The sequence below is a fragment of the Macrosteles quadrilineatus genome, unplaced genomic scaffold, assembly GCF_028750875.1.
Source record: "Macrosteles quadrilineatus isolate MER2022 unplaced genomic scaffold, UCM_ALF_1.0 Scaffold_5__1_contigs__length_97177068, whole genome shotgun sequence".
Lineage (NCBI taxonomy): Eukaryota > Metazoa > Arthropoda > Insecta > Hemiptera > Cicadellidae > Macrosteles > Macrosteles quadrilineatus.
The window spans coordinates 22,563,288-22,830,018 of NW_026542598.1; the positions used below are offsets into that span (position 1 = coordinate 22,563,288).

Below are 266,731 nucleotides of genomic sequence, written 5' to 3' on the forward strand. Positions count from 1 at the left end.
ATATCTAGTCTCTAAGCTAGCCTTGGACCACAGTAATTTTGACTATATTACTTTAAAATGCTGGTAATTGTTTGTTTTTTACATAGGATAAAAACAGATACTGAGTTCTCTATTAAAATTTTCATCGCCATTTAAAAAAAATGTTTGAGCATGCTGTGGTTTTCTAAAATCAATTGTTAAGTTTTAACGCTGTTGAACCCTTATTGCACAAGAAGTAGTTGATTATTAATCCCTGTAATTAAAGTTACAGATATCTTCTATCTTCTGTTTTCTTTATTTTGTTATCTTTTTCAACTGTAATAGTAATATGTTTAGGGTAAATTTGTACAGGTTATTGTTTTGTACAGAATATATTGTTTTGGTTTTATTTTTTTAAATAATTTTTTCTGGATGTAATATTGTGTATCAGCATATAATTTTATCGACCTCTGTAAATATTAACGAAATGCTGATCTTGTAAGATATAATGTGTTTTAATGTGCACATAGTCTCGTAATACAAATTTTTTTAGTATACATATGTTTATTATTTTTCCTTAAATTGATTGGTACATCATAACCGCCTATGAAGCTATAGCAAGGTTCAATACAAAGCAATAGAGTTTAAAAGGTACATAACCTTTTAATCATTTAAATAGTTTTCTTAGAAAAGTGCTAAAGCAAAGGTTTTACTTTGACTTTGTCTACTTAAACAAATCTATATGGGTTAGCTCAATAATTTTATAGTGTCATATATTATGGTACTAACAAATTTGACTAGTGATCTTAAAGAACTTGGGCTTTTTGGAAGCTCAGTGTTAAAGTATGGCTTTGACAGATGAATCGAGGGAAATAGTTACAGTACTTCGTAAACATTAAGGTTCCAAAAGAGCCAAAAATGACTAATTCAGATGCACAGATGACTTTTAGTACAGGTAAAATTATACTAAAAGACTAGTAGAAAACATAATACTGTAAACGGTATCAGCATTCTGACACATACTTTCTCCCATAAGTTTGTCAAAAACCTTTATCATGTGCAAGCGGTGAGAGTAAATATACGGAAATGGGATTTGTACAATTTTGTTCAGATCTTAAAGGACTATAACATACAAAATTTTTATCAAAATGGTTCGGGCCATTTTTGGGAAAATCAGATTTTTCCGTTATTTTATGGGATTTTTATAAGAAAATAACATAATTTACAATAACTTTTGAACCGTAATTTTTACAGAAATGGGATTTGAACCATTTTGTTCAGAATATAAAGGAATATAACATACTAAATCTTTCGTTTCTACGTCCATCCGTTCTCTCAAATTAGTGGGGACAAAGTTTCCAATTAAATATCCCCAATGTTAATCTTATGGGAGAAACTCCAACTTTGATGGCCTCTGGGGCAAAGCCCGAGGATTTTTATTACAAAAAAAAAAATTGAAAAAAATAAATTGGTGAAAGGGGGCGTCTACACAAAAAATACTTTATTTTGACACGTCGTTTGCAAAAATCCGTCCATTATTAACGGAGGAGTAGTGTTTCGTAGAAATCACCTTCACTATTATATATAAGGATTTGTCTTTAGTTTTTTCCCCAAGGCATTTACCAAATGACTATAATTTGAAGCATTCAAGATTTATGATAACAGTGTAAGCTTGGTGCTATGACTGAATGAAAAGCCACCAATTACTTCAGCAAGTTGATTTTTTTGGTTTAATTGGTTGAAGGGACAGAAAACTAGAATGTAGTATTCAACAGCAGGTCCTACAGTCCTAATGCATATCAACTCCTAATGCATATGCCCTTGCCTATCAACTCCGTAGAGCTTAGAAGGTTTATTTTAAAATTGCTCTTAAAATCTTAAAGGCATAAGGTTCATATGGCAATGCCTAGAATGGATAGCCCCCTTAGTTTTATGTTTGTTCCAAAGTTTTGTTATAAATGGTAGTACAAAATATGGATGCAGTATCTAACTCTTCCAAAGGATGCATTGACATCACTTAACACAATTAATTAAAGCTTTGTTTTATATACAATAGACAAAGCTTTATTGTACATAGCCTGAAACAGTAATTACAAAGTAATTTCCAAGCTGGTACATGTAAATTTAATATCCTAAAAAAATATCCTATTTTCTTAATCTAAGTTATACGACTACACTAACGGTGCAAAGCCAATAAACTTTATTTTCAGAATAGAAGCCTATGAATTTTTATTTTTCCTCCTTGGGCAAAGGGGGGGATTCCTCTTTTCTTAGGAAAATTCTGACAGGAACAATGCGAGGCCCTCTCACATCAAACAACCCATGCAAGTTCAGATTAACTCCAAGATCTAAAACCTAAAACATCTCGTAACCATCGGAGAAGTTATTTGCCAGTGTCGTCCATTTTTTAGGAAAATAATAATCGGAAAAGAAATAAGAAAAAAAGGAAATAGGAAAATTAAATTAAAAGACAGTGATCAATTTAACCTTTATTAGATTTCACCGTCTTCAGTTTTGTGAAGGGTAAGTTTCAACTTTCAACCCCCTAACCTTGATACACCACTGGTGACAATCGTGGTTAAGATCTTACAGATTTCTGTAAGACATCTAGATAAGGGAGCCAGGCATTGCTGAGGTTGTTCACTCACAAAAATACAGTCTACTTCATCCTACTCAACCTCTGTTTAACACCTACTACAAAAGTGGCAACGTCGCAGTCCCGGCCTATGGGAAAAGTTGTGACACTAAAGTCATGTGGAGCGTCTGAGTAAAGCTAATGTGTACACGTTTGTTTTATGATGGCAATAGGCATAGCCATCTCTAGTATATAGTATTACTAGTATTATATACTATACTATATATATAGTATATATACCGGGTGTCCGAAAAATAACTCCCTAGTTTTAATAAACGATTGTTTATTGTAGAGAATACATATTCTTATATCTAATACATGAAATTAAAGAGGGTTTACTCAAGTTTATTTTGACATTAGTACACCTCGATATGTGACCCATTTGTAGCTCTACAGATATCTAACCGGTATTCGATCTCTCTCCAAGTGTTAGTTAACATATCAGGTGTCACTGATTCTACTGCAGCTACGATTCTTTGACGAAGATGGTCAATGTCACGTTTTTTTCTGAATAAACCAAGTTCTTAACGTAACCCCACAGGAAAAAATCCAGTGGTGTTATGTCTGGGCTTCTTGGAGGCCACGCGATCGGGCCAGCTCTCCCCATCCATCTTGCCGGGAAACCGAAAGGTCCTCCAAGAAGCCCAGACATAACACCACTGGATTTTTTCCTGTGGGGTTACGTTAAGAACTTGGTTTATTCAGAAAAGATACGTGACATTGACCATCTTCGTCAAAGAATCGTAGCTGCAGTAGAATCAGTGACACCTGATATGTTAACTAACACTTGGAGAGAGATCGAATACCGGTTAGATATCTGTAGAGCTACAAATGGGTCACATATCGAGGTGTACTAATGTCAAAATAAACTTGAGTAAACCCTCTTTAATTTCATGTATTAGATATAAGAATATGTATTCTCTACAATAAACAATCGTTTATCAAAACTAGGGAGTTATTTTTCGGACACCCGGTATATATAGTATTACTAGAGACGGCTATGCAATAGGCCGTCAAAACGAATACGGCGTTGCCACTGTGTTAAGCGTGCCCTTTTATTTAGAGCAGGATATGGTAATAAAACGCCACATTTGGCAAGGAAGGAGACACGGCGGCTTAATCGTCTGATGTGGTTATCTTCCGAGAGAATCAATTCAATAGGAAGGGCAATGCATAGTGAAAACACAGTGTAATCTCAGTGCCTTTTTTGAGATTAGAAAGAATCACAATAATGACGTTCCTTAAAAAAAATTGCACTTTTATCTTTCAGTTCATCCTTTTAAACCCACCAGGAGTAAGATCCCAAACCCCACGGACATAACGAGTTGCACATTTTCTCTAGTACCATGGCCGTCTCTTCAGGAAATGTATATATAGTTAAGTTAACTTACTTTACTCTCTATAGAAGTTACTTAATTCAAAATTTCCAACTCATTCAAATCCAAATGACAAATGACAGTAACTATATTAAATATTTAATTCAAAAGGTGATTTGGGATTACGTTAAGAATGTTGTCATTGCTCAGTAGTTTTTTCCATTGACTTTATAAAGTAAATAGTTTACTTAATTTTTGGGGATCCTGTATTATGTGTTGTTCTCAGCTTTTCACAAGCGGGGTGTATAATCAATGCTACAGCTTTATAACGTGTTTATAACAGTATCTTGTTGTCCCTTAATCGAGTACGGTACATAAAAAAACAAAGGAACTTTAAGGTTAACATTGTAATGATGTATGGAAATGCACCACTAGCATAAAAATGCCCCGACATAATTTTACGTAATATATTTATTTACTATTGTACAAATCCATAATCTCTCTATTCATTGCGCTCTAGATGTCATAGAGTAATAACAGTGGAGTGGATATCGAACCCAATGGTCCCTTGATATGAAGGCGTGCGTCGTGCGGGGGTGAGAGAAGAGGGTGGAACAGCCTCAATCAATATGTTCGGTCGTGTTTGAGGGAGTGCAATATTCCGGTTGATGTGGGACCATGCAGCCGCCTCCGAGAAAAGTAAGTTTCTTTTCTATCCAGTTTGATTTCGCTGAAATTACCAACTGAAAAACTGAGAAATCTAGTTTTTACAGCTGTTTTTCTTTATCGTTCTATCTTTTTGACAATGGCAAGGAAACTAATGAAACTGTCAATGAAGGTTTGAAATCATAGATAAACCCTGTATTACTATTTGCTGTAGTTTCTTGTGTCATAAATAACTTTTTATTATTGATAATTTCGAATTAGTAATTTTTTCCCCCAATTAAATAAACTTTTGATGGTCGTACACAATTTCCAAATAATTTCTATTGCCTACTTAAACTTCTGCGCACGCTCTGTCCTTTTCTGCTGAAGCAAATTGGAAAATTGCTACTCTTCAGAGTAGTTAAATACATGTGAATATACACAAACTGTATTGAAATTAATTCAACCAATCCGATTACAAACGGTTTCGTTCCTAATTTTTCATTAATACGCGTTAGTTAGTGGGTGGACCTGATGAGAGCTGAGTGTTCGTTGACGGACTCGATCGGTTTTGAAAATCGTAAATTGATCGTATACCTACTGTAGGCAGAAAGAATGTTAGGTACTAATGATGGGTCGATATTAGAGCACCAGCTGATATGTATGTCAACAAGATTTAACCTGATTTGTCGTGCCCCACCTTACTGGGTCAAAGGGCAATTAAGAGCTCTTCTAATAATTCTACCGCTTTGTAAAATAATAATAAGAAAAGTTTTATTTGACCTTGTTAAATTATTATTTTGCTGTAGAAGCTGGTCCAGCTGTATTTATTATAAATAACCCACGTCGCACACAATTTATACTATAAAATTAAGTAGCCCGGTGAACCTTGATTGAAAAATTAAGTTTTTTCCAAAGTATATCTTGAAAATTTGGTTGATACTAATTAAGTATCAAAGCTGTACTAATAAGTATATCCCTTTTAAATTTAATATTATTACAAACGTCTAAAATAAAACACTACTTCAAATTTTAAAAATCGTGTTAATTGTCAGCATAATTAATGTTCAAATTACTATAAAATAGAGTTAATAGTGAACTACTTAGTTTTGACACAATAAATAGATTCTCCGTGATTAATTTCTAACCATAACACAATAACGATAATTTTAATTAGTAGGTGTAATTCATCGGTACATTTCGATTACAGGTGCATTTTTCATGTTTGCACAAGAACGTGGTGGTACAAACCCTGGAAAATTACTTTTTATGATCGCATTGTTCAAGAGTATCATTAAGTGAAAATACCTGGCCTGGGCCCATGTAATTATAAAACTTTACTGGTAGAATAATCATAGATGTTTTCTAGTGTATTTGTTTTCCATTTGGTGTCCAACATTTTTCTCCGTAACGCCTTTTACATGACACTCGATTATTATTTCCTTTACAACTACACATCTTTGTGAAAAGTGAAAATATGTTTCTTACATATTTCCAAAAGTGGGGGTTTTGACTTATTTTATTTGTAGTTTATAACATAAATACAAGCATTAATTAAAATATAAATATTACTTACAATCAACCAACTGCAGTTATTGAAGTATAAGTGTTTAGATAAAATAAAACTATATAATCATAAACAATAACTCGTCCTCTAGTTATATAACCAAACAGCTAAGCACAAATCATAAAATTAAATCTAAAATAATGCAAACAAAATTTCGTCAACACTAGCGCCCAGTGTGGCGTACATGAACTAGACATGAAAAACGAGCTTCAAAATTTACAATGGGATGGGAAGTGTACTTGTGTTGGTTTGTCGTCTATGGTAATATCATAGATAAAACCATAACTAGTTCATTAGTAGATTTCTCATCCTTATGGGACAGCTGAAGCCAATTTTATTGATAGTTCTGTCTGGTTTTCTGTAGATGTCTTGTTTTGTTTACAATTTGTTCCTATTATTTTAGTGTTAATTTCTCATTATTTGTGTCTCACTGTTTGGTTATATAGCTAGTGGACGAGTTATTGTTTATGATTAGATAGATTTATTTGGTTAAACGAGTTTTTTAAATTACTGAAATAACAAGAAACAAAATGTGAACAAATCACGACATCTACAGAAAACCGGACAGAACTAACAGTAAAATTGGCTTCAGCTGTTCCATAAGGTTGTGAAATCTACTAAGGGACTATTTTTTATCTATTGGTGTTCCCAGTTTTATACAGTAAAATACTATAGTTTTTGACGAAATAATAAACGGCATATTGAGAAATTTTGTATGCCAGTTAGCCAATTAAATTTTTAGATTTCAAAATAATCCTTAATTTTCTATAGTGAACTTAGATCGCTTGTAAAAAAATGTATAACCAGTGCCACTACCTAGCACAGATATAAAGTCAATGCTAGCACTAAGCTCTATAATCAATGCTATCGGTCTAATTTAATGAAAAGCTGAATGCTGGATATTTACAGTAAATAAACAGCTGTTTAAGTTTTCTACTTCCACTCCACTCCACTCATTGCATATTTTGCAACATTTCTCATTGTTTTGTTTTCGTTTTTTTTCGTTATTGTTTAAATGTTTATGTTTTGAAAATGTAAAGTGCAAAGTGCTCTAAGGAGAAAGAGTTAAAAGTTAATGCTACCACAGTTTTTATTACAGTAATTCTTTGTTTTTAATTCGTAAAACTATTGTTTTGTTTTATTGACTTATGTTTTTGCAACTCTGCCGATTTACAACTTACATCGGTAACTGTCCATCGTTTCTGGGTAAATGTGGTAAATATGACCTCTACCTCTACAGCAAGCTATCTTGTGGCTATCTTGTTTAGGTGTAGAAAAGTAGTGTAATAAGGTATAATGAGGATTATTCAGTTTGCTAGGAAACAAACAAACTTGCTTGTTTTATTTTTTTTGTTATAATCTACATCTTTCTAAACTTTTTATGACTTATGCATTTAATCCATAAGTAGGCCTAATACAAGTCACTCTAGAACTTGTTACAGTACCATTTAAAACCACAACACTTCACTTTAAGAAAATTAAGATAAGTAAGCCAGCTAACTTAACCATTTTATTCACCTAACTTATTCTAGCCTAATTGGTATTTCTTTATAAAATCATCACTAAGTTAAGTTATTCAAGTTTTCGAGTACACTTCCATATCTGTTGGCACAAACAACCGAATGAGTAATATTGGTTTTTCGATTGTTTAATTCGATATATCGTTTGGTTAGTTAAGTTAGGTTAACCTTACCTAACTAACCAGACGATATATTGAATAATCGGTATATCGATCGATATTTTTATTCGGTTGTTTGTGCCAACGGATATGGAAGTGTACCCAAGTTTTCATGTTTGAGTTAAGTTTAAGTTATATCGGCCTAAATTGAAAGAGCTGTAAAGGCTGTTAAATGTATTTTGTATCTATGAAAGATGCCTTTTAAAATATAATTTTAACCAATGGAGAAATTAAGCTAGTTTAGCTTATGCCAAGGCCTATCTAACTTGTAGCCTATATTTAATTATGTAGGGCGATTCTTTTCGTAGGTAAACATTGTGGGTGACTGAGAAGTCATAGAACGATGGGAGAGGGCTTAAATTAAAGGCCTCTATCCCGTGATAGTGGGAAAACTAGTGAAAATCCTAAAATATTATAACAAAATAAGATATAACGTAAAATGTGCCCCACAAGAATAGTATTAGAGCCATTTAGGCCTACAGGTAGTTTTTGTTTAAGGTACTTCAATAGGCCTACAGCTGATCATGATTTAATACCAAGCCAGCATGCAATATTAATATTTGCATCATCACTTATTTGCCAGTCTACAGTGTACTCTATCTAACTACAATATAAAACTAGTGCACCTGTTTCTCAAATTCGAGCAATTGCAAAATATTAAAGGCTTTTAAAACGAATAACAGTCACAATTTCCGTTGACTTAAAAGAGTCAACTCAAAGATAATGTAATCAATCACTCCACTCCAGTTATCAAAACTGAAAACGAACTCACTCTGAAAACGAACATTCTTGTATGTATCATGTGTTTACTATGAACAGCTGTAATTAATACAAACTAGTGTACTTGTTGCTCGAATTCGAGCAATTGCAAAGTATTACAGGAGTTATTTTGAAACGAATAACAGTCATATTTACCATTAATTTAAAAGAGTCAACTCAAGATTACCGGTGTGTAGCTCAGACCATTTTTATCTTCGTTAATGATAAACCTAAAGCATTCCTGCCGGTTTTCTCTTTCTCAAAATGCCTCGCTGTACAGGCAACACAGGTCATTGATAGAGGGCCAATTGAGAACGAAAAGTCGTTTTGGGGTAGTGTTAGGGCGCATTTGTAACCTAATAGTTGAGATTGTCCAGGGTCAGGTGCTGACTGTGATGAGTTAAGCCTGTTACGCGCCACTGTTCTGTAGCTGCGTTCGTTATCACTCCTGTCTATGTTTCGTTGTCGTCACGGCGGAGGCATTTAAAAGAAAAAAACAACAAATAAACAAATTATAGCTACACAAAACAACGATAAATGCACAAATTTAAGTTACAATCATACTAACACGATCCTTCATAGCGACACAAAACAACGATAAATACACAACTTTAAGATACAACCATACTAACACGATCCGTCTTAGGGGTTATGTTTAAACAAACTCAAATCTTACTAATATTATAAATGTGAAAGTTTGTGTGTTTGTTTGTTTGTTTATTTGTTTGTTTGTTTGAAGTTCAATCACGCTTTAACTACTGGTCGGATTGGGCTGAAATTTTGTATAAATATAGCTCACATTCCCGATTAACATATAGACGTATTCATATCTCAAAAATCTTTTCGGGCTCCACCCCAGTGGCTCTGGAGTTTCCCATGTTAACCTTATGAGTATTCATATTTAAAAGGGATTTTTGTCAGCTGTTTCAATTACACAAGTTGTTCTATGATATTCAATATTATTAAAAGTTATAAGGTTCACCAACAGGATACATTTTTTCATAATTTGAAGCTGTGATGCACAATGAGAACTGTTATAGTAGGATTGTTTACAGTTAAGCTTATGTTTTTATTTATAAATTATGTTTTTATATTGTGCGAACATTCGATAATTTACTTTTTCATTGTTTAGGTGTAGTGGTAGAACATTATGGCTATGGTATATGTGCTACACTATAGCTTCCGTAAATTAAAAGAACCAAATTTTATCAAACCGTGTCCTCTTTTCTTGCAATCACAAAGCATTAGTATAACTGCAATAAGCATTTTATACTTATACGCTAACCCCGTACGAAGGACGGGTATTCAGCTAGTAGTAAATAAATGTACTCAATTTGTTTCATTGAATTGAAAAATAACAGCAATTAAATTATACAGCTGATCAAAATGTAAACAATTATGTTCTCCATAAGGATTACATGGGAACTTTCAAAGCCACTGGGGCAGAGCCCAAGGGACTTTTTCAAAAATGTAAGGCCAGTTTGCAAATCTACGCGACACGCTCTTTCCAATGAGACGTCAATGGATAAAATCTGTTAAGAAATGGCTGAGGAGTTCAACCGACAAAGTTTCATGTAGCGTATTAATTATATAGATTATTCGTCTGTTTAAGTAGCCTAAACAAAATCTTTTCTTCATAAGAAATACATTGGGATTTTGATGGTCTGTGGGGCAAAGCCCGAAGACTTTTATTACAGGAATTTGTGAAAGGGGGCGTCTACACAAAAAATACTTAGGCCTAATTTTGACACCTCGTTTGTAAAAATCCGTCAATTATTAACGGAGGAGTAGTGTTTTGTAGAAATCGCCTTCACGTATTATATATAAGGACTAGGGATAACGTTACCTATAATTCAGTCTTCTCATTATGTCTTAAAATGTTGAAATCAATTATTTTACCATGCAATTTTCAAATGTTTGTTTTAAAGTAAATTAGTTAAGCATATATGATAAGTAGTAGAATCATGGCAGTTTGCTCAAGTCGAAGGAGTTGAACTTAGAATGGTTGAAAAATAATGAAGTTACCGGTACAAATATTTTAACTGAAAATTTGGGGGTAGCGGAATTGTATCCCCCTGGAATTTTACCCCCTGAACAAAACTAGTGTCACAAACCAGGGGGTAAAATTCCGGCCGCAAACTTTTGAGTTGCACAACGTATATTTTCATGGTTGAGAATTTAATCCGAACACATCAAATTATCAAACCTATAGTGTACGGTCATATACCTCAAAATTGCATATGTACAATAAGATTTCAAGTCTTCCTTTTTAACTCAGTTAATGTTGTAAAAGATAAAGCAAGGCTGAGCAACAAATCAGATTCTTAGTTTCTGTCAAGTTTGTATTAAATCTATCTTTTAAACAAAAATACTAAAAGATTGTTTTATTTTCATGGTTTTTGATAATGACTAATAAATCATTGATTGAATAAGAAATTGATGATAAAGAATTTTAGTTGAAACTATGTTGCAGTGGATTTAATTTTTTAATACCTATATATGTTTAAAAAGTAGAACATCTATTTGTTTTTACCTACTAAAAATGAAAAGTAATTTAAAGATAAATTGTCCCTGGTAAGAAATCTAACAAAACAAGGGTAGTGTTGTTGATGACTTGGATCAGAGGGGTGACTTGTGACTTGGATTTTTAAAATAAATCTTCTCAGGTTGTAATAATGCATCAATCAAAATAGGTAAGGAGCCGGGACTTCTTAGTTTTCCTGCCAGTCAGTCTCAGTCAGTGCCGTTGGTCGGGTTATGTGTTGTAGGCCTACATGTTTAAATGTTTTTATTCGTTTATTTATTTTGGTGTCATAATGTAAATATTTTCGTATTTGAAGTAACATCTTGTCGAGTCCAAATTGGATATAATGTTTCTGTAACCACCTGAGAATGCCATATATGGCGAAACATATGTAGTGGACTTCAAACACTAGCTACATTTGAACTGCAAGACGACGTATGTCAAGTTTAGTCTAAAATCTAAAGAGTTAAATAATTACTAGTCAGGACCAGAGGAGAACACATCCCAAGGTTATCACGGAGGTGTAAAGTTTTATACATAGGTAGTCAGTTTGGCGATTGTGGGCTGAAGGGTCTAATGTTTCAAAGGAAACCTTAGGAAGTGCAATTGTATACCGAGCTCCATGTCTTTAGCGCTAAGAGTCAGTCTTTGTAGAGTAACCCCCTTTAATTAGTTTAGGAGTGTAACTTAGGTTGTTTCGAGGTAATTTTTTGTTGTAATGTTTGTGTCTATTGGCAGACTTGAAAATTGTGGTTGGAAATGGGATGCCTCCAATCCATGTTTAAAATGTAGGTCTAACTAGAATGTTTACTGTTCCTTCTCGGAGGTCTTAAAATGACCTTAAATGGCTGTTAATATACAAATAAAATGTGTGATATTATCTACTGAAGGGGCCATATTATTCTATTGAAGAATATCTGGGGGGAAAATAGGCCATACAACTTTGATGACCACGGTGCAGCTGGGCTTCCAATGGGAGATAAAAAAATACCTTCCACAAAGTAGTAGGCCTATTAACTTTGAGCAGCGAAAAAATTATACATCCAGTAGTAAGCCTAGGAAGATAAAATATTGAAAGTATTTTTATCAAACCAACTTTAAAATGATTAATCAAAATTTAAGTTCAGCTATCCATAGAAACTTTATGAAAAAACTAATTGAAAATTTACCCTAATCTATTTTTATTTTTACCCACTGTCTATAAAAGCCTTTGTTTAAGGAGCATAAAGTATTAACTGTCTTTGTATATATTGGATTGTTGAATGTATATCTCTGAAGTAATTTGGATGATTTCCCTACAAACGAATCTGTACATTACCACAACACCACCTGGGCAGCACTCTTTTCTCAGAATAAATCTGTGTAATTTTAAGACTACTATTATGAGTTTGGGAAAAAAGCTTTTAACTTGCTGCCAAGAAATATAAAATGTCTGAATTCTAAGTCTTTCAAGAACACCATAGTAGCAATGTTATGACGTAGTTTAGCTGTATTTAATGTTGATGCATTTTTAGATAGTTTAATTTAATTAAAATAGTTTTAAAACTTTTACCATGGATAATATTTAAGATATTCTTTGTACGTTTGATGGTGGTATACAATGTATTTTGTTTTGGCAATACTCAATTTGATTTGAACATTCTAAGCCTGTAATGGATAATGAGAGTTGAGTGATGTTTTTGCTTTAATGGATATTTGAGTATCTTATAATGTACATTGATGTCAATAACCAAGATAATGTTAGCCTACTGTAAAATTCGACTCCATGTTAAAAAATAATGTAACGGACTACCTACTATTATAAATAAGTTAATTGTTTATTAGTGTTTTCAGGGACCAATTAAAAGTACATATAATAACAAAACCTGAAATATCTCTTTCCAAAACAAACAGCCTGTTTCAGTACTGGTTGCCAAAGGGTAGGACAATACTTCTTGGCAATAAATATGATTAAAAAACAGTAAACATCAGTTCCTTTATTAAATGCCAACACAGCACTTTATTCAAAATCAGCACTACCAGTACTTTTTCTCTATAACACAATAAGATTATCACCCAATTATCTGTGTTCTCACCCCTCCACACTTTTAATCTCTATTGCATTAGGGTTAAGCTCAGTGCTGGATTTAGGATACTTGCGCCCTTAGGGCCCTATTACACTAGGTCACCAGGCGACGTCACCGGTGACCTAGTGTAATACGGCCCTTAGGCCATAACTCGAGGGCCCCCCCCCTATGGCGGAAATTCCCCGCAACAGCGGCGAAATCGTGAAAATCTCCTACGATGTGGGAGATGATGATATCACCCACGATCAAGAAGAAATCATGAACATCTCCATTGAATCAAGGGGACATCATCATCATCGTCACCCGCGTTTGTGGATGAATTCGTGGACATCTCCTCTAAATCAAAGGAAAGCCATCATCGACAACCGTGATCCTGACAAAATTGTGAACATCTCCCACAGGCCGCCGTGATGAAGACATCATCATCGACACCCTCGACCTCTGGGAAATCCCATGAATACATCCCTAAATGAAGGGAATGTCATCCATCACCAACTCCCACGACTGCGGCAAAATCGTGAACATATCTCACGAGCCGCAATCACGGAGACATCATTATCTAATTGATCAATCATAGCTAATTGATAATTTCAAAAAATAAAAATTTATTTTTGTTCTGAAGGATTTTTGTTAATCCTAAGCGTCCTCCTTTTGCCTGCGGTCATTGCCATGGCCTAGTGGTAAATCCGGCACTGGTTGAGCTTCTATTTCTCAAAGTAGATATATATAACTGCAAGGTCTGCTGTGTCTAAAGAAACTCCCAGATTCTTCAAAAGTACAAAGCTCCCAATAATAAACCAGTTTAACCAAACAAGTCAATAACCTTGAAATTCCAATATAAAACTGAATTAAAGTTAAAAACTGGATGATAGTCAAAATTTTATGAATTTTTAATCAGAAACATTATACTTATTTAAAGATTTATGCAATTTATTCCAGTTAAAATATTGTTTTTTGTTTCAGGGCAACTATGCAAAGTTCCTTAAGAATCTGCATACAGAGCAGCTTGCTAAGCTTCAACTTAAAAACCAAAATGAATGTGAACTTCTTGAAGATATTAGGTGAGTATTATAATTTTAAAATAATTGCAAGACTAGATTGATTACTAGGTGAATAAATACCGGTAATTAAGTATAGGAAATCTAGACTTACAAAATTTCAGCAGGTCAGGGGCCAAAGAATATGAATTGAAATCAAACAATTTTACAGATAGATTCCTCTTTTAAGTAGGTTACATCTCCACTTAAATATGCTTCCAGCTGTCGTAACGAAATTGGTAAGTCCAAACATTACAAATAATCTCCAAAATTACCTATAGGCCTATCATAAAAATCCATTAAACATGCAGTAGTACATTTTGAACTAAAGATATATTATGTCATTTACACATGTAGAATTGGGTCAATTAACTTGTTTGAGGATATACTTGAAATATCAAGAATTTGTCCAATTTATTTTTTCAGACAGTAAAATATTTGCTTCATAATAAGAGATTGTCTCTATCCATTGTTTCTGGTCTTTGATGTGTTTTTTTGTTACCAAACTCCATCTAGGGGTATGTATCTTCCATACAAATGATAATACCTCTGATGTAGCTAAACAGAGGAGGTGCTGGTTTTTATTAAATGAGTTTAGTACATGCTCGAAACTTGTGAATAAGTTACAAGGTACATATTCTCTAGTTTAATACCTTGTTCACAGTATTTATTGTTGCATTACATTCTCATCTTATAGGACTACTCCGTTCACAAAATATAGGCGATTTGAGGAGGAGCCATTCCACCCCCTCCTCCTCGCCCTAACTTTGAAACAACAGCCGACAGCTGATCAGCTGATATTAAGCCTACATTAAGCTTCAAAAAGTGGTGGGGGAACCCAAGAAACCTTCCAATTAAACCGCCTAAATTTTGTAAACGGACTATATTGAAAGTTACCCTTACCAATCTACAGTTATTGAAATCAATCACATCACAGGACACTTAAGTATACCTAATCAACACAAGTTTTTTGTGTGGTTTATAGTGTTAGAGCATTATATAGCTGTGTGATATTACCGCGGTATGAAACAAACGTATATCAATCCCTTGAAAAGCTAAAATGGTAGGGTGAAGAGGGTTGTATTCAGCATATTAACTGGTTGAGCTCACTACAATAGAATGTAGGCTACAATACACTAGAAATGAAAATGTACTGGGATCTGGAACTTTTATGGATTTTCTAACTACTAAAAAGGCCCTAATACTTGAAAGAGTCATACATTTGGACCTTAAATGCCAGTAGTGTTTCTATTAAATGTAAATTTACCCTTAATTCATTGTTCAGACATGTTCTTAATTTTTGTTTTAAAGCTTTAGCACAAGAACCTATAATTTTTATATTTTATTTGTGTAAAAAATACAACTTTTCTGTCATAGCCTATACATTTCCATTTTGCAAATTGTTCAAGTTTAAAAAAGAATAGTGATTGTATTTCAAACAAACAGAAATCATCATTTACTAAATAGAGTCAACGCACATTTATTATTAAGAGTAATTTATTACGCCTCTCAACAATACCATATTAAACAGAGGATTCCAAACAAAGTTTATCATGGAGCTATTAATAATAACTTTATTTAATAAACCTACCCTCTGTCATTTTGATATTTACTAATTAATTGGCCAAGAGAAAGAGTGTTGCATTGTTGTGTTTTAATGATGTGTATATTAGTATTTTTACTTACAAGATTCATTTTCAATAAAGTGGACAACTTGTTACGTTATTGTATATAACTGATAAGCTACGTTTTCTTTCAGGAATTTTATAATCAAACGCTCACAAATAGAAAAATCTTACTCCGAGGTAAGTACTGTAAAAAATTATTTATATTTTTATGTAAATAAAACTAAGAACTTAATTACCGGTAGCTAAAATTTTGCTAAAAAAATCTATTTTCTCAAACGTAGCTACAAGCCAATTTTTCCTATATTGACCTTGTTATAAATGAATGGGTCCACTCCATATGCTTTAAACGTTTTTAGGTGAAGCAACTAATTTATTTTATCATCTATCTATCTATATATACAGGGTGACCCATGTTAAACGTGCAGTACTGAAGATTTGTGGATGCAGATACACTATTCTCATGATACTGTGCGTTTGAAATGAGTTTTATATGGGCAATTGGAGTTTTTGGTTAATTACTAGAAAACGACCAAAGATAGACGGTAGGTTTAAATTTAAAAGTTGTTTGTTTTTACAAGACCTTAAAAATGATACACAATTTTACATATGTTGCCATTTAAAATTTTTCATTTACAGGGCTACCAACTTAAAAAAAAATTAAAATCATAGAAAAAATATTTAGTTTTTAAAATGTTGACTTGTTGCATATCAAATTAAAGCTGAACCTACGAGGATTAAAAATTTTCAAACAGAACGAAAATAAGTTTAGTGGTTTTCAAGATACAGGGTATTCTGTATCAATATTTTCTATAAAAATGGCCGCCATTTTGAAACGGACAAAGATAAATGAGTTCTGTTTTCACTAAATTGTTTTTCTAGTCTAGAGCTTTAAAATGATGCATAACGTGACATATGTTTACATTTGAAAACTCTGAGATTCGAACCCATGACCCCCAGTTTCTTGAACACCCTGTATTTTAAAAATGGTAAAAATATTTTTACGTTGTTCCTTGGGTACGAATTAGGGGGAAAAGATTTGTTTCATCTCTGTATGTCAAGCCGTTCGTCTGTAATCTGTTTAGGACAGCTTAGAAGATTCACCCTGTATATCCAATCCAATGTATGTTTGTTTGTTTGTTTGTTTGTTCTTTATGGACTCCGAAACCACTTGATAGATTGTAATGAAACTTTCAGGCATTATTAAGCATTATTCAAGGATGTTTTGTGTGAAGTTTGGTGCAAATCCGTCAAAAGGGCTCCGCCTCAGTGGCTCTGGAGTTTCCCATGTTAACCTTATGAGTACTCATATTTAAATGGAACTAAATAATCTTAACAGCTGGTTCAACTAAACAATTTGATTCTGTGATGTTCAATAGCATTAAAAAGTTAAAAGGTTTACCAACAGGGTGCAGCACTATTATTTGTTTAAAAGTATGACAACAGCTAATTTGCAACCAAAAGGTGAGTGAGCGTAGCAAACAAACTTCAACCTGGAGGCGAGTTAGCGTAGCGAACAAGCTAACCTGAAGGCAAGTGAGCGCAGCGAACGAGCTTCAACCTAAAGGTGAGTGAGCGTAGCGAACAAACTTTAACCAGGATCACATCCTGGTTAAAGTTCGTTGAGCCATACGAACGAGCTCATCTTGAAAATGAACGTGCAAATTACATAAAACCACATTGGGACAGGACGACGTCTGTCGGGCCAGCTAGTATTTTTATAAAAGCCAACCGATTTTACTGGGCTATAATTAATGCATACTAATACCGTGCTTTTTGAAAACGTTTATACACATGATGATGAATCTTTAATGTTTTAAGATACATAATAATATGTTGTACAAACAGAGCTTTGTTCTTTCAGGCACTTCTGAAGATTTCTTCAGCGTTCTTAAACAAGAAAATACCCAATATTCCTGATATAAAGACAGAAGGGTCAGAAGAAAAATGGTAATGTTGGAATTCCTAATAATTTTACATAATTTTTAGAGGTGTGCACCCTAGAAACATTAATGTAAAGAAAGAATATACTTTATGGATGTTTATAGCTGAATTCTGTTTTGCTAGATACAAATAGGCCTATTATCTAAAAGTGCTAGATTTAAAGTCCCACATGTTGACACTAAATAGCATTACTTACTTCTTCATTGGATTGCTGATGTATGCATAACATAGTTGTGTTTAGAACACATACTAATCATTAAACAACAGTTACAAGGTACTTAATATGTCACAATTTCTTTTGCGTAGTATTCACTTTATCATGGACAAATTTTGTAAATCTATTATGTTATGTTTAGGTTTTGAACCCTAAAACATTGTTCCAGGAACATGTGGAATGTTTGGCGAACTGTGCTGGAAGAAAACGAGAAGCTCGCACGAGCTCGTCTAGCCGCTGTCGAGGTCTTCTCTCAGCACGTGGCAGACGATGCAAAGATCCTGAGAAATCACAAAATCATCAGTGCTAAAAAGGTAGGTAAAAGTTTTACAACCTAAATACACAATACAAATCCTTAGCTTAAGAGTTAACCTGAGTCCCGAACCCACATCTAGATAATATATCAACACTTACAAATAGCATAGAGATCAGGGTTAAAGGGTCAAGTCTTTAGTATTATTCAGGAAATATTGAGAATTGATTTTGATTTTAAGATCATTTTAGCATCATCTCAGAGGAACATTTGAAGAAAAAAGAGTGCATAGAGTTGGTGTTAAGCAAGGTCATGGGTTTGTATGTGACAGGGATTGACTGGTCTAGGGGTAAAGTGCCAGACCCGGGTCTAGTAGCAAAGTGTCAGACCTGGGTCTAGTGGTAAAGTGTCAGACCCGGGTCAGCAGTAAAGTGCCAGACCTGGGTCTAGTAGTAAAGTGCCAGACCCGACTCTAGTAGTAAAGTGCCAGACCCAAATGTTCGAAACGTACCGGAAGCTGTAGGTCACCTAAAAATGAGAACTAGATATGTATCTTTCATATTAGGGAATCTTTGTATGACAGTTTTGTATTTGTTTGATCTAGACCGTAGATCAGTTGGCAACCGTACAGAAAGAGCTGCAAGCATGTGTCCTAGATATTGATAAAACAAAAAAGCTCTACTTTGATGAAGAACACAGTGCTCATGATGTACGGGATAAAGCAAAGGATATTGAAGAAAAGTGAGTAAATAAATGTGCCACCTTTACTTTCTTCCTTAATGTTTTAGTACCTTTAGAGGAAATATTATTTTTTAACTATTTTTTTAAATTTAGATTTTTGGTACACCTGAGTCTAAAAGTGGTCCTAACATTGTCTGTATTTTCATGAAATTTAGTAGACGAGGGGACCCGGCACATTTTAATAAGGCTCAAAACATGTTTAGGAGGCAAAACAAATCCAACGAAATACCCTTTCACCTATAAAAAATTATGTTTGTTTAAGACAGTTAGGTGAATAAAACTACTATTTTAGAATAAATTAAATTTGAGTGATTTACCATCGTCAATTAGGTTCCTACTATTATCAAAAGTAGTCTATTTAAAATTCATGTTCTTATAACTGTTTCATCTCTTGTTTTTCTAATCTGTCTGTGGTTAAACATTCAACTGAATGATTAGCTGTTAAAATTACAATTCACATTTCAAAATGTTGTAAAGAAAGTTGGTTAGCATCACTGGACTGGATCCATCAAAGCTATATCTAGAAATAAATCAAACACTATGGCGACAAAGCCCTAAAGGGAATCACCCTTTTAGTTACCATTCATCACTCGTCTAGACAATAAGCTTTAAAATGACACATCAGTTGTAAAAACTGAAAAATGGATGACACAGAGGAAACTCTTGCTGTGTTATAGATAATTACAAAACTACTATATATCTGAGTTCAATTTTGTCTTTGATGGGTCAATTACCCTATAAAAACAGATTTTAAAAACAGCTCTAACAAGTTTGATTAGGTGATTTTTTTAAGTTTACAGAAATTTTCCCTACAAACAATATTTATATTTGTAACACGATGGTACAAAAGTTATTACAGTTAATGATTATATGAAATTTCTTGAAGTAGTTTTATAATACATAGATTAGATGATATATCCATTGTTCGATATGTTGAAACTGTTGTTATTTTTTAATTGACATTTTAATTTATTTTCTTTGTAAAAGTGTTTTGGAAATCCCGTTTTATTCCACAACTGCGGTAAAATATATTTAAAATGTGTTTTTCGCTGAGGGGGAAAAGGTAAGTGACAGTTTTTGAAACCGTTTATTTAATGACAGCACGTATATTTTGTAAATGCACGTATGTTTACAGAAGAACAAAATCATCTTATTGCTCATTCACACTTGACTGCTTATCTACACAATTTATTAATGAGTGAAGTAAATTTTTTGTATTAAAAAAATTAAAATCATGATTGACAGGTGTATTGATTTTGATTGGACGAAAAGTTGTGTGGATTAAACCCCTTTTACTGCTATTGAAGCTTCCCAACAACTATTCTTAGTGAATAATTTTGCTGCTGAGTGGAAACGATACTTGTACATTGGTTTGACTATCGACAAAACTCTTGTTCTTTAAAGGTTGATTTAAATATACTCAGTCGGGACCCTTGGTTTATAGACCACTTGTGTAGAGTAATTTATCTTTAACTAAGTCCCATTCAACGTTCTGCTTTGTTCTATGGTTCTGCATTAGTTTCTACCATGATTGTTACATCTTCTAAAGAAGGCCATCCTTATCTATTTTGCTGAGGATGCGGAAATTTCGAAGGTATTCTTTTTGTGGCCTTACAATTTTAATTCCGATTCATTTCTACCTCATAGAAGTAATTGTCTATTTCCACTATTGACCAATTTGTGACCATAAACATGATCTCAGCAAACATAATCCACACTATTAGACAAACCAAAGACATCTTTGACTTTTTAGATATTAAAACATCCCTGCCATCTTCAGACTTTAATGAAGCTTTGTGCATCATTGACTGGAAAATCACTTTTTAAAGCTTCCAATCTTCCATAAATAACTATTTAATCAAGGAAGTATTTTTTACAATACAGGGGAGGTCTTACAAAGACTGTTAAAAGGCAATGCTATATTGAGTGGTATCAGTTTTCAAAATTGTAAATCACTGTAATGTAAAGGTAGTTTTTGTTTTAAAATATACTCTACATTGAAAATTCCTTTGTAGACTGGATTTGCAATAGAGATTTGAAATAAAATTTCTTAGATTTGAAATAGTTTTGAGACCCTAAACATGTTGTTTGGAGCCTTAAATGAGTTGGATCAAGTGAGGAGGAATTTGTAGATAACCCACAGTCTTTCTAATCCTACTGCTTTTATAGTACTGGCTACGCAAACACTGAATTTCCCTCTGTTTTGATGTAGACACAGTATTATTCTGGAAGGTCTAATCACAAAGTTGAACGTATTGGCAAAGTATATGAAATCAAGGATGTTGTATATGGCGAGTAAGATTTGTAACGAAAGATAAATCCAAAACTCAAAATTGAAGATCATTATAGTTTCATTGAAAGCAGCTTTACACGCTTTTTTCTCATGAAACTTACCATTGTCTAAGTCAATTGTTAAATGACGAGCAACTGGAGTAAGTGATTTACTTTTAACATTGTAAATATTGGTTGGATAAATCGAATGCACAAAATTTGTTTAATTTTCCTATTTCTTTGACTTTTTTATGAATTGACTTAACTGGTTACGCTTTTTTATGCTTCAAATGCCTTTCAGCCATTCTGACAATGTACTTATGTAGTACGTGCTTTGACAATGCCACGTCTTGTATCATAGCTTTGCTTTTATTGAAATCTATGTTACAATAAAGATTTATTGATTTAGATCTATGGACGATGCTGCTGGGATAGTATGGATCAAATTATGGAAAACAAATTCATGTGATGAAGATCATTCTATATGTATTTTCAAAGTAATTTATTTAAATCAATCATCAAATAAAATCTTAAATGTACTGGAATTTTGTTCTTTTTTACAGGTTGAAGAAGAAGAAAGGTTCATTTTTCCAATCGATAACTTCACTTCAAAAAAACAGTGCAAAGGTATCTTTACTATCAAAATATAGCTACTTTAAAAAAAAACAAAAAAAAACAAGCCAATTGAATTGTAATGAGTTTAAACCTTTTAGCTGACATTGAGGGTTCATACACAGTTGCTTTAAACTTAAACCAGGTTTAAACTGAAATCTCTCTTGCAAATACAGTAGACTCCCTCTTATACGGACGGACACATTTTAACCACACATCGGTTTAGCCGGACTACACTCGGCGGAAATGACATCTCTTTAACCGGACAATTTTTATCAGCACATCGGTTTAACTGGACTAGATCAGCAGAAAGTGGGCGGTACTGAAACGACTGTTCTCGTGGGAAAGATTTGAGACCAGTGATCACGTGTCTAAATAAAACGCTCTCCTAAATTTAAGTCAAATACTGTATACAGTATGCATTTAAATGGTACGTTTTAACGAGTTTTTGGGGACGTAGGTTTAAGCGGAAAAACTGTTATCTGAACTGGCTTCGGTCCTGAAAAGTCCGGATAAGAGGGAGTCTACTGTAATACTTTATCATCAACCCCCTAGTGTATACTAAAAACAAAATAAAAGTAATAATGCAAACCAAAAATTATATCTGGGAAATGCTAAAGTTTACTGAAATTAAATCCTAAATTTCAGGAAAAAAGTTGAAACACAAAGTCCAACAGCTCTCCCTTCACTCTCATGTACCACAGCACTAATGGTGGAGGCTCATCCCTGTGCACTGTGCTCTAGGAATATCCAAAAGTACTTACCGTTTCGATTTAACCTTGCTTGTCACAAGTATATTTCCGGCACAACGTACCTAAGCTGAAAGCACACGGTTGTCCCATAAGCATGTTTCATCACTGTTTCCTTATCTAGACTCGAGGCTAAATGCCTTGGGCTCTGACCTCTCCAATAGAGCGCTATGTCATACATACGACTCACACTGCCACATCTTAACTGACCCCAGATCAAATACATTGATCAACCTAATACTAGCCTTTTTGTGTACCTAAGCTTAGTCTTTTTGTCTGATGTTCAGCAAAATAAGTCATCTTACAACACCCCTTCACAATCCCTAAAAATTCCCAAACTTGTTCTACTGTACTTACAATATGAATGTCCCATCTTTTGTTCACAATTACTGGTCAGTCAAAACCATTGAAATTTTAGTTTTACAAAATCAAGTGGATTATGAACATATGTTGACGGGTCTAAGAAATTGTTGTTACTGGTTTTATATGCTGGTAGAGTTTTTCTTATCTTACACATATTTCTAGGTAACATCTAAAAGAGATCAACTGGAAGAAAAGTCTTCAGGAGCTAGGAATGACTATTTGCTAAGTCTAGCAGCAGCAAACGCTCACTCCATCCGATACTTTGCTGTGGACTTGCAGAATGCCATTCAGGTAGGCTACGTAACTTGAAATGAAAGTAATATGTTTTGTTTCTAGAGGTTAATTAGTTTAACAATAGTTTGGATTGGTTATTAAAGTATGTCAAAAAGATTATTCTGCATACTCCTTTATTATGATTACTTTTTGTATTGTAAAACATTTCAAAAATTGTAACTATCACTGTCACGGTTTTAAAATTTAATAAGCTGTTTCTCATTGAGCTACCAACATAGGTAACTTGAGATGTATTGAAACAAATAGTTAATAAGCAGCTAAAATACATCTGAATGCTAACGTTGATATTACAGAATCTAAAAAAAATATTTTCTTTACAGACAAACATAATCTATTTTTTATAGTTTTGCTATCTGATGTTGATCTTGTGTTAGTTAGGAGGAACTAAAAATTATTCTCAAAACAACATTGCAAGGGATATGCATGTGACTAATGATAGAGTTTTCTTTAAAAGGAAAGCTATATTACATAGAAGCTACCGTAAATCTATCCTTTACCAAAAATTCCTCAAACAATTAAAATTTTGGTTCAAAATAATGTCTTCACTAAATATTTTTCAAATTTGCCTATCAAATAGCCAGCCATTGGTTCAAACTATACTTATGTACAGCAAATGTTCTATAAAATGAATTTTAAAAATGTGTAATGTATTTCTTTCTAGTTTATGGAAGCGAATGTTTATGAAAGAGTTCAAGATTACTTGATGCTCATCGCAAGAACAGAATTGCTCACATGTACAGCGACACAGACTTCATTCGGGAGAATAAAGGAACAAGCTCATCAGGTAAAAGAAATAGGAAATAGCTAACTATTAAGATCCTAAATAGAAATTTGCATTTCTATGTTTCATACCGAGTTTAATTCTTCCTGCTAACAGTTTAGAAATAGATTGAGAGCATTGGGACATTCAATTTCTAACAATAAAGACTAAATACCCCCACCGCAGCAAACCTGCTGTCTAAGCAAATTTCTATTTGCCTGAATTGATTTTCGATTAATCTTTTTAAATAACATTAGGTTTAACGAGTACTTAGGTTTTCTGCTAGAAGGAAGCTAATAAAGTGTGTTTTAAGTAAATTTAACTATAGCTTAGTATAAAATCAATAAATTTTCCAAGTTTGATAAAAATATATCCATAAACTACAACATTTTACAATTTTCTCCACAAAAATAACATGGGAATTTTAAATTTACAATTTTTTGAGTTTTCTCCAATTTTTACCCCATAAAACCCCTTTCCTATGGCCCGATCATTATGGTTTTTGAACTCATTTAAGTTTATCCCGCCTTACACCTTTAAATCAAATTTCATCAAAATCAGACAACAATTACTCAAGTTATCGTGTTCACAGACACACACACATATATAAAAATTTGAACGAATGGTGTTTTTGTGTTATTGGCCTCTAGGTACATCAAAATGAAAAAGCAAATTGGTCCCGGGCCTAGGTCTTACCGTGCCACCTACGGTAATAGCTACTTCCCTATAGGGAAATTCGCTAAAAGAGCCTATGTCATAGGGCAGGCTCAGAGGAACATCAACCTACCACACCCAACTCAAGGCATTATGAATACTAATTCATAACATGTATCAAATTATATAAATGCTTAAGTGAAAGATGAATAAAAAAAAATGTTTTGCATATTTAAGCTTTAATCCTTTGAAATATTTGTTCATCTTCATACAATTTTTTAAACTCTCCTTTAACCTCAAAATTAATCCATTAAACATTTTGCTTGTAAAATAAAATAATCGTTTATACAGTATTATGGCAAGGAGATCAGTCAATTAATTGGAGGTCTGTCAAATTTTACAGCTCTTGTTTCGACTTACAAAATCATAATAAAAAAAATTCCAATTCAAACTGACCTTTGAGTTATTTTGAAGATTTGGGTCTATTTTTTTTTAGTGATTCATAAGATTCATCTGAATTCATAAGATCGACTAGAAAAAACTTTAATTTAAAGTAGTGATGGGCGGATCCAAGAAAATGTCGATCCAGATACACACTGTCATAAGGGCGGGTTAAAAAAACAAAATTAACAGAATGCCAATTTAAATCATGCTTTTTTAAAATTAAATTAGTAATGTTTAAAGGATAATATATCTTATATATAGAGTAATCTCCAGTTCAGACCATAATCCCTCATTTTTTGGAAACACAAAAACTTTATAAAATCTTAAAATGAAACTATGTGCTAAGTTTGCACGACCACCAAAAGGGTATCCGTGTATATTTTACTATAGTTAGATCTTGAGTATGCTATATCGTGATTTGTGCATGCAGCATCCAATTTATTTATGCATGGATCACCTCTTGTTAATCTTAAGAAAAGATTTGGATTTGAGGATATTTTTTTTTAGAATAGAATTATGAGGCATATACTGTGCCATTGCCTAACCATAGAGATTATTGATTTCGTAATATACAGTACTGTGACATTGCCTAACCATAGAGGTTGTTGATGTCGTAATATACAGTACTGTGACATTGACTAACCATAGAGATCATTGACGTTGTAATATACAGTACTGTGACATTGACTAACCATAGAGATCATTGACGTCGGCAATATACAGTACTGTAACATTGACTAACCATAGAGATTGTTGATTTCGTAATATACAGTACTGTGACATTGCCTAACCATAGAGATCATTGACGTCGGCAATATACAGTACTGTAACATTGACTAACCATAGAGATTATTGATTTCGTAATATACAGTACTGTGACATTGCCTAACCATAGAGGTTGTTGATGTCGTAATATACAGTACTGTGACATTGACTAACCATAGAGATCATTGACGTTGTAATATACAGTACTGTGACATTGACTAACCATAGAGATCATTGACGTCGGCAATATACAGTACTGTGCCATTGCCTAACCATAGAGATTATTGATTTCGTAATATACAGTACTGTGACATTGCCTAACCATAGAGGTTGTTGATGTCGTAATATACAGTACTGTGGACATTGACTAACCATAGAGATCATTGACGTTGTAATATACAGTACTGTGACATTGACTAACCATAGAGATCATTGACGTCGGCAATATACAGTACTGTAACATTGACTAACCATAGAGATTGTTGACGTCGGCAATATACAGTACTGTGACATTGACTAACCATAGAGATTGTTGACGTCGGCAATATACAGTACTGTGACATTGACTAACCATAGAGATTGTTGACGTCGGCAATATACAGTACTGTGACATTGACTAACCATAGAGATTGTTGACGTCGGCAATATACAGTACTGTGATATTGACATTAGTCTTCTTGTACACAGACACAGATAGTCTTCTTCTACACAGTCACAGATAGTCTTGAGCATGGATAAAGACAGCTTTGTGTTAGTAAAAAATCGGTCTTGTACATGGATACAGACAGCTTTTTGTTAGTAAAAAAATCGGGGAAAATCGGATAAAATCGGATCTATCAAAACCGGATCCAGCCCAAGATCCGGAATTTTTTGGATCCGATCGGGTGCCGGTTCTAGCTCGGATCCGGCGGATCCGGTAGTCCGATATCCGGATCCGACCATCACTAATTGAAAGATATTAATTAATGTTGATATTCTTTTACCTTGTGACTTTTTGTGCAGTTATTGAGCATCTTTTAACCATTTCTATCCATTTGCAGAGTTTATAAATGGACCTCAAATAGTGTATGTTTTTAACCTTAACCGATGATTTTCAGTTAAGTCGAGACTACAATATACAATGTGTGTACCTATACTATCCAGTATTAAAGCAACATATAACGTATGACTTTGAACCTTGTGACAACGATACAATAGAGAAAATAACAGCGGAGCACACATCTGCTGTTGAAACATTGAGAAGAGAGGCGAAACGATGGGCCACAAGAATAGCAAGGGAGAACAATAATATCAGAGAATCGACTCGTAAACTTCAAGTCTTCCAAGCTTTGCGAGATTCTGGGCAAAAGGTAACAATACCGTTAAATAATCCTTTGAGCTAATATAGTCCGTTCACGAAATGTAGGTGGTTTAAGGGCAAGGTTTTGAGGGCTCCACACCACGTAATGGGTACATAAAGCTTAATGGGTACATCAGCTGATCATTTGATCAGCTATTGTTTCAAATTTAGGATGAGGTTGGATGAGATGGAATCGCCCTTAAACTGCCTAAATTTTGTAAATGGAGAATGAGAATAGGATTATTCATTGATTTAATTATGCCTATTGATTGTGGTTTTCCCTCATGAACAGAATGATATTTTAGGGAGACTTCTGCCACCTTGGGGGGAGGGCTTTTATCACAGGTAAACTACTCACAAGCTTCACACCAGACCTGACAAAACTGGAATTTAGTCCTCTTGTTTGACCTAAACTCCATGACATCTCATGCATACTGAGCATGAATGCGTGTATATAAGCTGCCTTCTGACTGAATTCTTTATTGCGTCAAATTGGATGTTGTGTTCTGAAGGTCTAAATAAAGAAATGAAAAAATCCTATATTTCAACAGGCAAAGTTATTTCTTACACTTGACCCGCATACATATAAATATTTTAGGCCTATAGAAAACATTATTTACACAAACACCATTTACAAAAAAAACTTTGTAAAAATAACAAAAATTGTCTAACAAAATCACACACACTCAATCATTCAGCAATTACCCAAGCGTCAAAACAGTCCTAGGACACACCAGCTGAGGCCGTACGCTCAAAGCAAATTTTTTTTAGTGCTACCACTAACCGGGGACGACTATCTAGCAATTTAATGGATAAATGTAGATTGTTCCAAAAAAGACAGGCAGCTACAACAAAGGCCCTGTACTCCTATGTGAGGTATGCGCAACATGAAAGATGCAGTGCGTGAACGCCTCAAACTACCTTCGGCTACTTACCTGAAGTCACTATCAAAATATTTTGGCAGTCTATAAAAAAAAGTTGAAAATTCTAACAGGGTGAATTTAAGTAACCACCTTAAATACTGATATACATGCTTCATAACCAATTAGCTAAACTTGCCACTTGTTTTAAAAGTTGATTTTATGAATTATACTACGATATAGAAGGTATTGAATGTGTAGTATTATCATAGTGTCAATTTTTTTATTTGGTTTGTTGTTTTGATACATGGTTTCTTAAACACACTCACTACCAAGTTTTAGGAGACAAGGAGTTTGACAGCTGGTAGAGATCCAGTCAATGTAAAAAAATAAATAAATAGAAATCTATATAATTAATACGCTACATGAAACTTTGTCAATTGAACTCCTACGCCATTTCTTAACCGATTTCATCCATTGACGTCTCATTGGAAAGAGCGTGTCGCGTAGATTTGCAAACTGGCCTTGCATTTTTGAAAAAGTCCCCTGGGCTCTGCCCCAGTGGCTTTGAAATTTCCCATGTTATCCTTATGAAGAACATAATTTTTACATTTTGATCAGCTGTATAATTTAATTGCTGTTATTTATTTTTCAATTCAACGAAACGCATTGAGTACATTTATTTACTATTTGAGTTTGTGTAAACATAACCCCCAAGAGGGATCGTGTTAGTATGGTTGTATCTTAAATTTGTGTATTTATCGTTGTTTTGTGTCGCTATGACGGACCGTGTTAGCATGATTATAACTTAAATTTGTGAATTTATCGTTGGTTTGTGTAGCTATAATTTGTTTATTTGTTATTTTTTTCTTTTAAATTACGACAACGAAACATAGACAGGAGGCGTAATCATGATAACGACCGCAGATACAGAACCGTGGCACGGAATAGGCTTAACTCATCACAGTCTGCACCTGACCCTGGACAATCTCAACTATTAGGTTACAAATGCGCCCTAACACTACCCAAAACGACTTTTCGTTCTCAATTGGTCCTCTATCAATGACCTGTGTTGCCTGTACAGCGAGACATTTTGAGAAGGAGAAAACCGGCCGGAATGCTTTAGGTTTGTTAATAACGAAGATAAACATGGGCTGAGTTACACACCGGTAATCTTTGAGTTGACTCATTTAAACTCATTGTAAATATGACTGTTATTCGTTTTGAAATAACTCCTGTAGTAAAAATAAATCCGGAGACTATTTTGTTTGTAGTAATTACATATGCATGTTGTTATGGTTTAGGTTTACACACCAATACTTTTGACAAATATGAACTACATTGTTTCAGAATGACCCTAATGATCCGAATGGACCAGATCTGGAAACGAAAATAGACGAGCTTCGACAATCAATAAGGAGATCTGAGGTAGGAAACTAACTGATTTCCTACTTAAATTAGGGCAGAAGTATGATTTTCAAGCCATTTAATCAGTTTTGGTAAGGCATCAATTTCTTTTCAAGATACATTTCCAGCCCCGAAGATGATGTATTGGTAGTCACCTAAAATTGTCATTCCTTGTTAACTATTAGCTATAGTGTTATCAACTTATATGTTTGGTGTTTGCCCACTTCTACATTTAACAAATATTTAATACTTTGCAAGGTATATTTTCATAGTTGAATTTGGACAATGAAGTAGACAGTAAGTCACCATAATGACCCAGCTGTGGCTAACTTGGCACTCGTGCCAAGAGAATGTAGTTGAATCTCACAGTGTAGGCCTACTAATATTGTAGAGAAGAAAGAAAATGGTGTTTTTAACCCACTGTCAGTAGCTCGATTGAACTATGTTAATTTTTATGTCTAAGCTTTAGAATGAGAATGAGAATGTAATCTCAATCTCTACTTAACAGTAGTGCATGTACGAGTACAATCAATGTTTTTATTTAAATAGAAAGAACAAATTGTTTCTATTAAAAAAAACCGTTTTTTTACTGTTAATTCTATGAAGTCTTCGGATATTAACTATTAAGTGGATGTTAAATGTTTATGATTAACTTTTAAATTTTGAAACCATTAGTCAGATTATTAAGTCGCAGTTGTAGCTGTTAAGCTACACCCGACATTCCAAACACATTACAATTTAGGTATATTTTGTGGATTACAGACTGCCAAAGTGAAAGCAGAAGCAAGAATTGAATGTTTGCGAGCAGGCGGAGGTAAGTTGTCTTACTTTTACTATTTATTTGTTGAAATACAAAAATACAATTTTCAAAGTCCGACAATTGCTGCAGTCAATAGTACTTAACCTCATTTTTTAAAATTACAATGACACAATAATAGACCCAAGTTATTTGTCTTTCTTCTTACTAGACTGTAAATCACCGTAACATTTAAAAGATGAGTTGTATTTAAGTAGTTTTATATGTCAATTTTAATGTAGCATATTAATGTAGTATATTATTCAACCAAATTATTTTTCATGAAAGCAAAAAAGTATTGTATACATCATAACAACACAGTGATTAACATTGTCTTATACAGTAAATAGAAGAAACCTCATGCCAATAAAATAAAAAATGATGAGTTTTGGTATTATCTAAAAACATCTCATGTGATCACAGCAACATCCACGGTCATCTCCTGCAATCATATTAGCGCCTCTTGCGATCACAATGGCATTGAGATCATTTTCCTCCATTGCAATTACATTGTGAATTTCTAACTTGTAAAACAAACCTTATTTATTCAAATAAAAAAAAAAATTATTTATTTATAGTAGACTCCCTCTACTTTGGCTTCGGTTGGATCGATGGTCTGGGCTGGTCTCAGGGGGACAAGTCATATCGTCACGGGCGAATGACCTTCGACATGATTCAACTTGAATGTTTAGTTTCCGGCCATAGAAGTACCGTAAACAATTCATGTCAGTTTAGTTGATGGGTGCTTCTATGGGTGAATTGTTACATACTACCTATGTAAAACTATCTTACATAACCTCAAAAATACCAAGAACGTTTTATATAATAGTTTTTCTTCAGTCTAATATGTTAAAATACATTGTATAATTAAATATTTCTAACAATTTTTAATGCAGTAGGTTCCCCCATTATTGTTTTTGAAACATTACAGTTTATTTGACAAAAATAAATTAAAGCAAAACAAAGAAATAGCCATTGTTAGCTTCAAGGTCAAGCTATCCGCTTGCACTGACAAAATTACAATCATCTGCTCTTTATACAACTGATGTCTGCTGTGCGCTCGCTATCTCACAACAGTTTGTGATTGGGTGATAAGTAACCATGGCAACTTGTTGAATGTGTGGATGAAGAGAAACCAAAGAAAGAATAGAAGATCAAAGAAGAAAGAATAAGCGGTGTTTTACGTCATCCATTGTTATCTTTATCTTATATTATGACTGTCGTTATTATCTTTAAGACTAAGTACTATGATTTTATGCTGTTTTATGAGTTATCTGATGTTTTTATTGACATTCTTATGTTCTGAAACAACATGTAGTAACTATGCTGACTACGGTTGCAGTAGCTTGCAGCACTAGACTTTCTATTGTTCTGTTCTTTACGTGATTTATTGCTGTACGTACAGTGTACTGTAATTTTTGTTTTGCTTGAGTAAGGGTGATTACTGATTTTAAACTTTACAGTTTTTATTACTGAACCAAGGTTAATGACTTCACATATCACTATTGCGCAATACTATTATTTGTATTTTGATTGTGTAAAATGCACTACATCCGGTTAGTCCGGCCGTTTTGTAGTCCGGCCAGTGGTCCGGTCCCCGAGGTGGCCGTACTAGAGGGAGTCTACTGTAGGCCTAGTGAATTTTTACAACTTTTGTACACCTCTATTAAGAATAAACTACTCTGACTGTCTTCAGCAAACGCAGGGTATGGTGTGACAGTAAGTGTGAACGTGAAATTTATTCACAAATCCATCCGACCAAATTACTAACTGAAATTTTCTAACAGATTTGATGGATTCCAGGTTCGGTTTACACATCACTCTAATAGTTTTGTTGTTTTGTCATGTTGCAGTTAACGTAGAGGAATGGATGCAAGAAGTGGACAACCTGAGTGTTCAAGACCTGCCTCGGTCTGCCAGTTCCATGTCTGTACACACCGATGCTTCAGGAGCTGGGGTGAGAAAACACAGATGTACTCCTTACGCTGGTTACACACTTGGCGGTTTTTGCCGCGGTGGCGGAACTGCCGTCGCCGCCTCGAAAAAAAGTCGAGCTTACACATTCAGCGGCAAAAATACCGCCAAACATTGAGCGGCAAAATTACCACCACGTATGACCAGTAGCCAAAATAATTCTTGTAGTTCTTCATCGCTTAATGTGTTGTGACTTCTCTGTTTCATGAGTGTTCAGAAAATTGTATTTTGCACATTTTTTCTAATTTCCCCTAATCTCCATACACACTTCCTTCCACGCATTCCTTGTTACATCTCGATCCTTAAATATGTCGAGGGTTTTGTCCCACAAAACTGGCCTCTGTTCTACAAATGATATTAACAACTCATTGTCTATAAACTTACTCATTTTCTCACACTCGTCAACCACAAACACTTAAAACGATAAATACATGTTATAAACAACTCACAAACTTAACAACAAGACACAAAAGGCAGATTTTCAAAGACCTCTAACTTGGAGCAACTGGGAAAGACGACTGATCAGCGGCGACGGTAGACAACCGCCGAACGTGTTAACACCCATTTGGTCACGTACGCCACTGCGTAGACAAGAGCGGCAAAAACACCGCCAGCCGCAGTGGCAGTGGACAGCTGCACAGCTGCCGCTAACGGCAATATGGCCGCGCGGCGTTTCTGCCGCCCAGTGTGTAAGCTTCCATTTAAGTCTATAGACTACTGCTCGAACGGCGGCGACGGCGAAATTACTGCCGCGGCAGTAACCGCCCAATGTGTAACCGGCGTTAGATATCATTCTGACTTATTATTTTACAAAATGGAGGTTTTCGTTAGTAAGAAGGTGTACCCCATGGAAAATTTGGTCGATTATCCAAGGTGAACTGCTTTCATTAAGGGGAGTCGCTACTGAAATTAGTGATCAAAAAATCCTTTTCAAATTATCATACATACTTTTGTAGGATCATTTAGTCTTAGAAAAATGTTTACCGCTGTTAAAGTGAAAAAACAAATTTTATATACTTTTTTGAGTTTTTTTTTTTTTTTAGATAAAATGGGTTTAAAAAATCTATTATAACTTTTTAACTACTGAACCAATTTTATTGTTTGATGTATCATTTTAAAGAGCAAAGAAAGTACTAACTTCTTGTGCATACTCATGTATTTTTCTCAATTTGTTTATGTATGTTGATTTCATAAACAACTAAAAGAAAATTCCCATGTAATTAATTTTTAATTTTTTTTCATGTACTTGTATTAAACCTATTGCAATATCCATGCAAAACAAGTTGCTTTATAGTATAAACAATGTGTGGTAAAAATTTCATTCAAATGGTTTTAATAGGTAAAAAGCTATAAGTTATATGTAAAAATTAAAAATTTTAGAGTTGCGGAAAACAGGGATTGAAGTTTATACTAACCTTCAATACTATGTTCAATGTACACACAATTGTAAAAATGCCAATGTTTGTAAATGTATGTTTGACAGTGGTCATAGTTGCCTTGTCTGTCTCTGTCTGATGTCCCGAAACAGGTGTACACACTCCACTTCAAATATTTTTTTCACAGTGGTAAAAATATACATTATACCATATGTTGTGTTTTTCCGAAACCTTATACATCGTAGAACAAGAAAAAGATAAAAAAAATAATATTTTTTACAAATTGGTAATTTTTAGTAGCGACTCCCCTTAAATCTTGGTTTCTACTTTTCTTTTAGAGCACAGATACCAATCCTGGTGATACTCTTTTTTCTTTTTTTTTAAGAGGTTGGCGGCCTCTTTTAACCTTGTATTTGCCCATCCACATAGACTAAGCGCCCGTGCGTGGATCGTTTACAGCAAAGCAAGGAGTGAGCCGGTACAGTACAAAGGTGAACTGTACTGATAAATTTTAGTGGCAGTGACCAGGATCCGAACCCACGACATCGCTGCCTTGGGCCCGAAGTCCGCGACGCTACCGACTGAGCCACCGACTCACAACTCACTCTTCACTCTTTGAAGTATTGATGGACCATGCTTGAATGCAAGTGGGTGTAATTGTGAGCATTGTGGAAAAAGGAATTATATATGTTTGGGAGAATATTTTGCTATGTTTGTTGGTTGGTGTCTTGAATTCTACAACATAACCAAAAAAACTTATTTCTTGAAAGTGTGATAAGGTTCTTGGTGGGAGGGAATAAGGGGATATTTATTTAAACAGTGACAATGTCACCTGATTCATCTGAAAAAACCAGATTAATGTAAATGTTTTTGTGGCAATAAACGACTTATGACTTCAAAATTGTTGTTGTACTATTTGTAAAAGCATTACTTCAAACTTCAAAGCCTTGGATTTTACGTAATGAATGAATGTGATAAGTTCTTTTAACTTTATTAAACACTTTATTTTAACACACATTAAAACATTGTATTGTAGGTGTATTTCCAACATGAGTTATGGACTAGCAGCTAGCCGAAGAAGCTGTAGACCTACAATATAAATATATATGCAGTGCTTGGGTTGTAAAAAATTAGGTGTCAGAACTGTAACCCATTTAATGTGATTAGTACCTATTTGCCAATATTTTTATCGTTCTAAAAGAGAAGTGCCAGAACGCCGTTCCGCCGCGAATCAAGCAATGCATATATGTATATAAAAATGCTACATACTATGATGAATTCCTCTTTACACAAAAATTAAAATTCAATAGGACGATTTGTCAAGAGGTTAAGTCAGTAATTAAATTAAACTGTTTTTCTGACATCTGTGGTGTTCCTATGAAATGTTCTTGGTCGTAGGAGCCTCCAGGGTCCGACTCTATGTACGACAGTGACTACAACGACGCAAGTTCAGACCTAGTCGGAGCCGAGAGGGAGAAATCTCAGGAGGAAGAGGTTGTTGAGCAGCCGGAGACGTCTGAAGTAGACGGAGAATGGGGTGAGATGATTATAAAACCTTTACTGTACCGTTTACCACTAGAGAGTATTTCTTAAACGGGGAATGTTGCTGAAAGTCAACAGTCCCGGAAGATCAAATAATTTATACCTGTGCCGCTAGGTCAAAAACTACAATTTTTGCAGTGTCTGTAGATCAAAAATCCCAGAAAGTCAAATAGTACAGTCCGGGCTAAAAGTTTAGTCTATGTTAAAGCAATTGACTTATTGGGAATTTGACCTAATGCAACAGCAGGTTTAATATAACGAAATACGGTAAAATACAAGTTCAGTTTCGCTGAGTCAAAAGTGCCGGAAGATCAAAAGCAATAAAAGTGAACGTCGATTCAGTGTAAAGTAGACCTCCTGCAACGCTTACTACACCAACAAAACTCGCTTTTAGTTACTTCGTGTTTTGTCATAATTAGAATAGAGCTAAAATTATCATATTTAGTACATAGCTTATTTATTAATGCTTCTTGCCAACTGTTTGGTCAACACTGTAAATAGGTATAGTTTATGTAATGAAAAGCCTTTCGTCAAAATTTGTGGCATAAAATACACGCAAGGACGATCTGAACATTTCTGGTTATTATATACGTTTGTAAAAGGAGATCCGTTTAATTGTAGAACTATTTTATGAGTTATAATGTAGTCTACATATAAACTGTGTAATGTATTACGCCACGGAAGGGTTGAAACCTGTCCAAACTATCATATATATTATTATAACGTAAATGGGGGTTTTTCACGATTCTGAATCAACCAGTCGATGGATTTTCATTAGTTTTGTGTTGAAAGAAAGACAATTTTGAGAACTAGATAATTTCAAAGCCATAATTTAAAATTAATGTCCCAGTTTTTTATAAATTAAGTTTTAGTTTTTAAAAAGTCTAGCAGCCGATGCTAACCTTCTCCAATAAGTCAATGCTTCTAGCTAGCTTTTAGTACAATATAATTTGCTTAACATAACAGCTGTAACATTCAGTATTTGTGACACAAATTCAGCATTTGGAAGAAAATTCAAATACATACTTATGGTTGACTTATTTATACTATGTATGTGTAATGCTGACCATTGATACATTTAATTCTTCGGTACGAGGATGGCAGTTTAATTAAATGTGCATAGTAAAATAGGTACAGTAGTAGGATGTTCAAATTATTTTTTAAAGTATTCTTTGTAATCATCGATTTGTTTTAGTCCAATATAATTTGTTTTAACTAACAGCTGGTTGAATGTGCTATGTATACTTATAAAAGGCAAAGCCCTCACTGACACACTCACTCTCACTCACGAATCATCACTAATTCTCCCACTTCCCATTTACCTAGGAGGTTGAAATTCGATTCACCGATTCTTTGGGCATTAAATAGGAAAACTAAGTAGTTTTTATTATGATCGGGCATTCGGGCTCCGCCCCAGTGGCTCTGGAGTTTCCCATCTGAACCTTATGATTTTTCATATTTAAAAGGAATTAATGAATCATAACAGCTGTGTCAATTCAACAATTTATGACAACAGCTAATTTGCAACCAAAAGCTGAGTGAGCGTTTCGAACGAACTTCAACCTGGAGGTGAGTTAACCCCAAGGCAAGTGAGCTCAGCGAACGAGCTCCAACCTAAAGGTGAGAGAGCGTAGCGAACGAAATTCAACCAGGACTTGATTGAGCCATGCGAACGAGCTAATCTTGAAAATTAATTAGTTTAACGGGGCAAAGCCAGCGGGTACAGCTTGTTATTCTATAGAATTATTAGGTTTTTAGCGAATTTCGCATATAGGGAATAAGCTATTACCGTATAACTCATGGGAACACCTGGACCCGGGACCGATGTAATTTTTCGTTTTGAGTCCCTAGAGGCCAAAAACACCATCCGTTCAAATTCATATATATATAAGTGTATAAAACATTTTGGGGACTTGACTTTTTCGGGACTCGAGAATTTAGTACTTTTCGAGGACCTGTGCAATTTATTCCATTCCAAATGCAGCGCGTTATCGATCTTCACCCTTGTGTGGGCCTCCCATTCACTGACGGAATGTCTCGTGGCGTATGACGACCGGATATAAATAGTCACTTTAACACTCACTTATCTCGTTATTTTTTTCAGCATATTCGTTGACCCGTCTGCAGGTCTTATGTTAATGGGCTGTCAGAGCGTCTGTTGTAATAACTGGAATTCCTTATGTATGTTTGCTGCTGATTACGGTGAAGTATTGTTAGAAATTCCACCTAATCTTTTAAAGTTACCCATTAAATTCATAGAAATAATAATATTTAACTGTTTGACGAGTACCCCTATTGTATTCAAAATACTCAACGGCCCAATCCAATGTCACGTTTCGTATTTTGTATACTACCGTTAATTACTAGACTTAATTACTAGCTTCATTCCCACTGTTCTTGTGAACTTAACTCTAGATCAGACTGTTGCTTCATCCGCTTCTTCATCAGTTAATTTTTCATCTTAAAATCTAAAAAATATCTTTTTGGTACCTATGTTATCACCCACGGGATCTTTGAATAATTTTAGGCTTAACTGAATCTGAAGTATGTGTTTTGGTGGTTGATCATTGTAATGAATTATATAAGATTAACCTGCATTACACTATCGACAAATTAACTATCAAATATTTATTAAAACACTGAAGCATACTGCAAACGCTGAGTCATACTGCAGCAAAAACAGCCGTATTTAGTGAGCTTAAAGTAGGTATTTTCACTATTTTCTCCCTAGGAAGTGAAAGTCAGCTGATTTAAACTCAGTTGTGAGCTTCGATTGTATGCAATCGCATGTATCGAAAGTATGTATAATTTTTTTCACCACACTATGATGTTTTAGTTAATTTACAGTCTGTTTCAAAAGTAGAAAAATAAGCAAATACATTAACAATAATACAACGTTAAAAGTATAGTGATTTACCACTCTCAACACTAGCTAACAAAGATAATTTTGATAACACAGCCGAATCTGAATGGGAGGTTTAATGTCGTAAATGGTGTTGTGATTGTCCAATAAATTTAGTGCAAGATGAGAGCTCGCCTTGTGGTCGGAAACTTGACCAAAAGTATGTATTTTTCCAACTTATCTATATTTACCCTATGCTATAAATAAGACATGTAAATGGAATTTCTTCTATTTGGTTTTATTTTCTGTTTACATTTAGTTGTTATTTCGTTACCTACATGGCAACCCATACGGCCCAAGTTATTTTTTTAATTTTAAATTCGTTTCTTGTGTTTATTTTTGAGCCTATTTTAATTTATAAAGGGATTCATCACATCTACAGGAAAATATCTTTCATTTGGTACCAACCGCGTGTAATTCGTTCCAGTAGTATGGTCAGGCTAGCTGTCATAAGTTTTGCAAAAGTTGTTTTGTATAAGACGATTTTGAATGATTTTCCAATTTGATTATCTTTTTTCACTAGATTTTGTAATTTCTTCTTTGACTTTTCAAATTCTAAGATTATTATGAAGTGTTCTGTTAGTAACAAACCAAGGTGCGTTGACAATTTTACGTAGCAATTTTGATTGGTATCGTTGAAAAATTTCAATGTTTGATGTACTTGATGATCCCCAAAGTTGGATCCCATAAGTCCAAATTGGTTTTATAACTTTTCTGCAAAGTAACATTATTTTGTGTACTAAGTTTTGATTTAGATCCAAGAAGACAATTAAGCTTAGTTATTTTAAAATTTAGATATTGTCTTTTAGTCCAGATATGTGCCTTCCAATTAAGCTTTGCATCTAAGTGCATGCCCAAGTATTTTATTTCTGTTACTTTAGGGTGGTGAATATTGTTCATGGATACTGGAGGACATGTAGCCAGATTTAGGGTAAAAGTAATGTTTTCTGATTTATTTTCACTAATTTTGAACCTCCATGTTTTAAACCAATGTGAAATTTCATCCAAGTTTAACTGTAAATTTGCTGTAGTTTGAACCGGTTTGTCGTGGACAGATAAAATGGTCATATCATCCGCAAATGTGGCAACCATAGTGTTTACAATTTCTGGTAGGTCCGATGTATAGGGAATATACAAGTATGGTTCAAGTACGCTTCCTTTGGGGATTCCTGATTCTATAGGGTAAAGGTCAGTTAAATAATTTTGATGTTTAATTTGGAAAGTTCTGTTTGTAAGATATGATTTTTAAATTTGAAAAACTGAATGGGGTAGCTAAATGTGGCATTCTTGTCAATAGTTCGATATATCGATAGTAATATACACTAACACAATCGTAATAAACGAAATAATTTTATTATATTTACTAAACAGATGCTTGTTTGCATTAGCAAAATAAATAACAATTTAGAAGTCATTTTGAGAAGTTATCTTAGTATTTCTGTTAAAGAAATGACATTTCTTCATAATCTTAACATCTCAAATTACTTTAATACTTTCTTCTGAAATGGCTACCATACTAAATTCAAACTCACATAACAAGAAATTAAATAACATCTAAACATAAATTAAAAAGTTTTACACCACAATTAAAAAAACAAATGTACGATTGCTCTTGCTCATTCTTCGTCAGATTAGGCATAGGCACGAGACCCTCCTTCATTGCGCAGTCTGTAGTCTTGGAGATAAGAGAGATATGCGGTAAAGATAAGGAAGAACTGGAAAGGTCCGTTGTGGGTTTGCAATATTTATCTCAAAATCCAGCGCAAGGTTAACTAAATTTTGGAATTAAGGTCTGAATACGTGATTGGTGAAATCCAGGAGGCAATACTGAACTTGCACTACTTATGTTTTATCGAATTTTTTACCTTATCTACCAAAATTATGCTATTTTCCTTTGGCACTTTAGGGGGAAACGACTATTTCACCCTGAAAATCACGTTTGGAAATCGAGAAAAGCTTTAGAAATCGGCGATTATAAGCGCTCGAAAAATCTTTTTTCCTTTTAATGGAAGCCTATTTTTTATTATTCGAGTCATTTCAAACTTCTTTTCCTCTTGCACTTTTTCAGCAAACACATATTTCACCACGAAAAACACGTTTGAAACTCGTTAAAAGCGTTATAAATCATTAATATCGCCACATTTGACTGGTAAGTGTCAATAAAAGAGTGTAAAAGAGTCCTTGGAGCCTAGACGTTCTAACTCATAAAACAATGAAAGAACTACAAAGACAATTTATAGTTTAACAATATACTAGATATTTAAATTACAATCACTCTGATGTTTGAAAAAATATTTTTGGACTGTAAATAAATCTCCAGCTGCTGTCTGAAATTAACGTAATTAACATCGCTCTTATGGGGGACAAATCCAAGATGGCTGTTAGCTTTCATTGACTCCACTGGAGAACAATAAAAAAACTACAAAGAACATTTCTAATCTCACACTATACTCGATGTTAAATTATAATCACTTTGGTGTTTGAAAAATATTTTTGGACGATAAATCGCTCTTCAGCAGCTGTTTGAAATTATCCAAAATGGCCACTAGCCTCCAAGGACTCCCTAAAATAACCTTTAGCTGAGCTCCTCAGCCCTAACCTAAGCTGGGTTTACCCAAAATCGGTAATTTTCGGCACTTTGCTATTTTTTAATAAGTACGGTAAATTAATAAGTACGCAATTAATAAGTACGGTAAACCATATTACTGCAGAGGCCGGTCTTTATAAGTTATATTGTCTATGAGAGATTTATTTTGGACCTATTTGCATAAGTATGGTGATGTAAATGCAGTTGTCATCGTATTTATAATCATCGATCAGTCTAAGTTTTATTTTGTCAATAAATGTAAATATCCTTTTTGGTTAACAAAGGATGCAACCGAATCTGTAAATTAAGACAAGTATGCGAAAAACTTAAGTTTTCCAACCACCATTATTGCCTTGTTTACAACTATAAAATCGGAAGTAAAAATAACAATTAGGACAGCGTATACTAACTATTTGATTTTTGTTGTGAGTTGTATACAATATCACTTCTTTTTGAAATTATGTCAAGTCCAAGAGACATACATCTAGTTTTGTATTAAAGTCTTCTGTCAAGAACTACACGAATGTAAATGTTACTGTGGACAAGGTAGCTGAAACATTTGCAAATAGGTGTAATAAATTTAAGAATATTGTATTAGTAAAAGTATCATATACATTTGTCATTGATATCACTGTATTAAATAATGTATTACCTAATTATTTGTAGGGAGTAAATTAGTTAGTAGACTATCTATTAATCGATTTGCAAGGTACATTATGAATATTTCATAATGTAGCTTGTAAATCGATTAATGTATTTAAACCAGACGCTCGTCAAATAATGCAGTTCAAGGCGGAAATGTAGTGAGGGATACATCATGATTAGAATGTGTGTTACAGAACGAGAAACTGATGACAATAGTTGGAATAACTAGTCAATGTCAACGCACTCGATAAAAGCGCGGGATTAAAAAAGGCGCGAATATGTGCAAGTACTACTGTATAACCAGCGACAACACCTATGTAAAACCAGACATAAGCTATATTACAACCAGGCCTACGAAAAAGTCAAACTATGTAAAGAATGAATCACTGAATATGATTAGACGAAATCACAGAGGTACAAACTATGTTAGATATTTACGTGGTAAAGGAGTGTAGTTTCCTGATAGGTCTAAACAACGTCATCAGTTACCAAATAAATTATTTTTACTAGTTTTAGTCATACAATTGTTCTCATTTAAACTTGCGCTATTATGCTAATTCAACCTAGTTCAGATGTAGTTCCCACAATATATCTATACTTACACGAGGAGAGCGTGGTTTCGGTGATTTTGTAAAGTAAGAAATAATAGATGTAGAAAGAAATGTGTAGATTTTGAACTTTTTTCTGTTTTCATTGATTTACTGTGTTGATTATGCACCACAGTGCTTTGTACTGTAATTATTTTCTGCCATTATGAAAAATTCATTGCCAATATTTCTTTCAAGGTCCCTTGCATTATTTTGCGTGTACTAATGTGTACTAGGTGTAAAATGCAGTTGTCTGCTTGCAATATTGAACGGAGCTATCATAGTACTGTAATCCAATACTTTTTCAAAGTCAATGCTAAATATAGTTCACGTAATTGAGATGTCTCCTACAAGTTCACTAAGTCAATTGTATAATTGTTTCTCATAAATGGGATGACTACTTGTAGTATCCAAAGTCAATGCTTTATCTGTTTCTCTTAAATGAAATCTCTACATCCAGTATCTAAAGTTAATGATAAATCTATGCTAAAACTATTGCCTTGGATGTAGTAGCCTACGCCAGTGTCACGGTGATAACGGCGGGAGTGGTCGTGGTAGGCACGGATGAGTCGTTGTTCTTGCAAGGCTGTTTTTTGCCTGTCTTCTGGCTCAGTCAGCACTTACACCATCGGGAAGAGATTGTACATCCAAACTAACAAAAATAGTTTCCAAGGACCCATATTAGATTTAATACAATTGGCGGCAAACGTTATTGTTGATTAGTATGTTAAATAACAATAAAACTGTTGTAGGAGTTTGTTCCTAACCGTAGGTGCTCTGTATAATATTTAAATCGCTAAAATTATACCCCAACAATCAACGTTTACAATCGTGATACGTAAACAAATGATCCAATAATATGTAAGCCGAAGGATCGTCGTAAATTAATGTCTTTCGTGTAATACAACAATATGATAATAAACAATGTTACTATATCACTAATAACGTGTACGTAGACCGTCGTAATTAGGCTCAAATTAAAATATAATAATGCAATGTCAGTATTAAACAATCTGTATTAACAGCTGAAAATAAGTGAAATAGAAAAGGTTTTGGTTAAATCCATCAAATTGTAATTGGACACTAGTAAATACTAGTGCACTTGTTGCTACCTCCCCCCTTCGGTTTCATGTATTCCTCTCAATCAGTTCAAACCTAGGAGGATTAAACATTAATGTTAATTAATGTTAAATCCTCCTAGATTCAAACCTGAAACACCCAGATCGAAACTCGCCTGTCGTTATTTTACCATCGCCTGTTTTTTAAATATATTTTTCAAAAAAGAAATATTATATTGATTTACTTTGGTTTTTAAAAATGTTAACGTTTTATTTTGTTAAAGATTTATGGTGATACGTAAATATTGTGGTGTAGTAGAGTATATTATATTGTAGTTAAGTGTTAAATTTTGAAATTTTAGGGTGAATCGAGATGAATCTTTGTTTATAACATGGGTCTCTCCTACCTTAACATACATACCAAGTTTGATAAACATCGGTTGGAAAAGTGCAAAGATAAAATATTTGTATGTAAAAAATACAAAATGGTGGATATCTGGTTAACGAAATTATTTTGGAAAAAATGTTATCCTTGATTTTCTGTTTATTTTGACCCAAGGAATTACTAGGTAAAGTATCTCCCCGCTTATTTTAACACCCTGTTTATGATGTATTCTTATAAGTGAAAAATGTTAGCTGGTAATAAAGAAAGATTTTTTATAAATAATATGAATGTACTGGTGATCTGTATATTCACCTTTTTCTTGTCCTTAGATAAATTAAATTAGATAAATTAAAAGTCCACTCAGCAGTCGCATCGTACGATGTAGTTCTTTCCATGCGTTGCGAAATGCTACATTTGCCGTCCTCTTCAACCCAAGTTATCTACTGAACCACTGATTGTAAAAAATTCCAAAAAAATATATTTTACGCATTACACTTTTGGCTTCAACTTTGCCACAGACAAAACCTCTCTAACCCAAAAACAAAAAAAAATCTCGCATGCTAACTTTTTCATGTTAGAAATCACGATTTAAAACTATTTCACCATACAAATCATTTTTTATTAATTAGATCGGTAAATAGTTTAAAGTTCCAACAAAATAGTCATCGAGTAGGACTAACCAAGAAGCTCTGTGCCAAATTTCAAAATTTTAGCACAACTTTAAGAACACCAAAACACGAAATTATTGAAGACATGCGTCGAGAGGACTATCGTTGTTTTTAACAGATTATACTTTTGACCTTCCGGCACTGTTGACTCAGCGAAACTGAACTTATATTTTATCTTATTTCGTTATATTAAAACTGCTGTTGCATTAAGTCAAATTCCCAATAAGTCAATTGCTTTAAAATAAACTAAACTTTTAGCCCGGACTGTACTATTTGACTTTCTGGGATTTTTGATCTACAGACACTGCAAAAATTGTAGTTTTTGACCTAGCGGCACAGGTATAAATTATTTGACCTTCCGGGACTGTTGACTTTCTGCAACGCGTCCCTTAAACGTCACAGTGGAAAATTCAGTAGCATAGTCATACTAACGAACACAAGTAGACTTCTCATACCATTGCAAAAATTTGCAGCTTGTTTTTCGTGTCTAGTTCATGTTGGGGCACTTGTTTGACAAAATTTGCTTTCTATTATTTTAGAATTGGTTTTATGATTTGTGCTTTACTGTTTGGTTATATAACTAGGGGACTAGTTGTTGATTGGATCGCTTTATTTGGCTAATCGAGATCGAGATTAGCAGCACCAGACGGAACTAACAATAAAACTATTTTAAGCCCATCCATAAGAATGACAAACCTACTCAGGTTTAGTGAATTTCAGTCTGATTATAAACTAAGGTGAGCTGGTACCTAAAACGTAACAAGTTTAGTAAAAAGTGTCAAGTTAGTTGGTAAAAAATTCTAGACAAAGTTGGAAAATCGCTAGAGAAGACTATTGTGGTTAACATATCTTTAGATCACGCACAGAGAAGTAGGCTGATGGAAATAAACTGTTGATATTATTTAAAAAAAGAAGATAAATTAGTACTCTTTAGTGAACTTGTGAAAAATACCACCATTAAAGGTATTATTTTTAAATGCTGAACTTTGTTTGGCAGCCATGCTAGAGCAGGAGCGACAAAGGATAGAGCAGCTTACAGCTGGCTGGGACGACCCGACGCAAGTAGACTGGGGTGCGGAGGAGTCTAGTGAAGTTACGACAGACACTGCGGAGACAGTTGTAGCCAACCCTGATGCTACGGTCACTTACAAGTGCACTGCTCTATACAACTACACTGTGAGTGGTGATCTAACGTATTTTCCTACATCACAACTTGTAAGAAGCTTAAGAGTAAAAAAATGTTAAAAAAACAGTCACTTTTAACAGCTGTACCAAAGAGAATTAATTATGTAACTCTTTGGATTATTTATACTACCTACAGGTACTCTACAGCTTAAAACATGTATTACTTCTTAAGTGAATGTCCTAAGGAAAACACTTTCTATTGGTATTGGTTGATTGTTGTTACATTGTTAGTATAAGGAGGGGAAAATATGTACAATGATTAACGCTGTTAAATGTGTGGATTTACTTTAGTACTAAGTTAATTCTTACACTGATTGTTTTAGGCCCAAAACCCAGATGAGTTATCGATAGTGGAGAACGAACAGTTGGAAGTGATTGGAGAGGGAGACGGAGATGGTTGGTTGAGAGCCAGGAACTACCGTGGCGAGGAGGGCTACGTACCCCACAACTACTTAGACGTGGAGCGTGAGGTGAGAAAAATAGTTACTAATGTCATTCAGTGGATGAGTAGACAAAACTTTATCGTTGTGAGATGATTGGTTCACATCATATATGGATGTTAAATTTAATTTAATTTCTAATTTTTTTCCTTGAAAGAGGTTAGTGGCCTCTTTCACCTTACATTTCCACATGGGCAATAGAGGCTTGTGCGTGGAACGTATCTAGCAAAGCAAGGGGTGAGTCGGTACGGTACAAGAGCGAACTGTATTGATAAAAAGTGGTGGCAGGTACCAGGATCTGACATCACAGTCTTAGACCCCCCCAGACCCGGGACCGATTTACTTTTTCATTTTGATGTCCCCAGAGGCCAAAAACACCATTCGTTCAAATTTTTATATATGTACTAGCTGTACCCACAGGCTTTGCCCCGTTTAACTTCATAAGTATTCGCATGGCTCAATTACGTCCTGGTTGAAGTTCGTTCGCTACACTCACTCACCTTTAGGTTGGAGCTCGTTCGCTGCGCTCACTTGCCTTCAGGTTTGCTTGTTCGCTACGCTAACTCGCCCTCCAGGTTAAAGTTCGTTCGCTACGCTCACTCACCTTTTGGTTGCAAATTAGCTGTTGTCATAAATAAAAAAAATTATAGTGCTGCACCCTGTTGGTAATCCTTGTAATTTTAAAGCTATTAAACATCACAGAACAGAACCAACTTGTTTAATTGAAACAGCTGTTAAGATTATTTAATTCCTTTTAAATATGAAAAATCATAAGGTTAACATGGGAAACTCCAGAGCCACTGGGGCGGAGCCCGAGAGTCCGATCAGCATAAAAACTACTTAGTTCTCCTATTTAATGCCTAAAGAATCAGTGTACCAAATTTCAGCCTCCTAGGTAAATGGGAAGTGGGAGAATTAGTGATGAGTGAGTGAGTCAGTCAGTCAGTCAGTCAGTGAGGGCTTTGCCTTTTATATATACTAGTGTACCTGTTGCTCGAATTCGAGCAATTGCGAAGCATTACAGGCGACTCAAAGATTATGGAAATACTCACGATCTACACAACAGTTAGATATAATCAAAATCTTTTGTAAATATCTTATCTTTTTTCAAAAAGCTTATCTTGTTTTTTTAGTGTTTTCTACAAATTTTTCTCTCTTATAGCCGCATTAGGTTGTCTATGACGATTATAAATTAAAAAAAAAAAATTATTTCTATTCTTCTACTTGGTTGTGTTCTATGACTTTTTCTATGTTTCCATTGTTTGCAAATCGGTTATTTCAATGATTGCTCAAGAAATGTAGAACAGTGTTAATTCAGTTTTATTTTTAGCCTATATCAAATTGTCCAGGATTTCCCGCTCTTTTCCATTGTAATAATTATACCAACCCAATTTTCATCTACAGATGCAATATGCCAACAAATATCACCTACGTACAATCTCCAAGAAGTGGTAAAAAAGGCAGAACATTGTATTGCAAAACGTGACATGATGCAGAAGAAAATCCAATTTAAAATCAGAAAAACCTATTGCAAATACTGTACTTCATTTTGACAAATTCAATAAATCACAATTTAAATATTAATAGCTGTTTCATTAAAAAGTAGTGTTTATAATTATGCATATGGTCGTAATGTAAACAAATCTGAAGAGGCAACTTTAAAAGCTTCTGGGGCAGAGCCCCAAGGGAATTTACCTCGTTCCTCTTTTGATGGCTCATCTACAGACCAAGACCTTTCTTTAGAGACCCCTACCAAGTTTCTACGCCCAGCCATTCTCTCAAATTAGCTATGACAAAAACCCCATTTTCCTCCATAAGAATAACATGGGATGGGAATTTAAAGGCCACTGGGTCAGAGCCCCAAGCGAAATCACCATGTTTCTTTTTTGATGGCTCATCAACAGACCAAGACCTTTCTTTAGACACCTCTACCGAGTTTCTACACCCAGCCGTTCTCTCAAAATAGCTATGACAAAGAAAAACAGTTTCAAATTAATATATAGATAGATATATATATATACGTCCGTGAACGCGATAACATGAGTAATTTTTGTCCGATTTTGATAAAATTTGGTTTAAAGGTGTAAAGCGGGATAAACTTGAATGAGTTAGCGAACCAGCACAATCGGACCATGGGAACGGGGCTTTACGGGGGGTTTTATGGGGTAAAAATTGGTTTTTCTCACTTTTGACCCTCAAAACTCAAAATTTCCCGATTTCTCTTTAGACCTTTTTAAAGAGCTTAAAAAAACAAATAATTTAGTAGGCTATATAAAAGTATTTTTGTTCGATTATTAGTAACGGAGAAAATTAAAAAAATTGTAAATTTAAAATTCCCATGTTATTTTTATGGAGAATACTAGCTGTAACCCGCGGGCTTTGCCCCGTTTAACTTCTTAATTTTCAAGATTATCTCGTTCGCATGGCTCAATCACGTCCTGGTTGAAGTTTGTTCGCTACGCTCACTCACCTTTAGGTTGGAGCTCGTTCGCTACGCTCACTCACCTTTAGGTTGGAGCTCGTTCGCTACGCTCACTCACCTTTAGGTTGGAGCTCGTTCGCTGCGCTCACTTGCCTTCAGGTTAGCTCGTTCGCTACGCTAACTCGCCTCCAGGTTGAAGTTCGTTCGCTACGCTCACTCACCTTTTGGTTGCAAATTAGCTGTTTTCATAAATGTAAAAGAAATAATAGTGCTGCACCCCGTTGGTAATCCTTGTAACTTTAATGCTATTGAACATCATAGAACAGAACCAACTTGTTTAATTGAAACAGCTGTTAAGATTCAATAATTCCATTTCTCATAAGGTTAACATGGGAAACTCCAGAGCCACTGGGGCGGAGCCCGTAAGGATTTTTGAAATAAGAATATGCCTATATGTTAATCGGGAATGTGAGCTATCATCATGCCAAATTTCAGCCCAATCCGACCAGTATTTTTCGAGTTTACTTTTCCCATACACACATACACACATACAGCAACCACCTCTTTTTTATAATAGTATAGATAGATAGATAGATAGATAGATAGATAGATAGATAGATAGATAGATAGATAGATGGATAGATAGATTGTCAAATGTTGTAGTTTGCTTGTTTATGGATATATTTTGATCAAACTTGGCAAATTTATTTATTTTGTACTAAGCTATCAATATTTTACTCAAAAACACACTTTATTAGTTTCCTTGTAGCAGCAAACCTAGGTACTCGTTAAACCTAATGTTATTAAAATATATTTAACTGAAAATCAATTCAGACAAATGGAAATTTGCTTAGTCGGCAGGTTTGCTGCGGCGGGGTTATTTATAGACTGGTAATATTTTGGCAACTTTTAATTTATGAGGAAAGATACCGCAAATTAAAGAGGAATTTATGATATCTATGACAAAAAGTTAACGGCTTCCGGCGGGATTCGAACCCGCTACCATCAGTTTATCAGTCTTGTACGCTATCCACTACCCCACCGAGGCTCGTGACTCAGCACCGTATCGATGCGGTAATGGTTGACGTCAAATTAAATCCTGTGGATGTTTTTGAAACCATTTTTTTGCAGTCTAACAGTAAATATTTGTTACATTTTATATTTCATAAAATGTGAACAAAATAAAAATAGGCAGAGACAGAAAGATGAAGACAGTTGGTCCATGCTTGGGAAGAAGAAAAACATGAGTGACAGGTCAGACCCTGCTCAGCTGAAAATTAGGGAGTCAGGGAGGCTGATAGCGATGGCTAGCCACTGGGCGATGGGATCGCCAACCCCTACGCCGAAAACCTAAACCTAAACAGTTATGTTTGCCCTTTTGACTTGATTAATGATCACTTACCGATTCCAAATTTCTGGTGATCATAAGCCTCATCAACAGTCGCTCTGCCTGTCTTCAGAGGTTTCGAATGAGGTTGCTACCTTTCAAATTTGGTATCCATCCACAAAAAAGACAAAAACTTCTTTATTCCTGATATTTTATCAATGAACCCGATGGGATGAAAACAATTCACTACTGTAGTGATATCTTTTAATCGAAATATAAATTCATATTTGTCAAGTAATGTCATCCATTTTCGTCAAAATAATGTTTTGTAAAATACGTATTAAAGTGTGGAAACTAAAATTGTTTCTCCACCGGTGCCTTTGTGTTAATGTACTAATGCAAATATTTATTAATTTCCTCTTAACTGTACCGATGGAAATTAGTTTAATTGAAATAACAAAACAAAATTAAAATTATTTAATCATTGGCTAGAGTAAGATTAAGAAATAGTGTCCAGCAGTTTAAAAGATTTAGTTTTGTAGGGTTGGTAGTGGTCTTAGATAACAAATTCAAGTTTTGTCAGTTAAGTTCACTGGAAATAATGGTCTACTAAAATGTAGTTGCTGTAGAAATTACAGATATCAACCACTTCTTCTTATGCTTGGTACTACCACTTCTTGGTATAGTAGTTTCTTTGTACCACTTCTAGTTTGCATGGTATCTGCTAGTGCCAGTTCGGACCATTAAACCCAGTGTCTCTGATTAAAGTAAGATCTTTCCTGTATTTTATTATATATTACAATATTTATTTGGAAGTAATAAGAGCATAATTGATTTTTTTGGAAAAGTGTATTTTGTGAAATTTGAGAAACATAAAATATATATATGTCTTTGGTCTACTTAGTCTTTTAATTCATCTCACTTCTACTACCAGCTTAAATTAGATTCTTCCTAAATTAAAGTATACTACCTAATTGGCTATATGGTAGGGGTATATAACGTAACTTGTAACTTGAATATAAACATGAGAAAAGTGTAGGGTACTATATTTTTGCATTTATAATAAACCACTGAAAGTGATATTTAAATATTTGTTTTGCCCTTTATTATTAAATTCTACATACAAAAAACGATGCCTTATCCTCCATAAAAACCTGATAAGTGTTTTAAATCACTATCTTTCCCTTACTAGTGCACACATGAATCATTGAACCAACACAGTTTAGCCAAATAATCCAGCCAACTTCCTGAAAAATACTTACCTTAATAGTGCTGATCATGCTTAATGGATATACAATAAATGGTTAAATTACCTGTGTCCGCCTGTCGATCCTTATTTGCTGTGTCCTATTACAGGATATGCATTTCGGCAGAATAAACTGCCATCATCAGTCCTTCTATAAGTCCTTGTTCTTCCCTATTGGGTGCGTCTTGAAGTTTTTAAACACGTACACGAACGATATTACACTTAGATACATCACAATTAAAACATAAAAACACACGGTAGGCCTACTTTATTTGAGCTACTACAGACATGTAGACGCGCGTCAGTCGTGTGTCGAGTCTCGACTGGATGGCAGTTTATTCTACCGAAATGCATATCCTGTAATAGGACACAGCAAATAAGGATCGACAGGCGGACACAGGTAATTTAACCTTTTATTGTATGTCATACCGATCCGGAACAACAACAAACAACACAAAATGAACTTAATGGATAATTCAAATATAAAAAGTTATAAGGGTAGTACAAACCTCTTGGAGTGCTCCAGGTATCCTTTTCTCAGTTTCTTGACTTCAGACTTGTCACACCACTGTCATGACGATCATCTTCTAATGTCGTCCTCTTCTAACATCTCTTCTACCAGTGTCTTGACTCTTCAAATGTAGATCCGGATTACCTAGAACCACCCTCCCCCTGCTATTCCCACTATTCCCAGAGAAATAAACAGGATTATTTCTCCAAACAGAATCAAGTCATTAGATCATCCATCCCCACGATGCCCCCCTCTAGCCTACTTCCCCATAACCCCAGACCCTGACTAGCCTACCAATATACTTCCCACTCCCTAACTCAAAAATGTTTACCCTCCCCCCTTAAACCCCCCAATAACCTACTTTTTTTATATTTCCCTCGTCCCTGTCTAGCCTACTTTATCCCCCTCCCTGTCTGAAATGGATGATCCAAGGACCTGTTTTATACTTCTCTATACAATAAGCCCAAGATTATCAAACCTGAATTGTTACTTAATTCCCTGTAATTAACATGTAAATGCCCTTCGTTTAAACTATTTTAGTAACAATTTTCTTTTCACTATATCTTAAACCCATAAAATCTTTTTCATGATAAAATCATGTTTCTTTAAAATTTGTTGTCTTTGTACATACACAGGTCATTATAACTTCCGACTTTTGATGCCCCCCTCTAGCCTACTTCACCCCATAACCCCAGGCCCTGACTAGCCTACCATGATATACCCCACGTCCCTCAGTAAAATGTTGACCCTCCCCCCTTACACCCCCCTCTAACCTACTTTTTTTATTCCCTCTCCCTGGCTAGCCTAGCAAGTTCCCCTCCCTGTCGTAGTCGGAAGTACAAATGACCTGTTCAATAACTATGAAACAATAACATAAAAATCTTTCTGGTCCGTTTTTGTTTTCAACGAATTCCCTAGCTATCAAACCCACCCCCTTACTCTCACACACACAAACAACCATACATCTTCTTTTTTGATCCAAGCAAACTTCATCTTCTTTTTTGATCCAAGCAAACTTCATCTTCTTTTTTGATCCAAGCAAACTTCATCTTCTTTTCATGGAATCCGGAACATCTGAACATCAATATTATGTTCAGTAAGTTTCAAGATGTGTATAAAATTAACTAAAATTGCCACTAATATGAGGTTGTAATAAGACAGAGATAGAAAATTAATTCATTAAATTAATTTTTGATTTGTGCATTTTTTTTATTTACAAATTTGCAATATTATTTTAACCAACAACACAACAGTGCAACAGTGTTTTAACCAAAGTTTCAACTTGATCCCTTTATGTTAACAACAGGTTGAGATAATGTTTTTAGTTGAGTATTGTTGCAATGGAGAGTAAATTTTTACTATGTACTTAGATATGATTTGTTCTTTGAGTCTGGAATACTTTTGTTATGGGGAGAACACTATCATCGCAAGGGACCTGAAGTCTCCATCAGTCAATCACTCAATATAGTTATTTATAATGGTTTCTACACAAACATTTGTATGCCTCCTGTACAGTACTCGTGTTATCTTAAAGGAATACACTAGTTAATGGCAATAATATTAAATTAAAATACAAAATGATAATAACTACTTACGTGCAACATCCATTGAGCTTAGAGACTTTGAAACTCTTGAAGTTGACAGGATTTTGGCGGAATTCTCATGCTTAGAATTTAAACTGTGTTGGTTCAAGGCTTAAATGTAGAATTACTTTTTATCATACAACCTTAATCATGGGAAATGAAATAAGACTTTTTTATACTCCCAATACTTGTGCTATATTAATGTTTTCAGATATGTTTTTAGATTAATGTAGTGACAATTTTAATATGTACTTTAAACTGTCGGGCTAATATGATTATATCAAAACTACATGATGAAAATTAGATGACACACTGTTGACGTTACTCACCATCTGACAATTTTCACAGCACTGTCTTAGGTAATATCCATTGAAGAGACTACTTACAGCTGGCAGTCAGGCATCTTTCATTTTTTATTTCTGAATCCTTTCAACCTTTGTTTCCCTGGAAACAAATTATACCAAATTAGTTAATAGTAACAAATCTTATGCTGTAGATGATTTCTTACTCAAATACTTTTGCAGGTGATACAATTCACGAACCTGTACATAAATAGTTACTTTTTGTTTTTATTGAGATAGCATTTTTAACAATTACCTTATAATCTGTTATTTTTCACCCTCATAACAGTTTAAGCGTTTAAGGGCAACCTTCTTTCTAGAATAAAATCATCAGCTTCATGCCACTACACCCACCATGAGGCTCAGAATGTTTGAAAAGGCGTCTCTACCAAACCAACACCGGAACAATGTTCGGCAAACATGTTTGGTAGGGACGCGGCTTTAAAAAATTATGTCTTTATTTACACCTTTGATTATCAAGAGTAGTTTCTCTGAAACAATAGTTAACCCTCCGAGGGTCACGCGTCGAGTTTAAGACGCACAACACACTTTGTGTAGGGTCACGCGTCGAGTTTAAGACGCACAAACATCGTTTACGGCGAAGGCTCTATGACTGACTGAATCGGATTGAACTGGATCGAGTTAGGTATCGTTCTTTCCGTAATATTCTAAGCTTTCTCCAGAGGTCTGTCTCTAAGCGCTATTCATTTTATTTCCGAAAATATTGTAGCAGACAGCTGACGTGCGTGTATTTGTAAACAGCTAGGTTCCCCCGGACCGATGACTGATGTGTTTTATTACGTTTATCATTGTTTTAGTGTTAAAAATCAAAAGTAGTGATATACGTGGTGCATTATAAGAAGATTTAAGTGGTTTTGAAGTGCTGGTTGATGATCCTGAAGAAGTAGGTAGTGATATTGATGTATATTATCAGCCAGATTCCTAGCTATGGTTAGGCTATGCATTCTTAGCTAAACGCTATGTACTGAAATCCGTTTTTCGCTCATAACTTATTTATTTGATAACTTACCTCGCTATATGATTATATATTTGTAATCCTCATTAAATTTAGAACAAAGTGGCTATTTTCAAATATTTATAGGCCTATAATTTATACAATTTCATTGAGCGCGAACTTATTTTTTTTTTGAAAATTTTCGAAATTATATTTTTTTTTACCTAAAAATTTTTTTTTGAAAAAATGTTCCTTATGTTTTATATATAATATTGAAGCCCATGATTTTCCAAACAAAATGGTATATAGAACATTAGAATTAACATTGTTTTAAGCTTCTCAGATCCGTTTTAATAAAACCTTGCAAAGGGGCCAAAAATAGGTGGACATTAAGGCCTAAACTATGGACACTCGGAGGGTTAAAATAATAATTCTCTTGTATAGTGATCTTAATTTTATATTTGGGATATATTATAAACCCAAACGTTAAGACTCAAAATGAAATGTGGGTTTTCCGCCTACAGCAATGAATATAAGTTTTTTTTTTTCAATTGTCTTAACACTAATACCGAAACCCTACCAAGGCTGACGTTAACCGAAACCCCCGGTCTGTGAGACCCCATTTGAAAAATAATGTACCCCGCTTAGACACACACAAACCGAAACCCTCGGCCTGTGAGACCCCGCTTTAAAATACACTAACAATGGGCTTCTGAGACAGGCATGTTATGAACAGACAACCTGTCAAGGTCATGACATCCATGCAAAATGAACAAACAATATATCAATAGGTAGGGGAGGAAAAGGGGAAGGTATTGGGGGAATGGAATCTCCCAAGTAAACAGTGTTGCCAACATGCATTTTTGAAAATTCCCGTGGACAGGTCAGACCGGGGTTTCGGTATTAGTGTTAACTAGTTAAATAACCAGCCAAATGTAATTAGAATATTTGCTCACCTATGTTGGTTATTCGATATTCCATGTTATTTTATACAAGATGAATATTTTCTGGTGTAGTTAATTTGCTCATTAAAGATGTTTTTGTTAGTATAATCCATGGAAACAATAATAGTAGTAACTGACAATCAAATATATATTTATAAAAGAGGAAATTTGTGTGTTTGAACGTTATGAGCTCGGACACCTTTGGACCGATTGCCACAAAACTTGGTACATATGTGTAGAATTTCATGGAATAGCTTTATACACCATAAATTTCGTGATCCGTCCAATTGGCTCCGCCCTAGTGGCTCTGGAGTTTCCCCATGTTAACCTTATGAATACTAATGTTTAAATGGAATTAAAGAATCTTAACCAAACAACTGAACATGTGGTTCAACTAAACAATTTGATTCTGTGATGTTCAATAAAATTAAAAAGCTAATAGGTTTACCAATAAGGTGCAGCACTATTATTTTTTTTTATTTATTTATGACAACAGCTAATTTGCAACCAAAAGGTTAGTGAACAAACTTAAACCTGGAGGCGAGTTAGCGTAGCGAACGAGCTAAACCTGAAGGCAAGTGAGCGCAGCAAACGAGCTCCAACCTAAAGGTGAGTGAGTGTAGCAAATGAACTTCAACCAGGACGTGGTTGAGCGATGCGAACGAGCTCATCTTGAAAATGAACGAGCATTTGACGTAAAACCACATTAGGACAGGACGACGTCTGTCGGGCCAGCTAGTCTATATATAAATCAAGAATGTTGTTATTCTGATGAATGGAAAGGGCCTCTGAACTAACTGCTATGAACAGTTTCATCTATTGAACACAATCACTCTTTTCATATGCGCTTACTAATAATAAACGGCATATAAATATCCAAAACAGCAGTTTATATTTGTAGGTTTTTCAAACATATCATTAGAAAATGTATCTCATTTACTAAAAAGATTTAAAATTTGTATTACAACTCAGTCAGTATTGACGTATTAACCTGTCGTGGGTCAATGTGAGTGCAGCGGCGCTGTACCAAATGGTATCGTACTCTAATAATACTTAATGTGTAATAAAAAAAAATAGCTTTACAGTTACAGATAGTACTATGGTAATATTTCCCCTAGCACGCAGAGTAACGCGGTTGATATCGTAGCGAGGCTCTCAACGGAAGGGAAGTAAGAAACATAGGATAAACTTCATGGTACCCCCTTGGCTAGCTCTAGTGCTGGGGTCTAGGGCAAAGTCCCACACCGCCTCCTCGCCCTTATGTACTAAAATGCTCAGGGTTGAGGAAAATCCTGTACCCAGTGTGATATGAATTTCTACAGTCGCCAGTCAGCCTATGATTTTATCAAAAATTCATGATGAAGATGAGATGACACACTGTTGACGTTACTCACCATCTGACGATTTTCACAGCGCTGTCTTAGATATTATCCATTGAAGAGACTACTTACGGCTGGCAGTCAGGCATCTTTCGTTAAATTTTTAAATCCTTTCAACCAGTATTTCCCTGGAAACAAATATGTACCAAATTAGTTAATAGTAAGCTTATGTAATAAATTATATCTACCTATCTCATCAGCTTTTGCAGGCGATACAAATCTCTATCTCTATCTTGGCTAGCTCTAGTGTTGCCTACCTGTCAGTGGTGAAGTTCAGAGGAAGAAGCTCGCTTATCTAGTCGTCCACTCAGACTCTTACAGGATCAGTGGATTCTTTGTCTTTTGCAATGCATATCCGTAATTCCGCTATTCTCATTCTTGTTAGTGTGCTAGTCGTATTTCTATTAATATTAATTTTACTTTTGGTTGCAAGAAAGGAAAATGTGATCAATAGTGATTCCTCACAGCAAATTTTTAAATTTTTTTAATAATTGAAATGAAAGCCATGGCAACTAATTTAAACCAAACTATCAATGTAGGTATTACAACTGAGCAGGTTTAGCATGACCGGTGGACTGGAGATGCGCAGTAGCTACGGAGTGGATTTCAATAGTAGGGGGTGCAAGCAACTCAGTCTGTTGCTACTCCCGCTACTGTGCATATCGCTCCAGACTACTGTGAGCGCGCCGGACTAAAAACATTTTGAAGATTGTAATTTTAATTACTATTTGAGATAAAAGACAATGGATGGTGGTGTTAGGAAAAAAATAGGAGACAGAAAAGTTATTCACAGCCAAACACGTGAAGTAATTGCAAATGTTTAACGTTTTATGAATCGCGAATTTCCTTAGGTGTAGAATTATTCATTACTATGCTTAAATGTAGAACTACCTTTTACAACCTATGAACATTTAATAATACAACCTTAATTGTAGAAAATGAAATACACTTTTTTTATACTCACTTTAAACTGTTGGGCTAATATGATTCTATCAAAACTACATGATGAAGATGAGATGACACACTGTTGACGTTACTCACCATCTGACGATTTTCACAGCGCTGTCTTAGTTATTATCCATTGAAGAGGCTACTTAGGTCTGAACTGAACCTTTCATTTTTAATTTCAGAATCCTTTCAACTTGGGTTTCTCTGGAAACACATATGCACCAAATTAGTAAATAGTAAGAAGTCTTATGTTGTAAATGATTTCTTTCCAATCTGCTTTTGCAGGCGATACAATTCAGAAACCCTATATACATACTGATACTGATACTGATGATACCTGGGGGGAAGATTACACTGCGACCTGAAAGATCTATTGTGTCCCCCAAACTAGTCTCCGGTCTTTGCCTAGAAAACCTCCTCCAGTCCTAACTCCTTAATGAAGTTTAGCGTCAGGTGGGGTTCTGAGGAAAATCTCCAACTGCTACTTGTTGCATTCGCAAGCTATTCTCTTTCTCTCAACTGCATCGCATTCAGCCAATAGATGTCTGGGTGTTTCTTGCCGTGATTGGCAAGGTCTACAGTCACAGTCCTGAACGATGTTATTTTTTTTAGATAACCTCTGTACCTACAATGTTCAGTTACAAAACCTGTTAAAGTTCTTACTCAGGGGTGGGGTAATCTCTTGAATCTCCCTTTTTTCCTTTTCTAGGCACCCGTTTGTCCTGCGCTGATGATGCCTTCCTTTGATCCACTTTCTTCCCGGCTTCATCAGGTTCCAAGCCCTGTAATAAGAAGTGTAGATACCAGCAGGTTCCTGCCCTGCTCAGCCCCACCTTACGAAGTACCGTTCAGACACCATACAAAAGAGGCCTGGTACCATCCACCCCTCAGCACGGTCCACTTAACACCTTGGGTTGGCCTGTAACAGAAGAAGGAAAAGGAAGGGGTGGAAGTTGGGAGAAGAAGAGAGCAGAGACATGAAAGATAAGACAGTTGGTCCATGTTTGTGAAGAAGAAGAAAAACCATGGAGTAAAAGGACAGACCCTGCTCAGTTGATGAATAGGGAGTCAGGGAGGCTGATTGCAATGGCTAGCCATTGGGCGATGGGATCGCCAACCCCTACGCCGAAAACCCTATACATAAACAGTTGCGTTTAGGTTTTATCCAAAATGGAGGGAGTGGAGGGCCAAAAAGAGCCATTACTAAAAGTGTCAGCAATAATTGCCTTTGGTATAAGTCTGTAGATCAAGTTGACTCAGATGTCGAGTGACTCAGTACCCTAATGTTTTCAACGGTTTGGGAGTTGTAATAGGTAACCAATACACCATTTAATTATCTCATTATGTCAAACAGTTTGCAGTGTCTAGCCCTCGTCGGGTAGCTCTACTCTTAAAGGCTAAACTGGACAATATGATTAAGACCAGTATTATTGTTCCTGTCACAGAAGCAATTGACTGGTTTACCACTATAGTAGTAGCAACAAAAAAGGATGGTGCTATTTGACTTTGCGTTGATTACACGGAATTAAATGAGTTTGTTCAGAGAAATGCTTAATTTGCCTGCAGATTAACAGCAAATATAGGCAAATACAGGATCAGCCTCTGTTATGTCTAAGCCTGATGCTCAAAACGGTTTCTAGCAGGTCGTGATCGATGAAAAATCCCAGAAACTCACGAATTTCATCACACCAGTCAGTCACTTTTACTTTAGAAGACTACCATTTGGACTTACCCCAGCTCCGTAGCATTTCCAAAGAAAGATGATTAAGGCCATCGAGGGGCTGAAAGGTGTTGTCAATTACCTTATGAAAGACTTGATATGCTACTAAGAATATGCAAGACAAAGGCATTACTTAGAACAAGAACAAATAATTATGTGTTTAAAGTGAAGTCATTGAATTTATTAGGTCATAGGTTTGAGAATGGTCAAATAAAACCTAATCCACATAAGGTTTCTGCGATTAAAGCTGTGCAACCTCCAAGGAATGTGAAGAAGTTGCAGTCTTTTCTTGGTATGGTGAACTACCTCATGAAATTCATTCCTCATTTGTTGAATCATGTAGTTCCACTTATAATTATATACTTAATACAAATTATGAATAGATTTGGACTGATCAAAATCAGATGCAATTTGAGAACATCAAGAATCTAGCTACTGATGATGTGTCGCATGTAACATTTGACCCAGAGCTGCCTATAAGAATTTGTGCAGATTCATTAGGCCTTGGGATTGGTGGAGTATTGGATCAGTGGCTCAACAGAATTTGGCAGCCAGTTAGATTCATCTCTCAAAGTCTCAGTGAAGTTGAATGGAGATATGATCAAATAGACAAGGAGGCTTTGTCACAAACATGGGCTTGCAAATATCTTTCTCAATTTGTGTTACGGTTTTTTGACTTGATTACTGATCACTTACCGCTTCAAAATTCTTGGTGATTATAAGCCCATCACAGTCGTTCTGCCCATCTTGATAGGTTTCGAATGAGGTTGCTACCTTCCAGCTTTGGTATCCATTACAAAAAAGGCAAAGACTTCTTTATTCCTGATATTTTATCAATGAACCCGATGGCTCTGAGGGATGAAAACAATTCACTACTGTAGTTATATCCTAAACGAAATAGAAATTCATGTTCATCAAGTAATGTCATCCATTCCCGTTAAAATAATGTTTTGTAAAATACTGGGGAAATTTAAATTATTTCTCCGCCGGTACCTATGTGTTAATTTACTAATGCAAACAATTATTAATTTCCTCTTAACGTAAATTGTCACTTGTAGTATTTAAATATTTGTTTTGCCCTTTATCATTAAATTCTACGTAAAAAACACGATTCCTTATCCTCCATAAAAACCTAATACGAGTAAGTGTTTTAAATCGCAATCTTTCCCTTACTAGTGCACACATTTATCATTGAACCAACACAGTTTAGCCAAATAATCCAGCCAACTTCCTGAAAAATACTTACCTTAATAGTGCTGATTATGCATGTTTGACATTTTAAATATATATATAATTTAAATATTTACACACCTCATGGAATGCTCCAGATATCCTTTTCTCAGTGTCTTGACTTCAGACTTGTCACACCACTGTCATGACGATCATCTTCTAATGTCGTCCTCTTCTAACATCTCTTCTTCCAGTGTCTTGACTCTTCAAATGTAGATCCAGATGACCTAGAACCACCCTCCCCCTGCTATTCCCACTATTCCCAGAGAAATAAACAGGATTATTTCTTCAAACAGAATCAAGTCATTAGATCATCCATCCCTACGATGCCCCCCTCTAGCCTACTTCCCCATAACCCCAGACCCTGACTAGCCTACCAATATACTTCCCACTCCCTAACTCAAAAATGAACCCTCCCCCCTTAAACCCCCCAATAACCTACTTTTTTTAAGTTCCCTCGTCCCTGTCTAGCCTACTTTATCCCCCTCCCTGTCTGAAATGGATGATCCAAGGACCTGTTATTAAAATATTTTAGTAACAATTTTCTTTTCCATATGTCTTAAACCCATAAAATCTTTTTCATGATAAAATCATATTTCTTTAAAATCTTTTGCCTTTGTATATACACAGGTCATTAGAACTTCCGACTTTCGATGCCCCCCTCTAGCCTACTTCACCCCATAACCCCAGGCCCTGACTAGCCTACCATGATACATCCCACGTCCCTAAGCAAAATGTTCAAACCCTCCCCCCTTTACAACCCCCCTCTAACCTACTTTTTTTATTGCCTCTCCCTGGCTAGCCTAGCAAGTTCCCCTCCCTGTCGTAGTCGGGAGTACAAATGACCTGTTCAATAACTATGAAACAATAACATAAAAATCTTTCTGGTCCGTTTTTGTTTTCAACAAATTCCCTAGCTATCAAACCCACCCCCTTACTCTCACACACACAAACAACCATACATCTTCTTTTTTGATCCAAGCAAACTTCATCTTCTTTTCATGGAATCCGGAACATCTGAACATCAATATTATGGTCAGTAAGTTTCAAGATGTGTATAAAATTAACTAAAATTGCCACTAATATGAGGTTGTAATAAGACAGAGATAGAAAATTAATTCATTAAATTAGTTTTTAATTTGTGCATTTTTTTTATTTACAAATTTGCAATATTATTTTAACCAACAACACAACAGTGCAACAGTGTTTTAAGTTTCAACTTGATCCCTTTATGTTAACAACAGGTTGAGATAATGTTTTGAGGCAAGTAGTTGAGTAGGCCTATTGTTGCAATGGAGAGTAAATTTTTACTATGTACTTAGATATGATTTGTTCTTTGAGTCTGGAATACTTTTGTTATGGGGAGAACACTATCATCGCAAGGGACCTGAAGTCTCCATCAGTCAATCACTCAATATAGTTATTCATAATGGTTCCTAGACAAACATTTGTATGCTTCCTGTACAGTACTCGTGTTATCTTAAAGGAATACACTAGTTAATGTCAATAATATTAAATTAAAATTCATAATGATAATAACTACTTACGTGCAACATCCATTGAGCGTAGAGACTTTGAAACTCTTGAAGTTGACTGGATTTTGGCGGAATTCTCATGCTTAAAATTTAAACTGTGTTGGTTCAAGGCTTAAATGTAGAATTACTTTTTATCATACAACCTTAATCATGGGAAATGAAAAAAGACTTTTTTATACTCCCAACACTTGTGCTATATTAATGTTTTCAGATATGTATTTAGATTAATGTAGCGACAATTTTGATATGTTCTTTAAACTGTTGTGCTACTACTATGATTTTATCAAAACTGCATGATGAAAATGAGATTACACACTGTTGACGTTACTCACCATCTGACGATTTTCACAGCGCTGTCTTAGTTATTATCCATTGAAGAGACTACTTACAGCTGTCAGGCATCTTTAATTTAATTTCAGAATCCTTTAAACCTGTTTCCCTGAAAACAAATATGTACCAAATTTGTTAATATCAGTCTTATGTTATAAATTATTTCTATCTCATTAGCTTTTGCAGGCGATACAAATCACAAACACTATACTTAAATACATAAATTGCGTTTTGGCTTTATTGAGACAGAATTTTCAACAATTATCATATAATCTGTTATTTTTCACCTGTTTTTTTCCCTGCGTAAAAACGTAAACCTAGCATTGAGAGTAACACGGTTGATATTGTAGCGAGGCTCTCCACAGATAAGTAAGAAACAGACGATACACTTCATGATACACTTAAGTGGTGGCTAGCTCTAGAGCTGGTGTATAGAGCAATGTCCCGACTTCCTCAATTGCCCTCATTTACTGCAATACTCACGGTGGAGGAAGACCCTATGCCCTGTAGGATTGGAATTTTCACACAGTGCTTGCCGTTCGGGCTCTTCCTTGCTATATTACAAGTATATTTCCGCCCCAACATACCAGAGCCCAAAGTGCACAGTTGTCCCATAAGCATGTTTCCTCTGTACCTTACTTCTCTGTGGGCTCTCCAACCAGCCTCACATTCCTGACATTACGATCTTTGACACCCTTTCTATCCACTTCCATACACAAATATTTGTGGAACGGATGTAACTTGTAACATACACTTATTCAAAATAGCCGGGGAGCGAGCTGATCTAGAGTGTGGGACTTTAGCCCGTCCCGGGTTCAAATCCCACCAAATCACCAATGGATTTTATTTAAGAGACAAACCAACCACTAGGTCTAGCCTGAAGTAATGTTAAAAATAATACCGGGGTCATGCCTAGCGTCCTAGAACAAACAAAAATTGCCAGAGTTTCATGACCATAGGTATAGGTATGAAAACGGTTTCTTTATAAGTTGTAAGTATACCTTATTAGATATGATCTCACAGTGTTATTAATGAGGTTTAACATTTAACTAAATGTTACCCGGTCTGCTGAAACTCATGAAGAGATACCTGTCAGTGGTAAAGCTCGGAGGAAGATGGTCGTCCAGTCGTCTACTCGGACTTTTACGTGATCAGTCGATTCTTAGTGATTTGCAACGCAGATCAGTTATTCCACTAATTGTTCCTCATCCTTTTTAGTGTGCTAACCGTACGGTATTTCTATTGATATTAATTTTCACTTTTGGTTACAAGAAATGAAAACGTTATTAAGATTCCATCCAGACCGCAATTTTTTCAGGTTTTAAAATCATTGAAATGAAAACCATGGCAACTTGTTTAAACCAAAATACTAAGGGATTTGCTTTAGCAATTTCCAAAATGAAAGAATTTGTTTAATGTGTTTTATACCAGCATTTTGCATAATCATTCTTCAGGCTCAGCGCCTAGATTATCAATCTCTAATGATAATTTGCACCTTTAGCTTAATCTGATCCAACGGGATGCTGGAAGGGACAAGCTAGAAGAAACAATGAAGCTAAATCAATTTTCATTTAGTTTCAGGAAAAACCACGCTTGAGTTATTCAATCATTAATTGAATTAGGAATTCCCTAAATGTAAACCCTTTTTATCTTCATAATTCATAACAAACCGTTAATGTCCACACAATTTGTTATGGATCTAAAATAATAAAAAAGGAAGATAAAATCGCATATACCTGAAAAGGATCGGCCGATCGCAAACTTTAGTTGTCAATTTCTTGACTTCATTCAATAAGTAAAGCAATATCCAATACCTTAACAAAAGTCATTGAGCTATTCACTTATAGTTAATTTTGAACAAGCTAAAGTGTTATATTTCTTGCCACCATAACTTGAGGCAGCCCAAACTGACCTGCAGGGCCAATACCAGCTGGACCGGCACGACCCTTTTACAATCCTATTAGCGACGCCTTCGTGAACGCCCTAGTTCAATACTAACTTTAAAATTATAATCTGATATATTCTCTATTTGCTAAAGCTTTGATTTCCTAGGCGCGGAGAGCGGACTCCTCTTGTCTTAGGTAATTTAATGTTACACTACTTTCCCAGAAGCGGAGCGGAACACCATGTTAATTGCTTTTCCGCTCTCCGCACTCCTCTTCTGCGTCTTGGAAAATCCGGCTTAAAGGCAGTTTTCAAATATAGGAATCTTCATGAAAATATCCCTATATCACAACTTTTATTAGTTACCTACTTTACACTATTTTACTATTTTAAGTTAGGAATATTGATCCTCGTATACCTAATATTCAGTTTGGTAAAAAAAATACCTAACTCCGCAAAAGTATTACCTTTACAGTAAATCTTAACAGTTTACAAATATCGAAGGGTTTACAAAAATTATTTACCATTTACCAAATGAGTTACATTTAAGACTTTGGGAAAAATAACAAGTTCAAGAGTACTTACGGTCTGATGACTTCCTGGACATAGTGTTGTCTTAGTTTATGGCTCAGGGAAGGCTGCTTATGCCTTTACAAATATTTTTCTTAAATTTCAGTTCCTTTGTTTCCTTGGAAACAAATACGTTGAAAGATAGTAAATGTGTAAAGGCCTACACAGGTTTCTCAGACCTCTCTTGTGGATTTTGATATTTGTACCTACACATATAAAAATTAAGAAGGGGTTTAAATACTTGAAAACATGTAAACCTACGTTTATACAAACGAGTTTGTGGGGTGTTTTATGTGGTAAAAATTGATTTTCCCCATTTTTGACCCTAAAAAAAACAAAATTTCATAATTCCTCTCCAAACCATTTTGTAGAGCTTAAAAAAAGAAATAATTTTGTATATTAAAGCGTTGTTGTATGCCCAACGGTTACGGATATAATTACGAAAATTGTAAACTTAAAAATTCCCATGTTATTCTTAAGGAGAATTTAAATAAACTGTTGTAGTTTGCTTGTTATTTTTATTGATATATTAACCAAATTTGGAAATTCAGTTTATTTCATACTAAGCTATCGACATTGCAATAAAACAAACACACCTCAATATCTTCCCTGTAGCAGCAAACCTAAATACTAACTAAATTAATGGTTTTTTTAATAGGAAATAAATCTGACCATTTCTAGGGAATATTTTTAGTAGAAATCCAGCCAGGTAAATGGAAATTCGCTTAGTCTGCAGGTTTGCTGCGGCGGGGGTATTTTACCATTGTGATGGAAAATGTCTGCAATAAACTTTTGGACCACTTAAGTGTACCATTGAAGATAATCCTCTGTTTCATACTTCTCTGTGATTTAGTTCAAACTCTTTATATCAAGGTCCTTGACATAAGTTAAGGATTCAACTTAATATCCAATTTTTTATAGCATGAAATATTTTTGTATGTGAGTTTCACCGTTCCATGTACTTTTTGTGACAAGTAGCCTATTTAATTTTATTGAAAAGATACAATTTGATTTTAGATTCTTTAACCATTTTTCAGCATATTGAAGTAATGTTTGATTTTTCTGTCCCGACCAGACGGCAACCAACGGTAGTGCTCTGCAGAGCGGTGGCTCCACATATCAGCTGACCAGTCAGATTTCATTCTCCTCTGTGGACTACACGGTTGATGAAGTGGAAGAGCCAAGCGAACAAAGCATTCAGCAAGACACTGTGCGAGAAGTTCACAAACCTACACACATCGGTATGTATGTTGTTGGTTATTAGCTTAGTGGTGTTCCTAGAAAAAGCTAAGTTCTCTCTTTCAAGAAATAAGAGTAGTAGGTAGTAGTAATCTAAACTAAAGTTCAAATTATGAGTAGCACCAGGTTTTGCTTAGCTGACACACCCTTGTTAGACAATCAAAATGCTGAATAGAATCGTGTTTTTTACTTTTTACTCCCCCATTGGCTGTAAAAGAATCTTTTTTCCCCGAGTAGATAGCTTCTATTTATATGATAAAATAGCACAACCAAATCCAGGATTAAGTTTGTTTTTGTAATGTTGTTTGGAAAAGGAGTTGAAGACTACTGTAGCTATACACTTTGTAAAAGAATATTTTTCGAAAAATACTAGTGCAGTGTGTGGTTTTGGTTTTACTATTTTCGCTGTAGATCAAACCAATTGTTGATTTTACCTATTGGATAGTAGAGTAGACATCCCATCTATATGGACCAGTCATCAATTTCTTCTTAAAAATGAACGTAGTTTTGTGATTCAGTCACAAAATGCGCTAGTGTTTAAAATCCTATTTTCTACCTTACATTTTGTAGGTGACATAGTTGATGGGTCATAACAGTTATTATATCTCCCAGTAAGTCGTTCCATCAGTTTGGCTTGGTAAAAAGTTCATGAATACTACAGGATCAGTAATTTACATAAGCACAATCTGTTGGTGGCTCACATTAACTACGACGATTTGAATTAAAAAAACTGGAGACAACTTCAACATGGGGATGGAATGTCCAGTTGTATCAATAGTCAAAGCTAAAACTTAATTAGCTAAAAAACTTAATTTTGGAATAACATTATGGGGCGCAACAAATTTAATAAAAAATGTATTGAAAGTACAAAAGAAATGCCTAAGAGCCATGACCCTCAAACAGCCTAGAAGCTCATGTAAAGAAGTATTTAAAAGTTTAAAAATACTTACAGTACCATGTATCTACATTTTTGAGGTTCTGTGTCATGTAAAAAATAATTTAAATTGGTACTCTATAGAAAAAAATAGCCACAATTACAATACTAGAAACCAGAATTTGCTTATATACCCTCATCATTCTACAACATCTTTAGAAAGAAGTATTCATTACATGGGAATTAAATTGTTCAATAAACTTCCAAATCACTTAAAAAACACAGCAATGAGTCCAGCACAATTTGCAGATAACATTAAGAGTATTTTGATCAGAAAGGCCTATTATAAAGTTGACGATTTTCTAAATGACTCTCAAATGTTATAAGCAGGTCCTGTTACTTCCATAATATTTTATAGGGTAAAAAGTTCCTTCTCCATGTTAATCTTGTTGATTTTTAAATGTTACATATTTTATATATATCGTTTTTGTTGTGAAATTTTAATGAAGACCTCGTTATTGACTAAAATATGTTTTGTACATTTTTTATGTTTTATTTATAATTAAATTCTATAAATCTTGTTATTTAGTTTTAAGCTTGACGTTATCTTTTTTATTAAACCTTTTGACTAGTCTATTTAAAGAGTTCCTCAAATGTTAAAAACTATTTTATTTATTATTAATAAATACATTGTAAAAAAAGGACATTATATAATATTAGAATATTAGACTATAAGAAGAATGACGAAGCACCTGTGCATTTATCTAAAACCTCTATACGTTTATGTGCTAATAAACATGATTTGATTTGATTTTGATTTGAATTATTGTCTCTCAATTGGAGTATAGAGAGACATTTGATCAACTGCTATTGGGTTTCAATTCCGGTGAGTACCATAAGTTCTATAAATCAAATCTTAAGTAGTCATTCTGCTAAAAAACAATAATTGTAACCTTTTTACATAATTAAGGCTTTAACTAATTAGAAGACAAATAGTTTAGTTTTGTTGGTCCCACCAAATTATTCTTTTTTTTAGATATCACTGGAGGCAAAGACCAGAGGACATGGGCAATAGCTCTGTACGATTACGAAGCTACATGTGAAGATGAGATCACATTCAACGAAGGAGAGGTTCTGGAAATTTTACGCAAGATTGTGCATGACAATGTTGACGACGGATGGTGGGAGGGGAAGATCGGAGACCAAGTTGGACTTTTCCCTTCTCTCGTCGTAGAGGAGTGTAGAGAGAACGGGGAACCACTTACGCCTGAGGTAAGGCTGTTGGAGGCATCTTGATGGTTAGTGATGGAAAGAAAATCTATTGTTTACAATCTTAATGCTATTAGTCAAACTTGAAAAAAGAGTAGTTACGGTACCATCAATGACAAGTTAAATTTGACTAGCCGAGTATTGACGTAATTGATTTAAGATCTTCAATATTGGTGTGTTGCTTGACTAGTGGTTAGTCTCGGACTTTGTAGCAAGAGTGTCCATTCCTGACACATCCACACAAGTTAACGTTTGTGATTCTTTTATACTTAAATCCAAGAACTAAGACAGTAAAAAAGTGTCCAAAAGTGAAGTACTAAGATACTTTTAGGAAAACACTTAGGTTTTGACGGATCCATATTCCACAATAACTAGCCTTTATTAAAGAAAAATATTAGCCTAGTAGAGGTGTTTATCTCGACCCAGTAGAACATCGCGGTTATTTGAAAATTCATTTCATTTGATTATAAGTGGGGTTTCTCAGGCTAGTGAAAATTTGAATAGCCATAATCTTTTGACTAGGTTGAGTTGAGATAAAGCCTTCTGGTTTTTGCTGACATTCTTCTTCAACAAAGTTCTTTAAAACAAGTTGTCACTTGAAGGGGCTTTACACTTAACATTTTTGTTGAACCAAAATACCCCATTTTGAAACATAAAAGTGAGAAAGTTGCACTTTTTTACCAAATAAAGGTGTTCAGAGTTTATTTTTGTGTGTGTAATCCATTAAAAGGTTAAGGGAGGGTGCCCACACATTTGTCTAACCCTAGGTTTCTATGTAGTCAAAAATCAATTATGACATCGACATGTATGTTATTGTTGTTGCAGGGGGATGACACACCTCCAGGCTCTGCGCCACCTGTGTTCACACCACCTGATATTCCACCCTTCATGCTGGCGCCTCAGTCTGTCATAGTCACACAGCCCACACCATGTGGAGACCAGCCTTCACTGGGTTAGTGTTAGTTAACATAGAATGTATTAAGTTAGGTATTTTTTTAGAACATGAACTGAACTGAAAGCCTGATAATACTTAAGGGCCTATAAAGATAATTTCTATCACAAAAGGTTTTATAATACTCAAGGAATGTCATAAACAACATAGGGGACTAAGGTTTAATGATTTTAGGATAGCAGGCTCACCAGAATGAGATTGAGTCCACTCTGGCACAAACAAGACCTGATCCCAAACCTTTGCCTTAGGCTAAGATAATACCTATCTTCCAGCCAAGCCTAATCCATCATCCAACTTGGTCAACCGATAGGCTTAAACACAACTCCATTCCCAAATCAAACTTTTCCTTAAATGAGAATGCTGTCAGTGACAATGAAATATTCTAATTGTTGTATTTGTTTTCCGGTTTTTGGGCTTTTTGTACAGTACCAAAGTGGAATCTTTCCCACTTAAGTAAGCCTTCTAGCCTGATAAAAATAGTTTTCTTCAAATTTGATAGCTGTAGCCATAATACTGTGACAAAGATTTTTTTTAAACAACAATAACTGTTGAGCCATAAATTAAAACATTTTCTAACCTCTTAATATGATGTTCCATGGGGTAGTTGCTGCGAGAAAAGTAATTTTCTACTATTTTACAATCCAACACCTATCATATAACACAGCAAACATTTTTTAAACTCATTGATTACTCAAATAACCTCCTTTCATATTAATTTGTGTTATCAGTCAGTATACATTCTGTTATAATTTACAGGGGAATCATCAGACAAAAAATCGCCTCAATCATTCTCAATGGCGATGACCAGGAATCAGCAGGACCAGTATGAGTCACAGTTTGATGGCGATATCCAGATTGAAGTTACAGGTAATTACTTCACTTTCACCTTAAAAAAACTGTTTAACAACACAAAAACTATCACACAATATTGTTGTAAAACGAACATTTCTGAAACTCCTAGGATTATTCAGTGGTTTTCTTATGCTTATTAATACAGGGTCTCCATAACAGAATGAATTATTTTGAACGGCCAATGCTTGGGGATTATTTAAGATAATTAAACAATTTGAGCGTCAAATTGAATGTAAAAGAACAATGTTTTTCTCATACGTTGATAAAATTCAAAAACATTTAATGAAACTCAGATTGTCATCAATCTCATATGAGCGTAACACTGGCAGAGTATGTACGTACACTTAGGGCAATCAGTGGGTGAGATCTGATGTCTTAACTGAATTTTGTAGGCACAAAGTTTCAATATTTTATGAATGACTTTGTGGAGTGTCGATTTAGGTATGTTTAAATGAAGACTTTGTCAGGCAATTGGTTTTTTGGGTTCTGATGCAAGATTATCAGATTTTTTTGACATTGTCATCACTTGTTTTTGGCTGAACAGGTGAATGTCCTTTCAAAACACTTCCTGTGCAACAAGACTGATTAAACCAGGGTGGAATAGTTTTAATTTAAATCAACAATCAATTAACACCCTGAAAACCACCAATCACACTGTGTTTGTTGTGCCATAAACATTGTAGTGGAAACTGTCGTTAGGTGTGTGAGTTACGACCGCCTGACACCACGCACTTGTTTTGCGCATGCCAAGGTCAACGCTTCCTCCCTTGCTACATTAAAACTTAAGTTATTTCAACTCAAAATTTACGTTTAAATCGTTTAGTTCTCTTGAACACTACCCAAGCAATAGCCGTTTAAAATCCTGGCATTCTTTTTCAGATACCTTGTATAACCCATTTCCCTAATCTTATGAACAAAGAGACTGAAGTGGTTTTTTAAAGAAAGTTTTAAGTGGAAACACTCAGTAGCAATAGCAGAACGTAGCAAAATTCCTGATTTAGGAGCAACCCACTATGAATCTATACCTTAACTTCTACCAGAGCTGTCTACCGTTTATTTTAGGGGATCCTCTCCCTCGAAGCTCTACCTTATATATAGGTGAACTCCTCTTGAGTTGTATACTAGACTTAAAACCGCCCATCCAATCAGTGTTTCACTAAATTCACCCATGAAACAAAATAAACCTGTCACCAACAATTTTGCAGATATGTTTTTCTTTTTTATCACTTTGTGAAAGACCTTGAGTGGTGGTGTTGAAGGTTAGTTACTGTTTTTTGAGTGAAAACTGTCAAACTACCACTTTCATTGATTCATATCATCTATTTCAATAATAACAAAAATTAAATAAAGATGTAGGAAAAAGAAAATCAAAACTACAAGTTTTTTTTACTTGTTTGCATTTCATAGTGGACGAGGAGGAATCAGAAAGCACAGCCAAGGTAATCAGTTGAAAATCACACAGTTATTTTATTTATTTTTTGTTAAAAAATTAATTAAAATTGTTAAGTTTTGCCATTTTTACTAGCTAGTAAAACCCTCCATAGACATTTATCTATTTTTCTTTTCATATTTAAGGTATTTTAAAAGAAATTGCATCAATAATCAAACATGAAATAAGATAAAGCTTCAATGATGATATTTAAGAAAGGAACTGTAATGATGTTTATGCTATCATACAGCTTTCTATGATTTTTTAGGGAATTAAAATAAAATTATTCAGTTATTTAGTATTTACAACTAGACGTTCTTTTCATTTAAGCTATTAAATATTTTCTTTTGAATTTCAATGCAATTAATTAACGATCTCAGATTCTTATTCTTGTTGACTGTACAAGTACTTCTTATTACTACCCTTTGTAAGAGTGAAATGTCAAATTAATTGTGGTATGAACTTTTTGTATCTTATCAACTGCCTGGAACTATGTTCTTGTGTGTGTTAGCTTTGTATCAATTCCTTCTCATTGAATGTATTTATAAACAAAGCACACCTTCCTAAAAAATTTACTATACTTAAGATGTTTTGTTGAAGTGAATAGAGTTTGTTGACCTTCCTGCTGCCTGTCAGGTGATAGTGGTTGAGCCGGGTGGGGGAGGTCGCCCACCCCCGCCTGCAGCAGCACCTGCGTCTGCGGGGCTCGGGGTGGCTCAGATAGTCATCACTGCCGCTACTCCTATGATGGAAGAGCCTGAGAAACCATTTCCACCCCTGCCAGAAGAGGTATTTATGTTCACAAGACCAAAACAAAAATTTCGGTCGAGTCGAGAGAATCTCATTTTATCCTACTTTGATCCTACACTGAAAAATCCCGTTTTTTGTTCCCACGCTAGTGCCATTTTAATTTAAGTTAAAGTTAGTTAAAGTGCTTTTAAAGGAGAGCGATCCAAACTAATTGCCGGGTAATTGAACCTGTCCCTCCCACATTGGTTTTATTCCGCATGTATTTCCTCATTCTACGTTAAATGATCATTTTGGTGTATCAAGGTTAAATAGCTCTTGTAACCTTGCTGTAATACTGTGCTGGAATAATTTTATCAATTGTGGTTGGTTTTTATTTAGAAAGTAGTTAAATAAACTAAAAAAGTAATCATGCATTAAGGTTAGGACCGAAAATCCTGTTTAATCCCGCATTCCCTTTTAATCTCGCTCATAGTGTGAAATACCGCATATAAAAACTCTGTAGCGTTTTCTAAGCTTTTTACAAATATTATTTTGTTATTTATTTAATTTATCAAAACTTTAACCGTCTTTAGTTTTAGACTACTGGTGTCTGTGGTGGTCTAAAGACAGTGAAGCTCCACCAGTGGTGACCGCAGTGATTTGATAGTAGATAACAAGTTGGTCAGGAACCAATCAATCGATTGATCAATCTTCACATATACATTGCTGAGTAATGTTTTGGTTGAATTAAGCAATTCAAGTATCTCAGTGACAAGACAAACACTTCAACATAGTAAGTTGATCCTCAATAACTATGAGTTTATTTCTTGGCTTAGGTTCAAGAACCAGAGGAACCTGAGAAGACCGCAGAAGAGGTTCCACCGGAATATTCAACGGCTTGTGAAGTAAAAGAAGTGAAAGAGAAGCTGCCACCAGTAGTGCCTGAAGATCCAGACGACGACCAACCTACAGACTCAGCCCCCTTCCCCATCAGCAGCAGTACAGGTTCCTTTTTAATCTCTATTTTAAGGAAAAAAAAAACAATTTCCTCTTGAAATTGCTATTTAAATTATTTTACAACGGATGCTAAATTGAAAAAACAAAAAAAATTGAAAAAAGCAAAAATAGTGTTGTGGTAGTGTTTGTACGTCTTTTGGCCATTCAAAACACTTAGAGTAACCTTAATTTAACTACTTTATCCAACTTTCTTTACTTAAGTTTAATAAACTTAGAAAATTTCAACACCCTTTGCTGCTTGCATTCCATCATTGATAGTAAAGTTCCAAAATATTCGTTTGAGAATTTTATTTTAAAACCATGTGTGATAGTTGCATTACTAGTAAAGGTATCTTTCTTCTATTTACACCCCCACTGCACAATAGTTTTTAAATACGCAGTTCTTTCCTAATATATCTGGAATTACATAGAACGTAAAGTTCTCTTCCAAATCATTTAGATATGAATGAGTATCTAGTGAAAGATTGTTGACAGCTTGTGTGCATGGTTTTTATTAGGATTAGCCTCAGTTATTTAATTTTAACATTAGATTAAATATTTCCTCATGCATGTTACTGATGTAACTGAGTTACTTGGTAGTGAGTTAATTCGGTACTTGATTTTGCCAACAAAGCCTCTCCAGTAAGTTCGGTCTGCACCATCCTCAATACAATAAGCCCCAACTTCATTGGTGTAGTCGTAATTATTACAGTGTGGAAACGCTTACCGGTACCATCGTCTCAGAAAATCACAGCTCGCCTTTCTCTGTCTTCCATCCATTCCTTCTCTGCTCTTAATTTTCCTATGTCTCTTGGCACCTGGTCCTGCCACCTTAGCCGACGTCGTCCTAATGGTTGTCTTCCCCGAGGAAGATTTCACCATTTTTAGCATTGAATCTTATTCTCTTCTCTTCCAGCCCATATCAGTCTCCTACTTTCTATCGGGGATATTATGTCTCGGTTTCTGTATAGATTTGCTTTAGTTATTTGTTTGTCCTTATTCTCCAGTCACCATTTTATTTTCTTGGTCTTCAACAGACAATTATTTTTTTTCTCGGTTCTTTGTCAGATTTTCTTCTTCCCTTGAAATCAAAGTGCATCCTATGAAATCTATCGCTTTTAATCCCTCCCATAGCCTATACTAATCCCACTGTAACGGTTTGACAGGCAGTGAAGAAGACACTTACACGGGGCCTAGTACGGCTGACAACTCCCAGAGTCACTCGCACCCCGCCGCAGCCCCACCAGTGATACCAGACGAGCTGGAACCACATCAGCTGGCCCGGCTACAGGATCTCAAGGAGTCTGACGCATAATTCCTACGTCAATAATCCTGCACATACTTTCCACATGTCAGTTCAGTTTTTGTTGTCATTGATCATAAAGAGTCAGGTAAATGGGAGTTTACAAGCTAAAAGTCAGCATCCACTTGTTTGGTAGCTGCATTGAAAAAAGCTTTGAAAAAAGTTGACTCTATTAATGACGTTACAAGCTTCTCACTCGCATTTGAGCAAACCCGATTGTAATCTAAGTGTACTCACAGTTACTTGTGAATAAGAGACAAGTTGGTCCTGATGATGTTAGAGGAATTGGTTATTGGCAGGGGTTGTAATTTGTCTTCTAAAGCAAGTTATTAAAAAACATAAAATAGAAAACGGAAAGAGTGGGTGTAACTGTGGGTAGGGCGTTGCGGTGTATGGTGCATCAAATACATTATCAAAAGAGCTGATTGTTTCTACTTGGCTACTAAGCGAGTGGAAAGTTTCATGTATACTCAACAACTAGCACACTCGCGGACTCACTGGTTTCTTACTCACTGACCTGTAGCTTGTAAACATTCTCCGAACTTGAACCTTAATATTTACATCTGGGTAGATAGTGGTTACAGAGCTTGCCTTTTAATAAAATATTGTAAGTTTGAGAGAAAAGATTAAGTACCTATTTTGTTGGTTCAAAGTTGGATCTGGATTACGCGTCAATTCATTAAAGAATCAGCTGGTTTTAGCCTGCAACAAAGATACAACAATAAACTTTTTACAATCGTAGTTTATTCTAATTTGTGTTAAAATACACCTTACCAGCTTTTCCATCTTAAAAAAAAAACAAGCAATAAATTTGATTTTGAGTAACAGTCTACTCATAAAAAGTTCCAGTATACTATATAGTTTAAAAAAATCATCCTTTGTCAAATAATTTTACAAATTTATGTTTTGAAAGATGCTTTTGCAATGTGAGATCCAAGTACCCAAGTAAGGCATATTTTGCCAAATATGAATAAGAATATTAATAACTAACTATGATTGTGAGTTAAGAGATGATGTAATAGTACTTGTAAAGGTAAGAAATATATTGAATTGAAAAAATTACACTTTAAAAGCTAAACTTTAACCATACAATTACTTTGTTACTACTGTGATTTTTACAAGTTCATCCCCAATTAATTAAATATGTGCTAATTTCCACTGTCATCTGCAATGTCATATTAACATTGTTAAAAGCAAAGGGAATATTCTTGTTTAGTTTGTCGATAAAGCTAGTAGGTTTATCAGTGTGGTTTTAACGCGTTGTATGTAATTGACCAGCAGATTTAGGTTGTTTGAATGTACTATGTTAGTGATGTTTAAATATTGTAACTGTTATGTGAATATTTCTCATCAGTTGTATACTAAATCAGACAATTTGTTGAAATAGTTTATAACTTTATAAAATATGAGACTTTAAGTTCCGAATCAATCTCTGTTATTTGTTTTGATCGTTTATAGTAATTATACGTTTGGGTAAATATTCCTGTTTTAACATCATAACTTTACATCTACAGTAAAATTTTACTAGTAACTTTGTTGCATTTTTTACATTGAGGTTTGTTTTCTCCCGGGAAGTAAAACACTTCAACCTATTCCGTGCATTCAGTATATTTAAAGGACTTTAATTTCCATACTATAATGAATATAACCTTTATGACATTTGACTTAACCCCCTAAACGCTGTTTTTGCAACGGATTTGTCATATTTTGGTTTGTGAACTTCAAACTCTGGTTGGATTGAGTATTAAAAGTTCCAAAACTATTTTACATCCAAATTCAAAAATATTTTTGAAACTATACTTCAGAGTTGACAATGTCTAATCAATCCTAACAATATTTCTCATATCTGTGAAGTTGTTAGTTGATGTTTATGTATTATTATGTAACAATCTGTTGACTTTTATCTTGTTATACCTGTCTTTCAGCACAAATACATTGTTAATTTTCTTGTTGTGAGATACTTTACTAGTTGTTATTCTAAAAACACTGAGTTTGTTTTTATACCAACCCGATCTGCACAGCATCTGTACATAAATAAATGGTAGAACGTTGGTAACTGAATTGTATTGTAATTTGACAACAATTTATTATTAAATGGAATTTTTAATCTTATAAACATTTTTTGCTAAACACACTCAAGTAAAACATTTTTCGTATGTAAATGCAATTTGAAAAGAATATAATTCCTTCAGTAACAGATTTTTTTATAAGGTAGAGTAAGTAAGTAAATACATTGTAAAGTTCAGTATTTGTTTGAATTTTACAATGACTAAATAAATTGTTTTGTTACTCTCTGTAAAAATACAGCAATTAATCGAAACTAGACAATATAACGTAAGTCATTTTATAACAAAATGTTTTAGCTTATGTTGAACAAATACTGGTCTGGTCCGATTGTAAGCTTGACCGATGTTTTGGTGGTTTTCTATTGTACGCTTGAGGCCTAATGCTATAGTCAAATCGATCCTGGTGTAATTCTTCGTTTTATCATATTGTACTAGAAGTTGAATCTATTCCGAATAAACATTACCTAGCGAAACTTTATTGAATTATTTGTAAGTGTTTATGTTTATATTTGTAAATTGTAAATAATGTAATTTGTAGGTATCAATCTGTCAAAAAATAACTGTTACGTACTGCGGTTTTAATGTAGTTTCATTTTAAACAATGAATTTCTTATAAATCAACGATATTTAGGTTTTTTATGTACAAAATCGTCTACAATAGACTAGTTATGTTTCCATTCACAGTACTAAGTAGCAATATGTTTTACTACTATTTTCGATATGAGTTGTTACAGAATTGTTTGGATTTAACATAATCGAACACGTTGTTAGACGATATACTAGCCTGTAACTGTAATGTAAGATATGTACATATCCAGTAATGTAGGTTATGTGTTTTGTGTTAAGTGTCTCCTGAGCAAGAGGTGCCTTCTCTCACTTCTCCTAGTTCTATGTTACTGCTACGGTTGTAATTGAAACTTGATACTGTTGTTCCGGTTGAAACTGTGGTTGCAGTGTCCAATACGGTTGAAACTGTGGCTGTAGTTGTTAATACATTTAAAACTGTGGTTGCAGTTGCCAATGCAGTTGAAACTGTGGTTGCAGTTCCATTTGCTGCTGCGGTTGCAGTTAAAGCTTTGATTGCAGTTGAAACTGTGGTTGCAGTTCCATTTGCTGCTGCGGTTGTAGTTAAAACTTTGATTGCAGCTGCTGATGCAGTTGAAACTGTTGTTACAATAGCTAACTCGGTTGAAACTCTGTGGTTGCAGTTCTAATCGCTGCTGCGGCTGCAATTAAAACTGTGATTGCAGTTGTATAACGGTTGAAATCGTACTTGCAGTTGCTGTTACAGTTGAAACTGTGGCTGTATTTGTGAATGCAGTTGAAACTGTTTGAAGTTGCAGCTACTGTTGATGAGGTTGCTACCGTAGCAATTATAGTTGATTATGAGGATAAAACTGTCGTTGAAGATTTGCACCTGCAGTTTAAGTCACGTTTGTAACTACTGTTACAGCAGCTGCAAATATTCTTGTGGTTGCTTTGTTTTGCCAAGATGCATGGAATGTAGGAGGAAGACCTGACTAAATGATGATCACTCGGTCTGTTCCACCTCCCTTATTCCAACTACTACTCCCTTATTTTGCAACTACAGTTAAACCTCTGGTTGCTGAAGCAGCTACTATTGTTGCAACTACAGTTTGTGACACGGTTGCAACTAATGTTACAACTGCAATTGCTGTTGCAGCACAGTGACAATTAATTGCAACACTTGACAAGTTAGCAAACATTCTTAAACACTATTGGTTACTAGCAGTATTGGATAGACTCGCTCTATCTTTTCCTGGATGGTTCTGAACATCACATTTCTACTTATTTCTTATCTCGATTTCAAAAATGTGAGTGTTAAGTGTTTAGCCCGGACACTGTGTATACATCTACACTAATTGGTCTTTTGCCTCTCAAATACTATGACGAAAGATTGTTATGCTCTTTTGAGAATTTTGTACATTAAAAGTATCCCACACTTTCTAATTTTGTGATTTCATAATATTTTTCAGTTCATAACATGAGATTAGTATTTTTATTCACTTTTTATAACTTTATTGCGTTATTACCTGATCCTTATGTTTCCTTTAAGTTACATAACATTTAACTAATATTTCAAAGGTAATTTTATTTGTTTTTCAAAATTTTGTTGCAAGAAATAACTCATTATAAAAACCGTATGAACTCTAAAATATGCTGTACAATTTTTCAATCTGAGCTTAATTTTTGACCTGACCACGATATGAATGACAACACAAATTTTACAATGAACAGACAGATTTAAGTTTGTTGAAATATTCTTAAAGTGTGACAAAATCCAATTTGTTTACAAGTACTGAGTTCAAGAGACAAGCTCATCAAGTACAAGATTCAGCAGTGCTTTAGAATTCAACTCCATCAAGTAATAAATTGGTACACAATTGTGGGGATGACACAATTAATTGTATAAAATTAAATCTTAATATCGTGATCACTAGCCAAGTCCTATCTTTATGATTTTAGTAACATATTTTGACATCTAGGTATAAGGATTTACTTGTGGTATAAACTGTTACGATTGGTTTGACTTGTGTACATGGAGTGCAGCCAACAGGTTTGAACTGCCTTGTTAATGATGGAACCTTTATTTCTGTACGAGATATTTATGTTCAAAATTAAACTGGAGTCAATAATCAAACTGCTTTATGGAGTATGTCTGAAGCACTCTTTTATCCAATCCAAAATTTAAATGTGATGTAAACGATCAGGTGGTCGTTGAGATGGTAGAGGAGGCCTCGTGCTAGCGCATAGAGTGACTAACCTAGCTAAGCTTGGCAATACCTTTAGTTCACCTTAGCATACGGTACTCAGGTTCTAAAATATTTTCATATTGTTTCACAAACTGTTTTGTTGATGTAAAAATCCTATACACATGAGTTTTATTTATACCAAAGATATGTACGTACGGTACAGAAACAATTTTGTAATTCTGTTTTGGCGTATGCCTTTATTAAAGAAGTATACTACAGTGTTGTTTATTTGTTACCTCCAAATTAGTGTTGTTCAGTTTTGGGTTTTTATCCTATCCTCCCTACTAATATTATAAATGAGAAAGTTTGGATGTATGTTTGTGACAAGTAAACGTGAAAACTACTGGTCGGATTGGGCTGAAATTTGGGGTGATGATAGCTCACATTCCCGATTAACATATAGGCATATTGTTATCTCAAAACTCCTTTCAGGCTCCGCCCTAGTGGCTCTGGAGTTTCCCATGTAAACCTTATGGGTATTCAAATTTTAAAAGGAATTAATTGATTCTGTCAGCTGATTTAGAGTATAACTGCAATAAGCATTTTCGCAAACACCGTACGAAGAACGGGTATTCTGCTAGTTTATGCCAATTTAAAAAAAAAATGTTGTGTGAGCCAGTCAAAGATTGCGCTAGTGTCTTTTGTACCTTATTTTTCGTTACTGACATAGTTGCTGGGTCACAACAGTTGCTATAGCTCATAATAAGTCATTCCATCAGTTTGACTTGGTAAAAACCATCATGTAATCGGCAGAAATCAGTAGGCCTAATTTAGGTCAGCGCAATCTGTAGGTGGCTCACATCAACTAAGACAAATTTAATTAAAAACCTGGCTACAACTTTAACATGGGGATGGAAGTTGTATTAATAGTCAAAGATTATATATAGAGATATTATTTAGCTATGGCACTGTACCTTGGTAAGCAAGTGCTGTGTCTCGGAGTAACGGGGGTGCAGTATCGCATTGTCGTGGTATTATGATTGGGAAATTACTGGGATTTGGTTAGAAAAGAAACTGAGAGGGGCAAAGGTAAATGCAAAACAGATTGTGAATCTGGCTATTGCTATTAGATAACGAATAACTTACCCAAGAGCTTCAACAACAATATAATAGATAAAAATACTTTTTAAAAATGCCACGTTTTTAAACGCACTAAAAAGTAGAAAATAATTTATAAATAGATTGAGAGAATAAATACTTGTAAGATTTAAAATGAAAAACGAGGGGTGCGTTGCGTGCTAATTTACAATTAACTTCACAAATTGAAATATTATGATCTATTGCATGCGCCCCACGTTTTTCGTTAATTATTTTCTACTTTTTAGTGCGTTTATTTTTAACAGTATTTTTATTTATAAATTATTTTCTACTTTTTAGTCTTAAATATGTTAAATCTATTTTACATGGCCTGTTACACAACCGAAACCTTATTATCTGTAATCAGATGTTTTATCTTACTTTGAAATGGTTGTTTTATATTTTTACAAATCTCAGGAGCAGAAGCTGTAAACTGCCAAATTTAAGTAAAGGGTGTCCCAGTAAGAACGCCGGATTTGAGGAGCGTCTTATCCTTATCTGTATTTCAATATAAATTCCCAAATTATCAGCAATGTTATCAGTATTAGGTCCCATTTGTAGTCATGAATCGCTACACGACGGAACAACGCGTGGTCATAGTTAAAGTGCACTACAAGCACGGAAGCTGCGCACTATTTACGGCCGGGACAATGCACCAAATGATCCATCTGTCCGAAGATTGATTTCTAAGTTCGAATAAATTGGCTCAGTTCTATTCCAAGGGTATTTAAAGTCGTTTGTTTTCGCCAATAATCCTCAACCAATCCAAGACTTGAAGGAGGAAATGATTCGTGCCATTAATGGAATTCAACAGGAAGTGTAAGAAAAAATGACGGAAAACTTTGTCAAGAGATGTCGGGCCTGTCAGTATTTGGCAGGTTGACACTTACAAGACATAATACTCAATTACTAATCGGAGATACTATGCTTTAAGATTCATGTTTCATATTGTAAATTTAGCATGAATATATGGTTTGTTAACATTTCAAATCCGGCGTTCTTATTGGGACACCCTTTATTTACAGCTGACTAAATTAATTGATATTACATTCTTTCAAAATGTAAAAATGGAAAATTTGGAAGCCCATTGGGTTTAGCCCAAGGGAAATATGAAAATAAAATGATACACAGATACAGCATTGCATTGTCATCCATTTGTGAGCTATGTTTCAAGTCTCTAGCTCATCAGGATGAATCTAGTTTAACATCGATATCTCCTATTGGCTGAAAATGAATGCTAGGGCTAGGTGAGTGAAGAATGGAGTGAAGTTGATTTGTGCAGCTTTGTAACTAAAGATCCTTCCTGTTTCTTCAGCCAGGACCATTTGGAAAAAAATGTCCTTGCACACAATTATTGAGAAAAACAGTCTCCATAGTATAGTTTCAAATAATCAAAAAGCTATACTGACTTGTTTAGGAATGAGCTGGAAACCTTAAAAAAACTTTTAAAAAGATTACCAAATATAGAGTGTCTGTTATTTGTCATTTACATAGCCTCTACTACACAATTTCTCATTGGAGGAATAAGGAGGAGTGCAGACCATTGTTCTTGGCCTAAAAGTGATCCCGCCCTGATGATTATAGGCTTTGCTGAATTTGAAATGTTTGTGTGGTGCTATAAAAAAGGTAAAGCATTTCCTATTTTTTCAAATTACATCATTGTTTTTTAGTGCTATTATAGATTTCTCACCCTATTGTAAAATCTGAGATTTTTATTGAATAATTATTAATTTCTTGTGGATGTCATGTTGGTGATGATTGAGGATCCTGATGTTGATTGAATGTGTTTCTCTTATTTTAATGTAGGTTTTGTGATTGTTGTGCTCTACTTTTTGACTTACAACCAGAGAGGAGCTAGCTCCTAATGAAAAGATTTGCTATATACATGTCACTGATTCTATTTCAAGCAAGATCTATTTCAAATTTAGACGACATTTGTCTTTGGGCTATCAATTAATAAAGTTAATGCTGTTTAACTATAAAGGGTTGATGATATGCTAGCTCTGAAGAGAATCAAAGAGACTGTGCTTGTGGTGTATCACACACTTGAAAGCTCTACGATATGGAATATAGCAGTTTGAGGGTCTGCGGCTCATACTAACTTGGAACGTGTTGTAATTGTCTCTTTGATACTCTGCAGAAAATTACGCATGATGCTGACTGGTTGGAAAATTGTAGTATAGCTTCTTTAAAGATGATGAGCTTGAGCTACTTACTGTAATCATCAGTCTTACCTAATGGAAACCATTGTTTTGGCCTAAACCAATGAATCTCAAGGGGCATGAAGAAGTGTGTATAGCTATGCAACGAGAATAATATAATTAACTAGCTGTAACCCGCGGGCTTTGCCCCGTTTAACTTCTTAATTTTCAAGATGATCTCGTTCGCATGGCTCAATCACGTCCTTGAAGTTCGTTCGCTACGCTCACTCACCTTTAGGTTGGAGCTCGTTCGCTACGCTCACTTGCCTTCAGGTACTTGTAACTTGTAATTTCCATTAGATTTGCATTGGGCGATCAGCTGATTTACTAATAATATTAGTTTAGTACTTTATTATGAAATAGGCCCCAGGTTGAAGTTCGTTCGCTATGCTCACTCACCTTTTGGTTGCAAATTAGCTGTTGTCATAAATGTAAAAGAAATAATAGTGCTGCACCCTGTAGGTAATCCTCCTTGTAACTTTAATGCTATTGAACATCATAGAACAGAACCAACTTGTTTAATTGAAACAGCTGTTAAGATTCATTAATTCCATTTCTCATAAGGTTAACATGGGAAACTCCAGTTCCAGAGCCACTGGGGCGGAGCCGATTGGACGGATCACGAAATTCATGGTGTATAAACCTATTCCATGAAATTCTACACGTATGTATCAAGTTTCGTGGCAATCGGTTCAGCGGTGTCTGAGTTTATCACTGTCAAATATAAATAAATATCCTCTTTTATACTTATAGACTACAATAACCTCCCTGCTCATCGCCTTGGACTCTTCGAACATATAAGCCTACCTATGCCGGGCCAAGATTCGTTCAAAATTCTGCCAGGAGAGCTGAAAGATGACAACCCTTGAACTCTTGTTGCACAAGGCGGGGATTGAAAGCTTGCCTCACCCGATGGTTCTACAAGATGCCATTCACAGAGTAGAAGAATTTATTGCCTGGCAGAGTCATTGTATTTGTCATTTATTTCACCTTATATTGTATAATATTTTATTGACACCATTAACATTTAAAAATTTCGAATAAATAGAAACTCTGTCTCTGATACTTAAGGCTGATTGGCTGATAAATCTAAAAGGAATTATGTTCAATAATCCATGATTTTGATTACCGGTATACCGTATTCGTTTCTAGGCTAATCTAAAAAATGATGCCAAAGAGATTGTAGATCCATAATAGAGCCATTTATGTAGACTACATTTTAGGATAACTTTACTGAAAACTGTATCCTCTTCTCTTTCATTATTGGATGCCAGTTCAAAACAGTATAATTGCCAAATAGGATATTTTAGTACTTCACTTATTTTAAACTATTTCGTATCGTACATCAAACGTGACATATTGGTTATACTATAAAACCAATGGTCATGACACTACTGTCTATTTTGTACTTTATGTATCTCTTCACTCAACTACATCACGTGGACAGAGCAAGTGGACCAGCTGATTAGCAGTAGAACAAGTTTATTTTGGTTTTGGTAAAGCGCTTTCAAGCTTTGAGGGGTTCGTTCGTTGACGTTGGGATTGGGTACGGTTGTCTTGTCTGTCGAGTGTTCTGAGATTTGTTGACATGACATTGTAAATCCAAGTAAAGTAATGTTTATGGTATTTTTGACAGTGAGCCAAGCACCATGATGGTGTTGTAGTTTAGTCGAGGTCGAAGTTGTGGGTCGTTTCAATTAGGGGATGCAAACTATTTCAGTGAACTTGTCAAGTGTTTGATATATGACCGCCCCATATTATGATCATGCCTTGTCTTTGAAAATATTTGCTCGTTGTCAAAAACGTCTTAAATTTGTATACACTTACAATTATTATTTTTGTACGCCAGAAGTAATTAAAGGGGTGAATATCATGGAATGATGTAGGGTGTATTGCACGGAGAACACATGATTCTAAGCCGGCAGATTTCAATCAACAGTTTTATCGACACATGGTAAGTTATTTATTTTAGTTTAGTCATAATTGGACTGAGGGCTTACCTAAAAATAACAAATTCAAGAATTGCACGAAATGGTAACCTATAAGTAAGTTACCTCTTGTAGCCTAAGTTGTATTTAAGAGCAAAACTAAAGTACTACACATAAAATGGCTCTAACATGTTTTAGGTGATAGGTACTCAAAGAATAAGTTACCGTAATTCTATCATAATACATTAGCCTACTTCTGTTCTTGTGAGTAAACATAAGTTGGAGCTTACCTTATCAAAAGAGGTCTCCAAGGCCTCAGATGTAACTTAACACCTCAACTTAAGTCGTTTGAGCTATAGAACCTGCTTGCTTAGTGTCAGACTAAATGTGCTTAAAAAATGTCCTTTTAGGAAAAACAAATCTTTTTCTGATGATGTCACTTTCACTTCAGTAGGCTAAACACTGGCGTTAAATAATCATAGCCTACTAATTCCACATAAGTTACAATTGTTGTTTGGTGTTATAATGATGGTGATCAACGCAAAATCTTGTTTTCTTCTTCTTATTCACTGACAACCTACCTCTACGCACGTTCACTGAAATTGTGTTGTCCTCACAGGTGAATAGGCTACTTGCCAAGTTACCAAGTAGGCCCCTAGTACAGTAGTTGCATCCAGTCTGGGCGCACCGCCGCGGGGTGAAAGGGGGTTGTTTAATGCTCATTTCCAAAACCATCTGGCCCACACGGCTCTGGAGTTGTTCAGCTGTCTTCGTGGCTAGGCTTGGTGGATATGTGGGTGAAATGTATACAGGACGGCTAGTAGAGACGGAACCGCATGCGCAGACTGCTTGCGCCTACTGTACTTGTCTGTTTCATATTTTAAGCACTACTTACTTACTGCTGTTCTTCTCCTCTGCGGCCATCAAGGTTGGGGAGGCTTCAACTTAATTTTTTCTTTTTATTCATTTTCTTGTTTATCTTGTTTATGCGTTTCTGGTTAAAATATTGTCTTATTATATGTGTGTTCATCCAGGAGCTCTTTTAAATTGTAATAAGGGTGTGCAGTTTTTCAGTTGAGTAGAGAATTTTCTTGTGTTTTGAAAATTTTTAAGCCAGTTTCGTCGTAGGTTCTATAATTTTATCTCTCTATATGTTGGGGTTCTTGAAGTTTGTTCTAGTTTATGCCGTGATAGATTTAGTATGACCGGTATTCAACATACCTACAACTACAGTATATGCAACATGTCGGCTGATGTCAGGTACTTGCTTTTTTCACTCCTTGTTTATTGATCAGGGATTGCAAGTCAACTATGCTATATCCGTATTGATAAATACTAAAATGTGTCGTAAATAAATACCACCGCCACAGCAAACATGCAGACTAAGCAAACTTCGATTTGTCTGATTAGATTTTGACTAAAATAACTCCTTGAACATGTCAGATTTATTCCCCATCCAAATTAGGTTTAATGAATACTTAGATTTGCTTGTTACAAGGAAGGAAAAAAATATTTTTCATCACACTTTGATGTTTTTAGCCGTTTTACAAACTTTTATTGGGGGCCAAAAGCTACGTATTGCTGTCCATGCCAGCTGCCATCATCAATTGGGGACTGAGCAGATTTTTACATCCCTAGAGCCGAAAACTAACTGTTTGTTTATTTACTTAAATTTAAAACATTAACTTGTTATATGAAATATACAAGCAGTATCCATATGCATTGCAATAAACTTATTTGATCGTTACCGCAGCATAAGCAACTATTTATTGTTATTTTTGCTGATTCCTCAAAATATTTCACATAACCTTAAAGTTGTAGTTAGTGTGAATTAATATTGTGGGGAATAGTGGCAATAGGGTACAGTATAGTGTGGTGAAAAATAGCGTTCGTAGGCCTACCACGTGCCGAAATAGTTTTGCAGCTCTTGATCGTTTCAAGTTCTCGACTTCATCTTGAAGTTAAAAAACAATCTCAAGCCGGCAAAACCTCATTTTCAGCCCTAGGCACGAAATATTCTATTTCCTACAGTTACCTGACAAAGTGGGTCCTTGCACTGATTATATTGCACGCAAAGTACCTAATTGCTGCATTTACGTTCTTTTTCCGCACTTGCTTTTTTGCCACACTCCAGTATTCCAACCAAACAACACAGAAGAGTGTACTTTTACTCGGCTCGTAATACATGTACACTCGGAAATAAGTTGGCAACACAAAGATACTACGAGTACGATCAGGTGGGGTAGGTAGCGTTTCCCATTATGCTCAACGCTTGGATTTAACCTAACCTAAAAACATGTTTTATAGTGTTTGTAAGACTAAATTTTTATATGTTTTATATTAATAGTAAACAAAATATAATGTGTAAAAAGTGCCTTTGCTGCACTTGAGAAAATCCACACACGCCTGCGGCTTGTGCGTTTCAAATATTTATCTCATGTGCATCAAAGTGCCACTTTCCACACTAGTTACACAAATAACTATTTCTTTATCATATGTTAAGGCCGGCCACACACAGAACCAGGCGGGTCGGGGCGCGACAGGGCACGACAAGACGCCCTTGGGCAAAATGCCCTGTCGCGCCCCGCCTTGCCTGGTTCTTTTTGTGGCCGGCCTAATAGTACAGCATGAAATAAATAAATTTGCCAAATTTGATAAAAACGTATCCATAAATAAGCAAACCAACAATTTTCATTTTCTCCATAAGAATAGCCTAACATGGGAATAAAGCAGATTTTTGGAATTTTCTCCATAGCCTAAATTCAATTGTACACCAATGCTTCGGTGTACAAAATTGTTTTTTTTTTAGCTCTGGTTGCAATACAAGTTGGGCATTTTTATGTTAAGGGTAAAAATATGAAATTTTTTTGAATATTTCAAAACCCCATAAAACACTGTTCTCATGACCCGATATTGTTGGTTCGCGAACTCATTTGAGTTTATGCCACCCTATACATTCATGCCAAATGACTTTATGGAATAGTGTTTTTGACCTCTGGAGACATCAAGATGAAAAAGTAAATCGGTCCAGGGTCTAGATCCTGCTATAGAACCTACGGTACCTAACAGATACTTCTCTATAGGATTTTTTTTTAAATACCTGTGGAAAAGAATCCAACTCAGCACAACAATAAATAAACTGATTACAGTGACAGAAACCTTGACCACATTGCTGGGCTGCACTGTGAACAAGTTTACTGATTAAAGAGGAAGGTTGTGTTGTTGTTATTGGTATAAGGCAATTACAAAAATATTCAACAATAAAAAAATGGAAACCCAACCAAAGTTGCATGTTTAACAATTTGTTTAGAATTAAATGATGAGGACGTATCAAAAGATGAAAGGTAATACAGTTTTAATAGAAGGAATTAATTGATACCGCCAAAAAGGCCAACTCCAAAAATAAAATATAAGGTACCTATCTTATTAAAATTCACGTTTCTAGCCCTCGAGATGTTGGACATAAGTAACTCCCGTCAGAGCTTAAAACCATGTAATGAATTGACATAATTTGTTGAGCTGTGATGGGAATTAAGTGATTTAGTCTTATATTAAAATATCTAGTCTAAGTCTCTTATATAATACGCTGAAAGAAAGTGACAAAAAATTTCCCATGAAAAAATTATGAAAAAATACAGCTGATAAAAAAAGAACAAAAATCAACTTTGCAATGGTATTTGAAGCAATATTGAGGGGATGTGCAAGTCTTTGATAAATATTCTGTATTCAGTGGGCTAGGAAATAATTCTAATCTGTTAACGAACTTGTTTGGAATCGAACAAGCAACCTTCAGAATCGATGGCGAGCACTACAACCATGGCTACCCCTAATTTCAATCATTTACCTCTAGAAGAAGAATGTGCTGATAATGTATTATTATTATTCCTTATATGTACCACTGTACTGTAGAAATTAGGCTGCATATTCTTGTATGGTATATTTGTCATATCTATTCGGCCCACCGGTACTTGTTGAATTTTTTGAAACAGTATTACAGGGAAAACCAATAAAATTTTGTTATTTAGTTTGGTTGCCAACTTACTTTTTTATGTGATGAGTGGATAAAAGCTAATGAATGTTTAGCTCTCTTACAATTCTGCAATGCATTGATTAGGCCTACATTATCATTCTATAAAATATAATTTTAGTATATTTCCAATGAAACCCTTTTCAGGAAAAAGGGTACTTTCCTGTTAAAGGGAACAATCATTATTATCGATGATTTTTTTTTATATATCGATTTTTTTTCCTTTACGATAACAAATTGACAGCTAATATTTAGGCTAAAATATAGTCTATTATATGGAAAGAAATGAATCTGTTCTAAGCTAACCTAACATAACTAACCAAACTTGCTGTACCATTTAAAAATTATGTTTGATAACAGAAAAGACGAGTGGGGAATATTAAATTGAGTTTTTAAATGTTACAGCAAGTTTGGTTAGTTTTAGCGAATTTCCCTAAAGGGAAGTAGCTATTACCGTAGGTCTCATGGTAAGACCTAGGCCCAGGACTGATTTACTTTTTTCATTTTGATGTCCCCAGAGGCCAAAAACACCATTAGTTCAAATTTATATATATAATATATATATATATATATGTCCATCCGCACGATAACTTGAGTAATTTTTGTCCGATTTTGATAAAATTTGGTTTGAAGGTGTAAGGTGGGATAAACTTGAATATTTTGTATATTGTATATTGTATATTGAATATTTTGTTGTAAAAATAGGTTTGTTCCATTTTTGACCCTAAAAACACAAAATTTCACAATTTCTTTCTAAACCATTTTGTAGAGCTTAAAAAACAAATAAATTAGTATATTGAAGCGTTATTATGCGCCTAATTGTTATAGATAAAATTTAAAAAAATTGTAATTTTAAAATTCCTATGTTAATTCTTATGGAGTATAAGTCAACTGTTGTAGTTTGCTTGTTTATGAACATATTTTGGTAAAATTTGGAAAATAAATTATATTTCTTACTAAACTACAGTACCTTTTAACATTTTACATTAAAAAAAACTTTTTTACCCTCCCTGTTGCAGCAAACCTAAGTACCTACTCGTTAAACTAATTCTGTTTAAATAGGGAACAAATGTGATATTTTTAAGGAGACATTTTAGTGTAAATCCAATCAGGCAAATGGAAATTTGCTAAGTCTGCAGGTTTGGTGCGGCGGGGGTATTGTTAGGTTAGTTTAGAACAGTTTTATTTCAATATTTTTAAAAAAATTTTGATTGTCGATTCTGAACAATATTTATTTATCGTAGTTGTCAGCTGATAGGCTAAGTTTCAATTTGTTAATATCGATATATCGAGAAAAAAATCATCGATAATAATGAATGTTCCCTTTAACAGGAAAGTACCGGAAAAAGCCTACTTGTACATCAAACACTAAACTCACTAAACAGGACAAACAGGTGATATTTATAGAAACTCCATTAGTGGCAGATATGCCTAGCTACGAGTATGTGTCCCTGCGGGGGAGTGAAGGTATATTTCTATTTACAAATCTTTTTGTGACATAGTTAGATGATAGCTGCCAAGCAGTTGTTGTGGAGGGGGGAGGGTTAACAGCTGGTTAACAAAGATGCAACAGACCCCTTCTCTCAAGAACACTTATTTCAGCCCTTACTCTTACAAACAGAATGTTTTAGCTTGTTAGCTACAGTAGTTTAAAATCTGTAATTTTGTTTGCAATGTAAAACTACGGTAAATCTGTTTCTATGTTAAGTGATTTTACTAAAATACTTTTTAACCTTTTGTACCCTACTTCATGTAGGCCTACTATTTTATAAAATATTTAAAAAATGTTAAATTTGAGGAGGAGCAGCTTTGAGTATTTAACACTGGTAGTTTCTTCGGATGTTCCAGGTTTAGCTTGACTAACACATTTATTATTAGATGTGAAGATTCCAAAGTTTTAAGACTACCGGTAAGTAAGTAGGGACTCCCGTTATTTTCTGGAACCTCTTGTATTTTTGCCATACTAATTGAAATTCCACTTTATTCATCTATTCCGTTTTGTTTTGCCCTCTGAGCTTTTGTCTCTTTTCAAATTTCTGTTCTAAAATTAGGCTACTTAATTTGTTATTTTGGTAAGTTATAGGTCCTTTTTTAGCACTTCATATCAAATATTTTTAATTTAAATGTTACAAATTGTACTGTTATGTATTGAAAATCTGTATTTGGGAAGCAACCTTATCTGCCCATTAAATTTAAGGCATATTTTCTATCCAGACATTATATTGACCCTAAATACTGTAGTAAGGTCAGCTTTAGGAGGTCATTCAAGCTGTACTATGAAGTAAAAATATTCTAACTATTATTGGTGAACTGTCTGTATTAAAAATATCTTTCCACTTAAAAGATCACTATAAATTATAAACATTAATAATAGTCTTCAAATAATTATTTTTAAACCCTTTTTGTGGGATAAATTTACGTGGAAAATACCATGATGAACGATGTAAAATACCTCAAGTGACATAATTTCCCTTGTCACTGCCCACCATCAAAGGGACCCTCAAGCATTTAGATTGTTTCTGTTAAAAGCTTTTCTAAAACATCTTTCAGCACTTTGTATGTACTATACACTGTCTCTGTTGTGCTAATTTTGTCACGTTAATTGTGTTTTGCTTGCTTAGCTCAACAATTATTATTTTTAAGTGTAAAAATGTTAAAGATGTATGATAATTATTTAAATATGTCCATTTTATCTATTGGAATTTATAACAACGTTGGAAACTTTCTATGGTTTATTATAAAAGCCATAAAATTCAAAATATAAGTAGCCTAGGTAATTTTTTAAAGTAAAATATTTTCTCATATTTTTGGAAAATATATGGTCTTAGAAGTTAAAAATAAAACCTGGAGAAATTGTTTTTGGAGTGCCTTAAGTATGATTATAATTATAGGCCTATCAATGAAGCAATCAGATGTAAATAACATCCATACACACAGACACATACACTTGCCTTACAAAAAAAATCTTTAAAAATTCATTGTTTATTCAAAAATACCATTTCTGAAAAAAAAATATATATTTGTCAAAATCACTACATTTGCTATATAATAAGGAAGAACAAGTAAACAAGAAGGAGTCTCTGGATTTTCTTGTCTAGAGCAAAATAACTGCCAGTTATTTGGTGTGTATTCAACTTTGTTATTTTACTGTCTAGTCATTATAATAAGTGAAGGAAACTCTATTTAATTTTATTTTTAATCAGTTTAATTTAACAGTGTGGCTAGAGACAGGAAGATTTAATGTGTGAGAGCAAGTAGCAGGTGCTAAGCAGTAAAACAATAGTAGTGATATTACATGAGTCACAAAGGACAGCTCTAATTGCCTCCATTCATTGTTTCCATCTAGATCCTTAGCTAATTAGGTGTCTGATGTAGTACATAGTTGTGTAATGAGATTAAAATACAGTAATACTTTTGCAAAAATACCTTTAAGACTGCATATACAATTTCTTAAAATTATTCATTGGTTAATGATATATGAGACATTCAACTTAGTTTTAAATATACAATCAGTATAAATAATATTGATTCAATAAGAATTTAGGTTTATGCTAAAATTAATGAAAATTGCAGTTTGGGTCACACTTTTCAAAAGCCTACAATGAAATCAAAATTTGTGTACGGTATATTTGATGACGATATATCTAATAAACTAGTTATCTAGATCTGAATGAATTTTTTTTTATTGTGTTATCAATTCAAAAAGGAAAAAAAAAGTTATCTTCGTATTTGTCAACTATAACTTAACAGTTGTCTTATGAGTAGAAAAGTAATTAAATTTTCTGCCTTAAATAATAATTTTGATTTTATACTTACATTTTTACATAAAAATATATTTTTTTAAATGTTAATGACATTTAGGGGAAACCAGTCAAAAAATTGGATTTTGTGTTTTAAAACCCCCTCTCTGTGGTGATAATTCCTGTGGTCTCAGACCAAGATCTTACCACAATGACCATAAAATAGTTTCTTCTTCTTCACCCCAAGTTAACTGGCTAAAAACACAAAGTTTAAAATATTCACAGTTAGGGATAATGTAGGTTTCTCTAAAATTGTAGTGCAACTTTATTTGTCAATGTGAATACAAACGTCTATTTATCAGGAATACAAAATTAAACTATTACAATGAAAGAGTAAATAACCTCTTTCAAAGCTTGATTTATTATATATATTGAAAAAAATGCAATATTTTATGTATGGGAACTAGGAAATCCGACTATTTAAACACTTTTCGTCATACTGCAGCAAAAACAGCCGTTTTTAATGCATTCGTTGCGGGTCTAAACACAGAAAACATACACTTGTGGTCTAAAGTAGCATTTTTAAAACTCTCTTGGGAGTAAAAATTAGATGTTGTAATAAAGTAAACGGTTGTAAATTTCGATTGTGACAATCATATCGATCGAAATTATTTATCTGATTTATTAGGTAAGGACCTATAAGGTAAGGTTGGTAAGGTTAGGCCTATTGTTGTCGATTGCTCGACATATCGATGGCATGACAACACAAACGTAATAGACGAAATAATTGAATCACATACTGAAGAGCTGCTTATTTGCATTAGCAGAATTGAAAACAAGCTGGAAGTCGTTTTGAGAGGATATCTTTACTTACAAATTATTTCGTTTTCTAGATTAGTTTTTGTTTATTAAAGATGCAATATGACGAAAAATATAGTTCACCACACGGGCAAAAAGTGACTTAACCCTCGCTCATTCTCCGGTAAAACTTGACCTCGGATCAAAAAGAGTCACTTTAGGACCTTAGTGATGAAATATACTATTTCTTTATTCTATGGTTCATATCAACTCTGTTCAAAATAAAATGTCGGTGAATAAAATATTTGTTCCACAATAAAATAGTTAAAACGGTACAGAACGTGAGTTATATACAATATGTGTTAGAGGAGAGCGAGTATATTTTAAGATAGAGCATGCGGAATATTACAAATATTTTACCTTCCCAAGAGCGCGACTGCTTGTTTCTCAACATATTCTGTTGGCATCTACAACAATATTTTTTACAACTGTTTTGCTAACTTTACAATATTGTGCAAATTAATTTAAGGATATAGGCTATTTAACTTGGTAATTTTAATGGCAACTCATTATTAGTTCTGAACAAATGTTACCAAAGATGGTATGAAATGAAATCTTGTTTCTCTCACAATATTCTTTCAAAAAAAATATCTTGTCGGGAAAAGTTTTTTGCAGCATTTTTAAGACACTGTAGCAAAAGTGTGTTCATTCTTAAATTCACTTATGTTTTTTTTATTCCTTTAAATATTTGTGTACATATTCTGTAAATACTTTGTTGGAATCAAGAGATAATTCATTCATTCATTCATTCTGATAAACATTTAGCATCCAGTCGGGGAATTTCAGACAGTCAACTCTCCAGCTTAGTTACATATGAATAAAGTGAATACAGTATGGGGTAACACCCTGTATGTTACATATTCAAGTGACCCACCAATGCGGGGATTATAGAGTAAATTTAATCCACCGTGGTTTATTAAAGGTTAATAATACAGTTGTGTGATACTTGTGAACTTGTTGGTGAAATTTATTTGGATTAATGTTAAAAACTTAAAACATTCCCTCAAAACTGTCACATTATTTCCTGTTTAAATACTGTAACATAAATTTTAATGAGCACCTAAGTTTGCTGCTACAGGGAAAGAAAAAGGTGTGTTTTAATTGAAATTTGATTGTATGAAATAAACAAATTTGTCAAATTCAATTAAAATCTATCCACAAACAAGCAAACTACAACAGTTTTCTTTTTCTTCATAAGAATAACATAGTAATTTTAATTTACACTTTTTTGGAATTTTCTACTTAACTGTTCTAGGCATACAACAATGCTTCAGTTTACTAAGTTATTTCTTTTTTAAGCTATTCAAAATGGTGGGAAGGGAAATTGGGAAAATTTATGTTTTGAGGGTCTAAAACGAGAAAACCCAATTTTTACCCCATAAATCCCCCCAAAAAACCCCGTTCCCATGGTCCGAGCATGCTGGTTGGCAAACTTGTTCAAATAAATGTAGGTTTACACGTTTGTCGAATTTAAATTAAATTTGTTTTCCCCGAATTATCGTGCTAAAGGACACATATATAAATTTGAATTTGAACGAATGGTGTTATTGATCTCTGGGGACCTCAAAACGAAAAAGGAATTCGGTCCCGGGTCCAGGTCTAACCATGAGACCTACGGTAGGCCTATAGCTTATTCCCTATATGGGTAATGCTCTAAAATGTAGCAATCTATTGTTTTCTGAGTATATTGAAGTAGGCATTAAAAGAAAAGCACTGCCGTGAGCAGATACTGTATTTCACTTGCTAACTTCTTAATAATCATAATTATTATTAATTTTACGGAGAGTAAATAAAAATACGTCTAATAACACTTGAAATGTGTCCTATTATTCTTTTCTTATCTAAATCTTAGTTACATTTATTTTTCTCCTCAAGTCCATGTAATTTGTTGTTTATTCGGATGTTCTTTCGGTCCATGGTATCTTCGACTTCTTCACCATGATAAAACTGTAGCTAAGTTTTTTTTATATAAACATGAATTTGACCCGAAAAAGTTAAACATGTTGTATAGTATTAGACCTATTAATCTATCGTTAATTCTTTTGTATGAAAATACGTTGAATAATAATAATTATTATAATCAAAAAGGCCTAGTTCTTGGTTTTTTATCGCGCAGCTAAAGATAATCCACGAGTTTCAGATAATACGTTCAAGTAGGCAAATTAGTGCTACTACTTCCAGATACAATATTTTGTTCAATGATTATTTCATACAAAATATAATTTGAACCTAAAACTGTAAACATATTGAATGGTAGCAGCCCTATTAATCTACCGTTTATAATCTTGCATTAAAATATACACGTCGAATAATATATTTAAAAGCAATAGTTCTAGTTTTTTATCGTTCTTTAGCCTAATAAACTGTAAGATACACAAGTTGTCCAATAAGCCGCCAGCTTATGTCTGGACACAGCTGTTTTCTACAATTATTACGTTTGTTCAGCACTTCTGTGTCCACAACTGGGCCCATCGTCAAGTGGTGTTATAGTGCCAGATGTTAGCAGTTTATAAAAAAATCCAAGCGTTGGTACAAAGTTATATTTATTCTGCTGAACAGCAGACTTGAAGAAATGTTGAATAGAATTTAATAAGTACTAAAAAGTATTGAAGGAAGAATGTTTTAAATTACATAATACATTTTACTTTTACCAGACATGTAAACTAACGAGACAGTAAACACAATAAAAGACTCTCAAAATAATCGACATTATTGTAGATATACATAAAAAGAATTGATAGAATGAAAATGCATAACAAGTTTTAAAATTTGAAAAATGTATATCATTCTCCGATTGGGCTTGTAAATCTTTATTTAGTAGTCTATATGTAAATATAAATAGAAAATGGATATAAATCGCAACACTTTGATAATTGATAATTGATTGATTGACTTATTTTACCTTATTCGTATTTAATTTGTTTAGGTCCGTTGCTTTTTAAAACCCAAGTCTTATAAAGAACCAGGTTGAACTATGCTATGAAGATGGAGTGCAGGGTTGGTTGTGATACCTTAGGTAAATAAATAGGTAAAAAATCTAACTTTGTAATACCTCACATTTTGTAAAAAAATTATAAAAAAAATTACTTTTGTTTGTATGGATTATAGTGAAGTTTTTCTATATTAACTAGAAATATTGATGTAATCAAATAAATGCTGTCATTTTTATTACTATCACTTGTTATACAAACGCATAATTAAAGCTGCAAAAACTATAATGTTATACTGCTACTTGATAAATAATGCTACACGTTTCATTCATGTACAATATTTTATACAATTTGTTATGTAAAATTGTTGTAAAATTACATAAAATGTCGTATCAGTAGCAGCAGCTCGTACATTGTATATTGGACATCATGTCGTGACGTTTAATAACAATATGTAAGCTCCATAGGCTGTACTGTTATAGAAGTTGTGTTTTCTTCGGTATAGGATTTATGGCGAAATTTTTTTTTAGCAAAAAAAACTAAAAACAATTGAACAAAAACCCTTCATAATCTACAAATAATTGAAATTTGTCAATGAACTTAATTTTTAATTTTTTTACTAAAACAACATTTAGGTATTCTAAATAAACAACATCAGGAAGATATAAGGTATTATATCCTTAGTTACAAGTTATGGTAATTTGGGTTTTGTTTTAATACTGAACAGCCATTTCGTCACCAAAGCGTAATTTAACGTTAGGTCATATTGTATATTTAGACAATCTACTAAGTTAAGTTAATGAAAAAAAAAAACTTTTAAAAGTATAATGTAAATTTTTAACTTTGCAGGAATAGAAATTTGCTCAACATTTTGGAAAATTCTTTTTTTGACTATTCCGTTTTTTGACTAAATTGTATGAAAAAAAATTACTTTGTTTTTAGCCAATATTTCTCCTTCTCTAGCGTTTGATTGTATAAGAACGCCATCTAACGTTATGTTATTGTACCTTATCAAAAATAAAGCTGTGTATGCAACTGGGCAAGTAAAGTTATTTTATTTACGAACTAATCGCTCAAAATGTTAGTATTTTCCCTCACCTTTGTCCAAACTATATTTTAAGTTTGTTCATCGTAAATAAAATACTCGTTATTACCTTTTAAAGTTTAGATGATGTTTATGTTCGATCTTGCAGTTGAGCGCACTTGTATCAAATAATTTAATCTTTCAAAACACATTTTAAATTATAAATATGTTTAAAATTAATTAGATTAGTGAAAATTAATTTTATTTGGGATGAAGATATAAACACTTTGACATGCAGTGAAAATACATTAACATTGAATAGTACAAGCACTTCATCCATGGTAATACGCTTGTCATATTGTAAAACCAGAACGACGGTTTTGACGTGTGTGTAGTGTTGGTGACGTTTGAGTGCGCTGAAAAAATTGTTCTCTCTTATTTTTGGATGGATTTTACGATCTACATTCCTATTTTTGCTACCAGAGAAAAGCTGTGTTTACAAATTGCTATTTAATTTACATTTGTTATACAACAAGAAACAAATAATACGCAACCTTTTACAACTGGGCGAACTGTCTATAAAATCATGTTCAGCACAAAAGAAGAGAAATTTATAAGTATGTATAGGGTGGACCAAAAAAATAGGGACAATTTTAAAATGTTATTACTCAGCTGTTATAAAGGCTGGAGAGTTCATTGATGCGACAAAAGAAAGTTTATTTGATGCCATTTAGTGTATCGTTACTATGGATCATCAATGGTTACCGCAACATCGTGCCTTTGTCATAGAGACTTTTTGAAGAATAATTTGACTTTCATTTCTACTCAACCTCAATTTCGTTTTCACTTCAACATTGGCCGTAATGGTGCAACCCCAAAGCGAAAAACTATTTAAAGTTGGGTAAGTAATTTCAAGAACACGTCTTCTGCACTCAAAGTCAAACCTAGTAAGATACCTTGGACTGTTCGAACGCCGGAAAACATTGAAATGGTTCGCGCGAGTGTCCTGCGTCGAGCGTCCAAAGCCAACCGTTTGCAAAACATTGCATTGAAATTTAAATTTGCATAGGTTTAATTTTGAGTACAAAAGCCGTGTTTAGGACATTGTTTACCCATCTTTGAGTAGTTTATTCGGTTTGGGGCTGCACCATTACGGTCAAAGTTGAAGTGAACACGAAATTGACGTTGAGTAGAAATGAAAGTCAAATTATTCTTCAAAAAAGGTCTCTATGACAAAGAAACGATGTTGTGGTAACCATTGATGATCCATAGTAACTATACACTAAATGGCATCAAATAAACTTTCTTTTGCCGCATCAATGAACTCTCCAGCCTTTATAACAGCTGAGTAATAACATTTTAAAATTGTCCCTGTTTTTTTGGTCCACCCTGTAGACACACGGTTGAAAATAAATTATAACAGTTGCGTACTCGTTGCACATAGAGTGTTCTACATATAAATCCAACAGATAAAATTGCTGTTCTTCGGATAATTCGAAAATATCAACAACTTGTTTTTCGTCCGTTCATGTTGAACAAATTTATCAGCAAATGTTACTAATATGTAATTTTCATAGTTGCTAAGAAGGAATCGCCTAACAGATTATGTAGCCTATGTAGCCTATGTTTATGGATATAACACACAGCTTTTCCTAATGTCCCTAATACATATTCTTAGTGTAGAATGTTGATAAAGATTAGTTTTTCTGGTTGCTAAAATACAATTAAGTTCTGATCCCAGGTTCACTCTGACGCGTTTCCTGTTTAAGGATCAGACAAACCAATCAATAGTCTCCCAATTAAGTTGCTACTCTAATCAAGAGCGTGAACATCAACATAATAAGTTATGTTCTGTAGACCACACATCATGATTGAATCTAGTAGTTTTATTGGAATAAAATCTTTGTTAGTTTTCAATTCGCGATATTTTATGCGTATTTGAAACACCTATCGATGCTTGAGACCATTCAGCGAATTTCTCTTTCGGGAAGCTGTTGTTGTATTCTTCCTCAGAAATAGGAATAAAAAATAATTTTTGTATATTAGGCCACCAGAATTTTCCAGAAGCTGAAGACATAAATTTAAATGATACTCCTTTTTAATGCTATGTACATGAAAATTATGCAAAACAAATTACATGTATGCATTTCCAGACCACTCAGATAACTCATTTTAAAAGCCATGATAGTTTACAGCATATGACAATTACACGTTCAAACTACTGTAGAATTTATCCTAACGGTATAGATAAACTTTGATCGCCATCAACGCACTCTATCGTACTGAACATGAAAAACCACCACAAGCTTCAGGTGAACACATGGTCAAGGGTTCGGAAGATTAGTTTTAAAATGGGAATTATTTTTGCAGAATCTAAAGTCAATCAATCTCGTACTTGAGATAAACAAAAATCAAAGCTTTGCCTTATAACATTATAATACAAATTGACATTCAAGATTTTTGGAAACCAAAAAATTATACCGAACTCAGTTAGTTGCGGGACTAAAAAAAAATTAATACAAACATACACAAATTAAATTGCTAAAAGATTACATTTTTATGACGTACATAGTGATTTTGTTTCACTAAATTTGCTTGTCGATTCGTTAAGACTGATTTTCAATAACACTGTGTTATAGGTTTGTAGAAGATACGTACATCGAAGTATTTATGACTATTGAATGTTTTGTTGAGTCTCCTAGAAGACTGTTTTAAGATCCTCCATGTAGGCCTACAGTTATACAGATTTTTTCACTAAATTTGCTTGTCGATTCGATAAGACTGATTTTCAATAACACTGTGTTTTAGGTTTGTAGAAGATACGTACATCAAATTATTTATGACTATTGAATGTTTTGTTGAGTCTCCTAGAAGACTTTTAAGATCCTCCATTACGGTAGAAGTGGAGAGCTTTTAGCAGAGCCCATCTCTAGTTATAGACTCTCAAGTGTGGCTTACTGTGACGTGTTGGAAATTCTTCGCTTTAAAACTATCATATTGTTACAGAACCATATAATGTGTTTAACATGCGATTGTAATAATAAGTTTAGTCAGTTGATTTTTTTCTAAAAAATATCTACCAAATTTTTGAAATTGTTGTTAAAGAAATAAGTTGCATACTTTTTAAGGATATTCAGACAAGAGGGGCTTAGCAGTATTAACTTGTTTTAAGAAATGGCAAGTTTAAACGAAACGGAGATTCGGAGATGAACGAAGATTAGTAGATTTAACGGAAATTAAAGAAATTCGCAACCATTTACTTTGGATACCGTAGTAGACAACATCGATGTAAGTTTTTACTCAATAAAACGTAGGCTAGTTGAGTTGTGCTTTTGGTAATACTGGAGTATTTCTTTTTCTTGTTGAGTTTTAGCAAATTTGCTTACAGGGTAGATTTGCACGACAAGAGTTATGCCCGAAACCGATTTCCTAACTTCCCAGGGGCTAAAAACGTTATTAGCTAAAATTTTTATGTGTCTAACACGATAATTTGTGTAAATTTGTTCACTATGATCAAATTTGGCATGAACCTGTAGGGCTGGATTCTTTTAAATGAGTTTGCGAACCAGCAAAAACGGGTCTTGCAAACGGAGCGTTGTGGGGTATAAATTTTTTCCAAAAACTGGGGATCTAAAGTTTTTTACCATTACACTATAAAAATGTCCAATTATCTTTAAACATCGCATAGAGCTAAAAAAGAAATATATGTTTAAGCGTTTTAGTAGGATTAAAAATTCACCAACACTGTACATTTACAATTTCTACGTTATTTTTATGGGGAAAATAAGTAAACTGTTGTTAAAATTTGGAAAGTGAATCTATTTATTGCCCTATTATTAATATATAAAAACCTTTCTCTTCCCTGCAGCATCTAACCTAGTTAGTTATTCAATTTAATGCTATTGCAATGGGGAATAAATACCTGACATGATAAATGACATATTACTGTATCGTTAAAAATACCATCAGACAAAAGACTAGTTTGCAGGTTAGCAGTGATGGGGGTATTTACACTATGTTACTTGTTGGGGGGCATAAATGATCCTAGAATTTACAACAGTACGTCATTTTGGTTTATAAAATTACTAAAAATTTTAATACTGGAATATAAATGCGACGTCTAAAGTAGTGTGAAAGATAAAATGAAGCCGTATTACTGACCTGGATAAGCCGATTCTTCATCCACAATCATTGATTTGTTGACCGAAGCAATGTTGTGAAAATTCTAACAGATCTTTCTATTCATAATAAATATTTAAGCTCCCATGCAAATATTGCCAGACAAAATATACATATAAATTTAAGTACAATGGTTTGACAAGTCATTTTACAATTAACGAACGAAAAAGTAGACCTAAATTCAACTTGACATTTCGACGTAATAATGTATTTTAATATATAGGCATACTGCGTGTTTATTCCTGCAATAATGTTAGGTGCGTACACGTTTTCTGTATCATCGAATATAGTAGCCTATAGTTCTTTAAAAAAAATGTCAATTTGTAGAAAAAATCATACAGTAAAGTCAGGCACAATCTTTAAGGTTAAGAAATATCTATTAAATTAACTAGGTTGAAGTGAAATCCTTTGGAAGACTAAATTCCAATTTCAAACAATTAATTATGACTTATGAAACAAACATGTAAACAATAATCTTTTAGTATTCTCTTACCAAATAGATATACAACATTACCATATGTGCCAGTACCTAAAATAGTATATTTCACTACTAGTCACGTAAGTGACCAGAATTTCCATGTGTTTTTCAAGCGAGTCGAAGAAGAGCATGGGAACACTATCTCGCCCCGAAATAGGACTTGACTTTCATGACGAGTATTGAACGATTCTTTTTATCACGATGAAAAAAAAACTATTTCATCAAACTTAAAAAAAATTATCTTATATTTCGTAATCTATTCATTTTTCTAATCTAAATACAATACAGCTGAACAATTAATTTTAGTGTAAAATTCAGCTGATTTGTTGATGTCAGGCAAAGTATTGTGTGTGTGTGTGTAGCGAAAGTACTGTTTATGTCAGGATAAGTCAGCTGATCACTACAGTATTTGTTTTTGGTGTATGAAAATTGAAGATTCTCGAAGATCTCAGATGTATGGAAATCGGCTATTTTTGAATACAGAGTGATGAAAAATGTAATACACATTTCCACGTGGTAGAGACTATTTTTAAAACGTTTTTATTAGCTCGATTTCTGGTCCAGTACACATTTTGCAATCAATTTAAAACTATCTTCCCGATGAGCTAGAAACTTGAAACATAGCTCACAAATAGATGATAATGGAATACTATATCATTTAATTTTCATATTTCCCTTGGGCTACGCCCCATGAGCTTCCAAATTTTCCATCTTTACATTTTGGTAGAATGTAAATATATCAATTGATGTCAGCTGTACGTCAAATACGTAAATTTGACAGTTCAAGGAGCAGAGGTGAGAGGTACAGGTTCTGCTCCCGAGACATTCTAAATATAAAACAAGCATTTCAAAGTCAAGATAAAACATCTGATTACAGATTATAAGATTTTGGTCATGTATTAACAGGCCATATAAAAATATTTAACATATTTACACATTAAAGACTAAAAAGTAGAAAATAATTATAAATAAAAATACTTTTTTTAAATGCCACGTTTTTAAACGCACTAAAAAGTAGAAAATAATTTCAAAATATGCGGAGATAATAAATACTTGTAAGATTTAAAACGAAAAACGTGGGGTGCATGCAATAGATATATTTTTATTTATAAATTATTTAAACAAGTTATTCAAGAAGCGCAAGGAAATCGCTAAAAGTTAAATTTATATTTATATTTCTAACTACACAAAACGAATTGCCAAGTCTCGAACTGACTCGATGAATATTGAATATGAATGAATGCAACTCTTGATTGCAAAAGTGAAAGAACATTTCCTTCTGGAAATCGCGAATGATTGAAATTCTCGACGGCTATGACGGGCAATGAAGTCCATTCTTGGGGTTTTAAACTGTATTTAAATATTATTTGGTAAAATGATGACTAAATTTAGAATATTATGGTTTTAACTCATGAAGATTCAGAACGATATACTTTGTTAAGCAGAAATTCGTATAGAAATTCTACTCATTAATCTTTTACGAATTAGATATTCCTTTCCTAAGTCAAAGCCACTTCCAGTTTTAGATAAGAAATAACTCAGTTAAATTCATTTATAAGTGCTTCTGTAATATTAAGAATTATTTATAAACAATATTTATAATCTGATAGAGGTCATAATATTCTAAACCATAGCATCTTTTAACTCTCCATCTTACCCATTATCTTTTTTTTTACTTGAGTAAGTTAAAATAATTTATGCATGAAACTCGCTTGTGAATAAAGGCTTTTTAGCGAATTTTCATATACAGGGAATAAGCTATTACTGTAAGTCTCCTGGTAAGACCTAGACTTGGGACCGATTTACTTTTTCGTTTTGATGTTCCCAGAGGCCAAAACACTATCCGTTTAAATTCGTATATATACACGAGGCACGCAAACTCTAGCAAAAATTATCAGATTTCTATGGAATTTGGTACATACGTATAAACCTACGTTAAATCGATCAAGTTCGCGAACCAGCGTGATCGGACCATGGGAACGGGGTTTTATTGTGGGATTTATGGGTCAAATATGGGGATTTCTGATTTTTGACCCTCAAAAAACAAAAATTCCAATTTCTCTCTAAACCATTTTGTAGAGTTTAAAATTGAATAATTTAGTATATATGAAAGCGTTGGTGTATGCCTAACGGTAACGGATATACTGTAACTGTACTAGATACTCGTTAAACCTGTTATTGAAAAAGATTTAACTGAAAATCAAATCAAACAATGGAAATTTGCTTAGTCTGCAGGTTTCTGCGGCGGGGGTATTATTTATTTAACGACCAAAACATTATAAACTAAAGGAAATGCAAACGACTAAATGGGAACAATCCATAAATGACATAATCTTTTATCGATGGAAAAAATAGGCACTACTAGTAGATACAACCTCAACATGTCTCTATAGGGTAAATACTTCAGTGTCTAAAATCAATAGTCATCATTTTATAATAAAACTTGTTAGCAAATGGCGAAACAAGGATGGTTTATTGATATCAATCGATACGCGACGACCTGCTTTCCGTATGATTTTTTAACGATCATGAATTCAATTGGAGTTTGTAGAATTGATAAGTTTATTAGTAAATTGTTCAAAAGACATTCTATAATTGTTTTTTAATTATCATCTTTGTCAATTTTAACAGTAATAAAATATAAGGAATATTATATGTTTTCTGTATATGTATGATAATTTTAAAACATATCTTTGTATTTAATTTTGTAAGATATTATAAATACTAGTACAATATATTGATCTCAATAGGGAGCGAATGATATGCAATATTCAAAATTGTTTTTCTTCCCTTAAAATTTCGTAGTTAAAACGCACACTATCCTATACACACATGTCGAAGCATGAACTTTTCAATAAGTCATAATTCGTTTATTCAACAAAATTAACATAAAATGCATTACCATAAAATGCTTTAGGTTCCAGCAAACAAACTAGTTATTGATTTGGAATACTTGGTACTTTGAAGACTAAGCTTTATTTGTCGCTTCAGAAGTTTCAAGTTTACTATATTTCTCAATTTACTTTGGTTCCTGTAAAACCTAACTTTTTTGACGTTAAATACTACAGTTCTTAATAATTTAGTATTTGAAGTTTTTTATGTGTGTGGGTTAGAGTACATATGAATATGTTCATTGGTTCATACCATCGATGTATAAAACTAAAGTCGATGGTTCATACAGACTAAATGTTCTTGGGTATTAGGGGGAATTCAGCATTGTAATTTTGAATTTCGGGCTATATCAGTGCAATACAGTTGTTTACGAGCTTATTCTACTTTGTCGTTATGATTTTAATTTGTAACAATAACTAAAGAAATAGAAGAAAGTAAAGAAAGTAGAATATTAATTGTGACTTAACAATCACATCACTTAACCATTGACTATGTACTATAATAAGTTCATACCTATATTACCGAATAGTAATCTAGCAAATAAGTACAAATTCAATTTATTCAAATTGCTTAAGCATACTGTATCACAACGTCCAAAGAGATACCAACGGCACTGCACACAATCATAGATTAAACATACTCCTTAAGTATGCTTAATCTATGATACAATAAAAATGCGTTTTGTATGGGGAAACCAAGTTTTTATCAAGTTGATACTGTAACTCGAAAATCAAACGAGATACGGATAAAGTTGAAATTTGAAAGTTATTTGTAATTGTTATACCTTTTGATACTTCATGCTATTTTACATTTGCTACTATTGAGTTTTGATTACTTACGTAGGTAACTACAGTATTTTCAAAAAATAATTTATTTTAAATAAGTTTGTTAATAAATTAATTTGTTTTGTGATTATTTTATTAATATATTCCCTATCAAATTTATGCTTAGCTTATAAAAAATCCAAAATTTTAATCATAGGTACCAGGGATACCTGCATTATAAATAAAGGGTATAAAAAAAGTATTAACCTACTCACATCACGAGCTTCAATTTTGAAATCAATAAAAATAGTCAAATTCTGATCCCTATAATAACACGAGCTTTAAAAATGATGTTTAATTTTTATGTCGTATGTTTGTATTTGCAAATTGTGAGATTTGAACTAGTGAACCACTGTTTTTTGTACATCCTGTATTCGAAAAAAACATTTTAAATATTTTTAATTTATTTATTGTAGTTTCTTTGGCGGAAAGAGTTTCCATTTCACCATTCAGTGACCAACGATTTGTCTGAAATCGATACGTGATTCGACCTGTGTAATATTTCGGAGATTATTTTCAAACTGTGTGTTCTTCATGTCAATACGATGTTGTAAATACATTGTAATGCGACATGGATGTTTAAACATTTATCACACGATATACAAGAGCGTGTTGAAGCTTCAAACACGTATGAAAAGCGATACTGTCTCGACCCGTGTTATCGGTAACGCCCGGTTGTCGATTGTTATCAGCAACATGACATGGAGATAACAACTCCCATCAGCTGTTCATTCTCCCCATCACCTCCCATATATCATGTGGTTATGGAGAAACACTTGGTTTTGACGGTTGATGGTGATTTAGTTATTTGGGGCATTAATCTGTCATTGTCGTTAAAGATTGTGAACTGGAAAATTTAATTTTACACTGATTCGTCAAAAATATGTATCGATGGACCAGTTGTGTCACAAAAACAGTAAACAATGGTATATTAAAGGCGGTTGGGTGTATGCTTGTTTAGGGCAACGACAAACTTCGAATCAAGAAAATATTCAAATTAAAAAAAGAGACGTCAGTATAATCTTTAACCTAAAATATAGAGTCTTGTAGATCTGTTTTTCGTACAAATGATATGCTTACCTTCCCATGAATTTTCATTTTTGAATCATGGTCGTTCTTAGAAAAATTAAAAAATGCTATATATTTGCCTGTCATTTCACCACAGCTTTTCAGTTTTAGTAGGAACATTTCACTATCTCGTACCACTTTTCACAAAAACGACTCATTCTCCATATGTGTTAGATCCGTTCTCCGTAGTGATTGGTGTATTGCTATGAAATATATTATTTCAGGATTTGTTTCCTTAAAAAGAATAATGGAAATCGGTATTATTAAAATTAAGTAAGCCATAGTGACTGAAATACAAAACATTCGCAAAAACTACGTTGCACTGTAATTAATTATTGTTTATGTGTACTTCACACAACATGGTTAGTAGACTTATGTTGTAAAAACTCTTACCTTCGTTTAAGAGTAAAACCGTGTAGGATTAACGTCCTTCCCTTATAATTCAACTCGGTGCTTGCGATGAAAATGTTGTTGGCAATGATTGGAGGCACCTGCCTTAAAATAATTTATTTGTTCTTAATCTATATATCAATAGGAAAAAATTTTTCTTCAAAACCTTTTTTTCTCAGCTCGTGTGCATCGCAGAGTAAATCTACGCATACTGTTAGAAAGTTATTTGCATGTAGATGTGCATAATCCCTTTATAAATTAAAGTAGACTCAAACATAAACACAAAAAATGACTTTAAAATAAAAAAAAAATAAACATGGGACTTATGGGTTGCCATGCTGCTGACGAAATAACAACGAAATATAAACGGAAAATCAAAACAAATGGAAGAAATTACAATCTCAGCGTGGGGTGAAACTAGAGAAGTCTGGGCATAATTTTGGTTGAGTTTTCGACCTCTGGACGACCTCTAGTATATTTAAAAATAAACGATTTATTTTTGTAAGTTGATTTCTGATGGATGAATTTTTGCCCAGTTCTAACCAAATATCATCAAAACAGAACAGAATATTTGATTTTATACTAATACAAAATTTCTGAACGTCTTAAACATTACGAAACGTTAGTATTAAATTGTCAATTTTCAAAGTCAAATAATAGTCAGTTTCTTTTTAGTACACTATTTCATAACGGTTTATTTACTATTCTTTTAACTATATTTAAAATATGTGATGTTTAATCTTCACAAATAAGTTATAGCAGAAAAGATTAATCAATGAACATAACATATATAGTAAATTAGTCATTAACAGTTAGATTTTACCGATATACAAGTTAACACCCAATAGCGCATGTACGAGTCTTTAGAGATTGAACCAGTTAATCAGATTTCAAAGCTAATAGTTGAACCACTCTATTTACAAGTATTGTTTGCAAAAAGAAACCACTTATGTTAATTTTTAAACTAAAAGAAATTTCAGGAATTCCATATTCCGTAAACATAACCTATTTACGCATTTGAAAAAGGCTACACAAAGCAGTTTCAATTCACACATTTTCCTAGCAAGGTTGCCATTTTGCGACTGAAAATTAAACTAATTTTACCCCTGTTGAGTTCTGTCCACTCATTGTCGTGACATCCCATTAACATTGTGTAATGGTTACTCAACCTTATCAGTTGGAGATAGTCGTAGTGATAAGAGTGATGTTGCTATTGTCTCTGAGTGCAACGTGTAAATAGTGTTAATAGAAAGTGTGAAAGTGTTATGTGCCTCGGAATACTTTGATGAGCTACGCAGAGTCAAAGGATGTATTTTGCCAATAAAATCCGGAATATAGGCCTATCCATTTTACAATGTAAGTAGGCTGCGTATTGGAATAATTTAAAGCTTAATTCGATTTCATTTTAATTCATTGTAGTTTTTGGTTAATTGATTCGGTTTGAATTCAACGCAACGATGAGAAAAAAATTAATCGTTTTGGATTGAGTCAAAGTGTCGGTGTTTAGTTACTGTTTTGCAGTTTGCTAAACAGAAAGTGAACGCATCTTTTTCAAATTGAAAGAACTTACAATGTTTATTTCCAATAAAACTACTATATTATATGGTATATTTATAGTCTTCTTCTTTGTCTTCGTGCCCATTGAAAGGACAAACACCATAAAAACCACCATAAATGATGTAATTGACATTTTTCATTTAATACATTGACAATGGTTAATTTATTATTGATTTTAAACGTCTTTTCTTACTTCATTGTTATTATTTTTACAGAGTGGTTTATTATCAGTTACAGAGTTGTACGATTCTTACTATTTTTGTAAGAATCGTATTTAAGTAAGAATTTTGTAAGAATCGGTAACATAAGCATGACCATTCATTTTGGTTCAGACGCAGGAAACACAACAGAAAAACATTATTTTAATGGCAAACTATTTACCTGTATTGAGATAACTGAAACATTTTAGTTATGATGTGATTTTTGACATTTAATGTGCCTATACTGGTTTATTTGAATTACTCTCGGTATTATTGTTTTCAATACCGCCACCCCCTCGGTCACGTTATGGACAAGTTTAGTAACACATTTTCAAACAATGCTGCACAAGATACACCGTATTTAGTCACCAAATGACGTTGGTAAACAGTGCGTATAGCTTATCTTATCTGTCAAGGATGTACTATCAACAGTTTTGATGCATATGTCTATTCTGACCCTCATTTTAACTAACACTACATACTAGGGTTATGTCAGATATCATTTGCCCTTGTCAACCAATTAAGTTTTAAATACTGTAGTTTAAAAATTTTATTTTGAAACAAGGATAAAAATTGGAGGGAAATCGTAAATGAGATTTAACTCAATATTACTCCCGCGATGCCTATAAACAAATACGCATCTGCTCTTCCGTTTGGAGTAAATGAAATCGTCGTATTTGTGTAGGTTATAATAAAAAAAAATAGTTATTGTTTATACTGAATAATATATAGTCGTGACATCGATGCGTATTGTCCAGTGATTAAAGCACGGGACATTTTGTTCTGGTGGCCAGGGGTTCAATGACTGCGATCACCAATTCAATTATCCTCAATATTGATAGTTAATAAATGGATTGAGGTTCTTAAGTTATTTTTTTAAATTAAATTAAGAATGAATTACATTTCGATTTTGGTCGGATTATCAACTGGCCATGACCTAGCTAGAGCATGTAGTACATGCTAGAAGAGCGTCAATTTCCGAGTGTTAAATTGAGAGACGGGTTCAAATCCCGCCTATCACCGGAATGGATTTCATCTGAGTCGCGTCACGTCATGCTACGTTTCTTTTGGTCAAAAGGACCGAATTTAAATAATGTGTAAAATGGTAACAGAGGAGGACCTAAAATGGTAATCTTGTGTTGTATGTGAGAAAGATAGATGTTAGATATTTGTCAAACAGGTCGATTTGTATATTGTCGCCTTTCTATAGGCACAATATGTCATAAACATATCGTTGACTGTACAATGTTTCCAGCTTGTGTATTGTGTTGGTCAGGATATATTGGTGTTTTGTGTTATCAAAACATATTTCGTATATGAGACGGTTGATAGTGTTGAACTCGTAGCTTATCCTTGTTTATGTAAAATGTATTATTCTACACTAATAATTCTGTTGTGTTGTATACTAACTACCTCGCTATTAAACAGGTTTCTTCAGGGTCTTTATTTACTCTTCTGTATCTTGCAACTAAACAAATTATTTTATCTAATATCCAAAAGTGTGATGTTGATTGATACAAACTATTTGTCGACATGAATATTTATATATTATATTATTGCTCAAATAAAATTATAGGGGTTGTTAGCAACATCAAACAACAATTACGAATCTCAGGGAAAAGTCGGAGAGAGCATGACGGGATGTTTAAAGTAAGGATTGGCTGTTATACGACTAAAGTTGAAGAAGTTTTTAAGTTTCTAAATCATTATTACGCGAACTTAAACTTGCTGCTCAGTATCTTGTGCTAATGTTAAACTTAAAGGGGAAATTTAAATGTTTTCGTAGTTCAAGAACCCTTCTAGGTACGGGTAAAACTTTGAAGAATAAATAATTTGTTCAATCATGTTAAACGATTGTTTTGTTAAACAACTTTAATTTAACCGTATATTCAAACCTAATAGTAATATTCCCAAACATAGCCTACACATACATAATATGTATGTGTATTAATTTTGAAATTTAAAAGTTACGTATACTTCACCCACTTAAAGTGTGTTTTAGTTAGTTTTCTAGCAATTTATCGTCAAGTATGAATTTTAACTACTTATGAAATCTTTAATTTTCTTTACTTTACATTTTAATTTTTGAACAGTCAGCAAATTGTTCGCATCAATGCGGGATGAACTAAAGAATTCTCAAACTAGTCTTGTGCGTGTAATACGCATTAAATTCTTTTATTTTTTCCAAAACAAGAAAACATTGTTGAATTCCCAAGGAAATAAACTATGTCTACTTCCTGACAACACATTTTAAACGAGTAGACAACGTTTCCTTTGTCGCAGAGGTGAACAACTCACTTAGTGATAAACCATATTACCGCTCTACCGTTACTATTATCTACCGGATGGTTGGTCGACTAACCATGTGACTCTATGTGACCAAGGCACCTGACCACGTGACCCGACCTGACCTCTACATGCCATCGCTGTCCTGTTAGCTTTCATGAGTCACGCGCTTGCCCACCTCGGCTGCATAGTGTCTACCTGTTATATGAATGCGGTAGTCCAGGGCAAATAATTGGGTAATACCAATCAGTACATTGTTAAGTGTATGCGGGTGGTCTATTGGTTACTGCAGGCCTTTTGCCCTGAAGGCATGGGGTTCAAATCATGCTAATCGCCAATGGATTTTAGCGACGTGATAATTTAGCTATATAGGGGTTTGGAGTGCTAGTTTGTTGATTGTATCTAGAAAATAGGATACGTTTCTAAGAGTAATAAAACTTTTCTCATATAAGAGATTTCTCTTACATTAAGCGTTGAATAAAAGCGAAAGGGTATTGTTATAAGAATTCTAAGAATTCTTCAAATAAAACGAATAGATTGAGATGCAATATGAATCACAGCTTCTTTAGGGTGCGCAGTAAAACAATATTTTAGTAACATTGAGTCAATGACTTTCCTCGGACTCTATTAAGTGTCTAATTTATACTAATTGACCACGAATTTTTGTATTATAAATGTTGTGAATTGAAAATATTTCTTATACTGTAGTTCAAAATTAAATCACAAGAAAAACAGACCTAAAGGAGAAAGACCAATTTTCTTACTTTTAAACTTGCAACAGTATTAGGTTCATTAATATTACATTAGAAAAAATTGTGAAAGCTGTGATTTTTGATTTGTGATTGTGGAAGCTAAAGTTGTGTTTACAATTTTCTATTCATTGAGGGTAAAATTTGTAAAATGTTTATTCATTGGAGGTAAAGACTATTAACTGTACGAAGGACAGTAAATATTAATTATTTTGACAGATATTTTACTTAACTGCCCCGGAAAAATCCTGCTCCATGATCGGTTTCAGCTGTTCGTGAAGTCAATAAGGTAGATAGTAGCATCTAGCACATAATGAGGATACTATTTAATCCTCCTAGGTATACACGCATTCAATGATAGTAGACTCAAGTTTAGCCCTTGTTGCAATGTTTAAGGGCATAAAATCTACTTCAATTTTCAGGGATTAAACTGCAACTGATATAATAATCAAGTGTTGCTATCCGACTGGTTAAACAGAAATAATTTTTTCTATGTCGCATCACAGCTTAAAGTTACAGTATTAATGTAAAATATGATATGATTAAAATATCAATTTGAAACGATTTTTTTATGAAATTGCGAATTTCTAACAAAGCCCAGTAATTTCAAATATATGATCCAAACGTAATCATATGATTGGATTTCCACCAACGTTCCCGCCATTTGCAACGTCTCGTCTGCACTCCAGTTGGGTTGAGCCGTTGATGTCCTTAAACCGCCCTGGGGAATACCTCGTTTCCTCTGTTTCAAATATCCGATCATTTAGTGGGAAGCAGGGGGAGTTTGTGGTAGCGCGGGAAATGAACAGGATTGCCACATAATCACCTCGCCTTCAGTGATGAGTTTTTTAAAGGGATTCTTACAAAAACGGCTCGGAATGTGATTCTCATGAAACCGTTTACATTTAAACTGAAGTGTTTCATTGTATAACCTTCAAATCGGTGAAAACTGGATAATAGTACGTTCACCGAAACACTACGTAAGTATGCAGGAATAACCAATAGTCTGTTAGCCAGCGACAGAAAATGTGAAACTGTAATTTATATTTTTACAGTGGTATCAAAACCCTACACGAGTATTTTGGTCAGATACAACCACCCAATATTAACTTTTCACGATAGCTGAAACAAAGTTATTTTGTAAATATTTAGTAATACATTAATTTTCCGTAATCAATGGTGAAGAAGCAACACGTTTCTTACGGAGTGAGCTGACAGTGTGCGCTTTATTATTTTCTTATGCAATTAAAGAACCAGTTATAGTTTACAAGATAAAGGTTTTGTGTGGTTAAAAAGCGATAAAGTTCACGAAATCATTAAAAAATATATACATTAAACATAGTTCCTACATGATAATGAAAATAAACATAAACTAAGCTCATGAAAAATAAATTTAAACATTAAAACATATAACTCTACATAATAAAGGAAATAAACATAAACTAAGCTGATGAAAAATCTATTTAAACATTTAAACATATAACTCTACATGATAAAAGAAATAAACATAAACTAAGCTGATGAAAAATCAATTTTAACATTAAAACATATAACTCTACATGATAAAGGAAATAATCATGAACTAAACTGATGGAAAATAAATTTAAACATTTAAACATATAACTCTACGTAATAAAACATAAACTAAGTTGATAAAAAAATCAATTAAAACATATAACTCTACATGATAAAGGAAATAAACATAAACTAAGCTGATGAAAAGTAAATTTTAACATTGAAACATAACTCTACACTACATGACATAGGAAAGGAACATAGATTGTTTGTATTTCGAGCTCAACCAATAAAACGATAAATATGGAGGAATATGCTTAATCAATGCGTCTATATGCCTTTGATTAAACAACATTGTTTGTGATCCTACTTTATTAGGTTCCACAAGTTCTATACTTTATTAATGCAAGTGCCCAACGTTCGCATAGGCCAGAGTTTAATAAAGTTTTACGGTAAAAATACGACCGATTAAGAAGTTTCCGCGTTCTGCTTCGATCCGGAAAAGTGTAACTCCAAGCCTATTGGGAGCAATGTAAACTCTGCAGCAATATTTATCACTTGAGTTTTTACAACACAATGAACTAGAGTAAGTAGTTTGTTATCAATTCTTAAGGTAACTTATTGGGTCTAATTGAAATTAATTGTTAATCGAATCCAGTTTATACGTTTTGGATGCCAGTATACATTTACAATTAATAAGAATTATACAAAATAGAATGTTAAACGCTTTTACATTTTCCTAGTGTTTAACGTAATTTTCACATTTTGATTGTTAAATATAAACATTTTAAAATATTGTGATAAATTATATTGTAAATATTGATTTTATTCTTGGGCGAAACTATTTCAAAGTAGATTAAATACAAACATCAGTAATTTATATACGCGTATTTTAACGCCTACTATATTTTTATTTTTTTTTTTAAATGTAAATTGTTCGTAAATTAGCAATTCAACCAGCAATAATTACTGGTAGGTATCCGCTAACATAGTGTTGAATCTTCGCATGTACATTAAAAAAAAATCTTCCAATGTACGGTTTGTGAAATTCTAAAATTGTAAAACAGTATTTTTCCTCTTAAGAATGTTCCTCTGTTATCAATTGTGTTCTTTCTAATTTAACAACAACGCTAAATTAATCTGTGTAGATTTCTGTCGTTACTTATTAACTCAAAATTAAATATGCACTGTTTAATTTGGTATTTTGTTTACCTGATTTCACATGAACTTTGATTTTAGTCATCAGATGTTTTTCCTTGTTTTGTATTAGTTAACCTTTGTATGTTTGGTATTTATAAATTGTGAAAAATATCAGTGAAACTTCTTAAGGCGAAAGAGTCGATCTCAAGTTGTCACTCTTCAAGTTCTTGACTATCTTAAACTTAAAGCCCTCTCAAGCCTCGACACTTCGGTCCTTGGTGCGAAATATTCTTTTAGAAAGATTGAATTTTTAAATAAGCCGTCACCGACCCTAAATATTCATGTACATGTTCCTTTGTATGGTGTTAATGCATTACATCACTTACATCAATCGTCAATCAATCATTAACAATAGCTGTTGATCACATTTCCGTAACTACACAATGATGTATTGTATATTGTCGTGTGCATTATAGAACAAGCCCTCCGTATAAAAATATGCTGAATAGTAAACAACAATTTCGTGGTGATTGATTTTGGATCCTGCTCGTAGAAAATTATTACCTGTTGTAAAATCAATATCATATTTGGTCCGTTTTTTATGTGGGTTGACTCTCGAGTGAGTTGTGTTTTTCTATAGACCATTTTCGTGTTTTAGGGGTATTTTTGCATTTTGCTTTTAGTTAAAATACTCAAAAGGTAGTTTCACAAATTCTTAGTCGTAATAACTCTAAAGGAGAGAAAAACTCATGGAAACGATTTAACGTTGCAGGAAATAAATACATTATAGAATGGTTTTGAACTGATTCACCGGTATAATAAATCCTTAGGGGGAGTGTGAATAACTTTGGGTATTGTAAGTGGACTTCTCATCCAAAAGTATTCATTAGTTTTTATGATTGTTTTTATGTCTGGCAACACTTCTATGCAGTACATTCAGGCCAGACAAATGAGATATCTTATTTTGAAACGAATTTACAACGTATCGTGTACTTTTATGCTCTAAAACATAAAACAAGTATTACATTAAAATATATAGTTTGCAGATGTTTTTAATGTAGCCAATTAACAATTAATAAATAGGGAACTTACGACTCGAACACTCATGAAGTTGTCTTAAGCTGACCCAAGATCTATAAGGGAGTAAGGTTTAGATTTTACATGTTGTGTTTATAGTGGAAATACGTATTTTTTTAAAGCATAAAAAATAAATAACTGCTAAGCTCAAACTGTTTAACAAATAATCCACGATCTTATGGAATAATGTTAAACTTAAACTTTGCTGATTGTTTCATTACTAGTCAAAAACTCACTTCAATATCTACTTCTGGAGTTCCTGATCTATAAGAAAGTCATTTTTAACAATGGTACAAATTATTTATGCATTAATCTAAGAAATTGTTAAAATGTGTCTACTAAAGTAATTATTTTACGAGTTATTAATGAAGATCTTACAAAACTATGTGAAAGTTTAATTGTTTTTTTTTTATTTTACATTACAATCTACCTTTTCAAATATTGGTGTGAATCGATAAACTTCAATTAGTATATAGAACCAATAAACATTTTAACTCTTTTGTAAAGACCGATATGATATATAACCACAAATCGCGAAGAAATAAGAACACATACCGACATTCATAGTATGCGAGGTTTAGTTTAATGTTGCCCTCGGCCATATTCAGTAGTTATTTCCACGATATCAAGCCACGTTCTGGCCATACCAACTACGTTTTGCTGATTCAAGTTGTACGATATTGCCAGTGTTCAACAGCGAGACCTTTTGTTGCAGCGGCTGCGTTTTGTAATTGAATATTGGTGATGATTTCAATTTTGTCAGGCTGATCTGTTAAAACTAAGCAAAGGATTGTAAAAAATCCTAGATGTTGGATTTGCTATGGAAATAATTGGGTAGCTGAGTGGTTATAGGTCTCGCCTTTTATCGGAATGTTGACGGTTCGATACTGGGAATTCAGAAAAGTTTTGATGGTTCGAATCTGCCCTCACTTTCCTTGATCATTTGGATTTTGATAATTCAGTCCTTGTTAAAGAATAACCTAATTAAAAAAAAAACCTAGAAATATAACTGTGAATTAAAATTGTATCCTAATAAAGTTACAGCTTCGTTTGTTTCACAATAATTTAGTTAGATTATTATTTTTCCAAGTTTTATGTAATTTTTTGAAGTTTATAAATGAATAAATGATTTTTTAAAGTAAATTTTATAGTATTTATTTGTAAAACTAGATTTTTGTCATAATTGTTTTCGATATAAATCTGGTTTGCTCATTGCATCAACGACTGATTGAACTGCTGAAAATTCCGTTTTCTTTCCTTTACAAAAACTATATAACTATCCTACCCTGAAAGGAAATATATTTTACCTACGACCGTTTTTTAAAGTAGCCATTTCAGTCCAGTTCTTAGAATTGAAAAGTTTCACTTTACAGCTGTTTACTTTCATATCCGCATAGTTTCATTTCATATCCGCATAGTTTTCTCATATCCACACAGGTAACGGACCAATGAGGTTCAAGTATTGAGAGAAAAGAATTAAAATTGTAATGCTTCGAACGTCAACTAATCAGCTGATCAGCTGATCAGTTGACCAATTTAATTGTTGATCCGACTTGTTCATGTTGATACTCGCGTATTCTTAACTAAGTTGGTGGAAGTCCAAAAATAAATGAAATATTTGCCGAATTGTACCTGATACAATATTATTTATGGTAAGAATGCTGCTAGCAATGTAATATTTAACGAAGTTTAACAAACACGTAATTACAGGAAATCAGCTGATTATACAACAAGTTGTTGCATCACTTTCAGTGGCAATGACAATACACGAAAACATAACCTCTTTAAAAAGTTATCAGTAGTGATTGTTAGTAATTAAATCCAGATTGATAGTAATTAAAAAACGGTCGTAGGTAAAGTAGTGTACGCAACTCGCGTTAATAGTCTTTACGGCACTCGTAGAAGTTTTTAAGGCACTCGCCAAGGCTCGTGCCTTAAATTTTCTACTCGTGTCGTAAAGACTCACTTAACGCAATCGTTGCGTAAACTACTATTTCTACATTTTTATCAATCCCTGTGGTATATTTGATAAGGAAAGATTTAAGGAACTTAAATTAATACTTAAATCATATTGTGAAAAGGATAATTTAACCATGTTTTTTTAGTAAAATCTGACCAAAAACTGGTCCACATAAAAGGGATGGATATATACTTTAGTTGTAGAATTGATTTTCTTGTAGACATTTTAAAATTATTACTTTAGATGTTTTACGTTGCTTTTGAAATATTTAATATATAAATCGATGAAAAATATTTTCTAGGGGGAACAAAAAAATACTAAACTACTTACTAAAAGGAATAATCAGGCAATTCTATAGAAAATGGTTATCTTGCACTAGAACGATAGAGTAAAGGAAAAATCCTCGGAAAAAGAATCAGATGCCTATTTATTTTCATATCATGTCGTGAAACGTTACTACAGGAACAAACAGTAGAAATTAATTTCCTTTGCTTTGGCTTCAGTGGCTCAAAAAATACTGTAAAATCTCATTTACGAAAGAATATTTGTTATTTGAATGTGTTTTTTGAAAGAGCCGTTATTTATTTTTACGTCAATTTTTTTTACTTTTAAACGTTTTCCGTATTTTGCCAACTTAACACAAAATTATAACTCTATACACCCTCGGTCAGTTAAAAATTAACTTTTCAGTACCTAATGGAACATATTGTAAAATCAAACAGAATATTCCAAGGAAAAAGTAAAGTAGAGCTCAACAAAGAGGTAAAATATTTGCAATGTTCCGCATGCTTTATCTTTATATATACTCGCTCTCCTCAAACACATATTGTATATAGTTCACGCTCTACACAGTTTAAACAGTTTTATTATGGAACACAGACATTTTACCCTCAACCAAACTTATTACGTGGCATATTTATATGAAATGCTTAGTAAAGGACCCATCTCAATGATTGATAATTGATAAGATCCTACTTTGCCAAAACTGGTGCACAAATATAAGATTAGTAGCCTATAATTGAGCGAGATGCCTTGTGCAGCCTTACTTTGACTAGGAACAGCTGTTTACTTGACCGGAACAAAAAAAAAAAAAAACTATAACCAAGGTAAGCTAGTCTTATTGTTGAAAAATCAACAATCTACTTTGGTTATTTAAGAGATCACTGTGGACATTTTCCAACATGTTTTGTAATAGAGATGGGTTTCACGAGTCTGATCCCATTCTCAGGCGTAAAACTAAAAAGTATCTACAACAAGTTAACACGATTAGTAAAACAACATGTAGTAGAACTTGTTGAAGTGATAGAGTTTGAAAATAACAACTTAAAGCAAACATGTGTCGAACTGTACTCACTCTCCCAAAAATTAACTCTAAATAAACTTACTAATCCTAGAACCAAACCGTCTCTCTCATTGCTGGCCACTATGCATGGGCATGGTTTAATAAAAAAATATATATAAAGAATCCATATAGATATTCTGTTTTCGATCCTAAAACGGCTACGGTTATGTAGATCAGATGTTGACAGTCTGAGCCACATGTTTGTGGTAACATCGTTATCAGCATTGTTGTCGTTGCTAAGCAACCATAACCTCAAAATTCAATTCATTGTGTTATCGATTTGTGTGAACTATGACATAGCTGTAGAGACACTTTATTGTAGGTTAAGCTAAGTGTCTAATCAAATGATGGCTATTTAACAAGTAATTGCATGTATTGAACGTTTTAAAAACGTGTCTTGTTTTCTTATCTAGGTTAAATATAGTTTTACACAAGTTCTAATCAACCTTGAGGTAACACAGGCGGTCTACTAACTAACTAACCTTTCAATTACTTTTAGCTGGGTTTCAATTTAGTGTGCTTCGAGTATCTCATGGCAACGGCCTCGCTTTGCGTAGTAACATTTTAACTGTCGATAAAAACTGTTATTGCCCAGTTTTATTGAGCACTTGTGAACTTAATAGCACTTTTGAGTAGTATAGATTCTAGGAATAACCTAGGTTATGGCTCGCCAAAATCATCGGTGGTATAGTATTGTAGTTTAACGAATAAAATGTATCTTAATTCTTATTGGTGTTAAAAAATTATAAAAAAATGGGATTTTCAAAAAGGAAAAATGTTTAATTTACATCTAGAATTATTATTCAAACCTAAAAAAATAAGTGAATATCCAGGAGAACTAATTAATTAGATTCCAAGCCTATTCTTAATTAAATTAAATTTACACTCAGGCACATGCTTAGCTGGGTATCCTCAAACGAAACAAACTGTGGTCCCGGGCTCAGGTCTTATCTTAGAGCGTGCTGTAGTTGAGCCTAATACGTTCATATGAGAAATTCAGCTTTCTTAATTTTCGCAACAATTTCAAGGCCATTATCCTGTTGTCCTCAACGAAAAGAAGTCATATGCCAAGTTTTAATAAGATATGTTCAGAAACGTGCGAGCTATCGTATTTTATTTTTCCCCATAAGGTAAACATAGAAAAGTAAGTATGCTGGTTTTCTACAATTAAAAATGAAAAATATGCGAATTTTAGGCCATTATACAATACTTCTCAAGTAGAAGAACCAATATAACACCTTTTATTAAGATGTGTTTAAAAATAAGCTAAATTTTTGTTTATTTCGCTTACTATAATAATTAGTTTTTCTACTCAACAATATTTTAGTTTTTGACAAAAATTATCCCCATAAATAGAACACATAAATTTGTATATTTAATTGTTCCCCATCAAATTAAGTTGCAAGCCTAAAGCTTGAGTGGTTACAATATGAAGAGCTGTCAAAAACGAAAATTGATTTTTGGATCGTGATTTTTTTTAGGCAATATTTGATTTTCAACCAAATTTTCTCTGTCATACCCTACATGTTTGCGCAAAATAGTAATGAAATCTCTCTTAAATTTAATATTATATCTAGCAATGCAAGTTTTATCAAAATATTTTATTTATAAATTTTTCCTAGTTGTCAAAATGGTCAACAGGTACACTGAAAATCTAAATTTTCATGATTTTTGTGTTGAAAAAACTATTTTGACGTATGAATAGAAAACGATTGAGTTTAGAGTTTAGAGTGCTAAGTGCCTATAGGACATTTTTTCTAGTTTTCATGTAAGGAACCATTTCCCAAAGTTGGTCAGGGTTCCCGTGAAACACCCTGTTTAAGTAATATTATCGAGACTGACACAGATTTAAATTAACAACTATCACCACATTTGATGAAAACAAATACTGAGGTAAATTTATTATAATGAAAGATCATATCATTTAGTATTAAGTGCAGGTTAAAATAACTACTTATCAATAAATTTTTGCTAAAAAGCAACATTAAACATCTAATTTTACTGATTCCCTATTTTACCAGTCTAAAATGGGTGTACTTCCATGTTTCCGTTTTTCCAGTTATGTCAGGAATTTCTTTCATAAGAGAGTTGTGATGTTCACTTTGTGTTGAAGGATCGTACATAACATAAAATGTTATCTTCCTCTCGCAAATAAGAAAGAAGAGCCTTTGTGAAATAAAACCTAGGTTTATTCCCTGCTGCATTGTTGTAAAATGAGACAAAAATACGTAAAGGGAGGTAGCCTTTGAATAATCAGGTTTTATTTGCTACTAGTAGATACATCCTTGATTCGCACTTTTAACGCGATGTTTCATAAAACTATCTATATTTCAATTCATGTGAGGGGTTTGCATTCCCAAGGCTACCTAGTGTGGCGTACAAGTGATGCCTGTAGTTATACTAAACCGTTTCTCTACGGTTATACATTGCATAAGTGTAATTGTTTATAGCTGATTTCTTATTTGTAACAATTTATTGGTTATCTATATATTAATAGGCAAGTACATCACAAATAATTCATTTAGTCGAAAAGGATAGTTGTTTTTGCATAAATCTTAAGTAAATAAGTGGAAATTAATGTTTCACCTTAAAAATACAAATTTTTCTTAATACAGTGTCAGTAAAATGGCGTCCTTGGTTTTTGCACACATTGTTAAATTCTGAGACGAAATCCACCAATGACGTTTTTTAGAGTTTGCAAAGCCTCTGCAATCGTTTTGTAGTGCTTTGGCGTGCTAGTAGTGGCTTCAAATTTATATACCCAAAGGAGGATAGCTTTCCTTGATGGCTCGGGAACCCGTGGCGATAGACTGAGCTCACAACGGAAAGTGCTCTGAGTACAAACCACACTATCCACGTTTTTATAATATGCCTTTACAGCAAACACACGTTGTGCACTCGTCCAACGCTCCATGCCTAATGAAATTTTCACTTGTCTAGACGCCTAAGGTCATTTCCCCCGAACTCTTAATAGCCCCCAATTCCTCGTCAGCCAGTGTCGGAATCGTGCCGTTTCACTGCCTCACCCTGTATGTTTCTGTAAAACCTTTTATCTCAGCTCGTGTGCATCGCAGGGAAAATCTACGCATACTGTTGGAAAGCTATTTTCCTGTAGATGTTCAGAATTCCTTCATCCTTCATAAATTAAAATAGGCTAAAAAATGAACACAAAAATGAATTTAAATTTAAAAAAATAACATGGACCATATGGGTTCCCATGCTGGTTACGAAATAACATGTTTTATTTACAGCGCAAGGTGAAAATAGAGAAGGCTGTATATTACATATTTTCGGTCGAGTTTTCGACCACTGTACGACCTCTAGTATCTATTGTTACTGAGGTATACTAAAGACAGTGTATATCTGTTGCTTGCATATAGTCTACTCATGTTTTCCTTTATTTACATTTTGAATCAATCTATTATTCACTTACATTTTAAATTATACATCATTTGCAACTGTCTGTATGTGTTTCAGGTAAATACTACTGAGTTTTTGTGCTAAGAGTTTGTAAGTACCTTTATTTTATGTTAAAAAAGTCTATTCTGACTCTATTGAGTTAGCATTGGCTTAAAAATACCTAGTAAGAAACTGTTTATTTCTAATTATATTCCGGTATGCTATGAATTTGTTTTGTACGATTATGTGACTCACATTATGTGACATTAAATTTATTATGAAGGATCTAATACAATGTAAAACGTATATTTTCTTCTTACAAATAAGAAATAACACCCTTGATCAAATAAAATCTTTACTTCTTTCCTCCTTGGCATTTTCGACAAATAGCTTAAAACTATGCGAAGGAAGTTTATAAGTTGTAGATTTTAGAAGACTTGTAGGTTTTATTTGTTTTGTTTGGTTCTCGTTCTATTCTGTGTTTTGTGTTAGTTTCACAGAAAAACACATTATTATATTGTATCTTATACACCTTCAAGATTGTTTAGGGATGAAAATTGTTTTTATACAATATAACATGGTAAGCAATCACAAAAATTTAGTCATCGTTATGGATTTTTCACAGGGAAACAATTTTAAACGGTATTTATTAACTGATAAACATTTAGGGAATAATGTCAAAATACTTAAAGGTATTTCCTGTAGATAACACCTCTTTGAGTGTCAGTGACAGTGCTTTGTATTTCCCCACTCTAAAGTGTTCTTAGTACCCCTCAACTTTTAACCTCTTAGTGCCTCTTAATTGAACTTGAATTAACACTACAATAAGCTTTCAGTGAATTTTCCTGTAGAGGAGTAGGTATTACCATATAAGTACGTATAAGATCTTAATTCGGGATTAAAGTAAATTTTCTTATGGAGGTAACATAATTGTCATAAACATTATTGTTAGTTAGATTGTCTGGGCAGCCAAATTATTTGTACTTGCCTACAAATTTGAAGTTTGCTGGTCCAATTTCGGGCGGAAATGATTCTAGACCCAGAAACCGTAATAAATTGGGCGATCAGATTGTAATACTAAGCGATAGGTGCTGTTAGACAATAACAAGCTTTAAATTTGGACCGTTCCCTTTCAAGCATTACTTTTAGCGTAGAAACGTTGAGGAAAATCACACTTAAATATGCCTTTGACTCATCGTTTTCAAAGCCAATTTTGAGGACATTAGAATGATTATGCAAAAATAAGTTTTATGAAATAAATTGTCTAATGGTAAATAAAAGTCAATTTTTAATTATATCTACATTTTTGATTTACTTAACTACATGGTCTAGATAAATATACCTACTATTAATCGTATCATCTCTTTTGTAAACTCATAAACTTGTATGTATCAAATTGGTATCTAGATGTTTTGCAACGGAATTTAATTTGCTCATTTTAGACTTCAGACTATTCAAACCTACTTGTATTTATAACTAACTATTAACGCACAAATTTATTACCGAACGTTAAAGTTAGATGCTATAAAAGTCAATGTCGTTTTTACAAACAGTCAATTATAACAATGTTGTTTAGGTCGCTAAACAATATGTTGAGCAACTAATAATGCATTCCTGGGAAAGCATTTTTGGCTCGAACCAGATTTTAAAATCCGCTACAGAATTTTGTAGCGAGAACCAAACCTCTATCAGTATTCTTGTCGCTTCGGACCTTTGACAATTTGTTGTAATTAAATTCACCGCTTCGCTGTCAAAATATTAAAAGGCAAGATTAAGCTTGTCAGTGACAAAGGAAACAGCTGATCGTGGACATGTTCATGCATAATGTTGAACGTGATCGCTCTGTCTCGTACATACGTGATGCTTTGGTGATGGCGATTAATTTTTAACGTCAGTCAGAATTTATTCAAATGTTTTGTATATTTAAAATATCATATTTTTATAATATACGTAATTTTAGCGAATTTCCCTATAGGGAAGTAGCTATTACCGTAGGTGGCACGATAAGACATAGACCCGGGACCGATTTACTTTTTCATTTTGATGTCCCTAGAGGCCAAAAACACCATTCGTTCAAATTTGTATATATGTATATATACAGGGTGTCCCGTAACTCTCAGGACACTTGTATATAGCGTTATTATTTAGGTCAAGACAAACACATTTCACCATAGGAACATGGGTCTGTGGTGTCTAGTTTACCAACTGTCGGTATTTATGTGATTTTTACAAAAAAACGAATAACTCCTAAACGGTTTGAGATACAGCTTTGATATTTTGCAAAAATGTTAATCTTAATGACCTATTATCGTTAGAAATTATACTAAAAAATCATTAACCGTTTCAAAATGGCGGCAATTTAAAATATTTGATGCCAAATTTCACGAAAACCGTTAACTTAACAAAAAAATTGCAAGTAGAGACAAAAAAGTTTGTAAATTTTATTCGATTATTGTGTGGAAAATGTCAAAACAGTGTTGAAAATGATTATTGTGTGGAAAATGTGAGTAATGATTAATACACTAAGTTTTAATTCAAGTTACACATATATATGCTAAACAACGTAAAAGGAGTATTAGCATTGTTTAAATGGAGAAAAGTGTAAAGTGTAAAAGAAAGGTGTAAAGCGGGATAAACTTGAATGAGTTCGCGAAGCAGCAATATCGGACCATGGAAACGGGGTTTTACGGGGGGTTTTATGGGGTAAAAAATAGGTTTTCTCACTTTTGACCCTCAAAACACAAAATTTCCCAATTTCTCTTTAGACCTTTTTAAAGAGCTTAAAAAAACAAATAATTTAGTATATAAAAGTATTTTAGTTCTGTTATTGGTAACGGAGAAAAAAAAAAAATGTAAATTTAAAATTCCCATGTTATTCTTATGGAGAATATTGCAAATTGTTGTAGTTTGCCTGTTTATGGATATATTTTGATCAAACTTGGCAAATTTATTTCTTTTATACTAAGCTATCAATATTTTACTAAAAACACATTTTATTAGTTTCCTTGTAGCAGAAAACCTAGGTACTCGTTAAACCTAATGTTATTTAAATATATTTAATTGAAAATCAATTCAGACAAATGGAAATTCGCTTAGTCAGCAGGTTTGCTGCGGGGGGGCTATTTTAAGTTAGTTTGTAACCCCCCCCTTGTTTTACACCGATTTAGAGGTTTGAAAGTTTCATGTTTTTTTCCATTATTGTGTTGATATTACTTATATTGTTTTTTAAAATTATCAATTATAAAGTACATTTTTCTAATTCAAATAATACTTTATGAATTTATTTTTAATTTAAAAATACCTTTTTAAATTATACGCGAATGCGGGTAATGTTTTAAACCATTAGTACGATTTTTAGACATTTCAGTAATGTCCAATAACATCCATAGGAAGTACGAAAAAAGTTATACATAAGCTATTGAACTATTCTAAAGTGATCTTAAACAAGCACGTAGATGAAGTTGGTGAAATAGGAAGGTTAGTACAACCGAGCGATATATCAAACTGTATAACAGGTTAACTTAAATTGGCACGTCTAGTTGTCTGATCCATCGATGTTCAACGGTCTAAAACCCATTAGTTATCTACAACATTAATTATAGGACTAACTATTACAGTACAAGTAGTACAGTACAGTAGCAAATCCAGGGAAAGTAAAAATTTCTTTTAGTTAATATATTTTGTACTTGTGAATGAAAAGAGACGTGATGAATTAGTGATTAGATCAAATCTTCTATCATGGAGGCTATCGTAGTATCACCAATTTCTAAAATAGCTACTGTGATGATGCAATGACTCAATAGTTCGAAGTCACTCACATTCCCCAATATCGGTAAAAGAAAAAGGCAAGTCTTCCAAACAAGGATATGCATCTTTATATTGCATAGTTCTCATACTTAAAACCATACGATAATACGAATAAGCTAAATCTTATTTAATCAAAATTACAAAGTATCTATTTTTGAAATCCACTTCACCACGTTATGAAATCGTTGAAATCACTTGACAATAGATTAAGAAAACCATTTACTAGCTCAATTATACAGACGAGTTGATACTGATAAGTCTTATCTCCGTCACTTTGGTAATAGCTTTGGTAGTAAGTACGGTTAGTTGTGGTTGTGTGTCGAGTGAGAAGAGGTTTGGTCTTGGTTGGACGTAATACCACTAAAGGTAAACAATGCTAATACTTTTTTAGGATATAGGCTACCTATTTTACTGACAACATCCATATAAAAGCAAAACAAACTAATAAAATCATTAAGACACGATTGTAATTTCCCTCAAAGTAGTTACAAACTTTAAAATATATTTTCCTCAGGTATGCTAAAAACTGTTAAAAAGTTTTACTTTGTGGGTTAAATTCAATTCAGTTGGTCTTGTGTGATCGTTGAATTGGGGTACTTTCCCGTTAAAGGTAAAATTCATTATTATTGATGATTTTTTCTCGATATATCGACATTTTTGTTTTCCTTTACGATACATAGCAAATTAACAGCTGATCTTTAGGCTTAAATATAGTCTATTATATGGATTAAGAAATGAAACTGTTCTAAGCTAACCTATCCGTTTGATAACAGAAAAGGCGATTGGAGAATATTAAGCGGAGGTTTTAAATGTTACAGCAAGTTTGGTTAGTTTTGTTAGGTTAGTTTAGAACAGTTTCATTTCAATATTTTTTAAATTATTGTTTGTTGATTCTGAACAATATTTATTTATCGTAGTTTGTCAGCTGTTAAGTTTCAATTTGTTAATATCGATATATCGAGAAAAAATCATCGATAATAATGAATGTCCCCTTTAACAGGAAAGTACCTGAGTTTAAAATAAGTTTGGGTTGGATTAAGTTGGTTATGGTTAAATTACGTCATAAGCTTTAGTTGGGAAAATCAGATTGTCAGAATCAGGTTGTGAAGAACTGATTTAAACTTTTTGGAAAATGATTGCTATAGTTTCCCCGCCTTGAAGGGTTGGTTTAGGCTGTGTGGGATTAGATAAGTTTGTAGTTTAGGTTAGGTGAGGTTGGTTCGTGATAGAGATAGATAATTTTGGACTGTGAACAAGTTTGATAGGTATGGAACGGGGTGAAATACGGTGATTTTAACTTAAGTCAGGGAATAGTGTAACTTTTGGTTTTGTCGAATTCATCTCCTAAAATTATTAACGCTATTTTAGTTGTTTAGTATTTAATATCAGCATTGTCACTATGGGCTACCCGTTGTTAATAAGATATAAATTATGGTCTACCCAGTAATTGTTTAAATTACCAGCTAGAACACTGAATGCTTCCCGTTGTTGCGGACCTTGATTTTGACAAGTTGATTTGAGAATAACCGTTTACCATTGTCCTTCCATGTTGCTGCTGTTGTGGCTAGAAACTGATGCAACGAAAGGAGTTTCAGTTCGTACAGGAAAGAGATGGGTCAGTTTAAAAGGTGTAAAAGTTGAATTTTGGTGGACCGGAAGTTAGTGACGATTAGATGTAAACTTAGTGTTTGATTGGTTTTTATTTACATTTACTACAGAGAATATGGATATACAAATTAAAATAGAGGTGAAAACATGTTGAATATAACATAAAACCTTGCATAAAAGAAGTTGAGAAAAGATATTTTTCCGGAAAAATCTGTGATAATTGAATGAAAAACGCGTATACTAACGAAAAACGTGATTACGCGATTTAAATACACAAGAAAGTGACTTCTTACTACCGTCAAGGGGTTTTAAACGTGTAAGTTATTTTATTTAATACTAGCTGTAACCCGCGGGCTTTGCCCCGTTTAACTTCTTAATTTTCAAGATGATCTCGTTTGCATGGCTCAATCACGTCCTGGTTGAAGTTCGTTCGCTACGCTCACTCACCTTTAGGTTGGAGCTCGTTCGCTGCGCTCACTTTCCTTCAGGTTAGCTCGTTCGCTACGCTCACTTGCCTACAGGTTAGCTCGTTCGCTACGCTCACTCGCCTCCAGGTTGAAGTTCGTTCGCTACGCTCACTCACCTTTTGGTTGCAAATTAGCTGTTGTCATAAATGTAAAAGAAATAATAGTGCTAGTGCTGCACCCTGTTGGTAATCCTTGTAACTTTAATGCTATTGAACATCACAGAACAGAACCAACTTGTTTAATTGAAACAGCTGATAAGATTCAATAATTTCTTTTCTCATAAGGTTAACATGGGAAACTCCAGAGCCACTGGGGCGGAGCCCGAAAGGATTTTTGGGATAAAAATATGCCTATATGTTAATCGGGAATGTGAGCTATCATCATGCCAAATTTCAGCCCGATCCGACCAGTATTTTTCGAGTTTACTTTTCCCATACACACACACATACAGCAACCACCTATAAGTCTAACCCTTACTTTTAGTGGTGTGTGTTTATTTAATTAAAGGAATCTTTTAAGATATGGATTTTTGTAAAATTTAAAAATCATGTATGTTTGAAACATAATTTATTTAGCCTACTCGTTTTTCGAAAATTACAGAATCAAATGTTTCTCATTAATATTGTTTTACGGTTTCCAAAACAGTATCTAGTCATTATAATTTGGCGATTTAGCATATTGTTTCACTATGGTGATCAATATTTTACATATTTCCCTGTTATGAATATTTAAAACCCATTCGGTCAACAATGTTTTGTCTTATATGGTTTTACTAAAGCTTTTACCAATTATCTTTAAAAGGTTGAGGCTTAAACTTCCTCGTACAAGGATTATTTTAAGTTTTAGCTGACTTTTCGTTTGTAAGTAGCAAAAGACTCTAGTATACAATTTTTCACCAAAATAATAGAAATTGGTTTAAAATTTAAGGCATACACTTTAATTTAATGAGTAAGGTGTAAGTTTATTTTCACACGTTATCTTTTAAGTCTTCGTTAGGTTGGTACACATGAAGCGATCTGAGAAAAACATATAACTGGCTTGGGCAGCTTGGGGACATCTAGTTTTAGTTTTTCCCTGTTGTCCTTACTCACTCCAGTCAAGTAACTTTTCACTCCGCAATATTGGACAACTTGTATTGGGGAACAATCTTGACCCCGTGGGAAATACAATTCTCTGAAAACCACAATAATGTTTATCTGCACAATATATGCTAACTCAATCTTTTACGCGAAAATACTAGAACAAAATTGTTAGATATACTTGTTGAAAAAGTTTTATTCAAAGGTTCTGAACCGTGTCAAAAATATTTCCGAAAATAAAGATGACACCAGTGACTTTCTTAGAGATTTAAAATTGATGTAAGTTCTTTGTGGTGTTGTAGTTTAGTTAAAATATGTTTGCACAAATATCAAATATTCTTTGTAAAAGAAACTGTGCGAAATGATTCCATTATGCAATCCACCTAATTTAACTTTTGACGCATCTCATGTGTTTTCTCGAACAGAATTAATCTATTTTCTACAGTCACCTGACAAAGCGGGATTTATTGTACTGGTTATATCACGGAAAGCAGCTAATTGCTGCATTTACTTACTTTTGCCGCGCTAATGTTTTGCCGCACTCCAGTATTCCAATCAAACAACACAAAACAGGATGCTTTTATTATATGCAAGTAATACATTTACGCTTGAAAATAAGTTGGCAACACTTTAAGATACTACGACTACGATCAGCTGGTACAGTGTGTCCCATTCCGTTCAACGCGTGGATTTAACATAACCTAAAACGTGTTCTTTAGTGTTTGAAAGACTAATTATTTCTATGTTTTATAGTAACTGCAGGAAAATTTTAATGTGTAACACGAGCGCAAAATGCCTCTAGACACACAAATAACTATTCCCACCTGTACTAGTCGCAACAATAAAATACCCGGTCGTATTAAACATATTCATATCAAAATCATCATGCTTTATGAATATAAATTCAGGTACTTATTTACATAAGTGAATTAATTGGCAGTGACAATATATCTGGGATCAAACACCATAAGCGGTGGTAATCAGATAATAAAATAAATTATATATTTATTTTAAGTTTTTAAATATCAGCTCCCAAAAAAATTAATAAAAATATATAAAAATACAAATGAACATAAATATAAGTTTTTATATACTTTCTTATCCCAATCACGACGTATAAGAGGCTGTGTTGATAATTTAATTATTATTCATTCAGTAAAAAAAAAAAATCGTGTCTACAAATTTATGCTTGCCACACAGTGATATTAATTTATATTTTAACTCTCTATCAGTATGTAACAATCGATTGTGTACTTAATTTGGATCTAGCACTTGGTATAAGCATAGATTAAAGGAATAATCTCGTCACAATATTGCGGCCTTCAACGTTAAAAGCTTTTCTAAAAGCTTCTTTTACGTTGTTAGTGTTTTATCTAATAAAATAAACATTCTACTTTATGTCCTCAAAAATAATAATGTCAAGGTCATGTGTAAAAATTACTCGAATAATTGTTAGGAGTTTCAGCAAAATTATAATTAATCATTAACCGTTTATTTAGGTATGATAAACGTTTTTAGATTAGTTTTCTCAAGCAAAATAATAAAGGTTAGCTTTGTAGAATATTTGTTATCATTACTTTATATTGTTACCAGACTGATAAAAGAGTTCCCCTTAATTCTCCGATCTACGTAGTGATTCAAAGGATAGCTTCAAGAACTTAATCCTGAATCCAAACCCTATGTCATTAATTATTGAACATTTAAAAGCGACCATAGATAAAATCGAGAGAGGATTAAGTCACTAATAAAGCTGTGCCATTCTTTCTTCTTTCATCTCCACTCAGAAATACTTTCCCCAGGTTGGTCGGAGTTAGTTCGTCTACCAATAAAACTCGGAATGAAAAATTGCTTGTCGGAGTCATAGTAAGCTATCTGGCGACGAAAAAATTTTACTCTCATATGTTGTTTAGGATGTACGTTATCACACAAATGAAAAAAAAACTAACGTAGTTCATCTACGATGGATATAATTTCAATTCTAGTTTAAGTACAATTTTTACTAGTTTTAGTCACTTTAAATAAGTAATAACCCTGGCAAATGACCATAAACATCTTTAAATCTATTGTGACACTAGCTGGTTAATCATTATTAAGTAAAAATAACAGCCTTATTGTTTTTATTATAGCAGTATGTAAAATCTTAATCAATAATAATATTGGTAAATGGTTACATTTTTAATGTATCGATTGATTGAAAGGGTTTTCTTAAATTTGAAAAAAAATTGAATACGTAATTATTTAATTTTTTTTTTACATTTAAAAATCATATCTACACAGAAAAATACATTCTTGCAGATTCATAAAGCTGCAATGTTTAGATACTGTGAAAGTTCTATACCTTTCTAATACAATATTAACATTTTGTGTCAATAAAGAGTAGGGTAAAAAACATGATTTTAAATTATGAAAATATGCAATTAGTCAACCATAACCAATAACAGATATAAACTTAAAGTTACTGGTACAGTTTAAACTATGAACATTATGTTAAAAGCTATATTCAACTCAGCTAATAAAAAATCGTTTTGCTCATTTACAATTCAAATCCTATTGTAATTCTGTTTGTATTTATATCCGTTTTCCATTGAATATTTTTTTTACAGAGAGCATTATATATATACTAGTGCACCTGTTGCACGAATTCGAGCAATAGCAAGATATAACAGGTGTTATTTCAAAACGAATAACAGTCATAATTTCCGATGACTTAAAAAGAGATAACTCAAAGATAATGCAATCAATCACTCCACTCCAGTTATCAAAACTGAAAACGAACGCCTTCACGTATTATATATAAGGATATGTATCGAAATTATTAATTTTTAACTTTAGTATCAAGTTTCTCCCATCTTATCCCTCTTCCCCATTTGGTCTATAAACTAATGAACTATAACACTCGGCATTGCTATAAACACATAATTCACTTAATTGATTTTCTTTGATCGCAAGTAAACTATTGTTTTTGAACAACAATGAATTTATTGAGCTACTATATATTATTAGTGGAAGACGGTTCTTCCCAACGTAGTTTATCTTAAACCCATGATGAATGACGTCACCTGGAGCTAAGCCAGACTTGGCTGCGGACTTGCAATTATTGCTGCTGTGGAATCTACAATTAAGATGATCAACATTGTCGTCCCTCCGTCTTATACTGGCCAGCGTTCTCAGCATACTCAGAATAACGGCTGGCATGTAATATCCAACTTATAATTTTTAGTAAATTTGTATATTTCAGCTAATTTTACGCAACAGTTTAAAAATTAAGGTTTTAGTGAGACATGACATAATTTATATAAATAATATATGAGATAAAGCGAGATTTATACATCTAAGTTTTAAACTAGCAACCATCCACCATCATTTATTGAAAAAAAAAAAAAATATTATTTTATTATCCATTGGTTTTGATTAACTGCAAACATCTTTAAACAAATTATTATCTAGCACAATCTACAGACGTTAGAGATTAATAAAATAATAAAATTTTGATAAAAATACAGTAAAATTGCTTTCTTATATTCTACCAAGTTTCAAACATTTTGGTAAAATAACATAAAAAATGCTTTTAAAATTGTTTTTCTGTTACAACCTTGTTTTCAGGACGTTTCTAATCCGACTTGTAAAAAATTATAATAAGTAATCTACACAGTGTCTTACCTAAACTGAACCAATAGCAAACTTTTTTTATAGAGTTTACTTCTTATGGGACACTCCTCTTTATTTTTAGGATGTTTTTTTTGGGATGGTTCCCAATTTTCAAAACATAACGGCCATATTGGAAAATGGCGGACATATTTAGAAAATTTGAAACCACAAAAAGAAAATCCTAAAAATAAAGGGGAGTGCCCCATAAGAGGTTAGCTCTATTTCTCATAGCAACAAAGTTAGCTACTGGTTCACATTAGGTGAGACACCCTGTATATTGTATTATGTTAACGGTTGGGATCTCCCAGGTTTGAATAGTAAAAAAAAAAAAAAAAAAAAAAAAAAAAAAACTGCTGAAAATATTTCAATTAAATTAGTCTCTGACAAGATATATGGTAAAGACTTTCAAACATCTTAAAAAAAATTACTTTGCAAACTTTTGAACTGTGTATAATAGTTTTATAACTATCTAGTATTATGAACAAAACATATTGAGTTTCGTGAGGGCAACTAAGTTCAATTTCTAACAACGTTTAGACAATATAAGTTTTTAATTTTTTAAATAGCCGAAAACATGGTTTGGGAGCATAATGTTAGGTTAGGATATGCCAAATCAGTTAAAACTTAGTTTATATAACTTCCCAAAACAAGAGCAACACTAGTGAGAATTAGCAAAAGACATTCATGTGTTGTGTGACAGTAAACATAGAATTATCTGTTATTCCATTGTTGTTTCTAGCCTCCAGATAGACAGGATTAACTAATTAAACTTATTGCTGTGTGTACCTTTGGGTTTCTAATCAAAACTAAATTTGTTATTGCAATCAGAATTTACCAACGCAGAAAATACATTAACGGTTATGTTGTTATTACCATCTACATTGTTTCTCTTCACTGTAAGACAATTTGGGTTCTACAAAACCATATTTAATACATCAGAATTGTTTTGGTTTAAGTAATGAAAGACATTCTTCAAAGCCAAGTGTCTAGGGGTAGGATGTTCAATCTAGAGGGTGTTTAATGAAAATGGTCAGCGAGCATTAAAGACACCAATTTGGAATTGTTGAAAATTTCCTAGTTTGGTTTTTGTGTGGACGATTTTTCAAACTATTGGCCGAAGCTGTAATTAATATAGCTATGAATATAAAAATAACCATGATCATGGTCAGATCGGCCAAAAAACCTTAGTATATAGTAGCCATATATAGATAGCCAAAAATGTGCAATCCTTTCTTTAATAATGACAGTGTTTAAATAAATAAATATGCTGTAATAAATATTTTTTCCTTCAGTTAACTGACAAAGTGGGTTTCCTTGCACTGATTATAGCACGCAAAGTAGCTCATTGCTGTATTTACTTACTTTTGCCACATTTATTTTTTTGCCGCACTCCACTATTTTAACCAAACAATACAAAACAGTGTACTTTTATTAGGCACGTAATACGTGTACGCTTGAAAATAAGTTGGCAACACTAACTTAAAGATACTACAACTACGATCAGCTAGTACAGCGTTTCCCATTTCGTTCAGCGCTTGGATTTAACCTAACCTAAAAACGCGTTGTATAGTGTTTGAAAGACTAAATGCTTTATAGTAACTGTAGGAAAAATATGATGTGTAACGCAAGCGCAAAGTGTCACTTCACGCACTAGTTACACTGTGAAATATATATACTGTAAGCATTTGGAATAAAATACCAATTGTCTTGATTTTAAAGCTACTTTTTCAAAGGAAGTTTAGTACAAAATACAATTTAAAGAACTCTTGATTTTAAAAATGCCGACCGAAGGCTAATTTTTTGGGCTGGATATTAGTTTAGCAACTTGTATAATTGAATTGCAAATGTGTGCGGGATTATGCATGTACATCAACACTTAGATGAGACCGCGTCCTGTGTTGTCGCTAGTTTTAATCCAACATCCGGCTACAACAAGCGACCAGCTGATTTAATTTGCCTCAACTCATCGGCAAAGGGACTGACAAGGTTTACTAATAAAGTTGGAGGTTGCTTTTTAATAAATACATCCCCTGAAGGCGTTAGATGAATAAACTAGTAAATAAAATAACCTAATCATTGAGCCGGTAAAGGTTGGAAAGTACTGTACTTGTTGTCGTAGTTTTATGTTGATACCTATGGCTGGGGTATGAGTTTTCGAATTAAAATTTTAAAGTTTTTAACACATTTGAGTTATGGTGTGATTCTAAACTATTGTTACTTTGAAAACTCTAAAATTGAAAAAAAAAAACAACTATACAACCTATTATCACTAAGTGAGAATCAATTGAAAGAGGAGATTCTAAAGTTTTGTTTGACGCCACTTTGATGAACATAGTTGCAAAACTAGCCTCTACTTTAGAATCTCCTCTTTAAATTTATTCCCACCCCTTGAAGATTTGTTTTTCATTTATAGAGTTTCAGAAGTGTAACAATAATTTAGAATCACCCTGTATTTGTAAAACGACATATACATAAATAAGTTCCCGTGCTAGCCCAACCTGACTATAGAACTGAAGTTTTATACTCTACAAATTGGGATTTTCTTCAAAAATATTTAAAATGTTCACAACTGTTTTACCGCTCCTATTGTTTGATTCTGGGAAACGCTATTTGTTCACCAATGTATTAGAGTCCCAAAACAGGAATGTCACTCCAATTTGGTTATTCAATAAACTAAGTTTTTTAGTTTTGTATCTATAATAAATATGACGTATTTATTTCATGGCAGTCTTTTACATTTTAAAACAAGATTCTGCGTAATGGTAGTAAATTAATAAACTGTGCAGTTCCATTTTATAGCTTTTAACGCACATTTTTAAGTAAAGTGAATCCTTTCCAGGGCGACTCGTAATCTTTGTGGATTACGTTTTTTCGGGATTAATTTTTCACAATCGGATCCAAAACGAAATAAACCTTTATTATTCACAGAATGTTTTCAGATTGAATACAAACGCTTACCACCACGTAACTAAACATTTATTATCAGTGATAACAATTTTCAAATTTGAATTTGAGTAACACACTATTACCGATTTTCCGAAATGTGTTGTTGGGTGTATTAACTAGGATAATTTTTCTTTTATAATAGAGTATGCAACGACTTTTTCTGGAGGCTATCCATCAGCAAAGGTCATAACATGTTTTTTAATACACTCAACAGAGATTTTCAAATGAAAACTTGTATGTTATTAACTGACAAATAGGCTAGACATGGTGTGAACGACTGACATCGGCTGCAGAAGTTGATTTATGAGGTAGGAACGTGTTTGGACGATTGGATCTACTCTACCCGTGTATCATTGTCAGCTTTTCTATTGTACATTCGTTTTCCTGAAACATGTGCATCGTTTGTAACATTTCTCAAACTTCTATGATTTATGATCTAGTTCCTGCTCTATTTCAAACTAAATAGATTTGTCTACATAATTGCGATAAGTAAGCAGATTCTATGACACCCGCTTTAGCAAGTTTTATGTTTTGTATCTACTTATTTTGTGAACTATTTTAAATGAATGTGCTTGGCTTAATGTAAAATATGAAGCCTATTTTGATGCGTAAGTGGCAGTTTTAGTGGGTTATTGTTGTCAAAATATTTTTATCATATTTTAGAGTATAGCAGTGTGTTACTTGTTAATCTGAAATTATAAATAGGATACTCAATTGAATACAAATAGGCAATTTTATATAGCTTTATTATTTTGCTAAACACTGTTAAAGTTAGTGAAACTAACTAACCTTTGTTCCTCTCGTCTTAACGAAATTCACATGTTACTTTTGGGGTTAGAGTATTTTTGGATAAAGTCAAACATATGTCGTGTTATATATTGACTTAAATTCAACTTAAACAAATAGACGTACCTAGCGAAGGTAGACACAAGTTAACCATATGATCTCTGCATTTTACTGTTTGAATGTATTTTTTTTTTTAAATTACACTATTTATAGCAATCGGTAAGATTTTGAACGGCCAATAAAACACAAAAATAATAATACTTTGTCACATCCTATCAACAATGGTGATTACTTTCAAAACGATTTGCCTTACTCTTTTAACTATTACAGTTTTTAGTACTGTTCGACTTTAATTGGCGCATAGAAGTTCGACTATTACGTAGAAAGATAAGGTTAATCCCGAAACTCGGTTTCCAATATTGAAACCTTTGATAAGAAATATCAAATGAGCGATTGATATAGACTTTCATCAGTTGTTGAAATGAGTTTTGTGACAACAGCTTTAGTCATATGTAGGTTGGATTTCATTTTGGTAACATAGTTCCTCTCTTTAGATAAGTTTTAATCAAGACTGTAAGTTAACGTTTCGAACAAGACATACTGTTAAAAATATGAAGACAGTACTAATAGATTACTGAAACTTAGTTCGCATTAACAAATTCATTACTTATTTCTACTCATAAAAACTTTAATGTACTAATTTTCATTTCTTCACTGGTAGTGGTACAACAGTTTTGTAAATTATTTCAAGAAGGCAAACATATAATCTGTTGGTTAAAAACAGACAGCAGAAAAAAACATTATTATATACAAAAATAATAACTTATTGCAAATAATAACTGTTTGTTACATAAAATAGTATAGGCCTATGCACTTAAAAAGCTTAACCGTAAATTATTTGCAAGTTTAAAAGCTTACACACTACCAAATATAATGTATTAAGTGCATGCTTTGAAAAATAGTTGACTCAATTAATTATGTTCAAACCAGCGATAGGAGATGTCAATTATTATTATGCATGTACATCAACACTTGATGGGGCCGTATTGATTTACATGTTTGTGTTTAACATGTGACTCGGTTAGATATCCTAGTTCGTGTCAATCATAGTAGTGACATTGTGTCAAAAAGTACACAAATCTAGAATGTTAATCAGCTTAGTATTAATGAACATTGATTTAACGGAATTTCATTCTAACAATCAACGAATGGGTTTTGATTCAATAACAATTCACTTAATGTCAATTTCAAAATTTCTCACAAATAAAGATTCAAACTCAGTCAAAAGTCGTAACAACTTGAAATTGATTCGTGTTTGTGCGTGAAAAGTAGGCAAAGTTTGATTGCTCAACGTGATGCGCCTTTGAAATTTTCAACTGGAAAACCCTTCAGTTAGAGAAGAGATTGTCGAAATCGGCTCGTTTAAAATATCAGTTGAAAAAACGAGAAAGCTGATTCGACACTGTATTCAAGCACTACTTAGTTGAAACAAGGAAAGAACACGAATCTTCAAAACTATAACTTAACTTTTATTTGGTTGTTTGTTGTTTTGAAAGTCACGTTTGAGAAATTAAAATTTACTTTTGGTTCCTAGTTCGACGAGTTTCTAAGGTTATGTGCCACTTTTAAATATATTTTCGACCAAAAACCTGTAGGCAAAAAATCTCTCTTGATAAATGCTTCCTAATCTTAGACAACTTTTAAATAAACCGTTGTCACGTTAAAATTGTAAACGGGTTTTTTATAGCAAATGAACTTTGTTTAATTAATCCAGTGCTACTGTACACTTTCTCATAATACACAAACCTTCCCATCATGTATATCACAGTGCAGCTTATTTTATTTTATGTATTTGAAATAAAATCCTAGGAAAAACACAAGTAATTATGACATGGCACGTAATAGTTTTTAGTTAATATTTTTTTAAATATCTGACTAGTATACACAACATTAGTTCTGTCGGGTGGAATTCAGTTTGTGTACTTGTTGCATAGGTTTTACAATAGTGTACTGCCTACGTATTTATAAAAACCAAAGACCTATATACAACAATATAGAAGACTACTTAAACCCAACATAGAGTTGTTCTACATATTTGACTGATGTTTATAAACTAAATATTCTATTATACTTTTTATCATGACTAAGCTTATTGCTGTGTACAAATATTCTTCTCTTAAAAGTAATTCGTCAAATTTGACCGAAGTCAAAACAGTTCACTGTAATTACAAGGCAGTTAAATTTCCTTGTTATATTATACCTGCAAACCAACGTAAATAACATTTTTAACGTACTTTTAGGTCTATGGACGTTTTTGCGTTTGAATTGCGTAAATAAATTAGATTTCCGGGTAGGAAGTTGGGGATAAAGTTGTAGATGTTGATTAAAGGGAATTATTAATGAGAACATGAGGTTCAAAGCAGAGAGTGCAAACTTAGGGTGTCTGTGATAGCTACTCTGCCACTTTAGTGGAACAGAATTGTCGTAAACAGCTGGGTAACAGACATAAAAATTTAATTTGACCAAGAATTTTTAAATTTTTTGTTTATGACAGTCCAAAATTAGATATTTATTAATGCTTGGGCAGACTTTACAACACATTTTAAAACCTTTCCTAGTATAGATTGGTGTTGCATAGTAATTTCAATCCCCTGTAGACTACATGTTATGCATGATTTTGTACTTATTATATAATTACAATGTTAAAGTATGCATATATGTATAAGGAAACTCGTATACGATTAAACAGAGATAAATTTCGTAAAAATTGGGTCTTTTTATCTTTCCCTTTTGAGGTATCTATACAGTGTGCTAGCTATTTTAATTGAAAGCTATAAGAGATTTAACAAAATGTAAAATTTTAATATTTTATTAAAATAATTTTGGTCAAGTTGAAAAAATAATTTTAGCCGCCATTTTTCCAATATGGTCGCCAACTTTGATTTTTCTTATGGAAGACCCTATATTTTATTATTGTTTTAGAAAGTTAATGCAATTTAAAAACTTGTTCGTTCTTTACGTTTATACCGAAAATGCAAAGAGTAAATAGGTGTTAAAATTGTATCTAGATTCTAAAAAGACCTTAACATACACAGTTTTCATATTTTCGAATTTTCCTGCCATTTTTGAAACAACGGAATCAATTTTGTTATGTATATTCGCAATCGCAATTATCAACAATATTCATTGGATTTATATATTTTTTTTTTTTACAAAACACCATTAAAAATGTGTGGAGTACTAAAAAATATTGTACTTAACATGTTACAAAAAAAATATATTTTAAGTAAGACCATTTTCTAAACTTAACAGTGATAAACTTAAATATTGTTGCACAAAGTAATTTTCAAAACGTATTTCAATTAAGCAACAATAATTAAAGTTTTGTTTGCAAGTGACACGTTTATTTCAAGTTTAGTAGAGTAAATGAAATACATTAAAACTCAATTAATTGGTTTTCTTTACATTGTACCTTTTGTTGCAGCCCAAATAAAGAGGATGGTACTAAAGTTATGCCTTCTTGTTGTAGCCTTCGATGTATATAACTCAACGTTGAGTTATATACATCGATGGTTGTAGCACAATATTTATATGGGTACAGTAGTATGATTTTTATGCATTTGTTTTCATGATATTAAATTTGTAATCAATTTAAAAAGGTGATTTTTAAAAGAGATTAAAATATAAAAAAATAAAATCCCGGTCATTGATGCTGGAAAATTGTGCAACAATGCATAATTGTCACCATCTTCATATCTGATAATCTACGCGTAATATGTTCTCTAAATTTAAAATAGCACTTTCTAGTAGCGTTACTTAATTTCATAAGTATTCTTCAAAACAATACAACATGTTTAATGATGAGAACATTTACTTTCATATACTTTTAATGTAAAACTTCAAATACCTCTGTTTCTAAATTAAATTTTCCAAACTGCGAGGAATTGTAGTCAATTTCGTTTACTAGTACCTTTGATAAGTGATTATTTTTATAAAGCATAAAAACACTAAATGAATTATGGCTAAACGATTACAAAGTGTACTTGTTCATGACGTATTCAGTTGGTGAATATTGTGATATTCTGCGAGAATGGGTCGTATCACGTATTCAGTCAGCTGCATAGTCGGCCCTACTGAATAATTGTGCAGCAGGCCTACATGCCGTAGCGTCTGCATAATAAAAATGCTTACAACTTTCAGACAGCACAGCTTTTCAAATTGTGCCTTTGTTTTAAGGTGACATTTCAGGACAAAGACATGCGTTTATAAAGGTTTTATCTAGTGAAGTATGTATGGAACTCTTTATGGTTGTATCATGAATAAACGAATTTAATTGTTTAATGTTTCAAAACTGTACACAAAGTTATTTTATCTACGGTAGTCTCATAGTTTGTAGTAAAATATATGTCTACAGTAGTAATAAAATGAAAACTCCTTAGTGCAAATAAATAGCCTGTGCGTTAGTTTTAAACTTTAGGATACCGACCATTTGAACCTTTTTCATGTTTAAATTGAAGTGTTAACATTTTGGTTATCATTTTCGTTACCGTAGGACTGGTAAGTAGTTACTTTTCAAGTTCCACAGCAGACTTGTGAAAGCACATTGGGCAGAGTCCTTGGTTAATTTCCGATTTGGAATTTTGGAAAATAATAGGCTCTCACCAATCGTCGGTACAGTAGCCACAAAACTTCACGTTAACTGTTCTAGTGATTGTAACTTGATAGTCTTGTCAGATAACCTTGGATTTTATGATTGTGAAGATATTTATCCCTTGATAAATGGCTGAAAGTATTAAGGATTTTAAGACAGGCTTTAGCCAATTAAATATTTCCTAGCAACATTTTAAATAAATGGTGAGGGAACAATTAGTACGTTGTGTACAGGGCCATATATGGGAAAAGCTGCACTTTTTGATTGGGATATGGCACTTTCATTGGTTGCTGTTCAACTTTAAAACACGTACTGTTGTGCTTAGCTTTTGTGTAATAAGTGATTTTACAAAAGCAAAATACACAACAACAATCTAATTAAAATAAATTACGCAACGTGTTACACAAGTTCTTTGACGAGGTGTTTAATGTAATAGTTTGCTTGATGAAAGGTGTAAATTATGAGCTTTACTCGAATGAATCCCAATCAATTTAGATTTAGTTAATTGTTTACTTAAGCACGAAACAAGCAAGTGAAATAATTAATTTTACAATGCAACCTGATTGCTGGTAAAGAAAAAGGACCTTATACTATCTAAACAGCCAAGGGTAAGCTAGGTTTCTCGATTTGAAATTTCTTTTGTGCTCAGAAGTTTTCCAAACTTTTATTTATACCTACTTTACTTTTATATTTTTACGATCGTCACATTTTTTTATTGCCTTAGTAATTATTTGTATAAAATAACTAGTTCATCAGCAAACGTTTAGAAATATATTCAGTAAAAAAATATAGGCTATATTTTGCCATTCGGAATTCCCAAAGTTACTTCGGGAAGAAAAGTCAATTCACTGTTGTTCGTATGTGAACCAAAAAGTAGTATGAATGACGTAATCGCTTTTTAAAATGACCAGAACCAGATGTTTCTTTTGCAAGAATCACTTTATAAGTGGCCAATGGCACAGAAAACATACTACTATATGTGTTTCTGTGCCAATGGTCAAGTGAGCTTCGAAAGTAATGTGCCTACTGAATATTGTGCAGCAGTAGGCCTTCATAGCGTAGTTTCTGCATAATAAAATGCTTAACACTTCTGACAGCGCAGCTTTTCAAATTCCCCCTCCATTGTTTTCAGCAGGTGACATTTTGGGACAAAGACATGGAATATGTTTTGTCTGCTGAAGTTTGTTTGAAACTCTTTATGGTTGTTTTTACGAATGAATGAGTTTAGTAAATGAGTCACGTTACAATAGTACCCAATATTTAGTACTTAGTTTAAGTAATTAAAAATATTTTTAGTTAGAAAATGAAAATCCCTTTGTGAAAATTATACGCGTAAGTTATAGAAAAGTGACCATTAGCTCTTAAGACTGTTACCATTGCAAAATTTATGTCGTAGTTAGGGGTTCGTCTTTTTGGTGTCTAATAAACATTTGCGTTTGAAAACTATTCTAGAACTTTTAGAGCCCTTGGGACGATGTCGAAACGGACTAGATGCTATAGGAATTTTCAGTACTGTAGTCTTTTTGTATATTTTTTGCTGAATTTATCTAGTTGTTTTTTCTTGATGGACAAGCAAATTTGCAAACAATCAGACAAATCGTTTTCATTATCGATCGAGTTGCAATATGAGTAGTTAAAAACCTACTAGTCGTACTATGATTCGTGATCTTGTAAATACAATATCTAATTACTGTAAATTAAATTTAATGAAGCAACACGATATCGACAGTTGGAGGCGATCAGTTGTGTGAAGTGATTGATGTTGAAGTCTGCTCGATGAAAGCTGTAAATTAAGAACATCACTCGATTCAATCTCAATCAATGTTGATTTGGTTTGTTGTTAACACAAAACTGACAAGTGAAGCATAATATTTAATAATATAAGGGAGATGTTCTTGACATTGCTGCTGATAGGAAATTGGTCGAACTTGAAAGTAAAGTGATTTTTATGTTCTTTCCTTTCTTAGGAAATATGTTTAGAATTTTTATTTCTGCGTCTTTAAGATTTTTCTCGCAGCAAACGCTATAGGGCCACTCATCAAGAATTTTAATCGATTGGGACGAATAAGAATGAGTTAAAATTAACTAAAGATTAACCACTGACCAAATCTGCTTATTTGTTAAGCCAAAATATGATTTCGATTGGCTAGTAAACCATTCAAGTAAGTTCAGTAAGTTTTGTGTCAATTTCAATCTGGGAAAATTGCTAAAACATTATTCAGATTTGAACCGACCAATACAATGTTAAAATGTACAATTTCTTGCCTGCATCCATCAAAAACCTGTGTGTTTTAAAATTCAAACATATTTTAAAAACTACTCTAACCCAGGCTTGCCTGTATAAACATAAAGAGTACCGGTACTTTGGTTTAGAGTTTTAGATATTTTAGTTGCCAGAGCCATCTTGATTGTTTTTTTTTGACGATTGTCATGAACTTTGTACATAGTTTTAACGACAATAAAACATTTCATTTCATTTCATTTCATTTCATTTCATTTCATTTCATTTCATTTCATTTCATTTCATTTCATTTCATTTCATTTCATTTCATTTCATTTCATTTCATTTCATTTCATTTCATTTCATTTCATTTCATTTCATTTCATTTCATTTCATTTCATTTCATTTCATTTCATTTCATTTCATTTCATTTCATTTCATTTCATTTCATTTCATTTCATTTCATTTCATTTCATTTCATTTAATTTCATTTCATTTCATTTCATTTCATTTCATTTCATTTCATTTCATTTCATTTCATTTCATTTCATTTCATTTCATTTCATTTCATTTCATTTCATTTCATTTCATTTCATTTCATTATTTCATTTCATTACTAGAGTTGTACCCTCAAACTTTTAGAGGTTTTAGAGGAGTCTGGAGTAGTAGGCCTAATTTTAATTCGATATTGTAACAGTAAAACAACAGAAAGAGCTATGCTAGTACCTATCAACAGAAAAATTCAACAATTACTAAATCAAAAGAAAACAAGATTCGACACAGGATTATCGTAAAGAAAGTATAGAAAAGCAATAAGTGTTAGAGAGAGGAGCGGTGTGTTGACGCCAGCAGTCGAGTTTGATTTACGACTGGTCAGCGTGATCATGCGCTACCCTTGTGGTCGTTTCGACCTATATACACATTTGGAAGGTCGTGCAGAAATTGCGCCAAAGAGTTCCTAAATTGCGCCAAGCCCAAGCTAGGTAGGGGTGAGGGCAGAAGGAATGCCCTTGTTTACGTGTCGTCCTAACCCAACCTACCCTAATCTAACAATATCCTAACCTAACTTAACCTAACCTACTCAATTATACAGTGAAAGAGGGCCGCCACTTGGTGTAGTAAAATGTATCGAGTGGCTCCCTGGAATAGTTGGCGCAATTCAGGAATACCCGACTACCTGACTCAGGTCAGTTGGCGCAATTAATGCCCGCCTATTCACACACTTCATTTACATACACTCATGTACGTATCATTCCTTGTAGAAACTCAATAACTCATTTATTTAACCAAGCAGAGACATATGTTCATGAATTGGTTACGTCAAAATATCATTAAGATTGCAATAATAAAATAGGTAGATAAAAACATAAACTTAAACAATTTGATTCCAGTGATGATTTATATTCTTGCTTTTCATTTAGGAAATTAAATGTTTGGATGGTGTATTAATATTTATATAAAATAAAACGATTTTGGATTCATTTTGAATGTCATGTGGTTTAACTCTGCATGTTATTTGCATTTCGATAGTTATTTACTGTATTGTAACGGAAGTTTTTTTTAATAAAAAGTTGTATGATGGACAGGGACTGAAAGATTAGGAGTTCTAAAACTTTAATCGTGGTTACGGACAATTTGAAAATCGTCGATGTTCTTTGTAAGGAAAAACAATGTTTTGAATGTGTAAAGGGATGGACAAGTTAAAATGTTTGAAGTTCGACAAACCGGATTGCAAGTATGTCGTATTTTAAAAGAAAATATTACTCTAATTTTCATTAGTGAGAATCTATTTAGTAACAAGCCTGATGCTATCTGTTGACTGATATTTCAATCGTTCTTCAAATTAGACATGTGTCTACCTCAACTGCACTTTCATAGACTGGTATATGTTGGTCTAAAAGTTAGAACAATAATTTCATAACTTAAATTTAATTAAAATAAATAATTGTAATATCCGATCAGAGTATTACAAGTAAGCTCTGATACTTGTAAGATACTCAGAGCAATAGAGGATAACTTCATCCTTGCCCAATCAAGTGTTCCCTTTCAGAGATATCCTTTGAAACACATCCACTCAATAGTCTGGCGTCTTCAACTAACTGCTATTGATGACGTGCGAGTCATCGAACTGAAAGTGGATGGTGGATTCTAAGGATTGTTAAAATGTGGTAATATTAAAATGGATTGGCGAAACAGTTTTTGTTTTAAGTGGTTGTCAAGTATATCAATCCTCGACTACTATAGTCACATTTTGGTTTTACTATAGGGGTTTAAAGTTACACAACCTTTTAGCCATTTAACTCTGGCTTATATGAAAAATTTAATAGTGGTTATATAAAATATTGTATTTCGTGCATATGATATCGATAAATATCTTACTCATACCATAGGCCTAAGATGTGTTATAGTCGTAACAAACATTGGTTTATTCTCTTAAAACATTTTTATAAAATGTAAAAAGTTTTTTTGGTTTTAACAGCCTGGTTTTTAAATCTCATTTAAACATATTTGACAAGCGGGTGACAGTTTTAGGAGAAAATACAGTTTTTTTTCTTCTGAAAATTGTACTTTAAAAAACACGTGGTCTCTAGTATCTTCCTGTCCATCATCCCAAAAAGGCTGCAGCAATTCAGTTAAATTTTTACCCTAACGTTGCCACTGTTCAAGAGTGCAATAAGCATATTATAGTTTTTTTATAGTTTTACGCAGGATTCCATATTTCCATACTAGAGTTCCATACCTTCAAAAGTACGAGGTAGAGCTATGAAAATGAAACGTTGATTTGTTCTAAGTCATTATAACCAAAATTCACAAGGTGATTATTAACATGTTTTTAGTTCCAAATGAGTATACATCGACCAACAAAGCTCACTGCATTGAATAAATAAAATTTCGCAACTCTACCTGTGTTGTAAGATTATTTCGTGACAATGCGGTTGAAAAATAGATAAAATAGAAGACTTTTCCATCGTGCTTCACATCTATTTCTACATATCTATCTTTCTACATACATCTATTTCTCGATGACGTCAGTCAGTATTATGTAAGTATCAAAATCGCTGGAAACTGTTGTCGGAAAATCTAGATGCAAGATACAAATTCCCTTACAAAAGATTTTTAGAATCCTTGCGAAACCTCTTTTGTTATGTAACTTGGTTACAATAGTGAGAATTTTAAAGGTTTCTTTGCCTTTGCTCGGCAAAGAAAAGAGACGTTGTATTATGTATACAGATCTATGAATACGTTTGGGACAGCCATTGTGCAAGAAATACTCTTTTCTGAGCTACAATAAATAATGTGTTACGCTATTTCTCGGGTAATTGCCCTTGGCGCTTTTCGTTTTGAGATTTTATTTGAAAAATTAACCACTTTTAGTTGAGTTTTGTGCTGAAGGAAGTTTTTAAATGGACTTAGTTATTCTATTTTATAGAGAAAATAGCTTTTCAAATATAGGTTTAATAAAAAATAGGTTTCAAAAATAGGTTTAACTTGGATTCTTACGAAAATGTTTTGATAGTTTAAGAGTTTTTTAAACTGCCCCTATGCTTATAGTGATCGTGCAAAACTCGACAATAATATCAACTCATTTTTTATCCATTATGACCAGAATTTAGTAAAACGACTTAACAATTACTATAACTTACTTTGAAAAGTATGTCTTAAAAATATACTTTTTTAAATTGATTTCAAATCTTTTACAACTAAAGTCCAAACAGTAGGCTACACAGGACGCGATCTAAAAATTGATTTTTCCAAAATAGTTTTGTAAAACTCTCAGTCTTCGTTGGTAATTTGCGAAACAAGTTAAACCATACCCAACCGATTTTAGCGAAACTATTACACTCTGTTCTACTTTTTTTAAAGATGACAGATAAAAATAGGGGAAACTGTATTGTCGAAATATTATAGTGAAACTCAAAGCATAGCTTTTATGTAAATCCCCAAAATAGTTAAAAAATTGTTTTACGATTTTAACACAACTCTTGTTACCTATTTTTCTCGTAGCTTGCCAAAAGAGTCAAACACTAATTGCAAAAGATTTTAGCAAACACTTAGCAGCCTTATTTTGTCGGTAGGTTACAAATAGAGTTTTTCTACAACTAACCTACAGTACTACACCTATTAATTCACTAACACATCTTAACCTTTCATAAAAGTCATATTCTAAAAAAATATATTTCATTCGTGAACACTTTTACTTTAGATAAAATAAATAATCCCGAATATTTTTTGAGTTCACAAAGGTTTTGTGTGGCTTGGTAAAACTAGGCTTCCATAAAGAGTAATACATGAGCCATGACATGTGCCATTATTTAGAGGCTTACCACAGCGTAGTTTCAGTTTTGTGAACAATTCAGAGGATTAAACAAAATCATGTTATTTATGTTATCATATCCAAAGAACTTCATGACTCTTCTGTTATCAATTTATATAAATATATGTTTCAATGGTGTTCTCATTAGAAATTGTGGATTTATATGTATATTTGGTGTTAAATTTAAGGTCTTGTTGCCATTTATACTTTGAAAATGTGCCATGATGTCTACAGTTGAAAAAAAAAACATCTTCTGGGCTATGTCCCAATTTATTACATGCAATCAAGTGTTTTGGACACCAAATGAGACGATTAAAACTGTATTAAGATGTCAAATAAAATAATTTAATCATAGTAGACAAATTATAATCAGAGTATTTAAGCGACAGTGTTATGAGGGTTGTACCCGGTCAATTCAAGATGGCGGCTAAACATGCTAATGTCCAGAACATGCCTCTACGGTACAAGCTCTCAGCATTCTAAAACTAATTGGTTTCCAATGATTGAAAGATGTTCTCTTGTTTTGAAAAAATATGTTTATAGTACATAAGTACTGTGAAGACATTGAATAATTAGTAATCACACCAATTAGGACGTACAATAATAGTTTAAGTTAATAGTTTACAAATCACACAATCAAAGATTGAAACTTACTCAATTTCGGTTGAATAAAAACTCACGAAATGGAAATAAATCCCAATTAATTGAACTTATCGTCTAGAATCAAAAAGGAGACGATAGTCAAATAAGCATCGAGGAAAATTAAGATTGAATAGCCTTGGGGCTTATATTGATCCTAACGCTGTGGTTGAAAGAGTCTGAATCCCTCATTTCACCTTATTTGAATTCAAATAAATGCAAATCAAATGCAGGCGGTAATATGCGACTGCATTGCAAATTTGCTGCGTTGCACTAAACTTGATTTTGATTAAACGCTATTTCAGTTCGCTGTCATTGTGGTGCGTTAATTGGAAAGTTTGTAATGTTTGTGTAGTGTTGAGAAATACTTGTTTGGCTAATAATTTGGGATTTGTTGCTATTGAGGATATATAACTAACTATTTTATTCGTAAATACAGTACCTACAATAATATCAGCGTTACGCGTACTAAGAGGAGACTTTAGGTAAGTTTAACTAGTGCAGTTAGATTTCAAGTTGAAACACTTTTTAATTGCAGTATTATACTTAATAATTTGTTATGTTTTTTGTTAAATTATATCCTAATATGTAGTTTTGTGTGATTTTATGCCAGCAGAATTTCTTACGCTTTTTGTAAGGAATAGACGAAATTGAAACCATGGTATTATAATCATTACTACTATTACAATATTATAAAATACTTTTTCCGAAATTTCCACAATTTTACCGTAATAATTTACGAGACGACAAACATGTACGAAATATTATGTTACGATGGCGAGTAATTTTAACCAGTCATGCCCATCATAAGACCCGATTGGTGTTTACAATACAAGTGCACATACATCTTAAGCTATTGGAAGGATTTTATGTGAGCGAATTAAAAAGAAATATACGGGAGAAATAAAATAAATGGTAAACACTTATATGGGCTCTTTAATTGACGAGAATTAGAGGAAATTATGCATGTTTATTAAGGTTCGGGTTGTTTCACTAATTAATTCCTCCTTATCTGATACGAATTGAATGGAAAATTTTACACAGACAAAAAATATTATTCAAATGAAATTGAACAAATATTGATAACATTTCTGATAAAATTTACAAAAGCTTAATGGTAAAAAACCTTTTTCAAGCATGACGTAAAAACTGCTTACAATCACAATCCATTTAAAAAACTAAGTACCACCAGGTGATTCTCAGTTCTGAATATAAACATAAATGTTGGTTAAATATAACTTTAACACATTAAACATCTGAACCAAAATCAATCAAAGAAAATGCTCGATTATGTCAAAAGATAACGTGTTGAAAGTTTCTACTAAATGAAGGGCTGGTGTAGCAATTCTCGGAGCTCAGTGCTATCCTCTGTCAAGGGATGGCCGGGAGACATACAAGATGTGATTATATGACAATGCTCCGGCCACTTAGTGTACCCCTTGAGGCTACTGTCTGTATGCAAGGTACGAGAAATGTAATTTAGTACATCAATTATATACACAGGACACTAAAATATTTGGTTAGGTAATTATAAGGCAGATTCGAAATTGAGAAGTCAGCAGATTTTTGATGGTTCGAAACTGGACCCAGCTGTGGTCATTGGGCTTTTGACTGACGAAACAGCTGATCTTAGTCAGTAACAAAGCTACAGAGATCATCTCACACCAATACTCATCCTTCTAGGTGGCGTCCCGATCTCAGTTGATGATGATGATAATATTAATAATAATGATAAAAATAACAGGTGTCCAAAACCACCCTTTTAGGAGCACTGCCTATGCACAACATAATGGTGAATGAAACTTAGTGAATCAATCATATAGATAGACACCATTTAAATTATAGGTTAAGTAATATTATTCTATATCCATACAATTCTGTTGGCTGAAACTTAGGGTAGTGTCTATATACAATGTATGATGAACGCAATATAGTGCATCAAACTTAGACACCATTAAAATAATAGGTTAAGTATAAACTTTCCAATAGTCAATGGTATAAGATTATAAGACAAGAGGTACAAGTAAATTCAAAGGTTGTAAGAGGAAAATATGATTTGGAAGTTTGTGACAAGAATGATCGTAAACTAGTTCAATAGTTTTGAAATCAAACGAAACCCCAGTTACGAAGTTAAATTTTAACATCCAATTCGCTACATTAACTTTATTGTGTGAATATAACATTCAAATTTGACTTGAGCTTATTATAAGTACAAGTTTACCAAACGTATTGAACATAAATTACTGAAAACACAACTCCTTTCTAAAGAGCCAAAAACGAAACATTAGCTACTTTACTTCAAAGCGCTTTGCGTTAACCTCACACCATGTTCTTCTTACCCTCTCACGATCTCAATTTTGAGCTTTTGTAAGCAAATTTTATAATCTAAAAAATTAGCAATTTGTTTGCTAAATTGCAATGGGTTTGTGTATTTAGTTATTTTTAATGTTTAAGTTGGTAAATGTCTACACCTAAATACACTTTTAACATAAATTTACCACACAGCAAAATTGTATTAATTTCTGTTTCTAAACAACTTTAAACTTCAATTACAAGAAACATTAAAAATCCTTGGTTTAATTTATTTCCGTCGTGGTGTTTTGGAAAATCATAAATGAATGCACACTGGAACCAAACACTTGTTTAAGAAGAATCCTTAAACATTTTACCCTCCAACTGATAGTAAGTAAAACAGCTTTAGGTTTTTTGCCAATCTACTAGTAAGAGACTGATTTCGAGGTGAGGGAATCGGGTTAGATTCCAGACTTATATATTAAACAGTTGAATTGAGAAGTGTGCACCTCTTTTCCTTAAAAAATCCTATCATGCTAAAGATTTTAATCATAAATGTTATTTCGTGAAGTTATGTGGATGTTATTTACTACCTTAACTAGGGACGAGCTTAAAACAATCAAGAACGATGTTAAATATTTCTCTCTGATATTATTTTTATATAATACAATATTTTCTTCAATCATTTACCCCTATATTTTAAATGTCGACCAAACAGTTGTATCTATACAAATAGAGCTTCTTATGTACATAAAATGTTTGTACCTAAAAATTTGTCGAATTAACTCAAAATCTATCGACTTTGTTTAGTCTAGTACAGTATCTGTTTGTTTCAAGGTAAACATTAGATAATATAAGTAGAATACTACGAATACAGCACGCGCCTTCGTTACTACGTACTTTTGAACTGAATCATTTATGACAAGATTCTGTCTTGTAGTATTCTCTTTTTAATGTCGTTGTACAATCCATACAACATTACAATAATAGAGAAATCCATACTTATCTACTTTACTCAGCTAATACACCGATATGTTGTAACGTTTTTGAATAATTTTAACATTTAACACAGAAAGTTGTTACGGACATATTACGTTGTGAACCCTGTGTATTATTAGACAGTATCAAGCTTTGTGGGGTAGATTCACCCTTCTGCCCTTGTCAGCAGCTAGGAAGGGCTGATGTTATCTTTGTATCTTCTGTGTAGCCAGACTGAATAAATGTTTTTCATTGCACGCAATCGAAACTTGCGAAACATTGTAATAATGAATGTTTAATGTATACTCGTCTTTGTTTTCATCTCTATCTTTGAATCAGATATGATCAAACGAGGTCGAATATGGATCGAGAAATATTAAGAAAAACATTAAGCTTAAAAAATCCTCAGTACTTTCAATTTAATTAACAGTTAGTTGTGGTAGATTGATGGGTTTCTTAATAGGTTTTGAATAGTTTTTTACTCTCAGTTATCAGATTATGTTTATGCATGTTTCATCATGCCTGAATAGAAGTTGTTTGGTTAGTCTTATAACAAAGTTTTATGTAATTTTTCATAAATATATAACTTTATAATAAAATTCCTCATGTGTATTGATTTTAACTCCTTATTCATCACTTTTTCCTTTAACTTGAAGGCATTTCTTGTAACAGCACGGATTTTACTATATCTTTATGACAAATTTGCCTTAAGCCTAGTAAGGCAACCAACGACATAAAAATTCAATAATTTTGTCCTCAGATTCTGCAAAGTTCTGAACCTAAATATGTATAATCCATCACAATGTTTTCCATCATACCTGCCTGTAGTCATAAATTTTACTGGTGGATTTTTGCACTACAGATAATTTTTTTTATTATATCGTATCGCCACCAAACTGATCTTCTATACATATTTCCATAGATCGTGTTTTACAGTGGCTATTTAACCACACTATTTCAAAATTTATACGAAAGGATTTTCAAATTGAAGTGAAATGTGATTTTTTGCATCTAAGACTATGCGCATGTGCAGATGACTTCAACGGTTAGCAACTGTCGGCTTCCCATTCTTTGCGTCGCCTCTACAACCTAATATAACTTAACCCAACCTAACCTAACTTAACCTACTGTACTACTGCCACTATTTATCCTCTTTGATAAATACTGTTTTGTAAATGATTTCCAATTAATATCTTGATATTGTTTGTCGCAGGTGCGGGTAACCAGGCCATGGCGCTGAGCCTTGCTGCGCTGCGCCGACGACACATCCTCTTCGTTCTCATCCTAGTCTTCATTCCGTGCAGCATCTTCGTGCTGTTTTCTCAGCCAGGTAAGTTAGTAATTATAAATTATTGACAATAATTCTATATATAAGAGGGTTGGACCAAAGTGGACAGGTAAATTTCACCATAATGACAAATGTACACGTGACAATAAAAAGTAAAATAATTAAAGATGTAATCGTGTAAGGTAAGTTGTCAATATGCGTTTGTGGCTACAAGAAATAAAAAGAACGGCAACAAATGTGAAATGATATGTCTCAGAGTATGATGATGATGACATCCATCATACTCAGTGTTCACCAAACAGGCATAGATATGTGTGCAGTCATAGTTATATTTCTGCACCACCCTGTATCGAAGTTTATCGCAGAATTTTGTATGGTACTATCATAAAAAATAGCGAGTCATGAAGTGTATACAAACACTTGTTTTAAAGGATGAAAGTGGTTTACACTTTTAAATCATAATTTATTTTTATTATCTTCCCTCCACGCTTGGCACATTTGACCGGGATGTTCTAGTATTTTGCTTAAAATCTGAGTGCGTCATCATTCAGGAATGCGTCCTATATGTCGGGCATAGTATATTTCATAACACGACTAGAAAATTTGAGACCATATTTGAAGTGCGTAATTTATCTAGACCCACATTCACTCATGTTTTTGAACGTCACTTTTCGCTACACTACAAAGACTAATTATTTTCTTAATTAAAACATACATTGGTTATTTCTCTATTACAGTTAGGAACATTACAAAACTCATAGCATTTTAAGGTTATGCCTTCAATTTTAAGTTAATATTTACTTTGGTTGTACCAGTTGTTGAAAATTGAAACAGTAGACAAAAAAATAACAAATAATTGTTTTAGTCGGCAAAATCCCAGAAAGATAGTAAACATTACTTTTGTAATGTAAACATTCTTTTTCAGTAGTAAACAATGTAAAGATGAATTTTCGCAGGTGATAAACATGTAACGAAAACAGGTTATTTCACAGTAGTTTAGCGAGAATTTAATTTTGGTAATTGTAGGTACCTACAGTACAAAGTTTCACATGAGAAATATCAATAATTAACTCCAGATGTTTTTCATTGGTCACGGTTTGTTATGCAGATAGATTCTCTTTGAAGGATTTTTTTAGACCATCGATGTGCATTTGTCATTTTGAAATTTGTCTTTTATTTGATTTTTTTTTACAAATGGTTTGTAAATGCATGAAATTGTATAAGTAGAAGGGTGAATGATTTTTTACAATGTTCTCCTCTGTAAAGCCCAGATATCCCCAAAGTCTGAAGATGAAGGATCGACTAGTTTGACGAGAGATGAATAGCTTGACAGATTGTCCTATTAATTACATTACAAAGTCCAATGATCAATCACTGGTATACAAGATGTCAAGATCCCTAACTACGGTAATCCGTCATCGAATTTAATCTATTTTCTATTAAATTTTTTCCTAAATTTAAAACTTGACTGAATTTGTTTTCAAAGTTAAAATTAATCTTCGAGTTAACGGCATTTTCCTCCTTTAATTTCAAACTGTTCTTTTAAAGGGCTCCATTTTTAACTTGAAAATATTTTTCTAAACAAAAGATTGTAGTGGAGAAAACACTGTCAACATTGGTTTGAAAATGTTTGTTGTAGAAATTGTTTACAAAAATAAAAAAAGAGTATATATTTTCGATACTTAAAATAACTTCAAAATACCTCAAACATGTAAAACTGTTAGAGTATAAATCATTTTAAAACGTACAGTAACACTTTGTCTAAAGGCACGGTATTAGGCAATGTGCTGCCTTTAGAGGAGGGCATAATCAAAGAAAATTATTTATTGTCAACTAGACGACATATAACACCTTTATTCTTAATAATATGATAAATAGGTTTACATAGCTTATAAATTCGACATATAGCTCAATTTTGTAGAAGGTTGTTTAGTTTTAAAATTGAGCTGTATGTCGTATTTTTTAGGTATGTAAACCTATGTATCAAATTGAATATAACAGCTCAGGAGCTAGAATGGAAATGAATTTTAATTTATTCTTAAGCCTTAATCATAAAAATCACATGTTAACAAAAATTTTCATAGAATAATGTTACACGATTGTCATAGAATCTTCAATTTTTGGTTTGTAAGTCTGAAAACAGCGTTCACATAAAGTGATTCATTTCAACTGCACTGTATATTAGAAACTATCTAAAAGCTTGATCATAACGCTCAAACAAGTTTATAAGATGTTTTTGTTAGCTTTGTTGAATACTTCCTTGATTGGATGTAACTTAAGTGACTGAATAGTCAAATCTGAGAAAATTGATGATTTAATCGGAGTCAACCCTAAAATGACCCCACTAGGCGTAGGGGTGAACAATAAAAAACGTTTTCTCAGAAGCTGACTTTCCGTCTTTTGGAGAAATCTTTTCACGTAAAGTCAAACAAATAGAAAAAAAAATATATATATAAACCCAAGCTTACGAGAAAATAGAAATAACAGTGGCGCCAAAACTGCAGAACTACTTCAATTTTCATTGTCTTCTGAAAATACCCATAAAAGTGTCATCACCCATTCACATATCATCAAATATGATTCGAAACAGACAAAACTCATCTGAAAATCCCCTGAAGCACCTCTTACTTCTGTAGCACTCACAAACATTTTACGATCCACAGCTCTAGACAAAAGATGTTGAATAGGTAACCAGTGTTAAATATTTGTCGAGGAGGTGATGTAAAACGGACACGCCAGTTTGTGCTTGTGAGCTAACAATACAGAAGCAACAAAGCCAGAAGCGAGGGGTGCTCAATTATGCACAAGCCCTCTGTTTGCATGTTCCCCCGGCAAACAAAAATCTATAGCTTCCCTCTTGCATTTTAAAACGCCAGTAATCATTCAACAGTTCAATATCTAGTCTCTTAAGAGTTTTCATGCAGGAAAGTATTAATACCTTCCTAACTACTAACCATACTCCGTTCACAATATTCACGGTTCATATTAGACGGTTTGGGGGAAGTTCTCCCACCACTTTTTTGTATTTAATTTATGTTGCTTAATCATCTGTTCAGCTATTTCTATACATGTAGCCTATACTATGTATATTAATAGGCAAACATAATCCTTAAAAACATTTTTTCTCAGCTCGTCTGCATCGCAGGGAAATTCTACGCATACTCTTTGGAAAGATATTTTCCTGCAGATGTGCAGAGTACCTTAATAAATTAAAATAGGCGCATAAATAAGCCCAAAAAGTGAATTTGAAATTTAAAACAAATTAACATGGTCCTTTTGTATTGCCATGCTGGTGACAAAATAACAAGGCAATATCAACAGAAAATCAAAACAAATAGAAGCAATCACATTTACAGCATAAGGTGAAAATAGAGAAGTCTGTACATTAGTACATTACATATATTTGGTCGAGTTTTCGACCACTGGACGACCTCTAGTTATTATTATTTTAAAGGAGGTTCAAGTTAAGGGGATAGATTTCTTCCCTGAAAACCGCTTAAGTATTGTGAATGAAGTGTAGTAATAGAAAGTAACACAGTCGTGATTTCTTTACGTTCCTATTTTTATATACTAGGGGAAAACTATGGGGCTTGTGTAGAACTCATAAAAACAAATTAATTATTTAAAAATTACAATTTCTGGAAAAGTCATTTTAGACTACTGTAACAATTAATAAGGTATAGGTAAAAGGGTACAACGTAACAATTTTTTTTTATCTTTATACATTGTATCCTATATTTGTATCTTTTATCACAATTTTATATATATCCCAATCTTATCTTTTCCCACTAAGTCAATCTATTTCCTGTCTCATAATGCTTTACCTTATCATTATATTGCTATCTAATCTTTTTATATTTTCTACAAATGAATTTTTCATTAATTTTTCATTTATTTATCATTTTATATTCATCAAAACTTAATAAAATAGTTATACAAATCGACTCAAATACAATGTTCTTATGGTATTGTGACAATTACAAAATATTAATGTAAAATACAATTATTTTGAAAAAAAAATCCCTCACTCATAGTAAAACATTACATTTGCATATAACGTTGGGGGAATATAAAACAGGTAAAGAAAGAGAATATCGCGAGACCTTGAATGCTTTTCTTTCACAATATTTTATGATCCACCTTCATTAACGTCAGCTGAAATTTCTTTAACCTTCATCTAAATTGTGTGCTGTCTTCAAAGAGTCAACTTGTCATATTTAATGGGCGGCGTTAATCTTTATTGCATTTTAGAAATAGTAGAATTCCACTGGAAATGTTTCTTAGACACTATGTTTGTTTATAGCAATACTAAGTACTTAGCACAATCCAAGTGTTTAAGTTCGGTGAGATCGATAAGGTTCATAAAGAAATAAAATTAACTCCTAGAACAAGCTTAGTGTAAATAACGTTCTTGCTAAATAAAAATTTGTTTCCAGTTGACATAATCTGGTTGGTAACAATAGTTAGTGTAATGAAACAATGTCATCTACGATTTTTTATGTATAAATGACTATTCCAGTGTTATTTTGTTTTGCGACGCTAGGCGTCTGGGATTGTTTTTCACATTACTTTATGCTAGACCTATCGTTGCGGCATCACTTAGATAAAATCCATCGGTGATTTGGTGGGTTTGAACCCAAGACCTCAGGGACCAAAGTCTTGCACTCTACCACTAGACCAGCTAGCTCATAGACTCATTTAGGATTTCAAACCTTAAAGGGCAATCTTTCAAAATCTTTTTTAACACAAATATCACAATAACAAAATCTTTTACTTTACTTAAATAGTTACATTTTGTCAACTTAGAGGATGGGTTCCGGTACAAACTAAATAAAAAGTGTTTAAATGTATAAGCATTGACTTTGATACTGAAGCAGACATGCCAATTATATAGATCAGTTATAGATACTTTATAACCAAAGAGCAATTAATTTGTGTAATTAATTTATTATAGAGTATGCTGCTCTTAAGTCTGTTTTCTCTTTTAGTTTATTCATCCTGTGATAGTTTTAATAAGTCGACCTTTTCAATTGGCACTATTAAAAAGTTGTATTTGTAAGAAAAGGGTATGTTACAACAAAAAACTGCCAGTGGCTCAGTAGAATCAACTTATTTTTTGTACTAAACTTGGTACAATTTGAACATGGGAGTGGGATGTCAACTTGAAAGTGTATTGATGATAAAATAACAAGTATAAATTCAAAAACAAAAAGGAAAACTATATGACTACTTCAAAACATTACTATTTATAATATATTTTTTTTTTTCTTTAAGTAAGTGCATTTTATTGTTGCACTAGTTATTATAACTTATGAAAGTGGCGCTGTGTAGCATAACAACATGTTTACACTTGTGAACATTCACCATATCAACCAAACAACCACTAACATTGTGTTCCTGTGCATAACAGATACACCTCTGCTTCAACAATCGACCCTTACTTCTGGTAAAACCTGCTTCAAATCAATTTCAAAAAGTTTGCAGCTTTAATGATACACATACTCTTACAATATAAAACTTAAATCATCAACATGTACAAGTCTAAATTATCAGTATTGATTAACTATGACATCGACTGTTCAATACAATTTTTAAGTTAACATGGTATGATGACAAAAGTAACTGTCCATGTTATAAAATGTTACCCTTTTACGTTCATAAAATCTTATGGTGTTTTATGTACGCTATACCCAACAGTGTTTTTATACATCATTTTTAATTTCTCTTGGTTTTATCCCGGAATGATTTTCCACTAGGCTAGCTCTAAAGGGGGTTGCGGCTTGTCTGTTGGATAAAAATCATAAGTGATTGGCGGGATTTGAACCCAGTACCTTGGAGACCGAAGTGCCACGCTCTACAACTAGACCAGCTTGACTCGTTACCCAATTTGGTTGGAACCAATGTGTTCATTTAATTATTTTGGGTTCTTTATACTAATCATTTGTGCATTCTTGTGAACTTTAAAACACAACATAGTTCAATGCGTTCATAACATTTTCCACTTTAACTCATATTTTGCAAACCACGCTTCAAAAGTGTTATTCTTCACAGGTTAGGAACACATTTTCAAAAATAAAAATTGATAGTTACCATAATCTGAAATACAATAAAGTATTTATGAAAATTTGAAGTGTGATTTTTCAAAATCAACAATGAATGATTTTCATCTAAACTAACTTTGTGCAGAATCGATCAATAACTCGATAATGTAACTGTGAAGCTTAAACGATTTTTTATTTATCCTAGATTGAACTCATTTTAACCAGATATGAACCTAGATGAATTTTTACCCGTGATACTTTTGAATTAACAGCAAAAGTTAAATGCCCAATTAACATTATTGTTCTGTAAGTTGAACCGAGCGAAACCAAAGAGAAATGTTTGCAATCAACTCAAACCTCGCTCTTTTAAACCAACAATACCTGTTTAATTGCCTCATTTTGCATTGTAATATCTCTTATTTCTCCTTGACTGTGCTCAAGGAAAAGTTTTATACTTTCTTATTTCAACTGTAAGTTTTGTAACAAATTTTATTTGGAATATTATTTACTTATTGTTTAATTTTAGAGGCAGTGAAATATTAAAAACTTTCTAAATTTAATTAATAAAAGTTTTAATTTTGTTTGGATCCTGCTAACAAGGTTAAACTCAGCAGTTTCAGCTTAAAAAATTACAGTATAAACAAATTGCTTACAAAAAAATTATTGAATTCAAACTGAATTGCTACACCCCCTGTAGGTCCAGGATAGCGGACCTGCACAGCGTCGCCTCAGTCACCCCTCCCCCGCCCACTCCACTCCCTACTGATAACGCTCAGATCCTTATCGACAACCTCACTCCCTTCTCCAAACAATTTAAAGCCGCTCACATCAACGCCCAATCACTCTCAAAACACATAGACGAAGTCAGGGTAATTTTTCGGCCTCAAAATTTCGAAATTATTGCAGTTTCTGAAACTTGGTTGAAGCCAAGTATTTCATCTGGATTGATTGCACTGCCTGGCTATTCAATTTTCAGAAATGATCGCCTGGGAAAAATAGGTGGTGGCGTCGCTGTCTATGTAAAAGATGGTTTGCAAGCCAGGCAGTTGTGCGAGTCCCCGGGTGAGTACTTGGCGAAACCCGAATTTATTTTTTTAGAAATTGGTTTGTGTGGTTCAGATGCTCTTCTCCTGGGGGCATGTTACCGCCCTCCGGGAGTGGGTCATCTGGCCGACTTTGAAAATTCTCTCTTGCGCCTCATGCCAGGCTACAGTCGTGTCTTGATCATGGGTGACTTTAACTGTGACTTACTCAAACCTGGAAGTTACTACTGAAGACAATTGACAAACATGTTTGACTCTTGCAACATGACGATACTCCCACTGGACCCGACGCATCACACTGCTGAAGCTGATACAATACTAGACCTTATTATTTTAAGTGATCCCGAATTTTCAGTCCACCATGGCCAGCTTCCAGTTCCTGCCATTTCACGACATGACCTAATTTATTGCGCCCTTGCCATGAGAGCTCCTAAGCCCAAACAAAAATTCATCTCTTACAGAAATTTTAAAAATTTTAATGAAGCAGAGTTTTTGTCAGAAGTTATATCAATACCTTGGCACTCCATACATACCCTGGAGTCAGTTGATGATATGGTTGATTCACTTAATGAAACCATAATAAAATTATACGACAAACACGCTCCAATTGTGAACCGTAGGGTTAGTAAAAGTCGCCCCGTTCCGTGGATCACTGAGGAGATTATTAGGTTAATGACTCGGCGGGATTCAGTCCATCGCAGAGCTAAAAGAACTAGAGACCAGGGGCTTATGGCCCAGTATCGCCAGCTTAGAAATCAAGTTAAACAACATTTGCGCAACTCTCGACTTCAGTACTTTCATAGATTGTTTTCCGAAGGAAAACAATCTTCTGCTGTTCGCTGGCGTAATCTGAAACGTTTTGGACTTGGAAAAGAAGTTAAACCTGTTCCAATAACAATACCATTGAATGATTTAAACGATTTTTTCTTATCAGTTTCGTCAAATGCAAACGTCACAGTAGTACAGAACCATTTAACTCAGTTAAAATCACGTCACTTGCCCAATACTATTCCTCAATTTAACTTCAAGCCAATATTGCAGATTGATGTTTTGAAGGCTATAAGGCGGATAACGTCTGATGCCACTGGTTCTGACAGAATCTCGATTTCGTTGATTAAACGTATCTTGTTTGCTCTCCTCCCAACATTAACCTTCATATTCAACACCTCACTCAGATCAGGTATTTTCCCAGAAAAATGGAAGACTGCGCTTGTCCGCCCATTGAATAAGATCTCATCCCCATCACTTCCGCAAGACTACCGACCAATTAGTATTCTTCCAGCTCTTTCTAAAGCTCTTGAAAGAATTGTCCATTCTCAAGTTTCCGAATTCTTGTCAGTAAACAATATCCTCAACAGTTTCCAATCTGGATTTCGTAAATATTACAGCACTGAAACAGCGATGCTCCATATAACTGATGAAATACGATTTGCTATGGATCACAGCCAATGCACTATTTTAACCTTATTTGACTTCAGCAAAGCTTTCGATACTGTAAATCATAGCATTCTTCTAGCCAAACTCCAACTTTTAGGTTTTTCTGATAATTCACTAAAATGGATGAGATCATATCTTCAGAGCCGAAAGCAGTGTGTATGTCATGACAACTTGACGTCCGACTGGAGAAATGTTCCCTGTGGAGTTCCTCAGGGTTCAATTCTTGGCCCACTACTTTTCACTGTTTACATTAATGACATTAGTACAGTACTACACCACGTAAAGTTTCATTTTTATGCTGATGACCTGCAAATTTATTCTCATTTTAAAGTCAGCGATATAAATGAAGCTATAGACATAATGAATCACGACATTGACAACATTGTTCAATGGGCAGCACAGAATGGACTTAGACTCAATCCTGACAAAACAAAACCAATCATTATAGGTCACTCACGTTTACTAAACAAACTTGAAGAAGACAATTTACCAAAACTCACTGTAAATGGAATTACTTTGCAATATCAAAACAAAATCAAAAGTCTTGGATTGCTGATGAACCGCACATTAGACTGGACTGACGCGGTGGTAGATACTTGTAAAAGAGTATTTGCCGCCATTCACACAATGAAGAAGATGCAACGACTCCTTCCTTTTCACATTAAACTCTTACTGGTCAAATCACTTGTGTTTCCACACTTCAATTACTGCAACACTGTGGTTAATGATATGACTGTGGCTTTGGCAACAAAACTACAACGTGCACAAAATTATTGTATTAGATTTCTGCTTGACCTTAGGCAGGACGACCACGTCACACCTTATTACATAAATGAATCAATTTTGAAATTAGATGACCTCAGAAAACTCCGAATACTTTCAATCACTCATTCGGCTATCAATCTTGGAATTCCAAATTACATTGCAAAGAATTTTGAATTTTTGAATGAAAGAGGTGCAAGGGATACTCGCTCTGGCTCGTCTACGTTGCGCATTCCTCGTCACAGAACAACTATTTATAATAAATCATTTGTAGTCACAGCATGCCGCCTATGGAACTCTATACCCGATGCCATTAAATCCATAGAAAACCGATCCCGACTGAAGGCGACACTGAAAGAATATTATCTCAACCGGATGGTAGTGGCGTGGCGGGATGGCGTGCGTTAGGCTTAGCTGCTGCAAAGAGTGTATGTGTGTGTGACTGTATGCTAGGAAAATAAATGTATGTTATGTTGTTTATTATTAATTATGTTACGAAATGTGTATTTTACTTTTGTTCATATCATGTATTATTGTTATTACTATTATTATTTAGAGGTTAACTGTAAGAAAGGACCATGAGGTCCTAAGTTCGCCTCAATAAAGAAGGATTTTCATTTCATTTCATTTCACCCTTAAAAATAACGGTTGTTTTTATAAAATTACTGAACGTTTGAGCAAAATCTGAAAAACTACCTTGATGCGATAATGGATTTAGGTCAGAACTTCCAACTTTGTGATAAATGGTTGGGTTCACAAACCACCTCACAGTGGAGCTGAATAATGTTAAGTCTAATATCAGGCTTAAGAGTTCTTGAATTATAAGTGCTTCTCTAGAATAAGAAGGCTTTACAAGAGGAACCTTGTCACCTTCATTATTTCTAGATTGTTATTCTTACGCAAAAGCTACGTTAAAGCTTTTTAGGATAATTATAACGATGGATGATTACAGTTATGTTGCGAGAATAGTTATACAACATTTTTATGTGTGTGTTAATGCTTTACAGCAGCATGGAACATCTACATTAACGGGCAATATTGTAACAATAATTAACCTGCAAGCAACTTGATTTTGTTAATGTATTAAACAGTTTAGTAATTGATACTATTATTAAATTTTAATGATTATGACACCCTCATGTTATTGTTATATCTCTTTTTAAATGTTGATTGGACCTACAATTCACATTATGAAATGTGAATGAATGAAACTAAGCACCAGCATTATTTTAAGCACCGTTGTGAATTAATGAAACAACTGCATAGTCTCAAATCAGAAATTTCATCAAAATTTCTTGTTTTTCTAACGTTATAAACATATTGTAAATGAAATATTTTAAAATTGATTTTTAAAGTTTGAAATTCCCTTAATTTATCACAATAACTGTACCTTATCAAATATTTAAAAAAATACTGTGACTTAAAACTTTTTACTCATTAAGATCTGAACAAGATGTGGTTTCGGAATTTCCTTAGATATTTATTTTATCTACTGTTCACTGTTTCTCCTATATATAATTTACAAGGAAAACAGGACTAACATTAACTTTTCAGAGTCACCAGAAACTTTTACTCAAACTTTTGCAATCTTTTGAACTTTTCCGAGTTTTTAATGTTTCTTAATAAACATAATCAACTTAATTTAAATGTTCTTTGCATGTTAGTCTGTGGTTTGAGTGTAACTGTAGTGTCAAAAAATACATTTCTCACATTATCTAATCTGTTGGTGTGCGAACCAGCTAAATCATGTAAATGTCCTAGGATTTTTTCCTGTGAACAAACAGAAAAAAGAATCCGTACAGGTTTGCAGGTGTATCCTCATGCTAAACAACAATATTATAATTTGAAAATATCCTGTATATCCAATGGCGTTCTTGTCATCTGTATACAGTTCTTTCAGTACCCAATACATTAGTTGCTACAAGGGAATAGTATGAAGGTTCTTAAATGTACAAGGTTTAATATATTATATGATCTTATAATGCTTTTTTCTGTCCCCAGATATGACTCAGGAACAAGCTGTGGTGCAGAGGATAGCAGAGTTACAGTTGAAGTTGCAGCATCTGGAAGCCATGTACAGGTGCGGATATACTTAGTTAATCATTTGAAACAAACATAAAAGAGCAACAGGGAGTTAATTTGAAAGTCAGATATGTTTGTAGGTCCGACTTTAAAAACTGATGTCTTTGGATCTGTTTTCTGGTTGTCTTTTAAACATTAGGACATTTATGAAACATTCACTAGGTAAACCTGGCAATATGTGACATTTGGGGGACCCCCGAACCAATTTTTGTCTGCACTGGTGCACATTTCTTTCTTATAAAATACAAAGGCTACTTATTCACCAATGGCTTCCTATGGGTCTATGTGTGGTTCTAAAGTGTAATAACTCTGTTGAGTATGACATGTGTTCTACATTTTGTGTTCTACAGACCCGATTTCCTTAAATTTTTGGTAAGTCTATAAATATTTGATTTATCAGATACTGGAATCACTCAACTTTCTATGTATTTTTCTACAATTCATACTCTTTGAGCTTGCAAAAACACCATGTTGCATCCTATCCACAATAAATTCCCAATAACACTGGACTGCCTAGTCAAAAATGTATATCAGCTGATCGGCAATGAGTTAAAGAAAACCAACCTACTGATAAGTGTTTATCGCTACTTGTAAATTGGGATACGTAAAAAAAAAAAACTGTTATAGTTTGCTTTTGGTAGTAATTCAAATCATTCATTATATTTACATGTTTAATCAATCCATTTACTTGCAACCCAAGTAAATCCTTTACTTGCCGAGTCATTGTCCTGTTCCACCCCAACTTGAGACAGGGTTTAGTTTAAATTATTTTAAAAGTTAGATTATAATAGTCAATCATCTAAAAACATGCATTTCAGAGAGAGGGAAGAAGATGTGCACGTGCTGACACAGCAACTAGGTCAGCTGCTGATGGAGACGGTACCTCCTGGTGGTAACCTCAGCACTTCACTGCCTCTGCAGCTTAGTCCTGAGGCTCGTACATTGCTGAGGAACATGACAGGACTGAAGCCAGGTGGAGGAGATGCTGCTCAAGTGCTGAGACTACCCTCTGCGTACCACTTCCTGCCACATCTACTGCTGAGTCCATCCAGTCTACGGCCTGCTATCAGCATATCCAGGGGACGGTCTGGAGGTGAGTTAAATATACATCCATTGCTGAGGAACATGTCAGGATAGAGAAGATGCTGCCCAAGTGCTGAGACTACCCTCTGCGTACTATTTGCTGCCTTATCTACAACTGAGTCCAATTTCCATATCCAAAATTGTTTGTTACTTATTTAATGAATTGGATATCGCTGACAAGTTTTGTGTATTTCGCGAAGCCAAGCCAATGCAATACTATAAATAAATATGTTTTAATTTGAATTTTGACCATATTTTATATTATAAGTAATTCTGTTTGCCCTAAAATGTTTCAAAACAGTGTTGTAATTACCACCAGCACCCAGTGTGAAATCACAAATAACCTATTGTCAAACACTTACATAAACATCCTTCTCAACTGACAGATGTTTTACACCATTCTGTCATGACAAGCCAATGACCATTTGACAGCTGATTTCTTGTGATTTGCCACAGTGTCTGTCGTGCTGGGTAAGTGTTAAACAGCTGATTTACTTGTAATTGCCACAGTGTCTGTCGTGCTGGGGATCCCCACAGTCAAGAGAGAAGTCCAAAGCTACTTGTTGGCAACCTTGCAGAACATCCTGGATAGTATGACACAGGAAGAGGAAGAGGATGTCGTCATTGTGGTCTTCATAGCTGAGGTATGACGACTGTAAACTAGATGTTCATAGAAGATATTATCATTGACTTTTGGTTACTAGACATTCCATCTATAAATCAATAGACCACAATGACTGTTGCTAATTTTTAATTAGTGAAGGACACAGTTGAATAAGACTTTTGCAGAGTGTGCTGCTGTTGAAAATTCAATTTTCTTCTTTAATTTTAGGTACTATATTTTATGTGGACACATTAAACATTCTTATTTTTGGAACATTCAGTTTAGTTTAGTTGAAAAGTTTATGTACACAACGGAAGAGAATGATATCGATTGACGTGTTCTGTCGTTCATTTGAATTCTAATACTGGTGACAGATTGACTTGGGAACAGGATATCTACTTGTATCTATCATAGACATTCTTTAGCTCGAAAATTTGACTTGATTTAACCTTCTCAAAGTGGGGTTTTAAAGTTTATTTTTCGCATTTGAAGAACTTACTATTTTTTTAAATACCTCAGGTTGTAGTATGAAATGAAATGTAAATAGAATTCTCTTTTACTTATTGAATTGTGACACTTTAAAAAACGGTTGGGTAATAAAGTGGCCATTGCAAAAAGTTACAGTAAATTAAGTACGGGTTTTGATTTTTAGCGAATTTCCCTATAGGAAAGTAGCTATTACCGTAGGTCTCATGGTAAGACTTAGGCCCGGGACCGATTTACTTTTTCATTTTGATGTCCCCAGAGGCCAAAAACACCATTCGTTCAAATTTTTATATATGTATATATATATATATATATTGTACCGATTCAAAATGAATGACCAAATGAAAATTCAAATCAAACTGAAAACGCGCGAAGGCAAGGACCAACAACGGCCAATCACGTGAGCGCGGAGGAACACCAATTGCTGACTTGTGCGGACGTCTTTTTCTAACGGTCACTTGGGACCAAGCTCTGAGCCGCGATGTACGGAAATCTTTAAATTCTCCTTTTCAATTTGCAAAAATCACTTTTGGTAGTCGTAACGTGTATTTCGTCAACGAATCAATTGTTCGATCTCCGGAGTGCATTGATATCTAAAACCGTGAAACAGCATTTACTAAATTACGAATTGAAACAAAACGAGTCTTTAAGTTCGACGTCGACCGGCAAAATTCGTCAGATTTGACCATTTTCGTAGAGCCTATCCCAAGTACAGTGTCGTAATTATATGTTTATGTGTCGTCAAAATTGTCTTCTGTGTATGTAAGTAAATGTTTTGTGTAAATTGTATTTATATCATTAGGAGAAGCCAATCTGTCCACATTCATATTTGTTTAATCATGTTTCTTGCAGGTCTCATGTCTTAGTGTGTAAATTCAGTCACATTGCTTTAGAATTATTGCCATTTACTTATTTTAAAATACATACTGTGATACATTTGTAGATATTGTTATATTAATAATTTGGGTAAATTTTTATACCAGTTAAATTTCATATTAGTTTTGTGCTTAAATTCAAATTATATTGTTAGGGTAATCAGCTGTCTGTCACGTAAAACTGTTACAATTTGTTCTTGCTTTAATATTTGGGTTTGAAATCACTTCAAAAATACATAAAGAGATCACTGAGAGTATTTGATTGGGTGCAAATTCAGGTTTCAATCAGAGCATTGTCCCGGTTGAAGGTTAGGTGTCAATACAGGCTACAAGGTAGGCTTCCATTAACGCCATAAAAATCATATTTTTAACTTAAATTAAACAAACGACTCAGTAGTCGTTTTGGTCCAGTTTGCTACTGAGCAACAAAGTGTGCTGTACACAGATCTACGAATAGTCCCTTTGCACATAAGATCAACTGGCCAGTTGTAAGTAAATACCATACTTTGGGAAGCCTAATAGCCTAAAACAGATTGAATAAATTAAACCTAGGTTCCCGAGGCTCTGCTGTCAATATTTCAGGAAAGAAAGTCAAAAAGACCACAATCAATACTCTCTCACATTAAATTGAAGTGTAATTAGTAGAAACTAGAATATTATTAATTATAGCTGAAACTTGAATATTATTAATTTTAGCAGAAACTTGAATATTAATATTGATTATTTGTAATATTTGTATTATTTATAGTGATAATACACAAAGCTTATTCTTTCATCAATTTTATTAATTCTCCTGTGTTAATCTTTTCAAGGTAATCGGCTTAACCGAACAATTGCAATAAAGTACAATATCATTAAGTAGTCAATTGACACATAATTTATTATATATTGGTTCATCAATATTTCGCATAATCGTTTCAATATTTCAGAGTCAAAACCAATGTTTTAACAAAGTTTCAACAAAGAGTGTAATTTTGCATTCAGAGTATTTGATATACTTTTTATTGCATCTTAAGAAGTGTTACGTTTAAGATTATTGAAAGCACTTTCAGGAGGACATATCAGACCTCTCAACGGTCCATAAATCGGACTTCTGGGATACACAATTATCAGGGCTCAATACAACATCTTACTTCCACTGCCGGCTCTGTGATTGGTCCTCAGTTGTCTGATCAACTAAATTAAATTCATTGAAACCCCCCCACCAGGGGGCAACTTTTTGTTGTACTCACACCTATATGGAATAGCCAAATTGCATTACATAAAGGTGTGAGGCGATTTTAGTGATGGAATGATCAATTAATGTAAAGAGTATATTTTGAAGTAATAAGTAAGTAAAGAACGTTTATTTTTTTTCTTTACAATATAGGTATATATATATAGATTTATATATATATGTGTCCGTGAACACGATAACTTGAGTAATTTTTATCCGATTTTGATGAAATTTGGTTTGAAGGTGTAATGCGGGATAAACTTGAATGAGTTCGCGATCCAGCATGATCGGACCATGGGAACAGGGTTTTATGGGGGGTTTTATGGGGTAAAAATTGGTTTTTCTCACTTTTGACCCTCAAAACACAAAATTTCCCAATTTTTCTCTAATCCTTCTTAAAGAGCTTAAAAAACAAACAATTCAGTATGTCAAAGTGTTTTTGTACGGTTATTGGTTACGGAGAAAACTAAAAAAATTGTAAATTTAAAATTCCCATGTTATTCTTATGGAGAATATTGTAACATGTTGTAGTTTGCTTGATTATGGATATCTTTTGATCAAACTTGGCAAATATATTCATTTTCTACTAAGCAATAATTATTTTACTTAAAACACACACTTTATTAGTTTCCTTGTAGCAGCAAACCTAGGTACTCGTTAAACCTAATGTTATTTAAATAGATCGATTGAAAATCAATTCAGCCAAATGGAAATTCGCTTAGACGGCAGGTTTGCTGCGGCGGGGGTATTTTTTAATACCTTTTCCTTACAAACACAATAATTTAAAACAACTTTTGTTGTAAAGTTGTTAGAAAACAGGTTTTGTGAAAGTTTGTGGATTAATTACACCACTTTAAAGCAACATTTATCTCAATGTTACTGTACCTCTGACATAATTAGTTTTTTCTTAATAACACTCCCAACAAGAAACAAAAAGAAGAAGAACAAAAATTTACACGTCAACTAAGTTACAACTACTGTAATTGAAACTAAACATTGTAAGAATTAATTTCCTGCTTCTACATCACATATGCAAAGTGAAGTTCACCTCTTGCGTCTGTTGCTGTTAGAATACAAAAACAAATTTCAAAGCATCAGTTGAAACATAAATACAGTATTTTATTTTAATGAGTACTCTTGAATGCTGCTGCTGAAGCTATTCATGTGAAATCCAACGTGTAAATGAGTCCAGCTTGCATTCCCTCGGTTATTGTTTCAGGCTACAAATCGTATGAGAATGTGTAATACTCTAATGACACCTGCAAAGCTATGGAACATTTGCTGTCTTGGATTTTAATTGTTTCAGTTGTATGGATTTATATCTGAAGTATTTTATCTTGTAATATTTTGGTTTTGAATAGATTTTATCTTATCTTAAGATTTTTGTAAGAAATCTATTATGTATACTATTTAAATTTTGATAAAACTGCTCTTTGAGTGAATGAAACTGCCAATATTAATTTTTACTAACAAAAAAGAAATGAAGTTAATTAATTTCAATTGAATATACCATATGTAAATTGTTGCCGTTTTAGACGAGATAAATTGTTTTTTTTATGTAATCAGAAAGAAAATATAAAAAAAGTTTTAAAATTTGTTATATAAATTTTAAATTGAGATGGAATAAATGTTTCTATATCAACAAACCACCAAAATTAACCATCTAAGTTACTAAACAATTATTTGACTTGGAGGATGCAAGAAATCAAAGTTTGGAATAATAACCATGTTTGTTTCCTTTTGTTCCAGACTGATGAAGAATATGTAAATCAAGTTGCAAATGAAGTTAGAGACCAGTAAGTATAATTTACATTGGTTGAATAGCATTGTTTGGTGGAAATAATTCACCATGCGATTTTGTATTCAATGATGAGTATTGTATCTCAAATACATTAGGTTTTATGTTAAAATTAGCTGATGGTATTCTTAAGTCTGTAAAAGAAGGAAAGAATATTTGAACTTTTTTAAAGATCAGATTATTTCATGGGAATATGATATAAAATACACTTTATCACTAATAAGTCTAGATTAAGAGGTGATCAAAGAGGCTGGGCTGTTGCCAGTAAAATGTTCTTCTAGTACATACTTTAGCCTCTTAATAAAAAAAAATTACCATCAGTTGTCCTCAGTTGCCAGGAACTAAGTTCCTCAGTGTGTCAGCAGAAACTAAGTTGCTACATGTTTATCATAAAGAAAGTCACCTTAGAATTTGGTATCGATTTAAGTCCTATGCTACCTTTATTATAGCCTAAACTAAAGAAATATTATTTTTGATAGAATTTTTTTAGGAGCTTAAAAGCAAGTGCATGGATTTACTCATAAAAGTGGGAACATGTATTTGCAATAGGCCAACGTTTTGAAAAATAACTGTTTGACCATTCTGAAGTTTAAAAAAATCGCAAATTTTGGGATTAGACGATTGATAACTCTCATGAGTTGACAGAATCAACACTAAAAAAACATTCACACAAACTATTCCTTCAGAAGATGGTCCTGAAGTGTGATTTATTTATGGCCATTTTTTCAAAATACTATAACAATTGTTCATCAGCTTTGTAGAGGAGGTGGAGACTGGGCTGATAGAGATCATTGCTCCTACAGCATCCTACTACCCAGACTGGAACAGCCTGAGGGTTACTCTTGGGGACTCCAAGGTAAGAAGCCTCAACTAGAAATGCTCACTAAAACTGTTAAAATTTGTTCAACAACTAAGTAAAGTTGAATTCTTCATCACCTCAAAATATCGTGAGGTTATTTTCCTCATCTATAAAACAGCTGATACTTTGTTGTACATACTTATGATCTTGATACCAAAACTGATCGATTCTTGATACCTAACAAATCTGTTTTAGATACCGATACCATTTTTTTTTATTTGACGTAATCCTTTATATATATATTCTTGTAATTGGTTATACTACACCAACCTTTGTCTTTCTTTCCTTCCATAAGTTTTGGGGTATTTGGGTTTTTCCCAGGTAAAGACATAATGCAGGAATGAAAAGTTCAAGGTAGTCTATTAAAGTCCAACCCCTTTTTTAACACGTTAAAAAAATACCCTATCGAAGGTAAAAATAATGCTAAATCCGAGACTTCATTATCATATCTCACAAACACTGCTATCACGGCAAAATTCTGATCACCTCCCACAGTCGTGTATACATCATTATCATCTTCCGAGGTCGCCTAGACATCATCGTCTCCTGCGATTTGGGAAAATTCTGTTCTTTTTCTGAGGTGGTGTGGATAGTTTCATTTTTTCTTTTTTAGTCGGAAAATTCTGATCATCTTCTGCAGCCGTTTAGACATCATCACTGTACATCCCGCGATCACGGTAATGTCTAAGTTGTTATGCGCGATCGCAGAAAAAGCAGAATCTCGGGATCTTTGACGATTCGGGTATTGACTTAATATGATCACTTAAAATGAGGTTACTAACCTGTCGTCAATTAGTCCTATGTATTGTCAATGACTAGTTTCGGGGCTAAAACCCCATTTTCAAATCTTCTCTTTCAGTCGTCATATGTCAAACATATCTTCCTGCACAAGCCGTCGTCAAAGTTATTTCACACATAAACATAACACATACGAAAACGTTTATAATACAATACAAAGACATGTACATTCGCGTGTGGCCGGCCAAGGACAAAACCAGACTGCGGGGTTTGATAAGAGTGTAGGTTAGCCGATGCCTACTTGATGGTGTTGACCTTGGGGGAGGGGAATCAGCTATTTATCTCGTCTATTGTTCTGTAGGTTTGTCACTCTGTCAAATAAAATGTTTGATCCAAAATTTAACTTCTCGTTCAAAACATCATTTGGGGAATTTTTGATTGCCTTGTAAATTTCAAAGGTTTCAAGAACGTTCATTTTGTTACCTTTATTACATTTGTGTAATATCTCTAAATTATCTATGCAACTGTTGACATTGTGATTTTCGTTCATTAGGTGTTCTGCAAACTTAGATTTTTGTGTTTGCAATTTAGGCTTGGGGAGATGTTCTACATACCTTTTACGAAATGAACGACCTGATTGACCTATATATACCTTATATAGTATATATAGTCATATGTATTAATATGATCGACTCTCCATACCAATACCTAGTCTAAGTATCGGTGGTATCGAGAATAGACACATCTCTTCAGTGGCGGCGGAACCAGGGGGTCAGGGGGGTCAGTTGACCCCCCTGAAATTTTAGGAAGGGTCAGGGGGGTCAAGGGTCATGGGTTCATATAAAAAAAATTAAAGATATAAAGCATTCTGTACTGTATACGTTTATTTTTTCGGCCCAAGAAGAAAAGTATAAGTAGGCCTAATAACAGTTACTGAAGTTAAGTACAAAGATAAACAATTTAGTTATTAATAATAATCTATTACATTTATTATGAAGGGGCTTAATACTCACAAAACCTTATTAAAGTAATAATTAATTTAATTGATGTTCATGATCGTATTGGAATTTTGGGTTAATTCCTGGAGAGTTAATTACTGACTTGGACAAGAAAAAGCTTACAAGCCAATTAAACCGTCTACAAGATTTACCAAAAAAGAAGGAAGTTAAAAGTGTACGAGATTTAGTTGTGACTTTAAATAGTGAGCCTCAAGAAAACAAACGATTTTTGTCTGAAGTAGTAAAGGTTGTCAAGTTACTGCTTTGTCTTACCAGCGTCTGCAGCAACTGCAGAAAGAACCTTTTCCTGTCTTCGTCGCTTGAAAACGTGGCTGCGTTCCACGATGACGCAGAAGAGATTGAACCATCTTGCCATCTTATCCGTCCATAGGGACATTGCTAAATCTATTGATGATAAGCACATTGCAAGAATGTTTGTCAATAGAGTTGAAAGTCGCTGTGCAGTTTTCGGGAATTTCAAAGACTGAAGTTCAAGTTAGGGCCTACTGAAGTTTCATCAGCAGAAGTTTACAAATCTAGTAAACTTGTAGTAGGCTAATATCTTGAGATTCTCGTGTGGGATTTTACTTATTTTAGCAATAGTTCATCAAAAAGGTTTTGTATTTCTTAGTAATTTTATGTTGTGCCAATACAATGTTTGTAATGTTTTTTGTGTAAACCATTATTTAGCCCCAGTGGACACACTTACTTGGTTATACCCTACCGTCTTACTTTTGTGATTAACTATAATCAAGCAGCCAATTTTAATTTAACTTATTATTAATTCAGTTTTGAGGGGGAGGGGCGGGGCAGAGCCTGCCGAAATTACGCGAACACATAAATCCCTAGGGCTTAGAGCTTGTTTACTCTTCTCTGTCATCTGCAGCAACTCATTGCTGACAGCTTTAAGCCCCCCATACACTATCGAACATGCCACCCGACCTGACAACCTGACCTGACGACGGACCCATCATCCAACCTGACTTATGTCGGGTGTTTCCCACACACTGTCGAGCATGTCACCCAACAAGTCAGGTGAAATATTAGATCTGAGATGGATTTTGAGACGACTGTTAGCTGTTTCAGGGGGATTTTTAGCGATGGTTTTAGGGATTTTTAGAGCATATGGAACTAGGCTCTTAAATTTTCAATTTTATTTTTAACGAACTTTAATTTACTTTTCCATCAGGATATCGTGCCCCTATGTGCATGTTTGTTGCAATAGAGTTTACTTTTGACAGCCCACAACGCCTTCTAGTCTCTGTAGAGTTAAATAAATTCTGACCAGAACTGTTTATTATTTAATGACATTATGGAAAAATGGGACGGTTATCACATCACGCACAACTCGCTAAATACAAGTTTACTGGAAACTGTGGCTCCAATTTCAGGCGGACGGCTCGAGTCGGGTGGTGCTATCGGACCGAGCATCCGACCTGACATATCCGTCAAGCATGTCGGGTCGGAACCCACACACTGTCCAATATGTTCGACAAGACGTCGGATCCCGACATGTCCGTCCAACATGTTGGATAGTGTATGGGGGGCTTTAGTAAAATCTGGGCACCAGTACTTCATTTTTTGTTTGTTTGAGATGTGTGTGTATTATTTATTATAATGTTTTTTTAATGAACAGAGTAGCGTCTTTGTTAAAGTGTAAATTTTCTTTGTTACTGCTTGAAGAAAAATGTTCTTCAGGTAGCCTAAAAACACGTTTTAAGGCTTCTATTTTTCAAAATTTTCCCGGGGGAGTTAAGGAGGGGGAGGCTTCTATTTTTCCCGGACCCCCCTTGTCCCCTGGGGGGTATTCCATACCCCCCAGACCCCCCGGATGTGGACCTCCGCCATAGGTTTCTGACCCCCTAACAAAATTTTGCTTCCGCCGCCCCTGCATCTCTTAAACAAACCAATTGGTAAACAATATTTCCTGATGGATTAGTTGATGAATTTGTTCTATACACTATCACTGAATACTATTTTAGCGCACCATATAACCCATCATATAAGTTTATGACTCTGATGATCATTACAGGAAAGGGTGAAGTGGAGATCCAAGCAGAACCTAGACTTTGCCTTCCTGATGATGTATGCCCAACCCAAGGGTATGTTCTACATACAACTGGAGGATGATATTTTGGTCAAGCCACAGTTTGTTACTACAATGAAGACTATTGCTCTGGAGCGAATAGCCAACAAGCAACAGTGGTTCGTCTTAGACTTTTGCCAGCTGGGTTTCATAGGTAACACGTTTTAAAACTACCTAATGGAGGCAACTTTTAATATGACCGTCCCAAAAGTGCGCCGCTCAGGCCATTCCAATAGACCGACGTCCCACATGTGTACCAGTGTCCCCTCATTTAAATACATTTCAGATCCTATCAATCAATTTTTAAGCCATGATATTTTATATCGGTCTTTGGGGATATATGACACATATATGGGACACTTGGTCTCTGGATTTGACAGTTGGTATATTCAGTATAACACCATATAGTTGGTACACCTGTTTTCATTTTATTGTATCTGCTCCCACGTGCTTATTTGAATCATTGCTGTACCACTTGTTTCCCAGTGAAGTTGAGGTTATACTGTGTCCATGTTTGTTCTCAGCAGTTGTGTTTTAGTTGGTTTTTGCAGCGTTGTGTAGCTTGAAGGGGGGAATTGGGGCGGAAACTAATGAATTCTGTGGAGATGTGATGTATTGATTGCAATTGAGTGAATGTGTGTAGGTAACTGCCTGACTGTGGTGCTAGGGCCTGGAGAACCCTAGCATGTTGCAATTAAGAACGTGCTATCCTCTGCTACCATCATATAATGACAGATTAATAGGAAACGTTGTTGGGGAACCAGAGGGCGGAAATCTTTACCCAGACCAGAAGCAGGCCAAGCCAGCTTTGATTACTTATAATTTAACTAGAAAACAGAACTATAACTAACCCTCCAAACTAAACTGCTAAATAGTGTGAAAATTGAGAAGATGATAAAATAGGTCTATTGCGCTCCTTATTGAACGAATTTTGACTCCTAAGGCGATTCCTGAATGATTTAATACTTAGATTTTCAACGTGGTGACTATTGCATGTCTAGGAATGATTACCTCTTTTAACGAGGCATAATTTTTGGAATTTAATTTTCTGCGAATAGGGCGAAAGCCTGCTGGCTTCCCCTTAAATTGTTAATCTAGCCTGTCATCTTAATCTTAGTTCTACTTAATATTTTTTAAGGACTTATCCTGATTTAACAGGGCCTTGAAGTTCGGTTAGATTAGAAAAGGGAAGATTGGCAGCTAATCCTACCAGAGATAAGACGTAGGAAATCTCGATCCCGTTACTCCTTGACCGTTTCTCAGGAAAAGCAAGCAGCAGACTGAAAGAGGCACGCTGATCGGAAAGGCAGACGATTTTGTTGTGTGGCACTATATAAAATAGTGGCGCTATGCGTCATAGTTGGGTTTAATATAGGCTGAGCAAATAAGACACAATTGGTCCATAGTAGAATTGTATTATATATTTTTGCTATAAACCATTGTCTCACATATGCCTCGTTTTAAAAATTCGTCAAAACTATGGAAACAAAAGCAACAAGCAAGTAGAGGTAACAGTGTTGGAAACTAGAATATTGCATATCACTTGGTTATAACAGGTTTCTATTCCCGGTCTGAGCTACTGAGCAATTTAATACCTCCAGTCTATCAATGAAGTTCAATATTAGGGTCCGTCTATTTTGATCACCCTACTATCTATCATGTCTATCATGTTAGCGAACCTGCTAAGTAATACGCTTCAACATGGCAATAAGGGATTCAAAATTATTCTGTTAATTTCTATACATGAACATTTTTACTTAGTACATTTTGAAATTAATGCTCAAACTTTATTTTTAGTTTAATTATTCTAAGGAGTCTTGTTATCATCTTCTTATGAAAAAACTTGATCCAAATATAATGAGGTATTGTTATGTCATTTGTTGAATGGACCAGCTGTAAACTATCCATGACTACTGTAAAAAGATAAGCCTCTGGTCTATAAACTATCAACGTATGGAATTTTTACCCAACACAACCCTTATCCTTAATTTGTTAAACTATATGATGGGTTGGGCGATTGTTTTTATGAATTTGTTCAACTTCTAATAATCTTTCAGGTAAAATGTTTCGCTGTGTTGAACTACCTTGGCTAATCCAGTTCTTCTTCATGTTCTACAATGACAAACCTGTGGATTGGCTGCTAGACCATGTCATCCACACAAAGGCTTGCAACTTAGAAAAAGACAATGTGAGGATTGATTTTATGTGATTGTGGGGTTTATCTTAGAATGTTAAAACAAATTGTCCATTCTAGCTAAGCTTAAGATGCTATCCCTAGTTGTTCTTAGAACATAAGTCGATGAACGAGAACATTGTTTTAGGTAAAAAAATAATTACTTTTTACAAGTCTGTGATTGCTAGCAACCATAACCTAAAAATGTTTTATAAAATTGTCAACATTTTGTTTATTGGTTTAGTGGTTTTAGCTGGCCAACAGTTTTTGTTAACGAAACAAAAATATTGTTAAAAGTTGCAGCCCAATAAGAGTATGAATTTTGGACAGTTACTCTACCATATCTTACATAGTTTAGAAGATATTCAAACACCCTAATTTAAATTTAACACTATATATCTTCAAACTTACTAATAACAAATCTGTTTGGTTGTTTTTTGTTTGTAGAAACAATGCAAGAAAGACAAAGAAGAACTTTGGATTCACTATAAACCCTCGTTGTTTCAACATATTGGTACTTACTCCTCTCTGAAGGGGAAGGTACAAAAGCTCAAGGTAAGATATGATTTCACTGTTTTGTTTCTTTATGTTCGACAGTGACAGTAGTAAATTTGACTACGGATACTCTGCCTGAGTTGACATTCCATTCTAAATATTCAAATCTGAAATTTTCCATTTGTCACAATGTTTTTTAATGTGGTTGCTTGAAGAAATATGTTACTTAAATGCTACAAATACCCACAATATTTTTCAATCAACACCATTTGGAACTGTGTTATTATTACAACTAACCTGTTTTTAAATTAATATTTTACAATATGTTTTGTAAAGTTACTTATGGTTACATACTTTGATGAGCCTCCAGCTATTGAAAAAGTTAGCATGGTTATTGTTAAAAATTAGTACTACACTACTAGGTTGTTCGATTTATTGTAAATCAAACTTATGTATATGACAATTTTTGCAGCATTCAACTTAAGTAATAAAGATAGTCCTGAATGAATTTAAAAAAGAATAGAGGTTAAACCAATGGCCTATGGACCTTCATAGTTCATATAGTCATAAATTTAGACCTTTATTTTTGTTATTTAAATAGTAAGTATGAAACTAAAGATGCTATAGGTTACAACAAGTCGGCCTATCTGTTTGAACTGCAGTAATTATCATCATTATTCCATTCCATATTACTGCATCCAACCCAAAACCCCTGAACTGAATTTAGAACAATCCCTTCCACCGATAAGATAGTCGAATCTGAAAAGACATTATACTGGATTGAAGTATAAAACTGGTACAACAAGAGGCAATCAGAAACAACGTTCCCCGTGCGAGGCTGAGCTCACACTGAAGCAAGATTGTTGTTATGCAAGGAGGACAATATTTCCCGCCCCGCACCTGCAGTGCCGGTACAGCGGGACGAGAGTTCCCGCCCCTAGCACTGAACGTGTTTATGAGCATGGAATTTCTAGTTATATCAATAGTATAAGGTCAGAATAAGTTTAGTATTTTTTTTTTAGTCTTGCGACTATTTCGGTAGCCCGACACCCTCTTTTCATAAGTATTTTAAGTAAGGAAGGTGCCAGTGAGGTGTAGGTTGCATTGAGTTTTTGTTGTTGACAGGATAAGCAGTTTGGTAAGGTGAATCTGTTCACTCCACACAGCAACCCCGATGCCGAGGTGGCTACAGAGATCAAGGCATACAAGCAGTACACTCTCAAGCGAGCATATGAGGGTGAGACGTTCTTCTGGGGCCTTTTACCACAGCCAGGCGACCACCTAGTCTTCTCCTTCAAGGCGCCACTTTATATTAAAAAGTAAGTGGATTAAAATGTAACATTTGTCAAAGAAAGTCATGTTTGCCACAACAACAAAATAGTTTCAGATGATTTCAATAATTACGTGTTGATTGATAGCCCTGGTTGTGTTGTATATTTGTTAGAATGACATGACAAGCCCACGAAGAAAGGATTTCCTAATATTTTTGACATCAGGCCTTGCTCTGGCTGAAATTCAACCCTGCAATGTGACTATTTTCCTCATGTGGGGAGAGAACAATGCAAGAATATCTATGCTAAAAAAATAACATAATTATTTGGGGTTTTTTTTTATCATCAAACAAAATACTATGTGTTTAAATGTCTGCTGATGATGATTGTTCTGTGATGCTTTGAAAGGAATTTGATTCATGGCGGTCTTATAGATTTATTTACATTCTCCAACCTATAGCCTACATAGGACATGGTGAATGTATTTTTTTGTCAACATTTTCAAGTTAGACTATTGGTAAAAAATCCATTTTGGACATAAAAAAAGGACAATCACAAAAATGGCTCAATCAGTTTTAATCAAAGTTTTAAATGTTAGGGTCCAGTCAACAGTAAACAAAATGGTGCAAACCCCAATGCTGTAAAACAACAAAATAACAGGTTATTGTAGTTTTTGTGATTTTATCCTTAACAACATATCATAGGTACTACCATAAATTATCTAAATTGTTCTTGACAAGCTAATAGGGGAAAGTATCAATCTGTATTGTTTATTTATCTTTCTATTTACAATATAGTGTATATCACTAATCAACTTCTTTACGGCTGTACTGCACTTAACGAGTTAGAATGTCAAACACATGTTTTGTGACAAACTGTGTTTGCAGATATGTGTTCCGCAGCGGAAACGCTGAACATCCGTCTGACAAACTTTACAACACCACAGTGGAAGTGTCACCAGTGAGGATGCCGGCAAACTACGACACTTACAACACTACTTCAGATGGTTACGTCATTATAGGTGAGCTAAGTTTATACATTTCTTACAGTTGAAAACCGAATATCATCCGGAGAATCAGATGCTAAAAGAGACTACCAGCTTTGACTATTAATGCAACTTCTGTATCCAATAGTCAATGCTACCAGTATAACCTTTATGAGTAAACTTTCCTTTTCTCTATATACCATAATTTAATGTGAGGATTATCAGATAGCTGTAAGAAGACCACAGAATAATGAGCTAACCAAGAAGTCTCACTGACCCAGTAAACGTTGTGTTCAAATCAAATCTGCTAGTGTCTACACCAGAATCCAAGAGTGCCACTCTCAGGGTGATTTTTTTTAGAGTACAAATCTCACCTGTATTTATCAGCTGATGGCAACAGTTTAATGACGTTAGTTCTCACTTTCCCACATTTACCATAGTCCACTAGCCATATCCAGCAAAACCAGCGCTCCTAGATTCTGTTGTAGCAGATATACAATTTTTGTCTCCTGCGATCACAGTGAAATGATGAACGTTTGTTGCAGTCGTGACGATATTGTGAACATCTCCCTTGATCGCAGAGGAATCGTGAACGGCTCTTATGGTTATGGATCAATAGTGGTTTTCGATTGCGTGATTTTTGGATACGCTTTTGTCAATTCCGAGAACAGAAGCTGAACTTGAAAATTAAACTCAAAACAGATTTTCTCTGTGAAATTGCTTCTTTTTTTTCTTTGAGGCCCCAAGCTTGGATGTTAAATAAATACAACCTTGCACAGTTTATGTTTTTAACATTGTATATTTGATTATCATTAAAATACTTCAGTGGTTCTTTTAAATAACAATATGTTTGATCTATAAATAAACAAGCTTGCATTTTAGGTATTGGTCCATTAAAATGCCATGGGACTGTTGTGAATATACTTGAAAGATGGAATATAATGTGTTTAAAAGTTTATTAAAATACTCTAGAACTAGTTTTAAACGCTAGCATCTAAATATTAAGTCATGTAATGTGATGTAAATTTTCAACAGGCAAGTTTGACAATTTGGGGGTTGCAGAGGGTATAGTTCCTAGGATTCTTGGGCCCATCAAACACCTGAGATTAACTGTTCATAGCGAAACAGAAAACTGGGCCATTCTCAGTGAGGTAAGTGTAATTAAAATTAGCGTAAAAAAACTGTTAAGAAACACCTCTCAAAAAAGCACAAGTTGAAATGTAATTTAACAGTCTGAATTTGTTTGTCTTGAAAATTCCTAACACATTAAAACCCAAGCCCAAGTATAGCTCAGGGTATTAGTTCACCGAATATTACTTGCGAGCGCTAGTGTGCTTAAAGTCTTACTTGTTGTGTTCAGTTAACGGTGGTATGGTCGCTCAGTTGGCTAAGGCGTTGCACTGAAGAGTGCAACATTGAGGTCTTTCTACATGCACGGTTTCGAATCCTATACATTTGCAATCCAATGCTTAATAATTTGTGACTTAGCTGGAGTGGAGGGCTCACCTTATATACACAGTGTCCGTCTTGGGTGGAATTTGACGGTATTATTGAGTTTATAGCCCAATGAAGATATAAATAAGGCAGATGTCAGAAGTAATTCTGGGAAAGCTGGGTTTTTCTATGCGTTAGACCATGTTGAGATGTGTATTTTCCCAAAAGTCCCCACTTCTCCCCCTTGTGCTTTCCTCACCCATTTTTAGAGTAATATACAGTCTCTTAGAAAATTAGCTGCAACTTAAAAACAGGTAAGAATAACACTACAATCTTTTGTTAATCTTTTTCGCGATAAGATTTTCTACAAACAATTTCCTTACCACGTCAGATTGTGTAGGCACTAAGACAGATTTAATTGTGGTGAGTATGATTGATAGTGTTTCAAAACTCTTTTGGTGGACGTTTTACAACTTATCGCTGTTGTTTGTAGATATCCATCACCCCAGATCTAGGCAGATGACACCACATGACTGGCTACAGACGCCCTCATTCTTGATGTGCCATCTTGACAACAACCATCTCAACGGCTTTTCAACTTAATAACTAAGGGTCTGCGGGTCTTTGATATTTTTGGGTAGGGCCAAAAGTTAGCTCAAGCAGTTGGTTGGGGCGGGTCAAGCTTTGGTCGAGTCGAGTACTTCTTTTCGTGAAAGCATCTTCGAAGATGCGCGATAGAAAATTTACAATTTCTCTGTGATCTTGGAAGATGTTCACAATTTCTCATTGATTGTAGAAGATGATGTTCATGATGTGGTTTGACCCCATAAGATTGTCAAAATTTTGTCAGGTACAGAGAAAATATTGACGATTGATGATATAGGGAATAACAAGTTCAATATTTTATAAGCCAAATGAAGCACTACAAATAATTAACTAATGTTTAAAAAAAATTAAAAAAGAGCTATACTAAAACCAAAGTTTTTCTTTGGCTAAAAATGAAAGCTAGTAAAATAGTTAAATTCAACTCACTCTCATTATTTTTTTTATATTTTATTGTGAATTTTCCAGACTGGGAATAAGCTATTTGTTCTTCACAATTGATCCCCTTAACCCGAGAGCCAAAATTGTCAAACCGACCCGACCCAAAGTAAAAAGTCCTGGCCCGCAGACCCCTATTGAAAATGTGATTAATATAATAATTTAAGAATCGTAACTGAAATTTTATATTTTTACTACGCTGCTAAGCAGCAAGGTCAGACGGAGCCGAACGTGCCACGCTTCTTGTATAAAATGTCGTTATAAGCTGCTAGTCTGATATAGCCATAGTTTAGTGTTGAACTCCGGTAGTATTTTAGTTTGTGCACATGAAAAAAAGGCTGTGATGTACATATATTATTTAATTATGTTAAGCATTTAGGTTAGGTTTTATTTTATTGATTAAGCCTTTTAATGATATTAATATTAATATATTTCAAACGTTTTATGTATTGTGATATAATTATTCAGAATGTTTAGCCTAAGTTTACTGTGAGTTCTGTGAGATATTAGGTTACCATTTGAAACATCACTTGTTATTTAATAACGGTGTATCATAGATACTTAGTCTAATATTTTACAATAATAATATTTATATACACTAATTCAATATAGTCTCTATTCAAGGTTTATTATTTAAATTAATATCATTTATCTATTAATTTAACAAAAAAAAATTATAATTCTGCAAAAAATATATTTTTGAAATATCTTAAAGTAGTGCAGAACTTAGGAATTTTCTTTGAGTTCAAAATAAACTTTTATATACTAAAAGTAGATCATCATGTTGACCATTATGACTATTCTATAAGATAATAAGATTTACAAAAAGTGTATGTATAAAAAACTGATGTCCACAATAATTGAAGTGGACTTATCAGTCTAAATTTTATATATTATATCTTACGATCAGTCCCTTTGTTCTACATCTTTGGCTATTATCAATATAACAGCACTTAAATATATTATACAGGGTGACAAAAAAGTCTGGAAACGGCTTAATATCTTTTTAACTAAATCCGATAGAAAATTCAAAACTTTAACATTAACTTAAATATATGAAAACTACTGTTTGCAAGCATTACCATTTTTTTACCTTCACCAGGGGACGGCCCATGAGGAGTAGGTACATAATATTTAATGTAAGCATAGGTTGATATGCACATCATTTTAAAGGTCTGGTTATGTGGAGTTCATTGCCGGAAACCCCGTCAAAAAAGGTTCATCCGTTACAAAATGGCGGCCGTCTAAAGTTCTTGCGGAAAATACCTTCACAGGCCTTAGTATTGGTAAATACTCGTATTAAACATTACCTTGAGAGCTGAAATTGTATTTTTAAGTCAACTAGCTCACAGACTAAGCTTATTCAATCTTCAAAACAAATTTGACCGGTTTTCAGATTTCCCGGCTAATGTTGACTATGAGTATTTTACCTGTGCAGGTATATTCCACAAGAACTTTGGACTACCGCCATTTTGTAACGGATGAACCTTTTTTGACGCGGTTTCCGGCAATGAACTCCACTTAACCAGACCTTTAAAATGATGTGCATATCAACCTATGCTTACATTAAAGATTATGTACCTACTCCTCATGGGCCGTCCCCTGGTGAAGGTAAAAAAATGGTAATGCTTGCAAACAGTAGTTTTCATATATTTAAGTTAATGTTAAAGTTTTGAATTTTCTATCGGATTTAGTTAAAAAGATATTAAGCCGTTTCCAGACTTTTTTGTCACCCTGTATTTTGATTCCTATACAAAAAATCATTATTGTTGAATCTTTTAAGTTTTATCATAAATCTTAAAAAAGGGACTTTTTGTGAACGTCATGTTATATAATTATAAGCATATTTATACATAATCAGTATTCATCGATCAAGTATTATTTTATAGCTACATAGTAATAAGAGCCTCAATTTTACATCATGATTAGCTTAGCATTGCATATTGTTGTTTTTTTGTTTACAAATATTAAAGAACTAATTAATTCTTCTTATTTAATTGTTATGTTATTAGTATGAAAACAGCTATCAATAGTTTGTGAATATAGAATAAAGAAATAAATACACGCCTCTCATAAGATATAGATTTATTGTATGACATTGCAAAATAGGGATATTCCAACTTACTCATTATTATATGGTCAGATTTCTAATAATATGATAACAAAAATAGCAAATTAAGTTAACGAACAAAACATGTAATGGATAGGCTTAATAACGCTTGTTTTATGTTTTGTTTTAACTCTCAAATATATTTAAACGGTTAGTAATCTATTTGTTCCTCACAATGTATGGTTTATTGTTTTTAATATATTTTAACTCATGTCCTTAATTATGTACTTATCTATACCTAAACAACTAGTATTGTACTTAAAAATTAAGAGCTTTCAGATAGTTTATACTAAGTTTTAACATGTATCTGCAACCTTTAATATTTTTTTTCTCTAACTATTTACCTTTTAAATTTGATTCTATAACACTACCACAAAAATTCTACCTGTATGTTTTGATATTAGTCGTTATAGATAACTATGGCTAAACCTCTATTAGTGCTTTGATTCATGTAAATGTTGAATAACCCAAAATAGTTTAAAATGTAACTTTACAGAAATAATTACAATGTCTAAGGTTGGTTTTATGCATAACGTTCTGCGATAAACGCCATCCACTCTTCGTTCTATTCAGTTAAAAATGAGCTTTCATGCACCTTTGTGACAATTCCTTACTTAATATGTAAAAACATAAATTTTATTCAATTTTACATGACAAGTTTTAATTGTGATTGTGACAGTTTTTTAAAGAATCAATTGACACCCACAATGTATTAATACATTGATGATGTGGTTGCATAAAAATGACCTGATGTAGTTCTAAGGAATGGAACTAGTTGTCATACCAAGAACTGTGGTCACAATGAATAATATAAAAAATTTAATTGAAAAGCAGCATCCAAGTCTGTAACTTGTTCCCTAAAATAGAGTTAAATTTTCGTGTTTATCTTTTATGTCTAACCTCCCATGTTCGAGCACAACCATAAAATTTGTACTTTAAAAAAAAGTATCTATTTTCCAAACCCTGGTCTTGTTACAACTCTCACTCACCACCAAATAAAAAAGTGGTTGCAAAAGACATTTTACATTTTACATGTGCAAATTCCTTCTAGTTTTGCTCCTCAGGACCTGCTACGTGGGACGCCTTTCATAAAACAAGCGTATGAATGTTCTGAAGTATACATCTTACTAAAATAAATAGAAGCTTTTCAAAGTAGTATGTTTTAGAGGGCGAGTCCTGCATAGACAAACGAGACTATAGCTCCAAACTTAAAGGTACAAATCCCACCAAAAGTAAATATTTCTACAACTTGCTGATTCAAAACCTATATTGGGTTCCACCTTCGTAAAGAAAAACATGGTAAATCTTGTCAGGGGAAAAAAATATGAATTAAGTAAAAAATCCCTTCCACACACAACATTAGAAAATTGTTATTTAATATCATCCAATTTTCTACTTGTTCTGATTGCTAAAAGTTGTCAACTATTGTTATTATTGTTAATTTACCTTTATCAACAAAGGGGTAATGCCAGAGTAATTTAATAACACTTTTCAACAGGAGAAAACACTAGTCTTGTTTTTTAAACGCTAATCTGTTGATTGATTTAAAACATAAATTATTGACCCTCAAACGACATATAGAAACTTGAATTTTGCAATTGTAAAATCAAGCTTCCTTAGAATGAAGTTGTAACCAACTCACAGCTATCTAGTAATGTTATACAAAATCTACGATTAAGTTGCTCAATAAAACTACTAGAGCACCCATGTGGACATAATATGATAACAAGAGTGGAGTTCACATAATATGACAATAGTATTACAAAATTAACAGAAACACCAGATCTCTAATATCCATAAGAATTATGTTTGTAGTTAACTTTACTAGCTTTAGCATTTAAACTACAGAAGCATTAAGATGAACAACTAACTGTACAAATAAGGTTTTCTTTATTTTTTCTGAACAAAATTAAATTATAGTAACTTATAAAACAACCTACTGTGGAGTCAGGAGAACATCCATTGGCTAGCATCTATGTGAAGGGTAGCATCTCCTGACTAACGGTACTGACTACTTTTTCATTGTTTATTTATTTTATAATGATGTATGATTAATATTTAAAGTGTAGTAATACATTAAGATTAAACATATTAAAAATAATATCATATACATACATATTGTAAGCAAGTATTGTATCGGTGGCCATGAAAAATCAAATAAATTAATGTTGTGTAGTGTTACCTAATAACAAAATATGTGTTGACCTTGTGTCCCGAATGTTTCATACTTTGTACGATAATTGTAAAATATTTATACAGATTTGACGGTTTATTTTGTGTAAATTTCTTGTTTGGATTTTGTGTTAATAAAAGTTTAAGTTATATTTCATGGTTTTCTTCGTCCATATTTTAGCGTTAAGCTTTACCTTGCAGGGACTTAAAGATTTATACCCTGATAAGTTCTTTTTATTTATGAGATTTAATTATTAAAATAACCAATTTAATTTAGCATCCCAGGTCCAATCCAGGGATTAGCAATATTCTAAGAAGACTCAAACCATATATAACAACTGTTGAATTATTTGTAAAAAAAGGATTTCAACTAACTAAAGAAAAATTGAGAAAAACCTAAAAGGAATTAATATCTATGTTTCTAGTTTCTATCCCCTGAGCTGTTGGACATAATGCAAGACTAAATTACTTTTGTAATTCCTGTCACATCTCATCAATGGGATTTGAGCCGTTGTTGAACTGTGACGGGAATTAAGTAAGTAATTTAGTCTTACACTAAAAAAATATCTAGAACTGAAGTTTTAGTTGAGACAAGCAAGGTACACTCAACCTTAAAATAGGAAAATTTTGTATAATGTGTAGGCTATAATTTCTCACATTCAATGCTTACAAACATAAATAATATATAATATTTTTTTAAAAGGTTTTATTCTTAACAATATATCCTTCTTACTAATTATTTAAACAGATTCACATAATTATATTTACTGAGATTGAATTGTTAATAATAATGTCATGGCCCAATGTATGAAGAAGAAACAGTTCACAATTTTGAGAATTGCAAATGCTTCGGGATATAATTTAGTTAAGAAGTTTCTTTGTGAAGTACTATACCAGATCAGCACAATTTTCCACGTTCGTTTTTTCCCAGTGCGGCCAATACTGGATATGTTTCATTACATTCTTTCCAGGACTGTAAGGAAACCCTGAGTGACGTTGACAATGACCGTACAACTGATAATCTTTTTTCAACTTGGACCTAGCGACTGCAAACTCAAGTAATGTTTTTGCCGAGTTCAGCATCATTTCGCTGGGTTCATCTCTTCGGAAGTCCCCAATGAATGCAACTCCTAAACTCCCTGTATTACTCCCATAAGTATGTGCTCCTATTTTGTCCCAACCACGACCTACGAAGATATGTCCATCACTTCCGATCACAAAGTTGTACATGATGTCTTCGTAAGTTTTAGGACCACAGTCTTTTTTACCAATGTCTTGAAGTTCCAACATAATATTCCTGCAGGATGCAAAGTTATTGCAGGTTCCCCCACCAGCCGTGTGGATGAAAATAACTCGTTCTACAGGGACCGTGTTGTTCGACAATTCTTTACATGGAGGGGCGGCTCCCCATTTCTCTCTTGTGACGAATCTTTTATCCAACGGGTAGTCCTCTGAAATCATTTGAACATATTTATAAATTCAATTTGTCCAATAGTTTTTATGTGATTTACCATATGTGACATACTCACAAATACCCTTACTTTCACATTTGTAGTTAAATTGAGATGGTGATACAACTGGTATTTTAACATGCATATGAATGAAGGTTTTGTATCATGGAGTGAGGTGCATGGTTATCTTTCTCACTGAACTAACAAATGTATACATTCATAGATGCAGAATATAATTTACTAAAATTGGTCACATTGCAAGTGTCTACTTACAAAAATGACCCAGGTACACTGAAATTTAAAGCGAAATGAGACTTGAGAGGATTTGGACACAGGCAGAAAGTTCTAAGAAAGTTCAGAAAGTGATAGACATAAAGAAAAAACATTTTCTTGGCACATTGATTGAAGGCAAAATTGTACCGATGGAAGCAATATGAAACAATTGGATACTGGCTCAGCTCTTAGTACAATAATCATTTTAAAAGACTGAATGTACTGAAAGGTATTTAAAACCAACATGGAACGTTTCACACATTCAGATGAACCTATCAAACCAAAGGGTTGACATTTGTACATTGCTCATACAAGATGCAAACATTTTGCAAACTTCTAAAATTTTACCTTCAACCAAAATGTGGATGCAATATTTGTAATCAAGGTCAGCCCGGACGCCACAGAACGTCGAGAGAGTGAGTGAATCTGTGAAAGCTAGTTCTTAGCGGCCTGCTCGTGAATAAGCTGCAGCTCTGCACAGTGCATATGTCTGGCCACTCGGTAGAAGAGTATTACGATACGACCTGCACTTTCATTCATACAAAATGACAGTCGGGTACAGTTGAAGCCCAGTCGTTATGCAAAGCACATCTCATTTCAGAACAATTAATTGATTTGATTTCACGTCACCAAATTGTCATTATGAGCGAGTCCTGTAATCCAGCTACTGGGAGGTCACGAATTGTGGATATTTATAGGGATGCACTGTGGATGCGATGCTCCCTGGTGTGGATTAACGTCCGCACTAGTGAGTACTACGACTATCCGCAGTATTATCCTGATAATTAGACCAATTCGTAAATTACAAGGAAAAATGTGGTTCGGATTCCACTATAAACTGTAGGTCCCTTAGTTGCCATTAGCTGTATGGGCTATTAATTAACAGCTGTGTCTAAGGAACATGTCGGCCTTAGTCACTAACAAGACTACAAGATCGCGCCACTCATCCTACACTCATCCTTCACTCATATTTGGGTTAAAATACGCACATAGTGGCGTCCCCATCTTAAATAATTGAATTGAATTGAATTGAATTGAATTGAATCCCATTTTCAACCACACCACACAGTCTTCCTCACTCTCTTGACTCTGGCATCCGGGCTGACCTTGGATGGCCTGTTGATTTTAGTTTCAATGCTGAACTATTGGCTCTAAACCCACCCATAGTTTCAAATTAGGACTTTCTTCTTAGACCCACATTGAAACGTCTACTGAACACAGGAATAGCCACTTTTAAAAACACTTCCACTACAATACATGGTGCTTAGCCGTGTACAGCTCCATGGCTAAAAATGTCTGATTTTTTAGTTGAAATTGATTTTTGGTAATACTATTTTGTTTTATGTAACGGGAGTTATTGGTACATTTCCCATCAAAAACCACTCCCTAAGTCACCTGAATGGCGGTTCATCTTCAGACTTGCACAAACATAGTGAAAAATTTTAGACATTGCGGCCTAGGTAAGTCTTAGTTCTTCTTGGGCTTCTAAATAATAACTACACAAAGTAAATTTAAAAGATTTATTTTGATAATAAAATCAACAGACTACTTAGCACAAAGCTACATTTTGGAGATGACACGGAAGTAGTATTGAACAAGAAGAACACACATGAGCTTAGCTTAGAGTAGTTTTACATAGGCCTACAGAGTAGTCTTACATAGGACTACAATGGTAAAATATAATATATAGCCTATGTATATAACATAAGAGGAGGTTCAGGCATTATTGTGAGCAGGCAGAAAATCAGTAACTCTACCACTGTCAGCACAGAGAAGTACAATCGACTTCTTCTATACTATCCACCACCACCTGCTTCTAACGACAGTGGGGTAAAGAAAGCATGGTGGAATCACTTACCCAAGCATATTCTGATTAAAAACAATGATTAAATCAACAGTAGGAGTAGGGCGTTAGGCCCACATGGTTTCACGATTGCTCTGAGGCTAAATCAGTTTATCTGAAGAACTATTTTCAGAATTGAAATGTAACTATCTGCTTGAGAACAGGTGTAATTTGCTAACTGGTGCAAGAAGGAATAAAGCTCAAGAATACTAACAGTAATCTGAAGAACTGTCTTGAGGCATGCAACGAGTACATTAGATCTTAGAACTTAGCAAACGGTATAGTGCTAAAACATCTCAGCGCCCTTAAACTTCAAATCGTCTTGGATGTGATTATTGGAACATATATCACAGACCATGGGAAATGCGGTGGAAAGGAAAGCCTCCTCAGTGGATACAAGCAAATTGTTTAGCTTGATTACAATGTGTTTGGCAATCAGATTTAATAATTTGATCAGATTTAATTATTGCAATTCAATGTATAAACTATAAGCTCTAAAACGATCTCCCAATGTCACGCAAGACAAGACCTCATTTTAGCCTTTGATATGAAATATACTAATGTTTATACAGGTAATTTACTGGGTTAATGAAATATAATTGATTTCATCAGTTAAATAAACTGAGATAAAACTAATTCAAAATTACATATAATTTATGGTTTTTATGTCAATTAGAGCAAATTCATCCCAGTACCAAAATACTAACCAAAAAACTGTGTTTAAATTTACAAGTAAAAAACATGGTATTATAAAATCTAATGGATTAAAATACAGTTTTTATGGACATGAAAAAAATATTGTAACTTACCGCTATTTTCAGGTGGAAAGACAGGTCTGCTAGGTTCTTTTTGTATAATTAGAAATATTGTGGAGATGATTATTAAAATTATGAAAAGGAAGGATGTTCCATAGATTATTAATCCAATCCCATTAGAAATTGTCATACCTGCAAACATTTACTGATCTTAGGCCATAGAAAATTGAACAAAGTACCTCCAAACATTTACTGATCTTAGGCCATAGAAAATTTAACAAAGTATAGATTAGTTGATACCATAAAATATTTCAAGACTTTAGGAATAAAGCTAAGGATTAAATCTAGTGCTGTAAACTTTTTCCCTAGAGAAAAAAATCCCAGTCTTTAAAGAGAGTAGCTATTTTCAATGCCAGCTGATATAAAAGAAAGTAACTGTTTCCCAAGCTCTAATTTAGAGCAAGGGAAGCCGATCAGCTGATTTTCCCTTGCCCTAAACCAGTTCTTAATTAGTGTTTTTTTTTTACCATTTATCTTTATAAATTTAAAGCAGCTGTTTTTGCAGTGCAACAATACAAATGTAAACAGATATTGCATGGCCGGGCCTGACAAAACAGCTGTTACACTAATCATAATGGAGAGTCTGCGCAATGTTTGTTTACGTTTGTTATTACTGTTATTATCATGGCAATAGGGGCAGGTGCGACGTCACCACACACCAAACCCGCGGCCTTGTATTACAGGAGCAGGAGGTTATGGAAATACTAATGTAGGCATATTATTATTATTATGCTTATTAAGCTAGTTTTAATCTGATTTAGCTTGAAGTGTGTGTTTACTTAACAATAAACATAATGTTGAACTTCTAATGTTGACGTTGTTATGTTGGTTTGCTATACAGGGTGGTAATAAAGTCCGAAGACAGTTAAATAAAAAAAATAATTTAGATAGAGCTACAATACTTATGATACAAAGTTACAGAGCATACAATTTTATCTTAACACATATTCAGTGATCCAATAACTCTTCAGGGGGACGGCCCACAAGGAGTCGGAAGGAAATCTTAAATGAAAGCGTAGGTCAATATGCACATCAAATGAAAGGTCTTTTTTAGTAGAATACAATGCCGCAAATCGCACTTCAAAAGGTTGATCCTGCGCAAAATGGCAACCGTTCAAAGATTTCTTGAATCTGCCATTTTGAATCTTTGAACGAGTGCCATTTTTTACTCAGGCGTTCTTTTGAGCTTGAGTTTACGGCATTGTAATCTACTAGTGAAGACCTTTAATTTGATGTGCATATCGACCTATGCTTACGTTAACAATTTTCTTCCGATTCCTAGGGCTTGTGGCCCCTGAGGAGTAAGCGTATAACAGCAATGCAAATTAAATGAATCTTTAGACAACTGTCATTCTTGGCTCGGTTGTCCGTTTGAGTTCAAATTTGCTGCATTATATTCTGCTAGTAAACACCTTTAATTTGATGTACATGTCAACCTATGCTTCTATTTAAGATTTCCTTCTGACTCCTTGCGGGATGTCCCCATGATACGACAAAAAATTGATATTTCCAAAAAAAAAGTAGATTTTTAAGTGTGGTGTTGATGTACCAAATCTTATTGAGTTATCTGTTGTTGTTTAGAAAATATTTAACTGTCTTCGGACTTTATTACCACCCTGTACATTATTGCTTTTTTTGTAAATTGGAAAAAATAATATTTTAAATTTTTGTCTGTTATTCTGCTTGAGAGTACTTTTGCGTCACGATAAAAAATATTGGTGATATGTAATCGTGATTTTGTGGCACTTGCTCAAGTTAGTCCCGCCCTCGGTTTCGGCTTACATGTGAAACTAACTTTTACTATTATACCTCAGTGTCTTGTGTCAAAAAATTGTGGCATTTTAGTCAAGTACAATATTATATTGCCTTTGACAGAATATAAACTATCAAAATAATGTAAAAAAGACGAAATTATGTATATAGACAAGTTAAACCCCACTTGCAAGAAAGTACAAAGAAAATCACGTTATGAAATTACAATCGAAATGTAATTGAGAAGATATGGCACAGTTCAAACATAGCAAAACACAAAAACTACAGAGTTTGTACAAACAAAAGCAAAAAGAAAAATACATTTTTACAATACAAAGGACAAACACTGTAGATACAAAGCTCTTGAAAAAAATACAAAGCAAAAACAAAATATTATTTTACTTCAAAGTATGCAACTAAAAGGAAAATCTTCAAAACAATTTGACTACAAGAGTTAGCTCTGTTTTAAACAGCAGTGAATCATTGTGTAATGCAATATTATAGGGCAAGAGATACGTTCTTTGCACTTTCATTACTAGGTTAAAATTGGAGAAGACTTACATTTTTTTACCACAGAACACAGAGACTTGACATTTTCATCACTGTCCACGACTCCGTTGTTGATGGTGATGTTGTTGTTGTGTACAAACTTGGGGCCGATGTGGACCTCTGGGCAGTTGTTGAGGACGATGTTGTGGGGAACAACACTTCCGCCAACAACTTTTTGTTCTGAGCTGGAGTCAGACTTGACCACAGTCGTCCACATTACATAGCTTGAAAATGTAGAATACACTCACTAGTCACTGTTAACTGATTACTGACTGCTTTTGCTTTAACTGACGACTGGACTGAGTGTTTGCGATTATATTATCGATGTTTGCAACATCGATGTGTGATTTGACATTTCATTCGAATTAATCATTCGCATTACTTGATACCTGAACCTAGTGATCTCCCACTGGTATCGCAGCTGCGCCGAGCAGAGGTCCTCAAAGTGGTTTGAAATTTTGTTTACATGCCGTAATTTACATGCCTCACTATTCCTAATTTTTGTACCTAACAAGTACCTATTGTTTTAGGTTAGAAAATAGGGTAATTTTCTGCTATAGAGAGTACACCATGTTATGTTAGGATATTTGTACACTAAACTATACATTTAGTTTCACTTAAAATCTTTCCTAACCTAACCTAAAGTAACCTTGTGTGGTTGGTACTGTACCTATAACAGAAAAGTACCGAAATTAGATTAAGTATTTGGAGCCCACCAAAGAATTCTTGTTCTTGTTCAATTGACAAGGCAACAAAAAATTACAGGAATGGCATTTAACATTGCCATACGAGAACACACTTTTCCGTTGTCTTATGTACATGTTTCAACCAAAAACTAGACAAGTACGTTCATTTAAATATTTTAAATCAGTTGTGTAATCATAGTATTTCAAAATATAAGTAACTGCAAAAGGTAATGTTTAGTTGACCAGAGTTGGCGTGTCAGTGAACACTGAGCAGCAAATGAATAGTGAATGAAAAAACAATATCGTATCGCCATGACGATATTGAAACTCCATTGAATCGGTGTATCGGATCACAGTATCGGATAGTCTTATCGATATTCTCTGATACAGTGTTGTGATGCAGGCGAGAATCAAGGCCGCGATAACGATAGTTGGAGGGGATTGCGGGAAATCCCAACAACGGATCAATTAGTAGTCTACAGATATTGCTGCGATTTTATACATTGAAGTGTGCTGCCATGAACCATGAGCTGTAGGATTGCAGCCTAGAGGTGGCTGTAAATTAGTTCCCACTGATATTTTAGACATATTCATCAAAGAATAATGCAAACGAAATCACTCAGAGAGACAGTTTTAATGTCAAGATTGTCCACCTTTACCTGATAAAGTAGTTTAAAACATAAATACAGTAAAACTTAATTGTTTTAAAATAATAAATTGCTGCTTTGAATAAAGAAGTGACCATGTGTATGTATATATTATTCTGTTCTGGTTAAAAGACCGCAGGTAGATCCTAATTGATTTGTTGATATTGTATTACAAATGTATACGAAGTTATTTAAAATGTATCTTGAATTAATATCCATCCAAATAAACCGGATAAAGTATTAGCTATTTGAAACAATGTAGAGATTTGGAAATTTGTTAAAATGTAATTTTTTATGAGTAAAACAGGGGATCAAAATTGGATTGATTTAAGTGCATTCTTATCAATAACTTACTATAAAATAATAAAATGTCTTAAAAGATATTTCTACAAGTTTCAAATACATATGATTACGAGGGTAGGCTACTTGGTAACATACTACAGTACACTTTCTCTTATCCGGACTCCTCGGGACCGAGGCCAGTCCGGATAGCGGGTTTTCTGGTTAAACCGACGTCCCCAAAAACTCGTTAAAACGGGCTGTTTAAAACACCAATAAAATGTCCTTTTCCTACAGTTACCCGACAAAGTGGGCTTCCTTGCACTGATACACAACACACAACAGCAAGCTGGTACTGACAGCAAACTGCTAATTGCTGTATTTACTTACTTTGCTGCACAATTTTTACTTTATCGCACTGTTTTTATTCTGTCGCAAACCAGTATTCCAACCAAACAACACAAAACAGCGTGCTTTTATTATGCACATAATCCGTGTACGCTTGGAAAAAGGTTAGCAACACTTAAAGATACTACGACTACGATCAGCTGGTGCAGCGTTTCCCATTTCGTTAATTGTTTGGATTTAACCTAACCTAAAAACGTGTTGTTCAGTGTTTGAAAGACTAATTATTTTTAATGCTTTATAGTATTTGTAGGAAAAATATAATGTGTAATGCGAGTGTAAACTGCCTTGGCCCAATAGTTACACAAATGACTGTTATATAGTCTTACACTAAAAGAAATATCTAGAACTGAAGTGAGACAAAGCAAGGTACTCTTGACCTTAAAACAGGAAAATTTGGTATATGTAGGCTATAATTTCTCACTATCAAAGTGTGGATGTATAAATAAATATACAATATTTTTTATATTTTTATTCTTAATAATATATTCTTCTTACCAATTATTTAAATAGATTCACATAATTATATTTACACTCATTATCTACAGCTATGCTCTGATTGAATCGTTAAAGTCATGGCCCAATGTATAAAGAAGAAACAGTTCACAATTTTGAGAATTACAAATTCTTCGGGATATAATTTAATTATGAAGTTTCTAAAGAAATACTATACCAGATGGCTCAGCACAATTCTTCACTTTCGTATTGTTCCAGTGCGGCCAATACTGGATGTGTTTCATTACATTCTTTCCAGGACTGTAAGGAAACCCTGATTGACGTTGGCAATGACCGTACAACTGATAATCTTTTTTCAACTTGGACCTAGCGACTGCAAACTCAAGTAATGTTTTTGCTGAGTTCAGCATCATTTCGCTGGGTTCATCTCTTCGGAAGTCCCCAATGAATGCAACTCCTAAACTACCTGTATTACTCCCATAAGTATGTGCTCCTATTTTGTCCCAACCACGACCTACGAAAATATGTCCATCACTTACGATCACAAAGTTGTACACAATGTCTTCTAAAGTGTCAGGACCACAGTTTTTTTTAGCGATGTCTTGAAGTTCCAACATAATATTCCTGCAGGATGAAAAGTTATTGCAGGTTCCCCCACCAGCCGCGTGGATGAAGATAACTCGTTCTAGAGGGACCGTGTTGTTCGACAATTCTACACATGGAGGGGCGGCTCCCCATGTCTCTCTTGTGACGACCAATGGGTAGTCCTCTGAAATCATTTGAACATAAGTAGATTTTGACAGTATTTATAAGTACAGTTGAACTAGAAGCAGCTTTTTAGCTAGAAGCAGTTAAGTTTAGCAGGTGGACTATCTTTGGCGATGAACTTCTTCGTCTGTTGTGTGATCGTGTGTTCATACGCGTCAAATTTTGAGGTTAAATAAAAAAAAACATACAGACTCATCACAAACAACAAGACTTATTTACATTATTATGGATGTAATATGTTTGACATTGTGATATTTTGTGGTTTTTAGGTGTTTTAATTGTTCTATTAGCGGCCGTATTGTATCATTGACAAAGATTGTATCTACTAAGGAATTTTAATTTTTGAATTTATTTATTTATTTATTGTGATAAGCTGTATGTATTTATAAAACATGAGTATTTACTGCATTTTATGATTTTATTAACCAACCTTGACTCTTGTTTTTAGGTCTTTCACGTGCCCTGTTTGTTACCGGACCTGGTGAACTTATCTGATTCCTTAGGTGAATTATTTTCAATACGATTAGCTGTTAATTATAATTTAAATGGGTCATATGTTGGCCTATAAATGCCTCTCTCGTTCTCCTTATCTCGAGATTTTTAATTATGACAAGTGTTACTTCAAACCCCCTAGGGCTAGGGCTACAATATATACGTTAAGAGTTTTTCAAACGAAACATATCTCATTATTATATCCCAACCTATTTCTCTATTTTCAGTAAATATTCTCTTATGGTAAAGCGATTTCATAAAAGTAGAGTAATTTTATAAAGTAAGTTATATTTTTCAATGCACAGTATCTATTGTCACAAATACATTATAGTTTGTTTGTTTAGCATTTGATTTAACCTTAAAAATCTGACAAGTTTGAAAACATGATATTGCTTATTGCAGTTATGGGAGAGGACAGGGAGTGGAGTAATGTATCTGCAATAATAAACTACTGCTTTCAGAGTAAACTAATGATTTTCCCCGAGCAAAGCTCAGTCCCCAGGTACTAATATTAGCAAGATAAGATAACATACTTAAATCACATCACAGACCATGGAAAATGGAGGAATGGAAAGTCCCCTCAGTGGATACAAGCAAATTTTTTAGCTTCATAATAACTGGGTGTAATGTGTTTTGCGTACAATGTAACATGGATTACAATTTTTTTGGCAATCAGATTATTTAATTATTACAATTCAATGTATAAACTATCTCTAAAACGTCAAACATCATCTCCCAATGTCAAGCAAGAAAAGAATTTACTGGGCTAATAAAATATTATTATTGATTTCTTCCGTTCAATAAACTGAGATAAAACTTCATCTAAATTACATTTACTTCATGGTTTTTATGTTAATTTAATATGTAGAGTGTATTCATCCCGGCACCAAAATACTAACCAAAATGGTGTTTAAATTAACGAGTAAAAACATGGTATTATCAAATATAATGGATTAAAATACGGTTGTTTATGTACATCAAAACAAATATTATAACTTACCAATATTTTCAGGTGGATAGTCAGGTTCTTTTGGCTTCATTAGAAATATTGTGGAGATGATTATTAAAATTATGAATAGGATGGATGTTCCACAGAATATAAATCTAATCCCTTTAGAAATTGTCATACCTGCAAACCTTTTCTGATCTTAGGTCATAGAAAATTTAACATTGTACAGTACAGCTTAGATGATAATATAAAATATTTCAAGATTTTAGGAATAAAGCTAAGGAGCAAAACCAGTGATGAAAACTTTCATCCCTGGAAAAAAAATTCCTACTCTTTACAGAGAGTTACCTTTTCTAATGACAGCTGATATAAAAGAAAGTAACTGTTTCCCAAGTAGTTTAAAGCAAGGGAAACCGATCAGCCGATTTTTCTTTGCTCTCAATCAGTTCTTAATTTTTCCACGTAGCGCACTAGTGTTTCTTTACCATTTATCTTTATAATTTAAAGCAGCTGCTTTTGCAGTTCAACAATACAAATGTTAACAACTGATAAAGTAAACTGATAGAGTATATGTAATTGCCTGGCCTGCTGAAACAGCTGTTGCACCAATTCATAATGGAGTGTATGTGCAATGTTTACTGTTATTATTAACATGGCAGTAGGCAAGGCCACACTATATAAACAGGCCGTAATGCTCCTCAGGCATGACGTCATCATAGGCGACGGCAATGATGTAATTCAATTATTCCAGTTATATTTTTGTTTTCCAAGAAAAGATTAAAACAAGCAGCTCATCACAAACGGCAAACAAAAACTACAAGAGTTAGCTCACTATGTTTTGAACAGTAGTGAATCATTGTAATATCAAAGGATAAACAATTCGTCCTTTGCACTTTTACTACTAGATTAAAATATAAAAAACTTACATTTTTTTACCACAGAACACGGAGAATTAACATTTTTATCACTGTCCACGACTCCGTTGTTGATGGTTATGTTGTTGTTGTGGTTGTGTACAAACTTGGGGCCGATGTGGACCTCTGGACAGTTGTTGAGGACGATGTTGTGAACAACAGTTCCGTCAACAACTCTGTGTTCTGAGCTGGAGTCAGACTTGACCACAGTCGTCCACATTACATAGCTTGGAGATGTAGAAGACACCCACTAGTCACTGTTATACCGATTACTTATTTCTGCTAGCTGCTAGCTATACCAACAATTCTACTCCAACTGACGAACTGACTGAACTCAATACTCAATTCTAATTGAGTTTTTTGCGATTAACTAATCGATATATACTATGTATCGTATAGTCTTATCGATATTCTCTGATGCAGTGTTATGATGCAGGTTGCGATAACGCAGGTAATCAAATTGTTGATATTGTATTACAAATGTATACGAAGTTATTAAAAATGTAGATTAAATTTATACCCATCCATATAAACCGTATAAAGTATTAGTGGTTTGAAACAATGTGAGACATTTGAACATTTGTTAAATTGTAAGTATATTTACGAATAAAATAGGGGAGACTCAAAACTAGATTGATTACAAGCGCATGCTAACTGACTATAAAAATGACTTTGAAGGTTTCAAATACATATATAACTAGCTGTTGTACCCGTGCTTTGCAACGGGAAGAGGACACAAAATGCAAAAAAGTTAATAGTACTGCACCCTGTTGGTAAACCTTATAACTTTTTAATGCTATTTAATATCATAGAACCATTTTGTGTAGTTGAAACAGCTGACAAAATTATTTTATTCCTTTTAAATATGATTACTCATAAGGTTAACATGGGAAACTAAAGGGCCACTGGGGTGGAGCCCGAAAGGACTTTTGAGATAAGAATGCGTCCATATGTTAATCGGGAATGTGAACTATCATCACACCAAATTTCAGCCCGATCCGACCAGTATTTTTCGCGTTTACTTGTCACAAACATACATCCATACATCCAAACTTTCTCATCCTTATATATAACTAGCTGTAACCCGCGGGCTTTGCCCCGTTTAGCTTCTTAATTTTCAAGATTATCTCGTTCGCATGGCTCAATCACGTCCTGGTTGAAGTTTGTTCGCTACGCTCACTCACCTTTAGGTTGGAGCTCGTTCGCTACGCTCACTCACCTTTAGGTTGGAGCTCGTTCGCTGCGCTCACTTGCCTTCAGGTTAGCTCGTTCGCTACGCTAACTCGCCTCCAGGTTGAAGTTCGTTCGCTACGCTCACTCACCTTTTGGTTGCAAATTAGCTGTTGTCATAAATGTAAAAGAAATAATAGTGTTGCACCCTGTTGGTAATCCTTGTAACTTTAATGCTATTGAACATCATAGAACAGAACCAACTTGTTTAATTGAAACAGCTGTTAAGATTCAATAATTCCATTTCTCATAAGGTTAACATGGTAAACTCCAGAGCCACTGGGGCGGAGCCCGAAAGGATTTTTGAAATAAGAATATGCCTATATGTTAATCGGGAATGTGAGCTATCATCATGCCAAATTTCAGCCCAATCCGACCAGTATTTTTCGCGTTCACTTGTCACAAACATACATCCATACATCCATACATCCAAACTTTCTCATTTATAATATTAGTAGGATTCTGTAAGACAACATTTTTACCAGAAAATTGTGGACGCCTGGTAAGTCGCAGAAAGGTAAAGAGGTCTTAAATTAAAGGTTTGACTCCAGGGACTCGGGAAAAATAGCAGGTGTTACTCAACGTGTAATGAACAAAATTTAAATTTAGAAAAACTACAAAAGTTACAAAGTGTAACAACAGCAAAAGAAAACTTCGAAAAGGCAAAAAACAAAAATAGTAAGTTAAATTAATTTACAACGTTAAATTTACAAGAAAAGAAAATCAATTGAAAATTTAAAAGAATTAGTTACTGACAAATTACATGACTTGTTTGTTTTACAAAAATTTAGTTATGTATTTTATTCTTTTTACATACTGTTCATTGTCCCAGAAGCACACGCACCGATACACGCACTCCGAAACTCCTGATCTTCTTGGTCTCGTGGCCCGTGGTGATCTCCCCGATTGTCCTCTCCAGGTCCTCCAGCTCCGAGACTCCTGACCCCTCCATCTTCTTCATTAGCCCTTCTCATTGGCTGATTTCTGATAGGGTGTGTGGCTTATAGGTTAATGATGTTTCTTGGAAGACAGCCCTACCGGTCATCGCCTAGCTCACATCATTTGGGAAAGGAATTTGTAAATCGATGCTCATGCTACTGTTCAACTCTGTTCACACCAACTGGTCGACTAAGTGTAATGTGAACAGAGTGTCTGCATAGATGAGCACCGTGGGTACGGGGTTAATCCCCTTTCTTACAATATATATATATATATATATATAAAGTTGAACGGATGGTGTTTTTAGCCTCTAGGGACCTCAAAATGAAAAATTAAATCAGTCTTGGGTCCAGGTCTTACCATTAGTACTACGGTAATAGCTTATTCCCTATATGGGAAATTCGCTTAAACTGTTATAAAATAACAAAACCCAACCAAACTTGCTGTATGATTTCATGAATCGGTTTCATAAGAGAAAAGGCATATGGGGAAGTCAGGCCGGGCTTTATGAGGATTCGTGACTACATTTAGTCCTTTGAAGGTAGGGTAGATTAAGTAAGTTAATGTGTAGGTTATAGGCGATCGGTGTTTTTATTAATGTTACACCCGTATTGCTTTTTTATCTTTTGGAATCTATCTATCTATATATTAATAGGCAAGCATGTTTCTTTAAAACCTTTTTTCTCAGCTTGTGTGCATCGTAGGGAAAATCTACGCATACCGTTGGAAAGCTATTTTCCTGTAGGTGTGCAGAATCCCTTTATAAATTTAAATAGGCTCAAAGATAAGCACAAAAAATAAGTTTAAAAGTTGTAAAAAATTAACATGGATCTTATGCGTTGCTATGCTGGTTACGAAATAACAACGAAATATAAACAGAAAATCAAAACAAATGGAGGAAACTCCAATCACATGTTTTATTTACAGTGTGGGGTGAAAATAGTTAAGTGAGTACATTACATATTTTTGGTCGAGTTTCGACCACTGGACGACCTCTCGTCTATATATTAATAGGCAAGCATGTTTCTTTAAAACCTTTTTTCTCAGCTCGTGTGTATCGTACGGAAAATCTACGCATACCGTTAGAAAGCTATTTTCCTGTAGGTGTGCAGGATCCCTTTATAAACTAAAATAGACACAAAAATAAGCACAAAAAATGAATTTGAAATTTAAAAAAATTAACATGGGTTTTATGGGTTGCTATGGTGATGACGAAATAACAACAAAATATAAACAGAAAATCAAAACAAATGGAAGACATTCCAATCACATGTTTTATTTAACAGTGTGGGGTGAAAATATAGAAGTTTGCACAAAACATACTTTTGGTCGATTTTTCGACCACGGGGCGTGCTCTCGTACTTATTTAATACGCAAGCAAGATTTTTGTGACAATTACTCCTCCGAAACTACTGAACCGATTGACATGTTTTTGGTGTCATTGGAAAGAGCGTAACGTGAAGTTGTGCAGGAAACTTTCTTTTTTAGGAAATAATTGAGTGAGGCCTGGGGGCCGCCCTTTAAAGTTTCGTATTTCTCCATAAGATTAACATGGAAAACAAATATTGTTATGAAACTCCAGCTGTTGTCAGAAATGCTGTTCTGCTATTTAATTTAATTTGTTTACAAGGAAAGTTGTTTCTCGGTTCCATGTGATCAATGAATTATAGTTTTGCATATATTTTAAATGATATACACTATATAAAATAATAGTACTGTAATACAGTACATTAAGAGATCTTAATTTAAATAATCACTAAGCAGAATTTAACCTTTGCCTATATGTTTCCTGGTAAGTGTGTTGTAACTGTTTCTCATTGTATATTATAGTATCTTAAAGTAAAACCGAATTATTCTTTTCTGTATTTTCACCCCGTAGCGAAGCACGGGCAGGGCAACTAGTAGTTGATTAAATGGCGAGATAATTGAAGGAACGAAACTGCCACAATTGCTCACATTCGCCCTGCTCCAATGGGGCCAAGACTGGATGTGTTTCAGTATATTGAATCCTGGACTATAAGAAAAACCCACTCGCCGCTGGCAATGTCCTAACAGTAAATCTTCCCTTAACTTGGCCTTTGCCACTCCAAAATTGAGTAATGTTTCTGCCGAGTAATCATCAACTTGCTAGGTTCGTCTCTCCTGAAGTCTCGTATAAAAGCAACTCCTATACTCCCTATGTTGCTTCCCCGAGTGTTGCTTCCGATTTTGTCCCATCCTCGGCCGACGATGTGACTGTCACTTCCGATCACAAAGCTGGAAAGCTGTAAACAATATCTGCAAGATTTTTCTTGCTGACATCGCATTACTTTATGTGTGATTGTTGTGTGACACTACGAGTTTGAAGGAATAAAAATTGTTACATGCTTGCTGGGTGGATGAACATGTCGCTTGTTGTTGTTGTGTGATGAGAAGGATTGTGTTAACAGCTGTTCACAGGGAGGTGCGGCTACCCATGCTTCTCTCGTGACAAACCTCTTGTCCACCTCTAGTAAAATATTAATAGCTTGTTATAAAATAAATGAATTTGCCAAGTGTTATCAAAATATATCCATAAACAAGCAAACTTCAACATTTTACAATATTCTCCGTAAGAAAAACATGGAAATTTTAAGTTTACATTTTTTTAAATTTTCTCCGTTACCAAAAATTATTCAAAACACTTTGATATACTAAATTATTTGTTTTTTAAGATCTTTAAATAGGTCTAGAGAGAAATTGTTAAATTTGTGTTTTGAGGGTAAAAAAAAAATAGAAAACCCAATTTTTACCCCATAAAACTCCCCGTAAATCCCAGTTCCCATGGTCCGATCATGCTGGTTCGCGAACTCATTCAAGTTTATCCCGCCTTGCACCTTTGAACTAAATTTAATCAAAATCGGATACATCTTTTTGTTTACGGACACATAACATATATAAAATTTCAACTAATAGTGGTTTAGGCCTCTGGGGACATCAAAATTAAAAAGTAAATCGGTTCCGGGTCTAGGTCTTACTGTGCCAGCTACGGTAATAGCTACTTCCCTATAGGGAAATTCGCTAAAACAGACCGAAAGAACAATTATTTTAAGTTCATAACTACCTATCTACACTAAGATGTTTAAAATAGCTGTTTCTACATTCATACAAATTTAGGTTGTTTGTTAGTATTAGTGGAATGTATTGAAACTAGGTGATTTACCATTAGGCCACTTTGTATACTGTAAAGTGTCTTTACATATTTCACATTTAGGATTTTAGCAGGTAAAAATAAAATAGAAAATGCACATGTACACTTTAATTACAAAAATTATAACGAAAGAACACGTATACATTGAAGTATACCTATATTTATTTTAAATATTTATAAAAATGACATAATAGTTTTTTGAACACTAGAATTTCAATTAATTCTAAGTATATCTTAAAGTTAATACCAAACTTCTTTTTAAAAGTCTAGATAAATTTAATTTCAATAACTTAAAAACTCAAACAGTCTTTTCTGCCTTCTAAAGCATGGGTACCCATTATCATTTAGACTAGATTCAACATTTATTACAAAGTCAATGAACCAAGGAAATGGCAAAGGGTCACTTCCAAAACATTATTGAAATGAATGAATAATAAGTTTGAAAAACTTAAGCCATAGTTATTTGAGATTAAAAATGGCTTGAGTGGGGAAGACATATAGGACACTGTATGAGCAAACTAAAAAACTGCAATATATACACGCATATACATCATGTATACACAAAATGGATGCCTAGGGTAAAATGCTACATAGTGATTAATGCAGGTAGTGGAAATATGATATTTAAAAATATTGATATGACAGAGAGAGATTGAGCGAAGTGTTAAACAAATTATACAAGTGGAAGTCTATGCTGTATAGAAATACTGAAAGGAAGGTGAAGTGTATAGTTGAGATGTAGTTTAAAGGAAAGAATTATGTAAAGTGTGTACACCGGACAAAATGCATAATATCAAAGGCTAAGTGGCGACATAATGAGGTAAACAATAAGTAACTAGGAGACAAAACAACTCATTTTGTCAGAATCTGTTTGAAACCTACCTTTTAAATAGGTAGTTTAAGATAGCTATTTCGTTTGATTTATTTTTCAAAAAGGGAATATGACATTTAGGGGAGATTTTGAAGCGGCCAACAGAATTTGACCACACGTTCATTCTCAATTACATCTTTGGATTTATTCCACAACTACCCAAATACACATGTACATTTTTCACCCCTCGGTACACTTGACAGGTAGTGAAGTGTTGAAATGGGGCCATGACATCATAACATTCACCAATGATAGACCTGGCGCTGCCGTCACCTTCAACTGACACTGGGCCACCAGGGAATAGTCAGAAGATATTTTACCACTCTCTACACCTATTTTCAACAACTTCGTGAATGAGTCTATTTGTAGATCGTTGGGAACAACGTTGATATACGTTCCTAGGAAGGCGATGCCAATACTCCCTTTGTTGAACCCCTTAGTGTGAGCTCCTTCGAAGTTGAACCCTCTGCCCCAGTAGACCGAGCCGTCGCCGCCGATGAGGAAACTGTAGGAGATTTCGGACCATCCTCTGGACACCTGTTGAAACTGTTGGACTGCCCGAACGATTTCTATACACTCAGGCTGGGAAGTACAGTTGGCTGTGGCAGTGTGACAGACGACCACTGTATTCGCTGGGAGAGAGTTCTTGTCCAAAGGTGCTCTAGGTGGCGCCGCTAGCCACATGGACCTGGTGACGATGGGAGGACCTCCCGGATAGGATGCGACTGGAACAGAATAGTTTGGTTATAGGTTGACAATGTTAATTCAAGTTATTGCGGCTGACTAGCAGTAGCTGTTTCACAATTTCAGTAGCTAGGACAAGATGTGACGTGTACCTTGTTAACTGTTATTCTTGCGTGAATAACTTCAAGAAATAAACATGGGCATAGGCTCTGAAGATAGAAATGACTGTGGCTGGTTGAAAAGTCAAAAACTATTAGGAGTCAGAACTGTGGCGGATAGTTTGAGACGAAAATAGAAATTGAGCTATTAAATGTGAATGTTAGATGATATTAAACAGACCAGTATGGATTTGGTGTGGTGTAATTTTGCAGCTCATATGTTATAGTGCTTGTATAAGAAGGTAAAAGTGCGATCCTGTGAAAAGTTTTTTGATGGTGCGAAACGTAGCAAACTGTCCTAAATCTTGGGCGTTTGGCAAATAATCAAGGCTAGAGATACAAAACTGGTCTTAGTCAGTAGGTCTCATGTGTTGGATTTATTTTGCATTTGGTTTTGAGTTTCAAACCTATTAAAGCAATAAGTGAAATCAACTTAAAAAAAGTTTTTCATTTTCTGGGACGGAATCTATTCTAGTGGTGTAGAAGTAGAATTTTGATGGAAGTCTTAGTTAAGAAACAAACTACAACTTGACATATGCATTTTTAAAATCCACATAACTTTCATTATTTATGTTTACACAGAAGAAAACCTTTGGCGATTAGAGAAACCAACACCTCCAAAATCATACAATCAACCCCAAACTATCCCAAACCACAGTTTTTTTACGATACCGAGATGCCAATTTTAGAGAGGTTTTTGTTACAAACCTTTGAAACCTTTTGTATAGGTGATAAGTAATGAGGCATTTTGTTCATCCAAGCAATGTTTGAAGAAAAATATGAAACACTTTACATAATTGTTTGCTAAAGAGATTTTTCACCCATTAATGCGCAGCGCTCAGCATGTATAAGTAGTCGCCACAGTCGCCATTTTGTTTCACTAATAGTGGTCATTTACTTAACCTAAAATACTGTATACGTTTACATTTGTTTTCCTTGTTATAAAATCAACTAAATTGGTTTAGTTTTGACATTATTGATAAATAGAAGGTTTAACTTCCTAATCACAGTTTGCAATATAACGAAATCTTAAGCGTGTTAAAATGTGTGTCTAAGGCTCTGAACTCGAGTGGTACTTAAACGAGATATTGTAGCACTTGAAAATCTCAGTAACCGAATGTTTTACATCAATGGAATAAAATACTAAAATGTTTGCTTTTTAATGTCAACACGACGGTTGTAGTATTAAAGGGACGGTTACAAAAAATATCTACATAAACCTCGTTTGGATAAATTAATTTGCTAGTTCCGAACTCATGAAAGTTGATCCAGCTACACATTCATGCCACACTCCTTTAAAATCATACGTATCACAGCGCTCACGAGCATATATTTACGCATGTACAACTTTTTAACTGTTTTTGTTCCCTTGCGCCATCTAGAGTAAATTTCACCCCGGCCCCGGGTGTGTCATGACACCTATGTTATAATGGCCTCTTCCTCATGGGATTAGATAACACGCAAAATATCTCATAGAGCTTTCTATGAATATGAATAAGCTATAGTATAAAAATATAGATAAATCTCTAAGCTTATAGTATATGAATTAAATATTGCAGCTTGTACAGTAGAAGCTCTATATTAGCTTATCAGCCCAACAATGACTAATCTTATGTTAACGAGGTTTGTACACGAGTCATAGTTTGTTGACATCACAACAAACCATATTATTGTGTTGGTAGTTTCGTCACCTGTTTACCTCATTGATGTACAATAACTCCTGTAACTGTAAAGTATTATACATCGATAGTTTACCTTTGACGCTTCGTACTCTTTTACTTTTTGCTGTTTGAAAAATTTGCTTTTCTTCAAAATGTATGGGTTTACGGCACAGAACTACTTGTTTCAAACGTTTCTAATTGTATTAGAGTAATGCTATTTTCAATGATGTGGGCTATGATTCAGTTGGTAGTGTGGGCTTCTTATTTAGGTACATAGATGTCTGGTGAGTAGTTTGATTGTAGCAAAATAAAATAATGCAATGAATAATTCTTAAAGATTTACATTGTCTTTGTTATTATTTTATTTATTTCAATACTTGCGCGTGTTTAACGACATTTTATACGTTTTTGTAAGAGTCCAAACTTTTATCATAATGTATAGCAACGTTTAATCTTTTTAGATGGATTTTGGTACCCCCAAAACAAATGAAATTTAGATCCAAAATTTACCCTTTTGTTGAAACCAGCAATCGTCACATTCGAAGATGATCACTACAATCCTTCGCTCCCATCTTCTTCTGTATTGTTGTTAAAATCACAATCAGGTAACTACTTTATCGATCATAGGAATAAAAGCGTAAACACTTGGTGAGTGGGTTGCTCGGTCGGTAGCATCACGGACTTCGGGCCCAAGGCAGCGACGTCGTGGTTTTCCCTTTTATCAGTTAAGTTCACCCTTTGTTTTGCTGGATATGCTCCAGGGACAGGCTTCTGTGGCTCATGTGGACGAGCAAATTCATCGCAAATGAGGTCTCCAACCTATTAAGAAAACCCCTTAATTGACACTATAGAAGCACATGGAGTTCCTCACCTCAACCTACTCAGCGTGTGCACGGATACGGACCCGAGCTTTCATATTGCGGCCATTTCTCGACGTCCCTGAGAAGTTCCAGCCCGACGGTTACTCCAGGCACAAGTTGACACCGAGCCAAGAGGGCGTAGTCCTTAGCTATCAATCCCGACCTGATCCCAGCGTCCACGAATTGTTGAAACACCTCTGTCATCTCCTTGGACGGACCATTCTCGGAAAAATCCCCGATGAGCTCCACTTCCACAGTTTGGTTGTTGTCTTTCGTGCTGTTTCCTTGAGTGGCAAACCCTCTGCCCCAGTACAGTTTGCCGTCTCCGCCGATGAGGAAGTTGACGTGGATGTCAGGTTGGCGTAGTTGTTCCACGTCGACCATCTGTATTGTTCTGACCGTCTCTGTGCACTGCGGCGTTGTTCTGCAGGGGTCGGTGTTGGTGGCGCTCACCACTACCCTCTTGATGGGCAAGGGGTTGGGGACGCCCCACTTGCTGGGTTGTGCCACCCATTCTGTCCGTCCTGCCACGGTTGGAGCTCCTCTCACTGCCGCAACTGCAATCGAGAAAACCCTTGTGAGTTGTTGGTGGAATTGACAAATCGAAAGCTTCTCTTTGGGTGCAATGGGGTAAAATTGCTGGGAAGCCAACGGGATGTATTTGCTCACTTGGTTACCGGAGAGACCAATTGGTTCAATCCTGAGACATTTTTAGATTTCTGTTGGTTAGAAACTGGATTCAGCTCTGTATTTTAGTTTTTTTTTTCAGTAAATGCTTCTGACTACAGAGCACATCTCTAGTAAAAACTACAGATCGTATGACTCCATTCTGCAACCATCCTTCACCCATATTTAGGTGAACACATCGGCGTGACGCAGCCTTATCTATGGTGGAATACCATTTGTAATTATCGAACCTTATATTCTCGAATTATATAAAGTAAGATTGTAATCCATTTTTTTTATCTGGGTAGTTCTGAAACAGAAGACTTCCGGTTCGGTCCTGTGAGAAGTCGGTATTTGTAACTATTGTATTTACCGATTTCTAAGATATGATGAGATAAAAGGACCAAAAGGGACCATTATATCCTAATAATCTCAGGGAATAAATAATAATTTTTTTAAACCTTAATAATCCCATTCGTCAATAATATAAACTGAGCTTTGAGCTTTTAAAACACTATTTTATTAGAAAATTTACAGTAAATTAAAAATGACTACAAATAAGTCAATATACAGTATAGTACAGACTTTATAATTGAAATTGGAACACCCATAAATTTTACATATACGTATATCCCGTTTTACCTACTATTTCCGAGCTATCATTTTAAATTGTAGATAGGCTATTAATATTTTATGTATTTATTTTACTATATTATTTTCGTATAAATAAATCCTACTGCCAATAACTGTTATCCCAAAAATGATTTAACTAATTAAAATCGTAATAGTAGTTTTCACACGTAAAATTAGATCTATTATGAAAACTAAAATCATGGTAGATATTGAAATATTGAACCATTTTGTCAATAAATGAGACTCAAAATTTTGAATAGTTTGTTCAAATAGACTAAACAGTTAAACCGTATTTGACTAACAATTCCATAATTTAATATGATTAATATTCATGTTTTAATTCAATGTTCTTGTCATACAGTTATAATGCTTTGATTCTCCATACATACTTGACTAACTGTACCGGTTCTTCAAGCTAACAGAAACCAGTATTCAGTATTGCTAAACACAGTTTGACCGACTAAATTGAACAGGTGCGGCTGTTGACACAGCAATGTGAAATCTTCAGTATTTTTATCATTTCTACGTCCATTTCAGCTTAAAAACTACGAAGCATTATTTTTCTGACAAATTTGATGGGGATGTAGATTTATCGGCATGCAACTGGGTAAATTTGTAGTTACAAATACAACTTAAATTCCTGATCTGGGCTCAAAAACTTAACAGTACATACTACTTTTAAAAATCCAAACCCACACAAAATGAAATAAGTTCTGTAATAAACGTTGGTCAAAAACTAAGTATGTCTCCAATGGACACAGTTGTATGTAAGTACACATAATATGAATTTATCTTATATTAAAGAGCCCGTTTTTGTCAATTTTCAATTTGGCAAAGTGTTTAGATTTTAAAAAATGTATTCAAAATCGTTCATAACTAAATTTTGCATTTTTTTGGGTTAGCCCGTTTTTCCCTTGGACTCTTCGTATAATAGTTCAGATACCGATAGGTATACTGTACGACTTAGAAATCTCAAGCCCCATGCATGGGGACCATCTTTGTTAATTATCCTACAAGTAACATTACCCTGCTATACTCTTCAATTGGCACAAGGATATATGGTAAACTAGCTGTAACCCGCGGGCTTTGCCCCGTTTAACTTCTTAATTTTCAAGATTATCTCGTTCGCATGGCTCAATCACGTCCTGGTTGAAGTTTGTTCGCTACGCTCACTCACCTTTAGGTTGGAGCTCGTTCGCTACGCTCACTCCCCTTTAGGTTGGAGCTCGTTCGCTACGCTCACTCCCCTTTAGGTTGGAGCTCGTTCGCTGCGCTCACTTGCCTTCAGGTAAGCTCGTTCGCTACGCTAACTCGCCTCCAGGTTGAAGTTCGTTCGCTACGCTCACTCACCTTTTGGTTGCAAATTAGCTGTTGTCATAAATGTAAAAGAAATAATAGTGCTGCACCCTGTTGGTAATCATTGTAACTTTAATGCTATTGAACATCATAGAACAGAACCAACTTGTTTAATTGAAACAGCTGTTAAGATTCAATAATTCCATTTCTCATAAGGTTAACATGGGAAACTCCAGAGCCACTGGGGCGGAGCCCGAAAGGATTTTTGAAATAAGAATATGCCTATATGTTAATCGGGAATGTGAGCTATCATCATGCCAAATTTCAGCCCAATCCGACCAGTATTTTTCGCGTGCACTTGTCACAAACATACATCCATACATCCATACATCCATACATCCAAACTTTCTCATTTATAATATTAGTAGGATAGCTGTAACCCGCGGGCTTTGCCCCGTTTAACTTCTTAATTTTCAAGATTATCTCGTTCGCATGGCTCAATCACGTCCTGGTTGAAGTTTGTTCGCTACGCTCACTCACCTTTAGGTTGGAGCTCGTTCGCTACGCTCACTCCCCTTTAGGTTGGAGCTCGTTCGCTACGCTCACTCCCCTTTAGGTTGGAGCTCGTTCGCTGCGCTCACTTGCCTTCAGGTAAGCTCGTTCGCTACGCTAACTCGCCTCCAGGTTGAAGTTCGTTCGCTACGCTCACTCACCTTTTGGTTGCAAATTAGCTGTTGTCATAAATGTAAAAGAAATAATAGTGCTGCACCCTGTTGGTAATCATTGTAACTTTAATGCTATTGAACATCATAGAACAGAACCAACTTGTTTAATTGAAACAGCTGTTAAGATTCAATAATTCCATTTCTCATAAGGTTAACATGGGAAACTCCAGAGCCACTGGGGCGGAGCCCGAAAGGATTTTTGAAATAAGAATATGCCTATATGTTAATCGGGAATGTGAGCTATCATCATGCCAAATTTCAGCCCAATCCGACCAGTATTTTTCGCGTGCACTTGTCACAAACATACATCCATACATCCATGCATCCAAACTTTCTCATTTATAATATTAGTAGGATATATAGTTTTTGAGTCTAATTGGTAGATAAGTTTGTTACGTGCATTTTGTAAAAGTGTGCTCATTTTATGCTTTTTTGTCTCGAGTGGGTTATTTATTGAACTCTGTAGACGACCATCAAATTAAGTGACACCTGGTTCAAATTAAGAACGGGAACTAGTTGCTACTACAGCATCTATGGACTTATGTAGGTATTTCAAACTATTTTAAGTGGTAGTGGTGATTGAAATCATTGGAATGCATGATGAACGTCCACAATAACAAGTAAAAATAATTCCACTATATTCTTGGCACATTGGTGTGGATAGTCACGACAACAGTTGGACTGACGACCTTGAAATGTCTATCATCCTGCTGATTTCCTCATAGAACAGCCAACCCGGCCACATACAGATTGGCCAATGGTTTAAGGGTCGTTTCTAACATACAGATTGACCAAAGGTCCTAATGAGCAGGGGCAAAAAATGGGGGAGGAGCTTACAGCAGCGATGTCCCGTGGGGGAGGAGCTTGTCTATTCAATCAAGTGTTTGTTAAAGGCGGTGACACACTATCGATCTTTTCCCCGATCAAGACCCCGAACCGAGCAGGGAGAAGGGAGAAGGGAGATAAATATCAGCAAAATTTTACTCCGAACATTTCCCCGAACATGACCAAGACCAGACGAATTCTACCGAGCGCGGCAAAAGGAAGTTTGGAGAGAGAGTGTGTGCGAGTGAGAGCGCGGAGGCAGTGCTTAACTTGTCGCAAAAATAAAATATTCTAGAAAGGATGCTTAGTTATATCTATTGATTTCTATTGGTTTTATTCATTGAAATAACGTTACAGAATGATCATTTTAATTGCCTTTAATAATATTAATGTTTATATTATTTTTGAAAGAATTTAAGTCAACATCAATTACTTAATTCAACCTTAATATTATTGATATAATTGATTTAACGGTTTCTTCACTTTCAACCTTGACCAAACAAACCACAAACATTACATCTTAAATGATTATAATATATAACGGCAACATATTACCCAACATTTATTTATTTTACCAATTAAAGAGTTTAATTGCCACATTAAATCAGAACTATCAATGCTAGCTCAGGCGGCCGCTCGGTGCGGCGCTCGCGACGATGTACGGGGCAAAAATGTACCGTGACACACTATCGTACATCGGACCGTACATCGGACCGATCTTTTCTTTGATCTTTCGCCAAAAAACCGCCTCCAGAGCGCTCGTCTCCCTGCTCGGCCTGATGTCTTGTTCGGCGTCTTGATCGGTGTACGGACCCGTGACACACTATCGAACATCCTCCCTTCGACCTCCCTTCTCCCTGCTCGGTTCGGGGTCTTGTTCGGGGCAAAGATCGATAGGGCGCACATGAAAAGAGACCAAAAACTCAGGCAGACGCTTGAAAAGCGCCCGGACCTCCAAGGTCCCAACCAGGATGGTGCGAAAAGAGCCCGGTCTCTTTTTAGAACTTTCACAACGGGTCTTCAAAATATAAAGAACAAATAACACAGTTGAATTACATGAAATTATTTACAATATTAAAAGATACACTTTTAAAAGATACATTAATAAAATATATATTATTCAAAGATATTTACATTACTAAGATATAGTCTGTTTACCTAACCTAACCTAACCTAACCTAACCCAACCAAACACAACACTATTTACTAAAACACTACTATATATACACACACACAATTTATAGTCAGCTTCCTCCTCCTCAGGTACCTGTGGAGACCCGGGCTCTTTCCATGCTTAAGATTAGTGAACCTTTTTGGGGATTAAAATTTTGGGCTCTTTTCATGCGCTCCGGATCGATAGTGTGTCACCGAATGTGACCCCGTACATCGTCGCGAGCGCCGCACCGAGCGGCCGCCTGCGCTAGCATTGATAGTTCTGATTTAATATGGCAATTAAACTCTTTAATTGGTAAAATAAGTAAATGTTGGGTAATATGTTGCCGTTATATATTATAATCATTTAAGATGTAATGTTTGTGGTTTGTTTGGTCAAGGTTGAAAGTGTAGAAACCGTTAAATCAATTATATCAATAACATGAAGGTTGAATTAAGTAATTGATGTTGACTTAAATTCTTTCAAAAATAATATAAACATTAATATTATTAAAGGCAATTAAAATGATCATTCTGTAACGTTATTTCAATGAATAAAACCAATAGAAAACGGCACTGCCTCCGCGCTCTCACTCGCACACACTCTCTATCTCTCTCCAAACTTCCTTTTGCCGCGCTCGGAAGAATTTGTCTGGTCTTGGTCATGTTCGGGGAAATGTTCGGAGTAAAATTTTGCTGATATTTATCTCCCTTCTCCCTGCTCGGTTCGGGGTCTTGATCGGGGAAAAGATCGATAGTGTGTCACCGCCTTTAACTTTTTCTAATCTTACCAGTCACAGAGGTGGCCAAACTCAAGAGACGAATTTTACTTTTTAAAACACTAAGTTTTATGTAAACTGTTAATCAGAATTCATTGTCCTACTTCTGGATATTGCTTTAACCTGAAGGCAAGTGAGCGCAGCGAACGAGCTCCAATCTAAAGGTGAGTGAGCGTAGCGAACGAATTTCAACCAGGACGTGATTGAGCCATGCGAACGAGCTCATCTTGAAAATGAACGAGCATTTGACACAAAACCACATTAGGACAGGACGACGTCTGTCGGGCCAGCTAGTAGGCTATAAAATCTAACTAATTGCTAATAAACTCACTATTAATTTTCTTTTTAAGTACACAAAGTACATTTTTTGGGAGGTCGAGTTGACTACGAAATTGTTAGTTTGTTTGACCTAGTTATAGCAATAAGGATAATGTTACCATTTAAAAGTCCTGAAGTGTTCTTTCAAGATCCAAGTATAAGCATTCTCGTTTTTATGTGTATACACATTGTTTGAAAATTACCTTGAATATCCACCCGTCTTAGTATTTCGCACACGATGTTCATTTTTAAGTTCACAAAACCAATCTAGCAATATTCATTATAGGAGTAGTATTTTAACAAAAGTTAAAAAAAGGAAAAATATATTCCATTGGAAGTGAAATAACCCGAATATAATGTTCTACCACAGAATATAAAAATCTACTCACTTATTCAACATTTACGAAAACCAAAAATTAAAATTCTAAACTTCAAATAATTCTTAACATTTTGCCTTAAAATCCTGAAATAAATAATAATTTGTTATTAATATTCAGTCAGCTACATTTTCAGTTGCCGCTAAAAGAAAATAATACTGTAACTCCAAATTGGAGGTATTATTCCGTTTGTATGATATCCCGTGAAAGCAACCTCGTCATATTAGCTTTTAAAATTGCATAGTTTGTGCTGAATTCTGTTGTCAATAATCTGAACTTTTTCAAGTTTACAAAGAATTTTTGTTTACATCAAAACATATGTCCATGGTACAATTTTGTTTACATCCATACGAAAATTGGGTTATCTGTAAGTCGGTGATGTTTAAGTTAAATAAAGAAAATGTTGTATTTTTTGTATAAAATGTAAAGAAGAAAATGGTTTACGTTAGATTTTGTGTTTTCATAGTATGTGTCATTAGTATTATTAATCTTTCTAAATTGCCTTGAAGAGATCGCGCACGCAATGAAAATAATAGAGATATGATGAGACATCATGTTATCACCCTTAAAAACTACAATATATCGTAGTACTAATATTGTGAAATTTTGCGAATTTGTTCATTTGTTTGATATCCAATCACGCATTAACTACTGGTCGGATCGGGTTGAAATTTGGTATGAAGATAGCTCACATTCCCGATTAACATATCTAGACATATTCTTATCCCAAAAATCATTTCGGGCTCTGCCCCAATGGCTCCATAGTTTCCCATGTTAACCTTATGAGTATTCATATTTAAAATTAATTAAAAAATGTTGTCAGCTTTTTCAACTACACAAGTTGGTTCTACGATATTCAATAGCATTAAAGAGACCACCTCTGTATCTGGTAAGATTAGAAAACGTCAACAAACAGTTTACTTGAATAGACTAGCTCCTCCCCCACACACATCACTGCTGTAAGCTCCTCCCCCATTTTTTGCCCCTGCTCATTAGGACCTTTGGTCAATCTGTATGTTAGAAAAGACCCTCGAACCGTTGGCCAATCTGTACGCGCGCGCCAACCCATCGTGTACTAAATCATTAGTCTACGGCCAAATAGTTACTTGCATAATGGGTTTTAAATATCTGAATAACTACTTTTACCAACTTGAGTGTGAAAATAAGTCGAAAATACACAGTTGATTCGTGTGAAGAAGTGTATTTATATAGCCATAGTGCAAAAGTCATTTAATAAAAGATTAACAAAATAAAACGAAGTTAGCTATTGAAAGTGTTGTTTTTTTATTTTGATATTTGTTACCAAGGATCAGCAGACAATTAATTTATTGATTTCTTTTGTTCGTTTGATTAAGCTGAGTACAAGAGGTGTTAATCTGCCTGCTCAGTAAGTAATTTGAACTATGGAATATTTTGAAACTAATTCGTCTAAATATACCTGTAAATATTGATGAAGCTGTATTTATTATTTGTTTCAATTATCCACCACATATCCATATGGAAATTCTAAATGTAAGGTATTTATGTACGCTCTGTTATTAATATTCAGGTTTTAAATTTTTGGAAACCAATAACGGTTCCTCATTAGCACTCAGCAGCATGGATTTAGAATTGGTACATTGCTAAATGTTCTTTTCAAGATAATACGGACACACCTTTACAGCACAAAGAACACTAACTACTGTAATTAAACGAGTACATTGGTTGAGACAGGCAACATGTGCACCGGCTAAAGTAATCATTTCGTGCTCTTAAAGATATTCGTCGTGAGCTTGACAACAACTGAACAATTACCGATTTTAAATATACGTTGATGATGAACTGTGATCGCTCCGAAAAATGCACAACATGAATGGTTTGACGATTTCGACACCATAAGTAGATAGCAGTCTTGTAATCCGTCATGCATTAATTGCGCCAAAGAGTCCCTATGCGCCAAGCCCTCAATGGGTCCCAAAAATGTTCCTTAGTTTCGCCAAGCCCAAGCCAGGTAGGGGTGAGTTCCCGGTAGAAGAACCTAACATAACCTATCCTATCCTAACCTAAACTAACCCACTCAATTATACAGTCAAAGAGGGCCGTTACTTGGAACAGGTAAGAAACGTATCGCGTGGCTCCCTGTATTAGTTGGCGCAATTCAGGAATACCCGACTACCTGACTCAGATCAGTTAGTGCAATTAATGCCCGCCCTATATATTGAGTAAAGAAGTGTGAAATAATAAAATTCGAGTACAAATGATTTTTCACTCACAGTATTTTTCTTCAGCCGACAGTCCATCGATGGATTTCTGAATGTCAGGAGAGAGGGTACCACTTTGAGAAGTCTTCCAGTTAGTCAGTGACAGGACTGCGGTGCCTAGAAGAGTGATCAGGGAGAGAGTCACTAGAGCAGAGATCAGGTAGCACCATCTCCGGGACAATCCTTCTACATCCTCCTTGGTACCTAGGAACATCAACTGGCTTTAGTGGAGAAGTTCTCTAACATATGGTGTAAGTACCGGAGTTTGTGCAATCCAAGATGTTGCTTTAGGGCAACTATGTTGGACTAACCCATAACCCATGTAGTCATCTTTACCCTCAGCATTTGCTCTGTCGCTTCATTTGAAGGTTGTCAATGCAATTTATTAGTTACACACTCGAACACAGTATTATCTTATACTATTTTATAATATTTACCGATTTTTAAAATTTTTTTGTTTGTTGCCTTGAAAATATTCGCATTTTATATGTTGTGTACGTATGTAACTTGTTTGTTATTAGTATCGATAATTTTTTAATAAATCGATAGCATACCTTTCAAGAAGCTTAAATATGACTAAATAGGTTTCTCGGAACAACATTTTGGGTTGCACTACTTACACAATGTTTATAGTATTGAAATGCAATTCGGACGCAATGGCAATTACACGTTTTCTCACCTAAAAATCCCTTGTTACTTCCCTTGTTCTAGACAGATGGAATTAAAGCTTAGTGTGGATTCAGAACTACTAGTCTAAACCAATATACCAACGACGTTCAGTATTTATATTTCATTTTTATTTATTTTTGTGTCTCATCACAAAAATGCCATTTCTTGAGTTTTACATACGATATGGTTGTACAAGGTGCTTGTAAAGAAACCTGACCAAAATCTGAGTGTTTCGGTAAACATATTTATTTATGTGTCATAAATATCTACTAATTTATGGCCTCTATACAGTACCCTATGTTGAACGATTCGTGTTTACTTATTGCATTTAAATACATGAAGTTTTTTTGTCTAACTAACATTTAAATAAGCGTTAATATAGGCGGTCACAGTATGTTCAAAGATAGCCTTAACTCCCCACCCCTTACCTCAATTGAATGAAAAAAACCTTTTATCAAATTGAGTAGTACGGTTTAATTTTGTTTCTAGATCTAATGGTGGATGTGTAACTATTTAACTCAACAGATTTAAACAGCAATATTTTCTTTTGCAAAGCAAGGGGACGCAGCTAGCACAGCAGCTAGTTTGCCTAGTCACCATTTCAGTTAAAAATTAAATTAATTATTCTATACAGCAAGAAAAGGTTAACGCTGGATACACAATACCAAAGGTTGGACCGACCACTTACTAAAAACTAATACTCCCGCCACAACAAACCTGCAGACTAGAGAATTTCAATTTGCCTGTTATTGGTATGAAATAAATGAATTCACCAAATTCTATCAAAATAAATACACGAACAAACGAACTACAATAGTTTACCGATTTTCCATAATAATAGAATGGGAATTTAAATTTTCATTTTTCCATAACCATACAGCAACGTTTCAATATATCAAATCAATTTCTAAGCTCTACAAGATGGTTCAAAAAGAAATAGCTAATTATTAACTTACGTTTTGAGGGTCAGATATTGGAAACCCCAATTTTTACCCCATGGAACTCCCCAAAATCCCCAGTCCTATAGTCCGCTTATGCTGGTTCGCGAACTCAAAAAATTACAAAACTTTTTGAGGTTAAATCATGTTTGTGTTTCATAATCCATAATATTGACTTTCGTGATTGTTTAAATAAATGCTTGTCAGACATAGATAGCTACTTAAGTGCTTCTACGAATTGCATGTGATAAGAGAGTCAAGGTCACGGATAAGTGTGAACAAAGGTGGCGCGAAACACAGACTTTACAGATATTTTAGTTCACAAGCACTAAAATGTACTAAAAGTACCATAGTATGTAGTAGAATAGAGGAGGGGGATACTTCTTCAGGGCATTGGAAGTTAGGGGATAATTAATGGAAACGTCATATTTTTTTTGCTATCACGGCTGCTATGGAACAGTTAAAATATTCATTTACCATTAAACAAATATCATATATCGATCACCGTTTGCAGAAAGTAACTTTTACTTCGTGAATTAACATAAGTATGTTCAGGATATATACTTACTTAATACATAAAAACATGTATGTATGTTATAATAACATGTATCGCCTATTTATTATTTAATTATGTTTGAGAATATTGAACAAGTATCATTATTAAATATTTATAACGCTAGGCTAGACTATAGATGATTGTCTTTTTCACAGCACAAACGTCAAACAAAGTTCATTGATAAGGGAAGATAAACAGGTATGTGTCACAATTTTCATTTTCTTTTGTTTTTTGCCATAACTGCATGGTTTGCTGTTTTGTTTGCTGTGGAGATTAATTAACCATTTTTTATTTCAGCATGGTTTGTAATGATGAACATTTTCATTATTTATATGCATTGGTTTGTTTATTTTAGAATAGTTTGACGTTACCTATTGTATTTGTTTACTTAATGGTATAATAAATCTCTTGAATCTCTTGAATCTTTTGAACACTTTCTTGTGTGCCTTACATCCTATCTATGTCGAGGCGAATATTTAAATATTTAATTTTGTGACAGACCAGTTATCACAATAATACAACAATGACCTGTTATTAGGGGTTGGATTATAACGCAGAAATGCCTTAAGATATTATATTAAGTACTTACTTTAGTCTATGTAGACATATTTTATTATCATTTAAGTAGGAAAATAAGCAAAGAAATAAACTAAACACACAAGCTATGAGGAAAGACACATTTCTGTGAATAACATATCGCGTCCTAAGCTAGTTTAAAATAATGTAGGTTCATCTAAGGTACACTAATTCATCGCATGAGTGTGCAACATAAAATACAGCTTTATTAAGATAAAGCTTAAAAGCTTGTATAAGTCGATTGTATAAGTACAATCTTATCCTACAAAAACCAAGACAACTTTACTTAATTCAATTCAGTTTTAGCATCTTTTGTGCCACTGCTAACCATTATAGTATGAAAACACAACTTCAGTAATAGTTACTGAAGAACTCCCACAATTAGTTATGTTCACCAAGGTAAAAATCTGGTCGGTATAGATTATATGTCTACGTCAGTATTTAAACTTAACGGAGTTAATGTCATAGTAATTAAAATATCAAATACGTTATTTTGCGATTTCAAATTTTATCCCAAGTTTAGGTAACAATATGTTTCACTTTGGAAATATTTTTAGACTCTAATGAGCTAATGAAGTTTTGATCCTAACTAATTTTCGTCTACTAATAAATGCACTATATTTTATGGTAGAATTTTTGACTTTTCACGTTTTAATCAGTGGCGTATTATAAAGTGTTACTGACATTTAATAGTTTATAGCTGAAAAGGTTTATGAAAATTTATATAGTTCTTTTAAATATCTATAAAGTTTTCTGACGAATTTAATGGCACAATAAATAATAATTGCATCTTTTTATGACTATTTCTTATGTATGCACCTGTAACAACGGTATGTCTTGATATTTTATGTTTTAGTAGTTAACAATATCATAAGAACACTTGAAAGTCAATATATCGAGATAAAGATTTCTCGTTGAGAAGAGAAGATCAACGAAACAGCTATTCCATGTATTTATACAGGGTGGATCGAAGTTAGCTTTAACAGTTTTATTGTGTTAAACTACTTAGTATTATTGGTGACAAAACTAGTTATTGGCACTAGTATTGGCACTAGTTTTGATTTCCATACCCTCACATTTAGGGAATAACAAACAAGTTAAGATTTTTTCAAAATATTTGTATTTGCTTACATGAAATGGCCTTAAGTGCCCTAAACATCGTTTTTATTTAGAATTTATTGTCATTTTCAGAATCCTCATTAAAATTCCAATAGTAAGTAATAGTACAGAGTCATAAAGATGAAACATCTGTATAAGCCTTTTTCTGCAATGAAAGTTTAAAAGTTTGAATTTGTGTGTTTTGATAAAATGCAAAAACCTTAACATAAGTTTTCCTATGCTGAACTGGACTAAATAGTGTAAAATGTTACTAAAATATCTCCAGCTAAATAACTTAAAAATTATTATGTATAAAAACTACTGTTTCTTTTCTTTTTCATCCTTAAAATTATGAGTTTCTCTTGAAAACAGGGAATGGTCAAAATCGCATTACTTTAAAATAACATGTATTTGCTTAAATAATATGGCAATAGCTGCATTAAACATTATGTTTGAATAGGGTTTATTGTTATTTTTAGAATCCTTGTAAGATTTATTATAAGAATATTAAGGATATATTAATATTTTTGCGCATGTCAAATTATGGAAATTGTAAAAATTATTGTCACTATGTTGGTCTCGAAATGTTATTAGTCGACGAGTACCAACGGATAACTCCAGGTTAGCTCAACATTATAACATTCTATAATAGAGGGAGTAGACATCTACTCTTATAATCTATGGTTCTATAGAATCCACTGATAAAGTCTTTATCTGTGGTAAAAGTAGGTTTTACACTGTCGTGATGGAAGCTAGACATAACACAAGTGGTCATTGTTGTGGATGAGATAAAACACAATCACTCTCAGCTTCCAGGATGAAGATATTGGTGTTGAACTATCTCAGTCTGTTTTGATAACGTCTGTATCATTCTAAAAATGTTTATCAAGTTAATGGTACACCAATCAAATCTAAGTGACACTTTTGTACTTAAATCAATAGAGTGATTGATGTTTGTTGGAGAGTGTAAAGTCTATAATGCATGTTTTATGCGCGTTTAAGCATAGAATATAATTAATTCTGTAGTTTATTCAACGATATATTTTCCTCAAATTTTAGTGTATGCCTAAGTCAGAAAGTAAGCTTAAGATGAATAGACTACAGAAGGACAAGTGTTAAGTATATTAGTAAAGTTTTATATCGTTGAACAAGTGTTGGGTGAAATAAAAGGAAATTTAGTAAACATCCCAACACACTCTCACGGCAGAAACGTAGGCTAAAACAGTCTTAATTCAATCCATAAGATCATTAATTTTCTAAAGAAGTATATTGTTTCGAAGGCAGAACTCAAGCACACAAACCTAGTATAGCGGTAATATCGCTATTAAAAATAACATAAAAAGCTAAAATGAACAATGAGTATAGGTTTTACAAAATGGTATCCTTGTCCATAATGTACCAGAACGTTACCCTATTTAAAACTAAATAGTCCTGCGTGGTGTTGATAAATATTTTACCTACGAACGTTTTTTAAAGTAGCCGTTTCAGTACAGTTCTTAGAATTGAAAAGTATCTCATAACAGCATTGTTTACATTCATAACAGCATAGTTTTACTCACAACAACACGGGTAACGGACCAATGAGTTTCAAGGATTGAGAGAGGAGAAGCAAAATTGTAATGATTCGAAATTCAACTAATCAGCTGTTTAGGCCAATTTAATTGTTGATTGGTGCAATTAGTATTTGATACAATGTTTCGTTGCATCAATGTCAGTGGCAATTAGAGGTTATACACAAAAACATAACCTCTCTTAGAAGTTATGAGTAGTGATTTTTAGTAATTAAAACACCGTCGTAGGTAAAGTAGTGTACGCAACTCGCGTAAATAGTGTTAACGACACTCGTAGAAGTTTTTAAGGCCCTCGTCAAGGCTCGTACCTTAAATTTTCTACTCGTGTCGTTAACACTATCTTTACGCAATCGTTGCGTAAACTACTATAAAAATCCAAGCACCAAGGCTTTGCATAAACTAGAGGTATATTATATTACATACAAAATTACGTGTTTGCTAATAATTGCAACAATGGAAATCTACAAAACGTTCGTCTGATGGATCTAGCAAAAAATGAGTCAAAACAAAGATATTTAAAATTAAATACAAGTATAAATATACCACTTCAATGAACCAAGTTTTTCCCTTTACTTCATTAAGGACATACATCTAGCTTATGGAGTTTTTGAAGGTTAATGCTACAATTAGTCAAAGCTTGGTACTAAAATTATCGTCATAATTACGAATCCAACATAAACTCACCATTCAACTTATACGAGCTATTGTAATCAGGTATGAACGTCTTGACGGTCTCTGATTTGATTTTGACGGCGTCGGTGACCAGATCGTTGACGTCAGCATCTCCGTCAAGTCCGTGATTGATGAAGAAGTTGAGTGTTGTTTTCCTCAAGGTGCCGTTAAGTACTCCAGGAACATCGGCATTTTTGTCCACCAGAATTTGCCCCACGTTCACCGTGGTCTGGTCAAGTAAGAATAGAGAGGGAGTTAAAGGTCTGCGGTTGTATGTTGAGGTTGAGTTAAGAGAGGATGGGGTCAAATTTAGAGTGGATGAGGTCAAGTTTAGAGAGGATAAGGTCGAGTTTAGAGAGGATGAGTTCGAGTTTAGAGAGGATGAGTTCGAGTTTAGAAAAAACGAGGATGAGTTTAGAGAGGATGAGGTCGAGTTTAGAGAGGATGAGGTCGAAATTTGAGGGATGAAGTGAGTTTAGAGAGGACGTGGTTGAGTTTAGAGAGAATGAGATCGAGTTTAGAGATGATGAGGTCATGTTTAGAGAATATGAGGTAAAGTTTAAAGAGGATGATGGTGAGCTTAGAAAGGATGAGGTCAATATTCCAGTGATTCAAAATGAGTTCATTGTTAATATTTAGAACGAATGAGGTTTAAAGAAGGGAGATAAGAGTTAGAGGTTGAAGTTGGTGTTAAAGCTATTGTAAAGATGGGTTGGATGTTATTGCATAAAGGAGATTATTAAAGTCAGGGCGAATTATTGAGGTTGATTGAAATTCAAGTTGAAGTGAAAAAATGAGTTGGATATTATTGCCAATAACAGGGTTAATGCAGTTTAGGTTGAGAAGTTTTCAGAGGTCATAGGATCCTTAGGTCTCGGTTTATAAATACCATCGTAGTATAGAGGGATCAAGAGATGTACAATACTCTTTGTTTAACGTTTCATACTAAATTTATGAGTGGCTTAAAGCCCAAACAGTTTTGTTCAGTGATTGATCTATGTTAAAATGTTTCAAGTAGACGACAATATAGGATGCACTAGAAACTATTCATATGGTAAGGGCTAGCATGAAAATAATTTACCTTTATTGTATTTATACAATTCCTCATAAATTTTGATTAGAAGTAACAAGTAAAATGTAATGTAAATTTATTTCCAAAATGTTTTTTCTTTGCCTTTAAAAATAAATAGATATTTTTGTGTGTTTTCCACGCCAATGACATTTTTTTACGATTTTAAAGGGAACTGTCCAAACCCTGGTCTTATTACAATTTTAACGTCAACCTTTTTGTTAGATAGCATAATTAATTCATAGTCAAATGACAAAATGGCGTCTGGGTCTGGAAACGATCTCGCTTGGAATCGAACCAGCGACCTTCAGATTTGAAGGCAAGCACTATAACCACTCGGCTACCCAGACAAGTACTGTTTAATATTTTTCATGTTCTGTTCACAAAACATTCACTAGTTAAGCAAATGGATACAACATTATAATTTCTTTGTTTTAAACAAGGAACGTATACATCCTTGACTCTATGACCTCCGATAACCCCCACATCACCCAACATTTGACATTAGATACAAGCAGACATCCCATTCCTATAACATGGTAGCTGGGTTTTTAATAAAAGTGAACGTATTCAAATTGAGATAGTAATGTAAATTACCAAGCTCTTTAAATAAAGTAAACCTTTTGTAAAAGTCAATTTTAATGGGGCCACCTAATTGTAGGGCATAGCATCTGTTATGTTACGTGAAATATTACAGTAAAAAAATACTCATATCGCAGCAAACCTGCAGACTAAGCCAATGTCCATCAATTAAGATTATTATTAAAAAAATTGCTTTGAAAATGTTAGATTTATTTCCTATTAAAAAACATTAAGGTCACATTAGGCGTAAACTTAGGTTTCTTGCTACAAGCAAGGAAAACGTGGTTTATATCCATGAGTCAATAGATAAATAAATAAAAGATGTATCAAATAAATAATCAAAAATCAATGAACAGTTTACTTTTTCTCCATAAAACCCATTACCTTTCCTCTAGCAGCAAACCTAAGTACTTGTACCAAATTTGATTTAAAAAGGGAATATATCTAAAATGTTTAAAGAATTACTTTAGGGTAAATACAATATGGAAATGTAAATTCGCTTATTCTGCAGGTTTGCTGCGATGGGGGTATTTTGCTAGTTGTGATTGAGAATTCACAATTATCTCTTAAAAATATAATTTAGACTGTACATTCCGGGTGGCTCATTGTGTGTTATTAGCTACAGCTGGTCCAAGCAGGGATGTCTACTATCCAAAAAGTGTCTTGCGCTACCTGAGACTTGGGCGAGGACCGTCTCAGAGGTGCCACTTTGGCTTCTTCATCAGAACAATCACTGGAGGTGCTGACTACGGAACTGGTGGACACCAGGCTAGGCCTAGGACTTGACATCACTGATCTGATCACATCTCACTGACACTGACTCACTAACACTCACTGACGCGATGTTACCACTGACACTCACTGAACTCGACTGAAGAATCGCCAAGCCAGAGAAGTGGGGGACATTACGTAAACAAGTCTGGTTCGCGTGGTTTTACCAACACTTTCCTCCTTCTGTACGTCGAAGAGGTATGGAAGGGGAATGGAGTTGCAATAGGTGTAGAAAAACGTAGATGAACAGTATAACCATAAAGTTTGAACGTGTAGCAAAGAAAGTAAAACACATGAATAAAAAAAAAAAAACAACGAATGCAGGAACAGGGCAACATAATGAAGGAAAATATCCCCGCTGCAGCAAACCTGCAGACTAAGTCAATTTCCATTTGCCTGATTTGATTTTCAATTTATTCTCTTTAAATAACATTAGGTTTAACGAGTAAGATTGCTGTTACAGGGAAGGCAATAAAGTATGTTTTTAGTAGAATATTAATAGCTCAGTATAAAATAAATAAGTTTACCAAGTTTGTACAAAATATATCCATTAAAAAGCTAACTACAACGGTTTACTTATCCTCCATAAGAATAACATGGGTATTTTAAATTTATATTTTTTGGATTTTCTCTGTAACTAATAGGTGCACAAATTAACTTTAACATACTTAATTAGTTTGTTTTTAAGCTTTTCAAAATGGTCTAGACCATCTAGAGATAAATTGGGAAATTTTTTGTTTTGAGGGTCAAAACCCCAATTTTCACCCCATAAAACCCTTTTCCTATGGTCCGATAACGTTGGTTCGTGAACTCATTCACGTTTATCCCGCCCCACACCTTCAAGCAGATATAATAAAAATCGGAAATATTACTCAGGTTATCGTGTTCATGGACACACACACACACATATATAAAATATATAACATTTTGAATGGATGGTGATTTTGGCCTTTGGGGAGATAAAAATTAAAAAGTAAATCTGTCCTGGGCCTAGGTCTTACCATGAGACTTACGTTAATAGCTACTTCCCTATAGGGAAATTCGCTAAAACCACAAATATTTAACGAGTGTCACCTACTTGGGATTGCTACTACAGGGAAAGTAATAAAATGCGTTTTTGTTAGTAAAATGCATAATCATAAATAATAGCCTTATATAAAATAAATTCATTTATTTTCTTAAGTTGATCAAATTACATCCATGAACAAAACGTTGACCTATAAACCATATGAATAACATGGGGAATTAAATTTCTTTGTCTACTTACTTAGTAACCGAACATAATACTTTAAGATGTATTTGTTTTAACCTAAAAAATGATTTGGAAGGAAATTGCAAAAAAGGGGCAAAAAAAGGAAACACGATTTTTATTCCGTAAACGAAATAAACTACTTTTATTTTAGCATACAGCAGTGTTTAATGTTAGTATAAATAGAAAACAAGCTGTACATCGCACACGTTCTAAGCTTCTTAAACAGCATTAACGTTAACAAATTTGTAAAGATTCATAATTAGAATCTCAATGATTGAAAATTAGTTTTGGTATATTCTTTGAGTACTTTATTGATACTTATGTTTTACCAGAGTTCCAGGTACATCAGAACTAATGCCCTTTGAGGTTGTATTTTCCCCCGTTTTCCAGGAAAATGGCGCCCGGTTATCTATACTCGCCATTCGGCCAAAAAAATAACCTTTTTGATTTTAGATTTTTTTCGTCCTTATAGGTCGCCATTTTTGAGTAGTTGGCAAAATGGCGGGCGGCGTCCTATCCTCGCCATTCGACCGCAAAGGGTTATCTAACAGTTCATACTAATAGAGGTAAAATCGAGATTTTAATAATATATTACCATGCCTTCAGTGGATGATTTCGTTAGCATTTGTCTTTTAATATCTTTTTACAATGAGATACAAACAATTATTATCAAATATCTTTTGTTTTATTCCAAGTAATTCCAGCTTTTACAAGCACATATGTAAAAAAACTTAGTACAATAAACTGTACAGGAGTTTATTTTACGGTTGTAAAAACAAAAGCAATAAAACCTGTAAACGCTGCAGTCATCTCCTGGAAAAACATATCTATATAATTAATACGCTACACGAAAGTTTGTCGGTTGAACTCCTCCGCCATTTCTTAACCGATTGTATCCACTGACGTCTCATTGGAAAGAGCGTGTCGCGTAGATTTGCAAACTGGCCTTACATTTTTGAAAAAGTCCCTTGGGCTCTGCCCCATTGGCTTTGAAAGTTCCCATGTTATCCTTATGGAGAACACAATTGTTTACATTTTGATCAGCTGTATAATTTAATTGCTGTTATTTATTTTTCAATTCAATGAAACGCATTGAGTACATTTATTTACTACAGTATTTGAGTTTGTGAAAACATAACGACCGTAGCTACAGAACAGTGGCGCGTAATAGGCTTAACTCATCAAATCAGCACCTGACCCTGGACAATCTCAACTATTAGGTTACAAATGCGCCCTAACACTACCCCAAAACGACTTTTCGTTCTCAATTGGCCCTCTATCAATGACCTGTTGTCTGTACAGCGAGGCATTTTGAGAAGGAGAAAACAGGCCTGAATGCTTTAGGTTTATCGATAACGAAGATAAACCAGTGTAAACGCGGCTTTAACACACCGACCGGTAATGTTTGAGTTGACTATTTTGAACTCATTGTAAATATGACTGTTATTCGTTTTGAAATAACTCCTGTAATACTTTGCAATTGCTCGAATTCGAGCAACGTGTACACTAGTTAGTATTATAATAATGCATTTGAAATTAAGATATTAATAGGATATGAATTTATTGAAGAAGGTTTGCTCGTGTAAAAACACGGCATGTAAAAAAACTCTATAAGTCCCTGTGTTTGCGTGTTTATAAACTAGTTAATTAAATTAATGGTGATCTTAAAGAAATAAAAGTTTGAATTTTACACAGTGCTAGTATTGCCACGAGCTCACTTAGGCAGCAACGCGTCACTCTTAAATCTATCTGTAGAAACTGAATTTCGTATTTGACATTACTCTACAATATTAGATACATTATATCCCCATTTTCATGATATAATTCCTTGGTATTTATAAACTGTACTTTAAAATAATTTCATTTGTTACTTTAGAATCAAGCTTTCTTTTGTAGTTTTGTTTTAACGCCTTCAATGGGTCCTTGTGGTGTTCAAGTCAGTATTTTACAATAGAAGGCTTCTCATTGCACGAAAATGTTTTCGTTTGTTTGTACCGGGTGTTATTTTAAAACGCAACCCAAATTTATAGTACTGTGATACTGTAAGTCATTTTATTGATACAAGAAGCTTATATTTTGGTATTTGTTTTTTTTTTACTTCATTGCCGATCCGCTTATTTGCGTATTTGCATATTTGTCTACGAGGCTTGGTGTTACCGTATTAGGAATTTTGTAAATAAGACTCAACATGGTGTTTATCCTATAAGAGTCATAAACATTGAAAGTAAATAATTGGTTTTGTGACGATTCCCAAGATTTCTATTATTGGGTACCGGAATCTCATATAAAAGTTAATTTCAAAACTTTCCTTGAACAAAATCAATGATTTTATTTCAAACCTTTTTCTTTTATTGATATTGATGTATATTGATTCTAGTAATGTAGACAAAAAGTAACCGACCTTGAGGTAAATAAAAGTCGTATCACTGTTGGAGGTTTATACCTGTCCTTACTTACAATTTTTGGAAAAAACTCCATTGGTATCTGGTCGGGTTTAATAGAAGGGGGATTAAAAATTGGCTATAGGTTTTCTAATTACAGCAAATATTAGGAAACAGGATAAATTTTGGACACATACTGTTGTAATAAAACTTAAAGTGCTGATAATTTCTATGACCAAGAATCTCGGAATAAATTCCCTAATAATCAGAAACTTCACTGTTAAGAATTTTTATTTACCTAAAAATTTGCTCGGTTAATGAACAATCTTTTTGGAAAGGGATCCACTATTGATCAAATTTGCATTATGCCTGAAGTATAAAAAAAAAACCATTTGACGTTCGCAATAGAAAAATATTTTTCACTTCCTAAGAAATTTAGTTATCAAATGAAAGAAACTTTCTTAAGATTAATAATTATTTTTTGTGTAGCATGATACTACATAATTGCATGTTAGTAGGCCTATGCGCATCTCTCACGACTATAAACCACAAAATGACGTTTACCTCAGTCCTAATTACAAATGACAAGAAAAGAGATCCTTTACAGCGAAATGAAACTCAACTACCCGGATGTAGGTTTGGAAAGACCTGATGGCAACATTGCAAAAATCATGTAATTACACTTGGGGACATTATTTAATCACACACTACTTTACATATGAGATGCATGGATACTATTGGTTTTAGCTGGCATCTTTTACAGATCCTTGATTGCTTGTCCAGATATTTGAAGCTAAATTTGTTTCGGTAAAAGATATTTCACATTATTTGAGTTGGTTAATTGGACTTATATGTTCAGGCTTCTTTGATTTGTAAGCGTTAAATGTTTTATTCAATTCATTTTGTAAATATTTGTTTTGTAGATACTTAAATTTACCTTTATAAGACATTAAACCCTTTAGTACAGATTTTCACCATACTGCAACATAGTAAGTAGTTATCTTTGCGTGGATAAAGTAGTACTTTTTAGAATCAGCTGGAGTCGAGGACATAACAATTACAATTTTATAGCTTTAAATTAGTTTACTGATCTTGCCAAAGAAAATACTATCGTATCGTTAGTACGCTATGAGCAGCATGTTTAATCTGTTTTCATACCAACACTAACACTTTGATTGTTAATGATGGTGTGATTGTTGATTTTCAGCTATGTGGTAAACTTTGATTGTCGAAGTAAAGGTTTTTTGTGAATGTGTTTGCAAGATGTTATTTACATCGTGTTTGGACTTCTGGATCACAGAAAGATGCATACTACACCATGATAAGGTGGATGAGGATCAGGTAGCTTTGCTGTTTATGAACTTACCATTTGCAAATATTGTTAATTAAAATATACTTGTTATATATATAATAATATAGTCAGAAAATAAATATAATTTTCATATTATATTTTTATTTATATTTGTTTTGTAGTATAACAGTAATTGTACACGTAAAGAATGTTGATGTTTTATGTTATTGGTCGTCAATTGTATAAAAGTTCAATATTACAATATTAACAAAATCTTGGTTCAAGTTTAACCATGGAAATCTTGTATCTTTTTACTCCAAGTTGAAAATGATGTCCATGAAACTTATTTAGAATTGTTAAAATGTTGATCGTAAAAAGCTTATCGTCACGAAATATAAGTTTACTCTTTGTACCTAACATTTGGTTTACTACGTTCTAATATATTGCGTGATAGAGCATAGGTCGTGATCAAATTTTACAATCAGTACCTTGATACTATTTTGGAACTATAACATTTACTGGTTGTTGTTTATAAAATTCTGATTACATACTGAGCCATAAACTATACTATTGTTTTCAACAAATCAAATATAGGTTTTGGGTACTTTTTGTGTAGGTAACTTAAAAAAAATCATTTGTATTAACTGTAACGCAAAAAGTAAGATACGAATATATAGCTGTTTGAAAATGTATCCTATAAAACTCAGGTGTGCTGTTGTGATTCTTATGTATTTCAATTACACAAATGTTCAGTATACATTTACTCAGAATTAAATAGGTAGGACAAACTGTGTAATAGAACAACTAAAAATAACTAACGCGTATAGAAAAAAAACCAGGCGGAAAAATTGATCCACAACATTTTAAATAACCACAAATCCACTATGATCACCAATTGTTAGCACAAGTTTCGTAGTTTAAAATACATTAATCTTCAAAATGTTTCATCAAATCCCCCAACGTGTATTACCGTTGGTTTACAGCTGTACAAAGACTGTAAAATGTACTTAAAAACGTTGACTGTTTTACCAAGTGCAAACGTAACTCATAAGGGCTATACAATAAACAAAAACAAATACGAACACTTAGTGCAGGTACATCAATGTGTCGTGAAAAAAGGTTCTGAGTCAATTGGACGACGTAAACGACAACATAAGTTAAACGAGTATAATTTTAAATTAAACTATACTTAAAAATCATCGACGGTTAAATAGGTGCAAACGGTTGTCAAAAGAGCTACACGGAAAAAAATAAACACTTAGTACATTGAGTTGTGACAACCATGTCAAGTCTATTGGACGACGCAAACTAGGAGATAAGTTAAACTTTTACATTTTAAAGGAATACTTACACACATATATGACGTGGTCACCACTTAGAGCTATGTCCAGCACATCCCTGCTGGTCAGTTTCGCCTCTCCCATGTTCCTGGACCTATAGGGCTGGAGGTACATTGCAGAGTGAGCGTTGTTGCCGAAGTCGCCACAGATAGCACCACTGACGCTAGTGACGTAGGCCTAACACAGTTACGTCACTTTGTGGGAATCACAGAACCGTATTTATCTCTATCTTCACATTCTAATTTAACGTATCTTCAAAGTAACGTTGGCTTTTGATATTGTGATTGGGAAATTGAGTTAGAACTTGAATGATTCGTCGATAGTGATCACGTGTGTGCATTTTTTAGATAAATATTTAGATAAATACATTAAACAATATATAAAAATGCATAGTGCAATTTTGACAGTATATTTTAATACAGTATCGTGCTTCAAAGTACAAAGTGTTTTTTTAACGTAAATAATTACTACCGTGAGACAATTTTTACAAGAAAGCCACCTGATACAATCCCTGTTTTCTTTACTTCACCGATCAGCTGATATGCATCGATCAAGTTATCCATGTAGTCCAGGACCTGACTAGGGTTCTGTGTGCATGTCGTGTATAGTGAATTTTACTTTTGCATTTCAATATAGGTGTCTTAGGAAGTGTTTTCCACTCGGGTGTCAAGTTCGCACCTGGTACGTTTTCGAGCTATGACGTCATCAAAATGGCGGCCATTGATTTTTTTAAATTGTATATTTCGCAAACTATTTGTCGGATCGGAATGAATGTTTTTTTGTTTGAAAGATAATTTTAAATGCTACCTGTTTTACATTTACACATTTGTTGTATGTTTAGTACATTCTTCGTAATTTTGCAAAAACCTGTATTTTTAAATGTTTTTGAGTTATTTTTGTTTGTAACGTTTTATTGATACAATTTATAAAAAACCACCAATGAAAAAAGTTGTAGAACATTTAAAAATCTTTACAAAAATACCAAATTCGATATGTTTTACTCAAAAGATTACGTCAAGAAACTAGATAAATCTCATAAAAACACCAATTTTGGCGCAAAAACGCCTATTAGTCCGGCATCTAGGGCAGTTCGCAAGTCTTATAAAGACAGTTTCGCCATTCAATGTTGATGTACGTGTCTAAATAAGTGTTTTCAACTCGGGTGTCACGTCTGCACCCACTGCAGTTTCCGGTTATGACGTCATTAAAATGGCGGAAAGGGCTATATTAAAAATAACGATATTTTACATACCATGTATTGGATCGGAATGAACTTTTTTTTGTTTGAAAGATAAGTTTACATGCTATCTTTCTTACATTTGCACTTTTGTTTTATGTTTAGTACATTTTTCGTAATTTTGCAAAAACCTATATTTTTAAACATTTTTGTGTTATTTTTGTCGATAACGTTTTATTGATACAATATATCAGAAATAACTTATAGACAAAGTTGTAGCACGTTAAAATAGCTTTACAAAAATACCAAATTCGATATGCTTTACTCATAAGATCACGTCAAGAAACTAGAAAATCGTACAAAACAACCTAATTTTGCGCAAAAACGCATATAAATCCGACATCGATGGCTGTGTTCGAGTCATATATAGACAGTTTTACCATTCAATGTTGATGTATGTGTCTAAAGAAGTGTTTTTAACTCGGGTGTCACGTCTGGACCCACTGCAGTTTCCGGTTATGATGTCTTAAAAATTGCTACATGTTACGATTTCACCAGCTATTTTACTTAAAATAAGACCATTACCCTCTTTTATGCAAATAAAAGCACAACAAATCAATGTAATTAGTCCATAGGAATGTTTCCACTATATAAATACCCCCGGTGCAGCAATCCTTTCGACTAAGCGAATTTCCATTTGCATGGATTGAGATTTATATGCGTTTTTGCGCAAAATTAGGTTGTTTTGTACGATTTTCTAGTTTCTTGACGTGATCTTTTGAGTACAGCATATCGAATTTGGTATTTTTGTAAAGCTCTTTTAACGTGCTACAACTTTGTTTTTAAGTTATTTCTGATATATTGTATCAACAAAACGTTATCGACAAAAATAACACAAAAATGTTTAAAAATATAGGTTTTTGCAAAATTACGAAAAATGTACTAAACATAAAACAAAAGTGCAAATGTAAGAAAGATAGCATGTAAACTTATCTTTCAAACAAAAAAAGTTCATTCCGATCCAATACATGGTATGTAAAATATCGTTATTTTTAATATAGCCCTTTCCGCCATTTTAATGACGTCATAACCGGAAACTGCAGTGGGTGCAGACGTGACACCCGAGTTGAAAACCCTTATTTAGACACGTACATCAACATTGAATGGCGAAACTGTTTTTATAAGACTTGCGAACTGCCCTAGAGGCCGGACTAATAGGCGTTTTTGCGCCAAAATTGGTGTTTTTATGAGATTTATCTAGTTTCTTGACGTAATCTTTTGAGTAAAACATATCGAATTTGGTATTTTTGTAAAGATTTTTAAATGTTCTACAACTTTTTTCATTGGTGGTTTTTGATAAATTGTATCAATAAAACGTTACAAACAAAAACAACTCAAAAATATTTAAAAATACAGGTTTTTGCAAAATTACGAAGAATGTACTAAACATACAACAAATGTGTAAATGTAAAACAGGTAGCATTTAAAATTATCTTTCAAACAAAAAAACATTCATTCTGATCCGACAAATAGTTTCCGAAATATACGATTTAAAAAAAATCAATGGCCGCCATTTTGATGACGTCATAGCTCGAAAACGTACCAGGTGCGAACTTGACACCCGAGTGGAAAACACTTCCTAAGACACCTATATTGAAATGCAAAAGCAAAATTCTCTATACACGACATGCACACAGAATTCTAGTCATGTCCAGGACTAAATCTTTCCCGGAACGTACACCACTTTCAGTGTTCGTTTACGATTTATTCAATCTCTTTGCTTTATCTTTAGGTCTAATCACATATTGTTTGGTATCATTGGAAAGGGTATAGAATCATCTGCAACTTTTGCAATGGGTGGTATTTGATTTTATCAGCGGTTAAGAAGTTATAAGCAAAACAATAAATATAATAATAATAAAAAACACGTTTTTTAATATAGTGAGATAAATATTAAGTTTACAACAAAAGTGTAAATACAAGAAAGATAGGGTGTAAACATATCTTTCAAACAAAAAATAAATCATCCTGGTCCATTAAACGGTTCGCGAAATATACGCATTCAAAAATTGCTGAGCCGCCATCTTGATGACGTCATAGCTCGAAAACGTACCAGGTGCGAACTTGACACCCGAGTGGAAAACACTTCCTAAGACACCTATATTGAAATGCAAAAGTAAAATTCACTATACACGACATGCACACAGAACCCTAGTCAGGTCCTGGACTAATGAGGTTTAGTGTTATTGATAATTTATTGTAAATAATACGCAATACAAAAAGAGCTCGCGCAAACGCAAAGTTAAGATTTATTAAGAACTAGCTGAGTACCCGTCCTTCGTACGGGGTTGGCATATAAGCTTTAATTGCTTATTGCAGTTACACTCAAGCTTTGCCTTTGCAATGGGGGAGGACAAAGTTTGATAAAATTTGCTTCTTTAAATTGACGATATACTATGGTATTACACATCTACCATAGCCATAATGTTCTACCTCTTCACCTAAACAATAAAGAAAAATAAAGTATTACAAATTTAAAAAATCACCAATTATTCATGACATTAAACACATAAACATAACTGTAAACAATCCTACTTTGACAGTTCTCATTGCGTATCACAGTTGTTTGTTGCTGCTTAGTTCAAATTAGCTGTTTACATAAATTCAAAAAATATAGTGCTGCACCCTGTTGGTAAATCTTATAACTTTATAATGCTTTTGTATATCATAGAACCAACTTTTCTTATACAGCTGACTAAATTCTTTAATTCCCTTTAAATATGAATACTCATAAGGTTAACATGGGGAACTAAAGAGCCACTGGGGCGGAGCCCGAAGGTATTTTTGAGATAAGAATATGCCTATATGTTAATCGGGAATGTGAGCTATTATCATGCCAAATTTCAGCCCAATCCATCCAGTGGTTTATGCATGATTGACCTTCAAACACACACACAAACAAACAAACAAACAAACACACAAACTTTCACATTTATAATATTAGTAAGATAAGATTGATTCCCAGTAACACTAAAACTTATAGAGAACTATGCAACAATGTATATCAACTGATTGGCAATGAAATAAATATCTGTAGCCTCATTGAAAATATTCATGAAAGCCACTACGAGTTCTATAACTATGATTCTGAACACTTTTGTGTACATATATCCACAACTCAATTCAAGACAATTGAAAGGATGTAATAATGATTTCACACAAAATATATAACAATAACATTAAACTAGAAAATAAATACGGTTTCATTTTTGGTTAATACTCCCCTTGTTAGGTAAAAAAAGAAACTCACAAATCCGAGCTAAATTTTTTTAACACTTTATTTTGAATGTTAATTTATAGTCTCCTCTAATACAGAAAAGGCTATGGTCAAGTCCAATAATGAATTTTTAGTGCAAATCTCTCAGGGTCTCCAAAAAGGGGGTCTGAAACAGAAAACAACTCAATTTAACCAACTGAAAATACGAATAAGGGATAAGATAAGACTTATCAAACTGTTAGAGCTAATATTATGTTTTTAGGTAAGTAAAACGTTGATAGTTAAAGTTTTAGTTTGCATTTTTATATTTATTTGTAGGAACATTTATTCTTGCATAATATTGGTTAGATATAGTGTACTGAGGAGTGTCTCCTCCGTGATAGTGTTTAAATCGTGAAATACGTATAAGGAAAATCTTCTTCATCAAATTACGAAATACAAATATAAAATTGATTTATTTACTATTATTACTTATAATGGAGTAATATTTTAAAGAGTGTGTTGACAATTACAGTCAGTAGTTGTGGCAAAGTGGCTGGGGTTGAACAAAACAGTTGTAGGTTTGTTTGTCCTTTTGTCATTATTTAGGTTAGGATAACCTAACTAACCAAACTTGATATATCAAATGAAATAATCGATCGATATTTTCATGGGAATGAGTGTAGGATGTAAATTAAAGTGCAGCCTTATTTTAATTGTAAGTACATGGAGAAAATGTTAATACTTACGAATCGGTCGTCGGAGTTCTTGATGAAGCATTCTCTCAGCTTGTATCCCAAGATGCAGTCATCGTGTGATTTTACTGAAAAACAAACAAAAAACAATAACATGTAGCAAAGCTTTCGTCTAAGTGTATTTTTCATATGGAGTTGTAATATACTAGGTAATAAAGCCACTAATGTTAGAGATCAACCCTATTATAAAAAAAATCAGAATTGTGGACTAATGTAATTTCTATCGATTGTTAAAAACAATAATAACATGAAACCTTGTATAAATAACACAGTGGATTGAAATAGAATTTATTACGCTGATACTCTCAAGTTATCTTGTAATGTACCTTTTTCAAATTTTGAACATCGAACTATAAACTCTTCAAAAGTTTTGGAAAATTATTAAATGATAAATCTGTATACAGCACAAAATTTTCAAAACCAATAGAAAGGTCGACACTGAAATTAAATTTAAGAAAAGAACAATGTAGGGCAGACCTACCTTTAAAGTTGGAATAATGGGTTATCCAGCGATTAGGTGATTTAATGATTGGTCTGTTTATATATTTAGTACTTATTGTGCTATTATGTAATATAGTTGTAGTGTAGTTCATATAGTATACTCTGCTCAGTATAATCACTGTAAATATATATGTCATGATGACAATGTTTGACCTAATAAACGATGTCGTGGTCAAAATCATCACGCCACCCTCAACAAACCAATCAGAACACAACCTGACCATGCTACGCTTTCCCCGGCTTTTCCTCTCAGTCTACCATGAACTCCCGTCATGACACCTAACCCCCGTGCTACTCCCGTCCGTATCGGCCACGGCATTTAACATTACAGTATGTGTTCTTATTTAATCCAAACGTAAATTATCTAACAATACCTATTAGTTCACCTTTTGTAACGAACTTCATTAAATGAACAGATTTCCAGTAAAATGATAAGTAATGAACTATTCTAGTAAATTAGTAACTTAATTTAGCTATCAAGTAATGCTGGGTATATAGAAGGCTTAAACCGTTTTTAAAGAATATGAAACACTGCCAATATGATTGAATTCTCCTAATACCATACATAATCCTATTCGTTGTCTCTTTTCCTATATGTGTACATGATCATTACTTACTTGATTTGCAGGAGTCTATAACCTCAATAGCCTTTTTGAGATGTTCGGGACTCTCGGCGTACTGAAGACTAGCGACACCCTTTACTAACTCGTAGTTCAGAGCTCCGTCTTTGGTCTGAAAAACATAAATTCTTGAATCCCTACCAGTAAATACTGCAGGTAAAACTAATAATAAATACCCCCGCCGCAGCAAACCTGCAGACTAAGCGAATTTCAACTTGTCTCATTACATTTTTACTAAAATATTTCCATAAATAAGACATATGTATTCCCAATTTAAATAACATTAGATTTAACGAGTGCTTAGGTTTGCTGCTACGGGGAAAGTAAAAAGTGTTTTTGACCATACGTCAATAGTATAGAATGAAATAAATAAATTTGCCAAATTGTATCAACATCTATCCATAAACAAGTAAACTACAAAAGTTGTCATTTTCTCCATAAGAATAACATGGGAATTTTAAATTACACTTTTTTTTATTTTCTCCGTAACCGTTAGGCATACAACAGCGCTTCACTATACTAAATTATTTCTTTTTTTAAGCTCTACAAAATGGTTTAGAAAAAAATTGCAAAATTTTTTGTTTTTAGGGTAAAAAAAAACTTTTTTGCCCCATAACACCCCCCATAAACCCCCGTTCCCGTGGTCGGATCATGCTGGTTTGCGAACTCGTTCGAATAAATGTAGGCTTACACGTTTATACCAAATTTCATCAAAATCTGATCATTTTTGCTTGAGTTATCGTGCTAATGGACATATAAATATAATATATATGAAATTGTACGGATGGTGTTTTTGGCCTCTGGGGACCTCAAAAGAAAAAAATAAATCGGTCCTGGGTCCAGGTCTTATCATGAGACCTACGGTAATAGCTTATTCCCTATATGGGAAATTTGCTAAAATATATGTGATATGTCGATAAAATAGCTTTTAGGCTTGTTTATAGAATGTAAATCCTGTTTTCTGATTATGGAAGCTGGTTTCTTTTCATCATAAAGTCTTTAAACATTACTGGGGTAGGATGATTTTACCTTTTTTTATTTTATTTTTGTATTTTAAATTTGAGATTTCATAGTAACGATCCCTTTTCATAATTCTAGAATACCCAATCTCCGTTGTGAATTTGGCCTTTAAATTGTTCTCAATAAAAAATTTTGTGTGCATGTCCCCATAAACTAAAAAAAAAACTGTAAAAATATCAGGATTAATGAGGAGGTCAAAAATTTTTGAAATAGTTCAGTAATGATTCAACCAATCCTTGAACCTCATAACTCCTGTACCCGTGTTGTTAAGTAGAACAGTGCTGTTAAGTAAGTAAACAATGCTGTTAAGTGAATCATTTCAATTCTAATAACTAAACTGAAACGGCTACTTTAAAATCATTAAAACCAAACTTATCATGAAGCTCATACAACCGAGACAAAATACTTACGATTCCAATCTCCTTGTAAAAGCAGCCCATCAAGCACTGAAACAACAAAAATGTATCTGTTATACATCTTTATTGGAAATTTAGTATAAGATTTAGATGTTTCATAAAGGTTTCAAATTGAATCCAAACTTTTATACCGCTATGTTTATTTACAGAAGTGTTAATTAATGTTTAAGCGAAGGTGCACAATAAATGCACAATATTTATCGTAGACATTAGGATTCATCAGGTGTTTTGACTCAATCAAAACTCCTTCAAATTTGTCACAGATAAGAAGAAGTTTTTCATATTTAGTAAAGGTGCTGTTATAATAAGCCAAATACAGAACAGAAAACTGATCATAATATCTTTCCTATATTTATTCTTTACTAATCTTTCTTCTGAAACGTGTTTACAGTGTGACAGTATATCGGTAAAGCTGTCTAAAAACGTTTTCCTAGCAAGAAAACTAAACCGTAATATTATTTTATTTTAACAACACTAATAAATACTGCCTTACACTTGGACGTTAAAACACGTATTTTATTTTAAACAGGTTATCATCTCTTTTATTTAAAAATGTTCCATCCAAATGGGCTGTGTTGTAGGCATGTGCAAAAGTAGCATATTAAATAAAAAAAAAAAACTCTAAAGGTAGAACTAACTTTGTTTAGGAACGTGATATAAACTTATAAATATACTTGAGTTAGCTTACCTTCTCCTCCTGTGATTCTGGTATCTTCCTTATTTTAATAAGATTGGTGAGGGTTGCTAGAACAAAAATAAATATTTATTTCAATTTATTCTTATCAGCTTAGTAAGCAGTATAAATAACGAAATCATAATCGTGACATAAACAATGTATTGGAACACAATGTTATAATAACATTTCTAGCATAACTCTTTAACCAGTGGCTTTTAAATTAAAAAAAAATTGCAAATGCACGATTATAGAATACTAGCTGTACCCGCGGGCTTTGCCCCGTTTAACTTCATACGTGAGCTCGTTCGCATGGCTCAATCACGTCCTGGTTGAAGTTCGTTCGCTACGCTCTTTCACCTTTGGGTTGGAGCTCGTTCGCTGCGCTCACACGTCCTGGTTGAAGTTCGTTCGCTACGCTCACTCACCTTTACGGTTGGAGCTCGTTCGCTGCGCTCACTTGCCTTCAGGTTAGCTCGTTCGCTACGATACCTCGCCTCCGGGTTGAAGTTCGTTCGCTACGCTCACTCACCTTTTGGTTTTAAATTAGCTGTTGTCAAATATAAAAAAAAATAATAGTGCTGCACTCTGTTGGTAATCCTTGTAACTTAAATGCTATTGAACATCATAGAACAAAACCAACTTGTTTAATTGAAACAGCTGTTATGATTCATTAATTCCATTTAAATATGAGTACTTATTAGGTTAACATGGGAAACTCCAGAGCCACTGGGGCGGAGCCCAAGAGTCCGATCAGAATAAAAACCACTTAGTTTTCCTATTTAATGCCTAAAGAATCAGTGTACCAAATTTCAGCCTCCTAGGTAAGTGGGAAGTGGGAGAATTAGTGATGAGTGAGTGAGTGAGTGAGTCAGTCAGTCAGTCAGTGAGGGCTTTGCCTTTTATACAGGGTGTTTGTGAACTCTCTCGAAAAAATTCACAGGATTATTCCTTGGGTTAATACATGAATATTTTACATTATAAACATGGGTCGCCGGAGCCCCGTTTTCCGTCTGTCTGTCTGTATGTGTTTTTTATAAATAACCTTATAACTCGAGTTTGAATCAAGGTACAAACTTTAAATTTGACACACTTGTGTATGTTAACGTGGTACACAAACATGCAAAATTTCATTTTGTTGACTATTGCCGTTTCAAAATGGCGGCCATCTAAAATCTTTGACCTCAAGTTACATGAAAACCACTAGAGTTACAAAAAAACACAAGAATAACAAAATGTAGAAAATTTTATTCTAAATCAAATGACACCTAGATCTTAAAGATCGGACAACAAAAAGCTGAGTTATTAACATTTTAAATAATTAATAATGAAAATGTTGTTGCTAGGAAACTATTAAAAAACTGTATCTTGCTTGGTGATTATAAAATACACATTCTTGTTACATTAGAATATTTCAACCATTAAAACATAAAAAATCCTTAAAATTACCTATAACAAATGGCAACATGCATAATGTTAGCAGGATTTAAACGATGACTACGTTAATGTTAATGCACCAGAGTTGGGCTACAACAATTGTTCAAAGTGTCGCCCTTCCACCTCGTTACAAAGTGTGATTCGACGACTTATCGATCGCCGAACATGAGAAAAATCTTCATTTTCTTCTTGAATTATAGCACTAGCTTCAACAATCCGTGCTGCCAAGTCCATTTCATCGTTTACAGGTGTGCTGTATACCAGCTCCTTCATACGCCCCCAGAGAAAAAAATATATCGGTGTAAGGTCGGGAGATCGAGGAGGCCAAGGGACTGGTCCTCCTCGCCCGATCCACTTCTGCCGATATGTGGCATTGAGGAAGTCTACTACTACGGCTCCAAAATGTGCCGGACATCCATCGTGCTGAAACCACATGTCCATTCGATCACCTATGGGAACGTCCTCCATCAGCTCTGGGAGAATGTCCCTTAAAAAAACCAAGTAGATCGCTGAGTTCAGTCTGTTTGGCAAAATGTACGGACCAATAAGGTTGTTGTTCAACATGCCAGCCCAAACATTGATTGAGAATCTTTTTTGATTTCTTCTCATGACAATAGCATGAGGGTTTTCAGCTGCCCACGTATGGTTGTTTCGGGAATTAAAAATGCCATCTCGAGTAAATGTGGACTCGTCTGTGAACAGTACTTTTTCTAAGAATCTTGGATCTTCAACAACTTTGTGTAGAAACCATCTAGCACTGTTCACGCGACGTGGATAATCGTCGGGATACATGGTTTGCACTTTTTGAAAACTGTACGGGTACAACCCGTTTTCTTTAAGTACTTTCCAAACAGAATGATAACTAGAATCTACTTCACTTGCTACCGATCTTGTACTGGTGTTTGGGTTTTCCTCGAATCTACGTAAAACTTCCTCTTCAAAGTTTACTGTACGCACATACCTTTCTCGTCCAGTTTCATGCATATTGATTTTCAACGTACCTGTTTCTCTTAGTCGATTATGGACAGCAGCGAATGTTGCAGAATTTAGACACTGTCTATCCGGGAAGTACTCTTGATATAATCTTCTGGCTTGAAGACCGTTTCCTGATGCAGCGCCGTACATAAAGTGCATGTCACAATATTCTGATACAGAGTAGGTACATTACGTAACCTTAAACGGATCTCAATAGTTAAGGTAAAAATAGGAAACTTAATACATTAACCATCTAGTAAAAACATTAAATGTTGTTGTTAGGGCAAACCAGCTGTCTTACATTGTTGTAATAATTTAGAAAGGATCAGATGATTTTAAAGAATAAACAATAACAATTAAAAGCCAGTAAAAAATATATTAATTATTAAAAAAATTAATAACTCAGCTTTTTGTTGTCCGATCTTTAAGATCTAGGTGTCATTTGATTTAGAATAAAATTTACTACATTTTGTTATTCTTGTGTTTTTTTTGTAACTCTAGTGGTTTTCATGTAATTTGAGGTCAAAGATTTTAGATGGCCGCCATTTTGAAACGGCTATAGTCAACAAAATGAAATTTTGCATGTTTGTGTACCACGTTAACATACACAAGTGTGTCAAATTTAAAGTTTGTACCTTGATTCAAACTCGAGTTATAAGGTTATTTATAAAAAACACATACAGACAGACAGACGGAAAACGGGGCTCCGGCGACCCATGTTTATAATGTAAAATATTCATGTATTAACCCAAGGAATAATCCTGTGAATTTTTTCGAGAGAGTTCACAAACACCCTATAGATTTTAAAATTTGTTTCTGTAAACAAAACGAACACACCTGAGATTACTAGTAACTTTTAAGCTTACATTTTGTGAAGGCACAACGGATTGTATCTGAAAGCTTATTTTTTAGTTAGACACTGTAAAATTAGGGAGACGGACGTTTACCAATAATCCTACCCAGGCATTGTTTAAGCTAATCCCCAGATTTATGGTCCTTCCCGGCAGTTGAGGGGTAGCAAGTGCTAGAGTGGGGGTAGAGCGAAGAGGATGGAGTTTGTCGCCCCCAGCGACACCGGACGTCTGACGTTCCCAGAAGGATAGGTAATGACCCCGGAAGAGACTACAACATTTAGAATTGAAGTATTTAAATGGACTTCCGTTAGCAAATAATATTTTGAAGGGAAATCAGTTTGCCTAAGAATGTATAACTGTAGCATAATTCCTGGATATACTATGGGCAAGTTCGTCATGGAGTATTGTGAATAGATTTCGATAATAATTTCGACCGATACGATTGCCACAATCAAAATGTACAACTGTTTACAACAGCTGAGTTTTACTCCCAAGAGACTAATAATGATTTCCTACTCCTAAGGGAGTAAAAATGCGACTTTAGACCCGCAACGCATGCATTAAAAATGGCTGTTTTTGTTGCAGTATGACGAAAAAGCTTTTGAACTTTATAATTATACAACTTTTTACTCCAACTATACAAAAATAAATATTTCATTAGTTTAATTTATTAGTTAACGACATTGCGTGATGCGATGACTATTCGATTTAAGTCGATTTTTGGGAGTTTCGCTTCGCTAATAAATACTGTAATCAAACCATTCTTTATTTATTTACAAGTAATAATGCAGCATTAGCTTGATACAAAAATTAACAAATTGGCCTTTACCTGTGCGTGATAAAGAGTTCTCACTGGCTGTGTAATGGTTATACACTACAATCCAATGTACTACGACCAGTTTAGGCTGAACGATATTTATATTTATACGATATTATTGTTTAGGGCGATATTAGATTTTACAAGTTTACTTAGGGTAAACTTAACTATACAGCTACCTTTTGCACACAACTTTCACTAGATGGATTCCTGTAATTAATAAAAGTTATTGAAAAAATGATTAATTTAATGTTTAACGGAATATGCCTCCCCTTAGTCAGGCATAAAATGTAACATAGGGTATATCATTTTAAAGCTTAAAATGCGAAGAAGTTTTTTATCCTATTTGACAGTGTAAAAACACGGTGTATAACAAACTTTTCTAAAGCAAGTTGTGGCGCCCTTATTATTGATTTGTCCAAATTTTGGTTAATCAATCATTTACAAGGTGTTTTATGGATTTGGCTGTAACAAACTGTACGTTTTGCGATAGAATATCCAATGAAGATTCTTAAAAAGTGATTGGAAATATTATGGTGGCTAAAAGTTGAAAAACGATATTTTTTGGACAATTTCAAGAAATTTATAAAAATATAAAAATGGCTGTATCCGGAAGTAGGAGTGAGATATAACTATCCAAATTGTGTATTTTTATCTTAATTGGCGGGCATAATAAAGCCTTAACATTTGTCACTTTGACTACCAAGGTTTTATTTTTACTTGTGTTTTATTACAGTTTTGTAACTGCTAACGAGTTGATTAAAATGTATTGTAAATAGAAATGTATGATCTAATTTTAATTTGTAGGTTTATTTGGCTTTTTATACATGTATTTATCTATTCGAATTGTATAAGTTTTAAGTATTTTTTTATTCAACATAATATAATATATTTGGGCGGACATTGTATCATCAGAAGTTATCTCCAATCATTGTTTTAAATAAATAATAACTTTTCATCTGTGCAGAAATTTCTGGTTATTATGGTTTTATTTGCGTTTTTATATCAGTTTCTAACCACTAACGAGTTGATTCAAATGTATTGTAAATAGAAATGTATGCTCCAATTATATTTTTTACCTTTCTTTGGCTTTTTTGTGCATTGTATAAATTGTATATATTTTAAGATTTTACATTATTTAACTAAACATATTTGGGTGAATATTGTACCCTCCACGTAGAGTTTATCTTCTATCAATTTTTAAATACATGAATATTTTTTGTCTGTAATGAATAAGGATACAATTCAAATATTGAACGACACAATATTACGAACCAATATATTTACGAGACAGTTTATGTATTTAATTTAATACCTCTACATTTACATTTGAACTTAACATATAACGGTGTCAATTGAAGACACACGCTACAATGGAATATATTTTTATGAGCACGGATTTTTCCTTAACAGAATAGGTCATTTAAATACCCCCACCGGAACAAACATGCAAACTAAGCAAATTTCCATTTGTCTGGCTGGGTTTTCAATAAAATATCTTCTTTAGGATGTCATATTTTTATTCACTATTATAATAAAAATTAGTTTAACGATTACTTAGGTTTGCTGCGACAGCAAAGATAATTAAGTGTTTTTTTTTATTAAAATATATTAATATTTTATTATGAATTAAATAAATTTTCCTAATTGGATCAAAATAAGTTCATAAACAGGCAAACTGATTGTTTTGAAAACATATTTCAATAAGCAAATTGTCGTAATTTAGGCTACTTGTTCACCATAAGAAATTTAAAATTACAGTTATTCATTTTCATCCTTAACCATTAAGAGCATAAAAACGGTTCAATAAATTATTTGTTTTCTAAGCTCTACAAAATTGTTTAGAAAGAAATTGCAAATTTCATGTTTTTAGCTACAAATGTTATTGGTAATACGGTAATTACTTTTTTCCGACATAGTAAATTCCCTTGACACTATCCTATTTAATGTCATGAGCAAAACTTTGTGGACGTTTCCATGCATCTGGTCATCTATTAAAACATAGAAAAACTCCTTACATATGGGGTAAAACTATGAATTTGATAATTGTAAAAAACAAGAACAGTGTCACATTTATATGTATTAGGAAGCTAACAAAACACAAATACAAATAGGTATAATAACACTATTGAAACAATAAAACATTTAGGATATTTACACTGTTTTAATGTCAACACGCAAGACGGTAAAAACTGTACATATAACAGGTGGTAAGTGGGTTTATATTTCGATTGGACACACTCCTATCATGAGTGCGGACTTGATCAGACCCAATGGATGAATGACACCCCTGTCCTGTACACGTATTATGAAGACCATTAGATCACAAAGATGGGTTGAGTTGTTGATTAGTTAGTTCCTTGGTTCCTTACTGAATTTTATACCTCTTTCTCTTCTTCTCTCATCACTTTCACTCTATCCTCCACCACGCACCAACTTCCCCTACATCGGCGTCTCACCCCCTCCACTGTCCTACGCTTATTCATCGTCAACCCCAACGCAGTCACGGATAGAGCTGACAGGTCAGCCGAGCATCACTAATAGGATTATTGTATTGAAGGTTGTCCTACACCCGTAAAATTATCATTCAACATTTCAATCGGTTCTTTTTTTACTTTAAAGTCAAGGGAAATAACATTTTTATTTCAGTATCTAGTAGACTAGGAATGTAGCTTTTATTATTACTAGATCATTATCGATTGATATAATTAAACTCATTGCCGATTTTTGTTTGCCTTTCAATTATCAATCATTGAGATGAGGACGCCACATGTGTGCGTACGTTATTAAGAATGAAGGATGTTTTTTGATTGGGGTAAGATGAATGGTTAGATTTGTTACTGACTAATTTAAACGTTTTCATTTTTCAGGATTATTTATTTGAAGTTATGAAACTCACAACATATTTAATGTAGAATTTTATTGTTGGAAGTGTTATACTGTAGAACAAATCGTTGGACAAATAAAAAACAAAGAAAAGTAAATTTAAATAAATGAGTAAACAGATTTTTCGTATAGTCAAGTGGGTTTCTTTACACTGATTATAGTACAGAAAGATGCTAATTGCTGCAATTACTTACTTTTTCCACACTCTTTTTTGCCGCACACCAATATTCCAACCAAACAACACAAAACAGCGTGCTTTTATATGCACGTAATACGTGTGCGCTTGTAAATAGGTTGGTAACACTTAAATATACTACGACCAATCAGCTGTTGTAATGTTTCTCATTTCGTTCAACGCTTGGATTTAACCTAACCTAAAACGTGTTGTTTGGTGTTTGAAAGACTAATTATTTCTATGCTTTATAATAACTGTAGGAAAATGTAATGGGTAACACGAGTGCAAAACACATTTGCTGCACTCGGGAAACCTTCCAAACTCACCTACGGCTCGTGAGTAGACATTTCTCTAGTGTACAGCGTGCAGCAAAGTGCCCCTTCCACCACTAGTTACACAAATAACTAGTACATCGTAGTTTTATTTGGAATATTTATCAATATTAACAAATATGAAATGTAGGCCTACGTAAGTTATTTCAGATATATTATTTTAAAATGCTAAGATCTGTTTAGACTGTATTGAAGGTTAATTGTTTTCATATTAAAGTGGCATTTTAAATATACTTAAAAATACATTCTTTATCAGAGTTATACGTATTGGAATTGTAAAAAAAAATTGAAATACGCCTTTTAATGAAATCAAATGATATATTAAAGTTTTGGCATTTAATTGGCGCGATATTTACAATAAACGTTACACTTTCCGATATACATGCAAAGCAAATATTTACAAGCAGTTCTAGCATTTAATTGATGTATAATATTTACAATATTGTTAACACTTTCCAATATACCTACAATGCAAATATTTACAACACAGCAAAAATAAAAATGTATTATAATGGCAACCGACTTAAACCCCACCTGCCGGCCATCTAGCCCAATCGAATCTTATAAATGCTGTAGATGCATCTAATATTTATTGGTGGCGGAAAACGTATTTTTACACTTACTACACAATCATCTAATCTTACATTTATACTTGTCTACTATGTTAGTTTTTACATTTTTATAGAATATTTGTTGTTTGTGAGTTGTTATTGTGTAGTGTTTGTTTAAATACCTACGGGAAGTAAATAAAAGAAACGTCTTATAACACTTAAAACATATATTTACGCTTATACTGTTACTCACAAGACGATAAATATACAAAAAAAGATGGTAAGTGGTGATCGATTTCGATTGGACACTCCAATCATCATCAGACCCAATAGGCGAATGACCTGTCAAAAAGTTACCTGTCATTCGCCTATTGGGTCTGATGATGATTGGAGTGTCCAATCGAAATCGATCACCACTTACCATCTTTTTTTGTATATTTACCGTCTTGTGAGTAACAGTATAAGCGTAAATATATGTTTTAAGTGTTATAAGACGTTTCTTTTATTTACTTTCCTTAAATTTAATAACACGTACAGTGCTGATCAAGAAGTTATTTAAATACCTGGAGGAGCCTTGGTAGATTGAACGCACTTCTTCACAGAATTAGTCACTGTCTCTTTGGAAAGTCCCTACAATCAAAACATTGCAAGGTAGAAGTGTGGACTTTTTCAAAACAGTGTCAGTGGATCTTGGGTTACCCATCAAATTCAAATTTATGTCATGTATACAACAATTTGAACTAAAGGCCTAGCCTCTGGGAATTCTAAAAAAAGATATACTAGTAGTGACATCGCATGCATCCTTCAGTGAGCTAAGAAAATAGTCTCCACCCCAACAGGACTTTGCTAACATTTAGTCGCCCACAGGGAGGAGGGGTTAAAAATCTATCGAACTGTGTGAGGTTTTAGACATATCATAATGTTTAAAATTATTAGGTGTACTCTTTGTAGAAATCAGTAAATACATCAAATAAAGTAAACGACATCAAAAGAGCTTCAAGATCTAAAACCATTCAAAATTAGGATTTAAAGCCTTTTTTAATTATATACGGGACAGTGAATTTTCTCCGACACACGAATATTCATAAGAAAATATATATGCATGAATTTGGCTGATTCATTCGATTAATACAAGTTAAGAAAATAGCTATGTAAATATCACTAGTATCTTACAATTAGGATTTTCACTGAATCTAACTTACGGAGGCGACGGCAACGCACAGGGCGGCAACAAGGAAGGTAACTTTCATGTTGGCAACACTGAGAGACTGAACTAAACACCTGGCGACAAACTATCAGACCAATTTATACATCGTTCCAACCCATTAGAGCAAAGATTGTCTTTGGTTAATTTGCTTATCCAGAGGAAAGTTTCAAATCTGGAAAACAGCTAGAGTAAATGCGTACTACTAGGGTATTCCGTATATTCAGACCAGCTGTTACCAACCTTAGCACAACATTGTTGCATTGCATGTAGCTTTTAATTTTGAAAAAAAATTGAAAGTGGTTGAATGATCCATTCATACTTAACTTAAAAATTCAGTTTTCTCATTTAGGTTTTGCTCCTGTGTTAGTTGATATTTCATGAAAGTGATATTATTCACAGATGTCCGTATTGATTGGATTTGTTTGAAATGTTAGTTTATCCGACATAAATGGACTACCTATTGTCTTTCGGTTGCTCAATTAAAATACGTCTTTTTACTATAGTATAATCTATCATAAAATTTAGATGAAATAATCCTACTACATAGTTATGTAAAATAAATTTAATTTATTTGGACCAGACGTCCGAAACTATGAAATGAACAATTCACAGTTCTGATCATTTACAATGTCAAGTCAAAGGTGAATTGTGAATTTTCTCATGCTTCCAGGGAGACCAATTAATATTTTCTTTTGAAAACCTCACCTCAAAACCTTGGACATCCATGGGGCGTAGCCCGAGAAGAACTCTGGGAAGTGAATAGGCCTATGACATTTCTAGATATGTGAACCATCATTGGGCTTGATTTTGGCTGTATCGGTTTATTATTTTAGTCGTGGCAGCTGAACAAACAGACAAACAGACACCATTTCAATTTTATAATAGTATAGAAATAGCAACAGTTTCAACACGAAGAAGGAGTGTTTAGTTCAAACAATAGTCAAATGTATTTCGTTGTTAAACTTCTTTTAACAAGTGCGTTATAATGTCAAATGTAGTAGTAGTTTTGTTTATGATAATTATTTACTAGTTTTGGAGATTTTGTAAAAAAGTATATTTTCACGCAATATCCTTTTTGGGTCTTTACTACCCATTTGAAAACAGTATCATTGTGTTGTTTTATCAAGGTAAAACTAAGGTTTGTTAATACTTTCTTTATTTTAATTCTTTATTTCATTATTTTTAATTCGTCGCAGGCTCGGAACCAAAATTTCAATTACTTTTGGCTATGAGTTAATCCCCTTGTCTATCAAGTATTAAAGGCAAGTCTCTCAGCAAGTAGAACTCTTTTTGCAGTGGATATCTCATTAGTAAGCGATGTCATCGAACCGTCAAGTACGAAAACATTGACTTCAGGAATATATACGGGTGATCAACTCAAGGAGGCCACCATTGGGATATCGGAAACGGTAAGAATTAGAGAAAACTTTAAATGAGGGACATTCCTTTTTTTTGTGGCAGTTAAAAATATTATTTTATTTTTTCGAAATTCAACCGCCATTTTCCAAAATTGGCGGCCAACTTTGAAATTTCTTACAGAACACCCTATATTTTATCGTGTTTTCGGGTAGAACATGCAATTTAAAAACTTTTTATTCTTGACATTTTTCGATAAACCCACTCGTTTAGGAGTTACAGCCTATGGAAAAATCACTTCCGGTGTACATTTTACATCATGTAGCTCCTAAACAAGTAGGTTTATAGCGAAAATGCGAAGAGTAAATAAGTCAAATAAGTCTTAATGGTGGCCTCTTTGAGTTGATCACCCTGTATAATGAGGACTACTTAAATAGTTGATATAGGCTACATAACGTTGTGTTGGGAGTATTATCTAAAATACTGTAAAACATTCTAGTTAATACAATTACAACTTATCAGTTTAATGATTAGCTGTGTCAAGATTGGAAACTGTTTGTTACAGTTCTGCTTATATCGCCAGTCGCACTTAGTTCCTTTTGAGAACCACAGATGGCAGGAGCTATCAGAATATATGCTCTTGTCATGTGTAAATTTGATATTAGGTAAACAGGATAAAATAAAACAAATGTTCTAGAAAATAACATCCAATGAATTATTTTCAATTTGTTTCTTTACGTTAATTGTTTTGAGAATAAAAAGTAGCCTATTACATTGCTATATTTAATTAGATCGAAGTTTACGTATCGAGGAAAAAGATCATTTAACCATATGTCATCAACAATAAAACTTCAAAACGAAAACGCAAGAATAATTTGTCGAGATTAGTTTTGGGTTGTTAAAGGTAAAAGTTTTTCCAGTCTCATAAAAAATCGACCATATAAAATACATAACGCACTCGGCAAAGGTTGACACGATTTGGGGTAACACACATCCAAATTACAAGTATAGTAATTTATAATTTAGGAAGTAAAAAAATCACCCTTCATGAATTATAATAGACTACATTACTTTTTCTATTTCAAAGTAGTAGATTTTCTAGCTATCAACACCTGATGTTTTTCTAAGAAGGTGTAAACGTTTACATAGGAAATATTGGTTAGCATAAAAATGTTACATGTTAAATCTGCAAAAAAAGCATTTTATAGTCCTAAAAACGTAATATCAGCCCAACTGACGACTTAGCCAAAATATACCTTGGGCGCTTTGATAATTCCTAAACTAAACACATCAGTAATGAAATGCAAACGGCCTCAATAAACCCGATTGACTTGTTTGTTTTCTAAATTGGAAAACATTTTAGACCATTTACGTCCTTTTAACTGGCTGGATGGAGCCTTTTTACCCAATCAGACAAAATAAATGACATTTTAAAACTTTAAACGACAAATGAATGTAATTTATTTGAAGAATTGTTTAAAACATTTGTGTTGCATGTTAAACAGTTTAAAAAAACTGCAGGATTATACAAGTTTGTAGAAGAGTACATACAGTACCGTTTACAATATATGGTCACTGTTCATACTGTTTGAATATTTACTGATTAAGAGGAAAATACGATTTTATTAATATACAACTCTGCAAATGGCTTAATCCTGTAATATATTACAAACATCGTTTAAATTGTTTAAAAATATCGCCATAAAATAAAATGGACATTCCTATACGAATGTAGTTGGAGATATAAGATTTAAAACCGCTGTAGCGTTAGCTTTATCTGATAAATTGTGATGGTAAACAAACTATCTGCACTTTTTTCACAATTTGTAATTTTTTTACTGACCTACATCGATATAAAACGCAAATAAAGTGAACATTTGTAGGTAAATATTTATTTAGACTCTCTTATATATCGTTTTAAGTTGGGGGTTTCCATAGACTACTTAAACGTTATTCCAATCAATAGTATTAACTATTGATGTACAAAGAGCGTTCAGTTTGAATTAAATAAGTGTTATTCAATAAATATTATCACATGCTAACATAAACTTAAACTAGAGAACATATTTATCCATTATGTTGGTTTTTTAAGAGTAAGATAGTAAAATTACCAAATAAAGAAATTAGTTGAAATATGACGCAAAATATAAAGAGATCGTTACTTACCAGGTTTGTACAACAAAATTAAAACTCAAGTTAATCCTGAGTAGATTTTCTAAACAAACGCGTCAGCAATTCTTTAAACGGTTCAACCATTATGTAGACAATTCTGTCAAAACAGTCGTCAGATTCAAGTTTGTTGACCTTTTAGAGATTAGTAGTATGCATCAGTTTGTTTACGTCCTTCAGGTGTCTAAACATATTTTCACTAAATCTGTAAACATCATTTGAAGACCAAATTAATAGTTTTAGACCAGGGCTAGAAATTCCAGTTTCCTCTCAAGAATAAAATGAAACGTTATTTCATTAAGTGCAACTTTTTATATAAACATATATTCAAACCTTAAATATTCACTGGATTAAGGATCGCTGAAATATGCATGGATAATACAGAGAAACTTGTAATATACTTAGAGTATTGAGTAGCGGACTTGGCAAACTTTGTAATGTTGTTACTGTCGTGTTCTTGTTCTTGTTGTTGTCTCGGGTCCCAACTAGTCTCAGATTCTGTATGCAGAACAATTCCCACTTATTCTCAATGTTCATTTGCAGGAACGAAGAAAGTTCTTGGAAGTTTCAACATAAAGTTTATACGAATCGTGGCGTTAAAGTTGGGTTAACCTCATACTCAGGGTGTGTGAAAATACTGATATTTTTCTTCTGTCTTGGTAGAAAAGAATAGTGAATAACCAGAAGTGAAGAAACACGAATATAGCATGTTTTCATTACTGCTAAAGAAATTACCTATTGATCAAAAATACTGTTCATGGGAAAAACAAACAAATATATATTTAAACTTTCACGGCGAAAAATATAAAACCTCCAAAATTATATTTAACAATAAAGCGGAAGTGATGGAAATAATACATACCATGGTCTCATATCCATCCATGTAAATGTGCATTGTCACTGGTACGGCTGGAATTGCAGGCGGGTCGTAGTCGTAGACGTCTATCGTACGGGTCTCCTGGAGCAGTCACAGTCGCAGTCGTTGGATGATTTTTGAGGTACAGTATTCACAGGGTTTTCTTAAGAAAATGCCCAGAGTGTACTCCAGTGCCAATGTAAATTTTATGGAGAATAATTAAAATGTTGTATATTGTTTAGTTGTAATTTATGATACTTGCAAAGTGGCTTTATGTGGTAATATTAAGACACACATACACTAGAGGCTATAGGCTATAGACAATATACTATAGACTATTGGCTATACAATATACACTAGAGACTATAGACTATACACTATTGACTGGAGACTATAGATTATACAATAAAGACTGTAGACTATATACTATTGACTATACACAACACTCTATAGACTATACACTATAGATATAGACTACACTACTACAGACTATATACTTTACACTATAGACTATACTACAATAGACTATACACTATGGACTATACACTATACACTATAGACTATACACTATAGACTATATAGACTATACACTATGGACTATACACTATGGACTATACACTATGGACTATACACTATGGACTATAACCAGAAGTGAAGAAACCTAAACCTAGACTATAGACTATACACTATAGACTAAAGACTATAGACTAAACACTATAGAATACAGACTATACACTATAGACTATACACTATAGACTATACACTATAGACTATACACTATAGACTATACACTATAGACTATACACTATAGACTATACACTATATACTACAGACTATACACTATAGACTATAATACATGAAATATAGACTATACACTATAGACACCATTTCAATTTTTATAATAGTATAGAAATAGTAACAGTTTCAACACGAAGAAGGGGTGTTTAGTTCATACAATAGTTATCAAAATTAGGATTCAAATCCTTTACACTATACATTATAGACTATAGACTATACACTATAGACTTTAGACTATACACTATACACAATAGATTATAGACTATACACTATAGACTATAACTATAGACCATACACTATAGACTACAGACTATACACTATAGACTATACACTATATACGATACACTATACACTATAGACTATACACTATAGACTATACACTATAGACTATACACAATGAACTATAGACTATGCACTATACACTATAGACTATACATTATACACTATAAACTATAGACTATACACTATAGACTATACACTATATACGATACACTATAGACTATAGACTATACATTATAGACGCAATAAATTGGAAAAGCTGTGGCGGGGATGGAGGTGGGGATGTTTAGATATCAGGGGTGGGAGAGGGGCGCCCGCGCGCAGCTTGGGGGAGAAACTACAAAAAAGCAATAAAATTGACTATACACTATAGACGATACACTATAGACTATACACTATAGACTATACACTATAGATATAGGATATACTACTATAGACTATACATTATAGACTATAAACTATACACTATAGACTATACACTATAGACTATACACTATAGACTATACACTATAGACTATACACTATAGACTATACACTATAGACTATACACTATAGACTATACACTATAGACTATACACTATAGACTATACACTATAGACTATACACTATAGACTATACACTATAAACTATAACTATAGACCATACACTATAGACTACAGACTATACACTATAGACTATACACTATATACGATACACTATACACTATAGACTATACACTATATACGATACACTATAGACTATAGACTATACATTATAGACTATAGACTATACACTATAGACTATAGACTATACACTATAGACTATACACTATAGACTATAAACTATAGACTATACACTATACACTATAGACTATACACTATACACTATAGACTATACACTATACACTATACATTATAGACTATAGACTATACACCATAGACTTTAGACTATACACTATACACAATAGATTATAGACTATACACTATAGACTATACACCATAGACGATACACTATAGACTATAGACTATACACAATAGAATATAGACTATAGACTATACATTTTAATTAGTGTTGACAACGGGCGATATGGCAACGTTGCACTAGCCTTGTCTTGTGATTGGCTGCCACCAACTGCAGACTCTTGTGGTCCCTACTGTAACATTTTAGCTGTTATATTTGTTTGTGTTTTCCTGTACAATGATACGGCACAAACGACAACTAATAGTTTTGAATGAGTTAATAATTGACATAGATTATACGACGTCTTGAATGTTTAGATAGTTTTCAGTGTTGGAGTTTCGAACATGATTGTGTCCTTTGTCTTTTTATTTTTCATATATGTTGCTTCGGTAAGTTTTCATTTTATATATATTAAGGATTATATTAAGGAAATTAATTGTATTATGAAACGTGCTGAACTGTTTCTAAGCTGCTATCTCTAAGGTGTCTGTGTGTTTTTGGAGACTAATTTTACTGACAAACTGAATTTGTACAAACAAACCGTCAAATTGGTTCTTTCACGGGTTTGTTTAAGCTTGGAGTTCATGTGTAGCTAAAATATCTCACGACTAAACTTGGCGACAATTTTGTCCACATATGTATGGATTATTGATCAGTATACAGCGTAAAGATAACAACTAATAATATTTTAATGATTGCTAATGATATTGGGTAATATTGAATAACTAAATGCGGAGTATTGCAAGCAATGAAATAAATATAAATTAACCGTATTGATAGTAGAATACGAAATATTTCAAGAATAAATTTAACTAAGACCTTATTGTATTCTATGTGTTTTCAGGCTCAGCCGGAAGCTCGGTTTGTTCTCCCAGCTGTTACCAAGTGTTCTAAACAGGTCGAGGCTCCTCCAAGTACGTAAGGTTAGATTCCATCTCTAAGTATGCATGGTTTGGCCCCTTCCAAGTATTTAGTGTAAGGGGTTTCCTCCAAGTATGTAACTTAGGATTAATTTACACGTTGAAACTTTAGGTTTATACACCAAGGATGCATGTATAGGCTCCCTTCAAGTATTTAGTGTTAGGTTTTTCTCCAAGTATGTAACTTAGGATTAATGTACACAGTGAAAATTTAGGTTTATACATCAAGTATGCATGGTTAGGTCCATTCCAAGTATTTAGTGTTAGGTTTTTCTCCAAGTATGTAACTTAGGATTAATGTGCACAGTGAAAATTTAGGTTTATAAATCAAGGATGCATGTTTAGGCTCCCTTCAAGTATTTAATGTTATTTTTTCCTCTAAGGATGTAAAATATGATTCTTCTGCACAGTAAAAATTGTAGGGTTTAATTCAAGAATGTATAGGTAAGTTTTTCATTCATGTGTACTGTATAAGGTTGATCTCGCCCTTCAAGTACTGTACATGAAATATTTTCCTTCCCAAGTATACATTCAAAGCTATGTATATTTTGGGTAAGAGTTAGTATTTACAAGAGTTGAAAGTTTTTGCACTTTATTAAGGTTTTTACTCTAAGTAGAGTATATATGGTTAACTACCTCTCTGCATTTAATTTTGGATTCATTCTTCAAATATTGAAACAGAGTTTATTAGCCACAAGCAAGGTTAAGCTTCTTTTAAGTATAAAGAAGAGATTAGTTTTTTTAACCTTGACACAGAAAATGTATACTTCAAGCATGGTTAGTTCTGTTTTTAATTTTTAATTTTTAAGATTTAATTTAATTTTTATATATTAAATGAGGTCCTCTTCCTTGCAAAGACTTTTCTTTACATTAACAACTCAACCCTGCACTTACTGATGAGTTTCTTTAATTATTTTTTATTTGATTATATTCTTATGAACATTATCAATAAGGTACTTATTTACTGCGTATTTTTAATACATATTTTTTAACCGTTAAAATTCCTTGTGTCCATCAATGTAATAAAATTTTAATAGTCATGAATAGATATTTTGTAGACCTTGAATACCTAATTAATACTAGTTTTGTTATACAGAGTTGAAGATAAAAATAAATTACAATTTTATACAATTTTTAAAACTTTCTGTTCATCTTTCAGTCATGTTCCATGGACTTCTTAAGCAACGAAAGATCCCGGACACGGACCAAGAAAAGGTTGTATGACTTATCTTGCTATCACGGTAGTTATAAGTAGGTAATGACGTAAGCTACAATTTATTTGATTGATCACAATCATTTTATACAGTTTGATTCTGGATCACTCATTAAAGTATATGAACCAGCTGTATTCAGCTAATTACTCAGAAATGACAGAGTTAAAGCTGTAGTAGACTTCCCATCCATATGGACCAGCTGTAGCCAATCTTTTATTAAAACAGAATGTAGTTGTGTGAGCCAGTCACAGAATGCGGTAGTGTCTAAAATTCTATTTTATATATTTCTTTGTTACTGACCAGGTTGATGGGCCATAACAGTTGCTATGGCCATAAATTTAACATGGGGATGGAATGTCTAGTATAATACGCACTACTATCAAAGTTATGATTGATCATTTAACATAAAACCACTATTGGTCATGAAAGTGGTATTCTTTCTTGGATCTCCCCTTAGGTTTGGCTTGATCAAATGTTTTTGTATCAGAAAAATATTTATATTCTGCAGTACACTCTGTCAGATACTCAATTGAACATATTTGCTCTGTACAATTCTAACTCGGAATACGATGTCTATGTCACGGAGCAGTATCTAGACTCAAATATTATACATTTAAACAATTTAGTGAGACGTTATTCAACAAAGAAATAACTAAAAACAATGTGAAATTTAAAAAAATAAATATGTTGACTCAGAGTTACTGCTCTGAAAAGGGAGAAAATGATTAATTTCATTTTGATGAATTTAGATTAATACGAGATTCGTATTAAAAAATCAATCTTGGAAAGGCAGAACTAAATGGCTCAAAATTGCATTTCTATCAAAGTATATGTTTTATTTTCTCTTTGATTTAACAAGGTAAACAAATAGTTTTTACCTATTACTTACTTAAAAACCTATTACTTTAAATCATTTTTTTTAAAAGGTTTTAAAATATTAATTTTTACCACAACCAAACAGAAATATTAGTTACAATTCTATTTTATGTTTTATATTCGATGCTAATCACATTTTCGATGATTGTGTTAAAATGTATGAAATTGTCCTTTCTCATTACCATTTCTCATTGAAAATAGTCAGATGTATTCATAACATATCTATATAACTAATGTTGAACGTCTTGCCTTTACAAACGAGCTATTCATTTTCGAAATCATTAAACAGTTCTACGTCCCTAATAAAAATAACATACTTTATTATTTAATGTATTTAACCAATATTTTTCAGTGTTTCATGGGCTGCCTGTACAAAGAGATTGAGTTGGTACGTACTCTTTAGCTACTTCCTTTTTTATTTTGCTCTACGTAACCAGCCTAACGTAATTAAATGATTCTGATATTCAAGAGACTTGTACTTTCTCAAGTTCTGATAGGATTAGGTAAAGGGTCAAGTTTAAAATTTTATTGAACACCTCAAATATACCAACATAATCATATATATATATATATATCAAACGATCAAACACTTATCAGAAATATATCCATGAACTTTGGTTGATTTATATAATGGTCCCGACATTACACACTTTACAATTAACGTTCACCTTACACCCTACTGTTATTTTGATGTTCTATTCTTTACTTTAAATGGATAGTTGATGCATTGATCTGTATGTACATGAATATTCCAATAACATGTTTTATTTACAGTGTGGGGTGAAATAGAGAAGTTTACACAATACATACTTTTTGCCAAGTTTTCGCCCACGGGGTGAGCTCTCGTAATCACTAAAAGGACTTTTATTGTTCTACACAAAGGACGTTTTATATTTTACACTTAAGTTGTTTTATATTTTAGACGAAAGACGGAGTTCTTGATTATGAACAGGCAAAGGGTCAAGCAGAGTTTAGATATTCAGACAATCCTGAGCTGTTAAAGAAAGCGATGGAAATACTGGATGCTTGCAGGACCGGTAAGTTTCTGAAGTAAATAATTGTAGGCCTTAACAGCTTTTAAATTTAATTTTGTTCATTATGTTTGGTTGTATATTTCATCACTAGGCTGTAAAGTGGTCTTCGACCCGAGTCCAAGTTTCATGACCGAGGCGAGGCCGAGGTTAGAACACGAGTGAGGGTTGAAAAGACACTTTTTGTTCGTGAGTTGGCAATACTATATTTTTCGTCACATCGCAACATTGTTTGAAAAACCTTGGAAACCGAAATACTCTCCATGTAAAGATAACCTTTCAAAACTACTTTTAACTTATTTTAAATTTTGTTAATGCAAACAACCAGCTGTTTAGAAAGTGGTTCAATCATTCAATCATCATCGATATGTCGAAATGTTGAAAAAATGTATCGATAAGCCACGACCGATCTAATCAATACGTAATACACGTAAACAACGTATATACGTAATACACGTGATACGTAATTTCAATGTATTCGATTGCTCCCAATCAAAGATTACAACTGAGTTTGCATCAGCTGACTTTTAATCCCTAGGAACTATATGATTCGAGTCCGTAAAATTTTACGGACTACTCCGCAAAAAGCTATCTTTAGGGACTCAAAACGATCCGTAAGACAGCTGTTTTTGAGACAGTGTAATGAACAAATGCTTTTTACTCCCCAGGGAGTAAAAGAGATTACTCCAGACCAGCAGCGTAGGTATTAAAAATGTCTGTTTTTGCTGCAGTATAACAAAAAGATTTTCTTACCAATATTAATTTTTTTTGTAAATAAAACACACATTTAAAACTTTTGCTTCATAATAAAATCCTCTTCAGTAATGGTTACATAATATTGAAATAAAATTTATATTATAGCAATAAGGTCAATCAAGATGAATAATCTGGTTGAAAATTATAGCGTTTTGAAATAGTTGTTAAACAGTCCGGGGTAGTTTTTATTAGAATTACATAGAATTAATGCGGATATCTAACAAAAAAGTTGACGTTAGATGGTAACAAGACCAAGGGACCGTTCATTTTCAAAGCGTAATACATGCCATTGGTGTAGAAAACAGAAAAACACACAAAACACTGGCATGGAACTATATTTCTAAAACTACAAGACGAACGCCTTTTATTCGTTTGTATTCAAGTCTAAAAGATATCAAGTTATAACAAGATATAAAATAAAATATTCATGATCAACAACTTAATAACCCATATCCTATATTTACTATAGTTAAATATCAAACAATATTAATACAGTAACATTCAATGATTGCTGATTGAAATGAAATACACAGATCGTTATTAGCTTAAGTACTGTTCATTGGTGTAGTAATTTATTCAGGTCAGCTCAATGTACTCGTTCTAAAATACGTGCATTTAAAATAAATACAAAATTGTAATTTGGCAAATCTTTCTTTTAGTTACTTCCGAAGAAGAATGTGACTTAGGATTTAAGCTGAGGGAGTGCTTCACGAAAAACTCCGAAGAGACTTACATCAAGGCACCATCATCGCTGCCGTTTGAAATAGCTCTGACTTATGACTCTGTATTTGTAAGTGAAGCTTATTTAATTTAGAGGTTTATTAGTACGTTTTAATTTAATATGTCAGTTTTGAACTTCATAAAATTAGCCTTCAAAACTATAACTCAGGGATAAGAATTTGGGTGATAATATACCCAGATTGTTGGAAAAATTGTGTGCTTTAGATATATCTTGAAGGAAAAATTGTAAGAGTAATTTTGTTCTTGGTATTGGACCAGAAATTCTTATTATTTATATTAAATAGTTCCCCGAAGAAACTTGAATTGCACAGATATTTTAACCTAATAAGTTATAACAAGATATTTGAAACTAATTTAACATACATTTTAGTAAAATGCTGAGACTCAGAGAGAATTTTGTTTGTTCCAGACACCATTCTCAACGTAATGTAGACTACATGCAAATGTATTCTGTTATTCAATACATCTACTAGAAGCTACGTTCTCTTCAGATACCATAGTTATACATAATAACTGCCGTAATTATAAATTGGGACTGAATTGGTAAACAATGTACAGTACTATAATTTGTGATTTGCATTAAATGGTTGTACTTATTATACCTCAACTATTCTCTTTTCAAATATATCGTTTCGTTTTCAATGTATTTTAGATTTTAAACCAACATTGTCGAATAGTGTTGTATGTTTTACTTAGACACAACTGACAGCTCATGGTAAATTAGAGCGTTATACTTTGCAAAATGTGTAGTTAAAAAAACGACTTCTTACTTGTATGTTTTTTGTCTTACTTCTCCATTCCTTCAGCTAACCAAATATTATAATGACAATCTCGTATATTGTTGAATATGCACTTATAACTTCAGCTTGTTTTGTGATTTATTTTGCTGTTACTAAAGTAAAAATTGTACATGTTTTTGTCGTTGAAGTACATAAAGTAAGTAAAAAAAAATAATAGATTTTTTCTACGATGAGTTTGTAAGATTACTCATATTGGTTTGATATACATATTTTATGATGTGAACGCATTAAAAAAAAGCATATTTAGCATATATAGTTTTGTAGATCACTTTTGTTGTTCAAAGTCGCTTGCACTGGAAGCTGGTTGTAAACTATTTAATTGAGAGAGATTTAAAGTATTATGACTAAACTTAACAAAAAAGTGTACATTTAAAAATGAATATGATGTCGTATTCACGTGAACCAGCATGATATCATGGAAACGGGGTTTTATGGGGTAAAATTGGGTTTTCCCATTTTTGACTCTCAAAACATAATCTTTTGATAGTGACTCTAGCCCGGGATCGTTTTAAACATTACTTCAGGCTATTCTTTAAGTGGGAGACATTACTTTTCCTACGTGAAATTTTCTTAACCTGGGGGTTCGGAACCCACCAAACGGTAGGTCCACTTATCTAAAAAAAGATAATTGCATCAGGTGATTATATCCTCTTCTTCTTTAGATTGTCCCTCCTAAAACCAAACTTAAGATAATTTAAAATAAAAAAAAAATATTTGAATATAAAAATAAGGAAGTATATTGGATTACCATCAAGGGTATCAGTATGGACTGCATATATTTAGGTATTGGATACACTATTGAGGATCATACAAAGCTACACGAGGATCAAGTAGGCTAGTACTTGAATGTTGATGGTATCTCTAGAGCCCATTTGTACTGAAGTGAATAGTACTTGAAGTCAAGATTATAGTGGTTATCCAGGTAGCTGAGCTAGGCTGTGGGATTATATCCCTTTTCATACAATTTAACGTATCTTTGTTTATAATTAGAATCTTTTGTAATTCTTTGTGCGTAAAACTTGAAGTTCCTTAAAAGTTTTCAGGTTAGGGAAGGGAAAAGCAAAGTATCTTATGGTAATTTGTTGCTTATGCTTAAAATGATGATAACATGGCGGCCAAGCTTATTTTGAGGCAAGATATTATTTCCTCTTTCAATCAACTTGACATATTATTTTTTGTTCTTTTTACAAAATAAAATAAGATTCGTTGCGTAACCTAATGGTGTTCAAAATACTATACGTTAGAGAAGCGAAGCGTATACATTAACGTATATATTAGGTCTTTAAAGGTACACCTTTTGCGCGAGTTCGTTTAGTGGGTACGTATATATTAGGTCTTACCCACTAAACGAACTCGCGCAAAAGGTGTACCTTTAGTTAAACTAAATGTCTAGCATACAATTTTACATACAATTTTATCAGATGAAATAAATTAGGTAGTTGTTTATTTCAAACATGAACAAATATCAGACGTAAATTACGGAACAGGAACAACAATACAAATGTAAAATATAACAAACAGTTACAAAAACTATTATGACGTGAAAGATGTTTACCTGAGTAAAAAAATTTAGCATAGTTAACTTCAGATACTTCTAAAGATCACATCCACCAATATAAAATCACAAAAGTAATATTAGTCTAAATACAGTTTATATTGACTTCTACCAAGAATGTTCGGTGGCAAAGTTAACTTCAAGTTTTTCAACTAACTTTTAGCGTGGTTAATTAAGACTTAGTCTCTTTCTGGTTTTACTGTCACTGTCTCTTAAAACGAGTTCCTTAAACAAAATATATTGGTTAGTTTTATCACATCAGAGTACAGTCTCCTTCGGTTTTTATTTGACACTTTCAGGCTTTGTTAGGAATTCATTTATTCATTGCTTTTGACAATTATTACATTGTGTAGCATAGATGAACAAAGATAGCAAAAAGGCTAAACACATTAAACAGGGCGTTGAAAAAAGGGTAGTGGGCAAAATCTACGAAGTGATTCCTCTGGCACAAATGAAGAGAAAATAAAGAATAAAACGTTTTCCAGAATCACCTCGTTAAGCAGATATACACTATTTTGTATTTTTTACTTACGTATTTTTATCTTTGGATTTTTTCCCGATTTAATTCCATTAACATATAAACTTTAATACATGCGGGATCTACGATAAGTTTTTATGACTCGGAGGAAGTGGAACTTTTTCGGCCCTAGGACAGTAAATTGTGAATTTGCTATCGTAGGCCTACCTTTCGTATGCTGGTAAGAGAAATATGAATAAATAAACACCGGTTGTCAAGATTTAAAACAGATTTTACACATTAAATTCTTTACCTTTACCTCTAATTGATTTCAGTCGATACAGCAGAAAGAGGGTGAGGGGAGGTGTGAACTTTTGAGAGGTTTGTACAGTAAGTAAGTCTAAGCTGCAAGTGTTTATTGTATTCTTTTATCTATTTAATTAATTTGTCTCATATGTAAACGTATTTTACTGTAATGGAACGTGGAGAATTTAATATCTATCACCGATTTCAGACCATAATGCAGTAAAACCTTATTTTTATCAATCTCCAAGATGTGTATTTATCAATTTTTTAAACGTAATGAAATAACCGTTATCAACAATAAACCATAAAATAAAAACGTGAGGGATTTTTGCTATTTTTAAACCAAACCTGGCTTTGGTTCGATGATACTTACAGCATCGGGTACTTGTAACTCTAGTCAGTAGCCTACATGAGTAGGGTTGGATCAGCTACTAACTGGGGTTGCACAAAGCATGTATCGGCTAACCAACCGTAGTTGTAAACTGCCCTGCTAAGTGCTACACAGTTCCCGTAACAAACAGCTGAAGTGTGTAATCGTTTGGATGAATCGTCCGATCGAATAAATAGTCCTTGGAAAATATCCAGTTTAAATGAATTGCGGATCTAAATGTAGGTTGAATATTTTGTTTTTATTTGGAAGACGAATAGTTAGGGAGCTTGCCTAGCAAACTGGAGATATTCTGAGAAAGATAGTAACGTTTTATGGTTTAAAAATGAACCCAGCTGTCTTTCATCACTGCTGATAAATGGTCTTGGTTTAAAGACAAGGTGATCTTAGATTATGAAAATACCCCCGTCGCAGTATACCTGTTGATTAAGTGAATTTCAAAATTCCTGGTTAGAATTTTACTAAAATACTTCCATAAAAAAAGACTTATTCCCTACAATATTAAGTTCAAAAACTACTTAGAAATCCTGAAACAGGGAAGGGAATAAAGTGTGTTTAGTTGGAATATTAGTATAAGAGCCACTATTGCATTGATTATAAAGAAATTGCTACATATGATGTTTTCATCAAAACGAAAAAGTAAATTAGATCCTGGTCTAGGTCCTGCCATAAGACATATAGTAATATTTTATTCTCTTTATGGCCAAAGACTGTTCCGAATGGTATTTTCGGCCCCTTTGGACATTAAAACGAAGAAGTAAATGAACCCCGGGTCTAAGTATCATTTAGTCACCTTCAGTCATAGCTTATTCTATAGACGAAAAAATAATTAAATCTTCCTCATAAACTTCCTCACACCACATATATTCTTTACATTTTGGTAAAAGCACCAATAAATATAAATAAATAGGTTGTTTAAAGTGGTGGAGGTTATGATTTTTATCACTATCATTCATATAAGTCTAGTAAAATAAAAAATATATAGTGATAAATTATTTTATTTGTATGATTAACATAACTGCATCCATTAGCTACCATCCCCATAGTAATTTTATTACATCTGCCAGTATTATTATGAAACATCTGTTGATAAATAGTTAATATAAAATACTGTAATAAATAGTGTTGTTATATTATCAATATAATAATGCTAAAAATTGATTTCGCATATAGATGTTAAATCTGAAGATTATATTGATGTGAGATTTATGTATGGTTACGCATGAGTTCGCAAAATAATTCCAGGAATTAAATCCCGAAATGTTTCTCTCAGATTTTAGCGCAAATTTAACAGTATTCAATTTATTCTATGGTCCTAATACTTGTCTTCGGTTTGAAAATGAAATACTCTCTTTAGTCATATTAGTTTTAAAGACAGTTGTACAAACAAAAAATGTAGTAAAGTTAAAAACGTATTTAAATTATTCTGATCAGAAAAATACTTAAATGGTCTCCACATAAGTTGTAAGGATATACAAAGACGATTGTTAAGTATTTTATAGAATACTGAAAAATAAAGTACATTATGTTAGTTTTATCATTGTGAATATTAGTTCCTCGGAAATTTTAAGTGTAAATACATAACAAACGGTGATTTATATAATAATTACAAGTATTGATAC

The 266,731-nt window shown here is 33.6% G+C and overlaps 5 protein-coding genes across 8 annotated transcripts; 2 read left to right on the forward strand and 3 right to left on the reverse strand.

The window, feature by feature from the left end:
• The first annotated feature begins 4,516 nt into the window (after positions 1 to 4,516).
• On the forward strand, positions 4,517 to 79,251 carry LOC128994066 (protein nervous wreck-like). 2 transcript variants are annotated; one of them, XM_054418293.1, is made up of 24 exons: positions 4,517 to 4,608; positions 14,112 to 14,209; positions 15,945 to 15,990; positions 17,675 to 17,760; positions 18,138 to 18,282; positions 18,826 to 18,962; positions 21,797 to 21,860; positions 23,120 to 23,248; positions 23,913 to 24,035; positions 26,972 to 27,223; positions 29,424 to 29,501; positions 30,243 to 30,294; positions 32,130 to 32,233; positions 35,025 to 35,163; positions 44,998 to 45,176; positions 45,509 to 45,655; positions 65,626 to 65,791; positions 67,700 to 67,935; positions 68,758 to 68,884; positions 69,641 to 69,751; positions 71,144 to 71,175; positions 71,802 to 71,954; positions 72,731 to 72,899; positions 74,057 to 79,251. In XM_054418293.1, the coding sequence occupies exons 1-24, from the start codon at positions 4,588 to 4,590 to the stop codon at positions 74,203 to 74,205; spliced, it is 2,943 nt and encodes a 980-aa protein (XP_054274268.1). In that variant the 5' UTR covers positions 4,517 to 4,587; the 3' UTR covers positions 74,206 to 79,251. The 2 variants fall into 2 exon arrangements, with proteins under 2 accessions (XP_054274268.1, XP_054274270.1); XM_054418295.1 differs by having other exon boundaries at positions 72,731 to 72,893.
• A 4,904-nt stretch (positions 79,252 to 84,155) lies between these two features.
• On the forward strand, positions 84,156 to 183,080 carry LOC128994852 (alpha-1,3-mannosyl-glycoprotein 4-beta-N-acetylglucosaminyltransferase B-like). 2 transcript variants are annotated; one of them, XM_054419665.1, is made up of 14 exons: positions 84,156 to 84,265; positions 152,525 to 152,641; positions 163,884 to 163,962; positions 164,783 to 165,057; positions 165,558 to 165,691; positions 169,978 to 170,024; positions 170,780 to 170,882; positions 174,654 to 174,861; positions 176,765 to 176,895; positions 177,328 to 177,435; positions 178,501 to 178,694; positions 179,534 to 179,667; positions 180,667 to 180,782; positions 181,559 to 183,080. In XM_054419665.1, the coding sequence occupies exons 2-14, from the start codon at positions 152,542 to 152,544 to the stop codon at positions 181,586 to 181,588; spliced, it is 1,659 nt and encodes a 552-aa protein (XP_054275640.1). In that variant the 5' UTR covers positions 84,156 to 84,265; positions 152,525 to 152,541; the 3' UTR covers positions 181,589 to 183,080. The 2 variants fall into 2 exon arrangements, with proteins under 2 accessions (XP_054275640.1, XP_054275641.1); XM_054419666.1 differs by lacking the exon at positions 84,156 to 84,265 and adding an exon at positions 126,015 to 126,047.
• Positions 183,081 to 186,908: 3,828 nt separating this feature from the next.
• On the reverse strand, positions 186,909 to 193,353 carry LOC128994236 (peptidoglycan-recognition protein SD-like). Its single transcript, XM_054418639.1, has 3 exons — positions 193,084 to 193,353; positions 190,765 to 190,902; positions 186,909 to 187,839 (listed from the first exon to the last, which is right to left on the reverse strand). Exons 1-3 carry the CDS (start codon positions 193,286 to 193,288, stop codon positions 187,277 to 187,279), a joined length of 906 nt encoding a protein of 301 aa, XP_054274614.1. The 5' UTR covers positions 193,289 to 193,353; the 3' UTR covers positions 186,909 to 187,276.
• Positions 193,354 to 195,744: 2,391 nt separating this feature from the next.
• LOC128995474 (peptidoglycan-recognition protein SD-like) lies at positions 195,745 to 196,323 on the reverse strand. The gene has a single exon (XM_054420493.1). The coding sequence runs from the start codon at positions 196,321 to 196,323 to the stop codon at positions 195,745 to 195,747; it is 579 nt and encodes a 192-aa protein (XP_054276468.1).
• Positions 196,324 to 204,171: 7,848 nt separating this feature from the next.
• Positions 204,172 to 225,843, reverse strand: LOC128995017 (peptidoglycan recognition protein 4-like). Of its 2 annotated transcripts, XM_054419883.1 has the most exons (5): positions 225,654 to 225,843; positions 223,343 to 223,559; positions 217,263 to 217,454; positions 208,251 to 208,796; positions 205,474 to 205,601 (listed from the first exon to the last, which is right to left on the reverse strand). In XM_054419883.1, the coding sequence occupies exons 1-4, from the start codon at positions 225,768 to 225,770 to the stop codon at positions 208,261 to 208,263; spliced, it is 1,062 nt and encodes a 353-aa protein (XP_054275858.1). In that variant the 5' UTR covers positions 225,771 to 225,843; the 3' UTR covers positions 205,474 to 205,601; positions 208,251 to 208,260. The 2 variants fall into 2 exon arrangements, with proteins under 2 accessions (XP_054275857.1, XP_054275858.1); XM_054419882.1 differs by lacking the exon at positions 208,251 to 208,796 and having other exon boundaries at positions 204,172 to 205,601.
• Positions 225,844 to 266,731: the final 40,888 nt, after the last annotated feature.

What these genes read in the sequence shown, in the direction of transcription:
- LOC128994066 (XM_054418293.1), top strand. Translation starts at nt 4,588, where the DNA reads ATGCAGCCGCCTCCGAGAAAA. An exon ending in GCAAAGGATATTGAAGAAAA is followed by an intron (nt 18,963 to 21,796) that starts GTGAGTAAATAA and finishes TCTTTTTTACAG; the next exon opens with GTTGAAGAAGAAGAAAGGTT. An exon ending in ACTTGCAGAATGCCATTCAG is followed by an intron (nt 23,249 to 23,912) that starts GTAGGCTACGTA and finishes ATTTCTTTCTAG; the next exon opens with TTTATGGAAGCGAATGTTTA.
- LOC128994852 (XM_054419665.1), top strand. Translation starts at nt 152,542, where the DNA reads ATGGCGCTGAGCCTTGCTGCGCTGCGCCGACGACACATCCTCTTCGTT. An exon ending in CGTGCTGTTTTCTCAGCCAG is followed by an intron (nt 152,642 to 163,883) that starts GTAAGTTAGTAA and finishes TTCTGTCCCCAG; the next exon opens with ATATGACTCAGGAACAAGCT. An exon ending in GCGCCACTTTATATTAAAAA is followed by an intron (nt 178,695 to 179,533) that starts GTAAGTGGATTA and finishes CTGTGTTTGCAG; the next exon opens with ATATGTGTTCCGCAGCGGAA.
- LOC128994236 (XM_054418639.1), bottom strand. Translation starts at nt 193,288, where the DNA reads ATGTGGACGACTGTGGTCAAGTCTGACTCCAGCTCAGAACAAAAAGTT. An exon ending in GTGTTCTGTGGTAAAAAAAT is followed by an intron (nt 190,903 to 193,083) that starts GTAAGTCTTCTC and finishes AAATGTTTGCAG; the next exon opens with GTATGACAATTTCTAATGGG. An exon ending in CTTTCCACCTGAAAATAGCG is followed by an intron (nt 187,840 to 190,764) that starts GTAAGTTACAAT and finishes AAATGATTTCAG; the next exon opens with AGGACTACCCGTTGGATAAA.
- LOC128995474 (XM_054420493.1), bottom strand. Translation starts at nt 196,323, where the DNA reads ATGATTTCAGAGGACTACCCATTGGTCGTCACAAGAGAGACATGGGGA.
- LOC128995017 (XM_054419882.1), bottom strand. Translation starts at nt 225,770, where the DNA reads ATGTCAAGTCCTAGGCCTAGCCTGGTGTCCACCAGTTCCGTAGTCAGC. An exon ending in TAGCTCGTATAAGTTGAATG is followed by an intron (nt 217,455 to 223,342) that starts GTGAGTTTATGT and finishes TGATGTTCCTAG; the next exon opens with GTACCAAGGAGGATGTAGAA. An exon ending in GTCGGCTGAAGAAAAATACT is followed by an intron (nt 205,602 to 217,262) that starts GTGAGTGAAAAA and finishes ATTCTGTTCCAG; the next exon opens with TCGCATCCTATCCGGGAGGT.